Here is a 283,827-nt window from a genome sequence, read left to right as displayed (position 1 = left end):
CGGCAGACCCGAGTGGTCACACATCCAAGTGACAGCCAAGCCCACCAGCGCCCAACTTCTCTGATCTGACGGGAACCGGTCTACCACTGCAGCAAGACCGTTGGCTTCACAGGTCTCCGTATCTACATTTATTACACTACTGACCATCAAAATTGCTACACCACGAAGATGACGTGCTACAGACGCGACATTTAACCGACAGTAACAAGATGCTGTGATATGCAAATGATTAGCTTTTCAGAGCATTCACACAAGGTTGGCGCCGGTGGCGACACCTACAACGTGCTGACATGGGGAAAGTTTCCAACCGATTTCTCATACACAAACAGCAGTTGTCCGGGATTGCCTGGTGAAACGTTGTTGTGATGCCTCGTGTAAGGAGGAGAAATGCGTACCATCACGTTTCCGACTTTGATAAAGGTCGGATTCTAGCCTATCACGACTGCCGTTTATCGTATCGCGACATTGCTGCTCACGTTGGTCGAGATCCGATGACTGTTATCAGAATATGGAATCGGTGGGTTCAGGAGGGTAATACGGAACGCCGTGCTGGATCCCAAAGGCCTCGTATCACTAGCAGTCGAGATGACAGGCATCTTATCCTCATGGCTGTAACGGATCGTGCAGCCACGTCTCGATCCCTGAGTCAACAGATGGGGTCGTTTGCAAGACAACAACCATCTGCACGAACAGTTCGACGACGTTTGCAGAAGCACGGACTATCAGCTCGGAGACCGTGGCTGCGGTTACCCTTGACGCTGCATCACAGACAGGAGCGCCTGCGACGGTGTACTCAACGACGAACCTGGGTGCACGAATGGCAGAACGTCACTTTTTTCGGAGGAATCCAGGTTCTGTTTACAGCATCACGATGGTCGCATCCGTGTTTGGCGACATCGCGGTGAACGCACGTTGGAAGCGTGTGTTCGTCATCACCCGGCGTGATGGCATGGGGTGCAATTGGTTACGCGTCTCGGTTACCTCTTGTTCGCATTCACGGCAGTTTGAACAGTGGATGTTACATTTCAGATGTGTTACGACCCGTGGCTCTACCCTTCATTCGATCCCTGCGAAATCCTACATTTCAGCAGGATAATGCACGACCGCGTGTTACAGGTCCTGTACGGGCCTTTCTGGATACAGAACATGTTCGACTGCTGCCCTGGCCAGCACATTCTCCAGATCTCTCAGCAATTGAAAACGCCTGGTCAATGGTGGCCGAGCAACTCGCTCGTCACAATACGCCAGTTATTACTCTTGGTGAAGTGTGGTATCGTGTTGAAGCTGCACGGGCAGATGTACCTGTAATCCCAAGTTCTGCTTGACTCAATGCCCAGGCATATCAAGGCCGTTATTACGGCCAGAGGTGGTTGTTCTCGGTACTGATTTCTCAGGATCTGTGCACCCAAATTGCGTGAAAATGTAATCACATGTCATTTCTAGTATAAATATTTGTCCAATGAATACCCGTTTACCATCTGCATTTCTTCTTGGTCTAGCAATTTTAATGGCCTGTAGTGTAGCTCCTCAATTAGCCTCACACAAACTGAGTACACCCCGCTTGCCAACAGCGCTCGGCAGACCCGAGTGGTCACGCATCCAAGTGATAGCCAAGCTCACCAGCGCGTAACTTCTCTGATCTGGCGGGAATCAATCGCTGCAGCAAGGCCGTTGGCCTCACTGGTCTCCGTACCTACATTTATTGGTATTGTTTTCTGGTAACAGTGTGCCCCGTTCGCCACTTCCGTCAAGCAGAAGGCGGCCAGCAGCCTGGGGATTCGGGCTCGGCGGCACACCGTGGATCGCATACAATACGCGCAGTCGCGCAAGCTTCCTCGGCCTTGGCGAAGGGCACTCCCGCAGGTGGGAGGGAGGAGTGTGTGAATATGCAGAGCGATCTGCCGGCAGATCTCCAGCTACGGCACGGACGGGCAGGATACGAGGCGTGGAAAAACTGGCGCCGCGTCGCGAGAGAAAGGAATCCGCGGCGACAGGAGCCGTTAAGCTGAGGGGACGACAGGAGAGGACGTGTCCGGTTCGCTGGCAGCCCGTGCTGTAACGCCCGGGGCGCGGCGCGAGAATGGGCCATAAAGCGAGCGCGCAAGGCCGCCTCCGTCCCCGCCGCGCCACCACCCAGCCAGCCAGGCACTTGCTGTTCCTCACAGCAGGCGGCTCGCTGGTCCTGCAGCGGGACTAGGCCAAACTGTCACCCCGGGCGTCAGTGATCTCTGTAAATGTTTAGTCAGGGCATGTCGCACTTCAATACACGTTTTCTGAATTTGCCTCGCAGTTTTAGTTACTGTGATGAAAAGCACGTCATGTGTGTTTAGCTATGCCACGAACGTAAACACTAACGCTATATGTCAATCGCCAGCCGGGGTGACCGAGCGGTTCTAGGCGCTACAGTCGCTACGGTCGCAGGTTCGAATCCTACCTCGGGCATGGATGTGTGTGATGTCCTTAGGTTAGTTAGGTTTAAGTAGTCCTAAGCTCTAGGGGACTGATGATCTCACAAGTTAAGTCCCATAGTGCTCAGAGCCATTTGAACCATATATGTCAATCTGTTACGACTTTTTTTCGAATTCTCAGTCATTGGCTTCAACACATTTTGACCGAATTATTCTCTTTTGACCTAACCTATAACTCGGGATACGCTACAGAATCAGGATTTCAAGGGAGGGCAAGTCCAGTATCACGTTCTAGCGAAACGTATCAGTATTGCTACCAGGTAAAAGTTTTATCGGACCAAATTAGTTCCTTGGTTGATTTTTTCGACCATAGATATTTAGAATGAAGTAGGAATGTTGGATAACAGATGGCACACGGCTTTGAGTGTCATACCGCTTACATGCTAGTTTTAGTTCAATATTCATGTGCATATCAATGACCTTTCCTCAGTAACATTAGCAGAAGCCAAGTTCGTTTTGTTTATCGATGATACAAACATTGCAATAAATAGCAAACCAAGTGTAGTCTTAGAAAGGTCAGCTAATAAAATATTTGTGGAGATTAATCACTGGTCCCTAGCCAATTCTTTGTCACTAAACTTTGAAAAAACACACTACATGCAGTCAGAACTTGTAAGGGGCGTCCCACGAGTATATGCCTAACATACGATGACAAGCAGATAGGATGACAAGCAGATAGAAGTGGACAGTGTTAAATTCTTTATAGCTTAATAGTAGTCAAATGGGAGGAGCACACCACAGAACTGCTGAAGCGCCTTAACAAATCTCTATTTGCAATGCGAATTGTGTCAGACATAGGGGATATAAAAATGAAAAAGCTGGCATACTATGCTTACTTTCATTCCATAGTGTCATATTGGATTATTTTTTGGGGCAATTCATCAAGCCAAGCTAAAGTTTTCCGGGCACAAAAACGTGCAGTAAGAGTTATATGTGGTGTGAACTCAAGAACATCCTGCAGAAGCCTGTTTAGGGAACTAGGGATACTAACTACTGTTGCCCAGTATTTTTATTCCTTAATGAAATTTGTCATTAAAAATATATCACTTTTTCAAACCAACAGCTCAATTCATGGAATCAACACTAGAAATAAGAACAATCTTCACAAGGATTTAAAGTCACTTAATCTTGTACAAAAAGGTGTGCATTATTCAGGAACACACATTTTCAATAACTTGCCAGCAGCCATAAAAAGCTTAACAACCAATGAAATTCAGTTTAAGAGAAGGATTTATTGGTGGCCAACTCCTCCTGCTCCATTGATAAATTTCTCAGTAGAACCAACTGATATATAATAAGTACAATATAACTTCTGCACAATTTCAGTGCAGTAATGTGTTCATTGTAAATAAGTTTTAGTAGTTGTATCACATGTTTATTACCTTATAAATAAATAAAATCTTTTTTATTTTAAATTCAGTGCATTAGTATTTGTAAAATGATTCTTTCATATAGAGTTCATTAAAAAATGACCATGCCACTTGGGACATGTGGAATGGTACATTAGCTGATTTGTTTGAGTTGTAATTATTTGTCATGTATTGTTGTTTTTCTGACATGTTCTACATCCTGGAGTACCTCCTCACTACGGATCAATTGGAATGAAAGTAAATCTAATCTGATCTTATAATTTCTACTTGTGACTGAAATCGCGTGGTTACCTAGCATGATCATTCAGTGTATGAGGCGATCTATAATTTTGTACTGTCGTCTTCTTGTGAAAAACAATTTATTTGCCAAGATCATTACATTAACACAATTACCGGATTACCTGTTTCGGCAATATGTACTGCCATCTTCAGATCTATAAAAATACTGCCGAGGTTACAGCCATGGCCCTGCAGCCATATAAAAATGTGGTAGAGCAGACACACACTTGCTGAGTTGCAGCCACCACGACATTATACAACAAAGAGGCAATATGTGGCTTGCATCTGTCCTGTTTGTGCCATTCGTACTCCAAGTTGTACTTACAGTATAACAGGACACCTGGCGTGTCATTGTAATGCTTGCTTCTTGTGGTATGTTTTTATTTACATTTTACTTATTATAGGTGTTCATTATCGTAATTTGACTTTGGACTGTATCCGTCCATATGAGCACAACTTTATGAGCGTCATTATTTTGCAGCATATTGCTATAGTCCTAATGTGACAGAATGCTTCTTCAAACATTGTATGATATAACTACCATGTCTCGTTTTATGGGTACGTAATTTTTTCTGTTGAACTGTTGTGTGCGTCCTACTACGTTTTCTCTAGATCTGAAGATAGCAACACATATTACCGAAACTATTACGAGTATGCATAATCCAATAATTGTGTTAACATAGCTATCTTGTCAAATAAATTATTTTTCACAAGAAGACTACAGTGCTGTATGCTATGAAGTTGTTACTGCGAAAACGACGACTTATCAATGACTGATTTGTAACGGATTCGTGATTTCTTGAGCACGCCTATCCTGCAGTTGGCACTTGCAGTGAGCGACGGATGGAGAGTACAGGCTGTCACAGAAGCACGGAGGATCCGGCACAGTTAATGACGAACACCGGCACGCGTGAAAATATTCGATAACAGGAGCAAAAAATGTTGCATTAAATACGGATCGAGCCGCCACTAACTTTGTACGGGTCCTAGGTTATTTTTTGTTTTCAAGGAATGTGACGTGAGCTCTATAGTTTCATTCGATGTGTCATGCTTCATACTTGTACAATGTACATTTTCCAAATATGGGTCTTGTATAGTCGATATGTTAGGCCACAGATGTTTATTGCGACCTTTAGCTGCCTGTACCATTCTGTGAGAAGTAAGCGAGTGAGTGAGTCGGGTGTTGGTCACCCTACTGAACAGTCTGGAAATAGCTTCCAGAGCACAGAGATAAAGGTGCAGACGATTTTGAATTTTTGGAAATATGATTTGGTAAAGATCAATTTGAGAAATGTAAAGATTTTCAGGTAACGTTGTTGCTGCACTAGTTGCTTGAGCGTAATTTACGATGTGCTTGAAAAACGGAAAGTTTTAGTGGATTTCTCTGTATTGGTTTGGGTCAGCTAGTTCGATTGTTCAGACGTGATTAACTGAAGTTATCTGTTCAAGTGGCTTACACTCAGACTTAGAAATTCACCACTCCTTTAGCATTTCAGCAACCAATGTCATGGCAATGTCGTGTATTTTTGCATATATGATTTTTGCGAAGATGATAGAAATTGTTGAGAAGCCACAGTTTCAGCACAGTTTTTGAATACTAGCCTCTCTTCAGTCATTCAGTAATTGCAGTATCTTCCACCGTGTCGTAACGAAAATTACGTTTGATAACGGTGACTCACGGAAAACAGTGACTAAAACTGAAGCTTAGCTCCACGTCCTTGCATTGTGCTGGGTGCCCAAGGCTTTTCTTTTCTTTCCTTCAGATGGTTTGCTGCTGCGCTGTATTTTTATGTTCAACACTCTCGAGCAGTACCGAATTTCATAGAGGTAACCTACGAAAATTTGTTAGGACCAATCTAAATAAATTAGGAAACGCAACAGCCATTGACAGCTGAACATTGCATTTCAAAATTAATATCAGGTTAAGATTAGGTAAACTTCAGTTCACATATAATTTCTGTCACACAAGTCTTCTTACAGTATGTTGTTACATTTGCGTGTGCATCATTTAGTGTATGGAATTTTATTTACTCATTTTTCGTTCGTTAAATTACAAGCCATTTTATGCAAACATTTTGGTTGTTTGCCCTTTCAAAATCCGTTTTCCAATTTCGTGTAGAATTTTTAGTCTCTTAGTTTTGTGTGTTGAAACTGCAAGTCACGTATTGTGACGTCACGCACTGAACCACTGTTCATAGAACTGCACGATACAAAATTTCACAGGTCAGTGTCTTTAGTTTACAGCTTTAGGTTTTCTGATTAATTTGGTTGAAGGTAATTGCAACATAGTCATGCAGTTATACAGTTTCAGTTAAGTTTCGCGACTCGTTTTGATCGGATAGCATTTCGTTGTTACTCCACTTGCATTGTTCAGCGTTACAACAGACACACAGACGGAGTTGAAGACAGGAAACTCGTTCAGTCCGCTACAGTTTATTTTACCTTATTTTATTTTTTGTTTAATTGACAACATTCACTACATAGCTACTTACAACTTCAGTATCAAGTATCGTCCCAGCTAGTACTAACGCGCTTGAAACGTAAACTTGGCCATCATGTCGTCATCTAACTGGGCTCATTTCACCCGTAGCAAATGCATTTTGCTGCTGATGTAACACGACATGTAGCGAGCCAATGTGGCCCAAGATCGATAGGTGGAGCGGAGCCTGTTCCTCGGCTTCCAACATCCTCCTGACCTCAGTCCTCTGGAATTTACCGCCCGGCGTCACGTCAGAAGTGAAGTGTTCAGCAGTCGTGCTGATACGGTTGCAGAACTGCAGCAGCGGACTCTACAGTCTTGTCGACGTTTACGAGACGTTCAGGAGATGTCTGACAGATTCCGTCACTATAGTGTAGAGACGGCTGCAGGATTGCACGTGGGAGCGACATCTGGACACCTCTAAGAGGTACGGATGTACAGTGTACTGTAACGTGTAATGTGCTGAATCAGTACTGTATTGCTGGTTACAGTAGGCCACAGGTGAATTTGAACCCAACTAGACGCGGATGTCATCGAAAAGTTTACATTCCAAACATGTCTGTAGTAAGCGGGGCAATGTTTCACACAGTCGCAATTTTCTCGCAAACGGCCCCTTTCGCGGACACACGTTCAGCGGGGCGTTTTTGTTTCACTTACTGCACACTTTCACCCGTGTCAGTTTTCGCTGTTAATTACGGAACTCCTCGTGCGTGTGTGACACGTTACAGACAGCTGTCCTTTTCGCTGTTTATATGTACCGTAAGTTATCTATTTGAAGTTACGAAACTCCACCTTCGCACTGTCTAGTCAATCGATTATGCAATACAGCGAGCAAACGAAATAGTGTATACACTAAAGTGGTAGCCGGCCGCTGTGGCCGGGCGGTTCTAGGCACTTCAGTCCGGAACCGCACTGCTGCTACGGTCGCAGGTTCGAATCCTGCCTCGGGCATGGATGTGTGTGATGTCTTTAGGTTAGTTAGGTTTAAGTAGTTCTAAGTTCTAGGGGACTGATGACCTCAGATGTTAAGCCCCATAGTGCTCAGAGCCATTTGAACAATTTGAACAATGAAGTGATAAGGCATAGCGATATGCACATATACAGATGGCCGTAGTATGGCATAAATAAGGTATAAAAGGGCAGTGCGCTGGCGGAGCTATCATTTGTACTCGAGTGAGTCATGTGAAATGGTTTCTGACTTGATTGCGGCCGCCCCATGACGGGAACTAACAGACATTGAACGCGCAATGGCACTTTGAGCTAGACGTATGAGACACTGCATTTCGGAAATCGTTAGGGAATTCAGTATTCCGAGATTCACAGTGTCTAGAGTGAGCCGAGGTACCAAATTCCAGGTATTACCTCTCACCACGGGCAACGCAGTGGCCTATGGTCTTCACCTAACGGCCGAGAGTAGCGGCGTCTGCGTAGCGTTGTCAGTGCTAACAGACAAGCAACACTGCGCGAAAGAACTGCAGAAGTCAATGTAGGACGTACGACGAACGAATCCGTTAGGAGAGTGCAGCGGAATTTCGCGTTAATGGCTTACGGTAGCAGACGGCCGACGCGAGTGCCTTTGCGAACAGCACATCGCTTGCATAGCCTCTTCTGCGCTCGTGTCCGTATGGGTTGGACCCTACACAACTGGGCCGCGCCCTGTTCAGATGAGTCCCGATTTCAGTTGGCAAAAGCCGATGGTACGGTTCGAGTGTGGTGCAGACTTCACGAAGCTAAAAAACCAGGTTGTCAACAAGGCACTGTGCTAGCTGGCGGTGGCTCCAAATGATGCTGGCTGTGTTTACACGGAATGGACTGTGTCCTCTGGTTCAACTGAACCGATCATTGACTGTAAATGGTTATGTTAGGCTATTGGGAGACCATTTGCAGCAGATAACGATGGAATTTTTATTATGGACGACAATTCGGCATGTAACCGGGCCGCAATTGTTAGCGATTGGTTTGAAGAACATTCTGGACAGCTGGAGCGAATGACTTTCCTCCCCAGATCGACCGAAATGAACCTCATCGAGTATTTATGGGGCATAAACGAGAGGTCAATTCGTGCGCAGCGTCCGACACCGGCGGAACTTTCGCAATTACGGACGGCTATATAAGATGCACGCCTCAAGACTTCTGCAGGATTCGGGAGGACGACGGTTCAATCCCACGTCCGGCCACCCTGATTTAGGTTTTCCGTAATTTCCCTAAATCGCTCCAGGCAAATGCCGGGATGGTTCCTTTGAAAGGGCACGGCCGACTTCCTTCCCCGTCCTTCCCTAATCCGATGAGACCGATGACCTCGCTGTCTAGTCTCCTTCCCGAAACAACCCAACCCAACTTCTGCAGGGGACTTTCAACGACTTGCTGAGTCCATGTCACGTCAAGTTGTTGAAGTATACTGGGCAAAAGGGGATCAGACACGGTAGTGTGAGGTATCCCACGGCTCTTGTCACCTCAGTGTACGCTGTTTCAAAGCCACAGTACGTTCATGATCCATCAGAACCGCATCTTTTTTGGTACAATTTGTTATAATTAAATGTCACACGAAGCCACTCATGAGAAGTGCTTCTCATTGGCGCCTCCGCTGGCAAAACATTGGTTTAAATAGGGAGGAGCTTCTCAATGACTCCTGTGAAGCTGGCCTTAAGGCACGAGGTGAGTTGCGGAGGGAGGTCTGGGCAACGGACACACACCGCGGGTCACTGCCTCCTTCCACGGGAACACCAGAGAAAGGGCGGAGGGCGAGCCGTGCCGTGCTGTGCCGTGGCGTAAGGTGGTCACACATGAACACACACACCCACACACACAATGCTCTAAGGCGCAACATTTCCCAGTCACTAAGTTATTAAACGCAACTGGACCATTCGGGAAACTGCTCTCCGTAAAGCTACGCGCTACACGTACACTGATGAGCTGGACCACTGTGACAACTGCTCATCGCGAGAATGAAACCTGGCTGGGGGCATAGCGGGCACGTCACGTGGTAATTTGCGGAGTACTACAAGGAAGTGTGGCAGGATCGCAGCTGCTTACTATGTATACAAAAAAAAGTGGTCGTGAAACCTTTTCGCTCAATAGCCGACGTCGACACTGTGGGACGGAACTTCGTGCCGTATATGTACCAGTCTTGTTATTAATAAACCCCGTTCATAGATTAGTATAATAGGAGCTCCCAATAAACCAGCTATAGTAACAGGACGACAAGTTGGCCACTGGCTCCGAACTACTGATCATTAGAAGTCGGCAGCATTCGGAACATTTCGTGTCAATTGTTATCTGTTTCATATTGCTGCCACCCTCAACCAGTTCAAAATTGTGGTACTGCTGTTTCTTGACAAAGTGCTGTTCTATTGTCTGTGTGAGTGGATGGTTCAAATGGCTCTGAGCACTATGGAACTTAACGGCTGAGGTCATCAGTCCCCTACAACTTAGAACTACTTAAACCTAACTAACCGAAGGACATAACACACATCCATGCCCGAGGCAGGATTCGAACCTGCGTCCGTAGCGGTCGCACGGTTCCACCTAGAACCTGTTACCTGTCTGCACCTGGGGGTAAACAGCCGCCTTCACTTAGCTCACAATCGAATTCACCAATATCAATTAAGATTTAACAAATCTTAATATACTCTGAAGAGCCAAAAGACTGGTACACCTGCCGAATATTGTGTAGGACCCCCGCGAGCACGCAGAATTTGCCGCAACTCGACTAGCATGGACTTGACTAATGTCTGAAGCAGTGCTGGAGGAAATTGACACCGTAAATCCTGTAGGGCTGTCCAATAATCCGTAAGCGTACGTACAGTGTAGATCTGAACAGCACATTTCAAGGCATCCCAGATATGATCAATTATGTTCATGTATGAGGAGTTTGGTGGCCAGCTGAAGTGTTTAAACTCAGAAGTCTGTTCCTGGACCCACTCTGTAGCCTTTAACAGTCCCCTGCTGACATGCAGCGTCCACGGATCCATGAGCTTGTCTCCATACCCATACACGTCCATCCACTCGATACAATGTGAAACGAGACTGGGCCGACCAGGCAACATGTTTCCAGCCATCAACAGTCCAATGTTGGTTTTGACGGGCCCAGGCGAGGCGTAAAGCTGTGTGTCGGGCAGTCATCAAGGGTACACGAGTGGGCCTTCGGCTCCGAAAGCCCATATCGATGATGTTTCGTTGAATGATTCGCACGCTGACACTTGCTGATGGCCCAGCATTGAAATCTGCACCATTTTGCGGAAGGGTTGCGTTCTATCAAGGATGAACGATTCTCTTCAGTCATCGTTGGTCCCGTTCTTGCAGGATCTTTTTCTGGTCGCAGCGATGTCAGAGACTTGATGTTTCACCGGATTTCTGACATTCACGGTACACCCGTGCAATTGTCGTACGGGAAAATCTTCACTCCTTCGACACCTCGGAGATGATGTGTCCCGTCGCTCATGCGCGGATTGTAACACCATATTCAAACTCACCTAAATCTTGATAACCTGCCACTGCAGCAGCAGTAACCGACTTAACAACTGTTGTCTTATGTAGGGGTTGCCGACCGCAGTGCCGTGTTCTGCCTGTATTTGAATACGCATGCTTGTACCAGTTTCCTTGCGCTTCAGTGCATTACTATCTACATCTACATCTATACTCCGCGAGCCACCTTACGGTGTGTGGCGGAGGGTACTTATTGTACCACTATCTGATCCCCCCTTCCCTGTTCCATTCACGAATTGTGCGTGGGATGAACGACTGCTTGTAAGTCTCCGTATTTGCTCTAATTTCTCGGATCTTTTCGTTGTGATCATTACGCGAGATATATGTGGGCGGTAGTAATATGTTGCCCATCTCTTTCCGGAATGTGCTCTCTCGTAATTTCGATAATAAACCTCTCCGTATTGCGTAACGCCTTTCTTGAAGTGTCCGCCACTGGAGCTTGTTTGTCGCCGAGGCGCAATACTACGCTCTTAAAAAACTCTTGCATCCGTAAAACATCGTGATCAACAGTTGCTCGCAGCGGTACAGGAGAAGTTTCGTGAACGTATTCCTGCATACTAGACCTGAGATCAGGTAGAGACCAAACATGTTCCTGGAAAAAGATTTCTTTTAAAAACAGAGACAGCCAAAAGCCATATCGATTCAGATGATCTGATCTTGCAGATCATACATCGATTCAGATGACGTGATATTGCAAGCTATGTATCTGCAGTATCTCTCGAAATAAGACGCTCATGGAAGGCTGCGTTAGCAGATCTTTCCCGGGCGAGTGACATGAAAACAGTCGTATCCACACAGCTGCGCTGTTCCAAATCAGGAATCACGTGCTGCTCAGGAAGGTTTCGATAACGTGCTGACATCACGGACAGGCCCTCTGCGTGCATTATTTTCCAAGAAGAATGAACCAAGAATAACGGTGCTCGTGATTCTGCACCACGCAGTCGCAAACGGCGAGTGCAGTGGCTCTTTGTGCACAACACGCGGTTTAAAAGTACCCCAAATTCGGCCGTTCTGTGTATTCGGTGCACCCTGTAGTGTAAAATGTGCCTCGTCACTCCATAAAATACTGTCCAGCCACAAGTCGTCAACTTCGATCAGTCCCAGAAACCGATGAGCCATTTCAGAATGTTGCTGCGGATCATGGGATGTCAGTTGTTGGATCTTGCACGGGTATTAGCGTTAAAGAGACCGCGAAACTTTCGCTACTGAAGACCAAGGCATATACTTTATTCTAGTGACAATGCTAGAGCTCAAGCACCAGTCGGGCCATCGCCGGTTACAGCTACAGCAACCACGTCAGTAAGTTCCACCGGTATGCGGCGTTTTCCTCTTCCAGGTGCCACACCAAGCAGACGTGTGTTTTCGAATTTCGTTATCATCTTCTTTAAGCTATTTAATGACATCGGGCCTCTCCTCGCACCTTTCAATCGGCGATACTCTCTCATTACAGCACTGAAATTGCTACCGTTCACATAAAACATTTTCACTAATAGTGCACAGTGTCTCCTATCGATAGGCATACTGTTGACTCACATTATGGTTCGTCGAATGATTGCGTAGATGTCATATCGTCATACAAAAAGTGTACAGTGCCAGATTTACTGCTGGCAAAAACTGGAACTAATTTTGTTCCAGTGGAAATCGGTTCCGCGTTAACACGTCAGGATATCTACAAAGTTTCGGTCGCATACAATGGTTACAGCCCACATTGGAACTCCGTCAGTAGCTGCACTTTAATTAAACTACCGGGTATGTTGCACCACGGTGTGTTCCATTCAGCTAGCATTTCCTTAATGAAGTTGGGATTGCATGCAGCTGTCGCCATTATGAACGCATAAATACACTACTGGCCATTAAAATTGCTACACCACGAAGATGTGTTACAGATGCGACATTTAACCGACAGGAAGAAGATGCTATCATATGCAAATGATTAGCTTTTCAGAGCATTCACACAAGGTTGGCGCCAGTGGCGATATCTACAACGTGCTGACATGAGGAAAGTTTCCAAACGATTTCTCATACACAAACAGCAGTTGACCGGCGTTGCCTGGAGAAACGTTGTTGTGATGCCTCGTGTAAGGAGGAGAATGCGTACTATCACGTTTCCGACTTTGATAAAGGTCGAATTGTAGCCTATCGCGATTGCGGTTAATCGTATCGCATCACTGCTGCTGCGTTGGTCGAGATCCAATGACTGTTGGCAGAATATGGAATCGGTGGGTTCAGGAGGCCAATACGGAATGCCGTGCTGGATCCCAACGGCCTCGTATCACTAGCAGTCGAGGTGACAGGCATCTCACCGCACGGCTGTAACGGATCGTGCAGCAAAGTCTCGATCCCTGAGTCAACAGATGGGGACGTTTGCAAGACAACAACCATCTGCACGAACGTTTCGACGACGTTTGCAGCAGCATGGACTATCAGCTCGGAGACCATGGCTGCGGTTACCCTTGACGCTGCATCACAGACAGGAGCGCCTGCGATGGTGTACTCAACGACGAACCAGGGTGCACGAATGGCGAAACGTAGTTTTTTCGGATGAATCCAGGTTCTGTTTACAGCATCATGATGGTCGCATCCGTGTTTGGCGACATCGCGGTGAACGCACATTGGAAGCATGTATTCGTCATCGCCATACTGGCGTATCACCCGGCGTGACGGTATCGGGTGCCATTGGTTACACGTCTCGGTCACCTCTTGTTCGCATTGACGGCACTTTGAACAGTGAACGTTACATTTCAGATGTGTTACGACCCGTGGCTCTACCCTTTATTCGATCCCTGCGAAACCCTACATTTCAGCAGGATAATGCACGACCGAATGTTGCAGGTCCTATACGGGCCTTTCTGGATACAGATAATGTTCGACTGCTGCCCTGGCCAGCACATTCTCCAGATCTCTCAGAAATTGAAAATATCTGGTCAATGGTCGCCGAGCAACTGACTCGTCACAATACGCCAGTCACTACTCTTGATTTGGGCGCTAATGACCATAGAAGTTTTGCGCCCTAAAACCACAAAAAAAAAAAAAAAAAAACTACTCTTGATGAACTGCGGTATCGTGTTGAAGCTGCATGGCCAGCTGTACCTGTACACGCCATCCAAGCTCTGTTTGACTCAATGCCCAGACGTATCAAGGCCGTTATTACGGCCAGAGGTGGTTGTTCTGGGTACTGGTTTCTCAGGATCTATGCACCCAAACTGCGTGAAAATGTAATCACATGTCAGTTCTAGTATAATATATTTGTCCAATGAATACCCGTTTATCATCTGCATATCTTCTTGGTGTAGCAATTTTAATGGCCAGTAGTGTACGTTTCGTCCGCTCTGGATCGGCGCCCACGTAACTTAAGTCCAAAAGATACTGGCGGATACACCTGTACGCCAGTGGAATGCCAGCAGTGTCCATCGGCGCTGGGTTCACGAAACTACAGAACGAAATTCTGTCGGGTGCGTTCCGGGAATCAACGAACATGTCATAAACACGGGCGGCTTTGTCTGCAGCGCGCTCCGAATCTCACGGACGATCAGGGTAAGCTCAGTTTGACGAGACCACCGTCTGCGGAATCCACGTCGATTCCTACAGAGGAGACTCCTGTCCTCCAGAATGGCGGTAAGCTCGCACTAGAACTTGTTTGGGAGAAGGTAAAAGGTATAGGGTATCTAGCCAGTACGTAGCAGGTAGTGAAACTGATCACGAATATGTAACAAGCGAGAGCGAATGCTAGCCGAGCTCTTTAAGGCTTGAGCCAGTGTATGCGGTGGCCGGGACACAGACCCTGTGTGTGTGTGTGTGTGTGTGTGTGTGTGTGTGTGTGTGTGTGTGTGTGTGTGTGTGTGTGTGAAAGGAGGAACAGAATAGAGCGACCTGGGCGCCGCGGGGAAGAGGCCAATGCCGCTATTACGCAACCTCGTCGTAGGCGGGAACCGAACCCGCGCACCGCCGCTTCCAGTCCATTGCGGCACGCGGGAGAACACGATGCCTCGCAAACAGTATACGATGACTTTCCTGCAGAGCGAACGAGACCTCTGCAGGAGCCACCACGCATATAGTGCGAGACGCAGACTGCTCCGGCCGCTCGTGCGATACGGCAGGCAGTAGACGGCGGAGGTCACTTTGGCGCCGTGTTTCATGACTTCCAGAAGTCCTATGGCCCAGTTCTCCGTAAGTCGCACAGTGAACAGTTTAGGTGACTTCAGAATTTCGGAACAGACATGCGACTGGACTGGAAACTTCCTAGCCGGCCGACCCAACTCTTTGTTGTTGTTGTGGTCTTCAGTCCTGAGACTGGTTTGATGCAGCTCTCCATGCTACTCTATCCTGTGCAAGCTTCTTCATCTCCCAGTACCTACTGCAACCTACATCCTTCTGAATCTGCTTAGTGTATTCATCTCTTGGTCTCCCTCTACGATTTTTACCCTTCACGCTGCCCTCCAATGCTACATTTGTGATCCCTTGATGTCTCAGAACATGTCCTACAAACCGGTCCCTTCTTCTAGTCAAGTTGTGCCACAAACTCCTCCCCAATTCTATTCAATACCTCGTTATTAGTTATGTGATCTACCCATCTAATCTTCAGCATTCTTCTGTAGCATCACATTTCAAAAGCTTTTATTCTCTTCCCGTGTACACTGTTTATCGTCCATGTTTCACTTACATACATGGCTACACTCCATACAAATACGACTTCCTGACACTTAAGTCTATATTCGATATTAACAAATTTCTCTTCTTCAGAAACGCTTTCCTTGCCATTGCCAGTCTACATTTTATATCCTCTCTACTTTGACCATCATCAGTTATTTTGCTCCCCAAATAGCAAAACTCCTTTACTACTTTAAGTGTCTCATTTCCTAATCTAATTCCCTCAGCATCACCCAACTTAATTCGACTACATTCCATTATCCTCGTTTTGCCTTTGTTGATGTTCATTTTATACCCTTCTTTCAACACACTATCCATTCCATTCAACTGCTCTTCCAAGTCCTTTGCTGTCTCTGACAGAATTACAATGTCATCGACGAATCTCAAAGTTTTTATTTCTTCTCCATGGATTTTAATACCTTTTGTTTCCTTCACTGCTTGCTCAATATGCAGATTGAATAACATCGGGGAGAGGCTACAACCCTGTCTCACTCCCTTCCCAACCACTGCTTCCCTAAAATACCCCTCGACTCTTACAACTGCCATCTGCTTTCTGTAGAAATTGTAAATAGCCTTTCGCTCTCTGTATTTTACCCCTGCCACCTTCAGAATTTGAAAGAGAGTATTCCAATCAACATTGTCAAAAGCTTTCTCTAAGTCTACAAATGCTAGAAACGTAGGTTTGCCTTTCCTTAATCTTTCTTCTAAGATAAGTCGTAGGGTTAGTATTGCCTCACGTGTTCCAACATTTCTACGGAATCCAAACTGATCTTCCCCGATGTCGGCTTCTACCAGTTTTTCCATTCGTCTGTAAAGAATTCGCGTTAGTATTTTGCAGCTGTGACTTATTAAACTGATAGTTTGGTAATTTTCACATCTGTCAACACCTGCTTTCTTTGGGATTGGAATTATTATATTCTTCTTGAAGTCTGAGGGTATTTCGCCTGTTTCATACATCTTGCTCACCAGATGGTAGAGTTTTGTCAGGACTGGCTCTCCCAAGGCCGTCAGTAGTTCCAATGGAATGTTGTCTACTCCGGGGGCCTTGTTTCGACTTAGGTCTTTCAGTGCTCTGTCAAACTCTTCACGCAGTATCGTGTCTCCCATTTCATCTTCATCTACATCCTCTTCCATTTCCATAATATTGTCCTCAAGTACATTGCCCTTGTATAGACCCTCTATATACTCCTTCCACCTTTCTGCTTTCCCTTCATTGCTTAGAACTGGGTTTCCATCTGAGCTTTTGATATTCATACAAGTCGCTCTCTTTTCTCCAAAGGTCTCTTTAATTTTCCTGTAGGCTGTATCTATCTTACCCCTACTGAGATAAGCCTCTACATCCTTACATTTGTCCTCTAGCCATGCCTGCTTAGCCATTCTGCACTTCCTGTCGATCTCATTTTTGAGACGTTTGTATTCCTTTTTGCCTGATTCATTTACTGCATTTTTATATTTTCTCCTTTCATCAATTAAATTCAGTATTTCTTCTGTCACCCAAGGATTTCTACTAGCCCTCGTCTTTTTACCTACTTGATCCTCTGCTGCCTTCACTACTTCATCCCTCAAAGCTACCAATTCTTCTTCTACTGTATTTATTTCCCCCATTCCTGTCAATTGTTGCCTTATGCTATCCCTGGAACTCTGTACAATCTCTGGTTTAGTCAGTTTATCCAGGTCCCATCTCCTTAAATTCCCACCTTTTTGCAGTTTCTTCAATTTTAATCTACAGGTCATAACCAATAGATTGTGGTCTTTATGTATTCTTAATTGAGGGAGGGAGAGGTTGGATGGTAGGGCACTGCTGTTCACGGTCTACAGTGAGTATATTACTGACAGCGAATAACACATGTAGTGCTGTGAGTCCACTGACAGACGACGTACTTGTGTACAGGGAGACGACACCAGCAGGTTTTAATGGCTCTGAGCACTATGGGACTTAACATTTGAGGTCATGAGTGCCCTAGACTTAGAACTGCTTAAACCTAACTAACCGAAGGAGATCATACACATCCATTCCCGAGGCAGGATTCGAACCTGCGATTGTAGCTGTCTCGCAGTTCCGGACTGAAGCGTCTAGAACCGCTCTACCACCGCGGCCGGCAGCTGATTAGTACTAAAGGCCGCCGGCCGCGGTGGTCTAGCGGTTCTAGGCGCTCAGTCCGGAACAGCGCGACTGCTACGGTCGCAGGTTCGAATCCTGCCTCGGGCATGGATGTGTGTGATGTCCTTAGGTTAGTTAGGTTTAAGTAGTTCTAAGTTCTAGTGGACTGATGACCACAGAAGTTAAGTCCCATAGTGCTCAGAGCCATTTGAACTAAAGGCCCTCTCTTACACCAGACCAGTGTTTCACACATACAGTGCCTTTTTCGCATCACACTTGCCTAAGAAATAACAATTTTTAATAAAAGTTTTATGACAAATACGAGAGGCGTTCAGTAAGTAATGCAACACATCTTTCCTCGGCCACTTTAGGTTGGAAAAATGCGGAAGTCGTCGTGGCACGTCATTGAATATTCCCGCTCCAGTCAGTATAGTTCCATGAGGTTCCGACAGGTGATGGCGACGCTATACGTAGCCTTCAAAATGGCGTCTGTAACGGAGGGGCGTTCTAGGAAGCGCTCTCACTGAGTTTCTTTTGACCGAAAACCAGAGCACCTCAGATATTCACAGGCGCTTGTAGAATCTCTACGGAGACCTGGCAGTGAACAAAAGCACGGTGAGCCGTTGGGCGAGGTGTCTGCCTACATCGCAACGAGGTCGCGCAAACCTGTTCGATCTCCCGCGTGCCTGCCGGCAGCACACAACTGAGACTCCTGCACACTGGAACGTGCGGACACTCTCATTCGAGATGATGGACGGGTCACTACCGTGCACCTCGCTGCACAACTGGACGTATCTGTCGCTAGTGCTGACACGCTTGTTCACTAGTTGGGCGTACTCCAAGACATGTGTCCACTGTGTTTCTCGCATACAGCCCGGATCTCGCACCTTCCGACTTCCATCTGTTTGGTCCAATAAAATATGCACTCCGCGGCAAGCAGAACTTGGATGATGGGGAGGTTATTGATGCAGCTCCGACGTCTACCAGTGAAGTACCATGAGGGCATACAGACCCTCCCAGAAAGGCGCTGTAAGGCCGTCACATTGAACGGAGATTATGTTGCATAACAGGATTTTGTAACGAAAAGATTGGAGAACAGTACGGTTACTGGAATCCTGAATAAAACCAGTCTGCTTTCAGAAAAAAAATGCGTTGCATTTAATATGACGAATGGTATTAAAATGATTGGAATGCGTACAATGGCAATGTGAGTAAATAATGATGACTCTGAACTAATAATACTGACTCTGAACTAATGAAGTTAATATTGGCAGTACTTGTATTACTGCTGCTGTCACCAATAGTGATGATAATGATAATGATCTTAACAATAATAATTTTAATTATAATGTCAAAAATGAAAGTGGAAGGTATAAAATACTGGAAAGAGCTCAGATTTATTAGAAGAATCCTGAGCGAGTGTAATTTATGCACGAAAGAGCTCGCATACAAGACTCTCGTTGAAATTTGCTTCCTGATCAAGACCGTGTGTCGGACCGGTACTCGAACCTGGGATCTTCGCCTTCTGCTGGTAAGTGCTTTACCACCTGAGCTATCCAAGCAAGATTAAAGACCCGTCCTCACAGTCCTAATTCCGCCAGTATCTCATCTTCTACTACCTCGCAAACTTCCCCCCCCCCCCGTCTCCCTCCCACCCTCCACGCAGGCTGAACCTAATCCATGTCTCTACGATATTGTTTCTCCCAGAAGTGTTACTCCTGCAAGGAGTACTTTGTGAAGTTTGGAAGGCGGAGGTAAGGTACTAGTAGAAGTGAAGCTGTGAGATCGTGAGGCGTGCTGGGTTAGCTCAGTTGTTAGAGCACTTGGCCCCGAGGGTCAAGAGTCCCAGGGTTGAGTACTGGTCCGGCCGGGAAGTTTCAAATCGGGGTACAATCCGCTGCACAGTGAAAATTAATTCTGCAGATCCTCGTTGTTGGGGTCTGCTCGTCAATCTGGAATCCCTTTCACGCGGTGGCTTCCGTAGTACAGCTGTAGATGCGAATGTACAGCAGGTGATCAGAAGTATCCGGACACGTCTGTGTAATGCAAAATTGACCAGCAGATGTCAGGAGAGGCGGATCTGTCACCATCAAAACGAGGCGCCGAGTATTGTACTCTCAGTCCAGAAGCAGTAGCAATAGAATGGGGCGGTCGTGAGAGGTCAGTGACTGCGAATGTGGAATAGTCATCAAATGTCACGTAACAGACCGTCGAGAACATCTCAACCCTTCTAATGCCCCTCAAGTCGACTGTAGGTGGTGTGATTCTGAAGTGGGCAGGCGAAGGAACAGCAGCAGGTAAACCAAAACTAGCCAGACCTCGTGTAGTGAGACAGGAACCGTCAGGCATCGTGAAGAGTGGCTGTAAGAAATCTCATGAAATCAGCGGAAAGAATCACCCGTGCGTTACAAAAGTGCTAGCTAGTACAACAACTGCGCGTGAGGAATTTAAGCGCATAAGGTATGATGGTCGAGCAGCTCCTCTCAAGCGACAGATTTCTGTAGGCAGCGCTAGGCGACGCTTGAGACGGCGTAACGGCGACGGCACTGGACAGTGAATCACTGGAAACGAGTGGTTTGAAGTGATGATCCAATTGTACCATGTGCCGATGTGATGGAAGGGTTTGAGTTTGACGAATGGCTGGAGGGCTCTAGCTGCCATCATATGTAGTACGAAAAGTGCTATTGTGTGGTGATGTTTTATGCGGTTAGGGTGTGGTCCCCTTATTGCGCTTCAATAAACATTGAATACGGACGGATATGAACACATTTTACGGCACTGTGTACTACGTACAGTACAGGAACGTCACAAGTCCCGACTTGAACCCAATGGAAGTTCCTTGGGACGAGTCAGAACATCGACTTCGCTCCAGATCCCCAGCGTTCCATATCACTAGACCTCCTCCTATGGTTTCGGTTCTTAAGGAAGAACGGTCTGCCATTCTTCCACAGACATTCAGACCCCTCACTCAAATCGTCCTCAGTAGAGTTCAAGACGTCGAAGTCCTAGGGCGGGGATACCCAGATTAATGTCCAGTAACAGGTATTGGTTCATTGGTTGATTTGGGAGAGGGGACCAAACAGCAAGGTCATCTTTCCAGTCGGATTAGCGAAAGATTGGGAAGGAAGTCTGCCGTGCCCTTTCAAAAGAATGATCCCGACATTTGCCGGAAGCGATTAAGGGAAATCACGGATAAGCTAAACCAGTGTGGACGGACGCGGGTCTGAAGCGTCGTCCTCCCGAATGTGAGTCCAGTGTGCTAGCCACTGCGCCACCTCGCTCGATCAGTAATAGATGTTGAGGTAAGTCTGTTCATGTGCTGTACGTGGGAAGCGCTTCTCATCATCCAGACAATATCGTCCAGTATTTGCAGTTAAGACCTCTTAGCGAAATGTAACGAACTTTGCACACAATTTCAAATATTTAAGAAACTTTTTTCTTGCTAACGCCACCCACAAAATGATCGAATCGAAAAAGTTTATCGCTTTCTGCATTTTCGCTGTTCGTGTTGTAGAACTTCAGCATCAGACAAGACGTTTTTAATAACTGTATTCGAGACACATTTTGCAGGCGCCATCCACATACATCATAGTCCAGGAGCTGTGACGTCATAAACAATGAGATGCGTGAGATACTGTCGCATCACGCAGCATCTCTACGCTCTTCATTTTTGGAACACAACCTACGACCAGCTTAGAGACAGAAGTGATGACACTTTCTGCAGGACCTGACCATCATTTTGCAGGACAAAGCTCGAGCATGTACGGTGCAAGCTGTTACTGTTTGACTGATGGGGCTTCTAAGTACTATACCACCTACTGCACTCCCCTGACTTAAGTCCTCGTGAGCTCAACTCTATTTCTAAACTGAAGGAAACACTTCACGGCATTCGCTTCAGAACTGCTACAAATTCGTCGGGCAATAGACCGCGCCGCTCGAACTGTCAACACACCTGGCACTGCTAAGAGTATCCTACGATTTCCACCTCGCTGGCAACGGGTTATGCACAATGCTGGTGACTACTCTGAAGGTCAGAAAAACTTTGAAACACGTATCTGTTTTGTACAGACTGTAAATAAATAGTTGCCACTATTAACGTTCAAACCCTCGTATTTGACACGTGCGTGTGTGGGCAAAGCCACGGGTAAAAAGCTCATCCTAAACCCCTGGAACGATTTCAGCCAAATTTGGAAAGAAATATTGTGGGAGTAAGGACCACGAGACTCCTATTGGAGAGAAAGTGATAACACGGAAAGAGGGAGGGAAGAGGATTGGTTCAAATGGCTCTGAGCACTATGGGACTTAACATCTATGGTCATCAGTCCCCTAGAACTACTTAAACCTAACTAACCTAAGGACATCTCACAACACCCAGTCATCACGACGCAGAGAAAATCCCTGACCCCGCCGGGAATCGAACCCGGGAACCCGGGCGTGGGAAGCGAGAACGGAGGGAAGAGGAGGAGATGGACAGAGACAAGTGGAGAAGAGGAGATAGGTAGAGAGAGAGGTGATGAGGAGACAGACAGGAAGAGGCAGAGCCACAGGAAGGAGCATAGACGGACAGTAGTATATCATGTTCCAAAGGTGGACACTGATGAGCCAAAACATCACGGCCACCTGCTTCATAACGTATTGGTCCACCTTTGGAACGCAGTGCAGCAGCATTTCTGTGTGGCGTGGACTGGACAAGTCTTGGTTGGTTTCCGGAGGTTTCTGTCTCCAGATGTCCAGACACAGAACTCCCCAGTTACCGTAAATTATGGGCCAATCGTTTGTGGGTACAGAGCTGACGCCCAGGTAGCGTTTCAGAGGTGTTCCATCGGGGGTGAGATCATCCGAATTTGATCGCGAAGACATCAACGTAAATTCACTACCATGCTCCTCAAACGACTGCAGACCATTTCTGGGCTGAGACACGGACAGTTATCTTGCTGGAAAATGCCATCGCCGTCGGGAAAGACGTTTAGCGTGAAAGGATGTGGATTGTCCACAATAACGTTAACACAGCGCACAGGTCTCATGATACCTTCGATTAGTACCACATATTTCATGGAAGACCAGGTGAATTTCCCCTAACGCTAAACGCTGCCCCCATCCGCCTACGTTCATGACGCGAGATTATTTCCGATTTTCTCTCGCTCTCGCTCTTTTCGAATCCCCTGCAAAGGGGAGTAAGGGGCGGGGGGGGGGGGGGGGGGGCTGGCTAGCAGCGGACAAAACCCCTCTTCAATCAAATGTCACTCACATTTCAAACAAGTTTTAAAATACAGCCTATGACAAGAACAAACAAAAAAAATCCATGAAGGAATAGTTCGAATGAGACGGATATCGGTACATGTGATGTACATGTACAGACGAGCAGAAGATTACAATTTCGGAAAAACTGGATACTTTATTCAAGAGAAAGAGCTTCACAAACTGAGTAAATTAATAATGCATTGTCCACCTCTAGCCCTTTTGCAAGCATTTAGTCGGCTTGAAATTGATTGATAGAGTTGTATGTCTCCTCTTCTGACAAATTCTGTCCAATTGGCGCGTTAGATTGTCAAAATCCCGAGCTCGTTGAAAGGTCCTGCCCATAATGCTCCAAACGTTATCAATTGGAGAGAGATCCGGTGACCTAACTGGCCAAGGCAGGGCTTGGCAAGCACTAAGACAAGCAGGAGAAACTCTCTTTGTTCGGGCGGGCATTATCTTGTTGAAATGTAAAGCCCAGGACGGCTATCCATGAAGCGCAACAAAACAGAGCTTAGAATGTCGTCGACGTACCTCACTGATGTAAGGTTGCCGCGGATGACAACCAAACGGATCCTGCTGTGAAATGAAATGACACTCCAGACCAGCACCCCTGGTTGTCGGGACGTATGGGGGCGACAGTCAGGCTGGTACCCATCCCACCACGGTCCGGGGCGTTTGCAAACGCACTGTGTCGTCGCAGAGGGCGTCATCTTCACTGCCATCCAGTGTACTCAAAATACAGTATTTCTAGAATGATTTAACGATCAGTTGTGCTTCGATGCTTTTCCAGGCAGCTGAAACAGTGTGGAATAGTGTGGGGTGCAGCACGCTAAATTTTTGCTGTCTGAGTCAGTTCGCGATTTGGTTCGCAAAAAAGTTTTTACACTGTTCCTCAACGTAACCTTTGAAAGCTTAATTTTTACTAACATCCAGGGACTGAAGTATGCAAATCATAGCTCCAAGAATAATAAGAAAGCCACTGACTACACTGTGTGTCTTCTTTACTTCGTCAGTGAGATGGCCACGAAATGCATCGAGATGAAGCGATGGTGGCAGTTTGGAAAGCCCACCAGGAAGGAGCTCCCATACATATCGAAGCCAGTCAAGCGCTAATGTTGCAATTGCGATTTGAAGTCGAGCATGAGATGTGCGACCATTATGATTAATTCAATAGACATATACCATGCTGATTGGTCACTAATAACAGATCTTGGGTGTTCCATAGAAACGCGTAATAAAGATAGTCAAAATATCCACGGGTGTGCTGCCGGTCTATAGTGTCCAACGGGCACAATATTTCGGCCATCATACATGTCGTCATCATCAGGTGAACTGACGGACTGAGCTCCTGTGAACGTGCCGGCACGGAGATCCGTACGCTATGGCTGCTCAGAGGGAACTGGGTTCGGTCGCGGCGGCGGCCGATTTAAATACCCTCCGCCCGCGGCGCGCTCCCTCCGCCGTCCGCGCCCCGCGCCCCGCGCCACGGTCGCGCGGTGGAACAGATTGCGACGGCGTCTGAGATGACGTCGGAGTGATGGCTCTGTCCGCCGTGGTCGTCACAACTATACGTTTGCTCGATTTACTCTTGATTAACCCGATCGCTGGTTCCCAAGCCTTGCTAAGATTATAGCCACAGGGTATTTAAATCGGCCGCCGCCGCGACCGAACCCAGTTCCCTCTGAGCAGCCATAGCGTACGGATCTCCGTGCCGGCACGTTCACAGGAGCTCAGTCCGTCAGTTCACCTGATGATGGCGACATGTATGATCGCCGAAATATTGTGTCCGTTGGACACTATAGACCGGCAGCACACCCGTCGATATTTTGACTATCAAATACGCCGGGAGAAACTCAAGAATCGCGCAATAAAGAGTTCAGTACAACATTTTCATGCAACACACGAGATCTGTTATTAGCGACCAGTCAAGATTTTAAATATTTATTGGATTACTCATTAATGTTTCAGCCATTCATTCCTTCTCTTGATGTCCAACGATGAGGTTATCAGGGCATACCTTTTCAGTTTTGGGCGTTCTGGGACTCTTTTTCCCCTTGAATATTAAGAAATGGAAAAGTCTGCCCCCATTTGCTTAAATTGCCAGCATTACACTATTTTATGAGCTTTTTTCCACACTTTATGTTTTGATGGTAACGTCTTTTGTCACTCTCTCATCAATCGTGTAATCACGTGGCATATCAGGCCAAACTGGCGTGTCATCAGCGTTCCCTAATTGGCCCATCGGAAATTCTTCTCTTTCCGAAGTAGATTGATATACCGTTGAAATTCTTTAAGTTTTTCCTCAAAAGCCTGCTGCAGCTATCGGCATTCATAAGGCGATCATCATATTCACGGTTAGCCTTAAAGTGCTGCCTCGGTATAATAAGAACTCTCTTTTCTTTTGTTTCTTGTGGTGTCAGTAGTCACAGATTTCCCATTCTCCCTCCTTTCACGTACGAATTCCAAAACTTTTACTTCAACGTCAAAATGTTTTCTTTTGCGAGGACCAGAGAATTCCTTTTTTAGTTTCGGCAGTTGCAAATAACGCCGATTTCGGTTTCTTCCACAAGCGAATGTTATTCTCAGCTACAATTAACTGTCATCCTGCCCTCCTGTTACCGTATTTTTTAGCGTAAAAATGTTCTTAACGCTTGAAGGTTCTCTGTTTGCCTTCCATGTTGTGGCTAATAAAAACAAACTAAAATAAGCAAACCATAATACAACGAAGTTCGGAGTTACAGTTACGCTTTGTGACGTACGGAACAATACTAAATTTCAACGATGTTGCCCGTAAAGGACGGATTCAAGTTTGTACTCTTACGTATAATGCGCCATCGAATATTACGCGAACCTCAGTTTTGAATACCGTACGTTGCTATATATATATATATATATATATATATATATATATATATTAAAAAAAGGTGCGCTTTAGATTCGCTTAAATACAGTAATTCCTTTCAACTGTACAAAAAATAGTGATAATTTGGAATGAACAACGGTATGAACATAAGATTACACCAGTAAGATCGGGAAGAGGAAACAAAAACATGGGAAAAAACTGTCTCGTAGCTGCAGGTGGCTTTGCTATACTTTTAGAAAATGACATTTGCTGTAAAACAATTTAACCTTCTATAAGAAATAGTAGGATCGCTTCAAGAAGTTCTGCAGAAAAACCAGTTTTCTTGCAAACATTAAAAATGCATCGAATTTTCTGAAGACATACTGTCCAAATTTAAAAAGGTTAAAAAAGTTTGTCTTGGGGATATAATCCAAGCCAGTAGTTTGCTAAGAGCTGGTATGGACTGAACAATACATATTATGGGAAGGGCGTGTGGTATAACCGAAGACTTTTACAACAAAACATGCCTGTGTCCTTGGAGCGCAACGTTGGGGATCAGAAGAACGCTGTTTCCTAAGAAGATATATAGCCTACAGTTTTATAATAATCAAAACTCGAGGTAGATGAGGCTTTTAAAAAGACACGTGAACAACAATGTGTGTGACATCTTGGGTTGTCGGGTGTTCTGCCGGATATCAGCGTCGTACTTGCACGATATTTCGGTCACGTAGCTCGAGACCTTCATCAGGTGCGACCTGAGACAGCTCCTCGAGGTTTTTTTCTTTTTTTTTTTTTTGCACTTTTCATTCCCACCCCTGATGGGGATGGGCGGGCTGTTTGAGGGCTTGCATTGCCCTTTTCAGCCATTTGCTGTACATAACTCGTACATTCATTTATTTATTAGTTCAATATTTCTTGCAAAGTGCATTTGATCATATTGAGTATACAAAGATATAGCATATATAAAAATGCAGAAATATAAAATAATACAATAATACAAAATAAAACAAAATATAAAGTAGGTACAAGGATATTAGATAGGTACAAAAATATTACATAAAATGAGGTTAGAGGTTGAGGTTTAAGTGTTAAAGATTTTAAGTCATGTTGTGATATAGTGTTTCTTTATAAATTATACCGTATTTTCCGTTATGATTGTTTCCTTTGTTTTCTTGGAGTACTTTAGTGTGTATTGAGGTTGTAGCATACGATAGTAGTACCGTAGTTTGGTGTGTATGCTACTTTTAATGTTTAATTTGTTATTTCTATGCTACTTTTTAGATGTAGCTTAGGTCTACAGTTCTTGTGTATGTTTTGTGTGTGTTCGTGTGCGCGCAGGCGCGTTTGTGTGTATATTCTGGGGTCAGTTTCTGTGTCTTTGGGTGAGGTGTGGGGGAAGTTGGATGCCTTGTGTTAGTGGTTCCATGGTGGGGGCGAGGTCTGGGTATTCTTGGCTGGTGTTTTGTGCTACTGTACACGCTGGTTGGGTATACTTAAATTTTGGTCGTCTGTTCATTCGCGGTCTTGTTGTCAACATGTCTTCCATGTCTGGACGTTTCGTTAATATGTGTCTACCGTAGTTCGCTCTGAGTTTGGTCAGTCTGTTTTGTAGCGGCTCCACGCCTGTGATGTCATATACGTCGTCTCTGGGCGTGAGCCTTGGCAGTCTACAGATGCTGCGTAAAAGTCGTCTTTCGGTCGAGTAGAGTCGTTCGGCTACCGGTTTGTGCAAGCCTCCTAGGGGGGCTGCTGCATATTCTATCACTGGTCTGATGTACGTCTTGTAGGTGTGTATCGCCGTGTGGTCGTCACATCCATGGAAACGTCCTTGTACTTGTCTGATTAGGCGTTGTCTTTTCCTCGTCTTGTTTAGCGAGGACCTGGTCCAGTATTTATGCCTATGGCCTTCCCCCTCCACCAACGGCTGCAGGCGCTTCCTCTGTGGTTCGCGCCCATTCCCTGCGACCTGCTGGAGCGTTGCTGCTCCGTTTTCCGTCCGCTGCGGTTCTAGGTGTTCCCTCTGCGGTCCGCGCCCACCAAACCCGCTCCTGGGCGTTTCATCTACGGTCTGGGGTACCAGGCGTTCCCCCTGCGGTCCGCGCCCGCTCTCCACGACCTGTTGGAGCGTTGCCGCTCCGTTTTTCGTCCGCTGCGGCTCTGGATGTTCCCTCTGCGGTCCGCGCCCACCAGTCCCAGTTCTGGGTGTTCCATCTTCGGTCTGGTGCTCCTGGCAGTCCGTCAGGGGCTCGTTTACCATCTCCATGTCTCTGGTTCTTCTGTTTGTGTAGTGTTGCAGCTGGCCCCGTTGCTCCTTTAACAATTCCAGAGCCGGATCCCAGGCTCTGCTTAGCTGGTACCCTGTGTCACGATTCACAAGATCGTCAGCCATTTTAATCTCAATCGATTCTCTTATAACGCTGTCCCAAAATCTGGGTGTTTGTGCTAGAATCTTGGTATCCTCATACTTCATGGTATGATCTAGTTCTAGACAGTGTTCAGCAATGGCTGACTTAGTCACCTGTCTTAATCTAGTGTGCCTCTGATGTTCTTTGCACCTGATCTCCACAGTTCTTGTCGTCTGGCCAATGTAGGACATGCCACATTCACAAGGTATATTGTAAATCCCTGGTATTCGTAACCCCAGGTCGTCTTTGACACTCCCCAGCAGACCCCCGATCTTGTTGGATGGACAGAAAACACACTTGATATTGTGTTTACGCAGGATCCTACTGATTCTGGCAGAAATAGAGCCAGCATAGGGCAGATATGCCACCTTCTTTGCTTCATCTTGGTCTTCTACAGGAACCTGTGGTATAGTGGCTGGTCGGAGTGCCCTCTCAATTTGTCTGTCCGTGTATCCATTCTTGGAGAAAACTGTTTTGAGACGTTCTATCTGTGTGGGTAGATTCTCTTGGTCTGATAGGGCACGTGCTCTGTGGACCAAAGTCTTCAGAACCCCATTCTTCTGTGCAGGGTGGTGACAACTGCTGGCCTGCAGATATAAATCAGTGTGTGTTGGTTTTCGGTACACACTGTGGCCAATTGATCCATCTGCTTTCCTCTGGACTAGTACATCCAGAAATGGCAGCTGGCCATTCTTCTCCAGTTCCATGGTGAACTTGATATTAGGGTGGCATGAGTTAAGATGTTCAAGAAACTCATTGAGCCTGTCCATCCCATGTGGCCAAATCACGAAGGTGTCATCCACATACCTAAAGAAGCATGTGGGTTTGAATGTGGCTGTCTCCAATGCCCTCTCCTCAAAACTCTCCATAAACATGTTGGCAACCACAGGGGACAGTGGGCTGCCCATAGCTACACCTTCAGTTTGCTCGTAATACTGGTTTCTGTACAGGAAATACGTGGATGTCAGTGTATGACTGAACAGGTCCAACAGAGCACCATCAAATTTCTCTGCAATCAGTTCTAGTGAGTCCTTCAGTGGGACCCTGGTGAACAGCGATACCACATCAAAACTAACCATGATGTCCGAATCTGTGATGTGCAGTTGCTTGAGGCGTTGCAGGAAATCTCCTGAGTTGCGGATGTGGTGAATACATTTCCCCACATATGGAGCCAGGAGACCTTTCAAGTACTTGGCTGTTGTGTACGTAGGTGCCCGAATATTACTGACAATAGGACGTAGGGGCACGCCCTCCTTGTGTATTTTAGGCAGACCATACAGTCTAGGTGGCACTGGCGCTTTTTCCCGTAGTTGTCTGATGATCTTATCAGGCATCCCTGTTTCCTTCAAGAGAGCACTAGTCTTCTTGGCCACCTTGTCCGTGGGGTCACACTCCAGAATTCTGTATGCAGGGTCCTCCAGAAGTTGGCGTACTTTCTCATCATAATCCACCCGCTGCAAGATGACAGTGGAGTTCCCTTTGTCTGCTGGCAGTACCACAACGCTGTTGTCTTCCCGTAGTTTCTTGAGTGCAAGCCTCTCCTCGGTTGTGATGTTCGATTTCGGCGGTCTGGCCTTGGTGAGGGCCCTGCAGGTCTCTCGGCGGACTTCCTCTGCCACATTAGGTGGAAGTGTGGCTGCAACTTGCTCTACTGCACTGACGAAACCTGAAATGGGTACGTTTCTAGGGGTCGTAGCAAAGTTGAGACCCTTGCTGAGTACCTTTAAGGTTGTATCATCCAACTGTATGCCACTCAGATTCGTCACCGTGCGTGTCTCTTCCATCTGCTGTGCTTTCTTGCTCATGCGGTCAAACTTTGCAGATTGGCAAGATGAGGCATTCCTTCTAGCACACTCAGCTAAAGACCAGGAGGCACGGTCTACCCAATCCCAATCTTCTCTTGTTAAGGAGGCTGCCATGTACAGATGAATGTGTAACAGCTCCCTGGCCACAACATCTAACCTGTGGCGCATATCTCGAATCCTCTCTCTCACCAGTGCCATGCTAGCTCTGCGTTTTATCTTGTTCGCCGCTCTGGAGTTGATGTGATGTTTAATTCTGGCAAATACTGGTACCACTTCTCCATCTCGACACCTCAGCAAAAAACTGAGAGAACTCAGCATCTTCCCTTTTTTCTGCCGTAGCTTGTCCAGCTTCTTGATATTGATACCGCAGCGGACGGAAAACGGAGCAGCAACGCTCCAGCAGGTCGCAGGGAATGGGCGCGGACCACAGAGGAAGCGCCTGCAGCCGTTGGTGGAGGGGGAAGGCCATAGGCATAAATACTGGACCAGGTCCACTCGAGGAGCCGAGCGATAGACGCAATAACCTGGGAGGTTTAGTTGTTTGCGAGGCGTAAGCAGTGTTTCGTTCACAAGAGCGATTCGGATACCCTTTCGCTCCATGAACGCGGCCATCTCGGCTTTTTTGTTTGCGATCCCGTTGGCATTCCAAAACAGGATCTGTGTGATTGTGTTTAAGTCTGCGTTTCGGGGCTGGTGTGGTGTATTATCCATGTAGTAGTGTAAAGAGCGGTGTGATAGTGGCTTGGAAGCTAGTCCAGTTGAGCGTACCCGACATGAACTGCATGAAGAGTTGTGAGACACACCCCATAATCTTCGTGACTATTTCGGTGGTCGTGCGTCCGGGGAATAATGTTTCCATTATTCTCTGGAATGTTGTTGTGATATTGGTCATGTCGGCCTGGGAGTTGTTGGTCGTGTTAGCGGCCGCTTGTTCCAGTGTTGGCGTTTGGTGAGGGCTGGCCTGCGAGTCGGTTGTTCGTGTGGCAGTTGTGGGCGCCTGTGTATTTTCTGAGGTGAGTGGGTGTGTTATGTGGGTTGTTGAGTTAGTGTCCGGGATGTGTTCGTGGGTGTTGGTGTTCTGTTGACTGTGTATTTGTTGTGGTGCGGTCGTGTTCCTCGTGCTGCGGCTGTTTCTCCTTCTCCTCCTCCTCTGGCGCTGTGGTTGTCCCTGTGTGGGTGCGTTTTCTGTAGCGTGTGGTGGGCTGCAGTTCGCGATCTCAGGGGGTAGAGTGGTGTTGTTGCTTGTTTCGTGTGGTGTGCCCGGTGCGGGAGTGGTGTCATTTGTTGTGCTTGTCTGTTGTGTGTCTGTTGCTGGGGGTGTTTGCTGAGCGTGTTCTGAGCTCTGGGGCTCCTCTGACCGTCCCGCGCTGCTGGGGCTGCCAGCGACCACTCCAGCGAAGGATATTCCACTTCTTACTGGGCGCGGGGGCGGTTTTGGAACTGTGATGGCGGTAGGTTTCGCATGTTTCGCGATTTTGCGCCTCAGAGCTGCTTTGTAAGCAATGCACCCTCTGTAGTTAGCCGGATGGGCAGCACCACAGTTGGCGCACTTGCGAGGTGCTGTATTGGGGAGTTTGCAGCGTTGGGTTGTGTGACCGCCAGCGCAAATGCGGCAGCGGGGTGCGAGACCGCATCTGATACCCGCGTGCGCATAGCGCTGGCAGTTGTGGCATTGTTGGGGGGTGCGCGGCGTGTTGTACACCTCTACATTAACGACCATGTGAAGAAATAATTTTAGCTTCAGCAGGTCGCGGGATTTGGCCGTGTCGGCCAGCTCCGCCATGTAGTTATGTGACGGTCTCGCTGTGCCGAACTCTGACATCCGGTTTACCCGAATGCACTCCCACCCGAGAGCAGAGAGTTCGTTGTGTACCGTGTCGGTCGGGGTTCGTGAGTCTATCCCCTTAATCACGTACTGTTGTGTTTTTTCCAAGACTGTCCTGTACGTGAAGTGTTCTACCTTCCTTTCTTTGAGAAAGTCCAGTAGATTCGTGTAGTCTGCCTTGTTCGCCACGTACAGTGCGGCGTGTTCCCCGGTGAGCTTGGAGTAGTATGTTGTGGGGCTGTGCTTATTGTTAAATTCTTTGTTTAGGAGACTTAGGTCTCCATAGTTGTGAATGATGACCGGTGGGAAGCCAGTCGCGGTGTTGTTAGTGTTCTGCGTAGCTGCGTGTATGTTTGTGGTTGCTGCAGTTGCAGGGTTGTTTGTGTTGGTCCCTGTGTTGTTATTGTTTGTTCGCGGCGTGGATGGTGTTGGCAGCAGCGCTCGGCCGTTGCCTCGTGAGTTTGTGGGCTCACTTGTTTGCGTAGTTGGTTGCTGTTTGCGCCTTGGGCCGACCTGCTGCCACGGCCCGTCTTCATCTGTGTTTGTTGTGTCCTCTGTCGGCTCTGGATCCGGTTCCGTCGGTGCCTGGGCCGCCAGAGGTGAGATAGGGGGCATGTCCTTCTGTTGTTCAGCAGGTGCCTGTGTGTGTGGTGTGGGTGTTTCTGTTCGTGTGTTTTCGCTGCCCATCAGCTCTGCGATCAGCTCCAGCTGTTCCGCGATCTGCTGGTCCTTCAGGGCAACCTGCTCCTGGAAGGTGGACAGTGGGACGGAAATGATGGCGGGAGTAGCCGGCATTACCGCCTCTTGTGCTGCAGCTTTGCTGCGGGTGAGTGGTGGGGAAGCACAGGAAAGATCGGACATCTTCGCTGTTTCAGGAGTAATTATTTATTTGGATAGGGAAGGATGGAACACGACAATTTTGCTCTTTTTAAGGAGCGACAATAATGCTTTTTAGCGAAAGCGCTGTGTACCTTGTTCCTACAGAAGAGGGGTGTCCCTACGACCTATCTGCGCGGAGTGCAATGCGCGGCGCAAGAGAGCGCGGGTTGAAGAGAGCGGCCTACAGTGCGCGGGGTTATCCGACGTGAACGGGCCCCTGACACTGAGATTACCCTACCAAAGAACGGGAGAGTCCCGCTGGGGAGGTTTGCAACCGAAGTTGCAGGAAGTGGAGCCGAAGCTCTTGCCACTTAGCGCCCGAAAGCGTTAAGCAGCTTGCGCGGGTTCGTGCCGCTCAGAAGAGCGTCACTGGCAGCTACGCCAGTTGTAGCTTATTGGGGACCACTCCAAGGAGCTATCCGCGGGCAGCTACGCCAGGTGCAGAGAGCAGCGTTCCGCTCGGGTCGGCTGCTCGACTGCTCGCTCGGCTGGATACCACACGTCCTGGCGTGTGGCAGCTGGCCAGACACTTCACCAGGGAGAAACATTACATTCCCACGTTACAAGGACCAGACGGCCCAGCCTACTCCGCGACGGAGAAGGCAGAGCTTATGGCCACAACACTTGCAGCGTCCTTCACGCCGAATCTGGTTCCTTCAGACCCAGCATTCACACTTGAAACGGACCAGGAGGTTACACGACTTGTAGCCCAGCCCCCGCGCGACGTAATCAGACTTGCTAGCACAAATGAAGTCACATGGGCTATCAAGCACACCAACGCTAGAAAAGCCCCTGGGCCTGATGGCATTCAAAACCGTGTCCTCCAGGAGTTCACGGATAAAGCCGTAGAATACCTCACACACCTAACGAATGCCATCCTGACACACCAACACTTCCCTGACTTTTGGAAGGCGGCCAAGGTCCTGATGTTCAGGAAGCCAGGGAAAGACCACTCCCTCCCACAAAATTACCGACCCATCAGTCTGCTGTGCTCGCTCAGCAAGATTGTTGAGAAGGTAATACTAAAACGTATCACTAGGCATTGCATCGCCAACGACACCCTAAGACCGGAGCAATTCGGCTTTAGGAATCACCACTCGACAACACAACAACTCCTCCGCGTAGTCGAACATATAACACACGGCTACAACATGAACAAAGCCACAGGGGCCGTGTTCCTAGACATCGAAAAGGCTTTCGATCGTCTCTGGCACAACGGACTCATACGCAAACTAAGCGAAGCTGGTTTCCCAGACGGACTCGTACGTCTCATACACTCATATCTCACGAACAGATGTTTCAACACTAACGTGCAGGATAAACAATCAACACAACACGGTATCCAAGCTGGAGTACCCCAAGGAAGCATTCTGGGGCCCATCTTGTTTAACCTGTACATTAATGACTACCCAGCGACACGAAACACGACGTTAGCCGTCTACGCGGATGACACAGCCATCCTCGCGCAAGACTGGAAACCGTCGAACATCAACTCACGAATACAGACAGCACTCAGAACAGCTGAACCTTGGCTGGAGCGATGGCGTATTAAAGTAAACGTCGACAAGTGCGAAGCAGTTCTGTTCACACGCAGACCGAAACTACTGCGCAAACACCAACACTGTAGACCGATAACACTACATACACGCCCAATACGTTTCCGAGAGAAAGTCAGATACCTTGGTGTCTGGCTGGACCGGAAACTTACATGGGGGGACCACATCGAATACGTTGCCAACCGAGCGCACGCGAGGCTCAAACAGCTCTACCCAATGCTCAACAGGGAAAGCACACTGAATAGGAGGGTGTCGAGGTCCTTATACACGACACTGATTAGACCTCTGATGACGTACGCAGCTCCCGTCTGGGGATATGCAGCTCCCACACGACTGCGCCGCCTGCAGATCATACAGAACAAAGTGCTACGAATCATTAGCAATGCTCCACGCTACACACGCACCGTGGATCTTCACCATGAATACCGCCTTGATACCCTCAAGGAAGTATTCAAGAAACACGCCACACGACTATACAGGAACTCGAGACACTCGAACAATCCTTTCATCCTCACTCTGGGAAACTACGATCACAACCACAGGTGGAAACACAAGCGACCAAAGACACTGCTAGCTAGGGCATAACCACCTATGGTAAACTAACATACGCAAACAGCGACAAACGCCGGTAAGCCCCTGCATATCAGCAACACTGACTGGTAACTACCAGCTGCTATTAGAGCCGACCAACAGGCCACAGCAGGGACACCGACGAGCTCGCCCACAGACGCACGAACAATCTCCCAACACTCCCTCACACTGTGCCTCCGGTATATGACCTATCGGACACAAGACCGATAACAAACATAACTGTTGCAGGTTGCAGGACGCTGAACGAGGACTCTGTACCAGCACCCAGCGCCAGCCGCCGAGCAGCACAAACGCACAACGTCAAGGTATCGACATGCATGATACCCACTACTAACAAAGCCTATCCTTGCACAACCTATCGCAGGCAGCAAGACAACCGCTACTGCTCTTGCCGCCCGACCTAACTTTCGCAGAGGTTTTTTTCCCTTGGCTCTTGCCTTGGCACTTTTTTTCCTCTGCCCTTCAAACCGCTACCCTTCGTCAGATTTCGACCAATCTATCTCCAGATGAGCGCGTATTAATGGTTAATCCTAACCAGACGTACGCAAACATCGCAGTACCCACATCCTGCGACACCTCACTTTAGTGAATACTAACCCTTATGCAGAGATGGCAGTAGACCTTTTGTGTTGGCCATCATGCCGGTGTGGGCGTGGAGGGGCTCCACCTCTTAAATTAACTCGAGGAGCAGTCTCAGGTCGCACCTGATGAAGGTCTCGAGCTACGTGACCGAAATATCGTGCAAGTACGACGCTGATATCCGGCAGAACACCCGACAACCCAAGATGTCATTAGATCGCCGGGAAAGCCTGAAGAGTTACAACAATGTGTGTGTTAGTGCAGTTCCGCAATAATCAGTATTATGCAGTGGTATGGAGAATTAAAGACGATCATACGTTTTAATTACGAGGGTCAGTAATTTGATTAATGTAGGGTAGGATATGAAACATACAACTATAGGTAACGAAGTTTGACGCAGCAGGCGCGACACGAAATCGACAGAAGCAAGAAGACATTCAAGTAAGTGACGGTATTCGAAATACAACAGCCACGTCAACATAACAACCAGACGCAACACTGTAAAGTTACGCTTTCCGCTTTCATTCCAGTCAAAATTTTTACTGTCTGTTGTAACAACTATCACTAAACCTCTCTCCATTTATCACTGAGAAACAATGATTTTTTGATTGTGTTTTTTCGTACTGCAATTTCACATCTCAGTGTCATATGTACACAATGTCAAAACACATTGAATGTATACTGTGTGTCCCATAAATACTGCAAGCTTAGATCTGAAATAAATGCTTTATCCTGAAAACCTTATTTCGCTTGCCAAAACTACTGGAAGTCATTATTGCGCTTCAGTTTCTCTTTTCCTGTCCATCCAGCCAATTTGTTCAACTGTTCTTGTAATGTAGTCATTCCGCATCACTGATATTTTCTCCCTTTTTAAATACCTGTCCTCATTTAACGAATTCATTTTTTAAGGAAGATAATTTTTGTGATTCAGCGACAGGGAACGAGTTAAACAAATTGTAGTCACTTTTGTAAAGGGCTCGAGTAAAACATGGAAGAATTTCCATTGTCAGCCTAAGCAAGCAGAGGATGAGCGTCAGCGCATGGTTGATGCACCATAATTTTGGAAATTTTGAGCGCAATGGGTTGAAGCTGCAGTGTTCATCCTTAAATGTCAGTGTAAAAGGTGTCACGAAATCAGCAAGTAAAAAATCCGTGCATTGCACTCGTGTATTTACGTATATAAGCCGATTTCCAAATTTTTCTTGTGAGAGACCACGAGTGCCACATAGGTCCGATTCGAAATTTTAAATGCTAATATTCTATTATACTGTTCGTGTTGTTTTCGCATAATCTTTCACTGATTGCGTCAATGCTGGTGTGATTGCCCCCCTTCCCTTCCCCCATCTCTCTCTCTCTCTCTCTCTCTCTCTCTCTCTCTCTCTCTCTCTCTCTCTCTCTGTCATTTCCGTGTGCCGCGAGAAACTTTTGCCGTACCATATCGTTAATTGTACATACAATTTGTGCTTTTTAGACACTTTTGGCATCACTCAAAACAAACATTCCATAATTTCACCGTATATTTACATTGGGTAGATGCACTTTGGAGCCCTTTTATATAGGCACTTTTGCTTCGAACATGTTTCCCGTCATATCGATGAACATTCCTCCTGAGACATCCTGTACGTTCAGTGAACTAGATAAAGAAGCAATAGTGTCATATGTCAACGAGTAACTTGAAACTTTTATGTAAGGACAGGAGCATGCCATGCAGGAACTGTGGATCAAGTTTAAAAGAATAGTTGAACATACACTGCATAGATATGTACCTCACAGAAGAGTTCATGCTGGGACGAAACCATCCATGGTTGACAGTCACTGGTAAGAAATTCCCAAAGAAAGAGAGACTACTGTATTATAGGGGTAAAACAAACCAGACAGTTATAGATACAGAGATTAATTCTTGTACTACTGAAAGATGAGTGGAATAGGTATTAGTGTCAGTGGTGTTGAGAAACAGCTGAAATTGTTACAACCATACAAAGTTCCAGGGCCTAACTGAATCTTACTGAATTTGCAGCTAAGTCAGCCCGTCTTTTAACGAGCCTACCGTAGATCCCTTAAACAAAAAGCAGTGCCCAGTACTTGGAAAAAAGATGTAGAGGTAGAGGTCACACTCGTCTACAAACAGGATAGCAGAAGTGAGCCACAAAACTACCATCAAATACCCGTGATATCTATTTTTTGTAGTATTATGAACTCAAACATAACAAGGTAGCTCTAACAGAACGACCTCCTCCATGCCAACCAGCATGAATTACAAAAACATCAATCATGTGAAACCCAACTCACAATTCTGTAACACAAGAGACAAAGACATGGATCAAGGCAGTCAGGTACATGCAGTATTCCTCGATTTCTGAAAAGTATATGCCTCAGTATCATATCTGTGCTTATTATCAAAAGTATGATCATATGGGATATCTACTGAAATTTGTGAATGGATTGAGGATTTTTTTTGTTTCTCCATCAAAGATGTAGAAACAGCTTTGAGTGTGCCCCAGGCAAGTGTATTTGGCCCTTTGCTGTTCATACTGCATATTAATGGTCTTGCAGGAGACATTTGTAGTAAAGTAATGTCTGAAAGAAGCTGTACAAGTATTGAGTCAGATCATAATAAGATACCAAAGTGGAGCAAAGACTGCCAACTTGTTTTAAATGTTCAAAAATGTAAAATTGTGCACTTCACAAATAAAATATTACTATAATGTCATTGAGTCAGAACTGTTGAAATTGGCCAACTCAAATAAATGCCTGGATGTAACACTTTGTAAGGATATGAAATGGAATGATCACATGGGTTCAGTTGCGGGTAAAGCAGATGGCAGACTTTGGTTTGTTGGTAGAATACTAGGGAAATTAAATGAGTCTAGAAAGTAGACTGCATTCAAAACACTTGTGCAATCCTTCGTAGAATATTATTGGAGTGAGTGGGACCCGTACCAAGTAGGACTAATGAAGGATAGTGAACAGATACAAAGGAGAACAGCACAAATGGCTTCAGGTTTGTTTGACCCAGGGGAGACTGTCATGACAATGCTGAAAGAACTGAACTGGCAGACACTGAAGATATCCCATGAAAATGTACTTAAAAAGTTTCTAGAACCAGCCTGAAGTGATGAATCTAGGAAAATACATGTGATGTTCAATAAGTTCGTCAACATATTTTTTTTTTCTCAGCCAATTTCAGTTGAAAAAATGTGGAATTGGTTCTGGGGACATATGGAATATTCCTGCTCCAGCCCCTGTAACTTCTTAAATTCCAATACATGACAGCACTATTTGCAGCCTTGAGGAAGGGTCTATAACAGAGGCGCATTCCAAGCAGAAAGCTGTCACTTTGCATAATGTCTACAGAGACCTGTCAATGAATGGCGAATCATTGGGTGAGGTGTCTGTCACGGTCTTGCAGACCTGTCCGATCCCCCACATGCCAGCCAGTTGCGCACAGTTACGACTCCTGCAATGTTAGACTTCAAGTGTTCATCATTGCGAAATGCAAATGATCCTTCTCATCCTCCATAGCAACGGAAGGCCTCACGCATGTCTGTGCACCTGATAGCAGCTCTCAAAACTTCATTGGACTGTTCTGCATCATCCACCCTACAACCTAGATCTCACACCGTCAGACTTCCGTCTCTTTGGCACAATGAAGAACGTATTCCGTGGGAAGCAGTACATGGATGAGGGGAGGTTACTGATGCAGCAAGACATTGGCTCTAACGTCAACTAGTAGAGTGGTACCACATGGGCATAAAGGCCCTCTCAGGAAGGTGGTGTAAGGCCATTGGATTCAACAGAAATTGTGTTGAAAAATAGGGTTTTGTAACCCAAAGAGTGAGGAATAATTGCTTGTTGAATGACTGTCGTACTACAACTTGCTCCCACAGGAGCTGCAAAGACAAGCTAAGAATAATTATAGCATGCACTGACCCTTTTAAGCAGTCATTTCCCCATTATCTGTACATGAATACAACAGGAGGAAGTGCTAATAACTGGTACAAAGGAAACACTGTCATGTGCTTCAAATTGGTTTGCACACTTCAGATGTAGATAAGTTAAACCAACTGAAAGTTACACATGGAATCAAAACTGTTCTACCACCTAGCTGGGGGGGGTTACAGTAGAGAAACTGGGTGCGAATACCCATCACATGATCTTGACTCTAGGGTTTTAGATGAAAATTAACGCACGCCTATGATGGACGCCTCACATGCCTTTCCCATGCCTGCTATCGTCGACAGCTGCTGCATATTCTCCTATGTAGGCCACATAATAACCAGTAGTAGATGAGTACTCAATTAAAGTGTTTTGTGGGGCAATGTTCCCCTGAGAATCTTATCTGCAATTAACCCTTTGATCCATTCAGATGAATGATGGCACACAGCTGCCTGAAACAACTGTAGGAGAGTTGCCTTTTTAAGCATTCATAAATTAGCACTAGCTGCAACCCCCCCCCCCCCCCTTGAGATGTGACTTCACTTTTGTTTCAGAATTTGAAATTTGCTGCTGTTAAAAGAAAGACAGCTCAGAAATTGGTCAAATAGTTTGTTGACAAAGGAACAGTGTTGTACAAGAATGGAGCATTCATCAGAAAGTTGCCACTGGATGATATTTTACAATGTATATAAAAGCCAAACCAAACAACAAACTTCCCACATTATAGTAGGGAAATGTATGCACTCATTACCCTTGTACAACTTTCTTTCCAACCCCATCTTCCTCATTTCTCAGTATTCTTAGCTGGTGCAGTCTCCTTAAATTTTGTTCCCCCAGAACTCGCTACATAGGAACACCTCTATTTTGTACACATATAAATACTTTTTACATCAGCCACTGTCTTTATTGTTGTTATTATTGTCATTACTATTACGACTACTACTAATACTACTACTGTTTACCACTACTAGAGTTAGCAGCTCCAGTTGTAGAAGTACTGCCAGTATTAACTTTGTTTATTAACTCACACTGCAACTTCAGACACCCAGATCATTTTAATTCTGATTGTCATATTAAAACTGTTATTTCTTAGGTAACTGTGGTGTAAAAAAAGGTACCCCTGGTCCGATGTAAGATAAGGCCTGATGGTCCTAATCAGATCAAGTTAAATAAATAAATAAGAATAAAACAACAGCACCTCAGATCACTTTGTTCAACTTTCAGTAGCCAGTCACCTTCAGGAAAGACTGTTTATAATTGGTCTGCAGAATTCTGTTGCGATCATGCTTCCACGAGTGATGAACTTTGCGGAAGGAGACCGAAATTGGTTGTTGTTCCAAAAATCATTCATGCTGTACACAACATTATTGAAGAGGGTCCACAGGCGATTTACTGTGAGATCCTTAGGCATATTGAGGCCTGTAGAATATTCTATTTTGATGAACATGTAGCTGGGAAAAAGGGATTATCTGAAGTGTTCAACACTACTTCACTAACTCACAATCAAGCTGTCAAATTCCATCTAACCTAAGCCTTGGTTACAATAAAGATCAATCTTTCACCACTACATACATTCAAGAAATTAATGCAGATCAAGAAGAAATTGAAAGTGTTTTCTTCTCTTTTTATTTGTGTACATATGACGTGTACATACGACGTCAAGAGCTATATCGTCATTATGTTAGAAGACAAAGTCAGCTTCAGGTATCGGGCGTTGCGTTTTTTTCTTTTTTTTCTTTTTTTTTTTTTTTTTTTTACAAATACCTGTTCCCAATAGATCCTGCAAAATTTGCCCAAGATTCAAAAACAGGCTCGTGTCAGGTGGTGTAAGGAAATGCTCAAAAAGTTCGAGAGAGGGAATGTAAACTCCACACACATCATAATAGGAGATGAAAAACGGATATATTCATATGAGCAGGAAACTAAGCAGCAGTCAACCATTACTTTAGAGGACCTAAGAATGGTATACAACACTTTTGCTTTGTGTCACCAATGGAATAGGAAGAATAACCAAAAACGTTGCATCATTTCTCATCATGTCAGTTGCAGTAGTCATCAGTCAACTATATGGCAGAGAGAAACATTGAATTCATATCTAACTGCCGTATTTTACTTATTTATGGCATAACAGCATATTTTTGTTCTTTATATCAATCAAAAAGCGTACTGAAGGCGATTTTTGTCACCTCAAGAAACTGTCAAATTCTTCCAAAGCCATGTGTGGATGTATCAACATCAGAGTGGAAAAAATATTTCCAGAATTGGTTCAAATGCATCCAAAAATACATAACTTTTGAAGTTGAATATTGTTAGATACGATCAAACAACTTGTTCGAATATGCTTACTTTCCATTATTTTCATTAAGACTTAAGAGCATGTCCTCTTATATTGAATAGTAAACTCACAAGTAAATTTACTGGTACATTCTTGCAGATGTCCAAACAAAATATCAGTTGTACTTACCAGAAAGACTGTAAAAATTCATTCAAGCTGTTAATCAGTGTTCAAATGAGATGTGGAGCAGCTAAGGGATGTACAGTCACTTTCCCTCACTTTTTATGAGTGGAACAGGAAAGGGAATGACTGGCGGTGGTACAAGGTACCATCTGCCACACACTATATGCTGACTTGTGGAGTATTTATTTAGTTGTAGATAATTTACTTCCAAATAAGGCAGAAGTATAAACCTGCATTTTTTGTGCAGTCAAGCAGAACACATTGTATCTGCAACCTTCGGCATGACAATGTGGCTCATGTGCACTGTTGAGTCTGTCAGTGTGTCTGGAAGGCTCATTTCAAGGGTACTCTGAGCATGTGTTTATTGTCAGTTTATGGCAACAAAAACATCCACAAGAGAGGATACCTGTGGAATTGGTGTCCACCACAGCTCCAACACTTCACAATCGCCATAGAACAGGGTGGAGGCAGCCAAGTATCAGTGTGTGTCCCAGTCATTAAGCCAGTGTTGTTGTCACAGTGCTAATCTTAGTCAAGACTACATCAACTCTCTGTGCACACTGTGCATTAACAGGACATAAATATCCACTTATTATGATACTCTGTGTACCCAGGAGGGTAGTTGACAATGTGGTTTTACCTTTTTACAGTGGATTTTCTTCTTAACAATTGAATATTCACTCTATCGATTAGTCTACGAGTTATAAGTGTTGTTCCACATTTTTCCTACAGATACAGAACTACACTAAATTCTCTGAACTGTGCTTCCAGATTTTCCAGACACAGCTTTAAATGTCCAGGTTGAAGCACTTTGAACTTGAGTCAATAAAAGAGACACTCATCAAACCCCTTTATGCTCAGAACTTCAGTCATGAAACTAAGGAACACTCAACATATGGTACGTACCACCTTGATCTACATTACTGACAGTTAGTGCTGATCACATTGCTGTTCTTTCCTGAAGCGAACTATTGCTCCATTTCTAGTGGACTTCCTGACTGCATCCAGTTGAAGAGAAAGCTCAGACACGTTAAATACATGGATATGGCGGGCAGCCTTCTGCTTATGTCACAAGTTCTTTATTACAGTCATATACAAAACTTAGAAATTTAGGTGCTTGCATTTGCCTGTTGTTGATTATAACTGTAGAGAAGAAGGAAAATAATTAATACCTCTTGTTGTCCTTTGATCACATAACAACAGAATTCTGCATAAAAATTGTTTGCTGTTTAATAGAACACTAGTATATTTTGTTTTCTAGGATGATGAAAGTGCTATGAAAGTAACGAATAAAGTAACACTAATGTATGTCACTATCAAAAGTATACATATCCGCTCAACAAAATTACAATAACAAAAAGATATGATTTAGTCCTCCCCTGCAAAATAAATTACCATAGTTTTGATCTTCATTTTGACAATCTAAATATAATTAATTTTCCTGTAACAAATGCAACAGTATACTTGCAGAAAATGCTTTTCTGTAGGGCACCAAATGTATACTGGAACAGAGGAAGTGAAACTCTGTTTAATGTCGCACCTGATATTACCGCCTCTGTTTTATCACCACCAATTATGAAAGAACTGGAAATATCTGGACTGAGAGCAGTAGTCACTAACTCCATCTCAGTTGACTGGCTACACTGGGGTAAAGTGTCTCCCTTCTACATTCTCTCCGGCAAGCTTTTGATCTGATCGTCACCTCATATGCTAGCACCAGAAACTGGCAGTACCTTTTGGACACACTAACATACCCACTAGTTAACCTGTCCCACTGACCAACTCTACCTGTCCCCTAGCAGAATGCAGCTCAGCATGTGGAAGGCTGTGGAGTAGCTATGCAGTGCCGTGGTACTCACTTTATGTAGGGGATGTTGGCCACCACGTGGTACTTGGACCCAGGGTCAAAGTCGATCTCCGACCTCAGCACGGGCGGCTTCACTCCACTGTAGTTCTCCCTGGAAGAAAATGGCTCACATTCATAAAAAATTTTGACACTTACATAAATTTGTTTGTAGCTACTGTATCTGTGGCTTTTAATCCAGTCACATCCTACATAAATGGCACTATTGGCCTTGCTTTTGGGACCTGGAAATTTATGAAACTAATTTGAAGAGTATCACATTGTTTATAGATTAACACTCAACAGTAATGAAAAACTTACTTTTTTATTTTAAAACTATCATCACTGAACAAAATTTCATTACACAATAAGAAGTTACTAGATTCCAGAATGAATCTTTCACTATGAAAAATAATTTGTGAAATAGGAGAGGTGGTTCTTGGAGAAGCAAACCTGTGAGGCTGGGTTGTAAGCCATACCTGCATGCTCAGTTGGTAAGATCACTTCCCACAAAAGACAAAGCTCCACATTTGCATCCCAGTCTGGCAGACAGTTTTAATGTGTCAGCATGTTTTAAAAAGCTTCTTCCATAATGTACTTTTTTTTACTATTCATTTTTGCTGTGATTTGATTTAAATCTGATGTAACTAGTTAGTGCAGTTTTTTTTCATCAGTTAGTACAGATCCCTATATATGAAGGGACTGCAAAAAATAAATTATACATTGTTATGGGAGGTGAAGTAATATCTACCGAATGCTGCACTACACTTCAGAGTGGCATACATGACAATATTTTTCAACACACGCACCAGGTCTCTGTAAACAATTGTCGGAATGGTCTTCCAATCACTCAGTTCCTCAGTGGTAGGAATCTGCTCCTCAGTCATGGGGCCATTCTAAGACCATTGTGTGAACATCCTCGCTGTTGGAAAATCTGTGACTGCTACAGATCAGTTCCTCTGTTGCTAGAGCACTGTCGTCCGGTCGATGTCGATGGCATTCCTTCCCGGCTGGCATCACCTACATCTGTGCGGCCTTGGTGAAACTGTTGGCTCTACAGCCAGATGTGACAATGTATTTGATCCACATACCACCAGAATTTCACTGTGAAACTGTGTGATTTAGATGATTCACCCACAAAAATCGTACTGTTCTGCGTACTTCAACTTTTGAGGATGTTACCAGTTGCTGTGCCATTTCACTCCCACATCACGATGCACGTGTTAACTGTACCACAGCAGAACTGTGTGTGCAGAAAACTCGAAACATACACTCTCTTCTGATAATGGACCAACCTTTTTGCACAGTAGTCTTAGGGTGGGATGACATGTGTAACTTACTTTCAGGAGTCATCTCATACATTTAATGAACTACAGTTCTGAGTACAGTGATTCACACTTTAAATGGTCTCAAAAATGTGATCAGACTGTTGGTGCTCTCTTGTCTGCAAGAATCTCTCTCCTGGAACATTCCAAATTTCAACAGTTGAATAATCACTTCACTGCAGTCCTCTCATAGTTGTGGAAATGAGGTAATGTCACATCGTTAGCGCATATAAAATAGAGGGAAACATTCCACGTGGGAAAAATATATCTAAAAACAAAGATGATGTTACTTACCAAATGAAAGCGCTGGCACGTCAATAGACACACAAACAAACACAAACATACACACAATTCTAGCTTTCACAACCAACGGTTGCTTCGTCTCCTTCCCTCTTTCCTGACAAAGCAACCGTTGGTTGCAAAAGATAGAATTTTGTGTGTATGTTTGTGCATCTATCGACGTGCCAGCGCTTTCATTTGGTAAGTCACATCATCTTTGTTTTTAGATGACACACAAACAAACACAAACATACACACAAAATTCTAGCTTTCGCAACCAACGGTTGCCTCATCAGGAAATAGGGAAGGAGAGGGAAAGATGAAAGGATGTGGGTTTTAAGGGAGAGGGTAAGGAGTCATTCCAATCCCGGGAGTGGAAAGACTTACCTTAGGGGGATAAGTCTTTCCACTCTCGGGATTGGAATGACTCCTTACCCTCTCCCTTAAAACCCACATCCTTTCATCTTTCCCTCTCCTTCCCTCTTTCCTGACCGTTGGTTGCGAAAGCTAGAATTTTGTGTGTATGTTTGTGTGTCTATCGACCTGCCAGCGCAGGTTTTATATATATATAAAAACAAAGATGAGGTGACTTACCGAACAAAAGCGCTGGCAGGTCGATAGACACACAAACAAACACAAACATACACACAAAATTCAAGCTTTCGCAGCAAACTGTTGCCTCATCAGGAAAGAGGGAAGGAGAGGGGAAGACGAAAGGAAGTGGGTTTTAAGGGAGAGGGTAAGGAGTCATTCCAATCCCGGGAGCGGAAAGACTTACCTTAGGGGGAAAAAAGGACAGGTATACACTCGCACACACGCACATATCCATCCACACATACAGACACAAGCAGACATATTTAAAGACAAAGAGTTTGGGCAGAGATGTCAGTCGAGGCAGAAGTGTAGAGGCAAAGAAGTTGTTGAAAGACAGGTGAGGTATGAGTGGCGGCAACTTGAAATTAGCGGAGATTGAGGCCTGGCGGATGACGAGAAGAGAGGATGTACTGAAGGGCAAGTTCCCATCTCCGGAGTTCGGATAGGTTGGTGTTGGTGGGAAGTATCCAGATAACCCGGACGGTGTAACACTGTGCCACGATGTGCTGGCTGTGCACCAAGGCATGTTTAGCCACAGGGTGATCCTCATTACCAACAAACACTGTCTGCCTGTGTCCATTCATGCGAATGGACAGTTTGTTGCTGGTCATTCCCACATAGAATGCATCACAGTGTAGGCAGGTCAGTTGGTAAATCACGTGGGTGCTTTCACACGTGGCTCTGCCTCTGATCGTGTACACCTTCCGGGTTACAGGACTGGAGTAGGTGGTGGTGGGAGGGTGCATGGGACAGGTTTTGCATCGGGGGCGGTTACAAGGATAGGAGCCAGAGGGTAGGGAAGGTGGTTTGGGGATTTCATAGGGATGAACTAACAGGTTACGAAGGTTAGGTGGACGGCGGAAAGACACTCTTGGCGGAGTGGGGAGGAGTTCATGAAGGATGGATCTCATTTCAGGGCAGGATTTGAGGAAGTCGTATCCCTGCTGGAGAGCCACATTCAGAGTCTGGTCCAGTCCCAGAAAGTATCCTGTCACAAGTGGGGCACTTTTGTGGTTCTTCTGTGGGGGATTCTGGGTTTGAGGGGACAAGGAAGTGGCTCTGGTTATTTGCTTCTGTACCAGGTCGGGAGGGTAGTTGCGGGATGCGAAAGCTGTTTTCAGGTTGTTGGTGTAATGATTCAGGGATTCCGGACTGGAGCAGATTCGTTTGCCACGAAGACCTAGGCTGTAGGGAAGGGACCGTTTGATGTGGAATGGGTGGCAGCTGTCATAATGGAGGTACTGTTGCTTGTTGGTGGGTTTGATGTGGACGGACGTGTGAAGTTGGCCATTGGACAGGTGGAGGTCAACGTCAAGGAAAGTGGCATGGGATTTGGAGTAGGACCAGGTGAAACTGATGGAACCAAAGGAGTTGAGGTTGGAGAGGAAATTCTGGAGTTCTTCTTCACTGTGAGTCCAGATCATGAAGATGTCATCAATAAATCTGTACCAAACTTTGGGTTGGCAGACTTGGGTAACCAAGAAGGTTTCCTCTAAGTGACCCATGAATAGGTTGGCGTACGAGGGGGCCATCCTGGTGCCCATGGCTGTTCCCTTTAATTGTTGGTATGTCTGGCCCTCAAAAGTGAAGAAGTTGTGGGTCAGGATGAAGCTGGCTAAGGTGATGAGGAAAGAGGTTTTAGGTAGGGTGGCAGGTGATCGGCGTGAAAGGAAATGCTCCATCGCAGCGAGGCCCTGGACATGCGGAATATTTGTGTATAAGGACGTGGCATCAATGGTTACAAGGATGGTTTCCGGGGGTAACAGATTGGGTAAGGATTCCAGGCGTTCAAGGAAGTGGTTGGTGTCCTTGATGAAGGATGGGAGACTGCATGTAATGGGTTGAAGGTGTTGATCTATATATATATATATATATATATATATATATATATATATATATATAGACACACACACACACACACACACACACACACACACACACACACACACACACACACACACACACACAACAAGTGTCACATATGAATACAAACTATGCAGGAAAGTTAATTCAACAGCAATAGAGAGTTTTTTAAACATTGTCAAGGAACAAGAGTGGAAGGATGTTTATAGCACTGATAACATAGATGATAAATATAATGCTTTCCGCAACACATTTCTGATCTTCTTTGAGAGGTGCTTTCCATTAGAGCATTCTAAATGAGGTACTAGCAGTAATAGGCAGCCTGGGTGGCTGACTAGTGGGATAAGGGTATCTTGTAGAACAAAGCGGGAATTATATTAAAATGTTAGAAGTAGTCACAATCAAGCTACTGTAGCCCACTACAAACAGTACTGTAAGGTGCTTTAAAATGTTATTAGGAAGGCAAAGAGTATGTGGTATGCAAATAGAATAGCTAATTCAAAGGATAAAATTAAAACCAAATGGTCAGTTGTGAAGGAAGTGTCCAGTCAGCAGAACAAGGTCGACGATATAAAGCCAGTTCACAGTAAAAAGATTTCTGTTACTGATAAATCAGATATATGTACAGTATTTAACAATCATTTTATGACCATTAATGGTGAATTAAATAAAAAATTAGTTTCTACAGGCAATCATATAGCTCTCTTGGCAAATGCCTTTCTGAGATTGATGTCTGAAATATTCCTCTGTGATACAGACAGGGGGAGACTGAGTCAATAATTAAATCACTGAAGACTTAGGACCCTCATGGATATGATGGAGTGCCTAGCTGAATATTAAAGTACTGTGCTGCACTTGTTAGCCCTGTACTTAGCCATATTTGATTTTTCCTTTAGCAATGATCAGTTTCCTGAATGAATTAGTACTTAGTAGTAAAGCTGCTTTATAAAAAGAGACAAAGGGATAATGGAGACAATTTTAGACGTATTTCTATGCCATCAGTGTTTGCTAAAGTTATTGAAAAGGCTGCACAGGATAATTGATCATTTTATATTGGACGATTTGCCATCAAATGTACAGTTCGGCTGTAGAAGTCTTTTAACAACTGAAAATGCTATATTCTCTTTTCTCTGTGAGGTACTGGATGGGTTAAACAAAAGGTTTCAAATGCTAGCATACTTTTTGATTTAACTAAGGTGTTTAATTGTGTTTATCATAAAATATTGCTCCAGAAGTTGAACCATTATGGAATATGGGGAGCAGCTCACAATTGGTTCACCTCTTACTTTAGCAACAGTCAGCAAAAGTTCATTATTCACAATGTTGAGAATGGCTGTGATGCGGGGTCTGAGAGGGGTACACTCAAGTGGGGGTGCCCCAGGGATCAGTGTTGGGTTTACTCTAAAATATTTCTGTTTGCTGATGACACTAGATTGGTAGTAAAGGCTGTTGTGTGCAAGATTGGCCTGGTTTCAAATAGTGCTGTTCATGACCTAAGTTCATGGCTTGTAGAAAATAAACTAATGCTAAACCACAATAAGACTCAGTTTTTACAGTTTCTAACACACAATTCAACAAAACCTGACGTTTTAACTTCACAGAATGGGTATACAATTAGTGAAACTGAACAGTTCAAATTTCTAGGTGTTCAGATAGACAGTAAACTGTTGTGGAAAGCCCATGTTCAGGATCTTGTTCAAAGACTTAATGCTACCATTTTTATTATTCGAATGGTATCTGAAGTGAGTGATCGTTCAACACAATAATTAGTCCACTTTGTTTATTTTCATTTGCTTATGTGGTACGGTATTATATTTTGGGGTAACTCTTCCCATTCGAAAAGGATATTTTTGGCTCAGAAGTGGGCAGTTTGGGCGATAAGTAGTGTAAGTACACGAACCTCTTGTCGACCCCTGTTCACGAGTCTGGATATTTTGACATTGGCCCCTCCTCCCCCCCCCCCCCCTCTCTCTCTCTCTCTCTCTCTCTCTCTCTCTCTCTCTCTCTCTCTCTCTCTCTCTCTCTCTCCTTACAGTCATTTCTTGTTAACAATATTAGCTTATTCCCAAGAATAAGCAACTTCCACTCAGTTAATACTCATGTTTCCATCTAGGGTTTCTAAAGATTGCTACCAGAGACTCTGCAATGGGAATGTGGGAATAATGTATTAGGGTCATTAAAAAAGAAACTAGCCAGAGGCTGTAAAATGAAAACCTTCGCTGGAGTGATCATAACGCCATTGCCTGTGGAAGAATGTGCAGTTCCAATAAGAGTGCTGAGGCTCCAGACTTACTGCCAGAGGGACACACGCGCACACACACAGGTGACGACAGTGTGAGCTTGTGAGCGTAGTGCCACCAGCTGTTCCAAGTAGTGCTGAAAACAGTGAAATGGAGGCTGCAAAAGAAGAGCAAAGACATGTATTGTGTTTGCTGACAGTGGAAGTATTGCAGAGAATGGAAATCTACTAAAGAATGGCATAATTATATGAAGAGCATTTCATCTGCATCACAAGAGTCAAGATGTGGCACAAGCAATTCGAGGAAGGACAGACGTCACTGAAGGACAGATGTCATTGGCCGATGACATACGATCTGGAATGCCACACTGCTGTACCATTATCATTGTTCTTTAAGTGAATGTCATCGTTACTAGAGACTGGTATGTTACAGTGGCAGCCATTACCCCAGAGTTCAAACAGAGCATTAGAGTTGCAACAGACATGTCACACTCCTTCTGGTGCAAGGAAATGCAGTACACGGCTTTGCTCTTCTTTTGAAGTCTCCATTTCGTTGTTTTCAACGCTACTGAGCACAGTGGACGGTTGATGCATGCAAGTGCTTACTCTGTCAAGACGGGAGTGTGTGTCCGCGTCCCTCTAGTGGTGAGTTTGGGGCCTCAGCGCTGTTGCAGGGATTACCCCCTTGTTCTGTAAGCAATGGTACAACAATCCTGTCAGTGGTTTTCATTTTATAGCTTCCGGCTTTTTTCTTTTAAAATGACAATAATACATCACTTGTGTAGGATCAGCCAGAGACCTCCACCAAATCCTTTCAACCCAGTGGTGCTATTCTGTTCCCACATACCTCCTGGTGGAACCTCTAATAGTGGTGTTTGGAAATCATTGGTGGAAACGCCAGTGGTAACGAGAGGTCAAATCAGAACCGGAGGTGTGCTCAGGTAGTGCTGACGATTTAAGCAGCTACTCACAGTAAGCTGTAAGTCAGAGTTCGTGACCTTGTCTAGCATTCGTTTTCGTTAGCCACCATGTATTTGCTACATTGCAAATGCAGTATTTCTGAACAGTTTTCGACGATATCAATAAATATCACAGTGAATCCCTTGATTTCGTCCCTGCCATCTGTACATCTCAGTAGTGGTCCTGTGGATCTTCAGAAAAAAATATAAAACAGACACTGACTGATTTCCTTCTTTCATTCTACATTCTTGTACGACTCTGCTACTTCTCTTTCCTCAATGGTGGAACCTTCTGTCCTTTGAAAAAATCTGATGGAACTTCACAGCGAATTTGTCACTAACCAGAGGAAGAGTAGAATTATCTTACACCTCGATTTGGGATACATCAGGACTATTTAAAGACAGAGAGTGTACATCAACAGGGATTTACTACCTATACACCATTTAGCTCAATCTACTGACAAAATGTGTGTCAAAGGAGACTGTACAAGGAAGGAATAAGATTCCTCATGGCACAGAACAGTCCTGAAGGTTTATGTATATTGATAACTTAGTGCTCTTGGCTACACAAGAAGGAACCTGATAAACATTTAACATCCTGGTGGAAACAAGAAAGAACTATTGAATGACTGCCAACTTAAACTTTGAACGCCTGAAAGTGTAGGTTCACTGCAAATCTTAGTGGTCAAGCTACAATCCCCAGCAATTTTGTTGTTAATGGTAAACTGTAGCATCAAAAAAATTACAGAGGCTAACCCCTGCAAAATCTGCATTTATAATGGAAACCTCCAGTCTGAATTGTACAAACCACCTCTAAAAGGATTTGTTGAGTATTTTGCACTGGGTGGCTCAGAAACACAAAAGTTGTGGAAATGGAAAGGAAAAATGTAAACTGTTTTAAGAGGTGGCAAATGTACATCAAATTCAGATGCTACAAGTCCCCTTGGGACTTGTCACCATCTAAATGAGAAAGGTTTTCTTTCTTCAGATCATAGGAGAACTATGCATCACACAGTGGGAATGTTCTAACTATAACAGCATAGTATAGGTGAGTGTGTTAAGTGGTTGTATACTGTAGTAGTATGCTATTTGGATCTGTTGGGAGAATTCTACAAAGGTGTTAAGTACACTGTATTGAAGGATTTAAGGCATATGTAAAGCATCACATACACTGTTGTTTTGAAGCTGCTTCAGTAATTACAACCAGTTGTATTAATTGAATGTCATCTGTTGTCAGTCACAGCTAAGATGCGTATACAATAAAATACACTATTTCACCATCATTCTTCGCATTTGAAAATTCACAAGTGCATGGGACCTAGTGGACTCCTTTGGTAAATATCTAAGCAGTTTCAGTAGTAAGTAGAGCTCTTGTAGTAGTATCATGATACAATGTCAACAAGTAAAAATGTCATTATTGTAAGACAACAGAAACCCGAGTCAAATTAAAGCACGTGCTTATGTAAGGTGTACACAGGTGACTGACCAACTGCACTTGATATTAAGTGCTGTGACAACATATCAGTTGATCTCACAGTGTCAATCATCAGGAGAAGTAAACCAGAAAATTTGTGTGACACCAGATCTTACTGCCAAGTGCAGTGCGTTGGCATATGTGCTCCTTGACCAGTGGTGCTTACATTATAACAGAACAACTTTTCATCAGTATAATGTGGAAAAATAAAAAACACAAAAATGCTTAAAGTGATTTACAAAACAACACCATCAAAAGTAAAACACAAAACGAGGCTACATTTTATAGAAAACAGTCTACATGTACGATAGTAAATATTTTACTGGTTAGCAAGAATTAAGTTGTCTGTGCAAGGATACATGAAAATAATAAAGTGGTTTTATGTAGCAAAGTGAACTCTCAGTCAAAAACACTAAGTAGTGTCATAGTTATTAAGTCATATCACCTATTATGTTGCACTAAGAGCTTTATTAGCAAACAAATATGAAACTGAAGTACAAAAGTACTCCACAAGGTCCAAGGCATTGAGTGTATTTAAATGTAAAGGGAGATTCTTAAATATTAAACAATGGAAAATCCAGGGTGGAATAATGATAAAATTTTGGAAAGGATGGATTGCTGCTCACCATATACCAGAGACATTGAGTTGCAGACAGACACAACCAAATACTAAAAGCCGGAAGGCCTACTTCTGAAATGCACGCATGCATGCGTACCATACAAATGTGTAGGAGAGCAACTCAGAGAATTTAAATAAAAGCCGTTTGAAGAAAGGACTACAGTGAGTTAGTTGATTGCACCACATTTGTACAGCGTGTACCTTACATATTACAATGGGATGACGATAAGATACAACAACACACAGATATAACCACACAGATAATTATGTTTCCGTATCTCCATACAGAATGGGGCAGGACATGGATTAGTACTATGGTACAAGATAGCCATTAATAACTGTAGGATTAGTGAGATTGGAAATCCAGTGGTGACACACAAATTACTAGTATCAAACAGAACTGAGGAGGTTGCTGGGTTTAACATCCCTAAATGATGGGCAGAGCTCCATCCTCGACAATGTTATGAGCCCTCATACCAAAATAGACTCCATACAGGTTTGAAAGGTAACCCAGGAGCTGCTAGAGGATCTGTCATTTGGAAACTCTACGACACCTTTCCTCCCCTTTCTTGTCAAATGCTGGTGCTGAAAAATTTCTTTCCCCACCTGTACTTAAAATCAGTTATTTCTGGATGGAAAGCCACTGTACTAGTACACACTTGTGAGGTCAGTTACAGAGGATGGTTAGTTTGTACAGTAAGAACTTGTTAAGAGAAGATATATACTATGGTTTAGTGAAGTGTGTCAATGAAATACAAAAATGGTTGTAAGCAATTTTGTGCACTGATCTTGTAAGTTTCATTTTGTAATTAGGTATGACATGCAACAGCTTTTGCCACTATAAATTCAGTATTGAATGAGATCTGGCTGAGGACAGACATAGAACTCTCTGTGGACATTTACTGTCTTAAATTGGACCAAAATAATTGCTAAAGGGTTTGTATGATAACTATGTGCACATTTTGTACTTTTTTTGTATCAGATGGTTGATCTGTTTCACGAAATACAGGCAACATTACAAATATGGTAATGGAAAGTCACTAGTGGACTATAAATAATGGGAGTACAGACAGTAATTCACCGTACAGTTGAGGTGTTGGGTGACTTACAGGTACACAAACAAGTCAAAATACTCGTAAAATTTTCAGAGTTACGCGAGTCAGTTTTTGTTGGATAGCAGCCTCTTCATTTGTCATCATAAAACAGTATCTATCAGTTAATTTTGTGATTTTCATACATAAAGTTCAATTAAATCCTTTCAGATTTACTTTTGAAGTCATTTTGGTACAAATAATGCCTATGCATGTGTTCCTATCACAGCCAAATTAGCTATCAATACATTTTATTATTTTTTAACCACAATACAAAATTAAAACATTTCAAACAATTATTTCAATTTACAAAATTAAATTCTTTACATTCAAATTATTGTTGTCTTTTTTGGTTCTGTGCCTCAATCGGTAAAAATGGAACCCTCAGAGGATCACTTTGTTGTCTGTCTGTCTTTTTCTCAGGAATGGGTACATGTATCAAGAATTTATGTAGCATACTAAGGCCTATGGTCCGTTGTTGATGTAACAATTTGAAGCTTCTAAGCCAATGGAGTAAAACGATATGGCCATATATGTCACATATTTTGATACTCACTCATCAAAATCTATAGGGTACTTCCCATTGATCTACAATGATGAAACTTGGCAAGACATCAGATTTGACAGTACAAGTAAAGGAGAGTATCTGAAAATTGTTAATTTGTAATTATATCACATGAAAAATACATTCTTTTGTCATTTGTTATCTGAGGCCAAAACTGAAATTAAAACTATCAGTAGTTCTGCATTCAGACTTACTGAGTCACAATGGTAAAAGTCAAATATCAGGCAAAGGGTGACTTTATTGTTCGTATGATGCATTTCGAAATTTATCCGTCATCAGATATGTTGCATGTCGATATGGCTTTTCAAGTTGTATATGAAACAAACTATTGCAGACTAGCCACATACAAGTTGAAACCCCATATCTGTGTGCAGCATTCACTCCTGGATATCTGATAGTGGATAAATTCTGAAACACATCATATGAGAAATAAAATCATTCCTTGCCTTATGTTCGACTTTTGCCATTATGACCCAGCCACCCTGAATGCAGAACTACTGACTGTAATAATCATGGGTGTCTGTCTCCTGCAATGACATTATGCCACATCTATATTATTGAAATTAAAAGATTCTGGAAAATCTTGCTGTCACTGTGACCAATATTTTACCAGTACCGGAGTCAATAACAGGCAAATATGGTCAAGATTCTTGGTTCCCGGAATGGATGAACTGTCTATACATTTAATTAAGTTTGCATGGAACTCTCAGTGTGCAAGACCTACTGAAACCTGGCCAATTTTTTGTTGTTGTTAGGCCTTATTTCCACAGTTGCAGTTACACAACTAATGTAGGTTATATACCACCTCTGGCAACGGATTTAAATAAGACTTTTATTACAGTCACAAAAGATAGTACACAATCTACATTACATTTCAAATTATTGTGGCAAGCATCCAAAAACTTTAAAACAAGAATACTCTTTTATATCAATTCACACATATCTGTGTATCTTACTATACTTGTATGTTAGTTATACATTTGAGAGTTCTGTGTCTCAGGTTACAGAGAGGATGCAGTTGTAAGTCTAGAATGAGATTATATGAGTACAGATTTTATGCAGCCAAGAACAAGCAGCTGTGAATAAACTGAAGAATTCAACAAAAATAGATGTTAAATTTGATTTCTAAAGAGTATCACAATCATTAATTCTCCTGCAGCATTTAAAGACCGAGAATCCAGGACTGCAACAGAGCATCCACAATGAATTTTTGACTAGATCTTTCCTACAAAAGTTCAGCAAAAATATGTTATGTTGTCTGTTCTCAAATATCTCTTGAAACATTGCAAGATACCTGATATGTTGGTATAAACTGCATTTACAATTACAGTGTCAGTATATTTTGCAGCTGTAAATAGTTGCAGAAGCATTACAAACTTTGCTACACTTTTGGAGACATTCTTCTTCAGAGGTAACTAGCACAGACCACATACACTGAAGTGACGAAAGACACGGGATACCTCCTAATATCGTGTAGGACCACCTTTTTCACAGTGTAGTTCAGGAACTCGACACGGTACAGACTCAGCAAGTCTTCGGAAGTCCCGTGCAGAAATATTGAGCCATACTGCCTCTATAGCCTTCCAAACTTGCAAAAGTGCTGCTGCTGCAGGTTTTTGTGCACAAACTGACTTCTTGATTACATCTTATAAATATTTTATGGGATTCAATCTGGGTAGCCATATCATTCATTTGGATTTTGCAGATTGTTCTCTTAACCAGTTGCAAACAATTGTGGCTCAGTAACATGGCACATTGTCATCCATAAAAATTCCATTGTTGTTTGGGAACACAAAATCCACAAATGGCGGCAGATGGCCTCTAAGTAGCCAAACACGACCATTTCCAGTCTATGATCATTTCACGTGGACCAGAGGACCCAGTCCATTCCACATAAACACGGTCCACACCATTACAGAGCCACCACCAGCGTGCACAGTGGCGCGGCTTTGTGGGGTCTGCGCCACGTTCGAACCCTGCCATCAGCTCTTACCAAGTGAGGCTGGGCCTCATCTGACCAGGTCAGTGTTCCATTTGTGTAGGGCCCAACTGATACGGTCACAAGCCCAGGGGAGGCACTGCAACCAATGTCATGTTGTTAGAAAAGACACTCACGTCGGTCGTCTGCTGTCGTAGCCGATTAATGCCAAATTTTGCCGCACTGTTCTAACAGAGACATTTGTTGTATGTCTCGCATTGATTTCTGTGGTTTCTTGTCTTTTAGCACTGACAACTCTACACAAATGCCACTGCTCTCAGTTCTTCAGTAAAGGCCATCAGCCACTGTATGTCTATAGTGAGAGGTAATACTTGAAATTTGATATTCTCGGCACACTTCGAATGCTGCATTCCCTAATGATTTCTAAAATTGAATGTCTCGTGCATCTACCTCCAACTACCAATCCACATTCAAAGTCTGTTTATTCTCATTGTGTGGCCATAACCGTGTCAGATACCTTTTCACATAAATCACCGGAGGACAAATGACAGCTCCACCAATGCACTGCCATTTTATACCTTGTGCACGCAATACTTTAGGTATCTGTATATGTGTATCTTGCTATCCCAAGACTTAAGTCACGTTTTGTATGCGTGCACAGGCACCTGCATGGATGCATTGTCCCACCTTATTAGAATGTACCAGCATTTTAACTTAGCTGATGGGCATGATCATTGACCAACTGTCTACAGAAATAAATGATCACCTCCAAACTCTGGCCAAGAGAAGAGAGAACCACCCAATGATGGAACATGCTGCCTAGCACAATCTAATAGACTTAAAGAGCCATTTAGCAACCCATCTTCTGCAACCCCCGCTCTTCCCCCAAATACCAGCTTCTCTGAACTATGTAGATGGAAGGAGGAGAGCAGAAAGATTATTCTTTAACATCCCATTGACAATGAGGTCATCAGAAATTGCTATGTGGATAGAAATTGTCTTCTTAACACATCCACTGACCACGATCCTCTCGACCTCAATCTCCAATAGCCCCTGTTCCCCTGCTCCACCACCACACACTCGATGTGGGTCCATACCCTCTTCTTTGTAGCCTACCTCTTCCTCTGTTCTGTCTTCTCCTCCCAGTGCACTCCTCCACATCATCGTGGGTTGTGCACGACTTCCACTGCCTGCACCTGAGTGAGCTCACAGCCGCCACCTTCTTACCTTGTGCACCTGCTGTTCCCAGTCGCACTGCACTGCCAGTATATTATAGTCAGTTTCTGTACTTCTGAAGAAGGATTGGTCCAAAAGCTTAGCAATATTTTCGATCCTGCTTACTTGTCTATCAATCACCCAAGCTGACAATAACTTAATGAGCTATCACCTATACTCCATGCATTATTTACAGAAATATGGGCAGCATTATTAGATGAACATTGTGAGAATGAAAGTGGTTTAAAGTGATTTTTTATGGTGAACCAACTCTGCATATGATGCCACTACAAAAGATTCTGATTAGCCAAAAGTGACCCATGTGTTGAGTACACTTAAATGGCCAGACAGGAAGTGCAGCTGAGTGTAGACAAAGAAAGAAATGATCATTGCACAAGTGAAAGCCTCCTCTTGGGAGAGGTTGTCCTGTTGATGACAACATTGTGCTCCATATTCCATCTGTTAAACATGCCACAAAGCTTGTCAAAAATGAGAAGGAAGCATGGCATTTATTGATAGCCTGTAGTTGAAAATGAAGTTGTAGTCACCAAAGGTTAGATCAATATGTGAATGTCTCAATTTCATCAAAGTGTTTCCTCCTCCCCTCTCCCCCCTCCCATGTATATCTTCAGTGCATAAACAGAGACATAGTGAACGGTGGAGCCCTTGTGAAGGACTTTCGTAGCTAAGGTACTGGATTTATGTACGTTACACAGGGCACTGGGACCAATTTTCTAGAAACTAGTGTTGGCCGTGTTTCAATGTGTGGTTTTAACTGAGAAATTACTAGCCAACACCTGATTCCTAATTAAAGTAGAAACATTTCAGCCCCACTATCAACTTTGAGAACAAAAAATAAATAAAATAAAATAAAATTGTAAGCAAACATGAGGACTGAGGTCCCATTGCAAGTACTCTTGATTGTGGGAAACTACTTACCGCTCTGCCAAATCACGCTAGAATGACTTTTTTTTTTTGTGTCATAGTTATCAGATTACAAACTGAAAGTTTGTTTGGACCAGAAGCAGGCGACTTCAGTCAGATCAGGAGTTGACGACATGACCCAATGAGGCTGCAGTGGGTGGGGCATTCTGGAAAGGAATGTGTGTGTGTGTGTGTGTGTGTGTGTGTGTGTGTGTGTGTGTGTGTGGTGTTACGTGGACCCCATTGGCTAAGCTAACTGTTTCTGTTTGGGATCTCTTAAGGGATTTCCAGAAGTGAATGTTTTCTTCATTGTCGGGGCTACTTTTGATGGCAGCATCCAGTACTTGTCTTTTGAAGATAGAATTTGTTATTTGTAGTCCCTGGTCTTTCAAATTTCAGCTTTGGTATAGCTGTTTGAATGCCATATAGTAGACGTCATTGTTTTAGATATGGTAGAAACAAGAGCCTCTCGGTGCTCCATAACACGCAAGGCAAGCCGGTTTGCACATTGGGTGATAGAAAGGAATACCTGCTCTAATAGGACCATACCTGGTAAAACATCATCATCTGGAATGAATGTTTAAATTAATGATGGTGTCTAATAAACTGTAACATCTGCCCAGAAACTTCCTTGTAACAATTTCTGCAGGGAAGAACCGTATCTCAGGACTTTTAGGTGCACATACAGTTTCCATCAAAGAGACAAGATCGCTTAGAGACCCTGACCCTTATCTGCCTGTCTGAAGACAAAAGTAGAGTGCCTACCTATTTCTGTCTCTTGCATTTATCCAATATGTTCCCAGTGGATACACTGATTTCCATACACTGGAGGCTCTGCTGAAGGGAAGACAATACTGGCCTACTACTGACCTCCAAAAGCAGGAGCAGACCACCTCAAAGTCATCCGAAATAAAGGCTTCTTAAACGCATTCCAGGTAAAAGTTAAATTAATAAAACATCCATTTGCGTGTATCAGTTCTCCTGTTCCATGAAGTTTCCTGACAAAATTTCTACAGTTACTAAATTAGAATAGTATTTTGCAACACTGCGTTGTTACTGACATTACTTTTGTGTGAAATTAAGCCAGTATCCATTCACATTATCTGTGCAATACTGTAATGACATACCTGAGCCTCCAATAGTCACAATTGTAGCGCGTCTTGGGCGTGCGGCCCTCGAAGATGTCCCAGCGCCACAGGTCGAGCACGAGTGCGTACGGCAGGAAGGCGAGCTTATCGAGTGCCTGTGCGAACAGGTAGTTGATGTTGTGCGGCAGGTCGTCGACCGAGTTGCGCAACAAGCCGAGCGTCTGCAAGTGCTGTGGCGTCGATACTGACAGAGCTATCATGTCGCCCACTGCTTCGTGCAGCCCTGCGGACACAAAGCAGAGACCAGTAATTAACTTCTCCCAACAGTTTGCTCCAAAAGTAGCCCAGTGGAAGAGGTGAAGCTCATCAACAGTTATGGCACTGGAATGTCGTTTATCTGAATGGACTATTATTCAGTTTTAAAAATTGGCTGAGGAAAAACATGCGATAATAATATTAATTTGATAAATTTAGGTGTATCAAAAGGAAAACTCACTTGAGAAAAGTATAAGCTGTAGGCCAGTACTTACTTACGAAAAGCAAGTTTACAAAGCTGGATATTGAGTTATCAAAAACGTTTCGTTATTAATTATGAATGTTGCACAAGAACCTGACTATTCGTCCCTGCATGTAGAGTATGTCACGAGCAAAGTCCATGGCTTTGATTAGCTTAAGAGTACAGAAAATTCTAATAATCGTATGCAAGAGGGCAAAAAAGGGTTGTATCCTTTGAATATAAATACATATAACTGAGATCAGTTTACTTCTATAAACTGGTTTTTGATGAGACTGTAAAGTCTCAAAAACTAGTTTATGGACTTAAAATAATTTGTAAGTGGCTTGTCACCCACCCACATAGCCATGCATGTTAAAGTGTCGCTTCTGGGATTGGGGAGTGTATTGAATCCATCTGGCAGATTATAAACAAGGGTCAGTGTGCTGGCCGACCTGGATGTGGGTTTTATATAGTTCCCCATATCTGACTAGTGAATACCAGGCTGGTACCCAAGTCCCATCTCAGTTACACGATTTGCAGACATTTGAAAACCATTCGCACACTTTCATAGGCTAACACTGCACCATGCAGACATTTGGAGTACACGTACTCCCTCCTGTCAGGGGAGGGGGGTAAATGGGTTGGTGACAGGAAGGGCATCCATCCACCCCTTAAATTAACCATGCCACATCCACAGTAATCATGCTGACCCTGCATAAATGTCAGACAAAGGCAAAGAAAAAGAAGATAAGTGGCTGGTCACAGTTATTTGTATTAATAAACAGTCATGTGCTCCACAGTGCCCATAATTGATAAGCTTAAGGTTTGTATCCTATCTCTTATGTTATTCATTCTGTATACAGAAAAGGCAGTAAAGAAAAACAAAGAAAAATTTGGAGAGAGAATTAAAGCATATAGTGAATAAATAAAAACTTTGTTGTCTGCCGATGATACAATTCTGTCAGAGGTGGCAAAGGAATTGCACGATCAGTCAAGTGGAATGGATAGCATCTTGAAAAAAGTTAATATGATAAACATCAACAAAATGTAAATGAACAAGTAATGGAGTGTAGTCAAAATAAATAAAGTCATGCTGAGGGTCTCAGATTAGGAAACGAGACACAGAGTAGTAGACAAGATTTGCTATTTTTGTAGCAAAATAACTGATGATACTAGAAGTAAAGGTATAAAATATAGAGTGAAAAAACAGCAAAAGTTTTTCTGAGGAAGAGAGAGGAAGTTTCCTACGAAAGTATTTGTCTGGAGTGTTGCCTTACAAGGAAGGGAAACATGGACAGTTTATAGAACTACCAACAAGAGGACAGAAGCTTTTTAAATGTGATACTAAAGCAGACTATTGCAGATTAAATGGGTATATCAGATGAGCAATGAAGAGGTTTGGAGGTACAACCTCTCTAAAAAATGAAGGGATATGTTAGTATGCCTTACTGTGAGGTAACAAGGGATATTTAATTTGGTAATGGTGTAAAGTGAGTGTGTATGTGTGTGTGTGGGGGTGGGGGGGGGGCGTAAAATTGTAGAGGAAGGTCCAGACTCAAATGCAATAAGCAAGTTCAAGTGAATGCAGGGTGCAGCAGTTAAGGGGAGGATTACACAGCTTAGACTAGTGTAAGCTACAACAACAACACACAGTTTGCATCTGTGTGGCCTTTTTTTGCGTGTCTGCATCGGTACCTGGGTTGGCAGCATCGCGGAACACTTTGGGCTGGTTGCGGTACTGCAGGAAGTACTGGATGTGCCCCATCTCATGGTGTGCAGTTACCAGGTCTGTCATGGTCACCTGGGTGCACATCTTAATCCTGTAAATACACCACCACCATTAGAACGACCCTCTTAGTTTTTAATATGAGGGTAGTTCATTGAATACCCATGTATGAAGCAAGAGGACTTACTTGTTGGTCATTTTGGATTTGGCAGCCATTGCAGTAAATTGTTATATGTGGTTTTTGCAGAAAAAGTGCAGTATTGTTAGAAAGATTTGCATTTTCAGATGGGAAAAGATGTGAAGAAATAAAATTGAGACTGAATGCTTTGCCATCAGTGACAGCAATTCATTATTTGTTAAACAAGCTTAAATGTGGTCCAACATCTGGTTCTGATAATGATTATCCAAGACTGGCAGCATATGAGACTGCTGAAGAAATTGGTCAAAAAGTGCAGGACAAAATTTTTGCTAATCATCAAATGAAAATATATGAAGTATCAGAGGCTGTAGATGTGTTGAAAAGAATGGAAATTGACATTTTACATAAGCGATTGAGTGAAAGTATGCTAGCAGTCTCATTTGCAGTTCAACACAGTAGAGATATTTCCGAGTGTAAAGCAGGCAAAACTAAAATTTATGGTCACCTTATCCATTTAATAGTGTCAGCTCATTCCATTAGCCATCTGAATGACTAAAAACTTCACACATGCTATTTCACTTAACATGCTCCTATCAATACCTACTTCTGGTACCAGTAGGTCTTTTTGATGTTACCTGTAGGTCTTTCTGATTTGTTTGAAATTGCATACAATGAGTCTTTGTAAGATAAAGGATCAAGCTGTTTACAGTGAAACAGTTCTAAGACTGTTCCATTATTGTCTTGGCTATGATTCATATGGATGTGCTTGGGCATTTATTAGTATATTTGTGTCATCAGCAAATATCACGATTTTGAAGAGTTTTGATGATGCGAGTTTGCCATTGATATTCAGCTAATGTAACATTGGGGTATTTCACACTTCTTTTTGTACTGAATCAGTTACAATTCCACAGTTCATTTACTCAGTTTTTGTTGAAATGGTGCAAAATGAAACGGTATGGAACCTCCACACCCATCACTGATGTAGAGGCACTGGGAAACATGTGACCAGACTACTGTGTGTTGTTTATTTATTCACCCAGTGAAATCTTTGGTGTACAGATGATGTGCATCCCATGTTGGACAAAGGTCTTAACTACTACTTAACTGCGTGTAGCATTCTACCTACAAACAATGATGAATGTTTTACAAAACAGGAGGATGGGCCACATGCATATGCATTATGGATGGCACACCATTACACATACATCAAATAACTGCCACACACAGGCAGTCCCGATGCTCACCTGTACAACACAAGCGAGAGTAGCCATTGATGACTGGTTGTTGGTACAGATGTGTAAATGTGTATGCAGGACAGGGAGTAGTGGTTGGTAATGGGAGGATCAGACAGATGTCCATTTGCAGCTGTGGTGAGGTGAGGGTAAGCACCGGTAGCACTGACAAGGTGCACAGAATGTGACAGCTGACCATGTGCAGGGATGCTTTGGTTATTTTTGTGTGTTCTGGAATCCTATGGAAGGAATACCCACAGGAGAAGAATCTTGGGCTAAAAACTATGCACTGTAGTCGAGGCAGAACTCCACAATGTGTAAGGGTTGTTTCTTCAACATGCATATCTATTAGTGAGGTGACAGGCATCATGGGATACCTCATAATACTGTGTCAGACCTCCTTTTACCCATAATAGTGCACAGATGTGGCATGGACCCAACACGTCATTGGAAGTCCCTTGCAGAAACATTGAGTCATGCTGACTTTGTAGTTGTCCATAATTGTGAAAGTGTTGATGGTGCAGAATTTTGTGCACATATTGGCCTCTCCGTTATGTCCCATAAATGTTCGATGGAATTCATATCGGGTGATGTGGATGGCCAAATCGTTCACTCTAATTGTCCAGAATGATCTTCAAACTAATTGTGAACAGCTGTGGCCCTAAAATTGTGCATTGTCATCCATAAAAATTCCACTGTTTTGATTGGGAACATGATGTCCATCAATGGCTGCAAATGGCCTCCACATCCAGAGGACACAGTCAATTCCATACGAACACAGCCCACACCATTATGGAGCCACCACCAGCTCGCACAGTGCCTCGATGAGAACCTGCGTCCGTGATTTTGTGGTTTCTGTGCCACACTCTAACCCTCTGTGCCACACACTAACCCTACTATTGGCTCTTACCAACTATAATCTGGACTCATCTGACCAGACCTCAGTCTTCCAGTTGTCGAGGGTCCAATCAATATCGTCACGGCTCAGGTGAGGTGCTGCAGGCGATGTTTCTGCTGTTAGCAAAGGCATTCGTGTCAGTCGTCTGCTGCCATAGCCCATTAATGCTCTATTTTGCCACACTGTCCTAACAGATACGTTTGTGATACATTCCACATTGATTCCTGTGGTTTGTGGTTATTTCACACAGTGTTGCTTGTCTGTTAGCACTGACAACTCTAGACAAATGCCACTGCCCTCAGTTATTAAGTGAAAGCTGTTAGCCACTGTGTTGCCCAAGATGGAAGTTAATGTCTGAAATTTCGTATTCTCAGCACACTCTTGACGTTTTGGATCTCTGAATACTGAATACCCTAACACTTTCCGAAATGGAATGCATTTAGCTCCAACTATCATTTTGTGTTCAAATTCTGTTAATTTCCATCATGCAGCCACAATCAGGTCAGCAACCTTTTCTTATGAATCACCTGAGTACAAATGACTGCCTCCCCCCCAATGTTCTGCCCTTTTATACCTTGTGTAGGCAATACTAATGCTATCTGTGTATGTGCATATCGATCTCATGACTTGTCACCTCATCACATGACACATGTCAAGCTGTGTCCCGCCTTATTTGTAATGTGTACAAATGTGCAGGGTGTTGTGATCGAGTTGAAGAACTGTTTACTGGTACAAGCTGGTCCGTTGGCATTAACAAAATTGGTATCAGGTGTTCCTCATAGAAGCTTAATAAGACAGCTCACTAAGTGCAGATGTTCAGTTAATCAGATATGATCAGCAGCGGTCTCCTATTGTGTACTTGGATAACTGTGCTACATACTAGAAAGTATTTTCAGTCAATTAGCACATGTAAAAGCAAAAAGAAAATAAAAATTAAACAGAAATACTGACTGACAGTTACAAGTACTTTATGGGTTAATTAGTGAACCACCAAACATATAACAGATGAAGACAAAACAAATCAAGATGCAAAGTTTTCTGTAATGTGGCAGGTGATTTGCCATCACCTGTAGTCCCTCCTGTTGCAGAAGTCCCAGGCAGAGGGCTGGCAGATGACCGGCCTGTCCAGAGGCTGCTCCAGTAGGGACCTCTCCCAGAACTCTGGCGGCACGGCCGACAGGTTCAGACTGCGGTAGAAGTCGTCGGCGAGGCGGAACATGGTGAGGGGCGTATATCCCTGAAAACAGTATACATCGGCAATTCAGTTTTCTATTTCTAACTGGTTTAACTATATCTACATCTACATACGTACCCTGCAAACCAGAAGTGTATGCCAGAGAGCATTTCGAAGAGTATAAAACATTACAATTGCATATGGAGTATGCGAAGAATAACTGCATAAATGACTCTGTGCACACTGTGATTAGTCTCATCTGTTCTTCACAGCCCCTATGGGAGCAATAAATAGAGGTCTGAAGTATATCTCCAGATTCTTCACTTGAAACTGATTCTTGAAATATTCTAAGTTGACTTTTGCAGGATAATTTGTGCTCGTCTTCAAAAGTCTCCCAATTCCGGTTTTTCAACATTTCCATTAGTCTCTCCCGAGACAAACAAACCGATACCCATGATTGTTGCACTTCTTCCTTTAAATTCAGTATCCCCAATTAGTTCAATTTGACATGGTTTCCACACAGTTGAACAGTAGTCTAAGATTGGATGCATAAACAATATGTACGTAGTCTCTATAAGAAAGGATAATGCTGTCATCAACCCAAAGATTGGTTTGAAAAACTCTGTCATTTCCTAATCATGGTCCTGTTAGAAGTGACATGCTATTGCCATTCTTAGACATTTGAACTGACTCTCCCACACATTTATAAGGAGACTAACAGTGTAACACGCTTTCCGAACCATGGTGCAAATCAGCACTTTTCACATTGACAAACATTTCCACAGATGAAATAAATGAAAAGTAAAAATCATAGGACTGACCAGGGGTCAAACCTAGGCCTTTACATCTGTAATATGGTACTTAACCACTTGGCTGCTAATCCACACAACCCCTTTGCATCCTGACAGCATTTTCACAGTATCCTGTAAATGACAGAATGCTGTCACCCGCCTTCTCTGTGATAGGTCCATGTGATCACTCCATTTCATATCCCTACTAACTGTTGCAGACATATATTTGCACGAGTCGACCGATTCTAATCGTAGATCACCGATACTGTAGTCACAGGACACTCTGCACTTTTGTTCTACAAAGTCCAAAAACCTTACATTTCTGAACATTTAAATCAAGTTGTCAATCTTTGCACCACTTTGAAATCTTATTAACATCTGACTAAATGAACTCAAAGACAAAAAATAAAAAAAATGACATACCATAAAGAAATTATCCAAATGGAAGGGAAATTAATAGATGTACATGTACAAAGAAACAGATTATAACAATTTCAGAAAAATTGGATGATTTATTAAAGAGAGAGAGGTTCACAGATTGGGCAAGTCAGTAACATGCTGGTCCACCTCTGGCCCCTACGCAAGCAGTTATTCAGACTGGTGCCGACTGACAGAGTTGTCGGATGTTGTCCTGAGAGATTTCGTACCAAATTGTGTCCAACTGACCCTTTAGATCATCAAAATGCTGATCTGTTTCGAGGGTGATGTCCATAATACTCCAAATATTGTCAATTGTGGAGAAATCTGGTGACCTCGGTAGCCGAGGTAGTGTTTGGCAAATATGAAGACAAGCAGTTGATACTCTCTGCATTATGTTGCTGAAATGTAAGCCCAGGATGACTTGGCATGAAGTGCAACAAAACAGGCATAGGATATTGTTGATGTACTGATGTTCTGTAAGGGTGCCAAGTGGTCCTGCTACGAAAAGCAATGGCACCCCAGACCATCACCACTGGCTGTCATACCATAAGGCAGGCAACACTCAGAACGGTATCCTCCCACTGTCTGGGGTGTGTCCAGACCTGTGTCACCTCAAATCTCATTGACTGAAGTAGAATTGTCTTTAGGGACGAATCCTGCTTTGAATTGAGTGCTGATGTCCAGCAAAGACATGTCTGGAGATGCCCCAGACAGGGATGGGATACCAACCTGAGAATTGCCTGCTATACAGCCCAACAACCAGGAGTAATGGCCTGGGGTGCCGTACCATTTCATTTCGTAGCAGGACCCCACTGATGGTCATTCTTGGGACCCTTACAGCACAGCAGTATGTCAAAGACATTCTATGCTGCTTATTGTTGCCCTTCATGGCAAGCCATCCTTTGTTTACAGTACATCAAGATAATGTTTGCTTGCACACAGTGAGTGTCTACTACTTAGTCTTCATGCTTGCCAAAGCCTACTTTGGCCAGCAAGGTTGCCAGGTCTCTCCCCATTGAAGAACGTCTGGAGCATTGTGGGCAAGGCTCTCCCCAACCGTACCAATCAGGGACATAATTTGGCACAATATTCCTCAGGAGGACAGCCAACAATCAATGCCAAACCGAATAACTGTTTACGTAAAGATCAGAGGTGGACTAATGTGCCAGTCACTTGCTCAGTGTGTGATGCTCGCTCTCTTGAATAAATCATCCAATTTTTCTGAAATTGTAATCATTTCTTTGTCTGTACATGCACGTCTCATCTATTGATTTCCACCTCATTCAGATAATTCCTTCATGATGTGAGGTTTTTTTTTTTTTTTTTTTTTTTTTTTGTCTTAATATCTTCAGTCAATACTATCGATAATTGTTGCAGCATATGTGAAAATTCTGAGCTTACTCTTGATATTGTCGGCCAGATCAATAATAGACAACATCAACAGCAACAGTCACAACACAGTTCCCTGGAGTACACCTGAAGTTACTTCTGCTTCTGTTAGTGACTCTCAGTACAAGGTAACATGCTCCATCCTTCTTACCAAAATATCCTTAATTGAGCCATGAATTTTGTTGATACCACAAATGATTGTACATTTGTCCATAAACATTGGTGTGTTTCTGTGTCCATTTTTTTTAGAAAATACTGCATCTGCCTGACTTCGCTGACCCATGGCTTTCAGGATGTCACACGAGAAAAGTGCAGTTTGGGTTTCTCATGACTAATGTTTTCAAAATCTATGCTTGTTGGCATGGAGAAGGTCATTCCATATGAGATGCCTCATTATTGTTGAGCACAGAATACGTTCTAAGATTCTACGACAAATGGACACCGCAGAGTTGGGATGGTAGTTTTGTGGATCACTTTCATTAGCTGTCTCATGACTGTGTGTTCTGTGCTTCTTGTCCAATCACTGGGCATAGTTTTTTGGTTCAGTGATCTACAGTGTATTATGGATAAAATGGGAACTGATTCGGCTGCAAATGCTGTACAGAATCTGACAAGGATCCCACCTGGCCACAAGGGTACTAAAAAGAATCCTCCACCATTTAATGTTACACAATAAATCACACAAATACAAAGGCTGTGAATGCAGCTAAACTAGGGATTGTTGTTGTTGTTGTTGTGGTCTTCAGATCAAAAATTGCCGCTCTCCATGCTACTCTATCCTGTGCGAGGTTCCTCATCCCCAAATAACTACTGAAACCTACATTACTCTCCATCTGCTTGCTGTATTCATCTCTTGGTCTTCCTCTAAGATCTTTACCACCCTCCCCCCATCCCCCCATGCCTCCCCCCCCCCCCCCCCCCACACACACATACACATTCTAATAATAAATTGGTGATTCTTCAATGCCTCAGAATGCATCCTGCCAGCCAATCCCATCCTCTAATCATGTTGTGCCACAGTACCTTTTCCCTCATTAGTTACATGATCTGCCCATCTAACCATCTTTCTTCTGTAGCACCACATTTCAAAAGCTTCTGTTCTCATCTTATCTGAACTTCTTATCATCCATATTTTGCTTGCCTACATAGTTATACTCCATACAAGCACTTTCAGAAATGACTTCCTAACATTTAAATCTATATTCAATGTTAACAAGTTTCTCTTTTTCAGAAATGTATTCTGTCCCGTTTTCAATTTACATTTTATATCCTCTACTTCAGTCATCATCAGGTATTTTGCTTCCCAAATAACAAACTCATCTACTACGTTTCCTAACATATTTCCATCAGCATTACCTGATTTAATTCAACTACATTCCATTATCCTAGTTTTGCTTTAGTTGATGCTCATCTTACATCCATATTTCAAGACACTGTCTCTTCTGTTCAACTACTCTTTCAAATCCTTTTACTGTCTCTGACAGAATTTCAGCTCATCAGCACACCTCAAAGTTTTTATTTCTTCTGCCTGAACTTTAATTCCTACTCCAGATTTTTCTTTGATTTCCTTCACTGCTAGCTAAACTTACAGATTAACATTGGTGACAAGCTACAATCCTATTTCACTCCCTTCTCAACCACTGCTTCCCTCTCATTACCCTCAATAACTGCCGTTTGGCTACAGTACAAGTTGTATATAATCCTTTGGTCCCTATATCGTACCCTTGCTACCTTCAGAATTTCAAAGAGGGTATTTCAGTCAACATTGTCAAAAAGCTTTTTCTAAGTCTACAAATGCTATTAATGCAGCTTTGTCTTTCCTTAATCTTGCAAGATAAGTTGTAGGGTCAGTATTACCTCACGTGGTCTTGTGTATCTCCAAAATGCTTTCTTTGGAATTGGAATTATTATATTCTGCTTGAAGTCAGAGGGTATTTCAGCTGTCTCATACATTTTGCACACCAAATGGTAGAGTTTTGTCACAATTGGTCTCCCAAGACTATCAGTAGTTTTGATGGAATGTCATCTTCTTCCAGGACCTTGTTTCGACTTCGGCCTCTCACTACTCTTAACTTCTGATCACAGTACTATATCTCACCTTCATTTATGTCCTCTTCCAGTTCTATAACATTGCCTTCAACAGTTAATTTCCTGTGGAGAGCACCTCTATTTACTCCTTTGCTTCATACTTGTTTTCTGTCTGAACTCCTGATATTCGTACAGATCATTTTCTTTCCTCCCAGTGTCTCACCACATTTTTGTAGGTGTTATCTATCTTTCCTGGTTATGCATGCTTCCATATCCGTATATTTGTCCTCTAGCCATTCCTGCTTAACCATTTTGTACTGCCTGTCAATCTCATTTTTAGACGTTTATAATCCCTTTCACTGGCTCAATGGGAATTGATGAGATTCCCGCGGAACTGTTGAAGTCATTGGAGAAAGAAGGGAAAAGGGAGTTGACTGAACTATGTAATCAAATATACATGACAGGAAAATGGCCAAAGGACTTTACAGAATGTATCTTAATACCTACAGAAAAGAAAAAGAACAGCAAAAAGTCTGAGGAATGTAGAACAGTGAGCCTGATATCACATGCAGCCAAAGTCTTGCTGAGGATGCTCAACAGAAGACTATATGGTAAGCTGAATTGCGTAATAGGAGACTAACAATTTGGTTTCAGGCGAGGAGTGGGAACTACAGATGCCATTGGGCTACTGAGAGTGATAGGAGAGAGGTACATGGGGAAGAAAAGGAAGGTGTGTGTTGTGTTCATTGATCTTGAGAAGACTTTTGACTGTTTCAGATGGGTCAAACTAATGGAAATCCTAAGGAAACACGGAGTTGAGTGGAGCGACAGACGCTTTTAGTCAGATGAGAGATGTTTAACCATCTGGCTATGGATCTAATCAGGTCCAAGAGCTGTGTGGGGGCTATGTGCGAGGGCACTGAGGAGCTCCCACTCTGTAAATGGGGCGTTACAGGATTCACTGTGGCTTGTAGTGAATGAGAGGACTTTCACTTCCAGCCACCATTTGAGAGTGCGAAAGGCTGGGGGTAATTCTCCAATGCAGAGGCTTGAGCAAAGTGCTCGGCAATCGCGTTTGCATCGTTAGATAACACGCCATTGATGGTAATGCCAGGGACACCTGTTGGGGTCTGGTACCCGCCAAAGACATTTGATCTTTGCCCAGACCTGGGAAGGTGACGTACAGCACCCAATGGTCGAGATATTCCTCCCAACACTTGTGCTTCTGTCATTTGATAAGTTGGCGAATGCAGGCACAGAACCATTTAAAGGCTATGAGGTGCTCCAGGGAAGGGTGCCACTTATGCTGCTGTAGATCTCGCCGATGCTCCTTAATTGCTTCAGCGACTTCTGGTGACCACCAAGGAACTGCCTTATGCCGGGGGCACCTTAAAGAGCGAGGGATCGCGTTTTCTGCTGCAGAAACAATTGCTGTAGTCACCTGCTCAACCATCATTTTGATGTTACCATGTGGGGGAGATTCAACGGTGACAGCAGAGGTGAAAGTTTCCCAGTCCGCCTTGTTTAAAGCCCATCTGGGCAGGGGTCCGTGGGCCTGATGCCAGGGCAGTAACAGGCAGATGGGGAAGTGGTCATTACCACACAGGTCATCATGTGCTCTCCAGTGGATAGATGGGAGAAGTCCTTGGCTGCAAATTGATAAATCAAGGGCTGAGTAACTACCATGAGCCTAAATGAAGTGTGTGGTGGACCCAGTATTTAAGAGGCAGAGGTCGAACTGAGACAGTAACATTTCTACATCTCTGCCTCGGCCAGTAAGCATATTGCCACTCCACCAGGGGTTATGGGCGTTAAAATCTCCCAAAAGTAGGAAAGGTTTAGGGAATTGATCATTCAGTGCAGCTAATACATTTTGGGGTACGGCACCATCTGGAGGAAGATAAACATTGCAGACAGTTATTTCCTGCGTCATCCTTATTCTGACAGCCATAGCTTCTTCAAGAGGGGTTTGTAGGGGCACAGTATCACTACAGACTGAGTTTAGGACATAAATGCAAACTCCAACTACACTCAATTATAGTCACTACAGTTCCTGCCGCAGAGGGCAGGGGTCCCCATTGCCGGGAACCAGGTTTCCTGAAGGGCAGTGCAGAAAGCAGGTGTAAAGCTTAACAGTTGCCGTAGCTCAGCCAGGCGGTGGAAAAAACCACCGCAATTCCACTGGAGAATGACATCATCGTGAGACTGGGAAGGCATGGAACATTCAATGAGGCAATTTACACTTCAGAGTCACCTGCTGCCACCGACTTTTTGCCTGAGCAGTCTATATCCATTGTGTTTGAGAGTCTGGTGAGATCTAGATCCTCAGCGGACGCCAGAATCTCCACCCCATCCTCAGACTCAGAGCTTGTTGGAAGCAGTGGTGTGGGTGCGACCACAATTTCCTTGGTATTAGGGGACTGCTTTTTGGATTTCTCTCACCGCTCCTTGGGTTTTCCTGGCTGGAAGGACTTCACTGGTTCTGTCTCTGGGACTGAGGTTAAGTGTGAAGCCCTACGACCAGCTGCTTTTGAGCTCTTCAGCCACTGGCAGAAGTCATCTTTTCCAGTAGCAGAAACCTGGGAAGGTTTGTTTGTGTGTGTGTGTGTGTGTGTGTGTGTGTGTGTGTGTGTGTGTGTGTGCGTGTGTGTGTGTGTTTTCTACTGTAGAAGAAGGATTTTTGGCTGAAAGCTTAAATGTCACAGTTTTTTCCTTGCGCCTACATGCAACTTGGAATTTCCTTTATATCGTTGCTAATTCTATCCAGTATCTGTACAAATTGTTACATGTAAGTATTTCTATGAGATGACTGTGTTTACTTAACTTACCTGTGCAAGCAGTTCTGGACCCACATTGAGGAAATTTTTCCCAGGATATGGAATGGTGACATCTAAAATGTTAGACCATGACTGCGCCCACATGTTCCCTGCAACAAATAATTTTCTTTTTGGTTCTAATTTTTTAAATTTATTTTCATGAGCATCATCCCAGATTGACCTCTTCCTCCTTTCTTTTTTTGCAGCTAATATACACTACCAGCCATGTTGTTTCAGCTTAAAAAAAAGATGTATTGTCTATACTGGTACTATTAGTATTGTTATTTCAGCCTAAAAAAAAGAAAGAAATTCACATGTTCCAAATCCACGAGGACTCCTCAGCACGGATCTATGGAAAGAAAAACTAATCTAATCTAATATAATTAAAATTGCTACACCAAGAAGAAATGCAGATGATGAACGGGTATTCATCGGACAAATATATTGTACTAGAACTGACATGTGATTACATTTTCACGCAATTTGGGTGCATAGATCCTGAGAAATCAGTACCCAGAAAAACCACCTCTGGCCGTAGTAACGGCCTTGATACGCCTGGGCATTGAGTCGAATGTGATGATGATGATGATTAGTGTTTTAGGGCGCACAACAATGACGTTATCAGCATCCGTTCCCAAAAGAAATGTTGACGAGAGCAGCCAAGATCTGTTAAACAAAGATCAGTTCAGAACCGATCTTTGCGGGAATTGGAAATGTTCAAATTGCGGCACATTAAAACAGGTAGATAAAACTAAAAATAAAATACCAGTAAAAAACAGGTAAAAATAATTAACTGTGGCTGGGTGACCACTTACAAATAATGGGTGACCAAACCACGGTACAGCACATTAAGACCTCAATCCCAATATTTTGGGAAGAAGTCCAGACATCATTGATTCGAACAGAGCTTGGCTGGCGTGTACAGGTACAGCTGCCCATGCAGCTTCAACAGGATACCACAGTTCATCAAGAGTAGTGACTGGCGTATTGTGATGAGCCAGTTGCTCGGCCACCATTGACCAGACATTTTCAATTGGACCTGCAACATGTGGTCGTGCATTATCCTGCTGAAATGTAGGGTTTCGCAGGGATCGAATGAAGGGTAGAGCCATGGCTCGCAACACATCTGAAATGTAATGTCCACTGTTCAAAGTGCCGTCAATGCGAACAAGTGGTGACCGAGACATGTAACCAATGGTACCACATACCATCACGCCGGGTGATACGCCAGTACGGCGATGACGAATACACGCTTCCATGTGCGTTCACCGCGATGTCGCCAAACACGGATGCGACCATCATGATGCTGTAAATAGAACCTGGATTCATCCGAAAAAATGACGTTTTGCCGTTTGTGCACCCAGGTTCGTCACCAAGTACACCATCGCAGGCGCTCCTGTCTGTGATGCAGTGTTGAGGGTAAATGCAGCCGTGGCCTCCGAGCTGATAGTCCATGCTGCTGCAAATGTTGTCGAACTGTTCATACAGATGGTTGTTGTCTTGCAAACATCCCCATCTGTTGACTCAGAGATCGAGATGTGGCTGCACGATCCATTACAGCCATGCGGGAAAGATGCCTGTCATCTCGACTGCTAATGATACGCCACCGTTGGGATCCAGCACAGTGTTCGGTATTACCCTCCTGAACTCACCGATTCCATATTCTGCTAAAAGTCATTGGATCTCGACCAACGCGAGCAGCAATGTCGCGATACGATAAACCGCAATCATGATAAGCTACAATCCGACCTTTATCAAAGTCAGAAACGTGATGGTACACATTTCTCCTCCTTACGTGAGGCATCACAACAACATTTCACCAGGCAGCGCCGGTCAACTGCCATTTGTGTATGAGAAATCGGTTGGAAACTTTCCTCATGTCAGCACATTGTAGGTTTCGCCACTGGCGCCAACCTTGTGTGAATGCTCTGAAAAGCTAATCATTTGTACATCACAGCATCTTCTTCCTGTAGGTCAAATTTTGTGTCTGTAGCACGTCATCTTCATGGTGTAGCAATTTTAATGGCCAGTAGTCAATGTATCTTTACTCTGCAGTATGCAGGTAACATATTTGTAATCTTGATCTAGTGGTTAGCATGGCTGCCTCTACATCATTGGCTCTCTGTAAGATAACAGGCAGCAGGTCATGTAACGTGACAATTTTCACAATGACAGCTGCTGTGTTATCTGCTTTTGAACAGTAAATATAGATGTCAAGAGTGAACTCAGTGGATGTTGCCAGCAATTTCCAATGATGGGATATAGGGGGAACTGAGAAACTGTCTGGCTACATCACGCTAAAATGGTAAAGCTATAATTCTCTCAAAAAAGTAAAATATTGTAATCACAAGATAAAGACAATTCCTACAAAAATCATCACATTTGCACCAGTTTATAGAATAAGCTATTATCACTTGTTTATAAAAAAATCTTTTAACAACTGTAACGATAAAAGTCAACACATTGCCTGTGCCCACAATATAGCAACTGTTTTTGTGTGAAATTAGGTCTAGAAGAACGTTCAATGCGATTCATTGGCAATGCGATTCATTGGCAATGCGATTCATTGGCTTTGGTCAATGATGTAAGGTTAATGGCTGCTGTCATGTCACCTTTTGGTACATATATTCACAGTTTTGTTGTTAGTTGGTGAAGCCAACAATAGTAATACTAAAAATCTGGATATGGTGACAGACTGATCTGTACCTTAGCCCATTTGGAAAAAAAAAAAAAAGAGAGAGAGAGAGAGAGAGAGAGAGAGAGAGAGAGAGAGAGAGAGAGAGAGGCCAGTGACTCATATCAAACACTCCTCTGCATCCCACGAAATCCTGTAATAAATGAATGTTTAGCGTAAGGATAAATAAAACTACCAGTTGATTATAAACAAAAATTCTTTAATTAACTGGTGTACCAAAAAACAAAATTCTCTGCAAACACAAGAAATAGTTAGCCTCTGCATAGATAGTTGCTGCTGGTATATATTTTTACATGTTTATTTATGATGAATTTGAATATAGTAATGACATGTGGCCAGGCAATGTTCCACGGAGTGACAAGGCATATTTTACACAACAGGGTGCAGTGAATACACAGGACTGCCAAATATGGGGTGCCATTAAACCACATCTTGTGCATGAAGAGCCACTTGTTATACGTGACTGTCTGCTGTGGATTCAGAAGCACCTTTATTCTCCGTCCGTTCTTCTTTGAAGCAAATATACCCAGAGGGCCCGTTAGATGTACCGTGACGACTGCACATTATTGAGACTCCTTGTACAGTACGTGACTCCTGCTAGGGAAGAGTGCAGCTGTCTGGAAACCACCATTGTCACGCAATATGAGGCAACATCTCATGTTGCTCACCTAGTGAAAGATCTGCTAAAGGCTGCCTTCCACAAACGTGTTATCTAAAAGAGGTTTTCCAGATGCATGGCCGGCCAGGGTAGCCAAGCGGTTCTAGGCGCTACAGTCTGGAACCGCGCGACCGCTGCGGTCGCAGGTTCGAATCCTGCCTTGGGCATGGATGTGTGTGCTGTCCTTAGGTTAGTTAGGTTTAAGTAGTTCTAAGTTCTAGGGGACTAATGACCTCAGAAGTTAAGTCCCATAGTGCTCAGAGCCATTTGAACCATTTTGAACCAGATGCATGTTCTGCAAGATCACTTGATCTGAAACCATGATACTTCTGGCTCTGGGAACATCTAAAAAAACATGTTTACCAGCGACATAGTCAGTCTCTACCTGATCTGAAGGCCAGGGTACAGGAAGACATTGCTCAGATTGCACCAGAACTGCTGCCAGCAAATGTCAATCACATTGTTTTACAGCTGCAGCATGTCATTGACGTCTCCGGTGCTCGTACCTTACAAACTGTGCGAGAGGTGGTTAATAATAAAATCAACATTATGTTTTCTCACTTGTTTGACCTTTACTGCCCATGTCCCTTCCTAATCCATTACATGTGGAAATGTTTCTATGTGTCTTTCTTGAATCCACAGTGCCAAATTAACACCTGATGGCCAAACCTGTAACTCCCTTCCCCAGCATAAATCGGTTTTGCATTAGTGCATAGCTCATCTACCGAGTTTCGCTGCCCTACGATAATTACAGCCCACACTGGACCCCCCCTTGAGTAGGTTCACTTTAATTATAACCACCCAGTACGTATTCTAGCCATTCCAGACATCTGTAACGTGATATTAAAACTGAAATTCACGGTCAAGCTCAGGAGACCTCACCATACTGATTGTCCACTGTGTCATCCTATGACATATATGGGCGCCATTTGGATATAGTATAATGGGGCACAGGGATCAGCCCGTCTCTTCCCTAGCCACTGACAGTGTTTCAGATCTAGCAGCCATCACTTCTCTATGGAGTAGCTCCTCAACTGGCATCACTTGGCAGAGTGTGCCCCATTCTAGTCCTAAAAATTCCTAGCAGTGCTGGGAATTCGAGCTGGGTCATCCACACGGCAGTTAGATGCACCGACTTTTCATCTGTGGAGGCGGACATACTGTGATATTAGAGCAAAAGAATTGATCACCTGAAAATAGGAGACTCAATATCTATTCTTACCTTCTACAGTGGCAACATTTGTACTTTCAGTGATGCTATGGGCAGATGCCGTATGTTCACAATCCCTCACAACTTGAGATGTCTACATTTCACTTTTTACAAATACTGTAGCTGCAAATTTCCTGCCTCATACTCAGGTATTCCTGGTTTGCTTTTGCATAACTGAGGCAGCTGATGGTATGTCGACTTGAAGACTGTCGATAGAAGATTACATGTCTTCATTCTCTGTGAGAGATATACAACACATACTCTGTGAATCCTACAATTGAAAAGTTTCGTAGCACCTACATTATCCACAGTCACAGTGGCACAGACTGCATAATACCTGCCGTGTCATATCTTCATTTTTGTTTATTATGAACCTCTTAGAAATATTGAATAGCACATGCGGATTAGAAATTGCTTGAGCAGCACTCTTCATGCTAGACAGTAAGTCTGTATCGACCTGATCGTAACATCCCAAATAATTTATAGTTATTAGAAATGAGTGAGCCTCAAGTCCAATAATGAATGTGAGATGCCAGTGGTAAACTACTTGAGTATTTAGTTTAACTAATTACGGAGAAATACAACACTGAGGCTTTACAATTTGTCGCCATCTGTTGTCTCATTTACTTTCATGATCTCCAGGCCCCATGATGAGGGAGAATAAGGAGGGATTGGGAATGAATTAACTGAGGTTATAGTTTAATATTCTTATTAATGAGACCATCATCATTCTTGTACCTTAAAAATGCTTTGTAAAATACAAAATCATATCTAACATGAATCTGTAACACTTTTCGTATCCATTTTAGGAACTATGAATGGAAGTCTCTCAGCCTGAGGCTTTGACAGAGGCACTTTTAAATAGGCACCACTGATGGAGGAAATGGCATATTGTTAAGGAAAATTGGTAGCACACTAGGTTATCCACAATTAGGAAGCGATGAAAGCTGACAGAGGAAGAACACGAAATGGTCAAACACTGCAGACACCAAGAAACAGTGAAGCTTCTGATCCAGAAAGTAATCAGGATGCACCAGCTGCAGAAATCCCTGAATCTTCCTCTTTGCCTTTCAGTGACCGATTTGAACATTCTTCAGCTAATCCTTCAAAAGATATTCAACAAGGGAAAAGAAATGAGCAGTCACAAAGAGGAGAAACATAGTAAGAAACATAGTAAGAAACCTCAGAGGTGCGTTTTCCCATCAAATGTGCAACCTCAAAAAAGGCTGTGGAACTTGAGACCTCTAGTGAATCAGACTCCTAAATGTCACTTGAGAGCATTGACCATCCTGGAAACCTGTTCAAAGATGAAACAGACAGGGACAGCACACACACAAATCTCCAGGTTAGTCACTTCACTGTGGTTAATTTCTGAGGAAAAACTAAATGTAATTTTCATCTCTTCGTCACTAAGATTACCTATCATATGTATGGTGGCTACACGGGTCTATTTTACAAGCGGACTCCTCAGACAATGCAATTCTCAGCAACAAATAGAGAATCTTTGTTCAGTAGAAAAGGTATTTTGCAGAAATTATCAAAACCAATTCAAAGCAGTTCTGGACATTTTCAAAATATGATTACCTTTTACAATAATTTTATAATGGTTGAGTGATCTTTGACAACCCTCATATTAATATCAAAAATAGTGGTGTTTGTGATCATGTGCTATTTCTTTAATACAATATATTGCAACATGAATTTACAGAGTTATCATTCAATTTCTGTACTGTGGGGCAAATGTCTGCACCATGGATCTTTGCCCTCTCTCATGCGGCAAACATGCTCAGTAACTGTTGTTAAAGAAAAATGGTTTTGTCCTCCACATCTAAGTGTTCCACTTCTATCAATGTTCTAAATGTACAGTATGTGTACAGGCTACATATTATTGCTCTTCCCATATGAATACCTAGCATCTTCTTTACAAAAAATCAAATCAATTGTAAGAGATGTGGATCTTTGCCCCTAGATACCCCACAGAAGCTTACTTTTAGCATATTTACAGCTGTAGAAATATTAGCATATCTGTACTTAGGAGGTAATGTGTGTTTACAGTGAGGAAATACATCACAACAACCCAGCTCAACAAAACTATATTTTGGTATTAGTTTTTTACAAAAACATCAATATATTTGTTAAATTACTAGTTTTGTGTCACTTCAGTGTTCACAAAACTACTAATTGAATATATGTTAACTGACAAGTAATTACACTTCATCACAGTTGCAGTTCTGTTCCAGTGCCAATAAAAATTTTCAAATTTTTTATGTTCTTTATTAATCAAAACTTAAGATCTGATGAAATGATCTTACAAATTGAAAGTCTGGGTACAACATTCAACATACATATAGAAAAACTGATCAGATTTGGATACCTCCATCTCTCTACGAATATTAAAACCAAAATGTAAACAACAGCAATAGCTGGAGAACACGGAAATTTAAAACTTTTCGTCAAAAGAAGAGAGCACTTGTCCAAACTCTGCAAGAAAAATAATTTTACAGTAAATAAATAGTCTCAAAATTTTTTGTGAACGGTCACTGAACAGGCTAAAAGAATACACAATGAAATGATCACAAAAAAAACTAAGAGTAAAATAAAAGATATGTGGGACATCATAAAAAAGGACTTGTGGAAATAAGAAAACCAATGAAAGTATTGTCTTGTTTTAAAATATATATATATTCAACAGCTACTTTACTGGAGTAGCTGAAAATTTAAGATGAATGAATTGTAATGGAAATCAGCAGTCAATGGAAAACTAGGTCAACAATTGTTGACTGTGTTAGAGGGGAGGGAACAGACTAGGCTGTAAAAGATCTAAAAAACCTTATACTTTGCAAGAATTGATGGCATACGCAGCAGGATCTTATAGCTCTCTGCAATATCTTATCTTTTCTGAATGCTACTACCGCAAATCTCATAGGAGAACTTCTGTGAAGTTTGGAAGATAGGGGATGAGATACTGCTGGAAGTAAAGCTGAAAAGATGGATTCTGAGTCATGCTGGTTATCTCAGCTGATAGAGTACTTGCTTGCAAAAGGTAAATGTGCCAAGTTTGAACCTCAGTCTGGCATACCGTTTTAATCTGCCAGGAAGTTTCACCATCTTTGTGTTTTATTCATAACCGAAAGTGCAATGGTGCATTTTTTTCATATTATTTTCTTCCTGTGGTCATGTGAGAGTGTGTATGGGTGTCTGCATGGTTGTTTGTGTGTGAATGTGTGTACTTTTGCTAGAAAAAGAGCAAGAGCTCCTCGAAAGCAAGTGTGAATGCTATTTCTTGTTACGTTTCTCTGTGCGCCATACATCGGCCCAATAAGGGGGGGGGGGGGCGGGGGGGGGGGGGGCGATGTAGGAAAGGGTCATGTGTATAATTTTATTCTAGAGCACTGGGAGGAATTTCAATGCAACATGATTCACATTCTACAAGACTAGCATAAAGAATTAACTAAATAATGCTGGATAAACAGCCAAATAATCTTATAAGTTAATCATTGAGAAATGCATTTGTAAATTTAGTGCTATGCAGTAGATTCACTGAGTAGAAAAAATACAATAAAAGTGAAAATGCTTGAACCAGATTTTCAAATATTTGCATCTATCTAGGTTCAGCTACTTTTGCCACAAGAACAGTTGCCAATAATGAGGTCAAAAAGATCAGTAACTTAATATATTTTGATTATTTTCATTCACTGATGTACTGTGGGATAATATTTTGGGTAACTGTTCACTTAAGCATAAATTATCTATTGCACAAAGGAAATTCTCTGAATTTGGAGAGGAGTAGGTGGGTTCAAATACATACATGTTGCAGATATGTACTTAAGCAATTGAGAATGTTAATGACAGCCTCACAGTCCATAACAGTTTGAAAATAATACAGATATTCACCAGAACAATGCTAGCAGGAAAAATAATCTGTACTTATGTCTAGCAAATCTAACTTTGATGCAGAAAGAAGTACAACACTCAGCTATAAAATCTGATAATCTGTCCAGATGTATATTAGAATACTTTCAACTAAATTTCTAATGTATCAAATATAAAAAGTTAAATGTAAGCTTACACTTTCACGGGTTGTCGCTATCAATAAAATTCTTCTGGGCTGTTGACCGCATTGTCAGCATATAAATCTGCCCGATGTTTTGGCCACTATTGCAAGTGGCTGAAATGTCGGACAATTTTGTATATTGACAATGGGATCAACAGCCCAGAAGAATTTTACTGACAATAAAAAAAAATGTTTCTTCTTAACAAGCACTGTAACACAGACATTAAAGATTAATATCCAACAGCTAAGATTATATGCCTTAAAATTAGTTTGGGGATCATATCGTTAACCTTGAGAGACATACTGCATGATTTCTAGAGATTCCAAAATTAGTTTCACCTAGACCAGCATCTGTTAAAGCAACAATTACGCTTTTCATTATTTGAGAAAGTTCACAGGTTTCTCCGAGCATCCCCATTAGAAGTATAATGTTTGAACTGTTCTTTTTCAGTTCAAAAGTATTCATTGAAAAAGTATTAGAAGAACTTTTATTAGTAGCTAATTATTTATATATAAGGGTTTGTGGGGCCAAGCACTGCAGTAGCAACAGGTATTTTGACTTTAGTAACTAGGGGTGGAATTGGTCATGTTCTCGGTGAGTGAACCATTGTGGCACTTAGCTGAAGCCATTTTGAACCCATAGAATTTACATCAAGCTAACCCATCTGGATTGAAAAAGAGTCAATTCCAAATACAATACACAAAGAGATTCCCTCAAAACTAAACAAAGAGACCAAATCGCCTCTTACCAAGAATGTGAGACGGAAGAGGAGCCCGCCGATTGATTTTGTCTGGGCCATACAGATCACGTAGTTTCCTGCGGACATAGGCGTGCAGCTGGGCATACAGCGGTTGGATCTGCGACCACACATAGTCTACGTCTGTTCTGAAAGTGGGAGACTCGTATGGGAACATCCAGTACTCTGCAGTGTCAGTGAAATCTGAAACAGAAAGTGGTCACCAATAATGGCACTTTGACAATTTTTTTTATGTATGGGTCAACAGCTGCGCTGTGTTTTTTGTTAATTACCTGTGTCTTTACATTTAAATAAACACATAATTAGCAATTAGTAATGCTGACGAATTTTACTGTGTTATGCATGCTGGCACAGTGACAAACTCAAATATTTTCTGCGTGTTTTTCATTTTAGTTTTTTCATTTCATGTCTAAGATGATTGTTCTATGGAGACATTTTCTGAGAGAAATTTAAGTTATGTGATAGTATTTACAGAGTACAGAAATGTGTTATAAGAATTTAATCTGTTGTTAATTCCAGAAATCCAGCAGAGATTTCTTCAAAAAACCACGTAGTTTGACAGCTACTTCACATTACATTTTTATTGGTCCTTTTGATCATTTGTTGTACAATGTATACAATATGATATTGAACAAATCATTGTAATTTAAAATACATATTTTTAAATCATACAAGAATATTTACATTGATTTAGGCTGAACTGAATGTTCAACTTCCATACATTATATTTAACCCAAGTAATTCATTTTTTTTAAATTTGGCAATAAATTTTTATGTTTCAAGATATTCATCTGTAAACATAAAAATTTATTGTACATAGCCTACAGTCATTCATGTGGTTTGTTGTTACCAATATTTCTCTTCTCACAAAAATATCTGAAAAGTGTGAATGTAATGCCAGCACTAAAAGAAACCTTTACAAAGGCCTCAAGTGGTTAACATCAGTAGAAAACTGAGTCAGAGACATGTCTACAACAGGCATTCAACAATATCAAATGTCAAGGAGATAATGTTGTGAAGTTTAAGACTAAATTAAAGAAATTTCTACTGGGTAACTCATGCTCCACTGAAGAGTGTTCAAAAATGGTTCAAATGGCTCTGAGCAATTTGGGACTCTTAAATGTAATGTTTTAGATTAAAGTAGAATTATCAGGTAATTTAGTAACTAAATGTCATTTCATTGCTTTGTCCTTAAATTAAAGGTACCTCCTCAATTTCTTTCCACATCTCAAAACATGAGATCCATGGCATATGTAAAAACATACTGTTTTTTTGCTTAGCTTTCATTTGGAACACCATCACATATGGCTTTCTCCCCACACTGTTGCGTGCATTATAACATGCTGGAAGCATAACAATTTTAAGACCCAAAGGAATTACAGGCATTGGCTGCAAGCGGACACTGACTGCAATCAAAGGGAAGTTGAAAAAAAAAAAAGAAAGAAAGAAAGAAAAAAAGAAATGTGCTGGGCTGGGATTCTAACCCAGTCTCCTGCTGTCTAGGCAGATGCTCTACCCAGTACATCACCTGGACAAAGTGGTTACCACAACCACATGGACTACTCTAGCTATGCATCCCGTCAGATGCAAATTCTCAACTTAATAGTGAATAGTGTTTTATTCATCTCATAACATACAATTTCTAATCATATGATTAGTGTACAGGAGACACGTCAAGAAAACGGATAACATTACTTAGGGCTAATTGGTACAAAGAATTTTAACATTAATATAAACTTTTTTTTTCTTTCCTCCCTTTTGTGAAGAACAGCTACATTTTACACACAAGACTATATGTAAATTTATCGTGCTCAAATGTTCAGTTCATCCTTCTTGAACTCCTCAACAGTGTAGTAGCAGCGTTTGACAAGTATATCATACAGCTTTGTTTTCAGTGTCTCTAGGTTCATACTCAGAACATTCTTTCCTTTCAGGTTGTCATGAATTTTCATTGCCATATACTGAGGAGACTGCGCACATAGGTTTAAGCGATGAGTGGGAAGCAGAAAATTGTCTTTGTTTCTCGTGTTATATGCGTGATTGAAACAGTTTTTCTCGAATAACTCCAAATTGCTATGTAGAAAGATGATAATATCATAGATGTATGAGGAGGGAACTGTTAATAACTGTTGTTTTTCAAATAGTGGGCAACATGATGTCCTTGTATGGGTGGTACACATTTTCCTTATTATTCTTTTCTTTAACTTTAGTATGCGCAATATATTGCTTGAATTTTCCCAAAAAATAATACCATACCTTACAACTGATTGAAAGTAGCTGTGGTATGCAATTTTCCTTGTATTCATGTCTGTTGCACCAGCTAATATTTGCATAGCAAATGCAAAGCTACATAATTTGTTTAACAGGTAGTCAACATGTTTATTCCAATTTAAATTTTTATCTAGGTTTAACCCTAAAAACTTCACAGAATCTACTTCTTCTATATCCTGATTTTTATGAGTTATTTTAATTTCTTGGGGTTTGACTGTTTTGTTCTGAACTGGACCATGTGGGTTTTGGGGATGTTCAATCTTAATCCATTCAGTTGGAACCATGTTTCTGGTTTGTTCATTGTGTTTATTATGTAGAGAGGGATGTTTTCTGGCTCCTGGTTTTCAATTACTACAGATGTGTCATCTGCAAATAAAATCGATGGAGCATTTATATTGTTCGGTAAATCATTAACATAGAACAAGAACACAATAGGTCCTAGAATCGAGCCTTGAGGGACACCTTGGGCTACTGTTTTCCATTTTGAATAGTAATTTGCTGCATTTGATGAGACAATCACTCTTTGTTTCCTATTTGATAAGTATGAAGTAAGCCAATTTAGAACATTACCCTTGATCCCATACTTGTCAAGGTTATAGATGAGCAGTGCATAATTTACAGAGTCAAAGGCTTTTGTGAGACCACAAAAGATTCCTGCAACTTTATTATGGTTGTCTAATGATGTGCTGATCTTGTTGATAAACTTGTTAATTGCATCAGTAGTACTTTTGCCACGCTGGAAACCAAATCGGTTTTCCGTAATAATATCATATTTCTCCATAAAATTTCGAATCTGATTAGCAGCAGCATTTTCAAAGATTTTTGATAGGACTAGAAGGAGGGAGATGGGATCCCCATATCCTCTCTTGACCCTTTTTTGAGCAACGGTTTTACATCTGCATACTTCAGCACCTTTGGGAAGCTTCCTTGTTCAAAGAATTGGTTATTATTTTAGATAGTGGGTATCCTATTATTTTACACACAAATTTAAGGACTGACGTAGTGCCCCTCCTCATTCACATACGTCCAAAAGAAAAGGACGGGCGGATGGACACACACACACACACACACACACACACACACACACACACACACACACACACACACACACACAAATAGTTTTTTTTTCTTTTTCTTCATGGAAAGAAAGACATTACAATCAAAATGCACAAGGATTCAAGCATAAGGTGAAGAATACTGTAGTGTCCAGCTACCTCTCTTGCTTTGTAATCTATATTTCATGTACTTGTGACTAACAAAATATCACAAAATACGTAAGACTTGTTCTTACCCACTTTACTTAAAGTTTCAGGAAATTTATCAAACCATTCTAAATGAACCATTGAGCAGTAGTAAGCAGGCACATGAAAGGTTTTAACAACTTATCAGTGTTGAGACTGCTAAACTGAGCAAAACACAGCTTCTTGTTTTCCTCCTTTATCCATACTTGTTCACCATCACCAGTAGGTTTCCTTTTATATTAGTATAAAATATAGTGAATTTTGGATGAAAAAACATACATGTTGGTACTGTGATCATCATAGTCCCAAAAAGTGATTTATTTAAAACACGTATCTCAGCAGAAAAGTAACAACATACTTCAATGTGAGCAACAAAATATTTCATCTGAACAAGGCCTGACCACAAGTTGTAAGGAGTGTGCAAGCCTTCTATGAAGAACAACTGCTTCCACTGATTTGCTCAACTGTACATTTCCCTGTCTAAGAGATCTGGGATACTGACATCTATATCTACACTCTGCAAACCAGTGTGAAGTGCATGGCAGAGGGTACTTCCCATTGTGCCACTTATTAGAGCTTCTTACTTTTCATTTCACCTATGAAGCCTGGAAAGAATGAGTGCCTTAACACCTTGGAGCACACTGTTTTTATTCTAATCTTGTCTTTGCAGTACCTACACGAGTGATAAAGTTAATCAGCAAGCTGCCCAGAATCCTCCAGCAACTACTGTCAGTGCTCTCTGAGCCAGCGTAAACACCTGTGTAGGATAGTTTGTCTACAAGGCAACTTACGAATAGTGTAGCAATACCTGAAATCTTTGTGGGAACATCCTATTTCACCAGCATTCATTCATATTGTAATGTCATTTTTTTTAGGAAATTCCAGCATGTCTGTGTGATATATTATTGCAGAAGAAAGCTATTAGGTTAATTACTGGTTCCTCATATAAAGCAAACTGTAAACCATTATTTTCCCATCAAACGAAATTTATATATAAACTGTGATTCAATTTGTAGAAAGAAAAAGTTATCAGAAGCAATTCAGAAAATTTTAAAACTACAGAAGGAAGCTATCAGATGCATAACGAAACAAACTGCCAGAAGCCTGCAAATACAATTTTAAAATATTAACATATCTAGCTTGGACATGCATGAGACAATACTGCTCTTAATGTTAAATTGTACAGCACCTCTAAACAGAGATTTTCATGGCCACAACACAAGAACTTTAGGGAGAGTGCCATACTTGCAGCAAAAAGCTTGAAAACGCAAATAGGGATCCCAGAAAGGCAGAAAGCTTAATTTATAACAGAATGCTAGTGAGCATAAAGAACTGACAACCTTCAACATAAAACTGAAAGTACATTTCATTTCTTGTTTTTGCATAAGATAAAGCAAAACCTCCAGGCAAATTTGTCGAACAAAGATAAATTAAAAATTAGGAACTGTGTAGAACTCATCTTCTTCATGTGGAAAACAGCTCCCTGTGGAGAGAAGAATGGAAGATCAAGTGTAGTTTAGTGCTGAAAATACAGGAGAAGAGGAACTATAGACTAAGTGTGAAAACTGTTTCTGGTGCTTTGTACTGATGCAAATTTGATTTAAAAAATAGTTTGCCATTTGTATAAATGTCTAACTCTTAGTTTTGCAGACATACTGTATAGAGCTTTGTCAACTATTGTTAAGTCTGCGAGATTATGTTACCTGATCCAGGTTATTAGTGCTTATCATTACTGAAAAATTTGTTTTTCTGTATTTTTACTTCTGCTTATCTGTTATTAAAAATTTTGTCATTCAGTATCAATGGCAAATTTGTTATCAAATTTATTTTGTGTAAAACTGGGCATAACCTGTCTAATGTCATTAAAATATGAGCTATGGGCAAACGTAAACTAAATGTTTTGTCATTAAATGAAACTGGTAATCATTGTGAAATATGCTACATTAGACTGGTAAATGTTACTTTGAAATTCGATATGGTGAGAATGTTGGCAACGACTCAGGCTGCCCGAAATCAGAAACAGATGAATCATAATAACGACTTTTTTTTTCTTTTTTAAAATACCGCCATTACTACGTCATTGCCCAGTCGGGCAGAAACAGGTGTATGAGCTTGTATAACTTGTGCTGGACAAATTACCATTGTGAGCATATTTTGAGACAATACAGAACTGAAGAAACAGTAGAAAAGTAGTAAAAGTAAAGTACAAACTTGATTTCAAGTTAAGCGTGGTACCAAATCTAAGCGAAGAAACAGTAGAAAAGTAGTAAAAGTAAAGTACAAACTTGATTTCAAGTTAAGCGTGGTACCAAATCTAAGCGAAGAACACTGCTGCATTTAACTTGCGCGGTCGTATTTCGGAACTAGGCAACATCGTTCCATTTGAGGATCAACACCGCCTCTCATTGGCTGGCTTCGTGCGGTTGCTAGGCAACGATTATGCGCTGCACGGATGTCAATAACAAAGATTTCGTCTTGCAGGTGATAAACAAGTGCATTCATTAATTGCCTTTCCAACTCAGCAGATAATCTCATACGTTTTGGACTCGATTGACTGTTTCATAATCGTAATGGGCAGTTTTTTTCTGTCTCTCGTTCTTAAGAAGATGCCATTATTTAACATGTGTGATAAAAAGAATTTGATGTATAGAGCAAATGTAAGCGCATCTTAAAGATTGTTCGTTGCGTGTGCATATGAGACAACTGACATCACTTACGAGAAGAGACGTATCGAAAGGCAGAAGCTAGTGAATAGTAATGAATACAAAAACTGAAGCGGTTTTTTCTTTTGCAGCGAGTCCGACGTATGGAAATAAGTGCGTGTTATGACGTACATTAGCAGCAGCTTTTGATGAAAGTTTCAAGAAACAGGGTTCGCAATATTTGTGTAATGTGCGCAATAGCATACCTTTCGACCGTTATTCCTTCAGTGAATTTCGTTTTCACGCAAAATAAAAAAGCTATGAACCAAATGTTTTTATTAATAAAATGTATATGTTATGTAGAAAAGTTGTAGCATCCCCGTTACCAAGTGCTAACAATGTGAATTACGTAACCAAATACAGCCTTACAGAATGTTTTATGAGGACATGATTCATCAAAATCAACTGTTAATGCCTTGCAGTCGCAATTGTGCCGTTTATTTAGTCGCAGAGACGGTTTTTATGTGTAAAGAAAAGATAATCATGTTAGTTCAACAACTAACGAGTGGCAGCAGGCAAACTTTATGACGAAATTAAAATAATTCTACTGAACCCTTTGTACATGTCGCAGAATGATATAGAATGGTAGCTCAATACATAGTATTAATACAAGGAATAAGAACAATCTTCATAAAGACCCAAAATCACGTACTGTGGTTCAAAAAGAGGTCCAATATTCAGCAACTTTCATTTTCAATAAATTGCCAGTAACCATTAAAAACTTGGTCGCAGATAAAGCACGGTTTAAACAGAGTCTGAAAGACTTTTTGATAGGCAGCTCCTTCTACTCTATAGATGAATATCTTAAGAGAGTCTGTTAGGCTAGTGTAAGAAAAAATGTCTGTTAGATTTCAGTTTTGACAGCACTTTGTCGCAACAGTCAAGATTAGACATTTTGTGTATGATAAATTTATTAATAGTGCATAACAGTGTTTCATTCTAACAGAGTATTAATTCTGTAAATGTTAGCTGTTCAGGTTTACTGTATTGTATTCCCTAGTTTGACAATCTCCTGACAAATGCTCAGGGTATTAAGTATTATATTCAAATGTTTTATGTTATGCTTTCTGACATGTTCTACACCCACCAGAATGAACTTATTTTTTGGGCCTATGGAACAAAAACTGAATCTAATCTAATCTACAGAGTGATGTGTGAGAGATGTACTCATGTAATAAGGTATTTTTCATGCGCTTCATTCATGATGTGATCAGAAATGAAATGGTTAAAAATTATGGTAATGGTTAAAGATGATGGTAATGTGTACTCTATTCCATTACACACATTCATTCACTACTAGTGTGTCTAAAATCCACCATGAGACAGGGCCATCAGAGAAGTGGAACTGATCAATTAAACAAGCAGCCACTACAGGCTAATTCTGTAGACTATGACAAGTGCTAATCTACTCATACTGACAATTATGATCAACCCCTGTTTCAGTCTAATTCTTCAAACAAAGCATTTATATAACTTTGCAAATAATGTTATCATCTCCTTATGTACTGTCAAAGTCAATTTTTTCTTAATATATAGTGTACTACACCTACAAAGTATTTACATGTTTGAGTCCAAATAATCTGATGAATATTAGATGGAGTGGCTAATAAGGTATGCCTTTTCTTTGTTTTTTAATATCTGTGGAGATTTTCAGTTTCTTGCCTGATGTGCATCGCCAGTCTGTTTTACACTTTTGCCCGGTATATAGAACTACATTCTGAATCTTGGGGAAAGTACCCTGCAGTCTATAATTTTGATTTAGGTAAGGTAGAACATTGATATAGATACAGGTCCTACGATTAATGTTGTTTTTTTTGCACTGTATGAAGCTGGTAGTTTTGATAATAAGACAGTGGTTAGGTGAAAGTATCATTCCATAGGCTACACAAACCAATGTGTTACCAATCTATGAGCAGTAGGGGAACACGGCCATGACTGTTGCTAATTGCTAATCCTGATCTACACTTTAGCTTCTGGTATCTGTCTCATTTTAATTTGTTTGGAATTACTTCTTTTAATTAATTGCAAATTACGTACCACATCTGTAAGAATATTGTGTAAAGAAAATAATGATACATGTTGCAGAAGTCTTTGTAATGACCATGGAATTCTTACAGTCTATTCCCAATGTGTTTACTACTGAATTGTCTCCACTGTCCATAATCACAGAACAAGGCACAAAGATTATTATCAGGTAGATTTTGCCTTGTTTGGGTTTCAAGTAACAATATGAACCATGGTGTGAAGGTACAACGTGATTCAAGGATAGAAAAGTTTGATTTATTACATGGCAAGTAGTGGTATGTATTGTAAAGTGGTATGACATGTAGTGATGTACTGTAAACAGGTGTGAACTCAAGAACATCCTGCAGAAGCCTGTTTAGGGAACTAGGGATACTAACTACAGCTTCCCAATATATTTATTCCTTAATGAAATTTGTCATTAAAAATATATCACTTTTTCAAACCAACAGCTCAATTCATGGAATCAATACTAGAAATAAGAATAATCTTCACAAGGATTTAAAGTCACTTAGTCTTGTACAAAAAGGTGTGCATTATTCAGGAACACACATTTTCAATAACTTGCCAGCAGCCATAAAAAGCTTAACAACCAATGAAATTCAGTTTAAGAGAAGCCTAAAGGATTTATTGGTGGCCAACTCCTTCTACTCCATTGATGAATTTCTGAGGAAAACCAACTGATTTGTATATAAGTACAACATAACTTCTGCACAATTTCAGTGCAGTAATGTGTTCACTGAAAATTTGTGTGTGTGTGTGTGTGTGTGTGTGTGTGTAAGTATAATCTAACTTCTGCACCATTTCAGTGCAGTAATGTGTTCATTGTAAATAAGTATTACAGTAGTTGTATTACATGTTTCTTACCTTATAAATAAATATAAAACTTTTTTATTTTAAATTCAGTGCAATAGTATTTGTAAAATGACTCTTAGTGTTCATTAAAAAATGACGATCATTCCACTTGGGACCTGTGGAATGGTACATTAGCTTATTTGTTTTAGTTTAAATACTTGTCATGTATTGTTGTTTTTCTGACATGTTCCACATCCTGGAGGACCTCCTCACTACGGATCAATTGGAATGAAAGTAAATCTAATCTAATCTAATCTAATCAGGACCCTTGTCCGTTGGGGTGGGGGAGCTATTCACCCACATTTTAATTTGTACCAAAAGCTTTTATTGTTGACTTTATGATCAGGTGTTCTACATCTATATCCATATTCTGAAAACCATTGCAAAGTGAATGGCAGAGGGTACATCCCATTCTATTCACGTATGGATCATGGGAAGAATGACTTGACTGAATGCCTCTGTGGATGCTGGTTATTCTAATGTTGTCCACACGATCCATATTTTGGCAATATGTAGGGGGGTTGTTGTATATTCCTAGTCATCATTTAAAGCCGGTTCTTGAAACTTTGCTAGCAGACTTTCTCAGAATAGTTTACGTCTTATCGTGAAGAGTCTGCCAGTTCAATTACATAGGCATCACTGTAACACTCTCCCATGGGCCAGACAAACCCACGACCACTTGCACCGCCCTGCTCTGTATACTTTCAGTATCCCCCGTTAGTCCTATTTGATACAGGTACCACACACTTTAACAACATTCTAGAACTGGTTTTCTTTCTAGACGGATTGTACTTCCTCAGTATAAACTGAAGTCTACTACCTGCTTTATCCACAACTGAGCTCATGTGATCATTCCATTTCATATCCCTACTAATTGTTACACCCAGGTAGTCATGCGAGTTTGTCAATTCCAGCTGTGACTCACTTGTATTATAGAATACTACTTTTTTGTTTTGTGAAGTGCACAAGTTTACAATTCCGAACATTTAAAGCAAGTTACCAATCTTTGCACCACTTTGAAATCTGATTAAGGTCTGACTGAATATTTATGCATCTTTTTTCAGACGGTACTTCATTATAGATAATTGTATCATCTGCAAATAGTCTGAAGTTACTACTAATATCGTCTGCAAGGTCATTAACATTCCATGGCAATGCAGCAATTCCTCTGTTGAATGTTTGAGTGTATTATAACACAGGTTTCACTTGTGCAGCACAATTTTGAAGTTTTTTCATACTTTTCTTCTAAGTATTTTACCTCCCTATGTAAAGTGCTTCTTAAAGTACACAAACTTAAATATTTATGTTTTATAGAAATTACATATTGCAAAGCGAACTAACGTAAAAATCCACTTTTCCCGGTAACTCAAAAGATATTTGAAGTAAGGAATGAATGACCCACCATTTATGAGGGAGACTTGAAGGTATGATGAAGCCTCTCCAACAGAACAAAAATTTGGGTCAATGGAAGTGTCCGAATCCACCCCCCTGCTTTGACCAGTGATGCAATAGTTTTGTGGAGTGTGACGTCATTACAGCACAGAGTTTTCGAGTTGGTTTTGTTTATAGATGTTATGTTGCTATATTTGATGGTGCCCTCTGGTGGTGGATGTGTACCTGTATGTGCTGACTTTGATGTGTGATATTGGATTCGAGTTTTTGTCATCTTGCTAATGTTTTGAGTTTAGGCAGTTGGCGCCATAACTTGTGTTGTGGATGTGTTTTCAGTGAGTTATCAAGTTTTTATTTATTTATTTATTTATGTGTTTGGCGTTTTTGTTTGGTCTGATTAGTTTGGTGTTTGTGCTGAGGAAAGAAGTATAATTTTTTTTGTTAGTTATGGATATGACAATGAAGTTCACAAGTTTATCACTACGTTTAGAGATGAGTGATGATATGATGTCTGTCATATAGTTTCTACAGATTTTCAGTTTTATTGCTGAATATTTTAGTATATATATATATATATAGTGTGTGTGTGTGTGAGAGAGAGAGAGAGAGAGAGAGAGAGAGATCTTGCTGGAGGTTTTTGTTCGTAAGAAACTTTTGTTTTGGTTTTATTCTTTAGTACTAGTGATGTTTTGTGTGTTGTATATTTATGGAAGGTCGGTCCTGTTTTAATTGATGTAGTGAATATGGAGTATTTGGAGTTCTGAGTTGTTGATTTAGTTTCATTTTATATTTAGACTGGGATGATATTGTGTCATTTTTATTTTTGTTCACATTTGTTGCTGTGTGTCTGTAGCAGTGTCATTGTCATTGTGTTTTTGTATGTGCTGCAAGTATCCATTTCAACCATGTTGATGACGTTATGGGTCAAAGCAGACGGGTGGAATGGGTCACTTCTGTAATGCCAAAAATTCTTAGTGCTACCACAGACTACATGTATATGAACTTTTCCCAGCCATTAAAATGTAGCTTTCTTTAAAACTGTTTTTTCTAGGCATAGTTGTATTATGTGAAATGATGCATTTCAGAATGGTTTCCTTTTGAAAGCAGAAATATTGCAGTTAAAAAAAATCAAAATGCTTCTCAAAACATGAAGACTACTGTGCTTTGTGTGATAAAAGTATTAAAAATGTGTGGGTTGAGCTGCAAGACTTTAGAGTGACACTTTTTTTAAATAAAGAAAACGTGTGTAAAGACAAGCCAGTTCGGGACAACTTTTCAATGTAGACTTCCAAAAGCTGGCAGCTAAATTTCATTATGGTTTAATTCTTGAAACTTTTGGAAAACCAGTAACACGAATGTCAGCTGAGTGGAACGATAAAGAATGAGTATCTTATGACTGGGCAGTAAGTTTATTTTGCACAGGCACGACAGGTTGCCACTATGTTGACATCATTCTATAAGCAGAGCTACTGTATTCATCAAAACAACTGTTGGAATTCTTTTCCGTGGGAAAAATGTTATGGATTGCTGTTAGTCATTAAAAGTAAGCCCGGGTTGGTGGTGGTTCGAAATTGTTTGAGATGAATTATGTGTGTACTTTGAACAGGCTTCAGTAAACTAGTTGGCAGGAAATGTTTCCATTGAAGGGAACAAATAAAAGGATCTGTGTCTTTTGCTAGTCCACCACAGTTACACCTGGGTTTGCAGCTTCAGTTTTCACATATAGAAATATTTAACAAATTTTGCCTCTGTGTCTAGAGTGCCTAATGGGCCTTTTGTGTTGTAACAAACTTATGGAGTATATTTAGTGTTATGGGAGCAGTGTTCATTGCATTTGTGATATGTTTCTCAGTACAAATACTTTGGACTAAAGGAGACCCTCACTGAAAAGCAGAAGCTCCAAAGTATTTACATTCTAACAGAACTCTCTGACGAATTAATTATTCTCCAACATTAATTACTGCACTTACGTATATGGTAAGTACATAGCTGTGTGTAGTGAATAGTGGCTCAAGGATATAAGGAGAATGACACCTCGTTTTTGAAAATGATAATTTTTTTGGTAATTATGCGAGACACTAATTTGAAATTGCGTTAAGGGATAAAAAGGATACGGCAATTTCCATTGACAAATGTCATCCATTTTTAATGACAGTCATTAATATAATCCTTAAATTTTTTCACACTGGCCATGTATCTGATGTAATGAATAATATTGTGAAAAGGAAAGTTGCTACTCACCATATAGCGGAGATGCTGAGGTGCAGATAGGCATAACAAAAAGACTGTCACAAATAAAGCTTTCGCCCAGTGAGGCCTTTGTCAAAATTACATGACAAACTCACACATACACACACGTGCCAATGCAACTCACGTACACATGACTGCAGTTTGAGGCATCTGAGGCCACACTGCAAGCAGCAGCACCAGTGCACAATTTGAGTGGCGACTGGGTAGGGGTAGGAGGAGGCTGGGGTGGGGAGGGGGAGGGATAGTTGGTTAGTGGTGGCAGCCAGTGACATGCCGCTGGGGAGTGCACAGGGACAAGGTGGAAAGAGGGTAGGGCAGCTGTGTGCAGTCGGGAGGTTAGACGGAGGGCAGCGGAGAGGTGGGGAGGGAGGAGGGGGGGGTAGTGGAAAAGGAGAGAAGTAGAAAACTTGGTGTGATGGAGGAATGAGGACTGTGTAGTGCTGGACTGGGAACAGGAAGGGACTGGATGGGAGAGGACAATGACTAACGAAGTTTGAGGCCAGGAGTGTTACAGGAATGTAGGATGTGTTGCAGGGAAAGTTCCCACCTGTGCATTTCATTAAAGCTAGTGTTGACGGGAAGGATCCCTGTGGCACAGGCTGTGAAGCAGTCATTGAAATGAAGGATGTCATGTTTGGTAGCTTGCGCAGCAACAGTGCGGTCCACTTGTTTCTTAGCCTAAGTTTGTCGGTGGCCATTCGTGCGGACAGACAGCTTGTTGGTTGTCATGCCTATGTAGAATGCAGCACAGTGATTGTAGCTTGGCTTGTATATCACATGACCGGATTCACAGGTAACCCTGTCTTTGCTGGGATAGGTGATGTTTGTGACCGGACTGGAGTAGGTGATGGTGGGAGGGTGTATAGGACAGGTCTTGCATCTATGTCTATTACAAGGGTACGAGCCATGAAGTAAGAGGTTGAGGACAGGGGCTGTGCATGGATAGACATGTATATTGTCTAGGTTTGGTGGACAGTGGAATACCACTGTCGGAGGGGTGTGGAGGATGGTGGGCAGGACATCTCTCATTTCAGGGTACGATGAGAGATAGTCGAAACCCTAGCAGAGAATGTAATTGAGTTGCTCCAGTCCTGGGTGGTACTGAGTTATGAGGAGAATACTCCTCTGTGGCCAGAAGGCAGGACTTAGTGAGGTGGTGAGAGACTGGAAAGATAAGGCACGGGAGATTTGTTTTTGTACGATGTTGGGAGGATAATTACAGTTTGTGAAGGCTTCAGTGAGACCCTCGGTGTATTTCGAGAGGGCAGCTGTCAAAGTGGAGGTATTGCTGGTGGTTAGCAGGTTTGATATGGATGAGGGTAATGATGTAGCCATCTCTTAGATGAAAGTCAGCTTCTAGAAAGGGGGCTTGTTGGGTTGAGTAGGACCAGTTGAAGCAAATGGGGGAGGAGTTGTTGAGATTCAGGAGGAATGTGGTTAGAATGTCCTCACCTTCGATCCAAATCACAAAGATGTCATCAGTGAATCTGAACTGGGTGAGGGTGTTTAGGAAGGATTCCTCTAGATGGACAACGAATAGGTTGGCATAGGACGGTGCCACGCGGGTGCCCATAGCCGTACACCGAATTTATTTGTAGGTAATGCCTTCAAATGAGAAGTAATTGTGGGTGAGGATATAGTTGGTCATGGCGACTAGGAAGGAGGTTGTCAGCTTGGAATCTGTCGAGCATTGGGAAAGGTAGTGTTCAATAGTGGTAAGGCCATGGGCGTTAGGGATGTTAGAGTAAAGGGAGGTGGCATCAGTATTTACATATAACTAAATGGCGAGTGGTGCAGCAACCTGGGTTACAGCTGAGAAAATTAGACTGACTTTGAACAAGTTGTTGGTCCTTTCCCACTGACACTGGGTACAAGCATGCATGCATTTAGAGATCTGAGTCAATATCGCTGCAGCTGCAGAGGTGCACATTGCTGCAAGGTGATGAAAATTCATTCTGGAGCTGCAGCATGATTGTCAGGTGGTTACTCAGACTCAGACTGTACGCAAGCAGGAAGGATACCAAAAAACATCTACATTAGAATACTGACACACAGATAGATTTCATCACTTGTGTATTCATCTGGATGTTCAACCATTAATCATTCTGATTAGACAAACCATATAAAGAATGGCAAAAAGAGAAATATTTTGGATTCAACATCTTTCTAATTTGTATGACATGTCTTATTGCTGTCACAAGGAACTAGTTCCTGCCCCGTGAAATACTATGTTCTGCCACTTCTCCCCAAAATCTCTCATTGAAATTAAAATTTAAAATTTTAAAGCTGTATGTTAAGAAGCCTCCCTGTCATTCTGACGGCAATAGGTTCAAGTGGAAAATTATGGTGGTGACGACAGGCTGTTACCAGATCCCTAGACAAAAGATACAAATTGTACTTTTTTTGTTACGCTTTGAAATTAAATCATCTGCTGACCAAACAGGTTCTGCTCTGTTAACAACATTGCAGAACGATGTCTTATTTTCAGAAAATACGTATAATGGAATTACAATGAAATGAATACCGCTAGCTGCATACAGGCATTGATATAAGTCAATAGGGACAGTTGAAAATGTGTGCCTTGACCAGGACTCGAATCTGGGATCTCCTGCTTAACATGGCAGATGCTCTATCCATCTGAGCCATGGAGGACACAGAGGATAGTGCGAGTGCAGGGACTTACCTATGGCACGCCTCCCGTGAGACCCACATTCCCAACTTATTGTCCCGCACTATAGTCATAGTGCCCCTGCCCATTATACTCATAGCTCGCAGCTTTTTGCCGATTCCCATAAGAGTCCGGCTTTTAACCGATTCCCGTAAGAGTTCGGGCACTGTTTGTGCATCCACACAGAAGAAGATGGTCAAATGGCTGGTGAGCCTTCACACACACACACTTGTCAATCTAATTGGGACAGTCTGGCAATACGAGGAAACACAGAACTCCATTATGTTGACAAATGTATGCAGACCAAAAGGAAAGTTGGAATACATTATCTTTACAGAAATGTGAATTAGTTTCTTGACATTTTTGATCTATACCACATATGTTTTATTCAGGACAAAGTATTACAGACACAACCTCAGCATATTCAGCAAACCTTCTCCTGAGCCCCTTGTATTTATTGCATCTTAAAATGCGCCCCCATTGGACAGCACAGTACTGCGTGACTGTACATGATAACCTTTAGTATGCTAAACATTGAAGGAAGCAGTTTCACCACTGACTGTTGACTGTGCTTGCATCACTACTTGCAGCTGTGCAATCACCAATTCTCAAACTGAGACAGACTGTGCCTCACCAGTCTGGAAATTCCTGTACATGTTGCATTTTTGCACACTATCATCCTTACTAGTTAATTTCAGTAATGTTTTTAAGCTCTCTACTGCATCAGCACAAAATTGTAAGATCAAGACAAAAGATGCTTTGGTCCTCCAGGAACCCCAACACTTTCATGCTCATGCACATGTCAGAAGGGCTGGCCATGATCTTCAACACAAAGCAAACTACAGTATCTGAACTGCAAACTTTTGTTTCGGAGACGGCAAAAGACACATTTAAATCCCACACTCCTGAGACAGTTACTAGCAATAGAAGCATACACCCAGCAGGTCACGTGTCCAGTTAATCTTTTGCACAATTTTAGTATACTCGTAGTTGTAACAAATGCTGCATTAGTATGATGTACTTCTGAAGCATTACCAAGAAATTGAGTTTCAGAGTTGTATGATCCTGTGGAACACCATTTGAGAGTGGCAGTTGCCAAGCAGTGGCATAAAGTAGTAAACTATTAGTCATAACCTGTTTCTAAAATTGGTTGTCCTTACCATTACATGTACTTTAAAACTAATATTTGTTGCAAAAATCATTCAGCCAAACTTAAACTGTGACCTAAACCAGTCTAATACCAGAATACAATAAAAATACTGCTTAAGTCACCATAGAACAGCATTATATTCGGAAAAATTGAACTTCATGCTGGGCTGAAGCCAAAGAAATACCTGCCTAGAAATTTCCCAGCCCTTGCTCTCAATAAAATACACAGTAGTGGTAGTAGGTGATGTACAAGTAAACTAACAATTAATAAAAACAAAAAATTTACTAACAATTAATAAAAACAAAAAATTTAACACTACACACACACACACACACACACACACACACACACGCACGCACAGGGTGGTCCTTTGATTGTGACCAGGCCAAATATCTCACGAAATAAGCGTCAAACAAAAAAACTACAAAGAACAAAACTTCTCCAGCTTGAAGGAGGGAAACCGGATGGCACTATGGTTGGCCCGCTACATGGTGCTACCATAGGTCAAACGGATATCAGTTGCGTTTTTTAAAATAAGAACCCCCATTTTTATTACATATCCATATAGTACCTAAAGAAATATGAACGATTTTGTTGGACCACTTTTTTCGCTTTGTGATAGATGGCACTGTAATAGTCACAGACACATGGCTCACAATTTTAGACGAACAGTTGGTAACAGGTAGGTTTTTTAAATTAAAATACAGAACGTAGGTACGTTTGAACATTTTATTCCGGTTGTTCCAATGTGATACATGTACCTGTGTGAACTTATAATTTCTGAGAACGCATGCTGTTACAGTGTGATTACCTGTAAATACCACATTAATGCAATAAATGCTCTAAATGATGTCCGTCAACCTCAATGCATTTGGCAATACGTGTAACGACATTCCTCTCAACAGCGAGTAGTTCGCCTTCTGTAATGTTCACACATGCAATGACAATGCGCTGACGCATGTTGTCAGGCATTGTCGGTAGATCACGCTAGCAAATATCCTTCAACTTTCCCTACAGAAAGAAATCCGGGGACGTCAGATCCGGTGAACGTGCGGGCCATGGTATGGTGCTTCGACTACCAATCCACCTGTCATGAAGCACGCGAGCTATGTGCCGGACATCCATCATGTTGGAAGTACGTCGCCATTCTGTAATGCAGTGAAACATCTTGTAGTAACATCAGTAGAACATTACGTAGGAAATCAGGATACATTGCACCATTTAGATTGCCATCGATAAAATGGGGGCCAATTATCCTTTCTCCCATAATGCCGCACCATACATTAACCCGCCAAGGTTGCTGATGTTCCACTTGTCGCAGCCATCGTGGATTTTCCGTTGCCCAATAGTGCATATTATGCTGGTTTACGTTACCGCTGTTGGTGAATGACGCTTCATCGCTAAATAGGACGTGTGCAAAAAATCTGTCATGGTCCCGTAATTTCTCTTGTCCCCAGCAGCAGAACTGTACACGACGTTCAAAGTCGTCGCCATGCAATTCCTGGTGCATAGAAATGTGGTACGGGTGCAATCAATGTTGATGTAGCATTTTCAACATCAACATTTTTCAGATTCACGATTCTCGCGCCATTTGTCTGCTACTGATGTGCGGATTAGCCGCGACAGCAACACCTACTTGGGCATCATCATTTGTTGCAGGTCGTGGTTGACGTTTCACATGTGGCTGAATACTTCCTGTTTCCTTAAATAACGTAACTATCCGGCGAATGGTCCAGACACTTGGATATACCCAGGGTCCGGACGCTTGGATAATGTTGTCCGGGATACCGGGCATTTTGATCACAATAGCCATACATCAACACAATATCGACCTTTTCCGCAGTTATTAAACGGTCAATTTTAACACGGGTAATGTATCACGAAGCAAATACCGCCTGCATTGGCAGAATGTTATGTGATACCACGTACTTATACGATTGTTACTATTACAGCGCCATCTATCTCAAAAAGCGAAAAAAGTGGTCCAACCAAAACATTCATACGAGGGCCGTTCAGAAAGTAACCTCCGGTTGATTTAAAAAAATACACCAAGTTAAATAAAAATATTTTAATATATACATCTTACAACTACATCTTTGCACTATTTTTCTACATAGTCTCCATAGCGATTGAGGCACTTATCGTATCTCTTCACAAGCTTTGAAATTCCTTCTGCATAAAAATCACCCGCTTGTGCCTGGAGCCTTTGAGCTCTTCGTCGTCATCAAACCGCTGTGACCCGAGCCATTTCTTCAAATGCATGAAGAGGTGATAATCACTTGGCGCCAGGTCTGGGCTGTAAGGTGGATGGTTGATAACGTCCCACTTGAAGGACTCAAGAAGGGCCGTTGTTCTGCGAGCAGAGTGAGGACGGGCGTTATCGTGCAAAAAAACGATACCGGAAGTCAGCATACCACGGCGTTTGTTCTGTATAGCCCGTCGTAACTTTTTTATTGTTTCACAGTACACGTCTTGATTAATGGTCGTACCACGTTCCATGAATTCAACCAACAACACCCCTTTGGCATCCCAAAACACCGTTGCCATCAGTTTTCTGGCAGAAAAATCTTGCGAGGCTTTTCTTGGTTTGGTAGGCGAATTTGAATGTGCCCACATCTTTGATTGTTCTTTTGTCTCAGGGTTCACGTACTTAATCCAGGTTTCGTCACCGGTCACGATTCTGTTTAACAATGGTTCTCCTTCGTCCTCATAACGTGACAGAAAGTCTAATGCAGAGGCCATTCTTTGAGTTTTGTGGTGGTCGGTAAGAATTTTGGGCACCCATCGTCCACAGAACTTACGGTAACCCAATCTTGCTGTCACTATCTCGTACAAGAGAGTCTTAGAAATCTGTGGAAAACCAGTAGACAACTCAGACATTGAGAAACGTAGATTTTCACGAACTTTTGCATCAACTGTCTGAATGAGTTCGTCAGTCACCAATGATGGTCTACCACTCCTCTCTTCATCATGAACGTTTTCTCGTCCACTTTTAAATAAACGTACCCATTCACGGACAACTCCTTCACTCATAACTCTTGGTCCGTACACGGCACAAAGCTCACGATGAATAGCTGCTGCAGAATATCCTTTGGCTGTAAAAAACCTTATGACAGCACACACTTCACATTTGGCGGGGTTTTCTATTGCAGCACACATGTCAAACTGCCACAAAAACTAAACTAGCGCAGGTACGACTTTCACTCGACCACGGCTTGATGCCGACTGACCTGTTGAGTGCGTGAACGCACATATGGCGTCGCTACTCCCCCCACAACCCGCACTGTGACCAATCGGAGGTTACTTTCTGAACCGCCCTCGTATTTCTTTACATACTATACAAATATGTAATAAAAACACAGTTGATATCCGTTTGACCTACGGCAGCGCCATCTAGTGGGCCAACCGTAGCGCCATCTGGTTTCCCCCCTTCAAGCTGGACAAGTTTTGTTCTTTGTAGTTTTTTTGTTTTGTGCTTATTTTGTGAGATATTTGGCCCGGTCACTATTAATTGACCACCCTGTATTTTGCTTGGCAATGGAAAACCTAAACTGACATTTGGTGGGAGAGATTGAATATATTAGTGTGTCTAACTTGACTAAATGTTAAAGCAGGCATAAACAGTTTGCACTGATGCATTTAAACATAGGTATGAAAGGCACACTGTGGCTGAACTTAAAATTAGTGAACACAACAGACACCAGCATTATAAGAACAGCATCAAATGAGCAAGATTATCACTAACATTAATTCAAATGAATACAACCATTTTTATGTTGGTGATCTATTATGTGTGGTGATTTAAAAAAACTTTATAATAATGTGCTCAAAATCCTAAACACTATTTTTATTTTCAATTCAAAATTACTAACAATTTATTGTCTTTTTCTGTAGTGCTACAGCCCTTGGTAGGCCTTGGCTCTACCTACTATTTCCCCCCATGCTTCTCAGGTTTTTGCAGCTCTTTTCCATCTCTGAAATCTGATACTGGAGAGATCCATTATTACATTATCAATCCACTTCTTCTAACTCTCGCCTTTTTGTATAGTAGCATATATCACCCCTTTTACCATTTTCTTTTCTATTCTACCTTCCGACATTCTCTCCACATGTCTTAGCCATTGTACTCATTGTGATTTGACAAACTTGACTATAACTCATTCTTGTAGTAATGGATGTAGCTTGGTGGTATAGTGTATCCTGGAGCATTCTTCCTCCTTTATTGGCCCATAAATTCTGCGCAGTGCTTTTTGTTCAAAGATTCTCAAAGCATTTTTGTCACCTTCTGTGAGCATCCATACCTCTGACCCACACTTGCCAATTGGACGAATGAAGAAGTTACATACTAAGAGTTTCATTCATCTTGGAACAATGCTACTGCTGGTTATTTGTAAATGTGCAAAGCGATCTCTGTTCAGAGCTTCTATCCTTTCCATCGCTCTTATAATTTGCTATTAATTTTCCCAGGTAACTAGAAGAGGGCACTCATTTGAATCATTTCCCATTTACATTTAGATCCTTAGGAGTTCCTCAAGTCTCAGTTATGCTTCCACTGCCAAGTATGTTTATATAGTTGTGTTGTCATTTCTTCCTATTATTCCAGTGTCCTCAGGATAGGCACAATCTGGCGAGTTACTTGCTAGGTTGTGTAGGGCTATAATGAATAAGACGTTGGAGAGACCATCACCCTGCTCCACTCCTTTATTAAAGATGAAGTTTTCACTGGTCCTACCAGGTATCTTTACTTTTTCTCGTGTCTCCATCATTGTCATTCTGGTAATGTTATTAGTTTAGCACATGCAGGTACCGACTTCTCTCAGCACTCCTTATAATTCTTGACGATTTATGCTGTTAAAAAGACTTGCTTGAAATCAATGAAGTGCAGATCTATATTATACTTTTAGAATTTTCCCATCACTTGTTCCTCTGTCTGCTTGAAAACCACACGAATGTTCTTCAGGTATGCCTTCAGTGTATATCTGCATACTTTCATTTAATATTCTTGTAAAAATTGTATAAGCCATGCTTAGTAATGCTGTAGGCCTACCTCTACAGTTTTCGCCACTGTTGTATCTCCGTTCTTGTAAATGATGATTATTAGCCTAGTTTTCCAGCCGTATGCAGTTCATTTATTGCAGCATTTCTACCACTTTTTACTAATTCAGAGATTATGCCACCTTCACTGGGGGCCAATTATTTACTGAAGTTATTTGGGACCATACACTTATGTAAACACTTCGTTTATTGTTGTTCTGATGGACATTTTACATGACTAACAGAAGAATGCTGAAGATTAGATGGGTAGATCACATAACTGATTAGGAGGCATTGAATAGAATTGGGAAGAAGAGGAGTTTGTGGCACAACTTGACAAGAAGAAGGGATCAGTTGGTAGGACATGTTCTGAGGCATCAAGGTATCACCAATTTAGCATTGGAGGGCAGCGTGGAGGGTAAAAACCGTAGAGGGAGGCCAAGACATGAATACACTAAGCAGATTCAGAAGGATGTAGGCTGCAGTACATACTGGGAGATGAAGAAGCTTGCACAGGATAGAGGAGCATGGAGAGCTGCATCAAACCAGTCTCAGGACTGAAGACCACAACAACAAACATTGGTTGGTTTTAGAATGGGCATAACCCAAAACTGGTCACCAACTAAATAAACATACATTTTAGTCACAACTCTGGCTCTGTCTTTTTGCATCACAGATATTTTTCTATTCGATATATTTAAATTTATGGACTATTTAAAGATAAACATAACAATTCAGAAGTATTTGTAAGGAAATGATTTTTGTTAGGTGTACTATAACATACATTAAAGAATTTCATGTTTCCCTCTCTCAGATTAAACCTCTCTGTGTAAACTTTAGCAAACCTCCCTCCCCTCCCCAGCCTTCGCCTCCCCCCACCCAGTCCCCTGTGAGATACAAGTTAAAGATACAGATGTATCAATATATGAAACATCGTCAACTTCTGGTATGGGCACCTCTGGTGGGGCAGCTGCTAGTATCACATGTCCATTGTGTGGAACTCCATTGTGTGCCAGTACAAGGCTATCAGGTGGCTGGCTTGTTCTGTTTCTCCTTCACTAGCTGCTATTATCTGACTATCTCCACAAGATGAACTGTGACCACTGCTGCTGTTTACCTGGTCTGGTATGGATGTGTGTTCGGATAGTGACTACCGTGCCTTCCAATTACTGCATTACAGTCTGTTACTTGCACTTCACTCGCTGATATAAAATTTTTGTACAGTGCTTTTAATTGAAAAGCATGTGGTTTCCACCACGTAAGCCTTGTTTGTAACTGTTCTTAATACTATAATTGCAATACACACACACACAATAAAGTGGTTGCACTTGGACTTTTATTGGTTTCAATTGGAAATTATTATTGTTTGATTTTGTCAACCACTGGACAATTCAGTCTGTGATTACAGAATGCTAATTTTGTCTTCAGTAAAGATGTGTTAGACCTAATTTGATAGTTACAATACACACTCCACAGGACACAGCAAAGAATTTTATAATGGATTAAAAAGAGGAAAAATTGTCAGTCTGGAACTAGGTTCGTTGAAAAGATTATTACATGTGATACTTGTGCAAACGTGCTATTATTCGGTTACTAAATTTTAAAATGATGACAGCACTATATTTGTAGAATGATGTTATAAACTTTTAGTTATTAAGATTAATTAAATTTTTTTACATTGTGACGTGTTCGAGTTATAATACTTAAATTAACAGCTCTTCTGAACCTCAAGTCCAAGGTTTTGTATAATGTATTGAGATAGTAAATTTCTGGTTGTGTCTGACAGCCCGTTCCTTTCTGGCGTGTGCCGCATACTTACTGTTGACCCTGGCCGCTTCATTGCTGACATCGACCAGCTGCTCGAACAGGTCACGCACCTTCATGCCAGTCTTGTCGTGGTACTCCTTCCAGACGTACTGCAGCTCATCCCAGTCCCTGCTGCGTGCCATGATCAGGGTCAGATCTGGGAGAGAATTCCACTTTATGTAGCTGACTAATGTCATCCAGACGCACTGGCCAGAATCCGTGTTTAATTACAAATAATTTGATACAGGGTACACGCCAGTTAAAAGATAACCAGTTTCAGTCTGTAGGACCACCTTCAGGTCATTTTTTCACATTTGAAAATGGTTGTACAGTTTTCTTATGACTGAAGTGTGATTGTGATGATAATATAACTGTTGTTCAACATCACTATGTAACCAATATATGCTCGAAAATAACAAAAAAATAAATAAAAATATTTCAATATATAACACTAGTCAATAGAACTTTTTTGTCACTGATTACTTCCTACCTAGCGAAAAATAGAAAATAGAAAGGATGCTCCAACATTTCACATCTCTGAAGACAACACTAGCAGAGAAGCTTAATTCTTTTAATCATGGATTATTATTATTATTATTATTATTATTATTATTATTATTAGTAGTAGTAGTAGTAGTAGTAGTACTGTTACTATTAAAGGAAAATAAGTAATGTAAAAGCTCAGTGATGGTGAGGTAACATAATACAATTTCACAAACCTGGGTCCAGGCGAAGATTGCAGAGGAATGCGTCTTTGTACGCACAAATGGTCGCTGTTTCGTACACTGCCAACATCTCCCTGATAATTCGGTTGTACTGCATGACAAAAAAGTATAAATTCATTAGTGGAATATGTCAAGTGACTTGTAAAACCAATATGTGAGTCAGAGCAGTACATACCATTCTACTCATGAGAATGAAAGCCACTAAGGTATGTGGACAGCAGGTGATGTGATGTTTCATGCTGCATGGGTGAAACTGATGATTTTGGGTTTGGAGTCGAGTTGCTATTTTCTACCCGCAATATTTCAACTACTTCTCGTTTTCTTCCTCAGCTGTCTAGTGCGAGGTCGCTGCTCACCGTCTGGATTCCAACCAAACTGAACGAGATGAACTACTCTATTGTAGCAATTAATATATTTATCGGTGAAGGATACTTTCTTGCAACATTTTTCTCACTTTAAACATTTTTTGTCTTAAATTTCTGTGAGACTGCTTTATTCTTTGACAGCAGTGGGAGACTGCATCTGAAGTAACAAACGGTTCACACTTTGGTTGGAGACCTAACAGTGAGGAACGAACTCTGTGCTTGACACCTGAAGAAGACTAGTAGTCGCTGAAATACCATCTAAAGAAAATGACAGCTCAGTGCTCTACGATCAACTTTGTCTGCTGAGAATGGTGGATGCCGATAATTTGAGTTTGCCAAGCAATTTATTTTGATGAGTTCACTTGCGTCTGTCAAAGTTAAATGAATATTAGTGAAGTTCCAAAAGACTATGGGATACTGGACACTCAAGCCTCACCTAAAAATGAAAAAAACTTGAGGTGAACCTGACGTGTAATGTGCCATTCATAAAATGAGATGTTCCACATGCTCGATATTCATTGGCCGACGAAAGATGTTTGTGGGTTAAGGTAGGTAGTAAGTAGGAAGCACCGCACTTTTGGGAGGCTTTTTGATGGTTTGTGCAGATCGGATTTGTATTTATACCGTGCAGTTGGTGAAGCAGGCCACGGACTGGTGCCTGTACCTGCTGGGTGGAGTCGTTTTCTCCGTGGGAGGGCTGCAAGGGAAAGGCACGAAGTGCACGTGACCTCCACGACGACAAAGAAATCGTTACAGCATTGACGTTCAGATTTTATTGTGTGTGTTATTCCACTGGAACAAGGAAAATCACTTTCAGTATCTTCGACACAACGGATTGAAATCTGTGGGTGTGAAGCGCTGTCACTGGGGTACTGAACAGCAGGATCCTTGGCAACACTGATATTATACAGCAACCGTGAGAAAAAGTAAGAGAAGCAAAAACCCTAGCAAGATACGAAAGTTGCGGATTGACTACTGGACTGTTTCGTGGCCTATGCCTAATACCCCCATTAGGGAAATAGGAAAGCTTGGCATACTGCAAGTGGCAGAGTGGGATGTTGGCAGGTGCAGATTCAAATTCTTCAGTCAACTTTTGGAGAAGAGAGTAGCACTAAAAATGAGAATCTGAAAACTGTCGAGAAACTCTGGAGAATTACAAGCTGCTTGATACAAATAATGATTTCTGGAATGGAAGCAGAAATGGCGCATCTACTCACTCATGTAGTCATAACCTGCTGACCTGTGTTCATAGTGACAGTAAAATACTGGTAATGGTGAGCACACAGTTCAATTTTATATGTTTTAACTTACGGCACTGTCAAAGCTGTGAGAGCTTGTAGCTATTATGAGCCTTAAATAAATTACATGACACATGTTGTTCTCAAATATTTGGATGAATGCTTTTTAAAAGCTATATTACTCGGAATTGCAATTTATTGTAAACTACACCTACTGATCAAAGGTATGTGGACATTAAAATGGTGTGCATTCACCCTCTGTCTTCGTGACAGTGTGAGCTTAGCTGGGGACACTTCTAATGAGATGTCTGAATGTCTGTGTCAGGAATGGCAGCCCATTCTCCCTGAAGAACCAAAACCACAGAAAGTAGTGATGTTGGGCACTAAGTGGACCAGTCCACTTCAGGTTGATGTTTTCCACAAACTATTGCCTTACAGATGGTGCTTTATGACAGGGTGCATTGTCATTCTCATACAATCACCATCTCTGAACTGTTCCTCTGCTGTATGCTGTACACACACTACCACAAAGTGTGTACTTGTCCTTCCACTTTCAGTTTTTCTTAAGCACAATAAGAGGACCACGCCCTAACCGTGAAAGACAGCACCAAAGTGATGCACGTGATGGTAGCTAACATTCTCTAGGCATTTGGAAATTAAGAGCCCTTCCATCATGTTGCCCCAGAGTATACAGGGTGGTCCAAAAAACGCTGACAAGATTTAGGGACAGGTTCCTTACACCAAAACAAGAAAAATAATTTTCTAGTAAACAAGGGCTCTAAAATGTTTACCTTAAGAGCTGTGAGAACTTGTTCATCTATGATACTGCGAAATGCATCTCTTGCACATCAACCTCTTAATGTTCTGCATTTGGGAAGGAGGTAGTATGGATCAACACAAGAAAAAAGTCTAGTAAACATGAACTCTAAAACGCATACATTAAGAGCTATGAGCACTTTGTCTTTAGAAGGGATGTGTTTCACATTAGCAAATAAGAACAAGTGCTCATAACACTTAAACAGTACATTCTAGACACTGCCTGTCGGTCATTTTTTTCTCGGTTTGGTCTCTGCTACCTCCCGAAATATAGAAAGCCAAGTCCTCGCTGTAGAAGAGATCTGTTTCGTACTATCGAAGATGAACAAGTGCAAATAGCTCTTAAGGTGTGCATTTTAGAGCCCACATTTACTAGACTTTTTTTTGTTGTTTTGACATAAGGAACCTGTTCCTAAAGCTTATTGGTATATTTCTGTGACACCCTCTTCAGTCATCACCTGTTCAGTGGTGACAATTTCTGCCCCCTAATATTAACTACAGCGACTACAGAAATGTGTCACTTAAGAAGTGCTGCTCGGCCACCGTACCCCATTCCTTTAAGCTCTCTACACACGCAACTGTGCCAGCTCACCCTGTCGAGGAGCTCCGGGGGCAGCGCGGACGGCCCCATCACAGACAGGAGGCGCACCGTGCGCGCCAACCGGGGGTTCCCCTGCACCTGCTCGGGCCGCACCTGCCGCACAATCTGCCACAGCGCCCTCTGGAAGCGGGCGTACTCCTCCTGCGACTGCAACTGCAACACCGAGGCGGCAAGACATCTGCCGTCAAATGTCGTGCAGCAGAAAACATCAGAGAACTACTATAAAGAACACGAAAACAACATGTTAAGGAGGAGGGGAAAAGGCTTCTAAAGATATCTCCACAGAGTGGAGTTCATTTTCAGATTAAAATAACTTTGTGACTAACGTATTCCAATTGGGGGGGGGGGGGGGGAGGGGGTGCAATGGGGTCAGTGTTGCCAGTGTGAATCCGGGAAGCCAGCTGCACTTGAGAAAGCTCAAGTGGTGCTCAGGAAACAACTGAGATTGGCTGGCAGCTGATCCCTACCACACATCTCGATGAAACATCAATTGCAAAGTTGTTTTAATCAGAGTGTAGAAGGAAAATCGACAGACTAGTTCCGACAAGCAGATGAGTGACACGAGGATGCAATTTATCTCCTACTCTGTTTAATAGCACAAGCATTATAATACTCTAATCAGGGTGCCATAATACTGTACAAACATCTTACACATAGTATCTACAAAGTAGTCTCAATGATAATGTGAGAGGGGAACAACACAATGAACTATTCAGAAAAGGTTGGGCTACTAACAATGAAATATTATTATGCACCTACTGTAGTCGAGATGGTGTAAGTAGATCCCCGACAGCTCGTAGTGCCGGTACCAGCTTTCAACTGCGAACCACTGCAGGTGAAAACATTATCTTCCTACAGAGCTGTTTCAGCACTGAGGTGTTGCCACAGAGACATTTACAACATTGTGTTACGATACCGGTTGAGTTAGGCACGAGGAGCTGCTGTGTCCGGCCCATTGCAACTGCCAGGGATCAACTTACACTGACTCAGCTACAGGCAGCAAAATAACTGAGCAAGGAGGACAAAAAAAGCAGACTAGTACTGGTAGAAAAGGCATTCCTGGCTGAGAGAAGTCTGCTCACATCAAACACAGGCCTTACAGTGAGGAAGAAGTTTTGAAGATGTGTGTTAGGAGCACAGCACTGTATGGTAATGAAACATGGACTATGGGAAAATTGGAACAGAAGGGAATTGAAGCATTTGAGATGTAATGCTACAGACAACTGCTGAAAATTATGTGGACTGATAAGCTAAGGATTAAGGAGCATCTCCACAGAAGTGCCAAGGAAATGAATATGTGGAAAACTCTGACAAAAAGAAGGGACATGATGGTAGGGCATCTGTTAAGACAATGGAAAATAATTTCCATGGTACCAGAGTCATCTGTAGAGGCCAAAACCTGTAGAAGAAGAAAGAGGTTGGAGTTAGTACAACAGATAATTGAGTAGTGATAAGGTTGTGCTATTTTGACAGAGGAATGACTGATGATGGCAGAAGTAAGACAATATAACACGTAGAATGGCAATAACAAGAAAGGCATACATGAAATGTGGAAAGCTGTAGTAGTAGTTGTAGTATAGTAGCTTTATTCATCCATAGATCTCTTTTTACAAAGATATAGAACATGTCAATGTATTTACAGGTTTAGACCAATTTAAAATAAGCTAATTCGTATACACATATATTTACAGACTTCTAGTTAGACATAGTCATTAGGTTTACTCCTGGTATACGATATTTTGTTTTTTTTTTTACAAATAACTTATTGAATAATGTAATGTCACACTGTTCACTCATACCTCACTACCAGTCACTGCACAAACTATACACACATTGTTTCATAACACTTCACACACACACACACACACACACACACACACACACACACACACACACACACACACACACACACACACGCACACGCACGCGTGATCTCTGCGCTATTTTCTGTATCACAACTTCCCACTTGCTATCCTGAAAAACTGAGTCAGCATCCCTGCATAATGAGTGAGATGTTGAGCTCAGAAAGAGGAAGAGGTGTTAGTATTGTGCTATGCATAGCTTGGGGGTAAGTATTTCTAGAAAGAAAAAATGTGTTATGTGGAATGCTGGATGTTTTATTATTATTATTTATTTGTACAACATTTTTTATCAAACCCCTACTCTGTTTTATCTAAGGAATCCTTCAATGTATAAAATGTATTGCACAATAGGTGTTTTGCTGCCTTTTTGAATAAGTGTATTTTTGCAATTTCTTTAATCACTTTTGGTAATTTATTATACAGTTTTATTCCTTGATAGAAAATGCCGTTTTGAGTTTTATGTTTATTTTTTCTTGGTAAATGTAAGTTGAGTCTAGCTCTGGTTGCATGGTCATGGACAGAGCTGTTTGTGCAGTAATTACCAATGTCATTTTTGATGTGTACAACTGATTCGTAAATGTATTCACATGGAGCAGTTAAAATCCCCAGTTTTTAAACAGATCTTTACAATGAGCTCGACTAGTATTTTTGGTTATTATTTTTGTGACTCTTTTCTGGAGTTTGAAAATTGTGTTCATATTGTGTGCATTTGTTCCCCAAAAAAGAATGCCATAATGGCATAGCTAAGAATTGAGTGAACATATGAATAGTATGTAACTAAAAGACACTGCATGTTACACAATGATGATAGGATTCTAAGGGCATAACATGCTGATGACATTCTGTTTGCAAGTATCTCTGTGTGTTCACACCACTTCAACTGAGAATCAATATTCATTCCCAGAAATTTTGCCAGCTACATCTAATTTAACAGTCATTTTTCCTTTTCAAACTGTAATTGATGGCATTAGTTTTCTTTATGTTCAATGTCACTTTATTGCTTATTGACCAATCAAAAACTTCCTTGAGAGCTTCATTTGCTTTCTCTCCAAGGAGTTCATTTGTTTTCTCAGTGACTAAAATATTACTGTCATCAACGAAGAGAATTTTTTTACCTTGAGTAATACTACCGGAAAAGTCACTGCTGTACATCAGGAACAGTATTGGTCCCAATATGCTACCTTACGGAATCCCTATATTTATGTATTTTGGTTCTGATAAGTGTTTTACTATATGTTTAGATCTATTCCAAGTATGTGTTATCTCTGCTCTTTTGTACCCTATCTGCTAGGTATGATCGAAACCAGTCATTAACTACCCCTCTTATTCCTAATGCTTCTAATTTATTCAATAGTATCTTGTGGTCGACTGTATCAAACGCCTTAGAAAGATACAAAAATATGCCTGTGACACAGTCATCTTTATCAAGAGCATCAAGTACAACTTTTGTGAATTCTACTATGGCTGACTCCATGTTTTTGTGACTTCAGAAACCAAACTGCGATTTGCTTAAAATATTGCATTTATTCAGGTAATTCATTAATCTGTCTTTCATAATTGCTTCTATTATTTTTGAGAATGCTGACAACAGGGAAATTGGCCGGTAATTTTCTATGTCTTCTGCGTTACCTTTCTTAAGCAAAGGTACAACTCTTGCCTGTTTTAACAGCTCTGGAAATGTCCCTGATGTGAAGGATTCATTTATTATATTTGTTAAGGGGCCTTGTATAAACCCTATGCATTGCTTCAGTGCACACATTGGTACTTCATCTGGCCCTACTGACTTTTTAGTTTTTGAACAGTTTTATTGACTTCACTCTCTGTGGTTGGAAGTAACATCATTGTATTTAGTGCAACATTATTGACAAGTGTTATATTTGTTTTGGGGAATTTCTGCTGTAACTTCTCTGCAATACTTGAAAAATGCTCGCTTACATAGTTTGCTAAGTGTTGTGGATCATTTATTACCTTATCCCCCTCCCTTAGCAGTATGTTATTCTGTGACTGTTTGTCTCTCTCCCTGTTTCCTTTTTTTATAACATTCCAGACTGCTTTGCTTTTATTCTCTGCATTATATACTATTTTGTCATTAAATGACTTTCTTGCAGCAGTCAGCACCTTCCTATAGATCTTTTTGTATCTGTGATAGAAATTCAAGAATTCTGGATCATTGAGAATCTTTTTTCATGGAACTGAGGTGTTTAAGTGTTTGGGAGGACTTCTTAATACTTGCTGTTATTCATCTGTTTTTGTGAGATGTTGATACAGACGTGCATACTTTTGGAAATGCCTTTTCACAGCAATTTAAACCATGTGGAGAATTTAGAGAATTTTATACTCACATTAGTTTCCTTATGCACTTCATCCCAGCTTTGCTTTCCTAGTTCTTGTGAAAAATCTTTTTATTTTGATTTCTGATAGATGTCGTTTGTAAGCTTATAGTTTAGGGAATGATTCAATGCATGATTTTACTTTTATTATTTGACAGAGATGGTGTGATAGTCTGATATCTTTTACAGCTACATCACATTTTTCCCTGTCCATATTTGTGGCTACATGGTCAATTACTGATGAAGTAGTTGTGGTAACCCTTGTTGCACTATTGAGCAATAGGGACATGCCAAAACTTTGAAGGATGTTTATGAAGGTGCTGCTGGATTCATTTATGATATTAGTGTTGATGTTAATGTCCCCACACAGAATTATGTTGATCTTTGCACTTGAGACTTTATCTAGAACTTCTGTTAATTTATTGAAAAAAGTGTCCACACTACCACTGGGAGATATATGCACTCATAAATTGATTATTTTTTGGTGATATCAAGCCCTGTTAATTCTGTAGCTGATATTTCAAAGTGTTTGTCTTCACTTACTGTACTGAGGTCAGTCTTGATTTGAACTGTGTTCCTTTTCTGATATAAATGCATGATCCTCCACCCCTTGAAGTAGTTCTGCAGTAAGAGTTTGCCCTTTCATACATTGATAATACTAGGTATTGGATTTCTGTCTCTCTACACACCAGTGCTCAGTAATACAAACTACTGTGCAGTTCAAAGATTGGAGCTCAACTTCTAATTGTTATATTTTATTTTTTAATGATTGCATGCCTTGGTGGAGGATTGTTAAGTCTGTGAAATGCCCCATATTACTCTTTCCAATGGTTTGTTTTTCTTTGTGACATCTGGTATGTGTGATACTTGAAGTGTTAAAATCTGTCTTGTGAGTGATTGTTTCAGTATTTCTTAAACTGCTAGAGATACTCTTTAGGCCTGGGAACCTGTTGTCTCGGTTTATCCTAAAAAAGACCTTTTCCTACCTATGACAACAGGCATTTGACCATATGTGGCCCGAGATCCACCACCTATACTTTCATGAATCAGCCCTCTATCACAGGACTTAGCCCTGCATTTGGCTTGAAGATACTGGTGGCCTGGTACACTGCCCCTAAACTTTGCTGCAACTGAGGGCCTACACCTCGCCCATGGCTACTACCTAGCAGCAGCACATTCTCCTTCCTAAATGTTAACATCATATATTAATTTAAGTGTTAGGAAGCCTTTCTGGTGATATTTGTGTGGAGTGTTGCATTGCATGAAAATGTGTAGACAATAAACAACTGAGACAAGAGTAGAATAAAATATTTTGAAATGTGGTGCCACTGAAGAATGCTGAAGATCAGCCAGGTAGAGTACAGAACTAATGAGGAGGTACTGAATCAAACTGAGGAGAAAAGAAATTAGGGGCACTACTTGACTACAAGAAGAGTTTGTTTGGTGTAGATTGCAGTAACTATACTGAGGTGAAAAGTCTTGCACAGGACACACTGGCACGGAGCGTTGCACTGAACCAGACTTCGAAGTAAAGACCGTAACAACAGTGACAGCAAGTCTTATACTGCTATATAAAGACAAGTCATGGTGTAACATTGCTACCAAAATCCTTGGCTGATTTACTTCAGATTTATACACAGTATTCTAATAAAAGTTTGGACAAGTGGACTGCTTATACACAAAGATTACAAAATTCAAATTTTTTATACAATACATTAATAAAAGTTCAGATGAACATAGGCTACATATTTTTAATATATACAGTATGTAAATATACGGTATATATTATATGAAGGAGAAATGTAGTTAGCAAGAACTCTACACACTCCTGACTGACTAAATTCAAATGTTTATACAATACCCCTGATAAACATTTATACAGGTGTAGACTACATATTTTTAAATATATATGGTACATAAGTATGTATATAGCTCATAAAGGGAAAAAGTTGTTGGCAAAAATCTCGAAAATTCCTGGATCAGTTTACTTCAAATTTTTGCTCAATACTCTAGTAAATATTCAAACGGACATAGGCTGTATACTATTTCCAACAATAATTTACAGGTTTGCTGTTAAAAGTGACTGCGAGGAAAAAATGCTGTGCTGTGCTGTGCAAATGTTCAGTTTAATTTGTTTCTCATAGTCAGTTCTAACTACAATATCGGGGCGTTTAAACCATTAGAAAGGTTGTTTCTCTCATATATATTCTTTATAATTTGTACAATTTAAACATATATATTACCCCCAACTACATGCTGCTTTATTTTCTTTCTTGCAGTCAGGAAAGCTGTATTTATGCCTAAGTGTCCTACCATTAGAATACTACTGTGGAATCTGAATCATCCAAAACTTTGTAATCAGAGACTTTCACAGATTATAACCATGTGAAATACTATCATTGAAACTACTGTCCTCACACATCCAGTAGCTGAAGAGGGCTCTCATACCCAATATACTACTCATTCCAATCGATTTACCAATTAATTTTAAGTGTCATCAATTCCCAATCAAAGTTTTCTTTGCACCAGCAGTAAACAAGACTAAAGTTCAGAGAAATAAGGAAGAGGAGGTGGACAAGAAGGGTGGGATGGAGGAGATGAATGGAGAAAGAGGGAGGGGGAGGGAAAGGAGGAGGGGGAGGGAAAGGAGGAGGAGATGGAGATGGAGAAAGAGGAGGGGGGGAGGGAAAGGAGGAGGATGGTGGGGAAGGAGGAGGTGGTGAGGAATAGAGAAAGAGAAAAGGAGGAGGAGACAGACAAAGAGGGAGGGGGAGGAGGAGATTAGGACATACATCCAATTGCCATACAGAGTTAGCTGTGGCAAAGCATTGCAGGTTTCACGTGTAAATATTTTTGACTGTCTCATTGCAGCTGTGCACCAGAGTGTGTGTGTGTGTGTGTGTGTGTGTGTGTGTGTGTGTGTGTGTGTGTGTTTTACATTTTCATTGTTGTTGTACTTAATTAAGAAAATTTTGTTCTCATGTTACATTACCCACATTTGTAAACCAGTATGGATGAATAAATGTTATTCTAATATCTACATCGACAAAGGGAGTTTCAAAATAAACAGAATGGGTTGAGCTGTATGGCATGTCAGTATTAAAATTGGTTCCTTATACTGATAACCTTATGCTGATATCTAGGATAGAAAATTACTTGCAGATAGCTGTTTATGAACTGAATAAAGTATAATACGTAAACACCAAAAACAGTCATTTGCATTAAGATAATAGAACAAGTCAATCACTTCACACTTCTTGGTTGTTATATAACACGTGATTATGGTAGAAACATACAAAATAAAGTGAATAAGTGATGTAATATTTGAGTAACAGTCAGCAGATGCCTGAAAAGTGTTTCACATCTACATATAAATCTACATCTATACTCTGTGAACTAGTGTGAAGTGCACGACAAAGGGTACTGAAACAGTTATTAGGGCTTCTTACCATTCCATTGAATGGAATGATTGTTTAACGGTTTCTGTGCATGCTTTAGTTAGTCTAAATCAGTCCTCATACCCCCTATGGGAGTGAGATGTAGTGTATTCCTAGGGTCATCATTTAAAGCCAGTTCGTGAAACACTGTTGATAAACTTCCTTAGGATAGTTTACATCTATCTTCAAGAGTCTGCCAGTTCAGTTCTTTCAACACCTCTGTGACACTCTACCACAGGTCAAAAAATCCTTGACCATTTGTGCTGCCTGTCTATGTGCATGTTCAATGTGCCCTGTTAGTCCTCTTTGGTACAAGTCCCACAAACTTGGTCAATATTCTAGGACGGGTTGCACGAGTGATACGAAAGCGATCTCATTTACAGATAAAATGCATTTCTGTAGTATTCCACTTACAAACTGAAGTGTACCACAAGTTTCACCCATGACTGAGGCTATGTGATCATTCCATTTTATATCCCTAGGAAATGTTACACCCAGGTATTTGTATGAGTTAACTGATTCCAACTGTGACTCAACGATATTACTTTCATAGGATACTATGTTTTTTTCATTATGTGAAGGGTAGGGTTCAATTTTGTGTTTCTGAACAATTAAAGCAAGTTGGCAGCCTTTATGCCACTTTGAAATTTTATAAAGATAGACTGAAATCTGTGCAGCTTTTTGAAGACAGTACTTCATTTTAGATAACTGGATCATCTGTAAAGAGTTTGAAGTTTCTATTAATATTGTCAGCAAGATCACTAATACACAATATGGACAGTAAGGGTACCAGCATACATCCTTGGGGCACACTCAAAGTTACTTCTACATCCATAAATGATTCTCCATGAAAAACAACACATTATGTCCTTCCTATCAAAAAAGCCTCAATCCAGTCTCAAATTTCACTTGACACCTCATACAATCATACATTTGCTGACAAATGTAGGTGTGTTATGGAGTCAGATTCTTTTGGAAAAAAAAAAAAAAATCAAGAAACACTGCATCTACCTGACTGCCTCAATCCAAAGCTTTCAGTGTGTCATTTGAGAAAAGTGCAAGTTCGGTTTTGTGTGATTGATGTTTTTGAAACCCGTGCTGGTTGGGATGGAGGAGGCCATTCTGTTCAAGATATCTCATCATTTTTGAGCTCATAATATGATCTAAGATTCTACAACAAATGGATGTGAAGGATGCTGGACAGTAGTTTTCTGGATCACTTCTGCTAACCTTCTTGTAGACAGGTGTAATGTGTGCTCTAACCAGCTACCGGCAGAGTTTTTTGTTTGACGGATTTTCGATAGATTAGAATTAGAAGACGGGATCATTCAGCCACAAATTGGGTGTACAATCTCTTAAGGATTCCATCGATTGGAAAAAGAGATCAAAATAAACATCATTCCCTCTCTTTTTATTGCACATGAAAACCAGACATTGCATGTTGTATCACCATACAGTGAGACCTTCAGAGGTGGTGGTCCAGATTGCTGTACACACCGGTACCTCTAATGCCCAGTAGCACAACCTCTTGCACTGATGTATGCCTGTATTCGGCATGTCATACTATCCACAAGTTCATCAAGGCACTCTTGGTACACATTGTCCCACTCCTCAATGGCAATTCGGTGTAGATCCCTCAGAATGGTTGGTGGGTCACATCGTCCATAAACAGCCCTTTTCAATCTATCCCAGGCATGTTCAATAGGGTTCGTGTCTGAATAATATGCTGACCGCTCTAGCCCTGAAGGAAGTCATTCACAAGATGTGCACGATGGGGGCACAAATTATCCTCCATGAAGACGAATGCCTCGCCAATATGTGCTGTCGTATGGTTGCACTATTGGTCGGAGGATGGCATTCACGTATCATACAGCCATTATGGCACCTTCCATGACCACCAGTGGCGTACATCAGCCCCACATAACCCCACCCCAAAACAGCAGGGAACCCCCACCTTGCTGCACTCGCTGGACAGTGTGTCTAAGGCGTACAGCCTGTGACCGGGTTGCCTCTTCAAAGACTGTCTGGTTGAAGGCATATGTGACACTTGTCGGTGATGAGAACGTGATGCCAGTCCTGAGCGGTCCATTAGGCATGTTGTTGGGCCCATCTGTACCGTGCTGCACGGTGTCGTGGTAGCAAAGATGGAACTCGTCATGGACGTCGGGAGTGAAGTTGCACACCATGCAGCCTACTGTGCACAGTTTGAGTCATAACACGACGTCATGTGGCTGCACGAAAAGCATTATTCAACATGGTGGCGTCACTGTTAGGGTTCCCCTGAGCCATAATCCGTAGATATCTGTCATCCACTACAGTAGTAGCCCTCGGGCGGCCAGAGCGAGGCATGTCATCGACAGTTCCTGTCTCCCTGTATCTCCTCCATGTGCGAACAAACATCGCTTTGGTTTACTCTGAGATGCCTGTACACTTCCCTTGTTGAGAGCCCTTCCTGGTACCAAGTAACAATGTGGATGAGATCGAACTGTGGTATTGACCGTCGAGGCATGGTTGAAGTGCAGGCTTGTGGTGTACCTCCTCCTTGGTGGAATGACTGGAACTGATCGGCTGTCGCACCCCCTCCGTCTAATAGGCGCTGCTCATGCATGGTTGTTTACATCTTTGGGCGGGTTTGGTGACATCTCTGAACAGTCAAAGGGACTGTGTCTGTGATACAGTATCCACAGTCAACGTCTGCCTTCTGGAGTTCTGGAAAGCAGCGTGATGCAAAACGGTTTTAGATGTGTGTAAATTTTTAGGCGTCATGGACCCCCTGGTTAGGTACCATGTACTTCCAGAGGTCTGCAGACCCCACTTTGAGAAACATTATGTTAAGGCATTGATGTTAGTTGATACTTATACAACTCTCTTAGTACCTCTAGTTTCAGAGTTGCTGGCATTTGCTATTCAAATTCCAATTGGTTGGAATAAAAAACAAGTTCCTTACAGAATGATGGGATAAGTTCATCTCGTCTACAAATTTTCGGGCCAATTCCACAGTTTGCTGTGAATCGTCAAGTTGATGCTTTGTTTGAAATTTCATAATCTTACGTCTTATAATTCTGTAGCACTTTTTGAAGTTATGCAAGCATCCACTGCTTCCCTCGGAATCTGTGTCGCGTGCAATTCAGTGTCCATAACGTAGTACGTCACAGAATCATGCCCGTCTCCTAAACCATGCCGAGCATCTTTGAGAAGCGCAAACACCAGTTTTTGTAAGAAGTCCGCCTTCTCCTCGCTTGAATATCCATAGTTTTTCTTATGCACTACACGGTCAAGCTGCTGTGCACTCATCCGAAATCTGTTGATAATATCTATTGTACTATGCTGCGGATAATATACTATGTACGTAATTGTGTTAAGTACCCGCTCCTTGGACAACCATTGTTCTTTACTGTGTTTCACTGGAGACGGAATTTGTGGTTCCCTTTCCGACAAGGATGTTGAACTACATGGCCCAACACGTGTTTCAGTATCACTTTCACCTTTTAAGCACGTATCTTCATCATTTTATGCCTCATGTACATTGTCCGCACACTCGAGGGTATAAGGTACCACACATTCCACTGACTCATCTCGCAGAAGCGCTAAATATTTCATCTGCCGCTCCTTTCTCACTCTGCGAAATACCTGGTTCTTTTCTGACGAAACGCGAACTTCGGCAACTGGTGTTGTGATATAATGCAATTTTGCTTTGTTTATCATTGCCATTTCTCTGCCCTTACCAACACCACTAGCACTATTGTATTGTATTGTATTGTATTGTATGTTAACCGGGTACCTAGAAACGACGGAGAGGCTCCGTCCCCGCCGCAGCCGCAGTGGTCCACAACGCCACGACGACTACCGCAGTCCACTTCACCCCTCAGCCGCCCCACACACCGAACACTCTTAGGGTTATTGTGCGGTTCGGACCCCCTCAGGGAACGTCTCACACCACACGAGTGTAACCCCTACGTTTGCGTGGTAGAGTAATGGTGGTGTACGCGGACGTGGAGAACTTGTTTGCACAGCAATCGCCGGCGTAGTGTAACTGAGGCGGAATAAGGCGAACCAGGCCGCATTCGCCGAGCCAGATGGAAAACCGCCTTAAAAACCATCGACAGACTGGCCGGCTCACCGGACCTCGTGCCGCGGACCAGGCGCTCCTTCCCAATCCGGAAAATCGTGCGTTAGATCGCACGGCTAACCGGGCGGGCGTTGTTGAGTTACTCGCCGACTAAGCAGTTCAGCTATGCTCCATAGCCTCACGCTGCGCCCTTAGCAGCCAGTGTTGTGGTTGCATGGTAGACAATGTGTGCGACGTCGAACGGCATGAAGATCATTGGCCTTTTGCGGTTTCGCACTCAAGGGGGTTTCTTGTGAGAGACCACAGACATGGAATGTCGCGGATGTGCCGCAGGGGATCGCGCGTGTTGCTTCCGTCGTACTGGAGGATAAGCCACTGGAAATTGCGAGTAACACAGAACAGTTTACTCGTTACTGGGTGATGCATTGTTCAGTGTACTATAGTACTTTGTTGTACACAACAAAGAGCGCTGACGCGTGCAGGAAAACGAGACAAACTGGGCCGGAAAATGTTTACTTCTATGCACGAAACGATTGTAGCTTGTATTCCGTGACGCAGTCGGATGACGGTGTGCCCGCGAAGAGGGAAGATTGCACTTCCGAAACGCGTCTGTTTTAATGTGATCAGACTTCGAAGGGATTAACATCGGAAGGATAGGTGTCTGAAATATTTCCTTAAACTGGGCGAGACGGAACTGCCCAGGGATTGGTACCCGCAGAACGCTTGCCTAGTTATGTGTGCGTCGTTACAGTGGCAACTTTCTCCGCCACGGCAGAAAACCCACTGGTATTTGGCTCCCACGGTGTGGCCAGCTGACGCAAGGTTAAGTTGTGGCACAACTCCCACGGCCGGAGCAGATGTCGCCATGGCGACCACGCAGTCCAGCGAAAAGCCAGCTCTGCTCCCCGTCCTGAGGTAGCTGCGCATGACGTCACTGTGTGGATCTGGTGACGGGTGCCCAGAGCTTCAGGAATAAACGGCAATTTCTCTTCATTCCACTTGTTTCAGTAACGCAATGTGGGGTTGCCTTTACGCGAACATTACGTTAGTTTCCGAATGTTTGTCTTCTATAATATGAGGTTTGTTACCTCGTGTTTTAAATTCTTGGCCAGTTTCGGAACGTTGCAATTTTCAAATGCAGTTGCGTCAGGGAAATGGGCGTATTTTTGTAGTGTAACGATATACGTTCCAGTGACGCAATTGCATTTGATAGCTGCCACATGCCGTATGTGGGCAGTAATGTAATATGCGAAGTAATAAAATTCATATGCATAGGAAATAATTCTGACAGCTCACGGCGTATATGAGAGAAGGCTTTTGGCAGTCATAAATTACGCCGAGGCTGTGGAGCCACATGTAAAAGAAACTAATGGAATTTTGTTCTCCCCCTATTAGTTTCGTCGAATGCCCACATCACCAGGGTGCTTCCTTTTATTCTGTAACATATGAAATATAGCACTGCTACTTAGTGGGATATGTTGAGTTTAAATTTTCTTTCGAATTACTCTTTTTGCTAACACTAAATACAATCCGTTCTAATTATACTTCCTGGACTTAACTAAAAGTAAACTTCGTCCGAACAGGCCTCTGGAGAAAAAACGGTACCGACCGACCGCAGTGTCATCCTCAACCGATAGGCGTCAGCAGCTGCGAATATGGAGGGGCGTGTTGTCGGCACACCGCTCTCTCAGTTTTCGAGACGGGAGCTCTCCCTCGTAATCAAGTAGCTCCTCAGTTGGTCACACAGGCGCCGAGTGCATCCCGCCGCCGTCTGTACCTCCATCCGACATGGATAATACTGTCAAAAATGTGCTCAGTAGAGTCAGGCGGCAGGACTTTGCTGACCACATAGAATGCGTACACGTTTCTTAGACCACAAGACTCCTCCAGGAAGCTGCTGGAAAATATGATCATGTGAAGTTGGCACCCAACTTTCGAGAAATATATGTTTTTTAAGATCCTTCACAGGTATGCCATAGTTCTGGAGTTATCTTCACAAAATTTCTGCATGTACATCGATACTCCACAAGCCACCGTTCGGTGCGTGGCGGAGGGTATCCTGTTCCACTACTAGCCACTTCCTTTAGTGTCCACTCGCAAACAGAACGAGGGAAAAACGGCTGTCCATATGCCTCCATGTTGTTGTGGTCTTCAGTCCAGAGACTTTTTTGATGCAGCTCTCCGTGCTACTCTATCCTCTGCAAGCTTCAACATCTCTGATTAACTGCTGCGACCTACATCCTTCTGAATCTCCTTTGTGTATTCATCTCTTGGTCTCCCTCTACGATTTTTACCCCTCCACGCTTCCCTAAATTCGTGATCCCTTGATGCCTGACAATGTGTCCTACCAACCGAGCCCTTCTAGTCAAGTTGTGCCACAGATTCCTCTTCTCCCCAGTTCTATTCAGTACCTACCCATCTAATCTTCAGCATTCTTCTGTCGCCAAATTTCGAAAGCTTCTATCGTCTTCTTGTCTTACCTATTTATCATCCATGTTTCACAGCCATACATTGCTACATTCCATACAAATACTTTTAGAAAAGACCAGTCTACTTCGACCATCATCAGTTATTTTGCTCCCCAGATAGCAAATCTCATCTACTACCTTGAGCGTCTCATTTCCTAATCCAATTCACTCTGAGTCACCTGATTTAATTCGACTAAATTCCAGTATCCTCGTATTGCGTTTGTTGATGTTCATCTTATATTCTCCTTTCAAGACACTGTCCATTACGTTCAACTTCTCTTCCAGGTCCTTTGCTGTCTCCGACAGATTTACAGTTTCATCGGCAAATCTCAAAGTTTTTATTTATTCTCCATGGATTTTAATTCCTACTCCAAATTTTTCTTTTGGTTCCTTTACTGCTTGCTCGAATACACACGAATAACATAGGCTACAAACCTCTCTCACTCCCTTCCCAACCACTGCTTCCCTTTGATGCCCCTCGACTCATAACTGCCGTCTGGTTCCTGTACAAACTGTAAACAGCATGTCGCTGCCTGCATTTTACCCCTGTCACCTTCAGAATTTGATAGAGAATATTCCAGTCAACATTGTCAAAAGCTTTCTATATGTCTACAAATGCTAGAGACGTAGGTCTACCTTTATCTACCTTCTAAGGTAAGTCGTAGGGTCAGTATTGCCTCACGTGTTCCAGTATTTCTACGGAATCCAAACTGATCTTCCCCGAGGTCGGCTTCTACCAGTTTTTCCATTCGTCTCTAAAGAATTCGCGTTAGTATTTTGCAGCCGTGCCTTTTTAAACTGATAGTCCGTAATTTTCACATCTGTCAACTCCTGCTTTCTTTGGGATTGGAATTTTGGCTCTCCGAAGGCTATCAGTAGTTCTAACGGAATGTTGTCTACGTCCGGGGCCTTGTTTCGACTTAGGTCTTTCAGTGCTCTGTCAAACTCTTCACGCAGTATCGTATCTCCCATTTCATCTTCATCAACATCCTCTTCCATTTCCATAACTTTGCCCTAAGTACATCGCCCTTGTATAGTCCCTCTATATACTCCTTCCACCTTTCTGCTTTCCCATCTTTGCTTAGAACTGGGTTTCCATCTGAGCTCTTGATATTCATACAAGTTGTTCTCTTTTCCCCAAAGGTTTCTTTAATTTTCCTGTAGGCAGTATCTATCTTACCCCCTAGTGAGGTGTGCCTCTACATCCTAGCCGTCTTTGCTTAGCCACGTTGCACTTCCTCTCGATCTCATTTCTGAGACGTTTGTATTCCTTTTCGCCTGCTTCATGTACTGCATTTTTATATTTTCTCCTTTCATCAATTAAATCCAATATATGCTCTGTTACCCAAGGATTTCTACTAGCGTTAGTCTTTTTACCCAGTTGATCCTCTGCTGCCTTCAGTATTTCGTGTTTGAAACCTACCCATTCTTCTTTTACCTGTATTTCTTTCTCCGGTATTTGTCAGTCTTTCCCTAATGCTCTCTCTGAAACTCTCTACAGCCTCTGGTTCTTTCAGTTTATTCAGATCCCATCTCCTTGAATTCCTACCTTTTCGTAGTTTCATCAGTTTTAGCCTGCAGTTCGTAACCAATAAATCTGTCTGAAATCTTCCAGTGCCTCCAGGCCTCTTCCACATACACAACCTATGATTAAGTTGTGCTACCAGGCGGTTTCCTCCTCCTTTCCTTACCCCCAATCCATTTTCAGCTACTACTTTTCCTTCTCTTCCTTTCTCTTGTGTTAAATTCCAATCCCCCATGACTATTAAATTTTCGTCTCCCCTAACATTCTGAATAATTTCTTTTATTTCGTCATACATTTCATCGATCTCTTCATCATCTGCGAAGCTAGTTGGCCTATGAACTTGTACTACTGTGGTAGGCGTGGCTTCATGTCTATCTTGGCCACAATAATGCGTTCACTATGCTGTTTGTAGTAGCTTACCCGCACTCCTATTTTTTTATTCATTATTAAACCTACTCCTGCATTACCCCTATTTGATTTTGTATTTATAACACTGTAATAACCTGACCAAAAGTCTTGTTCCTCCTGCCACCGAACTTCACTAATTCCCACTATATCTAACTTTAACCTATCCATTTCCCTTTTTAAATTTTCTAACCTACCTGCCCGATTAAGGGATCTGACATTCCACGCTCCGATCCGTCGAATGCCAGTTTTCTTTCTCCTGATAACGACGTCCTCTTGAGTAGTCCCCGCCCGGAGATCCGAATGGGGGACTATTTTACCTCCGGAATATTTTACCCAAGAGGACGCCATGATCATTTAACCATACAGTAAAGTTGCATGCCCTCGGGAAAAATTACGGCTGTAGTTTCCCCTTGCTTTCAGCCATTCGCAGTACCAGCACAGTAAGGCCGTTTCGGTTAGTGTTACAAGGCCAGATCAGTCAATCATCCAGACTGCTGCCCCTGCAACTACTGAAAAGGCTGCTGCCCCTCTCAACAGATACCCCTCCGTTGTGGTTGCACCTACGGTACGGCTATCTGTATCGCTGAGGCATGCAAGCCTCCCCACCAACAGCTAGGTCCATGGCTCATGGGGGGGGGGGGGGGGGAGGCTGCACTTTGCGGTCTTTCAAAACAAAAAAATGAAATGATGAAGGCGGTGTGGTGGCCCTCAACTATGTACCCTCAGACTCAAAGCTCAAATATTAGATGTTTTGGCTGGTTTCGTTGTGTAGGGGCTGGGATACGTAGTTGCCGCATTACAAGCCAAATACTGCTGAGTCTACACTATTCAATATGAATAGACGCATGTATCGAATGGCCGAAGGTTCCTATCACTCGGCAGTTGCGAATTTTGAACGTAATATAGACATTTATAAATGAAAGATTGCAATTAAATAAAATCTGCAGGTACTATCTTAACGACTTTAAATGGTGAGTACGATAGAAGAAGTACAGTACTGGCCATTGAAATTGCGATACCAAGAAGAAATGCAGATGATAAACGGATATTCGTTGGACAAATATATTATACTAGAACTGACATGTGATTACATTTTCACGCAATTTGGGTGCATAGGTCCTGAGAAATCAGTACCCAGAACAACCACCTCTGGCCGTAATAACGGCCTTGATACGCCTGGGCATTGAATCAAACAGAGCTTGGATGGCGTGTACAGGTACAGCTGCCCCTGTCTGCGATGCAGCGTCAAGGGTGACCGCAGCCGTGGTCTCCGAGCTGATAGTCCATGCTGCTGCAAACGTCGTCGAACTGTTCGTGCAGATGGTTGTTGTCTTGCAAACGTCCCCATCTGTTGACTCAGAGATCTAGACGTGGCTCCACGATCCGTTACAGCCGTGCGGATAAGATGCCTGTCATTTCGACTGCTAGTGATACGAGGTCGTTGGGATCCAGCACGGCGTTCCGTATTACCCTCCTGAACCCACCGTCATTGGATCTCGACCAACGCGAGCAGCAATGTCGCGATCCGATAAACCGCAATCGCGATAGGCTACAATCCGACCTTTATCAAAGTCGGATACGTGATGGTACGCATTTCTCCTCCTTACACGAGGCATCACAACAACGTTTCACCAGGCAACGCCGGTCACCTGCTGTTTGTGTATGAGAAATCGGTTGCAAACTTTCCTCATGTCAGCACGTTGTAGGTGTCGCCACCGGCGCCAACCTTGTGTGAATGCTGTGAAAAGCTAATCATTTGCATATCATAGCATCTTCTTCCAGTCGGTTAAATTTCTCGTCTGTAGCACGTCATCTTCGTGGTGTAGCAATTTTAATGGCCAGTAGTGTACTTTTGAGAATGCAGTATATTTCTGCCAAACACTTATGGTCCAGCAATTAAATAAAATATAGATCGAATAACAGGGAAAAGGTAGATTCCTACTGCACGTAATTAGTTATGAATGTCAACACAGCTTGCGAGATACTCACTTCTAAGCGCATACTACGTCTTCACTTCCGAAACCACGGAGATCTCACAAGTTCACAAGTCGGAACTACTACGTTTTTCTACCTCCCACGCCCACGCGCAAACTGCTCCACTCTCCTAGTGTTTCCGCGACTGCGCGTCCGCCGCGCCATACTGTGCAAGACTCCCCGTGTCTTGCGCGACTGTCCCTCGCACCGCACTGTCCACAACTCCCTCGTGTCCTCTCTGCGAACGGTGCTCCTCCCCAACCTCCATACGTCTCTCTTAGTAAAGAGTGCTGTGGTTGGCTAGCGCATTCCCTCCCTGTCTCCAAGCCGAACGTGCACTCAGAGACATATTGAAACACATACAAAATACTGGATTTACATTTAAATACCTCTAAGTTAAATAAATATTCCTATGGCTGGACCATAAACACGCTCTGACACACATTATTAGATACATAAAGAAATTAAGTAAACATATATCAAAGGAATAGAACAAAAGGTAGGTCAGCAGCTTTCAGTCTCTCTGCTTTCTAAAACACAGAAAGTATTTAACCAATTTCTTCGTGAATAGTATGTACCGGATACAAACAAAGATACAGATGAAGAAATGTATTCATAAGCATGCTGCTACCGTTTTTTCGTGTAACTGTTACGGCCTCACGCGATCGATGGTAATCGGCCACTTTGACCTCCAGTAACTCATGTACTATTCAAGTTACATGCCTGTAATTTACACCAATTTAGGTTTACACTAATAGCTTTGTAAAGACACGTCGATCGACAAAATCTGAAGAACCGTTTAGATTTTGGAAATTCGTTGCTGGGTGTTACTTGTATAATTTACAGTCAGATACTGAACTTTAAAGATATTGAAAATCTGATTACACCATCAGAATCGTCGTGCAAATAATGGTGATGTACATGTTTCTTTTTGAGGTATCACCATTCACCTGGCTACTATTAATTTCTATACGAACTGTGAAATGTCTGCTATTCTGGTTTCACAAAGTCCGCCATGTTTGGCACTCTCGGCACAGACATCTCCTTCATCGACACAAAGCACCGTCCTAGTCACAGCGTCAACACGGAATTCCCAGCCACGCGGCCGGGCTGAGCCGCCCTTGCTTCGGCCAGCGCCCGGCACCACGTGGTCAGCCCGCCGAGCGTCCCACGTGGCTACTGCTCCCTCCGAACTTGGAATATTTTCAGGGCGCCACAATTCGCCCGTTACCTCGTACCTTAACTTCGCGAATGTAACGGGAACCGCTGTTCCTACTGCGGCAAGGCCGCTGGCTAGCTATATTTCCCACAGATCACTAAATGTGTGGTCCGTTGTGCGTTTCTCATACTGCATGCCATCTGTAACCTGAGCATCCGTTATTAATGAAATCGTAATTTTTACTGTACAGCAATCACGTTCCTGAAGGGTAAAAACACTGCCATAATGCGAAGATCAGTCGAATCTTAGGAGACGTAATAAATCTTAACTCAAGCGTTCGCCACAGTTAGGAGTGTGGCTGACCTGGAAACGCCATTTGTGTGTACAAGCGCACCTACACAGTTGCCCGTTAATCTGCACCTCTGTCTACGTACGGAACTCTACTCTGCAAGCGTGTGGGGGAGGGTACTTCTCGTAAAAATGTCTCTGTCTGTTTCGTTCGTGAATGTGTGAGGGAAGTATGTCCGTTGATTGATACTTCAGTATGATTGTCTCGCCGTTTTCATTTCGCGATACATGTGTGACCGGAAGAAATACGTGTGTCGCCCACCTCTTCTTAGAACGCACGCAACCTTCTCCATGATACACAACGCCTTCCTTGTGGCGCCTGCCGGTGGACTTTTTTGAGCATTTCCTTGAGCTCTCGTGTTTACTACGCGATCGCGTCACGAAACGCGCCGGTCTTCGTTGGACCTTCTCCATCTCTGCTATTAATCCAGTCTGTAAGAGTGCCAGAATGAAGAGCAATACTCAAGAATCAGCCGAACAACTGTTTTGTACGCCGCTTCGCTCGTGGATGAGTTACATTTCCTCAATATCTTTCAAGTGAATCCCAGCCTGACGTCTGCTTTTCCTACAATTTGTTTTAATTTGTCGTTCCGCTGTAGGTCGTTGCACACATTTACCGCTAGGTATTTTACAGTAGTAAGGGTTTTTTGCTATTTTTCATCAACAACGTATTGGAACTGTATGGGGTGTCTCCGTCTATTTAATGTGTTACATTTATGTTCAACGTCAACGTCAGTGCCTTCCCAATCATCCTTCCTGTGCACGTCTTCCAGCATTTTGTTACAGCCTTCTGATGTTGCAACCTTTACACAGACAGTAGCATTATCTGCAAAAAGCCTCAGAGGTTGCGATGCTCTCCACTACCTAACATATACACTGCAAGACGGAAAGAAAACGATGCACCGCGAAGGAATTACCCGTATGGGACGGAAATCGGCAGTTGTGATGTACACGTACTGACGAACAAATTATTACAGTTTCAGAAAAATTGGATGATTTATTGAAGAGAAAGAGTTTCACCAACTGAACAACTCTAACTTTTCCACCTAATTTTTAATGGGTCAAATGGTTCTGAGCACTATGCGACTTAACATCTGAGGTTATCAGTCCCCTAGACTTAGAATTACTTAATACTCAAGCGCCTACAACCGCTCGGTCACTCCGGCTGGTGCATAGGGTAGGAGTATGAATGTTACACACTTCCTCCTGCTTAGGCAAATGAAACAAATTGTTTGGATCTTTTTGCATTTGATGTGCCCTACGGTGGGCCTTGGGGGTATTATGGAGGCACCATTAATACATGGGCGGTTCCTTAAAAAAACTCCGAAAAAGTTTTTTGCCATGTCTTCGTACCAAACTAAGCCGGGGATTCCAAGACGGTTGTGCACAGCACACCTCTGAAATTTTTAAGATATATTCCTAAGACCACGATCACGAACAATTCTGAAATTTTTCTCGATATTTCTATCCGCTTCCGAGATACAGAAGGTCAAAGTTACCCTACCTGCACACGTAAAATACGACCGTAAAATCCAGTTAGTGGCAAAAACGTAATTTCTAAAGTGACTGAGCCGTGATAGAAATTGCCGTTTTGAAGAGCGCGCCGCAGCGCGTTGTGTGAAGCAGTCGCCCTCCGTTTCTGGCGGTGGCGCCGCTGTGGCAATCGCAGCTTTGGTGTCTCCCTCTGGTGGGAAAGGGGAAAGGTTGCCTGTTCACGTGCGTTTAAGGGGCGCTATGAGCTCGCCAGTTGGTCAGTCTCTCGTCCCCAGCTTGCTCGTCTGTCTCTCGTCCGCATTTGTTTAGCAGCTAGTGTCTGTCTGTCTGTCGTTCGGAGTGCTAGTATGTCTGTCGTTAGGATCAACCTCTAAAGCCGGCAAAATAAGAGTCTTTCCACTCCGCCAGTAAGAGAACTCAGCGAGTGGTCGCCCGGTCGCGGCTTAGTTCCTGCATCTGAGTCTGCGCGTTAGACCGCCAATCTGCTCGAGTTTGCTCAGGAAATGGTCATTGGCTGTTGGATCAATCGGTTGGTCGGTCGCGCACTGAGACACAAGATGACTTGTCCGCCTTGAGTGTCGGCGCATGTGAGGTCGCCACGTGAGTCCAGTGGGCCGCGCCGTATAGCCAGGGGTAGTGGCTTCGCGGCCGACACAAGAGCAACAGGAGTCAACGCACGACATCGGTCTGGCCGGTGCGAGCTGCGACGCCGTGAGACGGGAGAACGGCGCGCCTTCCTGCGTCCGTTGTGGCGGCTGGCAGCGGACGGTTCGGGAGAGCGATTTGGGGGTGCTGCGCCAGGTCTTCTCGATAAATCGCAGTTTGTTAGAAGTTAAGTGATTGGTGATATGTTGTTTGATTTATTCCTGTTAAATCCTACTTGTTTTCTTGGTGAGGTCACCAGCCGTTTTGCTTTGGGGTCGTCCCACCATTCTTCTTCGTTTGCCCACCCGCGGGAAGGTGGTTGTTTATAAATTGGATGGTCCGTTTTTCCTTGTGGAGTAGAGGCGGGTTAGAGCATGTTTGTCGGATTTGGTGTGTTAATGAAGTTATTGCTTGGAGTGTAACGGCTTAATACCTGAAATATGTTTTGATCTTTGGAAACTTTGATATTACTGCCTATGATCTTGAGAGGCGGTATCTGTGTACTGTACAGCATCTCAACTATTGTTTGGCCAACCTTGTAGAATTTTATATAAGATTGCATTTCATGGTCTTTTATTTAAATGATCATTTTAGTGTATAAAGTTGCCACCCTTTCACCGTAAGACTTTTCTTAGAAGTTGAAATCAACTTGCACCTTCGGTGGGAAGGTTAATATTTCAGTTGTTGGCGTTTTGTACCAAATCCATCCGTCTTTCCGGGGGTGTATAGTTTGTGTGCTTGTGTAAATTGTTAAAACTCTTAGTTTAAAGTAATCTGGTGTGTTGCAGATTTGCACCAGTGTAGTCTTTCAGAGGCTGTTGTGAGCGATTGTAACTACGGCCGTGTCAAAAGGGGGCGGCAAGGTTCTCTACCCGAAAGCTCATACAGTCCAAACTTGCTTCTTTCTGCTTGTTAAAAGGAATTTGGTTATGATTTCATCAGTTACTCCCTGGCAACTACTTCCATGCTTACACAGTGTGATTAAATATGTTAATGTTCTTGATGAATCTCTAGTAAGTAAAATAAATTCTTAAGAATATTCTTTGAAAATAAATCACGGTTCAGTGACGTGGCACGGAGAAATATCCTATAAACTGGTCCACTATCGCCAGAAGGGTTCTGGGAACCCCTTGTTGTAGTACTGACGCAGGTGCAAAACTTTTGAGCATATAAAATCCGATGTATTGTGTAAAATTAGTTTTGCATTATTTCAATTCCACATAAGTAAAGCTCTCAAAATTTTACTGATACATCAAGTTCTTTTCATATGTGTTACATGCTCTGCCGCAGCAGGGGAAACAAGGGAACCTGCGGAAAAATGCTGCTCCTGGTGCACAAAAAAGGCTAATATGCTCCTGTTTGAAAGACACTGGCTGAAAATTGGGATACCATATGCCCCATTCTAGCTTCCTCAGCACCTTTAAAAAAAATTTCAAAAATTTAATCAAGCGAACATATCCGCACTTAATGCTGAGAGAGAAGCAGATAGTGGCAGTGGGAAAGAGACGGAAAGTGATAAATTCTGGAGGAAAGTGGACGGTGATGGTGGTATAGAAAGAGCAGTGTAACATAGTAGACAGGGAGAGGTGCTAGGAAAACAGTGAAGGAGACAGTACCATGGGGGAAAGAATAGAGAGGAGGAGGAGGAAGTGGAAGTGGGTGAAAGTCAGTGCTAATGAGAGGCAGAGTATTTGACAAACGAGGAAGAGAGAGACAGCGACAGAGAGGAGAGACATAGCAGCAGCAGCAGCAGGAAGGGAAGGAATGAGATAGTAGTAATAAGAGAGAGCAAGAAATGTGTGTGAAATCTTATGGGACTGAACTGCTAAGGTCATCAGTCGCTAAGCTTACACACTACTTAAACTAAATTATCCTAAGGACAAACACACACACCCATGCCCGAGGGAGGACTCGAACCTCCGCCGGGACCAGCCGCACAGTCCATGACTGCAGCGCCTGAGACCGCGCAGCGAGAGAGAGAGAGAGAGAGAGAGAGAGAGAGAGAGAGAGAGAGAGAGAGAGAGAGGGGGACAAGAAGAGTGAGAGGAGACACCACTAGTGGTAGGACGGGACGAAGGGCACTGTGGCCATGGCACAGGAGACAATGAAAGAGACACACAGACAGATGGTGAGAATGAGCTGGGCTGTTTGAGTGAGTGAGAAAGGACAACTGGGAGTGGGCGGGTGCGAGAGACTTACAGCGACGTACAGATAGGGGAGCTTGTGGAAGTGAGAGGTGAGCTGCATGTTAAAGAAAGCGCGAATATTTTCCTACGCCAAAAAATTCGGAAAAAATTTAAGTATTCTGAGGAGTTAGAATAAGATAAGTGGCTCCCCACTTTTTAGTCAGAGCCTTTTAAAAGGCAACATATGCTTCTTTTTTTGTGCTCCGAGAGAAGGATATTTTCGGATGGTTACATTAATACTCTGCAACGAGCCGTCGGAAGCCGTGGGTCCGTTATACCGAAATACTCAAAAGGTTTCGCTGAAAAACCACTGAAAGATTGTCGGTGGAATTTTGGCTAACCCTGTTTATGGAGCCTAAATCTACATCTGCATACCCCGCCAACCACAATACGGTGTATCACATATGGTACCATGCCCCACTGTCAGTCACTTCCTTTTACTATTCCATTCGCACGAGCCGTGATACCTCTTACCTTGTCTTCGCGCTTCTTACGCCAAATGTACATTAGCGGGAGCAGGATTTTTCTGCAGTCACCTGCAAATGCCGGTCGTCTAAACTTCCTCATTAATGTCTCGCGAAAAGAATATCATCGTCTTGCTTCCAGGGATTGCCGTTTGAGTTCACTCATCTCCGTCATTCTCGCCTGTTGATCGAACCTACCGGTAACACACCTGTCAGTACGTCTCTAAATTGCTTCGATGTCTTCCTTTAATCCGACGTGGTTGGCATCTCAAACGCTCGAACAATACTCAAGAATGGGTCGCCCTAGCGTTCTACGCGAAGTCTCCTTACGAGTACCGGCTATAAAATAACGGGACTGACGCTGTCACAGAGTAAGCACGCGTCCAACGAAGATGAACGACCAACAGCTGTGAAGCTTTCCGCATGAATGTGGCATCTCTAGTGTCTGTATACTACCCAGCGTGGGCGTGGCCTTGGTTTGTTTTGCCCGAAAAATAAGTGTAATAGCAGAGCAACTAATTGTAAAATTTCACGAGAAACTCGTCCAGACTGAAGCGCCTAGAACCGCTCGGCCACCAGCGGCCGGCTGTAAGTTTAGGGACTGATGACCTTAGCAATTAAGTCCCATAGGATTTCACACACATCTGAACATTTTTGAAACTCGTCCGAGAAGAAACTGCTTCTGGAACTACTGTTAGCAAAAGAATTGAATGACAAAGACTGTTTATGACGTACACGGGGTTTTTAGTGGTTTCACGTTTTTGCAAGATAGCCGAGAAGACGTTGAAGATGACTCGCTCCCGCGACACCCTTAAGGATGACAAAGGAATGAAAATATCGAAAAAGTAGGTGATCTGATTTCATCTGACCGTCGGTTGGGTATTCGAGCGCATGCTGAAACTGCAGGAACTGAGAAAGAGTGCATAAGACAAATTTTACATAACCAGTTTAATTTGAAAAAAATGGCTGCGAAACTACAGCCGAAAAAATTCTCACGACCCAACAAAACGAAGATCGTGAAAATGTTTGTACTGACACTTTGAATACCACTGAAAATGATCTCAATTTTTTGAAAGAGTGATAACATGTGACGAATATTGGTTCTTCACTTATAATCCAGAAAGCCAGCTCCAATCCATGCACTGGAAGGTCCCAACTTCACCGAGAGGGAAAAGTACTCGGGTGAGAGAATGAAGATTCAAAGCGACGACGATTATTTTCCATATTCATGGAATTGTGTATATACCCTGGGTTCCTGAAGATCAAACTATTAATCGACATTAGTATCTTGGCATACTAGCTCAACTCCATAAGAAAATAAGAAAGAAACGACCCGAATGCAAAATCTCCAATATTGGCGAAGTTTTACAGAAGCTGGAAAGTTAGTGCAAAATTCATTGCGAGATGCCGTTAATAGTTTCCACAACGAAACTCTGAATCAAAATCTGAGAGAAAACACCCAAGAGATTCTGGTCGTATATAAAGTACACCAGTGGCAAGACGCAATCAATACCTTCACGATATCAGCGGTGATGTTTTTGATGACGGTACCACAAAAGCAGCAGTACTGAACCCGGTTTTACGAAACTCCATCACAAAAGAAGACGAAGTAAATACTCCAGAATTCTGATGTAGAACAACTGCCAACATGAGCTTGTAGCTATGCAGTTTAAGTCACTTAATAAAGGCAAGGCCTCCGTTCCACGTAGTACACCAGTAAGGTTCCTTTCAGAGTGTGCTGATACAATAGATCCATTCTTAGCAATCATATACAACCGCTCGCTGTTAGAAGTATCCGTACCTGAAGACTGGAAAGTTGCCCAGGCACCCAAGAAAGGAAGCAAGAGTAATGCGCTCAATTACAGACCCATATCGCTAACGTCTATTTCCAGTGAGATTTTGGAACATACGCTGTGGCCGAACATTGTTAATTACCTCCAAGACAATGATTTATTAACGAATAGTGAGCACGGAGTCAGGAAATATCGCTCTTGTGAAACACGACTAGCTCTTTATTCTCACGAGGTAATGAGTGCTGTCGACAGGGGACGTCAAACTGATTCCATATTGTTAGATTTCCAGAAGGCTTTTGACACCATACCTCACAAGGACTTCTAAGCAAACTGCGTGCGTGTGGAGAATGCTCTCAGTTGTGCGACTGGATTCGTGATTTCCTGTCGGAAAGCTCACAGTACCTAGTAACCGCCTGAAAATCGAGTAAAACAGAAATAAAATCTGGAAGTGTCGTGGACCCTTGTTCCTGGTCAACATAAACGATTTAGGAGACAATTTAAGCAATTGTCTTGGATTGTTTGCTGATGATGCTATCAGTCACCGTCGTGTGAAGTCATCAGATGTTCAATCATTTAGACAAGACATTTTCATGGTACGAAAGTGGCAGTTAACTCTAAATCATATAAAGTGTGAGGTCAATCATGAGCATTAAAAAGAATCCACCAAATTTCGGTTACACGATAAACCGCACAAATCTGAAAGCTGTAAACTCAAGTAAATAGAGATTACAACTAGAAACAACTTCAATTGGGAGGATTACATACAGATAACGTGGGGAAAGCAAACAAAAGTGTGCGTTTTATTAGCAGAACACTAAGAAGATGCAACAGACCTACTAAAGAGACTGCTTAGACTACACTTCTTCGTCCTCTGTTAAAGTACTGCTGTGCAGTATGGGATCCTTTCCAGACTGAGGACATGGAGAAAGTTCAGAGAAGGGCAGCTCGTTTTGTATTATCACGAAACAGAGAAAAATTTGAATGAAAAATTTTGTTGGCGCCCGCCTACATAGGAAGAAATGATCATTGTAGTAAAATAAGAGGAATCAGTGCTCGCACGGAAAGATTTGAGTGTTCGTTATTCCCACGCGCTGTTCGAGAGAGAAAGGGTAGAGAAATAGAGTGAATGTGTTTCGATGAACTCTTTGCCAGGCCCTTCATTGTGAATTGCAGAGTATGATGCAGATGCAGATGATCATTTCACAGCAGGACCCGTCTGGCAGCCACAGCACAGCGGTACGTCGATGATACCTCTTCTTGTCAAGCCACCCTGGCCTTACATTTCAGCAAGATAACGGCCGCCCGCACACGGCGAGAGTTCCTGCTGTTTGTCCTCGTCCTTGCGAGACCCTACCTTGGCCAGCAAGGCCACCGGATTTCTCCGCACTTGAAACGTTTGGAGCATTATGGGCATGGCGCTGCAACCAGCTCGGGATTTGAGAGAATTTGGCACAGTGTCCCTCAGGACAACTCTAAAACGCCAAGCACAATAAGAATTGTGGAGCAAACGGGTGTTACGGATATTGGTCTGTAACTTGGCGGGTTCGTTCTTTTGCCCATCTTACATACGAGAGTTGCGATAAAGGCGAACTAAGTATGTGGCCAATGCAGAGGCGTACTCTCTGCACAAATAGTCTAGACCTGGCGACTTATTTGTCTTCAACTCTTTGAGTCGCTTTTCAAGGTGAGGAATGCGTATCCCCACGCCTACCACATACAGTCTACGCCGCGGTCGAACGACCACTGTCACTACCTTGAAGCAGACGATGAATGAACTTAGAAAGACTCCAGTGTGTGTGTGTGTGTGTGTCGGTAGCAGACGGCGCGCAGGCATTAGCGCCCTCTGGTGGGGGAGGGTGTTCCAGTTCCCACACACACGGAGCAGCAGGTCGGCCTTGAGCACGCGTTTCCTGCCTCGTCTGGGAGCTCAGGTTAGCCAACGGCCCCCGCATTGTCTCCCGGGGAACCGCCGTCTGGCTCCACTCCGCCTGACACGGACACTACTTTCAAAAGTGTCCTCAGCAGCGACACAGCCACGGGACTTTGCTGACCACATAGAATTCTTCGACTACAGAAGACCTTCAGAAAGCTGCTGCAAGATAGAGTCATGTGTAGCTGGCAGTCGACTTCCGAAAAATATGCATTTGTTTCATAGACCTTCATAGATATGCCGTAGTTCTAAAATTTTCTGCGTAAAACTTCTACATCTACACAGTTACTCCGCAAGTCACCGTAAGGCGCGTGGCGGAGTGTACCCTGTAGCACTACTATACTGTTCCCGTCGCACACAGAATGGGGGAGAAACGACTTTCTGTATGCCTCCATGTTCTTGTTGTGTTCAATCCAGAGACTGGTTTGATGCAGCTCTCCATGCTACTCTGTACTGTGCAAGCCTCTTTTCCTGATAACGACGTCCTCCTGAGTAGTCCCCGCCCGGAGATCCGAATGGGGGGGGACTATTTTACCTCCGGAATATTTTACCCAAGAGGACGCCATCATCATTTAATCAAACAGTAAAGCTGCATGGCCTCGGGAAAAATTACGGCCGTAGTTTCCCCTCGCTATCAGCCGTTCGCAGTAGCAGCAAAACAAGGCCGTTTTGGTTAGTGTTACAAGGCCAGATCAATAAATTCTCCAGACTGTTTCCCCTGTTTCAGGAGGCACACGTTTGTCTGGCCTCTCAACAGATAACCCTCCGTTGTGGTTGCGCCTACGGTACAGCTTTCTGTATCGCTGAGGCACGCAAGCCGCCCCACCAACGGCAAGGTCCATGGTTCATGCATATGAGTCAAATTTTTTGTAACTTATTTTCACGGTCCTTACGCGAAATGCACGTTGGCGGCAGTGGAATCTTCCTGCAGTTACCTTCAGATACCGGTAGCCTAAATTTTCTCAATAGTGTTGCTCGGAAAAAACGTCGCCTTCGCTCCAGGGATTCGCATTTTGAGTTCCTGAAGCGTCTCCGTCACACGTGTTGTGAGAACAAATCTACCAGCCCGCCTCTTAATTGCTCCAAAGTCTTCTTTCAATCGACTGTGTGCGTATACCAAACACTCTAGCAGCACTGGCTTCAATGTGGAAGGTGGACCACTCTTTCCTACAATTCTCCCTATAAACCGCATTCTCGTTCCCCCCCCCCCTCAGCCTCTTCCGACTATAGTTATATGATAGTTACCACTTCTCTCCGATATTTTCTGCTTCAATAAATATTCCTTCGTAATTCCAGTGATTTAAATAACGTTTGAGGTTATGTAAATAGTATTTCAATTTTTTTACATTAAGCAGGTGGAAATTATAATTGTTTTTAATGACAACATACAGAAAATTACAGTTTCTCTGTAAAGTGACTTAACTCCATATCTGTCAGTAAGCATACTAATTTTTATCTTAATTATGTGCGTAGTTAGGACACAAAACCGGAACAATGTGCCAAATATTAGGCTTCAGGAACGAGAATTAAGCAGATTATTTAAAATTCGTGTTTCGCGAAAATTTTCGTTTCTTGGCGAACAGTAGCTTTGGCGATGCGTTCTTCAGCGACTCCTCGAGTCAGTCATATTTGCCCAGATATTCCGTATGGAGGTGTCCTGCATGGAGCATGCTGGGTTTCACGCTAGTCTTTCTCTGTTTCTCATTCTTTGACAGAAATTTGTCTTCATGGGGTGGTCTCCGCGCTGTTGAGTACTGACAGTGTAGGTCTACGAACCGAACTTCGCTGACGGTGCTCGTTTGTTTCGTTCCCATTCCAGCACCATCTTTATTATGACCGTGCTAATTATCAACATTTAGTGATTCACTCGTTACTTTCATGACCTTTATCCTGAAAAAGAGGGAAATTTTTTTTTTCGTAACGAGATTGGCACTAGAAGAAAAGGATACACGAGTACTGTCAGTCGAATCAGTCTAGTCCTACTCATTTCATGTAGACCTGTATTATTTTATTTTCATTTGTGGCAAGTGTAGCACGTAAACTTGGACAGGTTGACAAAACCAGCCAACCAGTTGCAAGTAAGTGTTTACTGGAAGTCTAGGCCTAGGTATCGATAATTATAAAATTATCTTCTTCAGAAGGCGTAATGGATTCTGAAAGTTCCACTGCTGGTTACAAAAATGTTTAAACAAAACAAGGAAGTGACATAGTTACCTAACATGATAATTCAGTGCAGGAAGCGATCTATAAATGTGTACTGTAGTCTTCTTGCGGAAATCAATTCATTTGCCAGGTTCGCTATATTATAACGATTACTGGATTACTAGTTCCGCCAATATGTATCACCATCTTCAGGTCCGTAATACTGGGCAGTGGTAGTTATATCATACAACGCTTAAACCAGTTTGTCACATTAGCACTATACGATATGCATAGGAAAATCGAGGCATTAAAATGACATACCACATATGCTGTCATAATGATATACAACTTGAAGTTGGAATGTATGATGTAACTATTGCTACCCGGTTTTGTGTGCCTGGAGATTGGCAATGCGTACTGTCGCAACTGGTGAATCCACTAATTGTTTTAATATACCGATCTTTACACAAGAAGACTAGAGTACAAAGAAGTAACAAGTGCAGACAAAAAAATTGTTACTTCAAACTCTGATAAAGTACACTGAATAAAGCCAAACGGCTTTTGTAATATGAGACATTCCTCTTAAGAACACAGATAATCACAAGCCATGACTTAGGACTGCAGAAAAATAGTATTTCAGATGTCAAGTGTAGTGGGCCATTAACATAAGGCTCTTGCCGAAGTAAAAGTTTACTCACATACAATGAAACACCGTGACGGCGTCTGGATTGTAACAGTATGCGGAGGGAAAACAGCAAGAGTCGACTGGCCAAACGCACAGGCACTAGCGCCGAGGAAAGCTTCACGTAGAAGGCGCCAAATGTGTGCGGGGAGAAATGCGCCTTGACTGTGTTAAGTAGCTGATGTGCATTGAAACAGAGAGAGAAATTTGTACCTTGTGCAAGGCGGTATAAAAATTAAAGAGGTATAAAAGTGCTTCTAAAATGGAATCTGTAAACATTGTTATAACAGAGTAACACTGCAACGACATTTCGCAATGCGAGTAGCAAAAAGTACTACTGAAAGTAATAAATACTGTTAAGAAGAGGAAGAGAGGGAGAAAATGTGTAGACTACTGCATTTAAGCGGTGAGGGACAAGGAACAGGGCTAGTCCGTAATCACTGGGTGTAGTGCCTGCCCACACGTCGACTGGTTGCCTGTGTTGATGGCGCCTCCCTCACAACTGTAGCGCGGGGATCCTTGTCCGCCCCAACACGACTATTACGGCTACTTAGCATTCCGTCTTCGGTGAAACAGATTCATCCTTCGCAAGGACTTTACGCAGGAAAGCGAAGATGGACTGGAAGGCGCTGCAGCGACCACTGGAGTCCGTGTAGCCAGTCACCCTCCTCGGCCATTGTACGCTGTGGCACCGACTGGCCTGTTTCACGCAATCGCTACAGTCTCGGAAACGTGGTGTGAGCCGAATGTCGTCTACGCGAGTATCTGATCTCGTACAACCCGGCACACTATTAGCGGTACTACGTATACTTCTCATTTAAGTTCTTGGTTTTTATTTAATGCGACATGCTCTTTGGTGTAACATCAATTTAGGTGCTTTATTCATTATTTATGTCCATTAATGTCATTATGATAAAAGTATGTATGTATTTTCAAGGGTAGTGTTCTGTAAAACAATGGAAATGTTTAAACTTTTCTTGTAGTGGTGATTCATGCATAGGGGAAAGTAAGTTTGTGATCATGTAAAACACGCAGGGAAATCCCTCGGCAACGAAACTGGCTTGGCGGGTACAGAAAAGGTGAATTTGGCGGTCGAACTGCAAGATTCAAACGGCTCTGAACACTATGGGACTAAACATCTATGGTCATCAGTCCCCTAGAACTTAGAACTACTTAAACCTAACTAACCTAAGGACAGCACACAACACCCAGTCATCACGAGGCAGAGAAAATCCCTGACTCCGCCGGGAATCGAACCCGGGCGTGGGAAGCGAGGACGCTACCACACGACCACGAGCTGCGGACTCGAACTGCAAGACTCCTTTGTGGAGAGAGTTAGTTGGTGGCCAGCAGGCAACGTGTTCGCATCTGGTGTGCTGAATGGCGAGAAGAGCAGTAAGATAGTTTAACGTCTCCTCGGATGCGGAAGATATGTGGCTCATCATTCACAGCATACATTAGTTAGCCCTGTAATACGAAAATCCTACGCTAAGAACACAATTTTCAGAGATTCTTATACTGGAAGAGCCGTGGATACTTCTGCCGCGTTTTCTTTGACCGGCCACAGGAAATCGCCACAGACACCTCCTCCACCTTAAATTATCAGTCGAGTACTGGACAATTGCATGGACGAGTTACGCTGTTCCTTATCCAAACAATAATGCTATTTTTTGAAACTTTGTTTAAAGACCCATATTCAATCCCATGTCCAGAACTCGAATCGAGAACAGCTGCCAACATGAGCAACGTAGAAGTAAATATTCTCGGAGTAGAGAAACAACTTAAATCACTTAATAAAAGCAAGTCTTCTGGTCCACACTGCATACCAATTACGTCCCTTTCGCGGTATGCTGATGCAGTAGCCCCATACTTAACAATCACATACAACCGTTCGCTCGCCGAAAGATCCGTACCCAAAGACTGGAAAGTTGCACAGGTCACACCAATATTCAAGAAAGATAGTAGGAGTAATCCACTAAATTACAGGCCCATATCGTTTGCGTCGATATGCAGCAGTATTTTAGAACATGTATTGTGTTCAAACATTATGAATTACCTCGAAGAAAACGGTCTATTGACAAACAGTCAACATGGGTTTAGGAAACATCGTTCCTGTGAAACACAACTAGCTCTTTATTCACATGAAGTGCTATTGACAAGGGATTTCAGACGGATTCTGCATTTCTGGATTTCCGGAAGGCTTTTGACAATGTACCACACAAGCGGCTCGTTGTGAAATTGCGTGCTTATGGAATATCGTCTCAGTTATGAGACTGGATTTGTGATTTCCTGTCAGAGAGGTCACAGTTCGTAGAAATTGACGGAAAGTCATCAAGTAAAACAGAAGTGATTTCTGGCGTTCCCCAAGGTAATGTTATAGGCCCTTTACTGTTCCTTATCTATATAAATGATTTGGGAGACAATCTGAGCAGCCGTCTTCTGTTGTTTGCAGATGACGCTGTCGTTTATCGACTAATAAAGTCATCAGAAGATCAAATCAAACTGCAAAACGATTTAGAAAAAATATCTGAATGGTGCGAAAAGTGGCAATTGAGCCTAAATAACGAAAAGTGTGAGGTCATCCACATGAGTGCTAAAAGGAATTCGTTTAACTTCGGTTGCATGATACATCAGTGAAATATGAAGGCCCTACATTCAACTAAATACATAGAAATTACAATTACGAACGTCTTAAACTGGAAGGAACAGATGGATGGGAAATGACGTGGGGAAGGCTAACCAAAGACTGCGTTTCATTGGCAGGACAAGTAGAAAATGTTAACAGATCTACTAAGGAGACTGCCTACACTACGCTTGTCCGTCCTCTTTTAGAATACTGCTGCGCTGTGTGGGATACTTACCAGATAGGACTGACGGAGTACATCGAAAAATTTCAAAGAAAGGGAGCACTTTTTTTTCTATTACCGCGAAATATGGGAGAGGGTTGACACCGACCTACATAGGGAGGAACGATCACTACGATAAAATAAGTGAAATCAGAGCTCGTACGGAAAGATATAGGTGTTCATTCTTTCCACGCGCTATACGAGATGGGAATAATAGAGAAATCTGGCGGTGATTCGATGAACCCTCTGTCAGGCACTGAATGTGATTTGCAGAGTATCTATGTAGATGTAGACATGTCATTTACCGAGGCAGTGTCCTTTCCCAAGTGCTGCAATGTTTCCGAGTATCCTATTTTATTCAACAGATAAGTAATTGTTTTCTTTAACAACGTGTAACAACTTTTGTTTGAATAGAATTGGGGAGAAGAGGAGTTTGTGGCACAACTTGACTAGAAGAAGGGATCGGTCGGTAGGACATGTTCTGAGACATCGAGGGATCACCAATTTAGTATTGGAGGGCAGCGTGGAGGGTAAAAATCGTAGAGGGAGACCAAGAGATGAATACACTAAGCAGATTCAGAAGGATGTAGGTTGCAGTAGGTACTGGGAGATGAAGAAGCTTGCACAGGATAGAGTAGCATGGAGAGCTGCATCAAACCAGTCTCAGGACTGAAGACCACAACAACAACAACTTTTGTAGAATAGTAGATTTCTTTACAATTCAGTGAATTTTGTTCCTTAAATACTCCACGAGTTTTTCATACGAAATTATTCAAAGATTAGACAAAGCACAAATGCAAAGAACTTATCTGAAGTGTTTTGGTTGTCATCCTTATTGAATCCCAGTTCACTATTGAAGTTACCTGTATAGAGCTGTGACTGGTCAGAGTAGTTACTGACTAGTAAACGTGAAGTGTCAGCTTAACGAATAACTGATGTACGGGTTTGTAGTAATATGCTTATCTCGTGTGTTTTTAGTTAATAGTATTCTTGATATTGTGTTGTAACAAAAATAGTCAGTCTTGATCTTAGTCACTGACATAATAGTTTCTGAGGCCCGCACTCTGGCTGTTGAGTCAGCTTTGCTTTGCATATTACAGTAACAGTAGAAGTGAAGCGCAGCTATCAATTTTTATAGCTTTTGTGTGCTACAATGAGTAACTGGCCACCACTGTTCAATTTATTACAAAGCCAGTGACGACATATTTATTTGTGCTCCGTCTAGTATAAAGAACTGAAGATTCCATAAGAAAACAGTGATCAGAACAGGTAATACGACTGTCTGAAAACCATTTCCATGTCAGTAATTCCGTTAAATAAACTAGTTAAGGATGAAGTTAGTAGTGCTCCACTATCTGTGATCAATCGCCTGTAATGGTCATTACTTTTCCTACTGTAATGTACAGATTGTAAGTGTTATTTAGAGCCAGTTGTTGCCAAAATGTTTAATATTTCTGTGTTGTTCACATCAAAGCACTGGTATACTGCTTGCTAAAGTAAGCTACTGTCTCGTGTCCTATAAGGAAAAATAGAATTGCAACACGAAGTAAAGTAAATACCGATAGTTCGTCTCCTTGGTGGACGGTGTCAGTACTTGGTACACGATTAGCTAATTTGGTTGGCGACCGTTTCGTTTTACATAATTACATATTTTATCTTCATATTTTCTGTAATGTGAATATATTTCCAGTTCTTCTAGCAAATCCATTTTATGTCCTTTATTTAGTCGGTGGAGTACTTTGACATTTTGCTCTATTTTTCCAAATGGGTGTCCTGTATTATGTACATGGGTTGCTATGGCTGATGCAGTGTGTCTGTTGTGTGTGTAAGCTTTTATGTGCTCTGTGTACCTGGTGTTGAAATTTCGGCCTGTTTGTCCTAGGTAGAACATGGAGCATTCCTGGCATGTGACCTTGTATATTCCAGAGTCTGAGTATGGACATGTTTACACTTTATATTGTGTATTAGTTATTGCTGTAGTTTATTGAATGTGGAAAAAACTTGTAAGAACATCTGTGCCACTGTTTTGTTTATTTAAAATGGTTTCGATATTTAAAAGTGTACAACAAGTTGTGTGTGATGTTTAGTGTATGTGAGACTCTGCAGAAATGGACCATAAGGAAACTGTAAGTACAAATTCTTCTAAATTTCGTCACTAACTTCACAAAAAGATCGACAACCAACTAAAATTAGCGTGGTCTCTTATATATTGCAGTAAAGTCAACAAAATTAAGCAGAATCTCACACATCGACATTATCACATAAGAATGACATAACAAACACAAAAAACGCAATTGAAGATGGAAATCACTTCCCTAAACGCGTCGTGCGAAAAATAAAGAAAATCGTGACTGGTAGCAGATGAATTATTTATAAATACACCTATTACTTTACTACTAATAGAAACTGTGTTGGATTCCAGTTTGTTTTCCTACTGCTTTCTTTGAATAGAAATCTTCTGACAAACGGAAAATAGTCCGATATCTTAACCATTAGTACAGAGTCACGGTCAACTGCAATGGAGAGCACTCTATGAAGTTTCGGTATTGCAGCCAGATAACGTCGACGTCTCACCACGATGTTTCAGGTGACAATCATTCAGCTATGTTGAGGTGAGTATGTAAAATGGCTCTGAGCACTATGGGACTCAACTGCTGAGGTCATTAGTCCCCTAGAACTTAGAACTAGTTAAACCTAACTAACCTAAGGACATCACAAACATCCATGACCGAGGCAGGATTCGAACCTGCGATCGTAGCGGTCTTGCGGCTCCAGACTGCAGCGCCTTTAACCGCACGGCCACTTCGGCCGGCGTGAGTATGTAAAACACTAACAGCCGACGGCCCTGCAGCAGTGGTAACATCGGTTCCCTGAAGTTAAGCGCTGTCGGGCCGGGATAGCACTCAGATGGGTGACCAACAGGTTTGCCGAGCGCTGCTGGCAAGCGGGGTGCTCTCAGCCCTTCCGACAAACGGAGGAGCTACTTGACTGCGGTCTCGTCAACTGCCTCAGGGCCGGGAGAGCGGTGTGCTTATCACGGGCCCCTCCGTATCCGTATCCAGCGACGCCAGTGGACTCAGGATGACACGGCGGCCGGTCGGTACCGCCGGGCCTTCATGAGCTGCTCGGGCGGAGTATGGTTTTTAGTAGTGTTACAAACCTTTCCGCTTCCCTGCCGCTTCCATTTGTTTTGCTGACAGAAAAATCGCGTCTGGAAATTACGTCAGCAGGCACAACTCCATTTGGTTAGTGCTAATCGGCATCAGTGCTACACCAGAACTGCTCATCTCAGAACACGGTACACCATCGGCACTGGATTAGCTGGGTTACTATTTGAACGTCTACGTGTATGTGCTCATCGGGATCGCCAACGCTATGGAACAACAGTACCAGTACACGTATTTCACTGTCAAAGATACCGGAACGTCTTTCGCTTATAACTTTCCAGTCGGTCTTTTCCGGACCAGTGTCCTGTAACGACACATTCCGACGCAGAGACATGCAGTACCTCAAAGGCTGCGCCAAAGATTAAATTGAGAGGGATGTAGAATATAATCTCTGTAATGTTCATATTGGATTCTCTTTTGTTTCATACTCCAAGGAGGAGTTAAGATAAAGTTTCTATTTTTACCTTGTAGGGGATGGACGTAATTTTTGATGTGTGTGGAAAGGCAATCATCATGTTAGTATTTGTGGTTTGTGCGACGAGCAGAGCAAGTCTTATTGTCTTGTGAATAAAAAAAAAATAGTGAAAAGTATCCAAGTCTTACGAGAATTATTTAAAGCGACGAAGCACTGTATTCCTTGGTTTCCACCGTCTTCGTGAAGTAAACCCAAACCGACTTAGGAAAATACACAGTCAGCAAAGAGAAGAACATCGATGGCGACTAATGAATAAGTATTGTGGCAGAAAGACTACGTCTAAGGTGAGAACTCTGATTATATCAACAATGACGTAGAATTCAAAAATGTAATTAATCGGAATTCTAAATTATATTACAGGCAAATTTCACGCAGCACTGAATTTGTCCGCATTCAAGCCTGTCAATACAGTCCGTAAAAAAGTCTCTCAAAAATTTTAAAGTTACAGTTCCATATCCATAATTTTTTCTCTTTTCAAAAAACCAATAAATTTAATTTTTTATTTATTTCGACACACACCCTGAACTCAAATTGATACATTTTCCCTTCTCCATCATCCCTCATAGTTTGTAACATCCTCACATCCTCTCGAAATCACACTGTACCTCCGAAAACTCCATCCGAACAGACCTCTGAAAGCCCAACGGAACCGACCGACCGCCGTGTCTTCCTTGACCGATATGCGTCACTGGATACGGAGGGCCGTGTGGTCAGCACACTGCTCAGTTTACGAGACCGGAGCCGCTACTTTTCAGTCAAGCAGCTCCACAGTTGGCCTCGCAAGGGCTGAGTGCACCCTGCTTGCCAACAGCGCTCGGCAGACCTGAACGGCCGCCCATCCGAGTGCCGGCCAAGCCCGACAGCGCTTAACTCTGGTGATGATCTCCACTGAGGCAAGACTGTTAGCGAATCACACTGTATTAGGACGCCTTACGTTTCCAAACTCGATTTTCTCCAAAACGGGTAGAGAGTTGCGTCTTTCTGCTTACGTATCGGTCCTAGTCGCGCCGCACACGCACTGCCAATACGAATCACGTCGCTGAGGGTAATTATATCCGGTCTTGTTGTGAGCTGAGTGACACGAGACCTCGGCTACTGCGTTGTCGTGGGGCGCAGAGTCGCGTGTGGAGGAGAATGAGGTGGGTGAGAGTGGTCGGCCCGGCGCAGGTAGGTGGGTAGGTAGGGTAAGGGCGGCGTGTGTGCCCTGTGGCCAGCAGCTAGCCGGCCGCTTATCTGACAAGTGAGCCGGCCCAGGCGCTGATAGCGGCCGCTGGGTCGCGCTTTCCTTCCACTGCCGCCGCCCGGCCTCTACTTTTACTTCCACCGTTACTGCTTCTGGCAGCGCCCGGGCCCCAGGCGCTGCGGTTCTGTCACGCAGACTACGTCTTGGAGTTGTGAGGTCGCCGTATCTTCCGAAATCCACGGCGACACCTGGCGTTTTATTCGCTGACGGATGACAAACTGTTTTATCAGTACGTAAATAAATCCATCCTGACCTCAGACCCACATTCCCTGTAGAAGGTTGATAAGCAAAACCATCTGAAAAAAATGAAATCGATTGGAAAAACAGTCAACTCATCGCCAGATCCGATGGAGCAGTGTGGTGCGAGTCGATGAAAAGCATACGACGCCGCGCCGGACCGCTACACCGCTGGGTCGCCGACGCCATTAAAAGCAAGGGCACTAACAGTAAGGGCGCCCTGGGAATCACAATGTTAAACGCGGAGGAGGCAGCGGGTAGGTGGAAAGAGTACGCTGAGGGGAAAGACTTCTCCCGTGACGTGTTAGAAGAAGAAACAGGACACTACATAGAAGAGGTAGGGAATGCAGTATTACAGTCAGAATTTAAAAGAGTTGCGGAAGACTTAAGTAGGGGTAGATAATATTCCATCGGAATTTCTAAAATCATTGGGGGAAGTGGCAACGTAACGGAAATTCTCGTTCCCCTGCAGAATCTGTGAGACGGGCGATACCAAACTTTCGGAAAAACATCATCCACGCATTTCCGAAGATTGCAAGAGTCGGTAGGTGAGAAATTTCGCTTAGCAGTTCATGCATCGAAATTGTTGACAAGAATAATATACAGAAGAACGGAAAAGAAAATTGACGATGTGTTAGACGACGATCAGCTTCGCTGTGAGAAAGATAAAGGCGCCAGAGAGGCAGATCTGACATTGCGGTTGATAATGGAAGCAAAGACAGAAGAAAAATCAAAATTCGCTCATAGGATATGTCTACATGTAAGAAGCGTTCGATAACGTAAAATGGTGCAAGATGTTCGAAATTCTGAGAAAAATAGAGGTAACCTATAGGGAGAGGATGGTAATATGCGATATGTACAAGAGCGAAGAGGCAACAGCAAGAGTGGTAGACCGAGAACGAAGTGCCCGCATTAAAAGGGGTGGAAGGCAGGGATGTAGTCTTTCGCCCCCTACTGTTCAGTCTGTACATAGAAGAAGCATTGACGGAAATAACAAAGGTTCAAGAGTGGGATTATAATTCAAGGTGAATGGATATCAAAAAGAAGATTCGTCGATGACATTGCTATTCTCACTGAAAGTGAAAGAGAATTACAGGAGTTGCTGGATGGAATAAACAGCTTCATGAGCAAAGAGTATATGCCCAAGGGAGATGAGAGTAATGAGAAGTAGCAGAAATTAGAAGAACACCGACACATCATAAATGTGGATCACGAAGTAGACGAAATTGAGTTCTCCTACCTAGGCAGTAAAATAACCCATTGCGGACGGAGCAAGGAGGACGTATGAAACAGACTAATACTCGCAAAAAGGGCAGTCCTGGTCAAGAAAAGTCTACCAGCATCAAACATTGGTCTTAATTTGAGGAAGAAATTTCTGAGAACCTACGCTCGGAGCACAGCATTGTATGGGAGTGAGACATGGACTGTAGGAAAAAGAAACAGAAGGAAATCGAAGCGTTTGATATGCGGTGTGACAGAATAATGCTCGACATTAGGTAGACTAATAAGGTAGGGAATGAGGAGGTTCTGCGCAGGATCGAAGAAAGAAAAACATGGAAAACACTGCCAAAAAGAAGGGACAAGACGACAGAACAACTGCTAAGACGTCATAGAATAACTTCAATGCTACTTCACAGAGCTGTAGAGAGTAAAAACTGTAGAAGAAGACAGAGATTGGAATGCATCCAGAAAATAACTGCAGATGTAGATTGCAAGTGATACGCTGAGATGAAGAGTTCGGAACAGAAGAATAATTCGTGGCAGGCCTCATCAAAGCAGTCAGTAAACCGATTACACAAACAAAAAAGGAGCGTAGGGGACGCTAGAGCATCGACCGCGTTAGCCGAGCAGAGAGGCGAGGGTGACGACGGCGAAGGTGTGGGGATGCTGTAGAAATACTGAATCAATTGAAAAATTTAGACAGAATGTTGAAGACATACGTCCGGTCTGGCTATTGAAGAAGAAAATTATCGAACAGTTTTACTGGTCGAACGTTTCAGCGGAACGAAAGCAAGAGTCCCTATAAATTACACAATGGGTTTTTGTCCAAAATTTCGCAGTCAGACGAGGAGTGGGAAATGGACAAATAGCTTATGAAATTAGCCGACATGTGGTATAGTTTTGTTAGAAAGCATTTAATTGCTTGGCAATAATCAAGGTAATTAATAAAAACTTAATTACTGATTTGAGGGAAATTGAAATGTTAAGAACAGAGAGCTCCTAATATGTAACAAAGCTTAATGATGCTATCACGAATCCCTGAAGCACACTCGGGTTCTTTTGGACGAATCTCCTTTGAGGACAACGCGGCGGGTTCTGCATATCATCAGGATGGTCTGGTCTCTTATTGGTAACAAACTTTACGCATCTAGCAAGAACAAAACCACTCACCACTTAGAGCAACAGTTCTCAGCTCGAACACCCTTCACCCGTCACGTGTCCATCCTGCCAGCAAATCTAGCAGTCAAACTGTGCCATTAAGCTTTCTAAAGGTGCAGGCTTCACACAATGAATTGTCTCGAACTGCCTCCTATATGGCAACCAGCATAGGTTCTGAAGACATCGATCATGCGGAACACAACTCGCAGTTTTTTCACACGACATCCTGAAAGGCGTGTAACTAGACAGTCAGGTAAGTGCAGGATATGACTCACCGCCAATCCTACGCTTATTATCAAAAGTTCGATCGCATGGGACATCAGCGAAATTTGTGACTGGATTGAGGATTTCGTTGGTAGAGAGGACAGCATGTAATCGTGGGTGGAGAGACATCAACAGATGTAGAAGTAACATCTGATGTCCTGCCAAGCAACTGTGTTGGGATGCTTGCTGTTCGTGTTGTACATTAACGATCTTGCAATGTTAATGTTGACGTCAGACTTTCCACACATGATGTGTTCTCTGCAATGAAGTACTGTTTGAAAAAGAGGCACAAATATTTAATTTGACGGATCGTCATAAGATTTCGAAGTCGTGCAAAGATTGGTTGGTTGGTTGGATTAAAAGAGGGGGAAAGGGACGAAACTACGAGGTCATCAGTCCCTTGTTCTGAATAAAACAATGCCCAAATGTGAGAATAAAACGAACGAGACTGACAACTCAAATCAGAATGAAAGGAAAAATCACAAGAACGTTGAAGGGCAACAAACATGTAAATGGAGAAAAGGGGACAAGAAAACCACAGGAACGCAAGAAACCGGATGAAGAGATTAAAACAACAAAGCAGATTGCCATGGCTGGCTGACCTTGAGAATACAAAGGAGAAGCCAGCCACTCTGCAAGACATTAAAACCTCCACCCTAAAAGCACTAGGGTGGAGGCCACAGAGGGACAAAGGACATGCGATAAAACTTAGATAACTTACTACTACATTTTTCAGTTATGTCACTGTTTTTATCGGAATGCGATATTATACAGTTCATTTTCGAGAAGTTACGAATCTTTAAGACCACCATATTGTTCAGTGCACGCAATTACAACCTCTGCCACATGGGACGGACCTGATCTGCCAAACTGGTTACACAGTCTTCGGCATTAATGCCACGGTGTGGCTGCCCAAATATTCACCCAACCCCGCCATGTTTCCTCTTGGGACGTAAACTCGGCTGGAAGCTGGAAATATTGTGAAACAACACTCATCCGACCGAATGACTTTATTCCATTGGTCCACAGATCAGGTTTTGTAGCGCCGGGACCACGTTTTCCAGCTACCGACATTTGCATCACTGGTGAGTGGCTTTGTAATTCCATCTCGCCCTGCATTTACCGGATTACGAAGCTCTCTTCGTGTTGTTTTGGAGCTGACAGGTTCTGCAGTGATTTTTGCAGCTGTCGCCCCCTTATTTTCGCCAGAGCTCTCTTCAATCACCAGTCCCTCACGATCACTCAGCAGACACTTTCGACCGAATTGTGACTAGCGGACAATGCTTTCCCACTTTCCCTGTACGCGGTACAATTCTTCGATACCGTGCACCTTGAAACACCAAATACCTCAGCTCTCTTCGTTACGGACGCGCGCAACATACGATCGCCAACAATTTGTTTATGTTCGAATTCAATACTACCGACATAATGCACTCACAATTCAATGAACACTGTTCTAAGACTGTGCAGGCTTCGTGTGTGACAAGCGCCTAGTTTTTTCTTCTGTCATATCACACTTTCACACGCCAGAACTTTACCTATCCACACTGTGTATAAAACAACATTTTTATTAAGACGCTTATACGTAAATAATAATGGCGTGTGATTCAGCAGTCTGACGTAAGTATTTCTATTGGACGCCACTTCGGCAAATTGCATTTCACTACGCTATTACAGTTACCCAACTGGGGAAAGGGGCCGTACAGTTTAACCTGGAATCCGGAACACGTGTCGCTTCTTGTCACTCTCCACGTCCTTGTAGAGATGAAGGCTCTGTTAACCCTCTAACGGTAAGGTTGGGGTTGGGTCCGACCCCCCACTCCCTTTTCTGAGAGCGCTGTGGTTCCAGCTACCCTACCAGCCAGTCGTCCCGAGAGAGCGCCGAGGAGGCCACGTCAGTCTGGTGAGTGACCTGCAGCTACCCTCTCTATCCGAAAGCTACATTACCCGCGCTCGGGTTAGATCCGGCCCCACCTTACTGTTTACGTCACACTTATTAGTTTCTTTTGTGGGGAGGATTAAACCCCATATTGATGTTTATATTACATCTGAGTTGTGTTTTCTCTTCTAGTATCTTCCTAAAATGGCGCATCAACTCCTTAGAACTCCTGAGGAGATATACGATGAGTTTCTCCGACAGGAGGCTGAGTCAGAGGATGGCACCAATATCGATGCAGAAAACTGTTCAGAAACCGAGGATGATGTATTAACTAATACTGATGACGAGGATGATGTATTTCATTGTGCGGCAGGAGCAGTCGAGTTTGATAATTCTCAGTCATATGTAGACGATGAGAGAAATTTTGAGCTAGGTAAAGACTTAAAGACAATATGGACCAACAAACCCATCCATTCAAAATTTTCTAGGACACCAGCGTGAAATATTATTACTCATCTCCCTGGTCCGCGTGGGGAGGCAAGGGGGGTCACTAGTGAATTGGAAATATTTTTATTATTTATAGATTCAAAAATTATAGAAACAATTGTTTTGTACACAAATCTTGAAATCGAGAGAGATGAGATCTTCTCAGCAACCTATGGACCTCCGGTATTCCGTTACACTATGTGCAAGAGAAGGTTTGCATTTCTTCTAGAAAACCTCCGCTTCGATGATAAAGCCACCAGAGAGGCCAGAAAAATCAACGACAAATTTGCGGCTTTCAGGGAAGTGTGGGACATGTTTGAATCTAACAGTGAAAAAAATTATAGTCCATCTGAATATGTCACAGTAGATGAGACTCTATTGAGTTTTCGGGGTGCCTGTCCATTCAAAACTTATATCCCATCGAAACCCGACAAATATGGGTTGAAAATAATGTCACTATGCGACGCTAGGACATTCCATTTTTTGCGTGGCATTCTATACACTGGGAAGGACAACAGAATAAAGAGGAGACCTGGAGATTTGTCTTTACCTGCCCAGTATGTTTTGCGCCTGACCGAATCTATCAGGGGTTCTAACAGAAACATTACAGCGGACAATTGGTTTTCCTCAGTGGAGGTGACTGACGCCCTCCTCCAGAAGAAACTCACGTTTGTAGGTACATTGAGGAGAAACAAACCGCAAATACCACAATCAATGCTGCTTTCCGCTCCAGTAGGCTCTTCAAATTTATGTATCAGGACGACAAAACTTTGGTGTCATTCACCCCAAACAAAAATAAGAAAGTTTTACTGATATCGTCGATGCACTTCTCTGGAGAGATAAATGAAAAATCAAATAAGCCTGAAATTGGGGAGTTCTACAATCTAACTAAAGGAGGGGTCGATGTATTAGATATGCTTTGCCACAGCAGGACCACAACAAGAAAATCGAGAAGATGGCCCACGCGGTACTTTTATGCTATTTTAGACATAGCTGCTATAAATAGTTTTATCATTTACAAAAGCAATAACAAAATGGGCAGCTTTTCAAATGACGCGAGAATATCGTTTCTCAAAAATCTTGCGCCCTCTTTCACAAAACCTCTTGTGGAAAAGAGTTTGAATAACACACATCTTCCCCGTGAGCTCCGTTCGTCTATTGGAAAACTTTTAGAAAAAGAACCAATCGAATTAGACAAGCCTACCCAAGCACAGCCACTAAAGAAAAGAAGATGTGATTTTTGAGACAGATCAAAAGATAGGAAGGGGAATGCTTTTTTTAGTAAGTGTAATCGTTCTATATGTGGGGAGTATAAAGTTATATGACCTGGCTGTAAAGAAACTGAGATGTGATAAATTGTGCAAAATATGTATTTTCTGGGCTGTATGTGAGCGTTTCTAGGATAACATTATACATTTATTATTTGTTCCCATTACATTATGTGTACAAAGATATTTATTATTGAGAACTTTATGTTTCGAAACTGCTGACACTATAATTATTTTCTACAATTAGTATCTTTAGAATTTCTGAAGCACTCAGGTTCCTAGTTGATGACTGAATCTATTGATTTTCACTATGTTTTCAATAATTTTATAGAGAATATTTCTATTAAGGTGTTTTTTGTAATCAAGTTTCTTTTTTTTCCAAAGTACTTTATATTCTTACTTATTGACTATAAAAATAAAAAAAACTTGTTGTTATAACAAATATTATATGTGTTTAATTGATAAAACTTTTTCCCATTATTCATTATTTTACCCCGAAAAAGCGATATTTGGAGGGTGGGGTCTGATCCAACCCCACCTTACCGTTTATGTCAGGAAACTTCACCTTACCGTTAGAGGGTTAAAGGCAGACTGAAAACTTCAATGGTCCGACCGGGATTGTATCCCAGGAGCTTTCGGTTTCGAGCCGCACACATTGCCGCTAGACCACCAAGCCCAAAAGTAAAGATATTATAAATATCGGTGCAAATATTTTCACCTGACGCCATTTCAGTGGCGGGCGAGTCAGTCGGATCGGTGCTGTCACCAGTAGTCGAACCCGGGCCCACAGCGTCATTTCTGTTTCGTGTCACACACAAATGTGAGTTACTCGTTCCAGTTGCGTGCAACAATAATTTTAACCGTGTTAATTAATTTTCAAGTGCCGCCCACAGCACAAAGCGTTCGGATCGACAGGCGCGTGAGGCGGAGTGCGTCATTCCGATGACGTCACGACGACTAGCTTGACCTCGCGACGGCAGCAGGAAAAGCGCTCGTGTGACTCACTACAGCTCTTATAATCTGTGTGAAACGAGGAACTGCGACATCGTCCCTTTGGCGCAGAGGATAGCGCGTTGGACTTCTAATCCAAAGGTCGCGGGTTCGATCCCCGCAAGGGATGAAGCATTTTTAAACGCCACTGATACGCGGAATTTGTATTCTACTGCCGCACTTTGCATTCCTTGTCCTCTCCTTCGTCTGTTCTACCTCAGACACACATGAAGCCGAATACGCCGAGACTGCAAAACTTTCTCAGACTGAGCGTTTAAAACACCGGTTTGTGTTACACCAAGCTGAATATATCATTTTGTAGTCCTGCTAAACTTTGTACATGGTCCAAACAAGTACAAACTTTTAAAACTAGTCATTCTGAGCACCTGTGAGCCTGAAAAAGTAGTAGTGCACACTGCGCTTTTGCGGATCATCTGATAGAGGAAAGCCACCACAAACTGTACTGAAGCGGACACTTGGGATGTGCTGAGGACGCTGCGCACCTGCCTTGCTTGGCTGCAGGCTTGGGCTGCGTCTGCATTCATATCCAAGCACCCATTTCTCGCGGTGTTTCCGTATTTTTTTCCCAACCCCTGAATGTGGTACGTGCCTTTCCAGGAAACCAGTCGAAATTGTGCGTATGTGTATCAGAAGATTTTTACTTCAACCGATTATTTCTGTCCTGCCTCGGGACTTTGGCCTTTTCTTTTGTTTGTAGTTGTAGACAAGAAAGGAATTTATAAATATACTCGTGTGTGAAATACACGGAAAATTTGTATCAATCACTGAAAATGGATCACTTTTACTCCACTAGCATTATCATAGTCTAAGAGGAGACAGAAATCCTTCAGAAACTGCAGTATATGAAGAAGAATCTCTTCACGTCACACATCGGTCCACGTAAATTTTTTACTATATTTTTGATATTGAAATTCTAGTACTAAAAGCTTCCACGAAACGAAACGCTTCTCATCTGATGCTTCTAAAAGTGCCAAAACTCTTCTGAAGATTTCTTGTGCCAGTTCGAAACCAGCCACGGGGACAGAGGACGGATGTCGACATTTGTTGTCACACAAAGTGAATCGGTGGGTGATAACGTCTGGTAGAAAGTCAACACAAAATGCTGGGAACCACCCACTGTTGTTGAGCAACAGTATTACGAAGAATCTGACCACTGAAAAAAATCGAAACAAGGTACCTGCATTAGATGATGTCGACACCCATGGACGAACCAACGACGGCAGAATATTTCATAAAATGCATTGTAACCATCAGCTGTTAATTGTCTCATTAGTGATCCGCCGGTTTCACTTCTTAACAATCATCCAGCATGTAGGGTACAACTAAAAACTGAACACCGTCCGAAGAGGTCGGTCGACGAGGATATGGAGGGGCATGTGGTCAGCACACCGCTCTCCCGGCCGTATGTCAGTTTACGAGACCGGAGCCGCTACTTCTCAATCGAGTAGCTCCTCAGTTTGCCTCACAAGGGCTGAGTGCAGTCCACTTGCTAACAGCGCTCGGCAGACCGGACGGTCACCCATCCAAGTGCCAGTCCAGCCCGACAGCGGCAAGGCCATTGCCGTGGGGTACGACAATTTGTTAAAAACATCCCAGGATGTCTGTGTCTTTATGTTTCGCATAAAATATGACTGTCAGTATCCAGAGACAAATTGATTGTAAAACTGTGGATAATTTCGATGTGGTTCAGCTTCAAAAGAATATGGGACGTTCTTAACTAATCTGTTGTACCCTACATTCTGGGTGATGGTTAATAATCGAAACCGGTTGATGAATAATAGGATACTAAACAGATACTGCCTAAAGTGCATTTTATAAAAACGTTACAAATGACAGAATATTCCATCTGATGTGCAAGATGCATGAGACGGGCGAAATACCCTCAGAGTTCAGGAAGAGTTTTGTTGTTGTCGTCGTCGTCGTCGTCTTCTGTCCAGAGACTGGTTTGATGCAGCTCTCCATGCTACTCTATCCTGTGCAAGCTTCTTCATCTCCCCGTACCCTACTGCAAACTACATCCTTCTGAATCTCTTGGTCTCCGTCTACGAATTTTACTCTCCGCACTGCCCTCCAATACTAAATTTGCGATCCCTTGATAGCTCAGAATATGCCCTACCAACCGATCCCTTCTTCTAGTCAAGTTGTGCCACAAATTTCTCTTCTCCCGAGTTCTATTCAATACCTCCTCATTAGTTATGTGATCTACCCATTTAATCTTTAGCATTCTTCTGTAGTACCACATTTCGAAAGGTTCTATTCTCTTTTTGTCTAAACTATTTATCGTCCACGTTTCGCTTCCATACATGGCTACACTCCATACAAATACTTTCCGAAACGACTTCCTGACACTTGAATCTATACTCGATGTTAACAAATTTCTCTTCTTCAGAAACGCTTTCCTTGCCATTGCCAGTCTACATTTTATGTGTAACCGTTCCAAACAACGCAGGCGCCGACAGGAGTGAATATTATTATCAATTTAGTTAGCCACGTTTGCAAAATACTGATACCAAATATTCACCGAAGATTGAAAAACCTGGCAAAATCCGATCTCGAATAAGATCAGTTTGGTTTCCGGAGAAATCTAGGAGCACCCGAGCCAATACTGACCCTACGATGTATCTTAGAAGATAGGTTGAAGAAAACAGGTATTCGTTCATAGCATTTGCAGACTTAGGGAAAGCTTCTGACCAAGTTGACTGGAATACTCTCTTTAAAAATTTTAATGCATCACGAATAAAATACAAGGAGCAGAAGTTCATCTAAAACCTGTTCGGAAGCCAGAGTGCAGGTCCAACAGTCGAAGAACATGAAGAGGAGGTAGAAGAAGAACAGGGAGTGACAAAGGGGTGCTGCTTATCTGTCATGTTGCTCAATATGATCTTTGCGCTTAGGCAAATGAAAAGCTTACGTAGAGATTCATTCCAAGAGGTAGTCACGATCCCCATCAACATGTCTTTATCCGACAAAACGCCATCGAAATATTACAATAAGAAATGTCACTGCGCCTATCATTTCATTGAGGCCTTACGTAAGGTACAATTCATTTTGTGTATCATAAGCTTTGTTGTATCTTCTGAACAGACAAAGTAATGGTAAGAAGTGGTGGCCACTGGCTCGCATACTGCCTCGGTAATGACTGACTGAACAATCGCTTGCTTTCAGTCCGCCACCTTAGATGACTCATCAACATTAGAACGGTTAAGCATGGAGGTGGAACTGTGATGGTGTGGGCAGCCGTATCATGGAATTCCGCTGGTCCCATCATTACTCTCAAAGGCCGTGCTACAGCCAACGATTATTTGGACATGTTAGGTGAAAAGTGCACCCCATGATTCAAACATTGTTCGCCAACAATGATTCCATATTTCAGTACGATAATGCGCCCATTCACACAGCCAGGACAGTACAACCGTAGTAGGATGAGTATGCAACTGAACTGCAGCGTCTTCCCTGGCCAGCACAGGACATTACGGAACGCTCGTGGGCGGTATTGCAGCGCAGACTCCGCAGCAGTTTTCCACCTCCCTCGTCACTACAGGAGTTCGAAGAGGTTCTGATCGAAGAGTGGCTCAACATTCCATTGGTGAGTATACAATTATCATATGCCAGTATTCCAAGAAGAATCGCAGCTGTATTACGGGCAAATGGGGGTCCAACCCCTTATTAATAAACTATTCCCAAGTAAGCACAGGTGTTCACATTTTTTCTGTCCCCTGTACATGACAACTACCGATTTCCGTCATGTCCGGTTTATTCCTTCGTGGTGCGTCTTTTTTATTTTTGTTTTAGTGTGGGGGCACCACAAAAGACGCTACAGGTGTACATATTAATTATTACGTGTGCGTAGTGTAAGTAAAGATATTAATGTGTTACCGCCTTGAAAATGCCTAATTTTATTTATCGGCCACATCTATTACCGACGCATCGCTCGGGGTAGGCAAGTTGCTCCACGTCGATGTAATTTGCATTCGTTCGCTCTGTAATTTCTAGTTTGCGCGGCAGAAACGCAGAGGTTTGGAGGACTGTGAGCACCAGATGTAGACAGAGAGGGGTGGGCAGTGGGGGCCACTGCGGGAGAGACGAAGCCAGCAGGAAGCGCCGAGGGCACCAGCAGAACATAGGGGCCAGGCTAGCAGCGCGACCTTCACGGCTGTGGACCGGCCGGCGTCCTTCCGCGTTGCACAAGACTGCCGGCAGCGGAAAAAAGTCCCACCTGCCGTCCTAGCGTGGTCTAGGACAGGACGGCGCACGCGGACCCTGCCCGCTCTGCGTGGCGAGCCGTTCAAGTAACGCCAAGCTAGGTAGCTCCCATACGTACGTCTATGCTCGCCAAGCCACCTCATTTTGTGTGGTGGAGGGTACTTTGTGCACCGGTGTCATTTGCGCCCTGTCCTGCTGTAGTGCAGCGCGAAACCAACGATTCTACATCTACGTGATTACTCTGCTATTCACAATAAAGTGCCTGGCAGAGGGTTCAATGAACCACCTTCATGCTGTCTCTCTACCGTTCCACTCTCGAACGGCACGCGGGAAAAACGAGCACTTAAATTTTTCCGTGCGAGCCATGATTTCTCTTATTGTATTGTGATGATCGTTTCTCCCTATGTAGGTGGGTGCCAAAAGAATGTTTTCGCAATCGGAGGAGAAAAATGGTGACTGAAATTTCATGAGAATATCCCGTCGCAACGAAAAACGCATTTGTTTTAATTATTGCCACTCCAGTTCACGTATCATGTGTGTGACACTATCTCCCCTATTTCGCGATAATACTAAACGAGCTGCCCTGCTTTGTACTTTTTCGATGTTATCAGTCAGTCTCACCTGATGCGGATCCCACACCGCACAGCAGTATTCCAGAATAGGGCGGACAAGCTTAGTGTAAGCAATATCTTTGGTAGATCTGTTGCACCTTCTAAGTGTTCTGCCAATGAACCGCAGTCTTTGCTTTGCTCTACCCACAATATTATCCATGTGATCGTTCCAATTAAGGTTCTTTGTAATTGTAATCCCTAAGTATTTAGTTAAATTTAGAACCCTCACATTTGTATGACTAATCGCGTAATCGAAATTTAGCTGATTTCCTTTAGTAATCATGTGAATAACTTCACACTTTTCCTTATTCAGGGTCAATTGCCACTTTTCGCACCATACAGATATCTTATCTAAATCATTTTGCAAGTCGTTTTCATCATCTGATGACTTTACAAGACGGTAAATGGCAGCATCATCTGCAAACAATCTAAGACGGCTACTCAGATTGTCTCCTATGTCGTTAATATATATCAGGAACAATAGAGGCCCTATAACACTTCCTTGGGGAACGCCGGATATTACTTCTGTTTTACTCGATGACTTTCCGTCTATTACTGCGACCTTTCTGACAGGAAATCACGAATCTAGTCGCACAACTGAGGCGATACTCCGTAGGCACGCAGTGGATTAGAAGACGCTTGTGAGGAAATCCAAAAATATGGAATCAATTCGACATCCCCTGTCGACAGCACTTATTACCTCATGAGTATAAAGATCTAGTTGTGTTTCACAAGAACGATATTTTCTGAATCCGTGCTGACTATATGTCAATAAATCGTTTTCTTCGAGGTACTTCACAATGTTCGAATACAGTACATGTTCTAAAACCCTACTGCAAATCGACGTTAGTGATATAGGCCTGTAATTCACCGGAATACTCCTATTTCCCTTTTTAGGTATTGGTGTGACTTGAGCACTTTTCCAGTCTTTAGGTACGGATCTTTCTGTGAGCGAGTGGTTGTATATAATTGCTAAATATGGAGCTATTTTATCAGCATACTCTGAGAGGAACCTCACTGGTATACAATCTAGACCGGAGGCCTTGCCTTTATTAAGTGATTTAAGCTGCTTTGTTACACCGAGGATATCTACTTCTATGTTTCTCATATTGGCAGTTCTTCTTGACTGGAATTCAGGAATATTTAATTCGTCTTCTTTGGTGAAGGACTTTCGGAAAACCGTTGCGCCACAGGGTGACATGGACTCTGCCTCGTATTATTCTTAAAGTCTTTTCGCGAGATACCACGCCGGAGGAAGTAACGTTACAAGGTGCGGCTACGAAATAACGGGACTGTTGCTGTAAAATAGTTTGTTTCAAAAACATAAATATTTAGTTATCACCCCCCTCAGTATACTCCCCTCCTGTGTCCCTACAGCGTTCCATACGAATTTTCCAGTGATGGAAACAGTGCTGGAAGTCTTCCTCTATGAGCCCCTTGATGACGTGTGTAGCTTTTGCTTTCGCTGATCCAACGGACTGAAATCCGGTTCCTTTTAATGCAGATGTGACCTTAGGGAACACATACAAGTCAGGTGGTATTGGGCCAGACGGATAAGGTGCGTGGTCCCCAAACTGGGACGCTGTACGTCGCTAGGAACTTCATAACACAACCCATGACTCGTTCTTCCACAATTCGGGTCGTCTCCTCATTTTCTCACGGAATTTAGCAACAACCTCAAGGTACTAATGTTCGTTAATAGTTTGGCCTTTAGGGACCTAGTGAAATACACAATTCCATGAATATCGAAGAAAAAAAAAGTCGTCATCGCTTTCAATTTTAATTTGCTATTTCGAGCTTTTTTCGGTCTCGGTGAAGCCGAGCCCTTCCAGTGCATCGACTGGCGCTTAGTTTCTGGATCAGAAGTGAAAAACCAAGATTCGTCACTTGTTATCACTCTATCCGAGATATTAGGATCATTTCCAATAGTGAAACTTCCTGGCAGATTAAAACTGTGTGCCGGACCGAGACTCGAACTCGAGATCTTTGCCTTTCGCGGCGGAAGTAAAGCTGTGAGGACGGGGCGTGAGTCTTGCTTGGGTAGCTCAGTCGGTAGAGCACTTGTCCGCGAAAGGCAAAGGTCCCGAGTTCGAGTCTCGGTCCGGCGCACAGTTTTAATCTGCCAGTAAGTTTTCATTCTAGATTGCCAATGGCATTCAAAGTATCAGTACAAACATTTTCCAAAGCTTCTTTTTGTTTGATCTTGAGAATTTTCGGCACCAGTTTCGTACGCACTTTTCTCATGTTAAAATCGTCATTCACAATTTGCCTTACGCATTTCCTGGCACTTCCTACAGTTTCAGCGATCGATGGAAAACTCAACCGACTGTCAGATCGAACCAGATTAATTACTGTTTAGATATTTTCATCAAGTTTTCCTATTGAAGAGCATCCCAGGCGTCAGTCATTTTCACCGTCTTATAGGCCATCTTGCAACGCATGAACCACTCAAAAACTCGCGTATGTTATGAACAGCCATCGCCTTACACTTCCCTTAGTGAAACACAAGTTACAGTAACAGTTTTTCCAAATTTCATATCAAATCTCACGACAATTCCTTGTTCTATTATTACATTTATCATTTTTCAGGAAAAAAATAACAGCTGCTACATAAGGACACAGCCACATTGATTTGACTACAGACACCAGAGATGCCGCATTCCACTGAGAAGGCTTCACACTCCACTGCTATTGGTCGTTCATCACGGGTGGACTACACTTCCTGCGAAATCATCCAAAGAATTGGAGTCTACAATCTGCCTTACGTGCGATTAATTTTATGCGGTCTTTCCACTTTAAACTGGTCTCTACCGATAATCCCTGAAATTTTATATTTCTCTATTTTTCCACTGACTATTCTGCAACGGTGTAGCCATACACAGCTCAAAAAACTAATGCGACCGCGATACGCACACATACAGATGGCGGTAGTGTCGCTTGCACAAGGTGCAGCAGGGGAGTGCGCCGGCGGAGCTGTCATTTGTTCTCAGGTGATACGTGTGAAAGGGTTTCTGACGTGATTGTGGCCGCACGACGGGAATCCATACAGTCTGAACGCGGAATGTCCTCCCCCTGATAGCTGAGTGGTCAGCGCGACGGAATGTCGTGCCTAAGGGCCCGGGTTCGATTGCCGGCTGGGTCGGAGATTTTCTCCGCTCTGGGACTGGGTGTTGTGTTGTTCTTATCATCATCATTTCATCGACGCGTAAGTTGCCGAAGTGGCGCCAACTCGAAAGACCTGCACCAGGCGAACGGTCTACCCGACGGGAGGCCCTAGCCACACCGCATTTCCATTTCCAACGCGGAATGGTTGTTGGAAGTAGACGCATTGGACATTCCATTTGGGAAATCGTTAGAGAATTCAATATTCCGGGATCCACAGCGTCAACAGCGTGCCAAGAACACCAGATTTCAGGCGTCACCTCTCACCACGGGCAACACAGTGCCCGACGGCCTCCACTTAATGACGGAGGGCAGCGGCGTGTGCGTAGAGTTGTCAGTGCTAACAGACAAGTAACAGTGCGCGAAATAACCGCAGAACTCTGTAGGACGTACGAAACACATACCCATTACGACAATACTGCGAAATTTGGTTTTAATGGGCTTTGGCAACACATGACCGGCGCGAGTGCCTTTGCTAACAGCGCCTCCCCTGGGCTCGCGACCATACTGGTTGGACCCTAGACGCCTGGCCAGATGAGTCGCGCTTTCAGTTGATAATAGCTGATGGTAGGGTTCGAATATGGCGCAGACCCCACGAAACCGTGGACCCAACTTGTCAATAAGGCACTGTGCAAGCTCAACAGCGGCGTCGGCTGTGTTACATGGAATGGACTAGGTCCTCTGATCCATCTGAACCGATCATTAACTGGAAATGATTATGTTCGGCTACTTGGACACCATTTGCAGCCATTCATCATATCTACTACGTCAGTAAGAACTAATACACTCCTGGAAATTGAAATAAGAACACCGTGAATTCATTGTCCCAGGAAGGGGAAACTTTATTGACACATTCCTGGGGTCAGATACATCACATGATCACACTGACAGAACCACAGGCACATAGACACAGGCAACAGAGCATGCACAATGTCGGCGCTAGTACAGTGTATATCCACCTTTCGCAGCAATGCAGGCTGCTATTCTCCCATGGAGACGATCGTAGAGATGCTGGATGTAGTCCTGTGGAACGGCTTGCCATGCCATTTCCACCTGGCGCCTCAGTTGGACCAGCGTTCGTGCTGGACGTGCAGACCGCGTGAGACGACGCTTCATCCAGTTCCAAACATGCTCAATGGGGGACAGATCCGGAGATCTTGCTGGCCAGGGTAGTTGACTTACACCTTCTAGAGCACGTTGGGTGGCACGGGATACATGCGGACGTGCATTGTCCTGTTGGAACAGCAAGTTCCCTTGCCGGTTTAGGAATGGTAGAACGATGGGTTCGATGACGGTTTGGATGTACCGTGCACTATTCAGTGTCCCCTCGACGATCACCAGTGGTGTACGGCCAGTGTAGGAGATCGCTCCCCACACCATGATGCCGGGTGTTGGCCCTGTGTGCCTCGGTCGTATGCAGTCCTGATTGTGGCGCTCACCTGCACGGCGCCAAACACGCATACGACCATCATTGGCACCAAGGCCGAAGCGACTCTCATCGCTGAAGACGACACGTCTCCATTCGTCCCTCCATTCACGCCTGTCGCGACACCACTGGAGGCGGGCTGCACGATGTTGGGGCGTGAGCGGAAGAAGGCCTAACGGTGTGCGGGACCGTAGCCCAGCTTCATGGAGATGGTTGCGAATGGTCCTCGCCGATACCCCAGGAGCAACAGTGTCCCTAATTTGCTGGGAAGTGGCGGTGCGGTCGCCTACGGCACTGCGTAGGATCCTACGGTCTTGGCGTGCATCCGTGCGTCGCTGCGGTCCGGTCCCAGGTCGACGGGCACGTGCACCTTCCGCCGACCACTGGCGACAACATCGATGTACTGTGGAGACCTCACGCCCCACGTGTTGAGCAATTCGGCGGTACGTCCACCCGGCGTCCCGCATGCCCACTATAGGCCCTCGCTCAAAGTCCGTCAACTGCACATACGGTTCACGTCCACGCTGTCGCGGCATGCTACCAGTGTTAAAGACTGCGATGGAGCTCCGTATGTCACGGCAAACTGGCTGACACTGACGGTGGCGGTGCACAAATGCTGCGCAGCTAGCGCCATTCGACGGCCAACACCGCGGTTCCTGGTGTGTCCGCTGTGCCGTGCGTGTGATCATTGCTTGTACAGCCCTCTCGCAGTGTCCGGAGCAAGTATGGTGAGTCTGACACACCGGTGTCAATGTGTTCTTTTTTCCATTTCCAGGAGTGTAGTCCTGTAAAGCTAGCTTCCGCTACGTCGGAAGTTAATTTTAAATCCGAAGATTTCTCTCGGGTACGAAAGCCCTGCTGTGTTCTGTATGCTAAGAACTATCCTATCTAGTCACACAGCTGGCCTGATATTTTGTAGCGTAGTATTTTGTTCGAAGGAAAGCTTTCTGGAAGTCGAGGAACACGGCACGAAGCTGGGCGGCGATATCTACTACCGTATCGGTCTAGAGGGCGAACAGAGCGAGCAGTGCTTAACATGACAATCGTTTGTTGCAGTGACGGCGGACGGGATTCGACGCTACGCACTCCTGTCGGGAAGTCAGCAAGGCAGCGCATTCTGCCCACAGGCAGCGGCTCAGCCGTGCTGTGTAGCCCGCCAGAGGCGCTTCTGCACGGAGCGCCCGGAGGATTTTCAGAGTCGGTGGTGAACGTATGTCTGGCTCTCTGAGACCGTCGAGTACGTGTACCGACGAAGCTACGAACACTTCAACAACCAAGACAATACTTAGACTCAGCCACACTTAACCACCATTTACAGTCGTCCCATTAACGATGGCGTGTTTCGTAAGAGCGAAGTTCCATCTTCCGATGTACACCATGGTCAGAACCAGAATACCGTACTGAATAAAAGCTAGAAACCGAAATGTGAGATGGTCTCCAGCGACCAATTTACAAACGAGGAATGTCGTCACATCAAAAGATCGGTGGAGACGCTGTAAATCGTAACATCAGTAGGAGCCCGATGGTGGGTTCAACCCCCGTCGTTTGCACGAGTGTTCATTCCTCAAGCGCTGGTCCAGGAAGCTCACACGTGTACGAGCTCGCGCATACCAGCCGTCTGCAGATCTCCACGGACCTACAAACAAACCTGTGAACGCTGTCACCCTTCTTAAGGCTTTTCTTATCTTATGAAAAACAAAACAAGCTTTTGATAACGACATTAGAGAAAAGTCATTGAAAATAATGGACGACATAGCTTGTATCAGCTATCAAAAGTCTGCATAAAGAAGTTTCAGTAGTCTTACATCTAGAAGGCACGTATACAGAATCGATACAAATCAATAAAGGGCAGAATCAAGGCTGTAGTTTATCCGCAGCGCATGTCGAATCCTACGATAAACAGTGGTGTACAAATAAAATACTCGGCGAGGCTAAAATAATTCCTATATGTTGATGGCCTTACATTAACTTTTTCAGGAGAAATTTACTCATAAAAAGGAATTTATGAACTAAATAAAATACGCTCAGGATAGAATCCGCAAATATCTTCTAGCAAATTTAAATGAACGGCGTTTTGTGTACAATATACCTCGATAACTAAGACACTTGTTAATGAAAAAACGACTGAACATATATTTTAACTGTCTTACGTATTACGTATCGTGTGATGACGATGAAGATATGTAGATTAAGTCGAATATATTTGTAAGTGTTTGTGGAACAATTAATAGAACTTGAAAGCATAAAACATGGAATGATACACGAAGGAAATTTCATAGATCAGTCGCTCTGCCAACCCTGTCATATGGCAGCGAATCCTCGGCACCGAATGAAAGACAAGATGAACAAATGCAAGGAATAGAATGGGAATTTTTCGAGCGGAGAAGAAATGTAAAAGAATAGATAAAATACGAAATGACGATATTCGAAAGGAGTTGAAAATTTGGAGAGTGAAACGAGAAATGGATGAAAACAAAAAGAGATAGAATGAACATCTACAAAGAATGGAACGAAAGAGACTATCACACTGAATAAAGAACATTGAACCAGAAGGGAAAAAGAGATCCTACTAGATCGACAAAAGGATCGGAATCGTCACACAACGCAACTGGCCTAATACGGAAGTGCAGAAGAAGAACAAGAAGAAGAAAATGAGACAAATAATATGTCGTTGTAAGATCAGCCAGCTGAGAATGACAATTTTATACTTTAGAAAATTTATATTGGCTATGATTCGCAAGCAACAACATTGCCTTTTCCATCCATCCCGATTATCCACCTTTTTTACATAACAAAAATTAGTCATCACAAATAAATAAGTTAAAAACAAGGATGTTTAAACCCTGTCACTGGAAAGACAAAAACGTTCGAATAGAAATCAGTGTGTCAGCCTACATGATCAGAGGTTTTTAACAGCAATTCGTGAATTGAAATCTGAGCGTTATGTTGGCTACTTTGTTAAATTTGTTTACTGGATTTAGATTATGATGAAGAGAAATGATCCTGTTACTGTCCGATCGCGAAATTTGTGTTAGCTTAGAAGTATGACACATTGATTATTTGGAGCTAGTGACAAGAAGCAATATGAAATGGGACCATCACGTAAAATCTGCAGTAGGGAAGGAAAATGGAAGACTTCATTTCTTACGAACGCACGGTGACAACTGAAAATTTTGCGCAATGTGAGGATTCAAACCCGGGCCTCTGGCAAATTGGAAGCAATCGCCTTAACCAACATGCTAGCTGAAGATGCCCTCAGGCGTGCCTCAGACACTTGTTTCTGTTTCAATACATTAATTACAGTGCAGGTTCAGTTAGCCTGGCACAGTGGTTTGGTCTTTATATCATTTTCTGCCAGTGCATCTCCATTGACTTCTTCCCCGTCAAACCAATTTCATTTCCACGCATTTCAGATTTGTTGCAAGGATTCTGGGACAGTGGAGTGCATCTGTGAAGTGTAGCAAAACGACCATATACGGGCAACACAGAAATCACAAAAGTCATGAGGTACCACCCGATATTGTGTCAGACCACATTTCGCCCGGCGCAGTGTGCCCGACGTGGCATGGACTCAACAAGTCGTTGGAACTCACTGCAGAAATACTTAGCCATGCTGCCTCCACAGCCGTCTATAGATGCGGAAGTGTTGCCGATGCAGGATTTTGTGCGTAACTTGTAAAGACATTGCTTTCCCCCAAAGTCGATAATATTTTTTTTTTCTTTTGTGCATTACCTTGTCATAGTACATACGTATCATTTATTTCAACTATTCTTTATTTGTTAATACGTCACATTGTTTCTTCATTCATTTTGCTACTGTTTTATATTTTATATTGTACGAATATGAATGTTCTGGTTTTATATGCTTTGTAAATCTTTGGTTAGGCTAGGAGAAGTAATGTGTCAGAGAGAGAGAGAGAGAGAGAGAGAGAGAGAGAGAGAGAGAGAGAGAGAGAGCGAGCGTGCGAGTTGTGGTATCGTGGCCGGTTCGCGGGTGGAGAAATGTTGCAAAGTTCGGCGTGAAAGACGGTGATACGCGGAGGAACAATTAATTACAGTGCGTGCGCTGCGTTAATAGGAGATCGTGCATTATTAAGTGAACAGTAAAACCTGAAAAGTATATCGAGTGTTTGCTGTGGCGATGTTACATACTGTCTGAACTTGTGACAATTAGCCGTGAACCAGACACCATTGTCGTGTGGAGACACTAACTGTTAGAATTGTGTGAAAGTGGAACAAACCAAAATGTTAAGTAAAAGAACAGTGCTGTGATTTGATCAAGACACATTCATTATATCATCCAAACTGTCTTAAAGACGACGACGTAAATTGAACTGAAGTTTAACGGACTATTATAGTGATGAACACATGTGACTGTTTTCCTGCGGCAACACGGTGAAAGAACTGTGCGAAGTATTGGCATTAACCGGCTATATATCGTAAATACTAAAGACATTGCATAATTCCGACCTACCCGCACCGCGTGATTAATAAATTTTTAATAATAAAACGTCGCGCGCGTAACGACAACGCACACACTGGAATTATTATTATCGCGCCAGTGCTGCCAGCGGATTCGACTACAACGGAGACGTGGACCACCGCCGTAACTGGAATATTAATGAAACAGGAGGATCCATCGTTATCTTCACGCCACGAACCAGGATTAACTTCACACATCGTCCGCGCGGACCACCGCTGACGTCATCGCACTGCCTGCAGCAACAGTTAAGACATTAAAAGAAAATTATTACACTCTCTCTCTCTCTCTCTCTCTCTCTCTCTCTCTCTCTCTCTCTCTCTCTCTCTCTCTCTCATTTCAAAATTAAAGACAATTGCAGTTAAATTATCTATTTAAAAAAAATACTGTCCAATATCAAAGTTCAATTTTGTTCAGTTCCAATAAATTTTCTTTCCATTATTTCGTCTTGTTGACAGTGTTGAAAACCCGCCAAATTAAAGTTCAATTAATTATTTTCTTTCAAAATTCTTCTCAGACAATCTGCTGCTCATCATAATTTTGTTTTAATGTTTGTGTGTAACATTTTTTGGAGGGAGTACATATTTTATTTTTTGTGCAGTAAAATTAGCTAGTATCCTGCAACTGTTTTTGGCTGCCATCCTTTATTGTGAAGAATTTTAACAGTTGCTGCTGCAGCCATGTTTAAAATCTTGAAAATTAGCTACCATAGAATTATGTATAATACCAGCTGATGCTGTCCGCTATTACTGCTTGAAAACTGACCAATAGTATTTTTGCAGCTATTTTCTCATTGACTGTCAGCTTCAAAATAAAAGTGCGTATTTCGTGGGCATGTAGCAGGCCCCCTACAATATTTTTTTTTTACTTTTGCAGGTTTACTGCAATTATATTGACTTTACTTGTTCATTTGATCCCCGTTAAAGTGATTTATCGCATGTGTATAATAATTGTACTGAATTACCTAATTTATTTTTTTTATTACGTAAACATTGGCATACCATATTTAGATTAAAATTGACGTCTTATTGGCCCCACATAAGATTCTGTACGTTCTGACAAAGACTATGCCAATTTTTTTTTTTGGTCCATGACTAACAGGGGTAGTCAGATTCCTTGTATAGGTAATGTTTTATTATTTAAAAGGTTTTTTTTCAGAAGTAGAGAACCAGTTTCTTTACAAATTGATCTCTCGGTTATATCCCATAAATGTTGTGTGGGATTGATGTCGGGCGATATGGGTGGTCAAATCATTCGCGCCAACTGTCCAGAATGTCCTCTAAACCAGCCGCGAACAATTGTGGCCCAGTGACTTGGCGCATTGTCGTTCATAAAAATTCCGTTGTTGTTTGGATACATGAAGTCTACGAATGACTGCAAATGGTCTCCAAGCAGCTGAACATAACCACTTCCTATGACACATCGGCTGAGTTGGACCAGAGGGCCCAGCCTGCACATTTATGGCGGCACCACCAGCTAGCATAGTGACTTGTTGACAACTTAGGTTCGTGGCTGCTTGGGCAGTCTACGCCACACTAGAAGCCTACCCTCAGCTCTTACCAACTGAAATCGGGACTCGTCTGACCAGGCCACGGTTTTATAGTCATCTAGTATCCAACCGATACGGTCACGAGCCTAAAAGAGGTGGTGCAGCCAATGTCATGCTTTTAGCAAATGCGTTCGCGAGTTCCTCTGCTGCCATAACCTGTCAACGCCAAATTTCATCGATCTGCCCTGACGGATACGTTCGTCGTACGGCCCACATCGAGTTTTGCAGTCATTTCACGCAGTGTTGCTTGTCTGTTAGCACTGACTACTCTACCTTAACGCCGCTGCTCTCGGTCGTTAAGTGAAGGCCGTCGGCCACTGCGTTATCTGCGGTGAGAGGTAATGCCCGCAATCTGGTACTGCCGGCAAACTCTTGAGACTGTGGAACTCTGAATACTGAATTCCACGATTTGAGAAACGAAATGTGCCATACGTCTACCTCCGACTACAGTTCCGCGTTCAAAGTCTGTTAGTTCCCGTTGTGCGGCCGTAATCACGCCGGAAACCTTTTTATGGTACATAAATTACTTGGGTACAAATGAGAGTTCCGCCAAAGCACTGCCCTTTTGTACCATGTGTACGCTGTACTGCCGCCCTCTGTATAAGTGTATATAGATATCCGACGACTTTCGTCAGCACAGTGTATTATACGGGCTGAACCACCGACAAACTTTCAGAGATGTTAGTGTACTGCAAAACAAGAAAAACTATCCGGTAAATATGGGCTCTAAAGCGCCCAACTTAAGAATTATGAGCACTTTTTGTTCTTTACTACTGTGAAACACATTTCTTCTAGTGAACAGATGCACAATAGTTCTTAATATACGCATTTTACAGCCCGTGTTTAATGGATATTTTTTTCTTGTTTTGGACCATACTACTTACTCCCAAAATATGGAAATAAAAGGAGGAGGAGGAGGAGGAAGATTGTTTCGTGCTATCGAAGATTAAAATCTACCCATAGCTATTCAGGTAAGTATTTTACAGCGCATGTTTACTCGACTTTTTTTCCTTGTTTTGGTCCGTACTACCAACTCTGAACCTTTGTTAATGGAGTTGTGGTCTTCACGCTGTCTATCACGCAGGTATGGTGCGAATAAGCCAAGAGAAATAAAATTTTATCTGTCGATCTGACTAAAAATCGTAAGAAGTTTCGTTCTTAGACAAAGTCAGTAGATCGAAATCATGTATTCAGCCGATCAGTGACCATACTGGTACCGAAACTGCATTCGGTCTTCCGAAACTGTTCCGCCGCGGACCGTCAAGACAGCCACGGCAAGAACGCCCAAGTCCCACATGTCGAGATTACTCATCGTTGACGAGACTACAGTCGCTTAATAGAGGAAAGGTCCGACGACGAGATGACGTACCTGTTAGATTCCCCAGAAACTATACGAAAGAACTTACCCCTTCTAGTAGTTTATCATTGATCGCTGGAGCAGCGAAGCGTACCTATTGCAAAAAAGTACGTCCTTCGCGTTTTCAGGAAGTGTCGTAGGACAGATGTGCATAATTACAGCCCTATGTCGGTGACGTCAATGAGTTGCACAGTGGTGGGTCATGTTTTATGCTCACATGTTACAACGTCTTTGCAGAAAAAAATATCTCTTACATGACAGTCAAGATGGATTCCCGAATCGGAGCTACATTAGCCTTAGCTCTGTCCGTCCACGAGATTCATAGCGTTGCAGACATCGGCACCCAGGCTGACGCCGTGTTCCTCGACTGTAGGAAGGTGTCTGGCGCCACTCGGTAAACAAAATACGAGCTTGCCTAGTATCGGACCAGATTAGGAAAGAGTGATTGCTGGGGCCAACTCGCTGTGAGGTAATATTCCGCCAGTTTTTGATCCACCCTGTGCTTCACGTTCTATATCGGCCATCTGTAGATTTTCGTCCGGATATTTTATCAAAAATAAGAACCATAAATTAGATAAAAAGTGAGGAAATAATTTCCAAAATTTATTTCACCTGATGAAATGGTTGTGATCATATGTGCGCCTGCGGTCGCAGGGAACAATAGGAATGAAATAAGTGCCTTCTTGAAATTATCTCGTGAGCTCACTGCTGGCATATGGTGCTCTCGCTTGTTGGATGCTGGGAAAATGAGGCTGGCCTGCAAAGCAGATATTGCTTGCAAAGCACTCGCGAGACCCATACTGCGTAGAATATTGCTTATGTGTGTGGGATCCGTACCAGATAGGATTATCAGCAGATATACAGCACGCTCCAAGTATCTCGCCACCACCGCCACCAGCCACGTGTCTGTTTCACCCAGCCACTGACAAACCTCAGCTGGAAGATGCTTCAAGATAGGCGCAAACTATGTCGAGAAAGACTACTCACAGTGTTTCAGGTACCAGCATTAAGAGAGCAGTATAGCTGTATACTACTAACCTCTGCATGTCGCTCCCGTAGGAACGGCTAAGACGAGATCAAAGCAGTTAGAGCTTGCAGACCGGCACTGCAGTAGGCACTGCAGCCCCCGCTACGCACGGGAATGGAAGGGCAAATGGCTCAGATGGCTCTGAGCACTATGGTTCTTAACATCTGAGGTCATCAGTCCCCTAGAACTACTTAAACCTAACCAACCTAACGACATCACACACATCCATGCCCGATGCAGGATTCGAACCAGACTGAAACGCCTAGAACCGCTCTGCCACAGCGGCCAATGGAAGGGCAAGGAAAATAAATTTGGTACAGTCGGAAATCCCGTCTGCTGCCATGCACCTGACAGTGCTTTGCAGAGTACAAATGTAGATGTGTGGTATGCGATGAACCTCGTAAATCAGGAGCGGTTCTCTGAACCACGGCACGATATTACTGGCTACTAGGCGGTGGTCAAGGGATTTTCTGTAAGAAACCCAACGCTTCCCACGCATGTGAAGAAAACACGTTAAACGAGGATTTGTAGCTTCAATAAAAACCCGATTCGTACTCTATCAAGGACCAGCCACGGTGTGAATCGGACCTTTTATAGTTGCTACAAATCCCCTTGAACGTATCCTCACCACATGAGCACAAAGCGTCGTGTTTCTCGCAGAAAATTACTTGACCACGCCATTGCAGCTCGAATCTACTAAGATCACAAATTAAAAACACAAAATTGTCGATGTTCTACGGTATTAACTTCTTTCATTAACCGGTATTTGGCTTACAAGGCCTTCAGTAGACTGTAACCGACTATCTTTATCAAAGAGAATAGAGTCCTGGGGAACGACATTGAAAACGACGTTACACCTCGACACTGAGGTACAAACACAGAGCAAATGTCGTCTTTGACAGAGCAGGTGTAGTGTAACTTAAAGTGTTAAAGTTAAACCGTAAATAAATGTAAAAGGAACAGAGGAGGCAATCATTAGGACTATTCATCAGGTGAAATAAATTTTGGAAATTATTTCCTCACTTTTTATCTAAGACAGGTTTCATAGAACCGTCCACACCGCACTATTCCGTGCAAGCCTCTTCACCTCTGCGTGACTACCGCAGTCTACATCTCTTTGAACTTACTGCTAATATCCCTTTGCCTCCCTCTAAACATTTTTATGCCCCACGCTTCCTTCCATTGTCAATTTGACAATTTCTCCGTGCCTCAGAAAGTCTCCTACGAAGTGATCCCTTCTTTTAGCCAAGTTGTGCCTGCATTTCCTTTTTTCCCCCCCAATTTCGATTCAGTTCCTGGTCGCTAGTTACTGGAGCTACCAGTCCGATCTCCAGCATATTCCTTAGCACCACATTCCAAAAGCTTCTGTTCTCTTCTTGTCTGAACTGGTCATTCACCCAAGATTGACTTCTGTACAAGGCTACATTCCCTAAATACCTTCAGAAAAAGCTTCCTAACACTTAAATTTGTATTCGATGTTAACAAATTCCTTTCATTCAGAATTCTTTTTTCCTTGCTATAGACAATCTACATTTTATGTCCCCTCTACTTCAACCATCACCATTTTGCTATACAATTAGCAAAACTCATTTCAAAAAATGGCTCCGGGGACCTAACATCTGAGGTCATCAGTCCCCTAGAACTTAGAACTACTTAAATCTAACCTAAGGACATCACACACATCCATACCCGAGGCAGGATTCGAACCTGCGACCGTAGCGGTCGCGCTGTTCCAGACTGAAGCGCCTAGAACCGCTCGGCCACACCGGCCGGCTGTCGCGTTTCCTAAAGTAACTGCCTCATTTTGGCTAATTAAATGCGATACTATTCCTTTAGCTTGTTGATATTCATTTTATAATATTTTTTCCAAGACGTTATCTGTTCCTTTCCACTGCTCTTCCAAGACTTTTGCCGCCCCTGAAAGGGTTAAAATGTTACCCGCAAACCTCGAGGATTTTCTTTGTGCTGCCAGAACTTTAATTCCCTTACATAATTTCTACTTGGTTTTGTTTGTTGCTTGCTTAATGTACAGTTTGAATAATCTGCAGTTATAGCCTAACTCTGTCTCCCTCCCTTCTCAATCCCTGCTTGTCTTTCTTGACTGCCGACTCTTTTAACTGCCGTGTAGATTTTGTACAAGTTGTAAATAACCCTTTGCTTCCTGTATTTTATCCCTACTACCATCCGATTTTCAGACAGTGTAACCCAGCCAACGTTGTCAAAATATTTTTTAAATCCACAAATACCGCAAATGCAGATTTGCCTTTCTTCTAAGATAAGTCGTCGGGGCATTATTACCTCGCGTGTCGCTATATTCGTCTGGAACCCAAACCGATCTTCTCCGAGATTGGCTTCTACCAGTTTTCCAATTCTTCTGTACATAATTCGGGTTCATGTTTTGCAAACATGGCTCATTAAACATTATTCGGTAACATTCATACCTGACACCAATTGCCTCCTTCCGGATGCGAGTTACTACATTCTTGTTGCTGCCTGAGGCTATTTTGCCTGTCTTATATTAAGACTTAAGGTTGAAAAAAGACGTTTGTGTGTGTGTGTGTGTGTGTGTGTGTGTGTGTGTGTGTGTGTGTGTGTGTGTGTGAGAGAGAGAGAGAGAGAGAGAGAGAGAGAGAGAGAGAGAGAGAGAGAGAGAGAGAGAGAGAGAGAGAGAGAGGGGGGGGCGCGAGGGAGGGAGGGAGGGGGAGAGAGAGAGAGAGAGAGAGAGAGAGAGAGAGAGAGAGAGAGAGATAGTGCAAGGATGAAGTGAAAGAGTGAGAGGACGAAATGGGCAAGGGATTGCACTCGATATAAAAGAAGTATATGTGCTGAAAAAATTTAGCAGGCTATTCAACAGCGTCAATTAAATTAAAGAAACAAAGTAAAGTAATTACAAGATAGCAGACCTGTAGAAGAGCTTGGGAAGGTGTTACAAATGGTAGGTGATGCAGAAGTAGGATAAAGAGAGAGAACTAATCGTTGTAAAAAGAAATACTGAACTAAAATCTATAGCTTAAGTGTTTCTTTATTACGGTAGTGCTTTGGATCTATAGTTATGAAGTTCTCCTATCAAGCAGCGATGGAAGAAGATTCCATTTACAGAACGTTTTATCATGTTCGACATTTCCGACCGAGATCACAAACTGCAATGTCGGAGCTACATCGCAAAACGTGTTGAACTGTTTGCGACAGCAGACCAGCGGAGAAACGCAGCAAACTTCACACAGTGGAGGCAGGGCGGGGAATCAGTATGCGGGGGCGTGGGGGAGATGTGATGTTGGCAGAGTGGCCAACGACTCGAGCAGGTGATGCCATGGCTTAACTGAGAGGGGGGTTTTCAGCGTCGGCGCTCTCTGTTCGGAAAGGCCCGCAGCCGCGGAGGCGAAAAGGCGTTGCAAGAAGCAGCGAGCCGCCCCTCACGGCTAATGGCTCCAGGAGTGAAGCAGTGAAGACGACTCAGCCGTGGACGGTACGTAATGGCTGGCAGTTACGGCGTCTCAGCTGCCGGTGTTTACACGGGGGCCGACACACGCACACACACGCACACGCTGAATATTCACGTTTCCGCAGGGGCCGAAACTCTCGAAAGATTTAAAACCAGCGCACACAACAGGTGAGAAATAGAGCGGTTGGGAATATTCGGTGAACAGTACCGTATGACTCAGAAGTAACAGCACATGTGGATTTCACGTTTTCCAATTGCCGCTTTTATAATAGTGAACAGAACCTCACGATCATACAGTGTAAGTTTTCACGGCCGGTATTGTCTTCACTTAAGACTTCCGGGCTGATAGGCCGTGGTCGAAGTATGAAACTCTCTCCTGACGTTTCGTCTCCGACTGCGGGAGACATCCTCGGAGGTAAAGCGGCGTCAGGAGAGAGATTTATACTTCGACCACGGACTATCAGCCCGGAAGTTTTAAGTGAAGAGAACCTCACGAATTTATCGTACTGAGAAATATGTTTCTTCAATCAGTATCAGCTCACCGGACAAAAAATTTGTCACCCCTGGAGAAATCATTACCAGCATCAAAGTAGAGCCGTATAATTCAGCCCATGGACTCGATAGCCACCTGGATTCTGTTAGGACGGGAGCCCACAAGATTGTGCAGGTGCGTCGCATCCGGGTTAACCCTTTACTTTGCACATGAAGAAATACTGTAAAGATTATTAAATTACTTAAATCAGATGTATACGGTCATGTGAACAATTTTACGTACATTGTTCAAAATTCAGTACCTTACCTGTATCACTGCCCACGAGAGGCGCAAGTGTGCTACAATAAAAGTACTACAGTCTGGTTTGTGAGTCAGAACACAATTTTTGCATTTCGCTCTAGTGCATGTGAAATGTCTTAATTTCATTTTGGTGCAAAACACCGAACAATTCCATAGTTCCCGCATTTTACAGTCTGTTTTCCCTGAGGGCGGAGTCTACAACTTCCCTTTCGACCAAACATTTGACCAGTGACCTAAACTGTCACATAGTATATCGTCACTGACACACGAGTGGCCGTTCTCTTCTCCTTCTGGTCTCGATGGCCAGCCAGTACTCAACGCCAGGCTTCCTCTTCCCAGGAAAGCTAAGTCCGTTTGCAGTATTCCAGATGAGAACTCGCAAACACATTCTACATCTACAACGAAACTCTGAGAATCACATTTAAGTGCCTGGCAGAGGGTTATAGAACCTTCTTCACAATAATGCTCTAATATTCCAATCAGGAACAGCGTGTGGAAAAAACGCACACCTGTATATTTCCGTGCCAGCTCTGATTTCTCTTATTTTATTATGATGATCGTTTCTCCCAGTGTACGTCGGCGTCAACGAAATATTTTCACATTCGGAGGAGAAAATTGGTGATTGAAATTTCGTGAGAAGATTCCGCCGCAACGAAAAACGCCTTTGTTTTAATGATGTCCTCCCAAATTCTGTATCATTTCAGTCACTCTCTCCCCTATTTCTTGATAATACAAAACGTACTGCCCTTCTTTGAAGTTTCTCGATGTTCTCCGTGAATCCTGTCTGGTAAGGATCCATCACCGCGCATCACTACTCCGAAAGTGCGCGTAGTGTAGGCAGTCTCTTTAGTAGATGTTAAATTTTCTAAGTGTGCTTCCAATAAAACACAGTCTTTGATTCTACTTCCCCCCAACATTTTCTGTGTCTTCCTTCCAATTTAAGTTGTTCGTAATTGCAATTCCTAGGTATTTAATCGAATTTACGGCCTTTAGATTTGACGGATTTATCGTGTAATCCACGTTTAACGCGTTCCTTTTGGCACTTTTCATTATTCACGGTCAATTGCCAATTTTCGCACTATACAGATTTCTTTTCTAAATCTGTATTGCAATTTGTTTTGATCTTCTGATGACTTTACTAGTCGATAAACGACAGCGTCATCTGCTAACAACCTATGTCTCCCAAATCGTTTGTATACATAAGGGACACCAAAGGGCCTGTAACACTACCTTGGGGAGCACCAGAAATAGCTGCTATTTTACTCGATGACTTTTCGTCAGTTACTACGAGCTGTGATCTCTCCGACAGGAAATCACGAATCCAGTCACATAACTGAGACAATCAATAAGCAAGTAATTTCATTACAAAGTCGTTGTGTGGTACAGTGTGAAAAGCCTTCTAAAAATACGGAATCAATTAGAAACCCCTTGTCAATAGCACTCAACACTTCATGTGAATAAAGAGCTTGTTGTGTTTCACAGGAACGATGTTTCCTAAACCCATGTTGACTGTGTATCAATAGACAGTTTTCTTCGAGGTAATTCATAATGTTCGAACACAGTATATGTGCCAGAATCCTGCTGCATATCGCCGTTAACGATATGGGCCTGCAATGTAGTCGATTACTCCTACTACCTTTCTTGAATATTGGTGTGACCAGTGCAACTTTCCAGTCTTTGGGTGCGGATATTTCGTCGAGCGAACGGTTGTATATGATTGTTAAGTATGGAGCTAATGGATGAGCATACTCTGAAAGGAACCTAACTGATATATAGTCTGGACCGGAAGACTTGCTTCTGTTAAGTGATTTAAGTTGCTTCATTACGATACTATAGTGTGACGTTGGTAATTTTTTGGTAAGGATTGCTGTAAAGTATAATTTACCATTAAACTCCTGATTGTTTAAACGATCGAAATCCCGTGTATAAAATAGCTTCAAACGTCTGAATACTTTACAAATGAGCCACGTTTCAAAGGTTTAAAGCTCCATCAGGTGGATTTACATTTCTTTTGACGACAGTGAAAGGAACCTGTGACCACTGGAGGTACTCTGTTTTAATTATGTTTACCGTTAGATATACGTTTAATTTTCTGTCAAAAGAAACCCGAAACCATGTTCTGAAATAGTGTTTTGTTTCTGCACTAGACAGTGCCACAAGTTTCTCCAAAAAATCGTAACACAACTCACACACAAATGTCATACTAACAAATGTAAATCCACCAGATGATGGAGGTTTAAACGTTTGAAACGCGTCTTTGAGATAAATAAACAGTGACTGGTAACAGTAAACTTGTAGTTTCATTTAATTTGAGTCTGTAATCAACGCACTGTAAACATTCAGTTCAGAATGGAATGTGAAAGACGACAGAGGTAGTCCACTAATGTCAAACGTAGATAACATTGACAGTATTAGAACACAGCCAGGGAGAAGCCGACTACAGTATCATCAATTAAATTAAAAGTGCGAAACAAGAAGATTCTTTGGACACACGAATTGGAAAATTCCGTATGTTTATTTCGAAACTATTAAATGAATCACGTATCTGAACACGAAATTGCTTACAATTATAGTGATGTCAAAATTTTAAAGATACCGACCGAAAAATTACTAAGCATCGCTTGACCTTGAGTGTATCATCATTGAATTAAATTGATGTCTGACTTAATAACTACAATTCTCTGTGCTGGAAGTGAGAATAATTAATCTAGAATTAGTATTCTGTTCCCTACTTCGTATCTGTGGTGTCGTAGAGAGATCACGTTGTCACACCGAAGATGGCAGCGCGAATCGATGATCCTGTGGAAATTAGCGGAGGGGTCGCTGCAGTCCAGAACAAAGTGCGGGAGGCGCCCCTGATGGCGACGCCTCCCCTCTCAGCACGCAGCGCCAAACTGGCAGTCTGAGACCTCAGCTACAGCAGTCACCATCATCAGGCAGCACATGTACTTCGTAATGTTCAACATTGTACCTCATCGTGTTTGAAATTATCGCGACCTTTGTGATGTCTACAGAAAAGGAATAATGAGTGAAAGCCGAGTGAGGCAGTCGTGCACTGATTTCAAAAGTGGCCATACCAAAGTTCACAATAACGACCGCAGCGGTAGGCCTAGCATTGTGACTGACGGTGATGAAAATCAACGACAGAAGTCGTGAAAATCATCGTTTCACCATAACGGAACTTTCGCAATGTTTTCCCCAAGTTTCACGGAGTTTGGAGCATGAAATTGTGACGGAGAAGTTTTGTTATCACAAATTTTGTGCTAGGTGGGTTCGCAAAATCCAATCGCAGACGGCAGATTTGTTTAGAGACGGTATTGAAAAGCTTGTGTCACTATATGGTAAGTACCTTAATTTTAATGACGGTTACGTAGAATAACAGCTCAGGAGTGTACCTTTAAATGTATAGAATAAAAATTGGTTGTTCTGTATTGTTAATTTTTTATTTCAAAACGTCTGTTACTTTCCCGATAGCTTTCATACATTGGAAAGCGTATGTATAGTAATCTTCTACAGGTGGATAAATGAAGAAAAAAAAAACAGTAATAACTGGGCTTAGAATACGGACGCTCAAAATCGAAGCCGCGATCCTAGCCACTGTGCCACAGCTTCGGGTTAACTCTTTTACTCGCTAAAAGGGACACCGAGCACATCGAAAACTTGGACTGTTTTTTTCCTCAGAAACTGCGGATTATCTACGAATAACCTGAGACATGAAACTTCCTGACAGATTAAAACTGTGTGCCGGACCGAGACTCGAACTCGGGACCTTTACCTTTCGCGGGCAAGTGCTCTACCAACTGAGATAGCCAAGCACGACTCACGCCCCGTCCTCACAGCTTTACTTCTGCCAGTACCTCGTCTCCTACCTTACAAACTTTTGAGAAGCTTTCCTGCGAACGTTGCTCTTCTGCAAGGTGAGTCGTGCTTGGGTAGCTCAGTTGGCAGAGCACTTGCCCGCGAAAGGCAAAGGTCCCGAGTTCGAGTCTCGGTCCGCCACACAGTTTTAATCTGCCAGGAAGTTTCATATCAGCGCACACTCCGCTGCAGAGTGAAACTTTCATTCTGGAAACCTGAGACATGGCTTCGCTTATTTCGACCGCTCCTCTAACGAGCGAAGTTTCTGCGAAATCGGGTTACGGCACTTGCCGGGTTCTCCTCGTGACTGGACAGCACGGTTGACTGCTACGTGGGGGGTCTCGGCTTCGATTGCCGGTCGGCTGCTCGGGGAGTGGGTTTGTGCTGTCCACGAGGAAGTCGCCGAAATGAATAGGAAGACCTGCAGTAGACGGTGGGGGAAGCCCACATGGAGGATGCTAAGTTCACCCAACCTGGATATGATGTGACGTCATTATGACGTAACACGCTTTAGTCGATTAACACACCTACCGATTTTTACGAACGTTCGAGATTCTAAACTGTCGTCAGTTAGTGGTTTCTTTTGACACGTGCGATTCTGATAACAGTTCAGTGTGGCAGAGTATATGTATTTCGCAAAAAATAAAAGTAAAAGAGCTGGATATTAATAGAAATATTCCTGACCGTGGCCTTGAAAACACCCCGGACAACACGTTTCGTAAAAAAGTGAAGTCTTCTTGTGTCCTGACCAGATTAGATTGTGTGATTGTTGTATTGAACGCTTACGCCGAAAACAATATTTATTTATTATCAAGATTTTAGTATGGTTTCATACAATTTGTCTTGTCAGTACATATTAGATTGTAGCAGCATACTCTTGCTGACTTTTTTTCTTAATTTATATAGCTGAGAGAGAACTCGTGCAAGTTTGTTAGCTAAGTAATTTATACGTCCATCCCAAGATAGTCTTTTATCAACCATAATTCCAAGTAATTTTACACTCGGACCGCAGAGACAGGTACCTTAGTGTCCAGTAATGACTGGCGTGTAGAATGATTGAATTTCGAACTTAAAAAGAAAAATATGAGGCACCGTTGAAGAAAAATCGTCGACCGGAGATGAAATACGGGGGGAAGTGGATTTCTCAATGTAATCTTAACGAAAGGTTAGTGTCTTGACGCATCTAAAGATTTTGGCTGCTGAGTGCTTCTTCCCTCCGAGTACAAATAACCGACGCACTTCAGCTGGGTCAGAAGTACATCAATTTCTGCTTGAGATTCACAATAACCACGCAATTGCCTGTCGTCATCGATGCTGAACTCTTTCAGATTTTCTCTCGTTAGTCTCTCGAATGCTGAACACATAATTAGAGACGAGCAAACGAAAAACAACGCACAGGACATAAACACAGTACAATACACGATTTAAACGCAAGGAACGCAAAACACATTTCAACGAATGGTGCACAGCACAGCGCTACCCTGTCACAACCTCTCGAAGGTTCACAAAAGTCGAATAGTCGATATACGGTTTCTATCGTTTTCGATGTTGCGTGTATACGTCATAATGACGTCACATCGTACCCAAGCCCGGTGAACTTAGCATCCTCCAGCCCACATGGGGTCTCCCGGCCATTAACGCCGTACCGCTGAGTGTTGACTCACCGCGGCGGCCTGCGTGGCGGGGTTGACGTCTGTCTCGTAGCGCCACTGCGCGGTGACGTGCCGGGTGCACTGCTGCGACGACTCCACGTCGATGGCGTCCAGCAGCAGCGGCAGCTCCTGCCGGCCCAGCGCCGGCATCCGGTTCTCCACCCCCGCGTACACCACCTGCCGTAACAAGAGCAGCAGCAATAAGCCGCCTGCAGGCGCCCGTCCTTCCTGGAACAACTGGGTCAAACGCTGCACAACACGTGGAGCAGAGCAAACAGTAGTGCAAGGAGATATCGGAACATCGGGGGACCACACGGAAATGAAAAATAAAAGAATAAAAAAGCTTTTGAAACGTTTTCAGTGATGGGTGTCCCAAACCTTGCAGGTATTTGTGTCGAAAGTCACGGTACGGCACGACAAGCTGCTCTCAAAATATTACTGTTATCCATTTAGACTGTTACTGACCACCATCAGACACCTACACCACCTACATCTATATGGATACTCTGCAAATCACATTTAAGTACCTGGCAGAGGGTTCATCGAACGACCTCATTTCTCAGAGATCGATTTGTGAAGTAAGGGTCGTGCCCGATAATTCCTTGTAGATACACTGCCGGAAAAATATCACAACACTATGGAGGAGCTGTGGACACTATTATTCCAATCTCGTATAGCGCGCGCAAAGAATGAACACCTATATCTTTCCGTACGAGCTCTAATTTCCCTTATTTTATCGTGGTGATCCTTCCGACCTATGTATGTCGGTGTCAGCAAAATATTTTCGCATTCTGAGGAGAATGTTGGTGATTCAAATTTCGTGAGAAGATTCCGTCGCAACGAAAAACGCCTTTCTTTTAGTGATGTCCAGCCCAAATCCTGTATCATTTCTGTGACAGTCTCTCCCATATTTCACGATAACACAAAACGTGCTGCCTTTCTTTGAACTTTTTCAATGTACTCCGTCAGTCCTATATGGTAAGGATCCCACACCGCCCAGCGGTATTCTAAAAGAGGACGGACAACCGTAGTGTAAGCAGTCTCCTTAGTAGGTCCTTTACATTTTCTAAGTGTCCTGCCAAAAAAACGCAGTCTTTGGTTAGCCTTGCCCCCAATATTTTCTGTGTGTTCCTTCCAACTTAAGTTGTTCGTAATTTTAATACCTAGGTATTTAGTTGAATTTACGGCTTTTAGATTAGACTGATTTATCGTGTAACCGAAGTTTAACGCGTTCCTTTTAGCACTCATGTGGATGACCTCACACTTTTCGTTATTTAGGATTAACTGTCAGTTTTGGCACCATACAGATATCTTTTCTAAAACGTTTTGCAATTCGTTTTGATCTTTTGATGACGTTACTAGTCGATAAACGACAGCGTCATCTGCAAACAATCTGAGACGGCTGCTCAGGTTGTCTCCCAGACCGTTTATATAGATGAGGAACAGCAAAGTGGCTATAACACTACCTTGGGGAACGCGAGACACCTCAAGTTTTTCAGCAACAGCGTCTTTAAGGATACTGCACAATGTTCGTCTGTCTCTTCATAGCGACAAAACCGTGCACTAAAGCAGCACAACTCATTATAAACTTAAGGCTGAAAGTAGCATTTGCATGATGTGTCAAGGCCAAGTAACATCCTCGATGAAACCTGGACGATACACAAAACGATCGCTACAGTACAGTACAGTACAGTAGAGAAGGCAACAGAAAGAATACGCAATGCGGCAAACAGAGAAGACACTTCCATTCAAAGACCGTAATTACTCTCAAATGACAGCGATTTATGATAGTCCTCTGGACATTACAAAAGGCGAGTTATGGTGTTTAATAGGATGTGTGATGGCCACTGAAGACAACGCATGCTGTGCAACGTGCTCCCATACGCCTTCCCAACGCATCCCATACATTCTCGATGGGACTGAAGTCCAGCAAGCCAATTCATTTGCCGAATATCCTCTCGTTCCGAGAGCTCCACCACCTGCCGTGTTTGATGCCGTCGCGCATTGTCAGGAACGTGATGTTAGGGCCGCGTGCAACACTGAAAAGTCGCACGTGGGGAAGGAGTACAGTGTCACAATGAAGCTGACCCGTGAGTGTACCGTCTCTAAAGGTATGCCCAGGCAACATTACGCATCCCCACACCGTAAGACACGGACCACCACACCCACCATAGCAGACAATACTAAACGTAACTCTTGTATGGCGAAATGTGGGGCCACGCTTTGTACTCAGGAATATCGCCGAACACGATTATTTTGGTGGTCCAGGTGTTACGGTGTGCGGAGGCGTAATGTTGCATTACCAGAACTTTTAACGCGATTCACACAGCAGTCAAAGTTATTGCCACACTTTACTCTTTCTTGATGGATGTCATTTCAGGGGTGCATCCGACCCTGTGTTCAATTTTATGGACGACAATGCGCGACCGCATCGAACAACGCAGGTGAAGGATCTCTTGGAACCAGAGGGTATTCGGCGAATGGAGCAGTGTACCCGTTGACCGGAGTTAAATCCCCTCAGGCACGTGTGTGGGATGGGTTGGGGAGACGTACTGGAGCCCGTCCAGTGGCACCGCCGACCATCCAACAGTTTCCAGAATGAGATTTCCACTCTGCAGTGGAGTGTGCGCCGATGTGAAACTTTGCTGGCAGATTAAAACTGTGTGCCGGACCGAGACACGAACTCGGGACCTTTGCCTTTCGCGGGCAAGGTAGGAGACGAGGTACTGGCAGAAGTAAAGCTGTGAGGACGGGTCGTGAGTCGTGTGCTTGGGTAGCTCAGTTGGTACAGCACTTGCCCGCGAAAGGCAAAGGTCCCGAGTTCGAGTCTCGGTCCGGCACACAGTTTTAATCTGGCAGGAAAGTTTCGTCCAGCAGTTGTCAGCCGCACTGCTGGAGGAATGGAGCGCCCTGCCCTGCCACAGGGACTCCTCACCAACCTTGTGGCCAGCATGTGAGCACGTCCCAGAGCACGCACTGCCGACCGCGGATGTCACGTATTCTATTAACTACCATGTCCCGCCTTTTTTAACTCCCGGGACAATTTCATAAATCGCTGTGACTTCACTGCAATTGTCTTTGAATAAAAGTGTCGTTTCTATTCATCTCACTGCGCATTTCTTTCAGTTATCTTCTGTACCAGTGGCTTGTACGCCTGGTCCATGTTTCGTCGAATCATATGACTTGGTACTGACACAATATAAGAAAGTTTCTTCTGTTATTACGTTTTGCACACTACCAGAAAATCTAAATACTGCTGAGAAGATGCAACTCCTATATTAACGACCCCAGTTCAATTCCCGATACTGGCAGTGAACTTTCGTCGGTGGCAGGACTGGAACGCGAAGCACTCGGCCTGGTGAAGCTAATTGTGGAACCTTTTGAGAGAAAAGTTATTCCAGTGAAAACTAATTATCTTACAGAAGTATTTTTTATTTTACTTTCATGTTTATCTCATTTACGTACCTTCCACTTCAAAACAGCGCTGCCTCACCTCATATACCTGTTAGGCGTGCTTCACGAATCTAAGTACTTAGTACGGTAACTGTCGTATCGACGGAGACAATAATAATGCTTCTGCCACATAGCTGGACAATCTGGGTCAAAACGGTTACTGGTTGCTGTACACAAGCAACAGTTTATTTCATGCAACAGTCATGGTCTCCAACAATGTCTTTATTTGACAGAACTGCATTCACTGTCAGTCGAAATTGAAAACGTAAGTAACGGGGTTCGATTGAAGACGCACGCCTAACAGATACCTGAGCACGAGAGATTATCGTCTTGAAGTCCACTGTACGTAGATGGCTCTCGGTAGAGCCACGTGGCCACCCGGAACCCGGCCATCTCGCGACCACTGCTCCCAGCAGTCATTCCTGCGAAGTACTTCTGCAGTATAGCAGAAGGAACATCCAGCTCCTCCTAGCCCTATTACACGACCTCGTTCAGAGGAAGTGAGGTGCTGATAACAGCGTCTTTGTCACCTTAAATGCATTCTTAACACCAACTCGCCTCGTCCAATCTCAAACGTAACTGACGCTCACCACAGAGCGTTCATTTAAAGCACATCTGATCTCCATCTACTGGCGCCACTCTTATACGACTGGCGTGAAATATGAAGAGACGTCACCTTCCAGATATAGGAACACACCTGCCACCTCACGTTCGAGTCCCACAGCTCCTCCTTAGTGTTGTGTTATTTTTCCGGCAGTGTATCTACAAGGAATTATCAGGCACGACCCTTACTTCACAAATCTATCTCTGAGAAATGAATGTCGTTTGGCAGTACTACCGGTGAGACACGTTTGAACAAGTAAAATGACGGAGTGTTAGTTGAAAAAAAAAAAGTGTGAAATCTTATGGGACTTAACTGCTAAGGTCATCAGTCCCTAAGCTTACACACTACTTAACCTAAATTATGCTAAGGACAAACACACACACCCATGCCCGAGGGAGGACTCGAACCTCCGCCGGGACCAGCCGCACAGTCCGTGACTGCAGCGCCTCAGACCGCCTTCTTTTTTCGCTTTCGTTCGTTGCATCTGCTCGGAGCGGACGTCGTAACTTCGTTGTTCATCGATTAACTCAGTTTTGTTTTTTTTTTTATTAGAGAGGGCAGCTAACCCTCTGACCGAACACGCTGAGCTACCGTGCCGGCAACCGCTCGGCTAATCCCGCGCGGTTGTTCGTTGCCTCCTGCGTCTCATCTCTGAGAGTTCTGACTTCTTTCAGGTGACTGCGTATTCTTTTAAATTCTTAAGGTTTGGGATTTGTGTTTTGTGTTAATTCAATAGAGGAAATGTCCCGTACCTATGTAAACAGTGCACATTGTTATTGCATAGTTGAATGAACTCTGAACCAGCAAAAACGGAAATATTATCCTCTCGTAAAGAAGTGCTACTAACTTAGTTTCGCGTGCAACATTGTCGACAAGGACAGTAACCGAGTCCCCACGCCTCTCGTTGGACATTTACACTATGTATCCGGACACCTGGCTGAAAATGACAAGTTCGTGGCGCTCTCCATCGGTAATGCTGAAATTCAATATGGTGTTGGCCCACCCTTAACATTGATGACAGCTTCCGCTATCGCAAGCATACGTTCAATCAGGTGCTGGAAGGTTTCTTGGGGAATGGCAGCCGATTCTTCACGGAGTGTTGCACTGAGGAGAGGTATCGATGTCGGTCGGTGAGGCCTGGCACGAAGTCGGCGTTCCAAAAGATCCTAAAACTGTTCTATAGGATTCAGGTGCCGTCCATTATGAACAGGTGCCGTCCATTATAAACAGGTGCTCGATCATTTAGAAAGATACCATCGCCATCTTCAACAGTGGGAAGCACGAAATTGCTTAAAATATCAATGTAGGCCTATGCTGTAATAGTGCTACGCAAAACAACAAAGGGTGCAAGCCCCCTCCATGAAAAACACGACCACACCACAACACCACCGCCTCTGAATTTTACTGTTGGCACTACACACGCTGGCAGATGACGCAGTGGGCATTCGCCATACCCACGCCCTGCCATCGGATAGCCACGTTGTCTACCGTGATCCGTCACTCCACACATCGTTTTTCTACTGTTCAACCGTCCAACGTTTACGTTCCTTACACCAAGTGAGGCGTCGTTTGGCGTTTACCAGCGTGATGTGTGGCTTATGAGCAGCCGCTCGACCATGAAATCCAAGTTTTCTCACCTCCCGCCTGTCGTAGTACTTGCAATGAATCCTGTTGCAATTTGGAATTCCAGTGTGATCGTCTGGATAGATGTCTGTCTGTTACACATTACGACCCTCTTCAACTGTCGGCCGTCTCTGAGAGTCCTCAGACGAGGTCGGCCTGTACGCTTTTGTGCTGTACGTGTCCCTTCACGTCGGAAACAGAGGACCTAGGGATGTATAGGAGTGTGGAAATCTCGCCTACAGACGTCTGACACAAGTGACACCCAACCACCTGACCACGTTCGAAGTTCTTGAGTTCCGCGGAGCGCCCCATTCTGCTCTCTCACGACGTCTAATGACTACTCCGGTCACTGATATGGAGTACCTGGCAGTAGATAACAGCACAATGCATGTAATATCAGAAACGTATGTTTTCGTTGGTGTCCGGATACTTTTGGTCACATAGTGTAGTTACTGCACATCTGGCAGGTTGGTTGCAAACACCACATCACGTGACGTGTTCTTTACTCTTCCCATGGTCTGGAGGGAAGCAACGGACCACACATCTGCGTTACATGTAGCCGGACATTTGCCCTAGAAGCCGAACTACCTAAACAGAATTAAATTCCGTTCGGTATTTTCACCCGTTTCTTAATTATCAATTACAGTTAGTTTTTTGCGAGATCAACATTAAACGTCCTGAAACTAAATAACCAATGAGTAAACAGCCTTATAATTTGGCAGTTACCAGAGCAACGAAAAAAAGTAGTCCTAATTGCTTCCCAATATAACCTTTTTAATAAAATAATAATTATAACAACAATAATAATAATAGCAGCCACGGGTCATACTTTTCTTTATGTGATCCTCTGTGGGTCTAAACAATCTAAATAAATAAATAATATCTTCCTCTGGATGGTAGACGAAAATATATCCAGTAATTTCTGTCACTTCGCTCGGATTTATTTAAAACATAGGAAACTGACATAACAATAACATGCGTCGATGTATCTATGTAACGAGACCGTGTATCTCCCAAGGCTGTGGTCACAGTGGCACCGACGGATATCAGCCGAAGACGTCCTGTCTTTTCAGATCAGTACGACCGTAAGAGAAGTCGAAACAACCTTATGTGCTATTAGAAGAAAGAGCGGTAACTTTAAGAGTTTAACAGGAATTCCACTGCTAATCGCAGAGGGGAAAGCGGATAAGTGGAAAAAGTACATTGAAGGCCTATATGAATGCGAAGATATGCCTGCCGATGTGATACATGAAGAAACAGGGAAGGTATAGGGGATCTAGTATTAGAATGAGAATTTGAGATAGCTTCGGAAGACTTAAGATCTAATACGGTAGAATGGCTTAAAACGAGCATGCAGTGTTTCACCCCTATTGTTCAACATGTACATCGAAGAAGTAATGACGAAAATAAAAGAAAGGTCGAAGAGTGGGATGACAACCCTGGGTGAAAAGACAACATTCACTGATGACATTGCTATCGTAGGTGGAAGTGAAGTGGAATTACAGGATGTCTTGAATGGAGTGAACAGTCTAAACAGTACAGAATATGGACTGAGAGTAAATCGAAGAAAGACGAAAGTAATGAGAAGTAGCACACATGAGAACAGCGTGAAACTGAACATCAAGCTTGGGATCACGAAGTAGACGAAGTAAAGGTATTCTTCTACCTGGACAGCAAAATACCCCATGACGGACGGAGCTACGAGGACATAAAAAATAGACTAGCGCTTGCAAAAAGGGCATTCCTGGCCAAGAGACGGTAATTTGAGGAAGAAATTTCTGAGAACAACATCGCACGGCAGTGAGACATGGACCGCAGGTAAACCGGAACAGAATCTAAGCATTTGAGATGTGCTGCTCCAGAAGAACGTTGAAATTTATTTGAACTGACGAGGTAAGGAATCAGAAGGTTCTCCGCAGAACCGGCGAGGAAAGGAATTATATGGGAAACACTGACAAGGAGGAGGGGCCGAATTGTAGGACGTCTATCGAGACGTCAGGGAATAACTTCGATGGTTAAAATTGAAACAAATGAGCCCTCGGTCACTTATTTTTAGTCTTATTGACCTGGTTTCAACACTTCTAAGAGTGCCTTCATCAGAATTAAAACAATTACAATGGCCTACAACATAGTTACAAATTTATAGGAAATGACATTTTTTTATACAAAAAGTGTAAGTACTGATTAACAATAAGAGGCCATACTTACATGTCACATATAAAATAATTAGCAGGCCAAAAGGGCTTTAAATGGTTCAAATGGCTCTGAGCACTATGGGACTTAACTTCTGACGTCATCAGTCCCCTAGAACTTAGAACTACTTAAACCTAACTAACCTAAGGACATCACACACATCCATGCCCGAGGCAGGATTCGAACCTGCGACCGTAGCAGCCGCACGGTTCCTGACTGAACGCCTAGAACCGCTAGACCACCGCGGCCGGCCAAAGGGCTTTAGTCACAAGAACCCTCAGCCCCCAAAACTTCGGTCTCAATTTAAAATCCACAAATCTAACCGCCCGATATGTAATAGTATGAATAGCGCGTACCATGATTTGGCCAAATTTCTGCATGAAATTCTGAAAAAAAAATCACTCGTTTCCGAGAACAATTATTCCGTCCCCAATAGTCACGCCTTAGTCCAAAAAATAAAAAGATTTAGAATGCAGTTCAGATACCAAGTTGTTTTCATTAGACATCAAAAATCTTTATACTAATGTCCCTGTACAGGAAACGCTTACAATCGTAGAAAATAGTTTACGTCATTTAACAAAAAGATTCTTCACATGAACGAATCACTGACTTCATGAATCTGATCACAGTCGTAGTCAAGTACAACTATTTTGAATTTAATGATCAATTGTACCAACAATACGACGCTCTCGCTATGGGAAATTCCTTATCTGGTATTCTTGCCGATATTTTCATCAACTCTCTAGAAGAAAAGTTTTTTTAAGTGTTTTTCAGCTACATCAGTGGGCATTCTCTCCAATTTCAGGTAAGTTGATGATATTTTAATCATCTACAAGGGACCTGCTGATGGCATTTACCGTATTTTTAACCTCTTCAGTGATCTTCATGAGAAAATATCTTCCCCATCGAACTTGAAACGAGGCCCGCCAATTTAACTTTTTTTGACTAGGCTCTTAAAAAAGAAGATAATAAAATCTCATTCATTATTTTTCGTAAAGAAACATATACTCATCAGATCGTACCTGCGTCTTCCATTCACCCACTGTCTCATAAAAACGCCTCCTTTCATTCTGCTATTCACCGAGCTACTTCCATTCCACTTTCGAAAGAAAAGTTCAACGACGAAATCAATTTACTCAAAACGATAGCAGTTAATAACGAATATAAACGTAGCACAGTAGATGATATCCCCAAAAAGGAAACAATTAAAAGAGTTACTGCGTTCGGCACCTCTATCATTGAATCTAATCCAAACAAAATACATCCATGTTCCTTACGTGGGGACCGAGCGAGGTGGCGCAGTGGTTAGACACTGGACTCGTATTCGGGAGGACGACGGTTCAATCCCGCGTCCGGCCATCCTGATTTAGGTTTTCCGTGATTTCCCTAAATCATTCCAGGCAAATGCCGGGATGGTTCCTGTGAAAGGGCACGGCCGACTTCCTTCCCTAATCCGATGAGACCGATGACCACGCTGTCTGGTCTCCTTCCCCAACCAACCAACCTTACGTGGGGCCCATCTCCTATCGGATCCAACGCCTTCTTCGTAATAAATACAACGGCAACGTTGCGTTTTCTACAAATAATAAATTGGAAAAAAAACTTTATTCATAATTTAAAATCGATTCGTTGCCCTTTAGAAAGTTCTGGCGTCTATAAGATTGTCTGCGATACCTACTCTTCTTACTACGAAGGACAAACAGGATGTGCCTTTAGAATCAGATATAAAGAACACCTGTTAAGAAAAAATGGCAGTAGCCCCCAAAATTCGTCTTTTGCCGACTATCTTCTGATTACAGGTCACGCGCCTAAAGCTATTTGCGATATCAACATTTTGCACACCGAGAAGATAGGACGCAAATTAGATACGCTGGAGGAATGAGAGATTTTTTAGCATCTTCCTCGAAATGATAGTCTCATTCTCAATGAACAGCTGCAGTTGCGCAATAAAAATTTCTTCAATGATATAAAGCCGTTGTAAGTAGGCTGTTTAGGCTTTTATGTGGTAACGCCACGTAGTGCTCTGTATGAAAATCGCTGACTGTGCTGTGTGCCATCTGTGGCTGGTCGGCATTGTTGGAGTAAGTTAGTGCCTTCAGTGGTTAGAATCTTTTATTTAGCTGGCAGTATTGGCGCTCGCTGTATTGCAGTAGTTCGAGTAACGAGGATTTTTGTGAGGTAAGTGATTCATGAAAGGTATAGGTTATTGTTAGTCAGGGCCATTCTTTTGTAGGGATTATTGAAAGATTGCATTGCGCTAAAAAAATATTGTGTGTCAGTTTAGTGTTGATCAGTATAGGTAAAGAGAGAAATGTCTGAGTACGTTCAGTTTTGTTGAGTCGTTTGAAAATCAAATAACGTAAGAGGTTTTCCAGGACTGTCATTTTCGTAATTTTTCTAAGGGGACGTTTCACCGTTACTTGACATTTAATTCCGGGTCTCCTTGTGCAGTTTGCCGAAATGTTTTTCCATCTTTTTCTTTTATTAAATGGTTTATTAGCTGTATTTCATGTTACATCGGTTTCTACAAGCTGTGTCATTCAGCCGTTCCCGTATTTTCTATAATGACGTTTTTATGCTTCAAACTGCAGACAAAATGTTACTTTATCCCTCGCTGTTAAATAAAATATTGATTTTTACGTTATGCATTGAACAATATTCACTATGATGCTGATGTGTCTGCACTTGAATGTCAAGTAGCCAAGTTGTAGCTGCGGCTACTAGATGGCACTCTCGAGGCAATGCCGTGTTCACCCGGCTGCACTCGTTAACGGGAGCGCCTCAGTCCGCAGCAAACTGTGGCTGTACACGTACGAGCAGACCAAAGTGGCTCGCCTTCCTTCACGCACTCCTTTTATGTATTTTGTGACTAAAGCCCTTCTGGCCTGTTAAATATTTTATATATATGTAAGTACTGCCTCTGTCTTTGTTAGTCAGTACTTACTCTTTTTGTATAAAAAATGTCTTTTCCTATAAATTTGTAACTCTGTTATAGGCCGTTTTAATTGTTTTAATTCTGATGAAGGCACTCTTAGTAGTGTTGAAACCAGGTCAATAAGACTAAAAATAGTAGTGACCGAGGGCTCATTTGTTTCAATTTTAATTTAGCAACGGTGACTGAACTAAGCAGCCATGTTTAAAGCTTTGAACTTGCGTGGTATGTGAGGGAGATGCACAGGGTAAAAACTTTAGAGGAAGACACAGGTTGGAAAACATCCAAACAAATGATTGACGACGTAGGTTGGAGAGGGTGGCACAGGAAAGGAATACGTGGCGGCAGCATCAAAGCAGTCAGAGGGATGATGATTCAAAAAAAGGAGGAGAAATTTTGATGAAAATTTGGTCTGAGTCGGACGCTGTAGTGTGGTGTTGAATACTCGCCATCCGTTCTGGTGTACACTGCCGACACACTGGGACCGGAGCTTGTCAGTTCTGCGATTGTCCAGCACCGTGGTCAGCTGCTACGTGGCCCCAGGCGGCCCGGTAACGGGGCGAGGCGGGCTGTACTGGAGACGTGTGCGTGGTACGGTCCCGGGTACTTACCTCGACGCCGGCCGTGTCGTTGGGCGCTGCGGGCGGCGGCAGCACCTCGTACGGCGGCTCGCGCTCCTGGTAGCCCGGCGGGTAGTAGCCCGGCCCCTGGTACTCGTCCTGGTACTGGTACTGGCCGGGGTACAGCTGGGCCTCGGCGGCCGGGCCGTAGCCAGGGGCGGCCACCAGCAGCAGCTGCAGCAGCGCCGCCACGCGGGGGCGGATCCTCGTGCTGCACGTCATCGTCTCTGAGGACAACACCGCACACTGCACTGATTAGATTAGTACTTGTTCCATAGATCGTGAATACGACACTCCGTAATGCTGTGGAACGTGTCACGTTAATAAAAGGTGTCTATACAAGATATTACATTACACAAAATATTACACGACAATATTTTTTTTTTCATTATCTAACGAGTAGAAGGAGCTGCCATTAAGCATCACCACTGTTTTGACTTCGTCATCGTCTTGAAGACGCTGATTGCCCAGTTGTTTCTTCAGAAGCAGGAGCAGATGGTAGTTACTGGGCGCAAGATCGGGGCTGTACGCAGGATGATCTAGAGTCTCCCATCGAAAAGATGTGATGAGATCTTTGGTCTGATTCGCCACATGCGGACGGGCATTGGCTTGCAGCAAAACGATGCCCTTGCTCAACTTCCATGGACTGTTGGTTTGATTCTGGTGTGACGTAGACCACCCATGTTCCATCTCCCGTAACAAATTGGCTTAAGAAGTCATCACCGTCGTTGTCGAACCGCTCGAGGAAAGTCAATGCACTGTCTAAACGTTTGGTTTTGTGCACATCCGTCAACATTTTCGGTACCCAACGTGGGCACAATTTGCGGTAATTCAAGTGCTCGATCACAATGCCGTACAAAACACTACGAGAAACATTAGGAAAGTCATCCCGCAAGGAGGAAATCGCGAAGCGTCTGTTTTCTCTCACCTTATTGTCCACTTCCTGCACCAAACTTTCATTAACGACCGAAGGACGCCCACTTCGTTGTTCATCGTGCACATTTGTGCGACCATCTTTAAATGCTTTCACCCACTTTCTTACCATTCCGTCACTCGTGACGTTTTCTCCGTAAACTGCACAGATCTCACGAAGAGTATCGATCGCTTTTAGGCCTTACAACAGCCCGTACTTCACAGTCGGCGGGGTCACGATTATCGGAGGCATCTTGAACACCCACTACACAACGTAAATAAGGAAGAATCAGACTGTAATGGCGTCAGTGCGTAGACTAAGGTGCAGGCTTTCATGTAAGAATAAAATTATTGAGATATCTTAGCAGGTCTTTGTTTAATTTCAAAACGGTACTTGTTCTAAGTTGGGAGGAAGCAGTGGGCGCACAGGCCGGTCGCCCAGCCGGGCCCCGGATAGCGGCCACGTGGTGCTGGACCACGGCCGCCTGTATTAGAGGCCGCAGTCGTCAAGCTGACAACGACGTAGCCTGTGACGTCAGTAGGCCGGCTAGCGTGACCAGCTAGGCCGAGACTAAAGTTTAGATTTCGTCGAATGGAGAAGACGTGTCAGATATAAACACGCAATCACTTTTTTTTTGTAGATTTGGTCCCTATAAATAAGACAGTAACCTAGAAAAGCTAATTTCTCGCAGTATTACGCCGACTTTATGTCGGAATTACGCATTTTATTCTCGTTTCCTTGCAACGATGAACTTTTCAATAACTCACATGTTCTTCATATTATGACGTTTCTTACCGGAGATTTGGATATACAAGTTCAGCAAACAATTTTGTAAGTTGCCTACTAACATTATTTGCAGACTTGCAATTATTTCAGTCTGTTATTTGGAATGTATTATCATATTCCTTCCTATATAAATGACAAACATGACAAACACCTTCTTGGAGGCTGCACCTTACTTAAATACGATGGTAACCCAGGGAATATTTTTGGCACAGCTTCTGGTAAAAGCTGGCCTTTGACGAGGAAACTCGTGGCAGTTCCCATCAGAATCCTTGTAAATCTCCGCTCTTGATACGTCACTTTCTTCAACATGTTTAATGCCAACAACACTTCCATTTGATGGAGTCGAGTCCTTTCTGGGGATATTTCTTGTCCATCGTTTTCTGTTTTCCTCTTCAGTAGGGAATCTGAACACTGAGATGTAACCCTCTTCATTGCTGGATTTGTAGTTGCTGTTGCAACCAGGAACACAACATTTTTCTGGCATCTGCAAATAGAATGATGCCTTAATTGCTAACATCTCAAATCAAAATACTATTATGTAAAAATAGCAAACGAGAATTTGAGTGGACTGGTTTTTTCTACTGCTTGGACATCACGAAACACAAGTCTACAATAGAATCAAATGTGTAGAAATATTCATAATATTAACACAAATCACTTAGGAGAAGATTCTGATACTAACCTTATGAATTGAAAACTTTATTTTCGAATTGTATCTAGAATATAGTAGAACTTTTGTTGCAATTGTGTAGACGAAAGTCGTTCACGCAGCACACTTGCACATATACATGTAAAAACACTACAAACTTCACAGAATTGTATACTTACATTGTGTTATATCTTCTACTGTAGTCACGACTACCTGCTATAATTTTTGCAGAGTCCATTATAGCATAATTACACTGTAATGTCGGATAAAACAGACACCGCGAAAGTACGTAAACAACTGCTTCCGTTCGCTGCCTTACAGCCACAGCCATGCGGTAGGCCTTAACGTCACGTTGCCGCATCTCAGTCCTCCGGCCTCTGATACAGGAGGCCGTGGCTGAACGCTAGCCGGACGAGAGGGGTAGCCGCAGCCCGTGGTCCATCGAGCACGTGGCTGGGAATTCCGTGGTGATGCTGTGCGCCGGGAGGGCCAAAGATGGCGGACTGTGAAACCTTAATGGCAGTCATTTCACAGTTCGTATAGAAATTAATAGCAGCCAGATGAATCATGATGCCTCAAAAACAAACATGTAAATTACCGTCATTTGCACCACGATTCTGATGGTGTAATCAGATTTTCAATATCTTTATTACTTTAAAGTTTAGTATCTGATGATAAATTATACAAGTAATACACAGCAACGAATTTCCAAAATCTTAACGGTTCATCCGATTTCGTCGATCTATGTGTCTTTCGAAAGCTATTACAGTAAATCTAAATCGGTATAAATTACAGACTTGTACCTTGAATAGTATCTGAGTAATTAGAGGACAAAGGCAATAAGTACTCCACAGTTACACGAAAAAACGGTAGCAGCATGCTTATAAATATATTTATTCATCTATGTCTTTGTTTATATCCGATATGTACTACTGATGAAGAATTTGGTTAAATATTTACTGCGTTTTAGAAAGCACAGAGACATTAGGCTACTGGCCTACTTTTTCTTGCTGTACCTTTGACATATGTATATTTAATTTGTTTATGTATCTAACAATGTGTGTTAGAGCGTGTTTATGGTCCAGCCGTAGGAATATTTATTTAATTTCGAGTTATTTCAATGTAAATGCAGTATTTGGAAAGTGTTTTTTGTTTGTGAGTGTACGTTAGCTTGAAGACGTGGAGGGAGCGCTCTAGCCAGTCGCAGCGCTCAACAAGGCAACTTCGCCATCGCACCCCCCTCAGATTTAGTTATAAGTTGGCACAGTGGATAGGCCTTGAAAAACTGAACACAGATCAATCGAGAAAACAGGAAGAAGTTGCGTGGAACTATGAAAAAAATAAGCAAAATATACAAACTGAGAAGTCCATGTGCAAGAAGGCAACATCAAGGACAATATGCGTGCAGTGGTCCCGTGGTTAGCGTGAGCAGCTGCGGAACGAGAGATCCTTGGTTCAAATCTTCCCTTGAGTGTAAATTTTACTTACTTTATTTTCGCAAAGTTATGATCTGTCGTTCGTCCATTGACGTCTCTGTTCACTGTAATAAGTTTAGTGTCTGTGTTTTGCGACCACACCGCAAAACCGTGCGATTAGTAGACGAAAGGACGTGCCTGTCTAATTGGAACCGAAAACATTTGATCGCAAGGTCATAGGTCAACCGATTCCTCCACATGAAAACACGTCTGATATATTCTATACGACACTGGTGACGGCATGTGCATCACATGACAGGAATATGTTTGTCGACCCACCTAACTTGTACACTTGGCGAATGGGTAAAAAGATTCTTCTACCTTGCCCGATTTAGGTTTTCTCGTGGATGTGATAATCGCTCCCAAAAAGGTGATGAAAACATAAGAGTCTGTCACATAAACTGCAACAAATGAATGCAACAGTTTCACAGTCGCACAGTTTTCTCTGTGCTCTCTCAAAACATGTTTGTAACGTTTTCAAATTTTTCCGTGTAGACTGTCAAATCCTGCATATGTCCAAGCAAATCTGAACATGTCCTGGAATTTTGGAGAGCGAAGTTGATTATGTGTGAGTGCTTGAACTTTGATAATTGTCTGAAAACGAAAAAAATAAGATTTTCACTCGAAGCAGACTTGAACCGAGGACCCCTCTTTCCGCAGTTACTCACGCTAACCACGGGACCACGGTGCTCCTCAGCTCATACTATCCTTGATGTTGCCTATCTGGCAAATAGACTACTCAGTTTGTGCATTTTGCTTATTTTTTTCATAGTTCCACACAACTTCTTCCTGTTTTCTCGATTGATGTGTGTTCAGTTTTTCAAGGCCAATCCACTGTGCCACCTTGTAACTAAATCTGAGAGGGGTGCGATGGGGAAGTTCCCTTGTAAGGGAGGCGACTACCGAAGTGAATGGAAGGGAGTTCTGGGCAGTACGGGACAGAACACGGGAAGTGCCGGGACGTTGCGGCGCGAGGGACGCACGGTCGCGACAGAGACTTGGAGAGTGTGGAGCGGTTTGCGCGTGGTCGCGCGAGAGAGAAATACTTCACAGTGCGGACTTGTGAGATTTCCGAGGTTTCTACAGCGAAGACGTAGAGTGCGTTTAGAAGTGAATATCTCGCGAGCTATGTTGTCGTCCATAACTAATTGCGTGCAGTAGGACTCTATTGTTTCCCTGATATTCAGCTTGTATTTTATTTAATTGCTGGACCATCGACACCAATAAGTGTTTTGCAGAAATATACTGCATTCTCAAAAGGACTTCCACTATCGTACTCATCATTTAAAGTCGTTAAGATAGTACTTGCACATTTTATTTAATTGCAATCTTTCATTTATAAATTTATATCTCATCTTCATAATTCGCGATTTCCGCGTGATAGAAACCTTCAACCATTCGAGTCATGTGTGTATTCTTATCGTATATTGTAGACTCAGCAGTATTTGGCGTGTAATGCGGCAACTACGTATCTCAGCCCCTAGACAACGAAACCAGCCAAGACTTTTAACATTGCAACTCTGAGTCTGTGGGTGCGTAGTTGAAGGCCACAAAATTTCATTATTTTCATATAGTTTGAAAGCCCGCAAGGCCGACGATACTCTCCGCCGAGTTAGAGTACGCAGTCAGCAGAAAGGAAACTGCGACAGGAAAATCAAAGGAAGCGAGCCAAGCGTATTCATTAGCTCGTGGAAGATGTGTGGATGCAAAACGGTTAGTCTGTAGCGACAGGTGCACTTACACAATGACAGTTATTGAACAACATGACATAAAATCGTCGTGCCTTCTTAATCGTTTACGTTAGGACACTGAAACTGCGCGGTTGGCCGCAAGGCGTGAAGGGAATTAGTATGCGCTTTAGCGATGAAGCCCACTTTCACGTGTGTGGATTGCTCAATAAGCAAAATTGGCGCGTCTGAGGGACTGAGAATCCGCATTTCGCGATCGACAAGAGTCTTCACCCTCAGCAAGTGAGTGTTGTGTGCAATGTCCAGTCACGGAATAATCTGTGCGATATTAGTTGATGGCTAGGTGAGTACCCAACGGTACATGAAGGTTTTGCAAGATGACTTTATCCGTGTTATCCAGAGCGACCATGATTTCGACAAGACGTGGTTCATGCAAGACGGAGCTGGACGCCATCGAAGCAGGAGAAGAGTATGTGATGTCGTGGAGGAGCACTTTGAGGACCGCATTCTGGCTCTGTGGTACCCAGAGGCCACTGGCATGGCCTTCGATTGAGCATTTTCTCCGGATCGGAAGACATGCGAGCCCGTTTTTGGGGTTTTATTACAGGAAGGGTGTACAGCAATAACCTCAAAACCAGTACTGATCTGGAAACAGCCATTCAGGAGGTCATTGACAGCATAGATATTCTAACACTTCAGAGTATCGAACAGAATTTTGCCGGCCGGAATGGCCGTGCGGTTCTAGGCGCTACAGTCTGGAACCGAGCGACCGCTACGGTCGTAGGTTCGAATCCTGCCTCGGGCATGGATGTGTGTGATGTCCTTAGGTTAGTTAGGTTTAATTAGTTCTAAGTTCTAGACGACTAATGACCTCAGAAGTTAAGTCGCATAGTGCTCAGAGCCATTTTGTAGAATTTCGGTATTCGCTGCGCCACATCACCACGAATGACGACAAGAAACATGTCATAACCTAAATCCGAATATCTGTGGTGAGGTTTACATGTTGAACAAACTGTGTGTACACAGTAGTTTATAGCTAATTTAAATTTTCTTCATATAGTTCAATAACTGCCATCCTGTAAGACCATGCAGAAAACTATAGATAGTAAATTATGTGCCGTGTTTGCAGGAAGCCTGTTACACGCAGAGAATGTCTGTACATACACCCCTAACACACGCTCTGTGTATGTGCTGTCTTCTTCTGTAACTTATTTGCCCACTTCTCTGTGGCTGTGTGGCTCGTTCTTGGTTTTCTTTGTAAATATTGATGCAACGGCTGACCATTCTGCATATAATTGTTCCGTGGTGTTTCATATTGTCATTCATTCTTTTTCTTTTCAGCGCAGCTACATTCTAATGATGATGTACCAGCAAATTAAACTGCACCAAGACTTTCCACTACTTATTAAGTGCCACGCCAGACTCACGTGTGTTCACACCGGCTCCACCGAGACCGCACCCTCTAGGCAAGTCACCCCAGAGACCGCATCTGGAATCGACGTCCTCTTGGCGCGAGGCGCATACCACGTGTTAAAGCTGCTGACGTTATCTAGGAGAAGCTGACTGGTCGACTTTCCCAGATCTGCTCTCCTGCACTATTTGCTTTCTCACTTTTCATTCTCTGATACAAACAGCAGAGCGGGCTGTTTGAAATCCGGCCCACGTTTTCCTGTTACAGGTGATTACATAGTTGATGAATGGTTTTCGAACTCCAGCTTCCTCTACAGTTCCCTGCTTCTGGGCTTTCCTTCGTTTTGTTTTGGTTTTGACTGGATTCTCGAGTGCGACATTCAGTTACGCAGTGATTTTTGCGGCTATCCTCTTCTTTTTCGTCACAACCCTCGTCAATGACCGTCTGTCACGATAACTCAACATACGCTATTGTCGACGTTTTGACTCAGCGGAAGATGTGTTACCGCTTTCCCTGTACACCGTTTAAATCTTCGATAGGAACCATCTTGAAACACCAGACACTTGGGCACCCTTGGTTACTGGAGGAGCGCGAACAACTTGCTCACGTTCCAGTTCGCTTGGTTCCGATAAACTGCTATCTCCACTACACAGAACACTGCTCTAAGACTTGCCACGTACTGAGCACATCACACCGGTGCCTCCCGAGGTCAAATACAACAGCGCAGCATGCATCTCCATGTATGTTCAAACACGCATTTTCCGAGGTGTCTCCATACTTTGCAACATCAGCTCGCTTGCCACCCCCTGCTACGACAAATCGTGGTCGGGCGCCTCCGTGTAGACGTTATTCGCAGGTTCTACGTCTGCCGCTTCCCATCTGGACAGTGGTACACACACGTCGCTCCCACGTTTCGTAAGCCGCCGCGAGAGCAGACAAAGCCGGCGTTCCCTCCGGCCTCACCTGTGCTTAGCCTACCGTGGGTTCAGCCGCGGTACCAGGAAAGCTGACTCGTCGTACGTCGGTAACACGTCACATCCTGGCCTCGCATTTGCCACCAATTACCCACACGTGCAGCGTACACCAGGGATCCAGGCACCACCACAGGTTTCTCCTAAGCTGGAAACATCCGAGACTACGTAAAGCGGATCGCAGCCTATGCTGTTTTAGATAAAGGGAAAATAGGGAAAGTGGGGTAAGACGGGGTAGCGGGGTAAGAAGGCGAACCTGGCTTTACGTCTCAGTTAGTGCTGCAATCTAGCAGGGATGGAGAAAGAATACGTGTAAGCGGCAGCCATTCTAACTGTTAGTTTGCCATGTGTAAGTCCGTTTCCCTCGACTGGCGCGATTTTTGCTGGAACGTTTCTTAGTGAAGTTGAAGTTTGGTGCTGAATACAGGTAAAATGCTTTCATTAACTGAAGCACTATATATACATTCCTGGAAATGGAAAAAAGAACACATTGACACCGGTGTGTCAGACCCACCATACTTGCTCCGGACACTGCGAGAGGGCTGTACAAGCAATGATCACACGCACGGCACAGCGGACACACCAGGAACCGCGGTGTTGGCCGTCGAATGGCGCTAGCTGCGCAGCATTTGTGCACCGCCGCCGTCAGTGTCAGCCAGTTTGCCGTGGCATACGGAGCTCCATCGCAGTCTTTAACACTGGTAGCATGCCGCGACAGCGTGGACGTGAACCGTATGTGCAGTTGACTGACTTTGAGCGAGGGCGTATAGTGGGCATGCGGGAGGCCGGGTGGACGTACCGCCGAATTGCTCAACACGTGGGGCGTGAGGTCTCCACAGTACATCGATGTTGTCGCCAGTGGTCGGCGGAAGGTGCACGTGCCCGTCCACCTGGGACCGGACCGCAGCGACGCACGGATGCACGCCAAGACCGTAGGATCCTACGCAGTGCCGAAGGGGACCGCACCGCCACTTCCCAGCAAATTAGGGACACTGTTGCTCCTGGGGTATCGGCGAGGACCATTCGCAACCGTCTCCATGAAGCTGGGCTACGGTCCCGCACACCGTTAGGCCGTCTTCCGCTCACGCCCCAACATCGTGCAGCCCGCCTCCAGTGGTGTCGCAACAGGCGTGAATGGAGGGACGAATGGAGACGTGTCGTCTTCAGCGATGAGAGTCGCTTCTGCCTTGGTGCCAATGATGGTCGTATGCGTGTTTGGCGCCGTGCAGGTGAGCGCCACAATCAGGACTGCATACGACCGAGGCACACAGGGCCAACACCCGGCATCATGGTGTGGGGAGCGATCTCCTACACTGGCCGTACACCACTGGTGACCGTCGAGGGGACACTGAATAGTGCACGGTACATCCAAACTGTCATCGAACCCATCGTTCTACCATTCCTAGACCGGCAAGGGAACTTGCTGTTCCAACAGGACAATGCACGTCCGCATGTATCCCGTGCCACCCAACGTGCTCTAGAAGGTGTAAGTCAACTACCCTGGCCAGCAAGATCTCCGGATCTGTCCCCCATTGAGCATGTTTGGGACTGGATGAAGCGTCGTCTCACGCGGTCTGCACGTCCAGCACGAACGCTGGTCCAACTGAGGCGCCAGGTGGAAATGGCATGGCAAGCCGTTCCACAGGACTACATCCAGCATCTCTACGATTGTCTCCATGGGAGAATAGCAGCCTTCATTGCTGCGAAAGGTGGATACACACTGTACTAGTGCCGACATTGTGCATGCTCTGTTGCCTGTGTCTATGTGCCTGTGGTTCTGTCAGTGTGATCATGTGATGTGTCTGACCCCAGGAATGTGTCAATAAAGTTTCCCCTTCCTGGGGCAATGAATTCACGGTGTTCTTATTTCAATTTCCAGGAGTGTATATTGGCGGAAACTTATTTTTGGACGTTATGTTACGCATATTATAAATACTTTTATTCGAAATCTAACCTAAAACTAGCGATAAATACTCCACAATGTATCAGTGGGGCAAGACGGGATTTTTTTTTTTCTATGGGGCATGATGGGGAACTACCCCATCTTACCCCACCAATTTTACAATTTCGTCTTTTGTTTGTACAGGGTTTCTGAGATGGTAAGGACATACAAGAGGAAGACTGATCGAGGTGGATGGTGTCCAGAAGCAATGAAATCAGCTATTGAAGCCGTTATCACAGATGAAATGGAATATAGAAGAGCAGCGGACACTTTTCGTGTTTCGCAAACAACTCTAGAAAGAAAAGTTAAAGTACCTCGTGATCAAACAGAAAAATTGGAAAATATATTAACTGCGTCATCGAGTGGACGTGTGTACTCAAATAAAACAACTCCAATTTTGGTCAAGAGTCTAGGGCCAATTAAAACCGTTTTTACTCCAGAGGAAGAGAATATGTTAGTGGAATACATACTAAAAATGGAGGAAAGGTCAATTGGTCCGACAGCATACGACCTCAGAAAACTTGCCTTTCAATGGACAGAGGAGTTGTGTAAAAAGCACACTTTTCTCAAGAAAAACAAGTAGCTGGCAAAGAGTGGTACATTGGTTTCAAACGCAGGCATCTTCGGATAACCCTCAGAAAACCAGAGCACACAAGTGCAGCACGAGCTGCAGCATTCAACAAACCGAACGTAACTAAATTTTTTGGTTTGTTAACTCGACTTATTGATACACATCAATTTACCCCTGACAGAATCTATAATTGTGATGAGACTGGAGTAACTGTAGTACCAAAGCATAGGTCAAAAATTCTGTCTCTAAAAGGTAGAAAATAAGTTGGTGTTATCTTCTGCTGAAAGAGGCAACACTGCAACAATAGAAGTATGTTGCAATGCAGCTGGTTCATAAATGCCTCTTTTTATTTTTCAAAGGGTTCGAGCTAACGATTAGTTAATGAAGACTGCCCCCCTGGAGCCTGGGCAGCACGTCACCCAAGTGGTTGGGTGCAATCCGATATTTTTTTCAATGGTTTAAGAAATTTGTTGAGCCGAGCTACTAAGGAGAGGCCAGTTCTCCTGATGGATTGACTTTGCAAGGGAAAATAGCGTAGTGTTGTTGTGCTTTCCACCGCATTGTACTCATCGCTTACAGCCTCTGGATGTAAGCTTCATGAAGCCTTTTAGTGTTTTTTATGACCAGAAAGTTTCATGCTGGCTCAGGTCGAATCGAGGACGTGTTGCCTCTTTGTTCCAAATATCTAAGCTATATGGAAGGGCTTTTGTAAAGGCAGCAACTATGTCCACAACAATTAATGGATTTCACAAAACTGGAATTTGGCCTACCAATCAAGGCGTTTTCAGTGACCATGATTATGCCCCATCTGAGACTACAGATAGGCCTAGGCCAGATGTCTGAACCCTCAACCCACGGGGCAGCTTTCTGCTGCTTTCAACTCGCCTCAGCCTGCTGCTTCCGCCTACTTAGGCCTGCCTCAACCTTCTGGTGTCTCCAGCCCACATCAGCCTGCTGCTAAACCGGATATGTCAACTCCAGCTGTTGCCTCCGACATTCTCCAGCCTGATACTGCATGTGAAATACTTGAAGTTTCTGCTCCAATTGAAAATATTCAGCCTGTTTCAAGTCAAATTAATGTTACTACAACTGCTGGAAAGGCTGTAACCATTCCAAAATGTCCAACACCAGAAAAAATTGTACCGGTTCCCTCTTGCAGTGGCCTCCATTCAAAAAAGAAGAGCCGAAAGCATGGTAAACCAGCAGTTTTGACTGAATCACTCTACAAAAACGATTTACAAGCAGAAATTAATTTAAAAAGAGAAAAAGAAATGAAGCAAATGGGACAAGCTAGGAAAAAATTAACAAAGATTTGCTCAAACTAAGAAAAATACAACCATCACTAACCAAGTACTACTAAAGAAGTCGAGTAGTAAGAAGAAAATACAAAAGCACGGCAAAGAAATTAACAAAACCAACTTGAAACGTAATCAGATAAGTTCCTCTTCATCAGAACCTTCTGACACTGAGTGTCTTTACTGTGGATGCTTGTACTCTCAGTCTACTGAAGGGTGGATTCAGTGTTTTATATGCAAAAGATGGGCTCATTGTTCCTGCGCAGGAGAAGAAGATGAAGCAGTTCATGTTTCTGCACTGTGCAAAGACTGACCCATTATGCCCCACCAGTATTGCAAAGACAGTTTTATATTGTAATTGAAAAGTCAAAACAAATTTATTTGTACTTCATTCTCAGCTATAATAATGTACGATTACACCATAATTTTTTCAAAATCTTCTGACTGTGATTGTTGATTTTATGGTCCAAAATATATACTAACTATCCCGTCTTACCCCACTCTCCCCTTCGGAAGATCTGCTTCGGGATGCATTGTTGCAGACAGACAGACTAGAAATTAATACACAACATAAGCAAATGTAACGCGCTGCACGGTAACACTGTGAGGGAAAAAATCGCAACACCAAAAAACAATTAATGTAGAATAATGAAATTACGGGAATACATTTGTCTAAGTAACGTATTTAAGTGATTAAGAGACAGAGCGGCTTCTGTTCGAAGTCCCTCAAATTTCACATGTCCAAACTGCAGTAGGGACTGCCACTCTCGAGTGGGACTTTTTAGCCACAGAAGACGCTGCAGACTCTGAACCAAGCGCGCTACACCATCATTCCTCAAGGATGGACGGATGCCATTAAAAAAACAGGACTGAAACTTCTTGAGCACCCTCCTTACAGTCCAGACCCTGCTCATTGTGACTTTGCACTGTTCCCGCATGTGAAGACCAAGCTGAAAGGAGTGCAGTTTTCAAGTGAAGAAGCCCCCTCAGGGCTTGGGACAACGAGTGCGCCTTACTCCCTACAGAAACTTGGCAGAGCTGGTTTCGGAGGATGGAGAGGTGTATTCAACGTGGCGGAAATTACTTTGAAAAATTTAAATAAATAAAGCTGCACTGCAAAACTTTCCTAGTACCCTTTGTACACAAGCCAGTTCATAGACGTTCGCCATTGACGGGCCGGTGTACATGACTGGAGCTCAACGCCTCAGAGTCTGTTAAGACCTGAAGATGGTGTAGTGAATCACCGAAACTGCTTGCAATGTAACGACATCAAAATGACGGCTGCAGGTGTTTCACTGAAGCCCGCAGACCATCAATCACAAGGTTGGACATAGAGACACTTAGGCACACTTGTTCGTAGATTACAGCGCCACCTGCCACGGATGGGAAATAACGGTTTGAGTAAATCGTAGTAACGTTTTAGCATAGAATCGGAATCTCGCTATATACAATGCAATGTCCTAACTGTCATCGCCCAGTCCAACCGTTAAGGACAGAAATTTGAAATTTGGAGAACGTGGTGGATCTTATGCTGCAGGCGTCGTTGAAGAAAGGATTTTTCGAAATTCCAACCCTAAGGGGGATGATATAGGGGATGAAGGTTTTTTCTTTCAAGCATTGCTATTAAGGCCATATTGAAAGTAGACCTACGAAAATTGGTATTTGGTTTCTGGGTCAGAAATAAAGAAATACGTGTTTCAGCGTTTTAGGAAATTAAACCCTTCGGGGTGAAATCGAGGGTGAAAGCTTTTTTGAAAATATATCATCTTTAAAGAACATCTAAAGTATTTTTAAAGCTGCGTTTATGAAACTTTGAATCTGGTTTCTCAGAAATAAAAAGAAAACGTGTTTTGGAAATTCAACCTCTGTGGAGGTGAAAGGGGAATGAAAGTCTTTATGGAAATATTTCATTGTGCAACCACTTCTTAAGCTAAATCTATGAAAATTTGTATTTCGATTCTCTGTCAGAAATAAAACGTACACACGTCACTGTTTTTGCAAATTCAGCACCTAAGGAGGTCAAATAGGGGGTGAAATGTTTTATGAAACTATTTGGCTACGAAAGCATTTTCAAAGCTAAATCTGTGAAAACTGGTGTTTCTGGAAATTCAGCCCCTGAGGAAGCGCGATAGGAGATGAAAATTTTTAAGAAAGTATTTCGTTACATTAAAAAAAATTGAAGCTAAATTTATGAAAATTGGTGTTTCGCTTCTTGGTTAGATGTAAAGAAATATTTCTTTGGGAATGGAAGTTGCTCTACAAGAACGCAAAAGGCTGATTAACAGAAACCTTGGACTGCAGCTACTAGAACAGCTTTTTCAGAAGTACATTCAGAAAAGATCTAAGCTTATACGGCCTTAACTAGCGTATACCCCTTAGAAGGTTGCCCACAACATAAAAATTCGATTAAATAAAAACAAAAAAATCTCTGCAGTCCACACAGTGTACAAGAGAGAAACAGCGGGTCTGAGCAACTGGGGGATTCCCATTCCAAAATACAAGGCTGACCCCGCCCACGCAGGAGGGGTAGTTAGGAGATGACCAGTTGTAGCACTGATAGATGTCCCCTTTTCTAATATTAACTTCTGACCTAGAACATTTTGTTTCCGTACGAGATGTCGTTTTCGAGATATTTAGTTGCCTCAAAACAAACACCTTGTATATTGGAGGGACGACAACTCAGTAACACCGCAGCTTAGACAACGCAGACATCACGCCCAAGTGCACGATGCACGAAAAACCCATTTGAGAGTGGGTATCATTAAGTTTAAGTTGAAGTCGCTTAGTACAATAAGGAATGGTTTGACCAAATGACAATCTGTCTTTACTGTGTTACATTACGAGAGGTTAATGGTTATTTGACTTGACCGGAAACTATATTCACGCCAGGGCGTAACATTATTTACCGACGGAATGGGCGGCAGTAATACTATTAGCGTTTGTACCAAATGGCTTAACCGTAGTACTACTGTCTTAAGGAAGGCAGAGAAAGGCAGATCATATGTCGTCGTCGTCGTCGTCGTCGTCGTCGTCGTCGTCGTCGTCGTCGTCGTCGTCCTTAGACTGAAGACTTATTTGATGTAGCTCTCCAGGCTACTCTATCCTACGAAAGGATTTTCATTCTTGTAGGTACACTAGTCCTAAATCGACGTGAACCTTCTTATTGTATTCGAGCTATGGTCTGTCTCTACAAAATTTACCTACCCCACCCCCCTCCTTTATAGCCGAATTGCGAATTGTCGTTTCTTTGATGTCTGAGGACGTGTCACATGAACCGATCCGTTTTATTAGCCAGCCTCTGCCACAATTCTTTTATCGCCTGTTCGATTCAGTATACCTTCATTACTTATCCGACCTACCTGATCCATCTTCAGCATTATTATGTAGCACCATATGTCAAACGCCTGTAGTCTTGTCTTAACTGTTTATAGTCCACTTTTCGCTTCTCTACATCACTACGGTAAAAACAATAGCTCCAAAAAAGACAACATGAAACTGAACTTTCTTTCTGTAGGCAGCGTATTTCTGTTTCTGAGGAAATCTTTTCTTGCTGTTGCTTTTATTGTCTACATGTTATACAGTCTATACTTCTGTCGCAGTTTTGCTGACCTCTTAGTGAATCCCACCTATTGCATTTAGTGTCTCATTTTCTAATCTAATTTCCTCAGCATAACTTGATTTAATTCGAGTACTCCGTTTCACTACTCAGTGTTCGTCTTATAATCTCTTTCATTCTGTTCAAATGATCTTCCAAGTCTTTTGCCGACATCATCAGTACTACGATATCACCGTCAAGGCTTGAAGATATTATTTCTTCCCCTTGACCTTTCATTTCCTTTCCAAATTTAGCTGCCTTTGGCTTTTGTACAACGTACAGAATATAATTGACTCAGAACCCTGTCGCGTATCCTTCACTAGTGAGTCATTTCTTTCACGTCATTCGTCTCTTAGAACTGCAATGCCATTTGTATACAGGCTGCATTTTATCCTTTTCAGGTCATATAAACAACTGATAGCTCCTGTTGACTGGCGACAAGATAACAGCGCTGCCCTAAGCACAAACGCCTGAAAACACACATGCAATGATTTCCTTAAACACTGTGAATGGTAGGTTTAGGTAATAAAGTTACATCGCGAGCTTCAATTAATTCTCGCTGTTGACGAATGATGGGCAGTAGTTATACTAGGGACACCGGCTCTAGGCCTAATTAACAGTAGAAACATTAGGCTTTTCACGTAGGTGTGTGTGTGTGTGTGTGTGTGTGTGTGTGTGTGTGTGTGTGTGTGTGTGTGTGTGTGTGTGTGAGTGAGTGAGTGAGTGAGAGAGAGAGAGAGAGACTTTCGAGTAGAGTGAAAAGAACATTGCTGTTTAGTGCCTCGAACATGTAGCGTTTTATACCCACAAAAAAGCGTTTGCGGTAATTGTTACCGTTCTGCTTTCGTATCAAGAGATCTGCCGCGGAAATTCATCGCTAGTGAAAGCGTACGGAGAACACGCTCTGAGCAAAACAACGTGCAGAATTTCGTTTCGAGATTCAAAGTCAACGATTTTGAGGTTTGCGACAAAATGCGTCTTGGTCGGTGTCGTGTACCGTGAGCTGCTGCGACAGTCAAACAGTGGATGCTGAACGCTACGGATCACAATCACTCAATCTGAATGACGCACTTCACGACAAACGGCCGCAGTACGACCAGAGTCTTGAGAGAGTCATTGTGGTTGATAACAGTGCTAAACCACACGTTGAAAACCAGATGAAGAGAGCCTTGCAGGGAGTTTGACAGGATGTCGTTCACCAGACGCCATGTTCACGAGACAACGCCCCTTCCGACTGTCATTTGTTTCAGTCCATGCCGCACGGGTTTCCTGAACGATAATTCACATCTTAACGATCTCGAAAACTATGTCCATGACTGGATCGCCCCAAAAGAACCTGATTTTTTTTCAAATCGCGGAATCTGCTTATTACCTGAACAGTGGGAAGAGGAGACAGCTACCGAACGACCCTACTTCATGCAAATTATACCATTCTATTGAAAGAAACACGCATTTTCTGTCCAATAAACGGCTAGTATTATTTTAAGTTCTGAATATGTTAAAAATGGCGTCTGTAACTGCATGAAATAACATCGTTGCAGTTAGAATGGATTAGCTGAACATCGACTGCGAAGTATTCATACCTGATCGGTATATTTATCATACCTTTTCATGTAAATATTTCGTTCTAATAGTTATTACGAAAAGTAACGTAGGAAAAGCTAAGATCATTTGCGAGAGACAAAGTCACGTAGCTTTTCGCTGCCAATTACCTGCAGATACGCAGTTACACAATCACATTTTCACTGTGTGAAGGCACATGTGGACGCAGCTTGAAGAACCTGTTTTTGGGGACGGTGGAGTATCACATAGTTGATACGGTATTGTACTCTACACATCGTAAGTCACGAATCTCTCACGAGCCACACATTCATACACCAAAACAATTGCTCAAAATTTGTGAAAAGTATTTAAAAGTTTTCTTGTGACAAATGCTGTCGGATTGCATTACAATCTTTGTCAACCGGGTTTCATACTGCAAATATACCAGATAAGGACAAGGAACACAAGCTTCGGCGGGAAAGGGTAAACAGATACGGAAACCGAGGCGGGGCGCACGTCGCTCAAGGGTTTGGAGGAAGTGAGCGGAGATCCACGCAACATTTCAATAGGTGACGAGATGCTGGCAAAATTAGGTGAATGTATGTATGTTCGCTAGTAAAATTTGTCGCAAATGTCCCATAACAATTTCAGAACAATAGTGACGCCACAGCTAGACCACTAGAAGAGGAAGGGACCCCTGTTCCTCTGAATTACAGCTGCAGCGACTCAGAAAGGAATTCCATACGCAGCCGCAAAAATCTCTGATCACTTCCCCAGTAACCAGTAACATGAAATGTGTTACAACTAACGAAGGTTTACATCGGTATAGCGTAAAATAATTCTAAACAGCTTCCCCTGACCCACAAGGAATTTTTATTTTAAAACTATTTCCATGTGTAGCTGAAGTCACTATCCTGTGCGACTCCCTGTAGTTAGTTGAAGGAAATCCCACCTACTTTTACTCTCCGCGAGACACGTTACGACGAGTGGCAGGGGTGCTTTTGGACACCACAGTCTCTTCCCCATTCCTCCCCTGTTCCACTGACGACAGGGGCGCTGGGAGAACGATTGCTTCATGTGAACATCTCATTTTCTCGTTGTGGTCATTCCGCGAGACGTGCGTGGCAGGGACTAGTATGTTGCCCGATTGTTCTTCGAACGCTTTCCCTCGCAGTTTCAACAGTGAACTTCTCCACGATGCACAGCACTTCCCTCGTAGAGCCTGTCACTCGAGTTTGTCTGCAACGCCCTCGCGCCCACTGAACCATCCTGTGACGAAAAGCGCCACTCTTCACAGGATCTCGCCCATCTCTTCTATTAATACGACCTGGTGGCGGTGCCAAACTGACGAACAGTACTCAAGAAAGAATTAAACAAGTATTTCTGAAGTCGCTTCTCAAGCGAATGAATTGCATTTCCTTAAACTTCTGTATACCAAGTGGGGTACTGGAGCTCCCCAACGTAACTATATGTAGTAATTATTTGTAGCTTTTTGAAATAATTTATATTTTCCAGACTTTGTGTCATTTTTGAACTGTCCCCACTGGGCATTACCACTGTTGAATTTCTTAAGTAAATCTACCTACACTACTGGCCATTAAAATTGCTACACTAAGAAGAAATGCAGATGACGAACGGGTATTCATTGGACAAATATATTATACTAGAACTGACATGTGATTACATTTTCACGCAATTTGGGTGCATAGTTCCTGACAAATCAGTAACCAGAACAACCACCTCTGGCCGTAATAACTGCCTTGATACGCCTGGGCATTGAGTCAAACAGAGCTTGGATGGCGTCTACAGGTACAGCTGCCCATGCAGCTTCAACACGATACCACAGTTCATCAAGAGTAATGACTGGCATATGGGTGACGAGCCAGTTGCTCGGCCACCATTGACCAGATGTTTTCAATTGGTGAGAGATCTGGAGAATTTGCTGGCCAGGCCAGCAGTCGAACATCTGCTGTATTCAGAAAGGCCCGTACAGGACCTGCAACATGCGGTCGTGCATTATCCTGCTGAAATGTAGGGTTTCCCAGGGATCGAATGAAGGGTAGAGCCACGGGTCGTAACACATCTGAAATGAAATGTAACGTCCACTGTTCAAAGTGCCGCCAATGTAAACAAGAGGTGACAGAGACGTGTAACCAATGGCACCCCATACCATCACGCCGGGTGATACGCCAGTATGGCGATGACGAATACACGCTTCCAATGTGCGTTCACCGCGATGTCGCCAAACACGGATGCGACCATCATGATGCTGTAAAGAGAACCTGGATTCATCAGAAAAAATGACGTTTTGCCATTCCTGCACCCAGGTTCGTCGTCGAGTACACCATCGCAGGCGCTCCTGTCTGTGATGCAGCGTCAAGGGTAACCGCAGCCATGGTCTCCGAGCTGCTAGTCCATGCTGCCGCAAACGTCGTCGAACTGTTCGTGCAGACTGTTGTCGTCTTGCAAACGTCCCCATCTGTTGACTCAGGGATCGAGACGTGGCTGCACGATTCGTCATACGGATAAGATGCCTGTCATCTCGACTGCTAGTGATACGAGGTCGTTGGGATCCGGCACGGCGTTCCATATTACCCTGCTGAGCCCACCGATTCCATATTCTGCTAACAGTCATTGGATCTCGACCAACGCGAGCAGCAATGTCGCGATACGATAAACCGCAATCGCGATAGACTACAATCCGACCTTTATCAAAGACGGAAACGTGATGGTACGCACTTCTGCTTACACGAGGCATCACAACAACATTTGACCATGCAACGCCGATCAACTGCTGTTTGTGTATGAGAAATCGGTTGGAAACGTTCCTCATGTCAGCACGTTGTATGTGGCGCCACCGGCGCCAACCTTGTGTGAATGCTCTGAAAAGCTAATCATTTGCATATCACAGCATCTTCTTCCTGTCAGTTAAATTTCGCGTTGTAGCACGTCATCTTCGAGGTGTAGCAATTTTAACAGTAGTATATATAATCTATACTATCATATAAAGACAAGTCGTCGTTTAATGTTCACGGATTACTTCAAATTTGTACACGTTACTCTAATGAACATTTTGTCTCGAAATGTTCTGGACTGATTTACTTCAAATGTTTACAGGACAGTCTCATCAACTTACAGACAGTCATATCCTACATGTTATATATGAGATGGACAAAGAGACGGGAGTGGGTGGGATAAAAGGACTGGGACGAACATTCAATTCCCATACATATGTCGCACTTGCGAGGCAATGCTGCGTTCGCTAGTAAGTAATAATTGACAAAGATTTCCAGAAATTTCTGCAACCAGTCGCCGTTTGTTTCACTTTTTGTTTACCGTGACCGGTTTCGTTTCGCCTAGCGATTCACCATCAGATGGCACAGATTTATTGCTTGTTTGCAGCATTGTGGGAACCGTGTAGCTACACCATGTGATGGCGACTCGCTAGGCGAATCGAAACCGGTCATGGTAAACAAAAATTGAAGAATAAAACAAACGGCGACTGGTTGTATTCATTTCTGCGAACCTGTATTCATCACACATCCATAATCGATAAGTTTTAATAACTTAAATGTTTATTCTTGTCCTTTGATACTCCGAGTAGGATTCTGTGCAACGAGAAACGTACAAATGCATATTGAAGAAAGTTTTAATAACTGAAATATTTATTCTTGTCCTTCGATACTCCGCGTAGGATTCTGTGAAACGAGAAACACACTTTTACAAATGCATATTGAAGAAAGCTAAATTGATACAAATGTAAAATGAATATTTGAAATTGTAAAACATTGTTGTATGTAGTAAGTCCAATCAAATATTTTTCTCCGTCAGTCAGTTCATTCAGTTCTGTCGCTTCAGCGCATTGTATTGCGAAATAAACATGTCGAAAAAGCCAAAGTTACAGAAGATGTACCGTTTACGCAGTGAATGAGATCTAGAAGAAGTAATGCAAATAATACAAGCAGAATCAGAACCACGAGACAGTTATGTGGAACCTTTGTGTTTAAAAATGAAAGCGAATGTGAGACAAATGAAAATGGCTGACGTCGTTATTCAAGGATAACGAAGAAGTGAGAGATTCAAATGCGCAGACACGCAGATACACCAGCAAAAATGCAATGATATAGTAATCAATGTACAAACGACCAAGCAGACGTCGGAAACAGGATATTTTGCCTAAATCTAGCTGTCTTACAACGGCTTCCACAACTTTGTCTTCGATTATGGGGACTTTCATGTTGTTCATTACACCTAAACATTGGACAAACTTGTGAAATACGCAAACCAAAAAGCAGAGGCAGTTTATAATTTATGGAATCCGACTTGTTCTTCTAACAAACGTCAGTGTATCTGAACAAGTGCAACAGAAATGTTCGGTTTCACAGGGCTCCTTGTAACTATGGAAGCGCAAAAAGGTAGAAGAAAAACACTTTTTGTGTTATACTCCACGTACCAAAGCAAAATATTCCAAGCTTCATTCCATAGAAGGAACTGGTTCCCTGAACTTATGTACTTCTCATATCAGATTCGACGACATGGCGACTGGAGAGGAATGAAGCCAATGGAGAAATTTTATGCGCTTAGGGAAACAAACTTTGACCTCGGAAACGTCACAGTTAATAAAATATTCCGAGCTCTTGTACCGTGTGCGAATGGATTTCACACTAAAACCCAACGTTTCGCCCCCATCTGCGGAGGACATTTTCAAGCGCCTGAGTAATCGAAAGTTTTCCTGGTTTTCATTAAGATCCCTGTGGTCCCTCTTTATGAACGACTTAGTATTTTAAGAAACAGTCCATTTTGTAAGTAATCCTGTGTAAATATCGTGAAAACGAATGGAGCCCACAATCATGTGATTTATGTACAGTTCCATGTGTAACAACTCAGTAAGGACGTAGCGCTCCTCGTTTGTTTCATGTTATATGTAAATAGTTACGACGATGAATCGTTCATTGCTGCTTTTATTCTGTTTAAGATTGTCATATGAGAGCTCTTCTGTGGCAACGAATGCAAGTTTCTTCTTTGAATTGGAATAATAATAATAATAAGAAGAAAATATAATTATTTAATTATCATGCTAGATAATTATAGTTAGATGTAGCTACCGTAACTGTACTAGTGAAAGCTATTGTAGATTTGCATGTTACAGTTAAATTATTTTCATCTTTACGTTTGTTTATAGATAAATAAATCATCTGCTACCAGTCACGATTTTTCTGTATTTTACTTTTCGCTCGACGCGTTTCGAGAAATAATTCCCATTTTCAAGTGCGTTTTCTGTGTGTATTAAGCCATTTGTTTTGATGATGTCAGTGTGAGTGAGTCTGCTTCATTTCGTTGACTTTTACTGCAATACATAAGAAAGACGCGATTTCTTAGTTGGGTATCAATTCTTTCTGTGAAGTTAGTGGCGAAATTTAGAAGAATTGACACACACACACACACACACACACACACACACACACACAGACACACACACACAGACACACACACACAGACACACACACACAGACACACACACACAGACACACACACACAGACACACACACACAGACACACACACACAGACACACACACACAGACACACACACACAGACACACACACACACAGACACACACACACACAGACACACACACACAGACACACACACACAGACACACACACACAGACACAGACACAGACAACATCAAAAGAAATGGCTTAATACACACAAAAAACGCAATTGAAAATGGGAAGTATTTCTCGAAACGCGTCGTGGGAAAAGTAAAATAAAGAAAAATCATGACTGGTAGCAGAAGATTTATTTATTTATAAACAGACCTATTGTTTCTACAGTCGCAGGCTTTCAAAAACCATTTGTAATGGATCAAATCAGTTTTTCATCTTAAATAGCAATTTCTTGTAAGTTATCTACCGTCTACCAGAACCCGCACATAGTTTCCTTTCTGTGAAGCGAGACGCATTTATTAAGTCACGCGATATGAATTAATTTTCAGTAAACATATTTTTCAGACGCAGCCCCACAAGCCGAAGCTACTCCGTAACTTTAGCTTGAGCAGAGATCAGTATGTTTTAAGAAAGAAAGATGTTAAATCAATACAAGGGTGAAAATAGTTTCTTACGTGCAGTCTTCGCTAATAACTTAGTTCCTAGGTCAGAGACACTGTAAATTCCAATGATCATTTTCTCAGCTGCGACGAATTTATAACTGATCCTCACAAAACACTGTAATCAGATAAAATAAAAATTTCGTTGCCTTCTTGTTGTAAGATAAAGCCAAATATAAGAAGAGGTTTGTAATAACGTTACTCGCCGCATACGAAAAATCCTGAAAAAATAAAAAAAAAATAAAAAACAGAGCATCGTGGTAATCTAAAAACCTACCCGAAAGATAAGAGTATCAGCTAAAATTGACCAAAGATGGTCTTCAACCGCTGGAAAAAAGTACGAATTTGTAAGATTCCGTGTAGTTGTGGAGAGGTGTACGTGGGTGCTACAAAACTAACGGTCAAAAACAACCCGAGAAGCACAAGAGCCACTGCAGAAAGGTGGGGGGTGACAGATCAGCTGTTATGGAACACGCTTTGCAGCCAGGAGATCACCACATTCATTATGACAGGACTCAAGTACAGGCGGTCGTAAGCGTTTGCCATGAAAGGTTATACACGCAGGTGAAAGAGATTGTTAGGCACCTCAGGAATTTCAGTAGGAAGGAGCAGGGCATGGGATCGAATGACATTTGGGTTCCATTGCTGAAGAAGATGTGTACCGGTCTTCCACCGTGGGGTGATAGTAACACTGGACGGCGGCAGTCGACATTGCCCAAGTGTGCAAGCGTATTCAAAACATGTGACGTGGAATTCTGCTGCAGTCATCAGCGAACCAAGGTGTGAATCGCACGCTCAAACAACCTACGAACCCACTTAAAAATGTCCTTCGCAGATGGGTTTTAAGGTGAAATCCATTTGTCCACGGCAGAATAGCCCGGAATATTTTATTAATTGCGATTTAGAGAAATATTTGCAATTTCTGCACAGGAATGCTGTGAACATTATTATCCAAGTAGTCATTTTACGTCGGATGAGCAATTGGTAGTTTTTCGTCGGGAATTCCCGTTTAGGGTTAACGTGAAGTCGAAACCAGCTAGATACGGCATAAAAATGTGGGCCCTCTGCGATGTTGTATTTTCGTATGTTTTCAGCTTTCAGGAACATATAGAGAAAGAAAGATCTACGGAAAAGACTCAGGGTGCTAGAGTTGTAATAGAACTTACATCTCCTTTAGCGACTGGATGTAGTATTATGAAGGGCACCTTTTTCACCAGTGCTCCTCTTGCACAGGAGCGCTTGAAACATGGGCTACCTTTGACTGTTTCTCTTAGGAAAAACAAGCGCGAAATCCCATCTGAATTGCAAACAATGCCACTGAAACGACAGTTTCATCTACCTTGACCTTCACAATAAAAGAACTGACCCTAGTATCATACGTGCGTAATAAGAACAAGGCAGTAATGCTTTTGAATTCTGTACATCATGAGAATTGACGGACAGAAAAAGTAGAAGTTCGAACCGGATATTATTCTGTTGATACACTGGACAAAACGATGGACGTACATCCATGCCCGAAGGAACTTTGCATTGTACTTCGGAGCAACACAGGCAATGCAATATTTTAAGTGTCCGCCGACACTGGGCAAGCGAGTTTCAAGTGAAACGTCTCATGCGTACGGCAATATACATAATGGATGTACGAATACAGGTTGCAGACACATGGGCGACGAAATATGGAAGTTTGGATCCAGTCCACTTTGGCTACTTTTCAATACTATTCTGTAAAAGATCCCAAATGCTTCACTTTCTTCTATTCCTGTTTTCCCACAGTCGAAGTTTCACTACCACACAGGGCAGTGCTCCAAACTACATTCTCAGAAACTTTTTTTCTAAAATTAAGGCCTAAGTTTGATATAGTAGACTTCTCTTGGATAGTAATCCTCTTCTTGCCTAGTACCTGAAGACTCATTCATCATGAAATGTAGTCGCAGTTGCGAATACGGATAACCACCATCTATATAACGGAATGACAACGAAAATTTGTGCCGGACCGGGACTCGAACCATGATTTGCTGGATATTGTGAGCGGTCGCCTTACCGTTAGGCTATCCGATCACGACTCACTCTTCACACTGTGCATCTCGGAATACTGAATTCCCTAACGACTTCCGAAATGCAATGTCGCATGCGTCTAGCTCCAACTACCATTCTGCTTTCAAAGTCTTTTAAATTCCGCTGTGCGGCGATAATGACGTTGGAAGCTTTTTCAAATGAACTACCCGAGTACAAATGACAGCTCCGCCAATGCACTGCCCTTTTGTGCGTTGTGCACCCGATACCGTACAATCTGTAAATACACTGTGTGATCAAAAGTATCCGGACACCCCAAAAAACATTCGTTTTTCATATTAGGTGCATTCTGCTGCCACCTACTGCCAGGTACTCCATATCAGTCATTAGACATCGTGTGATAGCGCTCCATGGAACTCGTGGACACCGAACGTGGTCAACTGATTGGATGTCTAATACGTCTGTACGCGAGATTTTCACATTCCTAAACATCCCTAGGTCCACTGTTCCCGATGTGATACTGAAGTGGCAACGTGAAGGGACACGTACAGCACAAAAGCGTACAGGTCGACCTCGTCTGTTGACTGACAGAGACAGCCGACAGCTGAAGAGGGTCGTAATGTTTAATGAAAAATGGAAATGAAGTCCCATGCTTCTTTACAGAGCGTAGGGGAACGATGCGGGAGACCCGCACCGCCTTACTAGGCAAGGTCCTAATGGAGGTGGTTTGCCGTTGCCTTCCTCCGACCGTAATGAATGATGATGATGATGATGATGATGAAGACACAACAACACCCAGTCATCTCGAGGCAGGAAAAATTCCTGACCCCGCCGGGAATCGAACCCGAGACCCCGTGCTCGGGAAGCGAGAACGCTACCGCGAGACCACGAGGGCAGACAGGCAGACATATATCCAGACCGTCACACAGGAATTCCAAATTCCATCAGGATCCGCTGCAAGTACTATGACAGATAGGCGGGAGGTGAGAAAACTTGGATTTCATGATCGAGCGGCTGCTCGTAAGCCACACATCACGCTGGTAAATGCAAAAAGACGCTTCGCTTGGTGTAAGGAGCGTAAATATTGGACGATTGAGCAGAGGAAAAACGTTGCGTGGAGTGACGAATCAGGGTACACAATGTGGCGATCCGATGGCAGGGTGTGGGTATGGCGAATGCCCGGTGAACGTCATCTGCCAGCGTGTGTAGTGCCAACAGTAAAATTCGGAGGCGGTGGTATTATGGTGTGGTCGTGTTTTTCATGGAGGAGCTTGCACCCCTTGTTTTGCGTGTCACTATCGCAGCAGAGGCCTACATTGATGTTTTAAGCAGCTTCTTGTTTCCAACTGTTGAAGAGCAATTCGGGGATGACGATTGCATCTTTCAGCGCGATCGGGCACCTGTTCATAATCCACGGCCTGTGGCGGAGTGGTTACACGACAATAACATCCGTCTAATGGACTGACCTGCACAGTCCTGAGCTGAATCCTACAGAACACCTCTGGGATGTTTTGGAACGCCAACTTCGTGTCAGGCCTCACCGACCGACATCGACACATCTCAGTGCAGCTCTCTGTGAAGAATGGGCTGCCATTCCCCAAGAAAGCTTCCAGAACCTCATTGGACGTATGCCTGCGAAAGTGGAAGCTGTCATCAAGGCTAAGGGTGGGCCAACACCATACTGAATTCCATCATTACCGATGGAGGGTGCCACGAACTTTTAGGTCATTTTCAGCCAGGTGTCCGGATACTTTTGATCACAATGTGTAACAGAGTACTTTTGGGTAGGAATGCTTGTACCACTCTGCTTCTTCTATCCTCGGAAAAGAAAACTTGTAAAGCTAAGATCGCGTAAGTATTTATTTATTTTCAAGAACCGGTTTCGAGAGACTTAGTTTCCATCTTCACGTCTCCAAAATTTTTGGTACGGAACGTGTTCATTTTGAGTTGGAAGCTCAAGCCCGGTTGCTAAGACTTCCAGTTGCGTCAAATACGCCGCCTAACGTGGATCATCAATGAATGGAACATGTCGAGCTAGCTAATGTAAATAGATGTGCTAATATGCATTTAATTGTATATCGTTATTTTTATGACGTAACTATCACCTGTGAGAGCTACGTGTACGGACATGACCATGTGCACAACGTGCTTTTTGATTGTAAATGCTTCATATCTTGAAAACCTATATATAATGTGCTACGTTTTATCTAGTAACGTAGCATCTTAGCAGGAGGTTCCAACTCGCAACGAATAGGTTTTTAGCAAAAATTTTGAATACCTGAAGATGAGAGGAAAGTCTGTAAAAACCGGTTGATGAAAATAAAGAAATATTCGTGCGACCTCGGTTTTAGAAAGCTTTTTCCAAGTAAAACTGATCGATCCTTCAGATTTCTCAACATGAGAAAATTCAGTCCCACATCTTCCTTGCTTCTTCTGTCACGAGTTATTTCCCTTCCAACGTAGCAGAATCCTTTCATTTCGTCCAGTATGTCGTGCTGTTTTGACAAGTTTGTCCCTTAACTCACCTCACCTGTCCCTAAATAGTTACTCTTTCTTTGGTTCACCCTCGGTCTGCATTCTGTGCTCGTTTCAAACACCAGGCGCTGCAACTTTCCCTGTCTTCCTTGGCCTTCAGGGTGACGTTAAGCCCTAATATGACTACTGCCCCTTCCCTAGGGGGGGACCTGGGCGGCCAGTAACATCAGCATACAGGAATGAACCGCGCGCTTTTCCATGCAGATGGGCCACTGGTCTCAACGTCGCACTAGCTGTCGGTTCATCGCAGCGTGAACGACTCAAGCCTGTCACTGACGAAAGCAACTGTCTTCCGAAAGCGGGTCGCGCCTCTTCCCTTAAGCAGTGTATTTACTGACGTCTTCCTCCACGTATTAAGACTGCAAAATGTAGACCAAGATGAACAAAGGACGCAGACTGACTTATCTTATCTGAAGCTAGTTTTAATATTGTCGTGTAAGCTCTTATGAATAACTTTCAGATGCCAGAAAATTATCTAAAGATAGAAATCGGTTGTGAATAAAAGATTATTGGGGATCAGGATATGTGGACTTCAAGCCCTCCTTTATGCTTCAGGTGGTCATTAGGACTTGCGTGGCTGAATGGAACACCTACCGTAACTGTTCCACCACTTAATCTGGTCATGGAGATCCCTACCCTCGACCTCCGCTAAGCAAGTATGCCACGGAAATAAGAACAATGAGGAAAATACGTTCGTTTCGACACTGTTGCGCCGTCGTCATTGCCGAGACGAAACTGCTGGCTTCAGAGGCGGCCTCGATCCCATCATCACCGAAAGCCACTTGTCAGCCAGCGCTAGATTCCAGACTTCAGCATACGTTACGACCTTCGGGTTTTCACGCCCACATTTGCCCTACCACTTTCTTTGTGACACAAATCTGTCTCGCAATATGTCATCCTGTAGGTCATTTGTTATCTGTATCCTTACTCTGACAAGGGCTGGTTGGTTCAAATGGGTCTAAGCACTATGGGACTTAACATCCGAGGTCATCAGTCCCCTAGACTTATAACTACTTAAACCTAACTAAGGACATCTATGCCTGAGACAGCATTTGAACCTGCAACCGTAGCAGCCGCGCGGTTCCGGACTGAAGCGCCAAGAACCTCTCGGCTGACAAGAGCCGTGAATCCCGTGGAAGAGTGCACTTCCATTGTACCACGTATTTTGGTTTCTTTCCGTATTTTCCGCATATGCGGCCCAGAAAGAATGGCTTATTAAAAGCCCTTGCCTGTGATCTTGCATCACGCACCCAACAGCAACGGTATGTAGGGTGTTGTACGTACGCATTTTCTTTATCCTTTGCATCCATCTTCAAGCGCCTCTCAGTTAAGGAGCGTCTCCGTGTCTAAAACAAACATGTGAACATCGGTGCTGCCATTCCCAGTATACATTCAGTTTCCGTGATGGTACTATTAGGTATGAGTCCCAGATACACTAGGAATTTTCTAGGATGCATCACCGAGAGCGTGACTAACGTTGTCGTCTGTACAGTCCGTGCAGAATGTCGTGGCCAGCAGACGCGTGCGCAGGGTGGTAATGGTGGGGGTTAGGGGCAGGCGCTGTAGGGGAAATACCGAGCCATGGAGGGGAAGTGCCATTCTAAACTCAAGCCCACGCTCACATTTTTTGCTCATATTAAGTAGGGATCCTCGACGTCCACATGTGTATGGTATCCACTAAAAACATCTACTGTCACTTCCGCTTTGGTTGGTACCTAAAAAGAATTCCGCCCAAAACGCAGCGATTTATTTTCGCCTGGATAGTTAGCCATTTCTGAGTTTCAGGGTAGCGTCATGAGTGGTGCCTTTTGACTAAAACATACGTATCTCTGGTTGCCGTATTATAATTTGCTCAGGTTGCCTTCCATTCAGAAAGTGGATGCAAAAAATGGTTCAAATGGCTCTGAGCACTATGGCACTTAACACCTGTGGTCATCAGTCCCCTAGAACTTAGAACTACTTAAACCTGACTAACCTAAGGACGTCACACACATCCATGCCCTAGGCAGGATTCGAACCTGCGACCGTAGCGGTCACGCGGTTCCAGACTGGAGCGCCTAGAACCGCTCGGCCACTCCGGCCGGCAAAGTGGATGCACTCAGCGACTGTATGTGAGTTATAAATTATAGAGTGCAGCAATCAGTTGCCCTTATTAGATTTTATTATGCAAATCCAGATTTCGGCAAGTAAGTAGCTATTCTCAATCCGCTATTTTTTATTCTCAATGCATGTAAGTCCCTGTTATTTGGGAGTCAGTCACAGTTCTTCGAATATTCTTTGAGTATTCAAAGAACTGTGACTGAGCCCAAACAACAGGGACTTATACACACTGAGAATAAAAAATAGCGGATTGAGAATAGCTAGCTAATAGCCGAAAACTGGATTTGCATAATAAAATCTAAAAAGGACGTCTGATTGCTCAACTCTATAATTCATCTAAAATTTGCTTCTTTTGCCAAAACTCAGTGGAGTTTATACAGGCTCACCTCACAAACACGTTGTGCAGACAACTGCGAGAGAATTCTGAAACAGTGGTTTATGAAGTTCATTAAGCGCGAAGAACTGAGGAAAAGTAAAGTCAGTAATTTATGAAAAACACATCCTCAGTACAAGAAAAAAGTGTAATGTCTTCACATACGTTGTTCCAAAACGCATAGCATTTGTCGTGTGAGCACCTATCGATGGCCCTTATAAATTACATTTTTCACCGAAAAATTCTGTACTCATTGGTTTAACACAGTAGATAATGAAGTTTTACATAATAACTATACAGTAAAATACTGTCCTCTTTGCGTGCTATCGTTTGCCAAAATCTCATATCGCTTCTGAAATAAGAGGCATGTTGCGGATATTTCACTCTGGCTTTATCGTTCCCGCGGAGCGATGGCGAATGAGTGCGCTACGTCACATCAGTTTCCTCGAGATTGGTGACAGGTCGTTATCTCTAGCCAAGTCTAAAGAAAAATTCAATATGTTAGCTAAATGTCATTTGCAACAACATATTATGCAAAATACACCAAACGCAAACTCATAGCAACCTCTATTTTTCATTGCGAAATTTTCCGAATTTCGCGCAGTGTCTTATTCCATGTAACTATGACCATTAACGAAATGATGGGCATATTATCTTGAACTGACATATAAAGCTAGAAGAAAACCAAAAATGACTTTTTTAGTGAACCGTTTCTCTAAAATAGTTTGAGATAGACAGAAGGGGGTGCGCCTCGATTCTATCATCGCTGACCAGCCAACAGGTAGAGAACACTTGCCGGACCTCCCTCCCCCTTCTGAACAAACGAATGAACTCGGCCAGCGCTTTGGACAGAAACTGGTCACTGCGCGTCGTATCCTGCGTGGACTCTACAGTAGGGCAGTGTCTGCATTGTACAGTGTCCACGTAGTTCCAGGCAATGCATGCATGCCGGAAAGAACAGACACTACTGGCGACTGACAACCGCATTAAATTAGGAAATGCATTCGAAAACTCCGAGTACGATCGTACAACGACAGTACCATTTACCAGTAACATATGAAGATTTGTGTTGGACTGACACTCGAACCTGGATTTCCCACAGAGGGAGAGACATCGTCTTCCATGTCTAAAGGAACGTCGAACGTAACATCGAACTGTGCAGACACTTTATAATACAGACACTGCCCTGCCATCCTTCGTGCCGAAGCAAGGCGATGTGACGGGCAAAACAATGTCTCTCCCTGAGCGGGAATCACACGATTTGTAGGCGAGCACTATGGGACGCAGACACCGGGACATATGGAAGTTTGGGTGGGTTACTGCACGTGTCCTCGGATGGCCTAGGCGGTTAGGGCGACTGCTCGCGTGAAGCGGGAAATCCTGGTTCGACTCCTGGGCTGACACAAATATTCATGCATTACTAGTAAGTTGTACAGCCGTTGTACAATCTTATTCACAATTTGCGAATACTTTTCATAATCCCGTTCCTATTCTGTGTTTTTCCTGTGTCTTAATAACGAGCCAAAGTCTGCCGTAGAAATCGCTTATTATTTAGCCGATGTGGTCTATCCATTTCATGTCCTCAGAAATTGTTACATGCAGTTATTCCTATGAGTTGATTGATTACAGTGTAGTTTAGCCACAAGACATCACATTTTCACGTTTTGTGAAGTGCAGAATTTTACTTTCCTGAAGATTTAAAGCAAGTTGCCATCTTTTGTACCATATCGAAATCTTATCAAGATGTCTGTGCAGTTTTTTTATATTTATTATTTATTAACTGCAATGTTCGGCGTTGCCGGAGAAGTTTAATATCTGCCACATAAAGTGGTTGGCCTTCAGTCTCGTTGATACTGAAAGCAGATGCAAGCCATGTGGGGAACTGCAGTCACTTCAAATCGAAGGCATATTTCAATCACTGGGCGTTAACGGAATGCGACGAATGAATACGTCGCCAGTGGAATTCAAAAAATTAGGTTCCAGGCTTTCGGTTACGATTTTTGCAAGTATGAACCAATTTTACACCAAAAATTTAGTCTAACAACTATCTCACAGATTATGCTTTGATTCCATTTTAAAATTACAAATTAAAGTAATATATCCGTAATGTGTAATGTACCTAAAACCTAACTGAAAAATACTCTTATCATTTCAAGACATGTATTTTCTACAAGAAATATTTTGATTCTGAAGATGTGCGTATGCTTAATGAATCAGTAGTCCACGTGTTCATTAATATTTTGTACAATTCAAATATCTATTTACTGCCATCGGTAGTGAAGAAAACCCTAATCGCTTAAAAATATCTACTGATATTGTAAACCTGTATGAATTACAAACAAATGCACACTCTTCATTCGGGATTACATAAAAACACGGGTAGAGAGACAAGAGGCAGAAACTTCACAAAAGAATAAAAGAATAACAATTTCCATAAGCAATACTGACATAAAAGAAATTATTACGTCAAACTGGAGGTGTTCAGTCGATTCTAGCGGCGATGCAGATGCAGATGCAGATGCCTCCAGCGAGTCAGTCCAGTCCCCCTTATGAGACCGCGAAGAACATCCGCTGCGAAGATGCTGGTTGGTGGGGTTACGTCGGTGCGCGACGGTCATACTCCGGAGACGTCACTTTGCCGCCTTTACATAACGAATCTGCGCACTCGCCATGCCAAGGGCGCATCCGGTTTACTGGCGACCACTATGTCCGGTTGCCGGGATCCTGGCGCCACTGTTGTGGCTGTGGCGCCAGTGTTGTGGCGGTTCGTTTGTCTTTATATTCCAGTCAAGCGTCAACCGATCTCTTGATCTGTGATTACTATAATATTGCCTGGTAGATCATTAACGTACGGAATGACCACTTCCCTGGCACACACCGGAATCTACATCTGTATCAGTCGCTGACTCCCCATCCAAGACGACGCTCCGCGTCCTCTCCACCAACAAATACTCAGTACAGTCTCTAATTTCATTCGATGCTCTGTACTTGCTACAGCAGACTACTTTTGTGTGGTATCGTGTCAAATGCTTTTCGGAAGTCGGAAACTACAGCAATTGCCTGACTGCCTTGGCCCACGGACTTCAGTATTTCATCTGAGAAAAGAGTGAATTGGGTTATACGTGATCGATGTTTCCGCAATCCATGCTGCTTGCCGTATGAGGGAGGGGGAGGATAGGAGTCATTCTGTTTGTGTCCCAAAGGTCCGCACTATAACGAGGAACCAAACTCTAGAGTAGCCTCACTCCAGCTTTCCAACTCCCATTTCTTCCCTTCGTCTCAGTATGTGCGCTGGCCGCCTCCATTTCAGTTTCGTAGCAGTCACTGTCAGATGTTGAACTGTCATTGAACTGTTGTACTACCACTTAACGAGACTCCATAAGTGTCACTAAAAGAAAACAAAAATCAGCTCTTAGTCAAAGACATACGATTTACTATAGCTGTGTCTTCCAAATGTAGGTTTGGCATCCGTACGAGAGGGAAAACGAAACAGATAACCCCGCGTGGTGTAGCAACTCGACGTGGTAGGGGCTCAACAAGTCGTTGGTGCAGGAATAATGGACCACGGTGCGTCCGTAGCCGTCCATATTTGCGGTGCAGGCTTTTATGCACTGACTGACTTCTCGATTGTGTCCGATGAATGTTGGATGGGGTTCATGTCGGGCGATATGGGTGGCCAAATCATTCGCTCGAACCGTCCGGAATGTTCCTCAAACAAATCGCGAACAATTGTACCCACTCGCATAGCGTACTTTAATCCATAAATATTCCATCGTTGTTTGGGAACGTGAACTCCATGAAAGGCTCCGAGTAGACTAATATAACTATTTCCAGTCAAATATCGGTTCAGTTCATCGTAAACACAGTCTATACCGTTATGGAGCTATGACCAGCTTGCTCAGTGTCTCGCTGACAAGTTGGGTACATGCCTTCGTGGGGTCTGCGCCACACTCGAACCCTACCATCAGCTCTTACCAACTGAAATGGGAAGCCACCTGACCCGGCCACGGTTTTCCAGTCGTCTAGGGTCTAACCGATACGGTCAGAAGCGCAGGAGAGGCGTTGCAGGCGACGTTGCGCTGTTAGCAAAGGCACTCGCGTCTGTGGTCTGCTGCCGTAGCCTATTAACGCAAAATTTCGCCGCGCTGTCCTAACGCAGACGTTCGTCTTACGCCCCACATTGATTTCTGGGTTAATTTCACTCCGTGTTTCTTGTCTGTTACCACTTACAACTCTACGCGAACACCGCTGCTCTCGGTCGCCAATGAAGGCCGCCGATCTTTGCGTTGTGCGTGCTGAGAGGTAGTGCCTGGCACTGTTGAACACTGTGTCTAGAAACACTGTGTCTAGAAACACTGAGTCTAGAAACACTGAGTCTAGAAACACTGAGTCCTCTAACCATTTCCGAAATGGAAGTGTCACATGCGTCTAGCTGCAACTACCGTTCCGCGCCAAAGTCTTAATTCTCGTCCTGCGGCCATAATCACGTAGCATGCCTTTTCACACGAACCACCCGACTACAAATGACGGCTTCCGCCAATGGACTGCCCTTTCATACCCTGTGTACGCGATACTACCGTCTCCTGTATACTGGTACAACGCTATCCCATGACTCTGGTCACCTCAGTGTATACCCGGGGAACGACGGATGAAAGTGTGGAAACCCCGCCGCGCAGTGTCGTCCAGTCGGGGAACGCGAGTATTCGCTCTGACGGTCCGCCTATTTGCGTGTACGTATTACGAAAAAGAGCAAGACGGAGCTGTTGCCAAGTTGTAGGTAGACCTGAACACCAACCAGACAGTGGTTTGTCTGCAAGGCTCGGTCCTGCCAGAGCTGGTGTATGCGACCTCTCAACTGACGCACCTGACCGCTGTGAGAAGGATCTACACTTTAAAGTGTACTCCCAATTCATTCATTCTTTGTAAATTCTGTAGATAAAACAACAGAAACGAAAACTCTAAAAAGATAAAAAACGAAAATTGTAAGATGTTTTAAACATCAGGTAACAGGTCTATAATTTGGCAATAAATTTTAAAAAAATTAAAAAAATAAAAACTCTCAATCACGGTGTGACTGTTCTTTGCTCACATTGACAAAGACTGCGCACTACGTGCCCCACCAGGTCAGGATGAAGAAAGACACGGAAGGAATTCAGATGCGTGCTGCGGGATTCTTTAGCGTCAAGTACCATCAGTGTGACGGTGTTAGGGAAATGCTCAGTCGGGTTGGCAGGGAAGGGGAGTGATCTTTTCATGAAATGCTACTGAAGTGGTTTAGAGAAGCAGCACTTGCCAGACACTGCAGAACGATCCTGCAGCAGTCTTGCGCAAGGGTAGAGAGACAGTTAAGTATCGGTACAAAGTGCCCTCGGCTATGCACTGTACAGTGGCTAGCCCAGTACGCACGTACATATAGAGGTAGACGTTACTGACAAGCCTGGTTTCAAATACGAACGAAAGGCAAGACATCAACATGGAGCAAGCAACAGGTGAAGAAACGGAAGCTTTCTGTCCAAAACGAATTGAATTTTGGCAACAAATGAGTGACAAGCATGGTATGCCTTTCGAGACGACTGGGACAGCTAAATTGGGGTGCACACGTTCAGTATTTGTGGACAAAACTAGTTTGTTGCAACATCAATATTACTGTCAATATTGTCGGTCGACAACATCATTCTACGAGGTTAAGATGTCGAGCACCCAAAAGAGAGCGTATTGCTCAATTTGTTAGCCGCACCAGCCGAAGACAACGGAAAGGAGGAAACTGGTCAGAATGTGACTGTTAACGAGGAACGACTTGTCGCACGATAATTTTCTGGCCCACATCGGAATCATGTTCTCGAAAGATTTCATAAAATATTTTCGTGTCACTCCTGCATTGTACCACAAATTATTAATGCTGATACGCAATAAAATAGAGAAGAAAGGAGTAACTTGGAGATTTCTGGCGAAAAGCAGATGATTGAAATGCTTCAAGTTAAGTTCAGTAACAGCAACAAACACGTTTAGTAAAAATGAGTGGAAACCGGTGGAGGAATTATATATGCCTGGCAGGAATACTTTCAGGTGCTGCAATTAACTTCAAACATATTTCTATGTTTTGGGATAATTCGATGCAATTTACATATTTGCAAGACCTCTTACTAGTCATTGCATACATATGACTTATTTTTGGAAGTGTAAGCGTTCCACCAAACTGCTGTGTAATTCACCGACCTATATCATATTTTCAAACTAATAAGGTAAGCAGTATGGGAACAGATCCTCCGTTGACCATCCTACAACGGTCTATACAACGACTACCCAAGCGCACCCCTATTACAACTGTTTTGTGTTAAAAGTCTAGCTGAAAAACTGAATCTGCGGTATGATGTGCACAAAGACAAATTGAAAACAGGAACAGTGGTCAGTAAAGCCGTGTGGGTGGTTCCTGAAGCACTGTCTACAACTGAGTGGAGAATACTGTCACACCGTCAGTTCTTGACCTCACACGTTCAGTGTGTACTCACAATACTGAAAATATCTGAAGGTCATCAACACTGCTCATCAACATTTCCACTATTTACAATACGCCAATACGCACCCTCAGACGGTTGCACACGTGACGGATCACTATCAAGGGGAGGCGACGACGTTTGGAACGCGGATTTACTGCAAACTTCGTACACTCGTAGTACTCCATGAGGACAACAAAATGTGTAAGCAGTAGCGCGTACGTCTCATGCGTTACTGAGAAAATCGCAAGATAATTTCGGTCATCAAGTATGTACACCTGTGCGTCGCCATTTTTACCATGAAGCGGCGGCAGCCGAGTGGTTAGCATTCAAGCCCCATAATCGCTGGGTCGAATCCCGCTCGTCAGTTTTTTTTTATTTCTAACACAGTCAGTTTCTTTACTATTTATATTACAATTGACGTAATGGGAAAAATACGTGTAATCGGATGAACTTTTGTGAAATTTACAATGTTATTTGGCAGTCTACAAATTTTTACTATCACAAATAGTATAATATTCATGACTATCGACTAGTGAACGACCAAACGCGTAAAGTGATACTGGTAATGTATCCTTCCCATGTCTTCAAAATTGTTCGTATTTAATCGAAAAAGAACGAGAAATTGCTTCTCGTGAAGACACTACCAAAATACACTCGATACTGCATTACCAATGCCCAACGCCGATATTTAAACAAATGCTGCGTTATGCATGGTTTGCTTCCAAATTATCGACTGAAGAAGCCATTGATCCCAGCGTGTGAGACGCTGTCACGGCGCAGATAGTTCCGTCTGAAGCTACAATGCGGCTTTCCCGCATCTGTATTAAAAATGTTTCATCCCTTGCGGGGATCGAACCCGCGACCTTTGGATTAGAAGTCCAACGCGCTATCCGCTGCGCCAAAGGGACACTGCACAGCATTCACCTCTGGCAGAAGGCGCCCCACTGCGTCACCGAGCCGGTGGTACCGCTCCGGACTGCTGAGCCTCCCTCGTGACGTCACCAGAGTGACGCACGCCGCTCTTCCACGGAGGCGCTGTTTCCACCGCGAGCTCGGTCTGCGCACGTGCCGGAACCACCCCCGGCTCCTAGGCTGGGGCGGAGGGAAAGAAAGACTGCAGCCGTCTCACAACGCCTCCTTCCGTACTTTGTCACACAATCTTCCTCTGCATCCCATCCAAAGCTCACCTAATGTTAAGAAAGCGAGGAGTACGAATACCACGCAAAGGTCACAGCAGAAAATTGTACATAAATTTTGAAAAGAAATTACAGTGTCACATTTAATGTTAAAAATGTTCAGATATGTGTGACATCTTGTGGGACTTAACTGCTAAGGTCATCAGTTCCTAAGCTTAGACACTACTTAACCAAAATTATCGTAAGGACAAACACACACACACACACACACACACACACACACACACACACACACACACACACACACACACACACACGCCCGAGGGAGGACTCGAACCTCCGCCGGGACCAGCCGCACAGTCCGTGACTGCAGCGCCCTAGACCGCTCGGCTAATCCCGCGCGGCAGTGTCACTTTTAGTCCAAGTGACTGTTAACAACATTTGTGGCTGAAAACAAAGCGAATTCCAGAACTGTTACACGACGTTACTGCGAGAGTAACTATAGGAACAGCAGGTCTCGTCAGAGATTCATCGAGTAAGTGCGAAATAGTCAGGGAGGTGCTCAACCACCTGCAGTGGCAGACGCTGCAAGAGAGGCGTACAGCAGCACGGCGCGGTCAGACAGCGCACACTCCTAGAAGAGCCAACCGGTATATTATTTCCTATTACGCACGTCTCGCCAAAGAACCACGAAGGTAGAAATATTCGAGCTCACATAGTGTCTTACCAACAAAGGGTCTTCAACCGAATCATTCGCCACTGGAACATATTCGTGGAGTGTAGACACACAAGTCACTGATTCGATTGAAACAACACATTAAATGTAACAAGAATAACACAAGTGTACCTCATACAAAACAGAAATACGTACCGGAACATTAAAGATAAGCTCGAAACCCTGTATCGTGTACAAAATGAACATTCTAGAACAAACCGAAATTTTTAGTGATTTCAAAAATCATCCCAGTACACTTATGAATGAACGAGCAAAAGTACAAAGGACACGGTATATCGATAATTGCATTCTGTTTATGGCTAGCCAATATCAAAGTAGAAATATTCCATTCGTAGCGTCCACAACGACTGGTAGCACTGCCGACGCCGTCTATACACGAAGCTAAATTTCCGTATTTCTCATTTCTGTACGCCATACATATTTAATAATTATACAGCTGCGTACCTCAATAGGTAAAAACGGAATCCTTAATAGGATCACTTTGTTGTCTGGCAGTCACAGCTATGAGCAATCATCTTTAATATTAATAAACCGCTTCGGCTGTATTTAGTCAATTTTTTTACATCCTACCGTCTTAGGGGCACTAAGAGCCACATCTTCAGGTTAACGCCGGCCGCTGTAACCGAGCGGTTCTAGCGCTTCAGTCCGGAACCGCGCTGCTGCTACGGTCGCAGGTTCGAATCCTGCGTCGAGCATGGATGTGTGTGATGTCCTTAGGTTAGTTAGGTTTAAGTCATTCTAAGTCTAGGGGACTGATGACCTCAGATGTTAAGTCTCACACTGCTCATAGCCATTTGAACCATCTTCAGGTTAACATCTGTACGACAATAAATCAAGAAGGAATAGCAACCCTGACACGTCCACTGATGTAATTCTCCAGATTTACTTAAAAATTTATTTAAATTTTCAAAAATTTTAAGAACGTTTACATTAGAATTTTCAAATATTTCTACTGGCGTAAGTAAAACGTTGGAGGTAAAAAGCTCGAGACCTTGAAGGCAACATTCGTTATTTTCTTATTTTATTTTATACGGCTAGTTCCGTAGGAGCAAATCTCCAAAGTCATGGAACGTGTCAGTGCATGAAATTACAACACAAAAGTAACAACTGATAAAAATAAAATGGTTATGAACTCAAAAAGGTCAAGCCACAAGTTTAAGTAAACGCAATCAACAGTATAGCATAGGAATCAGGTTAATTTTTCAAAGAACTCCTCTAGAGAATAGAAGGACACTCTTCAGTTTCGATTTGAAAGCGCTTGGATTACTGCTAAGATTTTTGAATTCTTGTGGTAGCTAATTGAAAATGAATGCAGCAGTATACTGCACAATTTTCTGCACAAGAGTCAACGAAGTGCTATACAGATGTAGAATGGATTTCTGCCGAGTATTAACTGAGTGAAAGTCGCTAATTCTAATGAATATTGTTAATAAGAGACGACAGTAATATACCGGGTGATCAAAAAGTCAGTATAAATTTGAAAACTAATTAATCACGGAATAATGTAGATAGAGAGGTACAAATTGACACACACACACTTGGAATGGCATGGGGTTTTATTAGAACCGAAAAAAATACAAGCGTTCAAAAAGTGTCCGACAGATGGCGCTTCATCTGATCAGAATAGCAATAATTAGCATAACAAAGTAAGACAAAGCAAAGATGATGTTCTTTACAGGAAATGCTCAATATGTCCACCATCATATGTCCAATAGCTGTAGTCGAGGAATAATGTTGTGAACAGCACTGTAAAGCATGTCCGGAGTTATGGTGAGGCATTGGCGTCGGATGTTGTCTTTCAGCATCCCTAGAGATGTCGGTCGATCACGATATACTTGCGACTTCAGGTAACCCCAAAGCCAATAATCTCACGGACTGAGGTCTGGGGACCTGGGAGGCCAAGCATGACGAAAGTGGCGGCTGAGCACACGATCACCACCAAACGACGCGCGCAAGAGACCTTTCACGCGTCTAGCAAAATGGGGTGGAGCGCCATCCTGCATAAATATCGTACGTTCCAGCAGGTGTTTATCAGCCAGGTTGGGGATGATGCGATTCTGTAACATATCGGCGTACTTCTCACCCGTCACGGTAGCAGTTTTGCTGTCCACTGCCATCCGTCGGACATTTTGTGAACTTTGTTTTTTTTGTTCTAATAAAACCCCATGTAATTCCAAGCATGTGTGTCAATTTTTACCTCTCTATCTACATTATTCCGTGGTTTATTAAGTTTTCAAATTTATACTGATTTATACTGACTCTTTGATGACCCGGTATATATATGAGAGAGAGAGAGAGAGAGAGAGAGAGAGAGAGAGAGAGAGAGAGAGAGAGAGAGAGAGAGAGAGAGGCAGGCCAATGGTAGAATGTCCAGACTAATGAATAGGGGTCGACAAGAAATTCACGAACTTACATCACTTAGGCTTATTGCCCGAATCGTCCGTTTCTGAGTCAAAAATATCCTTAGACAATGGGAAGAGTTAACCCAAAATTAACACCATACGCCACAAGTGAATGTAAATAATCTCTGAAGACTACTTTCCGTGTCGAACTATCACTTAGTTCACATAGAGTTCGAATAGCAAAAATGGCAGCGTTAAGTCTGAACAAGATCCTGAACGTGAGCCTTCCACAAAAGTTTGCTATCTGAACACCTAGAAATTTGAACAGTTCAGTTTCATTTATAAGGCCATTCTGTGAAATTAAAATGTCGGGTTTTGTTCAATTGTGTGTTAGAAACTGTAAAAACTAACTGTTACTGTGATTTAGCGTTAGTTCATTTTCTAAAAGCCATGAACTTGGGCTATGAACTGCGCTATTTGAAACAGCGCGAGGTGAACCAACTTTGAGCCACTCCCCGTATTCCGTAATGGTCAGACTTCTGGAGCAATAATTTGTGATTAACACAATCAAACGCCTTAGTTAAATCGAAAAATATGCCCAACGTTCCGAACCTTTTCTTTACTCCATCCAGTACCTCACAAAGAAAAGAGAATATAGCATTTTCTATTGTTAAACCACTTCTAAAACCGAACTGCACATTTGATAGCAAATTATGTGGAAAAACATGATCACTTATCCTTATACACACAGAATTTTCAATAACTTTAGCAAACACTGATGGCATAGAAATAGATGTAAAACTGTCCAATCATCGATTTCTCCCTTTTTATAAAGCGGCTTTACTACTGAGTACTTTAATCGTTCAGGTAACTGACCATTCCTAAAGGAAAGATTTGAAATTTGGCTAGGTACAGGGATAATATATGCAACACATTACTTTAATATTTTGCTAGGCAACCCATCATATCCATGAGAGTCCTTAGCCTTCAGTGATTTAATTTTTGACAATCTCCCCTTTGTCAATATCACGGAGTATTTCAGTATGGGAAAGGTATTGTTCAAGAGAGATATATGATTCACTGAAGAAATTTTTATTTAATTGACCAGCAATGCTCAGAAAGTGACTGTTAAAAACTGTACATATATCTGACTTTTCGGTGACAAATATTCTTACTACGAACTGACTTTGGCCAGCAACGCGAGGACGACGATATAGACTTCCCTCACGACTAACCATATGGTTTTAATTTTATCCTGCGAAGTAGCTGTCCTATTTGCGTAGCACATACTCTTTGCCTTGCTAATAACATTTTTAAGCGCCTTACAATACTGTTTGTAATGGGCTGCTCTAGATCGATAGTGACTACTTCTGACATTTTGATGTAATTCCTACTTTGTTCTACATGATGTCCTTATCCCACTATTCAGCCACCCAGGCAGCATATTTCTGCTATTAACCTGTTCAGAACGTTCTAATGGAAAGCAACTTTCAAAGAGCATGAGAAACGTGTTAAGGAAAGCATTATATTTGTCATCTACATTACCGCCACTATAAACATGCTACTACTCTTGTTCCTTAACGAGGTTTAAAAATCTCTGTTGCCGTTGGATTAGCTTTTATACATAGTTTTTAATTATGTATAATATTTGTTTGAGTACAAAAGCCTTTCAGTGTTAAAATTTATGCATCATGGTCTGAAAGGCCATTCACCCTTTTACTAACAGAATGTCCCGGTAATCAAGAATGAATAAAAGTATTGTCTATGGCTGTGTTACTGTTCCGCTGCACCCTGATTGGAAAAAAAACACGGTCTGCATTAGATCATATGAGTTTAGGATATCTACTAACATCCTTTTCCTTGTACAGTCACACAAAGTTAATACTGAAGTCACCACATACAACTAATTTTTGGTACTTCCTATAATGTGAACCAAGAACCATCTCTAGTTTGAGCAGAAACGGTCTGAAGTGAGAGGTAGGGGACCTATAAACAACAATAGTTATGAGTTTATTTTCACTAAATTGAACTGCCCTGCACAACATTCATGTAACTTTTTTTTTTTTTTTTTTTTTACGCGCACGACAACTCTTCCACTCCGCAAAGAAGTTTAAAAACAGCCAGCTAAACTGTATCCAGGGAAAGGAAGCCTCTGAATTTTCAAATTATTTATGTGATGCTTCCATATACCAATAACGTCAGAGTCAACATCTAAAAGGAGTTCACTAACTTTAATACCTCATATTTTGATGAAATAGGCTAATTCTTTCGCTACTTGGATACCTGTCCTCCTCTGAATGTGATTCCTTTGTCAGAGGCACTTCCTTTAAGCACGGATACCTATCAGTCGACTTCAGTCTAAAAAAGAAGCATACCTGTTGAGGTGGAGGCCTTACCTAGTGAAAACCGATCTACTGATGGACTCAGTCGGCACCACCGCAATGTGAGCCACGCCCTCCGCCATCAGTGCCTTATCCGGCCCTATGTTAACGCGCCTAACACCACCATTAAGATGAGGCCGCCCATAACATTGGTGCCACCAGTTTGAGTAGTTATCTTGAGCAGGTCACCACCTACATCATACTTCCCGTCCCTATCAAGACTGTTCCCAGCTCCACTTACAATCACTACCTGATCCTCTTTCCTAAAATTCCTACATAGCTCCCCTATGCCACCTGAGCTAACCCTGCACTAGGCTTCACAATGCTGGTGACCTGGTACTCACTCCTCAACATTTCCTGCAACTGCTGGCCCACACCTCTACTGTGCGAACTGCCCAGCAGCGGAACCTCCTCCTTTCTGTTAGGGTGAGGACTGCTGCATGTTTCCCACTCCTACAGCTACAAGAGGCTCCTCCCCACTTGAGTGACTACTGGTCAAATCTATTGCTTATACGCAAAGCAGAACTGTCTAAATATCTCCTCCTCATCCTAGCTCTGTCTTGTTACCAAGTACCAGTTCCCATTCCCCAGCGCCCTTCGCCCTCCTCAACCTATCTAGTTCCTCATTTGTGAGTTGCAACTGCACCCGGAGGGCACAGATCTTACGCTCCTGCTCCTCTATCAACTTACTTCTGCTACAGATTCTGCATTTCCAAGAGAGGATCTTGCTAGAACACGTACCGGCTTCCCCACTGCACCCACCCCACTAAAAATACCTTGAACAAATTTTTCATCGTAAACCGCTACTCACAAACCTGCTACAAAACCCACACTGCTCACTCATGGTAAATTTTTAACAATTATTGAAAAAACTAAATGTCTACGTTACCTACGTTCAATTACAACAGTAGAACTATTTAAAGAACTAACCACAGTGATCTCGAATTTCGCATTCTACTAAGAAAAGAACTACTTTTGTAAACACTAACAAACCACAGCTTATACCTATACCATAATAATTTCATGCAATTTTTAATCTAAAACCAAAAATTCAAGCAACCACCGAAACACTAAACGAAATTAAACATAGTGAACGAAAGTTGTACTGAAATATTTCAGTACACACAATAAGAAACTTCATCTGAAAACTATCGTACCACATTTAATAAAGGACTTCAACTCAAAAACAGCTCTAAAAAAAAAATCACAGTGAGCGAAAGTTTTCGAAAGTTTATTAAACCGTTATTTCGCCAGAAACAGTACGAGACACCGTTGAGAGCTACTAAATTTAATAACCGAATAACAGTGCACAAAACAACTTTGTCAGGACTTGAGAACCGCTACACCTGCAGCTGCATGCCGCGAAATGTAAACACACTCCTAATAATTGAGGAGCACACGAACAAAAACCGATAAATCCGCATTTGCTGTTAATACAGAAAGTAACAAACAGTGATCTCTAAATGGCTCCACAAGTTATAAAAAGAAGAAACACGCCATAAAACACTTCATGTTACGTTGTGCTGAAAATTGTTTTGTGGCAGCATGTATTACTCCCGTATCTCTCTCTCTCTCTCTCTCTCTCTCTCTCTCTCTCTCTCTCCCCCTCCCCCCCCCCCCCCCCCCCCCCCCCAGTTCAAACACGCGAATACAGCAAAAGTGGACGTATCGGGTTTTGTTCCGGCGCACCTGAATGGGATGAACAGTCGAAAACTACTAAGTATAATATTCGAATAAGGAACAAACAATTTTGTCAGTGGTTAGCTTTAGAACCGCTACAGTTGCAACCGTACGCCGCGAAATGTAAACAAGTGTCAGAACAAAACACTACTAAAAAGCAGTACGTCGCCGAATAGAAATATCGGATTCACGGATTCCAATCCAATATGGTGGATGGGGCCTAAACAAATAATAATATAGTGATCAAGCGTAAGTTGAAAAGATATGAGAAAACAAGTATTAAACCTAATTTGCGGCTAGGATGAAAAAAATCAAGAAGTGGCTGCAGCAAAATGGAGGGATTTCTAAGCAACCTGGACAAGAAGCGTGCAGTAAATAGCTACTGACGGAAATAACAGAACCCGCAGAGCACACTTACCGCTTCTCCCATCAGCACGCAACCGCGGCACAGGCAATAGGACCTCTTGCCGCCTCTTGTTGGCGGCGCACAAGTAAACAAACGGCTCGCGCATGCGTCGATGGTATTCAGGTTCAGACATATGATTGGCGGTCTTTTACGGGAACGCACGGATGGTGAATGAGAACCAGGAATGCTGGGATAACAAGGACACTTAAAAAAATACGTAGAATATAATAGTGACAGTTGGCATTTATTTTCATTAGTAACAACCGTGAGTTATTCTAACCTAAGGGGCCCCTCAACGAAGTGTGTTTAATGACATGAAATAGGAACATCAGATGCATATGTTACAGCAAAGCAACGCATCTGCTGACAGTATCCACTAAATAAACGCCAAAACTTTAATAAACGAAAAAACCAAAAAGTGTTATTTTGTAAAAAAGTTTCTATGTTTTTAAAAAATTATCACGATTAAAAGGATTCCAGACTGTAGCGAATTTTGATAGGTTTTTAAATACAGCTGGAACTTGAAAAAACTTTTAAGAATAAACTTGAAAGGAAGATGTGCAAAACCTAGGGTAACAAAGCGAGCGAGTTGGTGGGAGGGGAAGAGTTAAATACAGGCCTAGGGGAAAAGAAAGGGAACATCGTAAAAAGTGCCGTGTTTTATGACAGCAAAAATAGGCAGTCGAAATTTGCCAAAATTCTACTATACCTCAACTCCGTTTTCCCATTTAAGGTTTGGTGTCGAAAGCTATTAAGGGATCGTATAATTTCGACCCCCTCCAAGAACGTCAATTGTGGTCCTTGTTGTCTCGATGTATAAAAATTTTTAAGTTACTAGGGAAATCGGTGACGGAATGCCACTGCTCATGAAAGTGGGTACTCGAGGCAGATTCTGAGTTACAAACCGTAAGATATTCTTTACACGTGGTACTAAACATCCTTCCAATTTGTCAATCTATCGCACAGTGTATTGCAAGTGATGCAATACACCCCCGGCTGCAATTATATTTGGAATAAATGGGGGGGTTTTCGTGACTACACTATGTGGCAAGGCTACCGGGAACGAAGAAATCCGGTTCAATATTTTTGGTGCGCGACCGTCTTCCTATGTCTTCTGAAATATTGCCGACATGCAGTGCACGCGTGCGTATTCGAAGGAGGGGACCTATAGTTTAACGTAGAATTCGAACCACGTGCATCTCCTTGCCACACCCGCGAACTCGAGAAGTGTAGGCATTTCGTTAAAGGCAGACAGAAAACTACGGCGGTCCGACCGGGATTCCATCTCGCAATCTTTCGGGTTCCAGCCATACACATTGCCGCTATACCACCGAGCCCAAAAGTAAATAAATTATAAATATCGGTGCAAATATTTTCACCTGACGCTATTTCAGTGGCGGGCGAGTCAGTCAGATCGGTGCTGTCACCAGTAGTCGAACCCTGGACCACCGCGTCATTTCTCTTTAGTATCACACACAAATATGAGTTACTCTTTTAAGTTGCGTACACAACAATTTTGACCATGGTTATCAATTTTCAAGTGCCGCCCAGAGCACGAAGTGATCGGATCGATAGGCGCGTGCAGCGGAGTGCGTCATTACGATTACGTCACGGCGATCAGCTCGCCCTTGGCACGGAAGCAGAAACGACAGCTCTTATACTGCGTGGGAATCGAACAATTGCATCGTCCCTTTGGCGCAGAGGATAGCGCGTTGGACTTCTAATCCAAAGGTCGCGGGTTCGATCCCCGCAAGGGATGAAGCATTTTTAAACGCCACAGATGCACGGAACTCCTCTTCTGCTGCAGCACTTTGCATTCCTTATCCTCTCCTTCCTCTGTTTGACGTCCGAAATATATAAATCTCAATGGGTCGAGATGAAAAAACTTTCTCAAAATGTGTGTTTGAACACCGTCTTCTGTTACACAAAGCTGGAATATATTATTTGTATTCATGTCAATCTGGCTACACGGGGCAAACAAGCAAAAGTTTTTAAAACTAAGGCATTCTGAGCACCAGCGAGGCTGGAAAAAAACTGACAGTACACACTCCACTTTTGCAGCTCCTTTGATAGAGGAAAACCACCACCCAAGTAAGAGAAACTGATGTCAAGATCCTCAGAGAAAGCAACAGTATCTACCAAAACATTACATTTCAGGAGAACCGCCACTTGCAAAGAACAGTGACACGAGGAATGAAAGTTTTGAACGAATACACAAGTGTGCAACAAAACTTAATGTATTATATAAAGACACTTCGTCAAATAAAACATTGTACTCAAAGATCCTCCATTATCCAAAAAACCGTTCTTATCAATACTTCCCCCTTTTTCTAGCGCTCTCTCTCTCTCTCTCTCTCTCTCTCTCTCTCTTTCTCTTTCTCACTCACACCCACGCTCACACGAAATTAATTCTATCCCAGCAGACAATACAAAAAAGTTTTCACCAAACGTTCTAAATTATAGAGACACTAGACAGAAAAGATATGAAGAACAATTGAGCAACTGTAAACATGGCGTCTCTCTGTGAGTAGAACGACTTAAGTGTTTTGTCAGTCCTCATTTCTGTGTAAAATTCGCTTTAAAACAGGCGAGAGTGAAATTAAAAAGACGTGGAACATAGTGTATACAATTACGATAGAAAAAAACCACACCAGAGATGCAGAACTGGATGGAAGACGTAAGAACACGACTTAACAACTACTACCGACGGGAAATTATTTTCGAAAATAAGCAAATTCTTTACGGCTACATTGCAAATGACACACCGTTAGACGATGAGTGTCATAAAAACAAGCCGACCTGTACAAAACCACTGCGACAGGTGATGTGCGAGAAATCGAACCAAAATAAAGAAAATTCATACGTTATAGTTTTTAGGCGTAGAAGAGGAAAACAATCATGAACTTTTTATGATATTATACAGAAAGTCTAGACCCACAGAAGAGGAGACGTGGGCCTCGAAACATGTGTGGAGAAATAGAAAAAAAGAATACATTGGCTTTTGCAGAAGGCGGAGTTTAAAGAGCAAAATTTATTTCACAGACGAGGGAAAAAGACGTCAACGGGAGTTTGCAGTCCCGACAAGGTTTTCAAGTGATCCCGGTGTCCTTGTGGGATTTTGTAAATCATTGCCTTTGATCTCGATCGAGACAAATTCAATGAAATGTATGTTGCTACTATGTGAACTACATTCTGGAAGACGGGTATCAACCGAAAAGAAACGAAAATGAGCAAAGTGCGAGAAACTTTAAGAAAGAATACGTTCCTGGACTTTAAACACTGGCAGATATTTGGTATTTTAGTCCCAAGACACACGAGCGTATAGGGACATCATATAGAGCGCGCAGTACATTTGTAACAAAGCAGTTTTACGCAAGAGTTGAACACAAACCAAGACGTAGGAATAAACAAAGTGCGCGATATCGCCGACTAATAACCAAAACGGCGGCCTTCCTAGATATGCGATCGGCTCCTTGATACTTGATAAACAGACAAAGTGTGTTATACTCGACGGCGAATGTTCAACACTATGTGGACAAATGGCTGTAACAATGGATAGAACCGGACAGTATAAAATTACAAGATTAATGGCGAACATCTGGAGCGCTTCAAATCCTACAAGTATTAAAAGAGGCTCGGAAATACTGGAAAAATTACAGAACTGTAAGTCTGCTGAGTTTTATACATGTAAATTATAGCAGGGATCATGGACAAGCAGCTTAAACGAACTTCGGAGCACCCCACTTGAGAAGTGCAAAATGGAATTAGAAGACGAAGATCAACCACAGACAAAATATTTGTTTCAAAAGAGGAATGAATTCAGTACAGAAAACGCACGTAACATTAATATGCTTCGTCAAAGCATTCTACAATGTTAACAGGAAAGAAATATGATCAATAATAGGAAGTAATAGATATTCTGTGAAATACATGAAAGGTGTAAAAACTCGTGAAAGACTCTTAGATTATTAAAAAAACATGAAGGATAAAGACAGATAAAATTTTAATAAGAAAGTGTGTGTCTATATCACCAGCGCTTTTCAAATTTTATACAAATGGCATGATCCGTAACTGGGTGCAGTTTAATCACACACATAAGGTTCAAAATGGTTCAAATTGCTCTCAGTACTATGGGACTTAACTTCTGAGGTCATCAGTCCCCTAGAACTTAGAACTACTTAAACCTAACTAACCTAAGGACATCACACACATCCATGCCCGAAGCAGGATTCGAACCTGCGACCGTAGCGGTCACGCGGTTCCAAACTGTAACGCCTAGAACCGCTCGGCCACTCCGGCCGGCACACACATAAGGAATAAACAAATATTTCACTACTTGGAATGTGATGTGTCGATACTTCAAGAATCATAACACTTTTCCTTAAGTTACGTGGCCCTTTATAGACTTTCGCTCGATTTCTAGACGCTTCACCGCTTCCTGTTTGTATGGCCATCTAACAAGACTGATCGCATATGAGAACGAAACGATCGAAATGAAGCAACGACCGCCTACAGTCATGCAACACACCTAACATACACGTAACATACATGTTACGATCTTAATTGAGCAAGGCTACTTACAAAACTCCCTGGGTCTACTCTTACGCATGATATTCCACGGAAACCTCTTCCTGTAGCTTCAGCCAAATTTTGATCAAGAAAGCGTAGCGCACCAGCTTCACTTCACGGTCACTGTGCTAACAGTACAGGTTCAAATCCCGCCTGTGTACTTTCTTCAATTTCATCGTGACTATAGTAAATAGTATGTACACTGAAGCGCCAAAGAAACTGGTACAGCCATGCGTATTCAAATACAGAGATACGTGAACGGGCAGAACACGGCGCTGAGGTGGGCAACACCTATATTAGACAACGAGTGTCTGGCGCAGTTGTTGGATCGGTTACTGCTGATCCAATGGCAGACTATCAAGACTTAAGTGAGACTGAACGTGGTGCTACAGTCGGCGTACGAGCAATGGGACACAGCATCTCCTATGTAGCGATGAAGTGGGAATCTTTCCGTACGATCATTTCACGTGTCAACCGTGAATATCCGGTAACACATCAAATCTCCGACATCGCTGCGGCCGGAAAAAGATCATGCAAGAACGGGATCGACAACTTCTCAAGAGAATCGTTCAACGTGACAGAAGTCCAGCCCTTCCGCAAACTGCTGCAGATTTCAGTGCTGGGCCATCAACAAGTGTCAGCGTGCGAACCATTCGACGAAACATCATCGATATGGGCTTTCGGAGCTGAAGGCCCACTTGTGAACCCTTGAACAATGCACGACACAAAGCTTATTAAATCTCACAATACCAAAGGAGGGCGGCAGGGGCTAATTCATACCAAGTATTGTAGTCCAGTCAGATATTTTATATTCTGAAGTTCTGAAAAAAATATCTTTAAGATAATTCTCATTTATTGCTAAGTCTCAATAGCACATTTTTTAAAAATTAGAATTCATATTTCAATCATTCTGGCTCATTTCAGAACTAAGTACATGTTTCGAGCACACTGTATGCAAGTAGTTGCGTGAGCAATCCAACTTACCTATTCAAAAAACAAATATCAGAGTACTGTACTTTGTGCTCTGATGGGTGTTTAGGAGTAGACAAGGAGGGTTGCTCAAAGAACTACTTACATCTGAAGATGATCCAGAATGATCGAAATGTGCAATCTAGTTAAAAATGAGCAACCAAGATGGAACAATATATGATAATAATGTTAAATAGCAGTACAGTTACTGAATCTGTACAGACGATTATGTCGGCTGCCGTGAAAATATTTATAGTTTTTAATGAAGTCTTACCATATTACATAACTGTTTCAAATTTTTCAGTTAAACTTGTTACAAAATTCTAAATCGTGGTAGCAGATGTGACTTCTCACAATAAATGCGCTATTCAATATTTCCAGGTTCAAACCCCTACTTACACATCAGTATTTCGTTTGAAAGTATGTTGTGAGTTAAAATTTACAGTAATTAACTAAAGGTGCATGTTATAAATTTTTGTGGTCGAGGTAAAGTATTCACCCGAACCCAATATTGGAAGTACAAATTATTGAAAGTGCTCTGAGATCACCTAGAGTGATCTAAACGATGTATTCAGGTTCTGTACCACACTTACACGTATTTACAATTTCTAAAATTTTTTGTGAGCTTCGAGGCGTGAAAATATCCTGTACAATTTGCAGTTTCATCACGCAGGGACTCAGGTTTCCTGAGCGTTTATAAATCATTAAAAAACTTTAGCAGAGCGGCAGCTGAGTTGCGCGTGCTTACCACTGATTCGCCAGACAACTGGGCCGCCATGGCCGTTTCGCTGTCTGGCTACTTGCCGCCCTGTGGCCGAGTCTGGGCGGCTGTCACTCTAGGCGACCACAAGCCGCCGAGGTGACAACGCAAAGCGCGAGGTGACGACGAAGTCGGAGCAGTTGCGGAACTGGCTAATGTGTCAGTTTTAAGGCGATCTCGACGGTTGCGGCTATCTCAGAAGACATCAACTTGGCAAGTTCTGCGAAAGGATTTTGGCCTGCATCCATACAAAGTTGTACAGAATCCAAACGATCACAGATGGCGTCGTGATATCGCTGATTGGCCCGTACAGCAGTCGAAAACTGATCCTCCTTTCAGCGGAAGATCATCTTCTAAGAGGAAGCACATTTTTGTCTTAGCGGCTTTGCCAATACTCAAAATTGCCGGTACTGGACCTATAGGAACCCACAACTGGTCCATGAGGTACCGCAGAATTCAGTAGAATTCATTGCGTAGTGCGGTTTAGGGTGTGGCTGCGTCAATGGACCTCATTTCTTCCGACATGGTGAGGTAAGAACCGCCACACTACAGATACACGTTGCATTTCTGTGCTCAGAACTTCAGACCGCAGATAATGAAACCATATGGTTCTAGCGCAATGGCGCTACAGCCGAAGTTACACTCGATTGTCTGAGGGAGAAGTTTGGCCACCAAGATCATCTCGAGACGTGGATCTGTGAACAGGCGGCCACTGTCGTCTGATTTAACACCCACGGACTTTTTTTTCGGGTTACATCAAAGCCACAAATTTTGAAACATTTGGAGGTGAACACTCGTCAGGTAATTGGAGACATAAAGCCATTAGTGTTACACAGAGTGATCAGCAATAGGAGCCATCGTGTGCTCCAGTCTGCTCAAAGCCATCTTGGACATTCGAATGGTATTTTGTTAAGAACTTAACTAAGCTTCAAAATAAAGCACACTTTGATAAGTTGAGTGGTTTTATTCCGAAGTTCAAAAACTATCACACTTAACGAAAGATACTATATGAGTCAACATTAATTACATAATTTTGCTTTTTTTTTTACTTTTTTCATGGTGGGCGTAAAGTATCTCCCCTCCCTTTTCCTTCCCGTAGATAATACACGCTACTGAAAATGCGTTGGTATTGCTACAGTTTAAGAATCCGCGGAAATAGGCATGCCTGAAAGTCTGATGGACAGTGACTGCACCTGCCAATTGCGTAACGTGTGGAAGCGCATCATCTCCACGACTTGCACTAACTGAAGGAGACAGAACAGCGGTAAGCCAGAGGACACCTCTGTTCTGCAATTCCTCCACGGAGGGCGCTGCCATCTCGACCTTAACGCATGCGCGGAGTACGCCAGCGCGCTACTAAACTGCGGGATGTCTTCTTTAGTCTTCGATGTCTCACCTGAAAATGAGTGGCAGGTGCTCAGTCGAAACATCGTACAGCGTAGCTAACGACGACTGACAGCAAACACGAACCTTCAGTTCACCGATAAATTGTAACACACACAAATGAAAAATGAATTACGTAAATTTGTTTTCTGCGAGGTGGCAATTAAAATTTTATACTACTCCTAGTAGTTGTACGAAAAGCAGAAATCAGACAGATTCATTCGAAAGATCCTAAAGTAATGAAATCAAGCCCTCTGGTTACAATTGTGTACATTAACTTTAATGTGTCTTAGCTGCAACAGAAGTATTTTTTCCCAATAGAAACCTGAGCTACATATTTGTTAATGTTTAACCTCTTCATCATGTGCAACTGCTGCCAACTGTTGGGCATCACTATGAAAACATCAGCAAGTAAATGTACCAGTGATCAGCAGCCCGTGACAAACCACAATATACGGATGTGGTTGGTCTGTTATATCCCACTGCATTATTGACTATTGTTATTTTGCTTGATAATTATTGAATGATCAAATGGCTCTGAGCACTATGGGACTTAACATCTGAGGTCATCAGTCCCCTAGAACTTAGAACTACTTAAATCTAACTAACCTAAGGACATCACGCACATCCATGCCCGAGGCAGGATTCGAACCTGTGACTGTAGCGGTCGCGCGGTTCCAGGCTGAAGCGCCTAAAACCGCTGGTCCACAGCGGCCGACCTTGAATGATCATTTAACTATTTATTACAATAGAGAATATTTCGTAATTAGTTATTTTAGTCCATAAAACGAAAACAAATGTAGAAAAAAAAGGTTCAAATGGCTCTGAGCACTATGCGACTCAACTTCTGAGGTCATCAGTCGCCTAGAACTTAGAACTAATTAAACCTAATAACCTAAGGACATCACACACATCCATGCCCGAGGCAGGATTCGAACCTGCGACCGTAGCGGTCCAAATGTAGAAAGTATGTTTTGATAATGAGTACACATTTTTGTATAAATCTTGCATTTAAAATCGTTAAAACGTCACCTAAGAGCATTACCACATAAACTTTCCGTCCTCCAGAAAAAATTCGGGTCTGAAAGGGCTAATAAACATTTCCAAGAATGATTTTCAGTATTAAGTATATTCAGCTTTACCAGGTTGATGGAAGATTCAGAGAGGATCCAAAGAAGAGAGACGCATGTCTTCATAATTTAGTTCAGTAAGCGCTAGAATGGGATCGAAATTCAAATTGAAAGGATATCAGTGATAACATTCGCTGACGACATTGCTATCTTCAATGAAACTGAACAGAATTACAGGGTCTGTTGAACGGAATGAGCAGTCTAAAGAGTACAGACTATGAACTGAGAGTAAATCGAAAAAAGACTAAAATAATAATGAGAAGCAGCAGAAATGATAATACGGCGAAAGTAAACAACAGATCACGAAGTATGCGAAGATAAGGAGTTTTGTTACCATAGCAGCAAGATAACTAGTGACAAACGGAGTAAGGAGGCAGGCCAGCACTACCGGCATCGAACATAGGCCTTCATTTGAGGAACGAATTTCTGAGAATTTTATGGTAGTGAAACATGGAATGTGGGAAAAGCGGAACAGGAGAGAATCGAAGCATTTGAGATGTGATGCAACAGAGGTATGTTACAAATTAGGTGGAGTGATAAGGTAAGGAATGAGGAGGTTTTGCGCAAAATCGGCGAATATGGAAAACACTGACAGGAAGAAGGGACATCTGTCATGGTATTAGCGAATAACTTCCGTGGTATTAGAGCGCGCTGTAGAGCGTAAAAATAGTAGAGGAAGACAGAGATTGGAATACATCCAGCAAATAATTGAAGATACAGGTTGCAAGTGCTGCATCAGTTTGGCACGGAAAAGGAATTCGTGGTGGGCCGCAACAAATCAGCCAGAAGACTGATGAATCAAGAAAACAAAAAACACTAAAAAAATAATAGTTTTAAGAAGTGCGCTAGATCGTTACGGATGATCGGCAGTCTGCAATGGCAGGCGCCACAAGAGAGGCTCTGTGCACCACGGAGAGGTTTACTGCTGAAGAACAGAGAGCGTACGTTCCAACAAGTGTCCCTGCACACACTTCTCGCCAGATGACTACGATGGGAAAACCAGACAAGTTTGACAGGACAGCTGGTCTTCCTACGCACCATTAGCCACTGTACCAGAAGTACCCTAATGTGCCCTGCGGAGTATACGTATAAATGTAGATGCAGATGTAGACGTCAGTCACAAAATGGCGGCGGCCGCCTTCTCGCCTCCGTAACGGTTTTCGCTTTCCTCGGCCAACTTTCACCTCCTCCAGTCTCAGTCTTTACCCCAGGCCCTAGTTCAGGACCCAGGCTTCGCCCAGTTCCTTCCGATACGTTGCAGCATCTGTTTCTCCAAGGATGTTTTCGGCGCGTAGGCAAGGAACGACGCGCCCATCTCTCCGGATGCAGAACATACTTCAGGATATTGTGCACGCGTTCGTATTAGATAGCTGCCGTCTCAAGGTCCGCCCCGGTAGCTGAGTGGTCAGCGTGACAGACTGTCAATCCTAAGGGCCCGAGTTCGATTCCCGGCTGGGTCGGAGATTTTCTCCGCTCAGGGACTGGGTGTTGTGTTGTCCTAATCGTCATCATTTCATCCCCATCGACGCGCAGGTCGCCGGAGTGGCGTCAAATCGAAAGACCTGCACCAGGCGAACGGTCTACCCGACGGGAGGCCCTAGCCACACGACATTTCCATTTATTATACCGTCTCAAGAATGACCCGAACCGTAATCCCACTACCGCGATGGCAGTGGGTTTCTTCTGAAGGAATGGGCGAAAAATTCAGTTTGGCATTCGGGGTGAGATACATCTGCCCTGTTCAAGCGAACGACGTCTTTTTCAGTAATAAACGGTGTAGTCTCTAGCGCCCGGATAGTCTCCGTGAAATTCAACGAGGAGAGAGATGATCGCTATGAGGAGAAACCGCGATCTACTCGTATATTGAGTTTAATTCTCTTCAGTCTCAGTACTTGATCGGAAATGTACATCAGTTTCCTATGGATTTCGGTCTTTGATGGCAATCTTCAGATCTATGTCAGGGTACTTTTTTGTGTTCTGTGGACCTTTTTTAGGAACTGACGTTTAGGTATGTGTGATACCTAAGTACTATCTAGAAAAATATCCCGTTATGTCGTTTACATAGCATATTTGATAATATTTGTAATTTTTTCCATCATACAAAATCTCTGAAAATGGTCTTCACAGAGCGAAATAGCAACCAATATTGATGTACGTTTACGATCAAGAATTGAGATTGGATTAAAATACGCGAAATTGGTCAAAATTTTTAAAAATAAACTGTTCTATAAAAAAAATTAGACCTTTATCACTAACATGCAGAGCCATCAGCTCTGTATGATTAACAGGTTTCTCTGCCCAACAGTCTCGCATCGTAACGTTTTCGGACATACCACCAATTTATCTCTGGTTATACGATTTCCATCAAATAACTCGTCAGTTTAAGAACCAAGTAGCCTTTACAGGTAAAATAAATTACCACTTAACTTAGAATCAAGCACTTCATACGAACATGCATGTGAACTGATCATATAGTGAAATTTCAGGGCTTCGTTTGTTGGTAAGGTACGTGGACATTACAGTTCGTCTATGTCAAAAGAAATTCCTTGAAAGTGCCTCTGCTACGTAGATCCGTAACTGGCGAGATATATTCGAAAAGGTGTAATGATGAAGTAGTATTAGTGCTACATCTGAAGACGTTAATGTGTGAAAAAGAAAAATAGCTAAATAAAAACACGTTAAAATTTTTCGAGCATTGGGTAATACTCAAATTTATCCATTTGTAGGAAACGTGTGACATCTATGGTTAATTCAGTTGTTCTCAGACGTGTGTGTCTCTCTTGAGTGTCAACAAAATGACGACAAGAATCACTCCCGGCATCCGTTTTGCCCGCTAAACCGTATTTTTCGGTAATTCACTCAAATCTTCCTTACACGTTTGTTGTTGCCGTCTGGAGTTCGAACTCTACAGTGATCCCTCCACGCTGTTGCATCCTGCGCAAGTTTCTGTTCAACCTTTCGTTTCCCTCTAAAATTATTAACCCACCCCCATCTGCCACACTTCCCCTTACTATCCGACTGAGGGAAGAAGAAATATATGGTAAACAATGAATATTGGCATAGACTGATAGTAACTGAGGATTCTAATATTCGCAAATAAAGATCAGGAATTTCCGAAATAGATCCAAACTTGAACATTTCTGACGGTAGCGGATACTTAACGTTTTTAGTATATGTAGCTAAAATCTGATATATTCGTGATACAGTGTGTGTAAAACGGAGTTTTCACTATTGCAATGGTTTCCTGGTTACTGCACAGATACACCGAAAAGTTGGAGAGGAATTCCACCTTATTCAGGGGCAGTATGTACATTTTTGCTTTATTCATACTTGTTTCAGAACTTTATGTACTATTTTAATTGGTATGTGTTTGTCGGCAAAATTATTGTGACCTATAAAATTATGAATTTCCTTAGGGTATTATAAACCACAATAATTTTTCGAACGGTATAATAAACCGAAAACACACTGAAGATAGCACATGAGGTGCTGAAACATATATTTACATGTACAAGTCACTGTACGGTGCATGACAGAGAGTACACCGTGCCAACATTATGAGTTTTCTTTCCCATTCCGTTCGCAAACAGCGCAAAGGAAAAATGACTGAACAGGGTTCACAGTGCACTGCAATGGTGTATCGGAAGTTGAGACGAACAACTGGAAATGGGACACCTGTGGTAGATTTACATTCTGGCTAAAGCTCATGCGCGTCGCGCAAGGTTTTCATATTCTCTCGGTCCCTACACGCAAACTGTCGGTGCTAGACAAAAAATAGGTAAGATCCATTTTTTGTAGGAAATTCAGTATAGTTTAACTTTGTCCTGAAATAAGTTTTTGTCAGAGGCCACGATTTTCGAGACATTCAAGAAAAACGTACAAGAGCGACTTTGTAACGCGCCCACACGCACAGTCAGCCCCTTCCGGTCATTGCGTTTAGTATGTTGTCCATGGCACTCACTCCTACTAATGTACTTCACGAATTATTTCTCATTTTCGATCTCGTTTGGCCTCCGTTGACTGGGCTATTACGCTGCCGGCTTATTAGGCTATTTCGTTAACATTATTAATTTTAAATTTCCCCGTGAGGGTATTGAAGGAAAAAAGAATTCTGTAAACGTAATTCAAAGCCTAATTACGTTTAAAATTCGATCTACATTTAGCCCTTACAAGCGGAGGGCGATGGGTACAGAGGACGGGGGGGGGGGGGGGGGTGCGTCTGGAGGTCACTTTCGTTCGCTTGTCTTGAATAACTCAAATACCGCGTCCTCTAGCGGAAGTGTCCGCGTACAACAGTACAGAATTACTTTACTTCAGCAGGTGTTTCCACTTAATCAGCGGCCGCCTGTTCTGTGCACTGGTGAGGAGAGAGATGGCCGGTATGCACGTCGCGAATCGATTTCGTTAGCACAGTGGCACACACTATCACACTCGTTGACAAGGGGACCGTGCCTACTTCCCCTCACCGATTTGGTTCATATTGACGGGGTGTGTAAATAGGATAACGCAATATTCATCCGTTTTTGAGAAAGTCGAGTTTGAAAGTTTTAGATGTGTATGTGCTGTAACCTTTGGTAGGGATACGTCTGCTTACGGAATGATCGGTGGAGCGAGTCGGCGCTTAGTTTCGCATGCGCGGGGTCTCCTGATCGAATCTCGCTGCCGGTAGTTTACTTTTCATTCTCACTTAGTTATAACAACCGATTTATTCCAACCGTGAAAATTATAAATATCCAATTATTCATTTACTATTTTTCGAATATTTAACACGAAAAAAGGGGAAAATTTTTCTTAAAGAGACTGGAAATGAAAAAAGAATACACGAGAACTTTTCAGTCACAACACTGCAGTGATTTTACTTATGTTATTGTAGCTACATTTGTGACACGTACAATGTGTAGCCTATACAGCACATCTACCTCTAAAGCTATATCTCCATGACGACTCAGCAATTCCCAGCCAAGTGATTGGTAGTGCACTTAAATCTTTCTGTGCGAGCTCTGGTTTCTCTTATTTTATTATTATAATCATTCCTGCCTATTTAGGTGAGCGACAACTAAATATTTTCACACCCTCAATAGACAGTTAGTGATTGAAAAACGCCTATGTTTTAGTGATTGCCACTCCAATTTACGTTTCATGTTGGCGGCGTTCTCTCGCCTATTTGCGATAGGACAAAACGAGCAGTCCTCCGCCGATCCTGTCTGACGCGGGTCGCACACCGCACAGCAGTACTCCAGAAGAGGGGGACAAGCGTAGAGTAAGCAGTCTCTTTAGTAGGCCTCACGCATTTTCTCAGAGTTCTGCCAATAAATCTTCCTCATTGGTTCGCTTTACCCACAACACTATCTATGCAATCGTTCCAACTTAAGCACAGCACGAATCGAGATGATACTGATCGTAGAAATATGGAAAACAATTATCACGGCATACAGCAGATGTTTGTATATATTTCATCATGTCCACATTTTTTTCCATTGTGAATTGCAAAACAAGCTTGCTTTACATTCATAATGAGTTTCACCAAATTTCACGACCTACCACACATATCGAAGCATAGGACGGAATACTGGTGTGGACAAATCACAAAAAGAAGAATTGGCGGTAGCGAGATTCGATCCGAAGACCTCGCGCTTATGGAGCTCAGCGCTTAATCGCTCCGCTTCGGACACGTTGTACATTAGCGACTGTAGAGAGCATAGCGGTAAGCGAGAAATTGTCGAACTCGATTTTCTCGAAAACGTTTGACAGTTGCGTCTCCCTATTTACACACGTTCAATTCCTAGTCGTGCCCTACACACCTTGTCAATACGCATCAAAACAGTGAGGGGAAGTTCGCGCCGTCCGCTTCTGGGCTGTTCCCGGAGTTAACGCAACCTCCTCACAACACATCTGCATATGTGTGAGAACTGTCGTGTTAGTCTGTGTTTCCTGTGATATGTTTAAGTGATTCCATTTTACAGGCTTTTCGCTGTTGTGAAGATATTTTTTCCAGAAGAAAGGTAACTGCTATAACAGTTCGAAAAACTGTAATTACAGTACCACTCCGTATCGAGCCACCAGAGACCACGAGTCTCCTACACCACAACACTTGGAGAACGCCGTAAACCACACACACGCTTATGGCCGTGGTTACTTGTCCAGTCATACAGCAATATTTTCACAGCTCTCCGCTGGTTTTCAGTCGGGTATTTAGTAAAGCTTCACCAATATAAGGTAGGTGGCGCAATATAGTGCCGATTTTCTTGCACGAAAGCTGACGAACCTGTTGCGACTTACAAGTGAGCACTAAAAAGCGTATTAAAATCTGGCTGTGCAAAATCTACCGACGTCATTTCATCGCAAAGGGATCGGTGTTTTCAACTATATCGTGTATATTACTCTATTAATTCTCAAAACAGACCACTGATTACTTATTTGTCCAGATGTATATATCTCCACTACATTACGATTTCCGCGGTCATGGTTTCTCTGTTTTAGCATTATCTTTACCACTGGTCATAGTTACCCCAGGATTATAGATGCACTGTTTATTGAACAGTGTTCATGCTAATGACAGTGTGGAACTGAGCAATACATACATTAACCGTAGATATGTAAACGAATGCTCATTTGTGATTGTTAACTTGCCTACAACTAAGAAAAACCAGTGTAAGTCACGTATTGCGCAGATTGGAAGCTGTCGCGGTTTAGGCAGTGATTCAGGTACAACATATAATGTCAGACACCTCCAGAAACAGGGAATGAAGTTTGTTTGGCCGCAAGTGACGAAGTGACGGGTATTGACCTTTTTTTTTTTTATTTTTTTTTATTTTTTATTTTTTTTGCTGCCACTGTCCCGCACCGTACGAGGATCGGCAGGGTTAAGCATGGATTTGGTAGAGTTAATTTTAAGGAGCGGCCGGATGCCCTTCCTGCCGCCACCCCATACCCCACCGGGACGGAATTAGTGCACCCCGTCTGTCTGTGTATAGTGTATACCATGAAATAGTACGACCGTTTTCAAATGTCTGCGAGACGTGTAACTGAAGCGGTACGTGGGGACCATCCCGGTATTCACTTAGTGGGATGTGGGAAACCGCCTAAAAAACCACATCCAGGCCCTCGTCGTTAATCCGCTGGCCGGATTCAGTCCGGGGCCTGCGCGCCTACCGGAGTCCAGGAAGCAGCGCGTCAGCGCTCTCGGCTAACCCGGCGGCTCAAATTCGAGGTATTGTATTACACTAAATTTGGAGCCATGTGTGTGGCACTCCATCCTAGTACCTTTTGTTATAATTTTGATAATGGATCATACTATTTAAGTCGAGTACCATACTGGGATTTTTCCTTTTATGACGCTTAATAAAGCATTTGCGAAAGCTTTAGATCGATGTATTTCTTTCTGGGTGATCAAAGTTTCATTACTACGGTCGGAGGTTCGAATCCTGCCTCGGGCATGGATGTGTGTGATGTCCTTAGGTTGGTTAGGTTTAAGTAGTTCTAAGTCTAGGGGACCGATGACCTCCGATGTCCCATAGTGCTCAGAGGCATTTCAACCAAAGTTTCGTTGTGTTTTTGAAATACTGACCACAGATAGAATGGTAGCTGACAGTCGTGGATGTATAGGCCGGCCAATGTGTCCCCAAATCCATGCCAACTTTGACCACCTACAATTTCTGTAACTACTTCTTCATATTAGAAAATGTATTGTGCTAATTAGTGTGTAATTGTTTCATCCAAGACCCTATGGTCGCTAACAAATATTACAGAAGTTCAAAAACGGTCACGATAACCACGTTTAAATCTGGAAATCGGTCTCAATATTCATTTGACTGCTCAACATGTTACGTGGGATAGGATAGTGGACGAAGAAAATGATTTTATAGACGATAACGCGATTAATAGTTCAAGGTTGTAGTACTAGTGGCAGTGCGGGAAACAGCACACCTCAGAGAGTAGCTAACAGTTATTGTCGCTATGAACCTTCACCAGAAAACAAATCCAGTAGTGTTAGTATTTCTACAAAATTTTCAGAAGAACGTCTTGAACGTGTTTATGTCGATTATCATACACCTCCACGGAAAGTTGCAACCTACAGCTCGTTATTCCGTCTATAAAAAGCACAACGAGCATTAATATTTCCTTATGTGGAGAGAAAGAGACGCAATGAGCATCCATTTCGAGGAAACAAGGCAATGAGAGGACTGGAGTCAAAATATCGCACTCGCGGAAGCGTTCTCTCTTCCCGAGCATGGGGTCCTGGGTTCGATTCCCGGCGGGTTTAGGGATTTTCACCTACCCCGAGATGACTGGGTGTTGTGTCGTCTTCATCGGCATCATTCATCCCCGTTACGCTCGGAGGAAGGCAATGGCAAGCCACCTCCACTGGGTCCTTGCCTAGTACGGCGGTGCGGGTCTCCCGCATCTTTCCCCTACACTCTGTCAAGAAGCATGGGACTTCATTTGCAGTTTCATTTCCACCCCAATTTCATATGGCAAGGAATGAAGGAAAATGCGTGCATTACTGGCACCTGAAATTTTAGGGAAAGCAAAAAGCAGTAGGAATTGGCCACACAGTGTTTAAATGTTGTGCACCTTTCATAGCACGTCTCAAGAAAGAATAGAGAATGTGTCGTAGACACAGCGAGAGATGTACAGGAAGACCAAGATATTCGCCAGTCTGGGGCCCGTTTTGTCGAAGAAGTAAACTAGAAAACTGCAAGTTTCCAGATACAGCCACTGTGCATTTGGAACACTAATCAAGGTGGATTTAATTATGAACTACCTTCTGGTGACCCACTACCTAAAAAAAAGGAAAGATGAATAGTTACCTGAGTCGAGTCTGCACACAATACAACTCATAATCACACAACAACAGGTGTTCGACTTGCAATGAGTCGACACCTAACATAATTGATTCTATGATAAAATTGTATATTTGTCTTCAGGAAAGTAACTTTCAGAACGAAAACGAAAAATACTGTTGTAGACAACCTTCCACCAAACATACATATGGTGGGCAGCACAAGTGGATAAAATTTGAAACCACCATTTAGACTCCTTTTTCGTGAATTATGTTAATGAGAAAATCCCACATAACCAGAAGTATATATTACTTAGTGGTTTCTGGAGTGCCGATAAGGTCACAATAATAGTAAATTATTAATTTGCGAGTAAAAACGTCGAATGCACTATCATTCCACCAAAAAAAACGCAATACGTACAGCCTTCGGTTCTGTATTTCTTCTGGCAGCATAAGATGTATGCAAGAAAGATAACAGACTAAAAGGACTCTCTGCAGTGACTTCGACATTAAATTACGAGATGGAATTTTCATAATGAAAATGTATTCTGTTAGTGACAACCAGCTGTCTGCTCCAGAGTAGCAGCCCGTGCTTCAATATTTCTGGCAAGTGGCCGGATACAACCCTGCAGGACAGGTTGCTGAATTCAAGAATGTTATTCACGTGACATTTGATTTCGCAGCTCAGTAATACGATTACGAAGCTTGTCCAGATATTGCTTTCGCCAACTGTGCCTATTGTAACCCTACAAATTTTTCGTGCATTTTGTATACGAACCTTGTGTACATTTTCATATTCCGATAGTGGGGAAACTAAGTGACAGTGGCACGCAGAGCTTCTAAATACAATTGGAAGACTGAACTGGCGTTCGAGCCGGGAGCCTCCCCTCGCCAGAGACGCGAGTAGCACGGGGACGCCGCTTACCTGTGGGGGAGGCCGCGACTGCAGGCAGGCGGCTGGTGTGACGTCAGCTGGCGCGCGGTGCTCACTCGCGGACGTCGCGAAGACAACTGAGCGTGTGGGCCCGGCGGCGGCGGCGGCGGCGGCGGCGCCTGCAGAGGTGGGGGCGTCGGCTGCGCTCGCTCACACTTGTTATCGCCCACACTCACTCCGTGGAAACGCGGCCGCACCTCGCTAATCGCTGAGCACCTCAACTGACGTGGCGCCGGATACACCGTAATGGGCCCCCCTTGCCTGCCGTTCACGTTCGAGAGCCAAGAAAGCAACTAGTGACTGGTCGCCCGTAAAGTTCCCCTAAAAAGACTCCTAGGAACAGTAATTCACTGCAAATCCGGTGATTAGGTCTTACGTCGCCTACTTAACAGTGTCCAGCAAAGTCAATGGCAAAGACTGAACAATATAAACTATAAAAAGCTATTCCCACTTGACCCGAAAAAGAAAAACTTGTACAAACAGTTATACTTCCAGTTACTGATTACAGCGATGTTATCCCGCAAGGCCTTTCTCAGGAACGTTCACGGCGCCTGAACTCGTTTCGAATGCCTGTGAACGTTATATCTGTGATGTTCAACCCTTTGATCACATTTCACCATCATACGCACAGCTATCGTGCGTGCAGACAAGGGCAGAGTTCTGTCTTCAGGTACCGTCTTTCCAGTGAATACTGTCCCTCACATCTCTCCCAGACTTCAACGATCTTGTCTGAACATCACGAAAGAACCATCCCTTCCCATCAGAACAAAATCCTTTCCGTCCCACTCCATTGTTTAGCCGCCTTCTCGAAGTCCTTCTCAGTAGCAGTAACCCGACTCTGGAATAAGCTCGCTCATTATTTTATAGAACTGAACAACACCTCCAGCTTCAGGAGACGCGTAATCACGTATCTACTGAAACAACAATAAGGATAACCACTGTCCCTGTACGCACCCGTTACCTCTGTGCATCCATCCCTCTTTCCAACCTGATCTTTCTCATTCGACGCCGCACGGTATTAGTCGAGCGGTCTAGGAGCTGCAGTCATGGACTGTGCGGCTTGTCCCGGCGGAGGTTCGTGTTCTACCTCGGGCATGGGTGTGTGTATCTGTCCTTACGATAATTTGGGTTAAGTAGTATGTAAGCTTAGGGACTGATGACCTTAGCAGTTAAGTCCCATAAGATTTCACACACATTTTAACGTTTTTCTTTCTCATCCCCCAGCGTTCTTCGCGGATGCAGTCTCCCTAAATTTCCTTTTCTCTGACTCACTATATCAGAAAACATCTGCTCTGTACACCTATAAATTCTTTTTATGTTTCCCACTACCATTATTGTCATCATCATCACCATGATCATCAACATCGTCAACAACATTACTATTACTGTTAGCACTACCAGTGTTAGCAGGTGACGGTAATATTGGCTTTGTTAGTTAGTAGTCTGTGTAATTTACCCTTGCTGCCACTTCAGACACTCATATCATTTTAATACTACTAATATTAAAATTATTATTTTTAAGGTAACTGTGATGTGACAGATCCTGCATTTGTAAAATGCTGGTCCCATGTCAGATAGGACCTGATGGCCGTGACCAGATAAGATTAAACAAATAAATAAAATAAACACATGCAATGTATTCAGCACCAGCAGACGATTGCATTCTAAGGTTGACGAAGAAAAGCGAAGAACACTGCTGATTCAAAAGGAGCGAATGTACAAGAGGCGTAGTTCGATTGTTACGAATAACAGAGCTATGATACGTGCCTCCCACAAAAACGTAGGAAAGTTTGTGCAATATTTATTGATTTCGAATAAGCCTTTGAGACAGCTGTGGAGTAAAGTTTTTGATGTCCTTAAAAAGATCAGAATTAACCGGAAGGTAAAGAAGCTAAAAGCAATTCATATGTCATACAAAGATGGAAAGTAAAAATACTAGATGAGATGACACAAGGAATTAAAATTAAGACAGGTTAGTCGGGACTGTTTGTTGTCTTTTTACCTACTCTGTCCCACATTAATTTAAAAACTGCTTTCAGCAAAAGGGTGCTGGGACGCTAGGAGAAAATCTGATCAAACGTGTAAGATTTGCTGATGACATGATGTTAGTAAATAAAAAGTTAAAGCTAATTAACAAAATGTTATAAGACATGAGCACCAGCTCTGAGGAATATAGAATCAAGATAAGTGTGAAGAAGAATAAACCCATTAATTTTACGAAGCAATCGAGGAAGCTAAAAGCGAAAATTTGTGACGAAGTGGTGCAAGAACTTTGTAATATCAGATAACTAGGATACAAAATAACCAGTGACATAACATGCAATGAGAAATAAAAACAGCTGCCGCAAAATAAATATTTTACAGAAGAAAGGGTATCTCTAGAGACCATCAGATAAACAGTAAAGGAAATGATTAGTGAACTGTGTTGCACGGAGTGTGTAGCGTTGCTACAAGATCTGTAGTTATATTTTCTTTAGTTGTAATGAGCAAGACTTGATTTATTGTTACCACCTATATGCAAGATCATGACGCCGCGCAGTGACCACGCCGAATCAAAAGCAGGACATAATAGAAAAATGGATGTAAAATCCTACAAAAGTGTCTCCTTTTTAGATTCTTTGGGTCGCTAAATAGGTATCCGATGTCGGAATTACAAAATTCAAATGACAGATCAAAGATTATAAAATTAGTGGGATCGAGCAAAGCTTCGGGTTGGGTTGGGTTGTTTTGGGGGAAGAGACCAAACAGCGAGGTCATCGGTCTCGTCGGATTAGGGAAGGACGGGGAAGGAAGTCGGCCGTGCCCTTTGAAAGGAACCATCCCGGCATTTGCCTGGAGCGATGTAGGGAAATCACGGAAAACCTAAATCAGGATGGCCGGACGCGGGATTGAACCGTCGCCCTCCCGAATGCGAGTCCAGTGTGCTAAGCAAAGCTTCGGGTATAAAGTGTTGTGAGGTCACTGATAACGAATTACAAGTCTAAATTGTCATATCGAAATGTTTTATTCGATATTATACATTTTTCAATGGAAATCATAGTCATATTCGTCGCTTGTGTAATTATTGCTCTCAAAAGGCACCCTGTCGGGTTTGCTCCTCAGAGATGGTTCGAGAAGCAGATATTTTGCATCATTCGGCATCTGTTTACGTTCTTGGATTGTAATTTTTTGGACTCCCGAGATGGATGGATCCGAAGATGCCAAAAGCCGGTGGAATACGACATGGATCGTTTTTTGACGGAAATATTTGCGTGCCACATCTTCTCGGGTAACATCGCGTATCCTTATTTCGAACTTCCTGCGCACCTTCAGGTGACCGATTAATCGGCAAGGATCATCTTCGATTGTGGAGTGTCCGTATATCAAAAATATAATAGGCGTTGGTCATTATTGCAGAGTGTGGTGAAGCTACCTCCGGACTTTCGAGAAATATACATTTTTTTCAGAATTCTTGATAGACATGTTTTACTTCTAGAGCTCTCAGAACAAAATTTAAACAGTTCTGCAGCATTTCGCGGAAAATCAAAATTGCTCTGGGGAATTTTAATCTTATAAAAAATTATTTCCGAGGTTGCGAAAAAAATTATCATCACAATGCCGAATAGATCCCGAGGAATTCTACAGAAAATCGTCATGACATTTTTTCGTGCATATAATAGTTTATGAGACAATTATGATAATGAGGGACCCATTTTTACAGTGTGCCAGTACCGTACGATAGTAAAACGACTGTCCACTAAAATGCGCAAATATATGTTCGCAAATAGGTTTGAACTCGTTAACTGCAGTACTGAGGTGGAAGGAGAGCCATGCATAAAAGCGGAGCGACGCAGAAGAACTTTTGTAGCCAACCATTTCGGATAATATCCGTACTATTTTAGTTTTAAGCCGATATACGTCGTTACAATAGTTAAAAATGTAAAACATACCTTCCGGAGTGGCAGCCATCGTATTTTATCCTCACAACTAGGGAGGATCGGTGCCGTATACTGAACAGGCCGCTCAGTATCTGAAAAATGTGACGTTGTCCGATTCACTGTTTACCGGCAAGTGTCACGGCACGCATCATATCGACCTGTGGCTGGAATGCGGCGGCGCGATCTGCACGATATTTCGCGGGACTAAAGTCGTAACGCGCACTTTTTCATTTCTGTTCTGTCCGGGAGTTGAAGCGAGTTGGCCCACTGAGCGCTTGCATTAACGCCACAAACATCCTCACTGTCTCTCGCCTCGCCTTTCTGTTGACATGTGTTACGGTTTCATCACTCGTATTTTAACTAACTTTTTCTTAACGCAGATCCTTTTAAAACTTGTGACTTCAAAAGATAGCATCGGCTAAACAAAATCACGTCGGCACCAGCGCATACCGACTTTGCCAAATACTAATATTTCTGCAACTATTTTTCGTAATATTTCTTGTGTGAATAACAATGTCACTTGTGTTTCATTCCCGAAGACATAATCTAACACTCGACTCTTAGTCTTTACACACTTTCTACGAAGTAACAAGATCAGTACAAAATCCAAATTCAAGATTTGTTTATCCGCCGATCTCTTTTCTTTTCACGATTTATTTTCACAAGTACATTCGCAGAGGTATGCAGTAACTTCTCAGTAACAGAATTATATTTCCAAATCAAATTTTTTGTGATTTCTTCAAGAACTGATACAGAATTGAAGATATTTTTACAACATTTATTGTTTTCAGTATAATAATGTTCATAGAGACCCTTGACAATATGGCCCATTGAATTCTACTTACCAGACGTTGCTCAGGCGAGAAAAGGCGGCGATGTTTCAGCCAACAATTTGAAACAGTACATTCCCCTCCTCCCCCCCCCCCCCCCCCCCCAGCCACCCTGCCGAGCCGGGAGACATTAGGTCGTAATATTACTATACAATTGATGACGCTGAATGTAAGTAACACACACGTGCCAAGCGTGCAATCGGAACGTCAAGTTTTGTTTGTTAAAAAGCTAATGAGAAAATTTAATCAGCTGTGGGATAGTAATCATATGAAACTCTTTACATTCAAGTATTAAATATTGTTTCTTAACAAAAGGTTATAAAGGTAACAAAGTCAAAAACAATATTCACAAAAATGTAAAAATCATCGTCAAAAATGAGCAAAGGAACAGTTACAGCACATACAGATAGCGACCAATGAATTGAAACGTTTTGACCGCCTCGTATAGTTGAAAAAATGAATTGGAACGACAGTCTATCTTTCCAGATTTACACGCGTTCCCCTACAAATACCTCAGTTATTGACTAAGCCTTAAGCCGGCCGTTGTGGCCGAGCAGTTCTAGGCGCTTCAGTCCGGAACCGCGCGACTGCTACGGTCGCAGGTACGAATCCTGCCTCGGGCATGGATGTGTGTGTTGTCCTTAGGTTAGTTAGGTTTAAGTAGTTCTAAGTCTAGGGGACTGATGAGCTCAGATGTTAAGCCCCATACTGCTCAGAGCCATTTCCACCAATACAAACAGACACGATATAGTGGTGAAATCAAACAGGTGAGTGATACAGCTAGACTGTAAAAAATAAATCTTTTTAAGAGGACGGTAGAAATATAGTAGCTGAAATAAAGGAAAAAATGGTACATGTGAGTAAGAGAGGCAGGACTCCAACCTGAGACCGTAGCGGTCGCGCGGTTCCATACTGAAGCACTTAGAACCGCTCGGCCACACCGGCCGGCTGTCTGGTTGTATTATGGGATCTGTTAAGGACAAGATTATTTTGTTCAGCCACACTCTTGGAACATGTCAACAAAGTTTATTGTTCTACTTACGTTCTTCTAAGAAAAAATGTTCATTAGTTAATGGGTCACATATTGTATCGTAGTTAAATATTCTTACGTCGCATTTTCACTGAAGTAATTCCTCTCGTTTTGTTTCTCAATCTAACAGTAACATTTTTCATCTCTGCAAACGGAGATGCTCTGTAGATATACCAGTTGAAAATCTGTGATCGTACGAAAGTTTCACTGCGCCGCGTATTTATCTTTGCACCTCATGATGGCATAACAGCTGAAAACCGGTTTGTGAAATAAATAACAAGTATCGTAGATTGTTACACCAGTGCCCTGTGCGTTTTCATTTATAATATATAAAATATTCTACTAACCAATGGAAAAAGCTATATTCCACTTGCAGAAACACTGATTCTGGAAGGTGATTCGCTCCTGAATCCAGATCTAGTTTCAGAAGTTCAAGACTGGTAACAGCCTCAGTTTTCATGTCGTAACGGTTTCTGTAAATACTTACAGCAGCGCGTGTAGCTGGCTCCGGCAGCATCGTCAGGATTTTCCACGGTGGTCACGGTATTACAACAGAAGACCACGTCACATTCCTTGGAGAAATATTCAGAAAATATGGCACGACGGGCACGAGAAACACTCATTTTAGAATCGCAAAGAAGAAGATTCCGTCTCTGCAAAAGTCAGCTTTTTCCTTCGAGATACTTAAATCAGAAATAAGAACGTTGAACCCCCTAGGCATAAAAAGTGGTGACTGATATGATTCACATTGTCCTTGAAATGTTGGGTCGGCGTGCGTACCTTCTTCGCTAAAATATTCTGCATGTTTATCACCGCATAGCTGGGCACCCGTCGTTGCGCGGGAATGTATTAACTCACATCTTTTCTCGATGCACCTGTCCCTTCGCCCTCTCCTCCTTTCCCTATACGCATCCATTGTCGGCATACTGGATCTGATACTATTGCATATGCACTATCGCAGCGTACAAAGTTAATTTTCCTACCGATATTCATGCCTTTATAGTGATTTCCACTACTGTACCTTTTGCGGAATTGGCCACTAGACGTCACAACTGGTGGACGCGCCACTACAAAAGGAGGCGGGCAGTACTGTGAGGTGAGGAGAGGAGCAGAGAGAGCACAGCGGTGCGGCCAGCGCTGTTCAGTGACTTGGAACGTGCACTAGGACAGTCACTGGATGTCAGCTGAGTAACAAATCCGCCAGGAGCATCAAATCCCATCCAAAGCTGTACGAGTCGACTGTCGGTGGTGTCACTGTGAAGTGGAAGCGCAGGGGGAGGACCACAGCTAAACCGAGCCCAGCCAGACGTCACGTGGTGACCGTCGATCATTGCGAAGGTTGGTTGTAAAAGGTCGCACGAAATCAGGGCGAGGAATCGTGGGTGAGTTACAAAGTGCTACCACGAGTCCAGCTAGCACAGTGGCTGTGCTTTTGGAGTTAAAAATATGCCGACGCACTGGGAGAGCAGCTGCTCGGGAGCCACACGCCCCTGTGCTCGGTGCTGAGTGGCGCCTGACGTGGTGCAAAGTGCGGCGTCGCTTCACGGTGGATGACTGGAAAGGAGTGATGAATCACGCGATACCCTGTGGCAATCCTGTGGAGAGGTTCGGGTGTGGAGAATCCCTGGAGACCGTTACCTGCCCTCACTTGTGGTGCGAACAGTGAAGTACTTAGGGGATGCTATGAGGGGTGTTTCTCGCGGTTAGGGTGTGGTCGCGTTATTCTGCAAAGAAAACGCTAAATGCGGAATGGCGTGACCACGTTTCACAACATTTAGTACTGCTTACGGTAGACGGACGAGTTTGGAGATCACAAAACAGCGTCTGTGAGGCAGCAGTTTGTGGACAAAAACATTCCTGCAAACGAATGGCCTCCCAAAGTCCCGAGCTCAACTCAATTGAAGACATCTGCGTGACAGCGTTGACTCTGCTGCACGCTCCAGAGTCCGACATCGCTACCTTCACTGGTTTCAGCACTCGGAGGAGAACGGGTTGCTATTCCTCCACAGACATTGACACCTGACTGAAAGTGTTTTCAGGTCGTCAAAAAGCGTCGACACACCTCGTATTAATGTCCACTGTGATGTACAGGCGGTAGCAGAGCCAGGATGGGGAAGGTGTAGGCCCATTTATTTGGTCCAACCCTTGTTGACACAAATTTATTATTTAACAATAATTGGTTATACATCCAAGTTATCACTCTGAAACATTACATAAGGGTAATGTTAGTAAAAGATATAACGGTATATTATATCGTACAATAGTGCAACATGTACGAATATTAACAATTACACCAGAAAAATATTGAACTTGTGATTTGTACTACATGTAAATCAAACCTAAAAAAAATCTAATTTCGCAAGAGTGCAACAAATTCCCTACCGCCTGATTTAAAAAAAAAAAAAAAAAGAAAACTGGCATGATAATCAGTTTTTTTTTAATTTCACTTAAGCTTATGTAAAGCCTACACAAATGTCAATATCATGTGACATCAGTTCACCTTTCGTGACAAATACACAAAATTTCTAAATTATTTTATATCAGTTAAGTAAGCTACAAAACAGAAATAACATTAACGACTGGTGACATGAGTAAACACTGTCAAGTTTTCAATTTCACGACGGTTGTGTTATCTAGCAAATTTTCATTTAAATACTCCCCCCCACGTGTTCCAAAATCAATTCAGTCAGTCTCGAGAAGAAACACAACTTAATACACAAATATGGCAATATCAAGAAATAGATGGGTTTATCCCAAGCAATATTAGTAGAATTAGGAAATTTGCAATTTAAACGCACCAATTTTAACAAAGTCTAATGTAATAATAATTTGGTCAGAACTTTCATAAAATGATTGATGATAGTGGATAGCGTGCCATACACTATGAAACAAATTAAGAATTATTCACAGTAGACACCTGGCACATGATGACATTTTCCGAAGTATTTCAAATCACAAAATGTTGGCTACAAGTACCAACCCCACAATAAAGTAATGATCATGAAATATAATAAGAGTATATGAAAATTTCGGCCTTAGCCAGGTGACGAGAACCACACCGATGCAGTTTCCTGTTACACTCGAGTGCTAGGCCCGACAAACCACAGCTGGTCGCGGAGAACCACGCTAAGCAAGCGAGCATTCCGTCCTCCCCACATGCTCGCAAACTGCCATACTCCACGCAGTCCTTAATCGGCAGGCACCAGTTGACTCCCCGCCGCTTCCGTCCTGTCGCCATCTCCCGACCGAGCCGTCCTCCCAGAACCGTCGCTCCGCCCACCAGCGCCCACAGCGCTCAGCGACCACGCCCCCTGCCGCTGCGGCGGAAACGAGCGAAATAATCTCGCGGCTAAATAAAAAGAGCTGAGCCGTGACACGGCTGATCCACTAACAGGAGTTCGGATACGTTCCGTCAGGTAGTCTACATACTTTGCAAACAACTCTAAAGTGTATGGGAAATCGTACTTTGCAGGACCCAACATTTGAGCATTTCTTCCTCTTGCAGTCGACTATGGAGCGCGCACGAATGACAGGTTAGAAGTCTCAGTAACTTGTCTCATCTCGTATTCACAGTCCATACGGGAGAGACAGGTATTGGGGAGAAGAATATCTAGATTCTTCTCTTAATAGTGGCACTTAAAATTTTGTAAGAAGGCTGTGGTGGGGTAGTTCGCATCTATAAGAGTGTGCCGATTCAGGTGTCGTACATGTTCGTGAGTCGAATAAAATTGCGACCATTCGGACTGCTCTTCTTTGTATACTTCCAGTATCCCCTGTGTCAACGACTGTTTGGCACGGGTCCCACACAGTTCAGCGATATTATAGCGTGGGTCGCACAAGTGACTCGTAAGGAGTACCGTTTGTAGGGTACTGCTTTTTTTTTCCTTTTGTGAAGAGCACAGTTTTCCGCTTCTGTGCATTTAAAAGCAACTTGAAAACCTCGGCATCACTTTGAAGACTTTTGAAAAATTCCGTCTGAATATTTCTGACTATTACTCCGTTGGAACAGGAACGTTGTAACCTAACAGGTAGCTGGTCTGTCCCTGGAGTGACGTCACAGCGAACTCGCTTCGCACCGCAAGGACGTTCCCATCGCGGTCCGCCGCGCGTCTCACACTTGCCGGTTGCCGACCATACGGTTGTGCTGCGGTGGCGAACAAAACTTTACTTCCAGTTTTGTTTCTTGCTATCAAAAAAGCCGTGTTACTCGCCTGTCACCTGTTTACTGTTCGCGACGTCGCATGCCACGCGCCCGGTCCCTGCTTGCCGACCGTAACCGGCACTCCGCTGCGTGGTGAATCGGGTTCAGTCAGATTTGGCGAGCAAGGAAAGAAGTCGGAGAAAGTCATTGCGCCACTCTAACATTTTATTTATTACAGCCTAAGCAGTAAGCTACCGAACTCATCAGAATTGTTCCGGGTCGTATGGCGGTCGTCCATGGAACTTTTGAATCCCTGCACATCTTCGGAGGTACTCCTGATTGTGCTGAGTCTTGCCGACTGACTCAGCACAACCAGGAACAGCTCCGAAGATGTCCAACGTAGCCTTGGACGAGACGTCAGGGATTCAAGAGTTCCATGGGCGACCGCCATACGACCCGGAAGAATTCTCAGCAGCTGAAACATCCGATCGTGAAAGCCTTCATTGTGTGATTAAACTACAAAGCGCCAAAGAAACTCGTTAGTCATGCGTATTCAAGTGGAGAGAGATCTAAACAGGCAGAATACAGCGCTACTGTCGGCAACGCCTGCATAAAACAAGTGTCTCGCGCAGTTGTTAGATCGCTTACTGCCGGTACAGCCAGTTTGAACGTGGTGCTAGAGTCGATGCATCACCGAGGCAGCGATCAAGTGGACGTTTCCCCGTACGACCATTTCACGAGAATCCGTTAAATATCAAATCTCCAACATCGCTGCGGCCGGAAAAACATACTGCAAGAATGACACCAACGACGACTGAAGAGAATCGTTCAACGAGACAGGAGTGCAATCCTTCCGCAAATTGCTGCAGATTTCAATGTTCGGCCACCAACAAGTGTCAGCGTGCTCACCATCCAGCGAAACATAATTGAAATGGGCTTTTGGAGCTGAAGGCCCAGTCGTGTACCCTTGATGACTGCACGACACAAAGGTTTACGCCTCGCCTGGGCCCGTCAACACCGGCATTGGACTGTTCATGACTGGAAACATGCTGCCTGGACGGACGAGTCTCGTTTCGAATTGTATCCAGCGGATGGACGTCTAGGGGTCTGGAGACAACTTCATGAATGCATGGATCCTGCATTTTAGCAGGGGTCTGTCCAAGCTGATGGAGGCCCTTTAATGGTGTGTGACGAGCGCAGTTGCAGTGATATGGGATCCCTTATACGTCTAGATGCGACTCCGATAGGTAACACATATGTAAGCATCCTGTCTGATCACCTGCATCCCTCGATGTCCACTGTGCATTCCGACGGAGTTGGGCAATTCCAGCAGGACAATGCAACACCCCAAACGCCCGGAATTGCTACAGAGCGGCTCCAGGAACACTCTTCTGAGTTCAAACACTTCCGCTGGCCACCAAACTCTCCAACATGAACATTATTGAGCGTATGTGGGCTGCCTTGCAACGTGCTGTTCAGAAGAGATCTCCACCCCCAGCCGTACTCTTACGGATTTATGGACAGCCCAGCAGGATTCATGGTGTCAGTTCCCTCCAGCACTACCTCAGGCATTAGTCGAGTCCACACCACGTCGTGTTGCGGAACTTCTGTGTGCTCGCGGGGGACTTGCACGATACGAGGCAGGTATACCAGTTTCTTTGGTTCTTCTGTGTATTTAAACAGTGCCATCGGTAACTGCAGGACGTTGTTTTCGGTATCTGTTTTAAGGAACTTAAATTTTAAGAATAAACACGCTATTTTCAATTTTCCAAACGTCTGCAAGTGGCACAAATTACGAATCTGGTTTGCCAACTTGTACTACTTGCTCCATAAATTGTAACACCTTCGTAAACTATATCCCTGAACATAAAGATACGTACTATTTGAAGGAAATGTTCCATATTTTAGTTCTTACATCACTATTTCCAGGCGTTTCAATATACATTTTTGACTCCTTTCACTACCCCTGCGCCCTTTGTACGAATCCGTATTTCGCATTCCTCACATCTGATCATTTCTTCCATTCGGTATTCCTGGCACAACGCGGTTTATTGTTTTATGAGTGAGTCACCAAACCTTATCAGAAGCGGAGCTATAGTTCTAAATCTCTTCCCCTTTGCTTCGGTGAGCTTTTTCTTCCATGGGTTGCTCGTACGCTCACTGGCTCCTCAGCTAAGTCTTTAAGTTTGCTCGTACCTTTCATCATTTGCCTCTGATTGGGCCATATTGGTTGGATGGACACCTACAGCCTTCTTTTTGCCTACCAGGGCTTCTTCTGAATTGAAATTATAGGGCAATTGATTTCGTTGCGCTACGCCGAACGGGAGTTTTATTACACCCGACATGCGTAAACCGAACATCACCTTTCAAATGAATGAATGTCCTCTTCCAATTCGTTTTCAACTACTGCGGCCAAAAATTGTTGCATACTCGTTTGCATTTTTATTTTCAACATGCCTCTTACTTGTTGGCTTAGTCATATTTTATATGCGTAAAACGACATTTAAGTAAACCGTTACAGCTAAATGCTATTCATTTGTGCTACAGTTTTCACAGTATCTTTCTGTGATCACACAGTAGTACGAAATAATTATTTAGTTAATAACTTAAATTTACCACATCGTTTCTAAATATTATGTTTCACAAATAACGCTAAACACAATTTTAAAGCCCGCTATACGAGCTGTACCGATACAGTATCGGAAACTTGCAGCGGTACACTTCAGACAACGTCGGTATTTCTTCTTTGTCACTTTCCTACGACCGAGCTACAACGAATACGGATTTTTGACTGTCAGGAATCTAAGGTTATTTCGTGTATATTCACCCACAAATCAAACATTATGTTGGCACTTGCTGTATAAGAGTGAGTCTGTTAACCAATAATGTTAGATGAAAAGAACAACAAAATGAAGGCTGTCTTCAGATGATCCGTTCCTCAATATGCAGAATTCAGAGTTGAGCTGACTCCGATCTCTCGGTAGGTGCGAATTTTTGTATCAGTGGTACAAATTAGCATTCGACACAACACCGTACAGGCAGCTCTCCGCCAAGACAAATACCAGAGCTCCGACGTTTCCCCAATACAGGTCTTTGCAGAGTTTCACACTGGACTTACCTTACGCCAACATCCACGGTTGTTCATATTGTTTCGTATCTTCTACTAACACTCTTGATGGACAAAGTTACCGTTTCTTTCTGCGCGAAGTACCGTCGGATATGTTGCAAAAAGACCCACTAACAGCCAGACAACTATCATTGTGGCGCCCCACCACACATTTGCCGTTGATGTCAGACAATGTTTCCTGCAATTGTTCGATTGGGTAGGTGGGTCACCGGCCGCTGTGGCCGAGCGGTTCTAGGCACTTCAGTCCGGAATTGCGCTGCTGCTACGGTCACAGGTTCGAATCCTGCCTCGGGCATGGATGTGTGTGATGTACTTAGGTTAGTTGGGTTTAAGTAGTTCTAAGTTCTAGGGGACTAATGACCTCAAATGCCAAGTCCCATAGTGCTCATCACGACGTCTATTCTGCCGATTTCTTTTTGAAAGGGGGGGGGGGGGGCAAAGCGTTTGGTATACGAGACACCGACACACACTGCAGAAGAGCTGGTTGCCCGTTTACTTGCGACTACAGCCATTGTTCGTGAAACACCCGGTTGTTCTAAGCGTGATAGACGATCTGTAGGACGCAATTGTCAGTTGTACATTAACGTAAACGGGCAGCGACACCCCTTCCAGAGAAGCGAGATTGACTCTGTCGATGCAGACGAGGCAGAGGAGCGGCCATAAGGATACGAACTGGACACGGACGCGACACTTCGCCTGAAGATGACAAGTAGAAATCTTGTTGAAACGTTGCCGCAAAAGACAGCTCGATTCGGCTGGTAACCCAAGAAGACTTGATCATCGAGACGCACCGAGAAAGTCTAAACTCGCATAAAGTTTACAGAAGGTTTGTACATATGTTTAAAGTTTGTTGGAAGCCGCTAAGTGCTGTAATTCTCAAATGTTGGATGAATATAGTCTGTATAATTCGCGCTTCCTCAAAGAATACAGGTGGTGTACAAAAATACGGAAACACCAAAATCGGAACACATTATCACGTCGAACATGATGTAGAAAACCGCATTTACAACAGCCCCCAGTCCTCTCGGAATCGACACGTACAGGTCCTGTGTGGTTTTAAAGGGAATGTTACATCATTCTTTGTGCAAAATATTGGAAAATTCGGGTAAGGATGATGGAGGTTAATAGCGACCGCACACCCTTCTACCCACGCCAGACCACGAAGGCTCAATAATTTTGAGACGTGGTGACGGTGGCGGCCAGAGACGAAGCGAGAATTCATCCTCGTGTTCGACGATGCGAGCTGTGGAAGGGACGCATCAGAATTATGGAGAAACACTGTGCGAAAGGATGGAGCTGATCAGCCGAAATGGTCGCGTAAGCCTCGACAGCAGTGCACCTCGCAGAGTAATGATGATGTTGTTGTGGTCTTCAGTCCTGAGACTGGTTTGATGCAGCTCTCCATGCTACTCTATCCTGTGCAAGCTTCTTCATCTCCCAGTACCTACTGCAGCCTACATCCTTCTGAATCTGCTTAGTGTATTCATCTCTTAGTCTCCCTCTACGATTTTTACCCTCCACGCTGCCCTCCAATACTAAACTTGTGATCCCTAGATGCCTCAGAACATGTCCTATCAACCGATCCCTTCTTCTAGTCAAGTTGTGCCACAAATTTCTCTTCTCTCCAATTCTATTCAATACCTCCTCATTAGTTATGTGATCTACCCATCTAATCTTCAGCGTTCTTCTGTAGCACCACATTTCGAATGCTTCTATTCTCTTCTTGTCCAAACTATTTATCGTCGACGTTTCACTTCCATACATGGCTACACACCATACAAATACTTTCAGAAACGACTTCCTGACATTTAAATCTATACTCGATGTTAACAAACTTTTCTTCTACAGAAACGCTTTCCTTGCCATTGCCAGTCTGCATTTTATATCCTCTCTACTTCGACCACCATCAGTTATTTTGCTCCCCAAATAGCAAAACTCATCTACTACTTTAAGTGTCTCATTTCCTAATCTAATTCCCTCAGCATCACCCGATTTAATTCGACTACATTCCATTATCCTCGTTTTGCTTTTGTTGGTGTTCATCTTATACCCTCCTTTCAAGACACTGTCCATTCCGTTGAACTGCTCTTCCAAGCCCTTTGCTGTCTGACAGAATTACAGTGTCATCGGCGAACCTCAAAGTTTTTCTTTCTTCTCCATGGATTTTAATACCTGCTCCGAATTTTTCTTTTGTTTCCTTTATTGGTTGCTCAATATACAGATTGAATAACATGGGGGATAGGCTACAACCCTGTCTCACTCCCTTCCCAACCACTGCTTCCCTTTCATGTCCCTCGACTCGTATAACTGCCATCTGGTTTCTGTACAAATTGTAAATAGCCTTTCGCTCCCTGTATTTTACCCCTGCCACCTTCCGAATTTGAAAGAGAGTATTCCAATCAACATTGTCAAAAGCTTTCTATAAGTCTACAAATGCTAGAAACGTAGGTTTGCCTTTCCTTAATCTTTCTTCTAAGATAAGTCGTAGGGTCAGTATTGCCTCACGTGTTCCAACATTTCTACGGAATCCAAACTGATCTTCCCCGAGATCGGCTTCTACTAGTTTTTCCATTCGTCTGTAAATAATTCGCGTTAGTATTTTGCAGCTGTGACTTATTAAACTGACAGTTCGGTAATTTTCACATCAAGGCATAAATCAGTTGAATTTAAGTCTGAAGCCCCACCTCAATTGGGACGGCATGCAGCATGTAATACAGTTCTCCTGGCTCCGGGAACAACCAGGTATACATTACGGCTGACCAGATCATCACTGGACCGCTGCAACGTTTCGCTCTCGAAACGCGAACACGGCCATAAGATGGAAACAGTGCGAAACAAGGCTCATCCGACGAAACGACTTTCTTTCGTTGCTGCCTGTCGCAGATTTTATGGCTTCGGCACTACGTTTCCCTTTTACGGGTGTCTGCATCACTGGCGAGTGGTTTTGCGTCTCCAGCGCGTCCTGCAGTGCTCTGCTCCTGGAGCTCTCTTCGTGTACTGATGCTGACAGGGTTCGCCAAGTGCGACATTCGGTTCTGCAGTGGTTTCCGCAGCTGTCGTCCTCTTCTTTCTCCTCAGTCTGTCACGAACACTCAACACACACTTTAGTCCGAGTTGTGACTCAGCATTTCTCCGCTTCCCCTGTACGCAGTATAAATCTTGTATAAGGTGCCTCTCGAATCACCAGAAACTTCGGTTACCTCGGTTACGGGAGAAGCCATCATTCGAGCAGCAACGATCTGCCCGCTTAGCTCCGACGTATTACACTCAGCTACACAGTCACTGTTCTGACACTTGCAACGTACTGAGAACACTCAACACGTCCTGTTCGTGGACAAATACGATAGTGGAACCCGCATGCTTGGCTAGTCTCGCGTCCGTCGGCCGTCGTAATTTACTATATTATTTATTGCTAATGTTTATTGTTGCCGACTTACGTGGTGGGCCTTAATAAAAATGATATTTCATTCAATTTTCATTTACAATTAAATGCTTTTGTGAAGTTCTCCTTTTTAACAATATTAATCTTAAATTATTTGTTACGTTAATGAATGTTAGACGCGCTGAATCCTAAAACACGAGCATATAAATTGAACAATGGAATAAACTTTTCGTATCAATTTCCTCGGCTAGTCAGTTCACTTTAAAGCAAAAAATCTTTAGTTATTAATTACAATTGCGGCCCACACACCCGCGAGAGTATTTCTTCATACCTGTAGTAGTCGGAGTCTTTGCTCTGGCTCTCGGCTGTTGTACTCGAAATAAGAATCTTAAAGCTACGTATCTTCTGCAACGTCGGGCGGCTGTGGACAAAAATGTATATTATGTTAATAGCGGGCGAATTTTTCGCTTCCGCTAAATTTTATAAGTTAATATCGCCACGCAATGGCGTCGTTGTGCATCGGCCGCTGCGATTGTTGCAGGTTAATTTAAGGAAGGCGGACATGAAATCGGGATCACTTCTTACAAGTTAAAAGTGAACAATAATATTAAATGAATATATTATTTGCTTAATTAGTGCAAATATGCTTACATTTGCCAGCGCTCGCACGATGTCCGTCTACACGCAACCAAGACAAGAGAAGAAGTGAAGACGACTAAAAAATTAACAAAAGAGCCTATCTTGTCGTCTCTTTAGATCATTTTGTTATATTTCTTTGCTGTCGAAACTTACACAGAAAAATTATTATAATACGGAGAAAAATGTATGTTCGCCTGAGCGGTTAGTGTCCACTTCTTATTCAAATTTTAAATGTCTCTTCTTTAAAAATACTGTTTTTTAAAGTCATTTCTTATTATTTCACTGGGGACGCTATACTAGCATCTGCATTTACTTTCAACCACTCATTTTTTTCGATATTTTTGTCAGAATCTTGTCTGTACAGTTTATGACTATAATAATTGTCTTACCGTGTTAAATCTTTAACGTAAGGCCCCTCTTCTGCAGTAGATTATTATAGTATTTTAAATTCAGCCAGTAATTGTATGAAATACTGAAAATTGGAAGGAGACACAGCATTGGGCGTATTTTTTTGTTTTATTATCCGCAAAATCGATTTTCGGTCACTTAGTGACCATCCTCAGTGCTGTAATATAGAATTAAAATTGGTAGGCACTGGTATCATCAAGCTTAGAACACCACATAAGTGTTCTAAGCTTGTTGATTTTATAAGTTAATATCGCCACGTAATAGCGTCGTTGGCTGCATCGGCCGCTGCGATTGTTGCACTGTAAATTACTCGAATGCATGTTAATTTAAGGAAGGCGGACGTGAAATCGGGATCACTTCTTACAAGTTAAAAGTGAACAATAATATTAAATGAATATATTATTTGCTTAATTAGTACAAATATGCTTACGTTTGCCAGCGCTGGCACGATGTCCGAGCACTGGTATCATCAAGCTTAGAACACCACATAAGTGTTCTAAGCTTGTTGATACCAGTGCCTACCAATTTTAATTCTATATTACAGCACTGAGGATGGTCACTAAGTGACCGAAAATCGATTTTGCGGATAATAAAACAAAAAAATACGACCAATACTGTGTCTCCTTCCAATTGTATCCATTATCTGGTCGTGGTGCACAGAAAACTCCATGGAGTCGCCAATCAATACTGAAAATGTAACTGTTGCCCGTGGACCTGCAGCTGGTAGCGTGCACCATGAAGTGTGAACAGGATTAGTCGTTTAATGGTGTGGATGACTGATTCTATGATGACGCCACCAATGGAGAGAATAATTGAGATTCGGACTGTTACTGTGTGCCGAAGTTGAAACGCGTGGACAAAATTTTTTAGTTGCCGACGTAGTTTTTTCGTGGGTCCCTGGCGAGGTGCCACCCCGCGGAGAAAGTGCTCCGGGCAGCTGTTTGGGACACCGGGTGTCCGCTTGCCCAACATTACTACACCAGGCCGGCGGGTCCCACAGCGCGCCTTTTGCTTTTCCCGAGGACAGACGGGCGCCTGGGAAAAACTCCCGCGCTCCCAAAGTGCCGACCCACTTCTGGAAGCAGTTCTGGCCGCTCCGAACTTGGGCGTTGTGTCGAGGTGCTGGGCAGGGGGGAGGGTTAGAGGGGGGGGGGGAGGCAGGTGTCGCTTACGAAAGCCTGGGGCGGCGCCGCGGCGTGACGCAAGGCCTCCGCACCGCTCCTGAGGACCGCACAACAGCGGGCTCTGCAGGTGGTGAGGAGAGAAGCCAAGTGGCGGACCAGCGCGAAGCCGACCTCGGTCAACGCATCCTCCGTTACCGGCAGAGCCACCACCACCACGCCTGTGGAACATTCGGTGGCGTCCACCATTCTGCGCAGAGCTCCCTTTGTGACGTACACTGGCAAACCAAAACATTTGCCGAGCGAAGTGGCTAAGACGGTGCTCGGCACACAGCACCCGCATTTCGGAGGACGACTGTTCAAATCACACCGGGCCGTCCAGAGTCCAAATACCGGGATATATAAGGGAAACAAAACCACCATAGCTGTATCATCAACGAAATTGTTTCAAAGGGCTAGTTTCGGTGCAACACTATCTTCAGGTCCACTATAAACCGAAAGAAGCCCACGTATCGTAGAACGCATATGATACTAGTCGTGCATTTCATACATCAGGAGATGTATGCCATCTACTGTAACCAGTATCATATGCGTTCTACGATACGTGGGCCAAGGAATGAAAGTACTCTTTTAGGTTACAGCGGACCTGATGATGGCGCGTTGCGCTGAAACAGATTTCGTTGATCATACGGCTGTGGTAGTTAGTTTTCTTTATTTATATTAACACCCGCAGTCCAACGGGCTCGAGGACGACGATGCCGACGTGGTTCCTTCGACAAGGAATGGCCGACATCCCTCCTCATCCTTGACATCATCCAAGCTTGTGCTCCGTCTCTAATGATCTCGAACTCGATGGGACATCTAATCTACCTACCTACCTTTCTCCCTTCCTTCCTTCCAGAACATTATGATCTGCATCGCTACTTGCTGGCCCACCATTCGAATGCAATACCAGTATGGGTGGACAAATCTAGTAAAAAAGCAAGAAAGAAAATGTTTGTATCGCAAACACACCTTTACTTCTCGACATAGTCTCCTCTGAGCGATGTAACTTGCATCAGCGATCTTCCAGATTTTTCATTACATCTGCGGAATAGGTTCTGTTCAGATGGTTCAAATGGCTCTGAGCACTATGGGACTTAACTTCTGAGGTCATCAGTCCCCTAGAACTTAGAACTACTTAAACCTAACTAAACTAAGGACATCAGACACGTCCACGCCCGACGCAGGTTTCGAACCTGCGACCGTAGCGGTCGCGCGTTTCCAGAATGAAGCACCTACAACCGCTCGGCCGAAATGGGTTCTATCAAACTCTGCAAAATACTCGCTGACTACAAGTATCACTTCCCCATTTCATGAAAATTTCTTCCCAGCAGGCCAAAGTTCCAAGTTATGGAGCAGGAACAGGTCTTTTGGGGCTACGTCTACTGAATAGGGAGGATGAGGAACCAACTCGAAACCCATTTCATTCACTTTCACCATTCTTATCGCTGAAGTGTGGGAGCATTATCCTGGTGAAAGAACCTTTTTTTCGTGTCAACCATGTTATTTTTTCAGTCAACGCGATGTTCATACAATCCAAAAATGAAGTATAACACGGTCCAGTTATGGTTCTGCCTTTTTCCAAGTAATCCGAGGGTTGTTCCCTGGGAATCCCAAAACAGATTGGCCCTAACATTATCAGCTTACAAAATGATCTTTGCCTTCTTCTGTGCACTTTCACCATGCTTTGTCCATTGTTTTGACTGCGGTTTTGATTCTGGTGTGTAATGGATCCTGGTTTCATCAGCTGTCAAAAATCGGCGTAAAAGCTCTTGCGCACTACGGTTAAATATCACCAGACACTGTGCTGAACTGTTGTACTGGATGCGCTTTTGGTCCACTGTGAGAAATCGGCGGCACCCACTCCTCACACACAGCTTCTCCGTGCAGCACACTATTCACTCGCTCAGCTGGGAAGCCTACAGTATCAGTAATCTCACGATTTCTTATTCGGCAGTCTTGCATTATCATATCATGGATTTTGTCAAAGGTTTCCTTTGCGGTGAAGCCAATTGGACCGCCGGAGCACTCCTCGTCTTCGGCGCTTATTCGACCACGATTAAATTCATTAATTCAAAACTAAATGGTCTCCGACGATGGTGCAGAGTTCGCGTGAACTTAATCCAGTTCTACACTCCTGGAAATTGAAATAAGAACACCGTGAATTCATTGTCCCAGGAAGGGGAAACTTTATTGACACATTCCTGGGGTCAGATACATCACATGATCACACTGACAGAACCACAGGCACATACACACAGGCAACAGAGCATGCACAATGTCGGCACTAGTACAGTGTATATCCACCTTTCGCAGCAATGCAGGCTGCTATTCTCCCATGGAGACGATCGTAGAGATGCTGGATGTAGTCCTGTGGAACGGCTTGCCATGCCATTTCCACCTGGCGCCTCAGTTGGACCAGCGTTCGTGCTGGACGTGCAGACCGCGTGAGACGACGCTTCATCCAGTCCCAAACATGCTCAATGGGGGACAGATCCGGAGATCTTGCTGGCCAGGGTAGTTGACTTACACCTTCTAGAGCACGTTGGGTGGCACAGGATACATGCGGACGTGCATTGTTCTGTTGGAACAGCAAGTTCCCTTGCCGGTCTAGGAATGGTAGAACGATGGGTTCGATGACGGTTTGGATGTACCGTGCACTATTCAGTGTCCCCTCGACGATCACCAGTGGTGTACGGCCAGTGTAGGAGATCGCTCCCCACACCATGATGCCGGGTGTTGGCCCTGTGTGCCTCGGTCGTATGCAGTCCTGATTGTGGCGCTCACCTGCACGGCGCCAAACACGCATACGACCATCATTGGCACCAAGGCAGAAGCGACTCTCATCGCTGAAGACGACACGTCTCCATTCGTCCCTCCATTCACGCCTGTCGCGATACCACTGGAGGCGGGCTGCACGATGTTGGGGCGTGAGCGGAAGACGGCCTAACGGTGTGCGGGACCGTAGCCCAGCTTCATGGAGACGGTTGCGAATGGTCCTCGCCGATACCCCAGGAGCAACAGTGTCCCTAATTTGCTGGGAAGTGGCGGTGCGGTCCCCTACGGCACTGCGTAGGATCCTACGGCCTTGGCGTGCATCCGTGCGTCGCTGCGGTCCGGTCCCAGGTCGACGGGCACGTGCACCTTCCGCCGACCACTGGCGACAACATCGATGTACTGTGGAGACCTCACGCCCCACGTGTTGAGCAATTCGGCGGTACGTCCACCCGGCCTCCCGCATGCCCACTATACGCCCTCGCTCAAAGTCCGTCAACTGCACATACGGTTCACGTCCACGCTGTCGCGGCATGCTACCAGTGTTAAAGACTGCGATGGAGCTCCGTATGCCACGGCAAACTGGCTGACACTGACGGCGGCGGTGCACAAATGCTGCGCAGCTAGCGCCATTCGACGGCCAACACCGCGGTTCCTGGTGTGTCCGCTGTGCCGTGCGTGTGATCATTGCTTGTACAGCCCTCTCGCAGTGTCCGGAGCAAGTATGGTGGGTCTGACACACCGGTGTCAATGTGTTCTTTTTTCCATTTCCAGGTGTGTATTTTGATTTGTGCGACAGTCCAAGCCTCCAAATGAAAATGTTTAACAACAGCACGAAACACAGGTTTCTCTATTTCCAATCACTGTCGGCAAACTGACCAGACGGCTGTCAACAATGAACTGTACGCTATACATTGTTGAATTCTTTATACAATATTTGGAATAATCAAGCTTACCAACCATGACGGCGTAACAAAAATGTTCCATTCTTTCATGGAAATTTAGCAGACTTATCAAACCATCCTCGTACAGCAACGACTCTCCATAGCATGGACCCTACAAGTCCATGGTACATTTCCAGAGGTACGAGGCTACACACGGCTACGTACAGATCATGACATTCTCGTTGATTACGTGGCGGTGATTCGTAGGTGTGCGGCTGGCACCTGATAAGACCCTTCAAACACTGGGTTCAGATGTGGCGAATTTAGCGGTCAAGATATCAACGTGACGTCACTATCATGCTCCTGAAGCACAATTCTGATCTCTTTAGATGGAGCGCTATCCTGCTAGAATGTGCCATCGCCGTCGGAAGACATTAACCCTCGTCAGGGGTTCGGGTCTATTTTGACCCACAAGGATTTTTGATGGTCTGTAACTTTGAAAATATTAGGTTTCAATAAATTTCCTTTATTGAATTCCCCTTAGTGAAGTATATTCTGACAGAAAAAAAAAATTATTTGGAGCATCAGTTTGTCATCTACAGAAACAGCACTTCTCAAGTTGTTCGGTTTAAGCTTCATTGTTACACCGAATTCTGCCAATATTCACTTTGACAGCAACTGATAGTGTATGGGCTCACCAACGTAGATATAAAGACGTGAAATTGTTTTAGAACAATGAATGTCTGTTTCTGTGGGGGAGTGCGAGTCATTGGTTTTTCGTGTAACCAAATCAGACTGCTAAGTGATTCACTTCTACTCGGGTCGCTAGGTTTCTGCCTTTACAATTCATACAGTATATTCTCTAAGTTTTTTACTCAAGATAATGGGCTCTTTGCAAGATTATGAAATAGCAGACACACTGATGAACATATCTGATAGCGATGAAGTAGTTTAGGAGGATGAAGATCATGTTTCGGAATGAAACTCTTCATCTTCACCAGGCGCAGATGATACATCAGAACAGGCAATGGTAAGTAGCGCAATCACGATATCAAAGCATAAATCAATTGAATTAAAGGCTGAAGCCCTACCTCAACTGGGGCGGCATGCAGCATGCAATACAGTTCTCCTGAGTCCAGGAACAACGAGATATAACATTATACTTGCCCATTCTAATCCAGAGGGCTGCGTTTATACAGAGATAAGGGGAAAAATCAGATGTTCTTGACCTAGATGCTTACACAAGTATGTTGTTATTAGCAGGAATTTATAAGTCACATAATGAGTCTGCTGAATGTTTATGGGATGAGTACGAAGTTCGCCCAGTTTTCAGAGCTACCATGGTATTAGAAACGTGTAGAAAGATATGAGGGCATATGTGATTTGATGACCGTTAGACAAGAGTACAAAGACATGAACAAGGTAAGTTTGCATTTATAAGGGATTTGTGGGAGAAATGGATAAAGATATAGTCCCATTATATTTGCTACAATAGACGGACAACTTGTTGCATTCGGGTGAAGCTGCCCTATTCGCCTGTATATGCCTTGTAAACCGGCAAAGTATCGCATCAAGTTCTGGGTACTTTGTGACAGTGAAACAGTTATGTATGGAATGTTTAGCCATATACTGGGAAACGACCTGGTAGTGCCCCTGAAAAGAACCAACGTCTAATGATTCTGCGGCTTGAACTGGTGTAACAATACCACCGTAAACTCGTTTTCCTCCTACGATCTAGCATAAATGCTGATGAAGAGAAATATCGCAATGATTGGAGCTGTGTAAAAAAACAAACATTTCATCCCAGAAAAATTACTGCAGACCAGCGGAATTCTTGGACACAAGTTTCTCAGCGTCAAGAAAGTTTATTATATTCAAACTGAGAATATGTTCAAGTATTCTACAGCAAACCGATGTTAAGGATTTTTTTGTAATTTTGCGGGGCCAGTTCTTTTACCCTTCTTACATACAGGAGTCAGCTGATCCTTTTGCATTCGCTGGCGACTTTGCACTGGGCGAGAGATTGATGATAAATGCAAGCTACGTAAGGGGCCAATACTTTAGAGCACTCTTTGTAAAATCGAATTGGGATTCCATCCAGACCTGGAGATTTATTTGCTTTCAAAAGATTCAGTCGTTTCTCTACGCCAGGGATGCTTATTATTATATCATTCATTCGGGAGTCTGTCCGATGGTCAAACGACGGTATGTTTGTACCATTCTTCTGTATGAACGATTTCTTGAACGTGAAATTTAAAACTTCGGCTTTCATATGGTATGTTCAACTGCCACATCAGGCTGGTCAGCAAGGGACTGAACGAAAACCTTAGACCCGCTTCGCGATTTTACATATGACCAGAACTTTCTCGGGTTCCCTGCCAGATCTTTTGCTAAGATGTGACTCAACATCTTCCAGATTTTGTTATTAAACCATGGTACGTCTTTTCCATTCTTTATCGACTTTCTAGACAAGTAACATTACAGCCCACTATTTACAATATGCTTAAACTTTGCTCATCATTCCTCTACATCCATGTTACTGGAAATAAGTGATGCCAATTCACGGTCTAAGTGTGACGTGGATAACTGTTTAACTGCTGTATCTAGCAGAAAAACTCTCTCAGCCTTCTTGACTGATTCATTAAGTTACTATAAAGACATCGCTAATCTCTATTTCCCCACCGACATTGTCGATAAGGTCCAGGGTATTTGTAGCTACAAGGCCTAAGATAACTCCATTGCAGGTGGGCTGTCGAGCTAGCTGCTCAAAACAGTTCTCAGAAAACTGTGTTCAAAAGTAATTCGCATGTCTGTCTGTTTCTCTATCTGTACCCCGAGCAATGAATCCGTACACATCCCAGACTACAGTCGGTAGCTTAAAGTCGCCTGCAACTAGTATTGCATGGACTGATATTTACGCGCTGTTGACCGTAGACTTTCTCTCAGTGACTCTAGAACTGTCACAACAGAATCGGTGGCCGGTAAAAATACCCATCAGTTATCTTGGTTTCACCTACACCTGTTACACGCGCCCAGACCACTGTCATACTCAACTTAGACCTCAAAAGAGAGAATATTTTTGTCAACTGCAATGAACACTCCCCCTACTATGACCTC

General features: G+C 43.1%; 1 protein-coding gene and 3 non-coding genes across 5 annotated transcripts; 2 read left to right on the top strand and 2 right to left on the bottom strand.

Moving 5' to 3' along the window:
- Positions 1-43,801: 43,801 nt before the first annotated feature.
- On the bottom strand, positions 43,802-258,487 carry LOC126428191 (angiotensin-converting enzyme-like). Of its 2 annotated transcripts, none has more exons than XM_050090107.1 (12): positions 258,406-258,487; positions 194,734-194,969; positions 183,330-183,494; positions 109,578-109,739; positions 106,561-106,657; positions 105,855-105,998; positions 82,442-82,633; positions 73,088-73,185; positions 65,525-65,694; positions 62,155-62,279; positions 60,003-60,246; positions 43,802-43,904 (listed from the first exon to the last, which is right to left on the bottom strand). In XM_050090107.1, the coding sequence occupies exons 2-12, from the start codon at positions 194,962-194,964 to the stop codon at positions 43,802-43,804; spliced, it is 1,731 nt and encodes a 576-aa protein (XP_049946064.1). In that variant the 5' UTR covers positions 194,965-194,969; positions 258,406-258,487. The 2 variants fall into 2 exon arrangements, with proteins under 2 accessions (XP_049946064.1, XP_049946065.1); XM_050090108.1 differs by having other exon boundaries at positions 194,734-194,988; positions 258,406-258,470.
- On the top strand, positions 155,794-155,866 carry Trnar-ucu (transfer RNA arginine (anticodon UCU)). The gene has a single exon. It is a non-coding gene; the product is annotated as a tRNA-Arg (tRNA).
- Positions 232,042-232,114, bottom strand: Trnar-ucu (transfer RNA arginine (anticodon UCU)). The gene has a single exon. It is a non-coding gene; the product is annotated as a tRNA-Arg (tRNA).
- On the top strand, positions 241,574-241,646 carry Trnar-ucu (transfer RNA arginine (anticodon UCU)). The gene has a single exon. It is a non-coding gene; the product is annotated as a tRNA-Arg (tRNA).
- Positions 258,488-283,827: the final 25,340 nt, after the last annotated feature.

The sequence above is a fragment of the Schistocerca serialis genome, chromosome 12 (assembly GCF_023864345.2).
Source record: "Schistocerca serialis cubense isolate TAMUIC-IGC-003099 chromosome 12, iqSchSeri2.2, whole genome shotgun sequence".
NCBI classification, from domain to species: domain Eukaryota; kingdom Metazoa; phylum Arthropoda; class Insecta; order Orthoptera; family Acrididae; genus Schistocerca; species Schistocerca serialis.
Note: the sequence above shows the minus strand (reverse complement) of the source record. Positions and strands in the feature narration are given on the sequence as shown.

What these genes read in the sequence shown, in the direction of transcription:
- LOC126428191 (XM_050090107.1), bottom strand. Translation starts at nt 194,964, where the DNA reads ATGACGTGCAGCACGAGGATCCGCCCCCGCGTGGCGGCGCTGCTGCAG. An exon ending in CCGCCACGCAGGCCGCCGCG is followed by an intron (nt 109,740 to 183,329) that starts GTGAGTCAACAC and finishes TCGGTGTTGCAG; the next exon opens with TTGCAGTCGCAGGAGGAGTA. An exon ending in GTCCAGAACTGCTTGCACAG is followed by an intron (nt 65,695 to 73,087) that starts GTAAGTTAAGTA and finishes TACTGTTTTCAG; the next exon opens with GGATATACGCCCCTCACCAT.